Source organism: Triturus cristatus, chromosome 11, assembly GCF_964204655.1.
Source record: "Triturus cristatus chromosome 11, aTriCri1.1, whole genome shotgun sequence".
Lineage (NCBI taxonomy): Eukaryota > Metazoa > Chordata > Amphibia > Caudata > Salamandridae > Triturus > Triturus cristatus.
Window position 1 is genome coordinate 347,191,667 of NC_140594.1, and position 288,358 is coordinate 347,480,024.

Consider the following 288,358-nt stretch of genomic DNA (forward strand, 5'->3'; position numbering starts at 1 on the left):
GTCCACTTTCAAATATCTTGTTTTAGAAATATACCGATCACACGCGGATATGTTAGAGGGTAACCTTACCAGATCAATCCGATCCATGCGCTCTAGTGTCGCCTTTTGGATCACGCTACTACTCTCTGCTATGGGACGTGCTGCCATTACAAAAATGGTGGTCTTACCAAGACTCCTGTATTATTTTGCTAACTTACCAATACCAGTGCCAACAGCAACATTCAAAACACTAGACACTATACTTTCAGACCTTATCTGGGGAAACGGGAGGCACAGGCTGAGTCTCTGGAAAATACAATTGGGGACAAGCAGAGGAGGATTGGGTGTACCCGATCTCAGAGCATATTATTATGCCAGCCAATTGCAGTGGCTGTCCTACTGGACAGCGGGTGTAACCTTCAGGAGATAGAATACACGCAACGTAACATTGACCAGGGTACCTTACATGCATTGTTACTACCACACAGCAAAATTCCCCCGAACATACCACCCCTAATGCATACAGCACTTCAGTGCTGGAAAGCGGCACTGCAATACACATCTCATTGCTGCCCCTACGCCCGGAACACTCCACTAATAGGGATCCCTATATCCGGCGGAAAGCTCACGAGGTGCAGGATAGGAGCCTGGTTAAAGGAAGGAGTCAGCACAGTGGGAGACTTATTTAATGATGGCCTGCTGATGGATCACGAAAACTTTGTGAGAGAAAACAGGGTGCCAGATCACTTATACCTGCTACATGCCGCATTAATGCAATACATCAAAAAACACTGGGCCCGCAATGACAAGAACCACCAAACCATGAACTGGTTAAGACCCTATATTATATTGGCAGAGGGAGGCACCTTATAAAATGGCCATACGTGGGTATACAGGCGCACGCCGCAATAGAACTTACAGAATTACGTGAACAGTGGGAAGGGTACATAGGGCGAGAGCTATCAGACAAAGAGTGGGGTGTCCTCGTAGAAGACCCAAAACGAGTATCCAGAAATGCTAAGTTTAAATTCATACAAACTATGATATTATATAGAGCGTATCTCACTCCACATAGACTACAACGAATGTTCCCACAAACACAACACAAATATCCGTGCTGCCATCTGGCTGACCTAACTCACATGATCTGGGCATGCCCTCGAATGCTACACTTTTGGGAGTCAGTCAGACTCCATATAGTGGTGCCTACACAACTAAAACTGGGCGACACGCTTGAGGATTGTATCTTAGGCTTATATAAACGTTGAAGAAACCAAAGGTCCAGAATAGGTTCACGGACCTCGCCCTCATTATAACAAAAAGAGCCATCACAATGCGGTGGAAGTCATGGAAACCCCCTACCATACACAGATGGCATAGTGAAATGCTCCGTTGGGGTGGTGCTGCGAGCGCAGTGATATGGCAGGAGGAAGCTAAAGGGTTGAGGAAGAATCCGATATCACTGGAATAGGATACAAAGCTGGAAGCCCTAAAAAGGGTGGATCTGGAACAAATGGATAATAGCCTGAACACACAATAACCCATAACATGTTTGTAACAAAACCGAGGTACGATGTCAGATGGACTTAGCTAGCAGATGCATTCTGTTAATATGCAGAAACATAATCATGGAGTAGGCTGCAAGAACATGTATAGAAATGATGGACGGGGCTCATATAAGGTCCATTAAGTGAGTAGAATTCTTAGCCGATAGAAGGCACATCGTTAGTACTACTATAGATAATAGCATGTACAGTAGATTGTATTTTTATATGTTGAACTCCATCTTATATAACAGTGCCTTCTATGCCTCATTCCAGTTGTATGATTGACAACTCTGACTGTTTAATGGAAAAACAATAAAAAGTCTGTTTGAAAAAATGTACACAGCAGTGGAACATTTTGAAAGCTTAATGAGTTTGTATGCCTCACTCCAGTGACACATGATAAAAAGGACCTGTTCACTACTACTGCTCACTACCACCACTGCACTTGTGTTGCTTGATTCTTGGTGAAGGCGGTAGACTTTCACCACTATAAGGGTAGCGCTTTGATAGCCTCTTCTGGTCTGACAAGACTGCAATCCATGTGTCTCATGTCATGGCGCAAACACATGATCCGTGCTCATCAATGACAAAAATCAGATTAGGGATCCAGACCACACTCAAGTAGCACACTCATGACAGGGGTACGTGTCTTTAACCATGCAGGGGACTTTTCCGTCCCAACACTTACTGTTCTTTTTCCTCCTGCCTAAGGATTGAGTCAAGGACACAGGGATCCTTGCTGGATCTGAGTTCTGGAAGTAGATCCCCTAGATCATTCTCTGCTGGGCATGGGTGTGACGGGGCGTGGAGAGCGTGGCCTCTCGTATTGAGCCAAATTCTTATATCAGAGAGAGCTGGACTTCCTGTTCTTCATGGCATTTGTCTGGATTAGACATGTTTGTGTGTAAAGAAATACCTTTCTGGCAATATCTGGTCATAATGCATGATTGGTACTTGCAGGGTTCCTCCACACACACGCCAGATTTCATTTTACAAATGCATGTGTCCTGATCGGAAATGGACAGGTTTAGAGGCGCACACAACTTTGTGACACATTTTGGTCTCCGCGTGCATTCGCAGTAACCGCAGATGTGGCCTTCCCTCATTAATAGAAGGGTTGGGATAACGAAAATACAAACAATACATATTTCCTTGTGCTCAGACACACATTGACCTTAATATAGGTACGGTGGCAGTAGAGGGCGTCTTTTCCTGACTACCACGTTTTTACACCATTTCTTATCAGCTTATTCACGGTCCTGATGAAGCGCACAGAGGATCCATTAGGGACCCGCCTTATGCGCGAAACATGTTGAACCTACTTCACGTGCACCTCACTTTCACGGACTGAGAGCAGCGGGAGCATACTTACCCCCCTACTTATTTGATGGTTAGGATCAACTCCAGTCCTTAATATTTTAATTTATCTTCCAGACCCCGGAATAAACTCACTTTGGGGATCTGGTTAGATAATTTTCTCGCACACGCTCACCCTTCCATACTGAGCCCACACACCTGCATGCACAACAGCGGCAACTCCTAAACAGACAAAGAGCCCTCTCACGGGGCCCGTGGGGGACTGCAGCACCACCCCCATGAGGAGCACAGACCGATGATGAAGCATGACACCCGCAAGGGTGTGTGAGGGCACCAATTCTATAAGGAGGAATTCCCCTATTTCTACTTTGATCCCACCAAATAATACATTATGTCTCAAGCCAAAATTGGTTGTAGAGAACTAGTTTTTCCTTAGGAACAGTTACCATCTATTTTGTTGATATCTAGCTTTGGGAGCATTGGTACTGGACCTTAGCTTTTTCTGTAAACCACTCCCTGTCCCTCCTCTTTTTTAAATTTTGACACATTTAGATTTATAAAGGACAAAGCACGAGAATGTCTTTGGTTTGGTGCTGTAAGGGACTTGTGAACTGCATCCTGAACCATGGCGAAACACTCATCTAAGAGGAAGTATGTGGATTCCTGTTCTCCTTCATCCCCTAAGCACTCTCCACCTCACTCTAAATGACATAAGAGTGAGGAGGTGGATTCTTTAAGGCAATCAAAGGATTGTTAGACATGAAGTCTCTTAATATTCATGCTCCTCATGACTACATTAGAAAATGTGTTAGATGTCTGCTTCAAGCTCAGAGGAGTCATCTGTGGAGCCTGTACCCTTAGACCAAAGAAAGAAATATATAGGGAAATATCTTTTACCTGAGATTTTGGGAAGGAATAAAATCACATGGGGTTTCCTATAGAAGAGCTTCCCAGTACTTCAGTGCATCCTCTATTGAGACTACTCCAATCTACCAATATATGAACATATTTCATTTGTGATAAGCAGAGAATGGAAGGATATTAGTAAAATTCTCATTCCTTGGTTCATTCATACATTATATCCCCTTAATTAAATGAAAAAATAATACCAGACTCTGTGGCGGTGGATTCTATAGTGGCCAGCTTGGTGGGCTGATTTCCATGGCTGATAAAAAAGTTCAAACAGTAAAAAAGATTACTCTGCTCCTAAGAAACTTAATTGGATCCCTTTTGGCGATGCATGGTGGCATTTATGGTGTATAAAAATCTCAGTCCCTTAGTTCAGATTTTAAATACTTTTTTATGTTTTCCTGAGGGTACTGAGTGTTCTGCTCTCCTGGAGGCTAGTGAACAACAGATTGAGTTTATATCGAACATCTCCTTTGATGTAGTAACATCTGCTGCCCTAGCTGAAGGAGCTATCATTGCAGTCAGAGATAAATAATATATTTGTCAATGACACACTGATGCAGCTCAGATCAGATGTCTACAGCCCTGAGGATGCATTTTGGAGGTCTAAAACTATTTGGAGCAGAACTTGAAGAAAAGCTGCACAAATTACTCACGGAAAAGAAGCACCCTACCCCTTTCAGTCAATCTTCTGGCCGTTCTTCCTTCTCTGCCTCAAAATTGTATGTCAACCTTCTAGGAGATCATCAAATCTACCACCACCAGTCTCTGAGACCATAATTTCACTCTACCCCAGGAACACTGCCAAGAAGGAAGCATTAAGGTCAGAAGTCAAGAGGCTACTTCTAAAGAAGACAATATCAGCAGTACCTCTATTGAAAAGGCTGAAGGGTGTTTATGCCAGAGTGTTTCTTGTTTTAAAACCATTAGAAAATTACATAATGATCATGCATCTGCAGAAGCTGAATTGATTGATCAAGAAAATTCTAATCAAAGTAGAGACACAACAGAAAATCATTCCTCTTGTTCAGGACAATGCCTTTCTCATAACAGTGGATCTTAGTATGCCTACTTCCATATTCCAGCATGGAAAAAGCATTAAAAATACCTGTGCTTTGTTGTTCAAAACAAGCATCTTCAGTTTCAGGTCCTACCTTTTAAAATAAGATCAGCACCCAGAGTCTTCGCCAAGATGATTGCTCCATTAATGGCAAAGTTGCACCTTCAGGGCTGGAATGTGTATCCATACACTGTGTGGTAATCGAAAATAATTGCTGTTAGCATGAGCTGAAGCCATCTTGGTTGTGGCATCCATTTTGTTAAGCCATGTGATTCTTCCGTCTTCACTGTTGCTTGCCTTTCTATTCTGCTTAAGTCATCAGCTTTAGTTAACCCCTTCTGTTCTAAGCACAAGCAATGTTTGAGCTCAGAGAGGCCTGTAGCTGCTAGAATGCACCTGTTTGAAAATGTAACTGTCCATCATGTCTTACTGATGTAAGCAGTTCTGTTTCCCCTCCCACTTTGCTGACTAAGTGAAATCCATCTGCCTATGTTTGTCGATAAGTATTTTTGTGAAGAACTGTACCTGAGTCTCCGTGCTTGCTCTGCAACAAACTCTGTATATAAGCACCATGGTCTGTGTATTCAACCCACTACCTCCTGGAACACTTGAGGGTGTTGTATGGACGTGGTCTCACTCATGAGTGAATAAACTTGTTCTTTGAATTCCGGCTTCAGTGCCAATCTTTTCTTTGTTGGTTTAAGGACCCGTGGACAGATAAGGGTGAACCCCTGCACCGGTGGGCCCCTAAAAAGGCTAATTTCCACAGTTTGGTGCCCGACTCATGGGGCTCATCGGAGACGCAGCCGCCCGAAGGAGTGGTCTTGATGGAGGAATGGAATATTGCTGAGGGGGTACCCTGCATGAGGAGACCCCTGTCTTTGCAGACCGAAGTGACTTTTCTGGTTTTTCTGATCTGACGTTTTTGCAGTGACCATTAGGTCAACCAAGAGATTGGCAGTTGGGGGCTGGAGACTTTTGATTGGTTAGGTCGCTGAAGCGGCACTCTTGATTTTGGATTTGCTTAGCCATGATTCTGGTTTTGTTTATTTGTTTATGTATTGCAGTAAATAAAGGCAGGTATGTGGGGATTTTTCTCCTTATGATATTTGTTTGAATGGGTATACTTGGAAGAACATGCCTGCATTTAGTAAAATTCATAAGTGGTGATACAGAGCGCTCTTGAGTGTTCCGCCAGGCCAATTGGTAATTCGGTCTCTTCTTGCAAAGGCTTAGGGTTTTACCCTATCTTGTTTAGGGTGGGTCTGCGGACCCCTGTAATAGGCATGCCTTCTAGAATAAGTATGATTTGGTAAAGACACAGAGTGTTTGCAAACACTCTGCCAGACCAACTGGTAATTCGGTGTATTTTGGAAAAGGTCTGGGGCTAGAGCCTGTGTTCTTGAACATGGAACAGTCTTTAGGCTGTTTTACTTGTCTTGATGCGGTCTCTGGACTGCTTTTGAGAGCTCTTTTGTTTGTAAATATGATTTACAATTGGTTTGGTTTGAGTGCAGTCTGTGGGCTGCCTTTTGTTTTTTGTCCTGGTGTTGATTTGTGGTTTCATTGTGTGTTTGAGAGTCTATGAGGTTTGTGGACTGACACCGGTGGTGATGCTTGTGAAGTGCTTGTTTGAGTGAGTAGCGACTGTGCTCTTTGTGTAAGGATAGCTTGCCTCAGCAAGCTGTGTTGTGTGTTATGAGTGTGTGGCCCCTTCTTGAAAATGTCTGGAATGAGCTCAATTTGGTTTGTTGTCGTCATTGTGTTCTGCAGATTCCTTTGGTAGAATTATACTTTAAATTTTGAATAATGAAAAAATAATAATACATAAATAAAAATATGGTTTGATCAGAAATACTAGTAACAATGTACATTTATTTTTACATAGGAAAAGTGCAACTTCTGAAAAATGTAAAGAAGAATGTGCATTTAAATTAAACAGTGCTGTGTATTTCTGTGCTTAAAAGAAGTCACGTTGTTTAAAAGTGCATGTAGGAATGTGCTCTCTTTCTCTATGAAAAAGAAGTTAGGAGAGACCAGAGCGGACGAAGGAGGGTTTATTTCTGGCAGGCTTGCTCTGGCACTTCGACCTCGGTAGACATTCCGAAGGAGGAGGCCAGAGTGTAGAGAGAGAGGGGAGGCTCTGCTTATTATTTTTGGCAAAAGACCAGGCAGGTTCTATGAAGCCATAAGAGAGAAGGAGGGGCAGCAACGTCTGTGGGCCATGTGCAGCTCCTGACACAGAGAGCAGCTTTGCCAAGAATTCAGAATAATGGTTTCAATTTAAGGTTGCTGTGTCAGGGCCAGATGAGGAGGCAATAAAATAAAGTTTGCATTAATGCACCATCATGTTAAACAGCACAATAAGATAAAGGAATTGGTAGTTGGTCATTGAATTAATGTTTTCTAGTTAGCTCAATGTGCTTGTACAGCAAAATTTACAAAGTGGTACAGTCCAATAGTATTGGACATGGCTTCCCCTAGTTATTTACCTCCTACAAGTCTGTTCGTGCCCAGCTGCCAAAGGGGGTAAGTATTGTCGACAGGAGGTCACCTGCTTAGGTTACCTACTGTCGAAGGGGGATAGGAGACTAGCTACTGGGCAAATTAAGGGTAAGAAAAATTAAGAAACACACTGTTTTGTTGTTGTTTTTTTTGCTTGGTATATGTATTATTGTGTCCTTTTTTCTTGGTTTATGTGTCTATTATGTGTATTATTGTGAGCTATTCTGCGTGGTCTGTGGGCCATGTGCAGCTCCTGACACAGAGAGCAGCTTTGCCAAGAATGCAGAATAATGGTTTCAATTTAAGGTTGCTGTGTCAGGGCCAGATGAGGAGGCAATAAAATAAAGTTTGCATTAATGCGCCATCATGTTAAACAGCACAATACGATAAAGGAATTGGTAGTTGGTCATTGAATTAATGTTTTCTAGTTAGCTCAATGTGCTTGTACAGCAAAATTTACAAAGTGGTACAGTCCAATGGTATTGGACATGGCTTCCCCTAGTTATTTACCTCCTACAAGTCTGTTCGTGCCCAGCTGCCAAAGGGGGTAAGTATTGTCGACAGGAGGTCACCTGCTTAGGTTACCTACTGTCAAAGGGGGATAGGACACTAGCTACTGGGCAAATTAAGGGTAAGAAAAATTAAGAAACACACTGTTTTTTTGTTGTTTTTTTTGCTTGGTATATGTATTATTGTGTCCTTTTTTCTTGGTTTATGTGTCTATTATGTGTATTATTGTGAGCTATTCTGCGTGGTCTGTGGGCCATGTGCAGCTCCTGACACAGAGAGCAGCTTTGCCAAGAATGCAGAATAATGGTTTCAATTTAAGGTTGCTGTGTCAGGGCCAGATAAGGAGGCAATAAAATAAAGTTTGCATTAATGCGCCATCATGTTAAACAGCACAATAAGATAAAGGAATTGGTAGTTGGTCATTGAATTAATGTTTTCTAGTTAGCTCAATGTGCTTGTACAGCAACATTTACAAACTGGTACAGTCCAATAGTATTGGACATGGCTTCCCCTAGTTATTTACCTCCTACAAGTCTGTTCGTGCCCAGCTGCCAAAGGGGGTAAGTATTGTCGACAGGAGGTCACCTGCTTAGGTTACCTACTGTCGAAGGGGGATAGGAGACTAGCTACTGGGCAAATTAAGGGTAAGAAAAATTAAGAAACACCCTGTTTTTTTTGCTTGGTATATGTATTATTGTGTCCTTTTTTCTTGGTTTATGTGTCTATTATGTGTATTATTGTGAGCTATTCTGCGTGGAAAGTACGCAGGGCAGTTTGTTGTTGTATTCTCTCTCTCTCGCCTGTCTGAGCTGTCTAGGAATGGCCATGAGACAATCGGTTGGGCTCGCTTTAGTGATTCATTTCACAGGATGCTGTGAATATGTTTTTGAATAAATAGAGACAAAGCACCTCACCAGTGCACATCTAATTGGCTATTAAGTGATACAGTTTGAACTAATTGTTAGAATTAACAAAATGAACAATTAAATACGCTATGTTACTACCCTTCCTTTCTGTAAACTGATGAAATTGGATAAGGATAAGGATGAAAGGATGGGTAGAATAGACTGATGTTCCCTTATTTGACCTTTCAGGGAAACTATATGTTGTTGGTTTTTGTTCCAAATTCCCAGGTGGCAACACCATTATTGTTGATGTTATTGTTGCACTACATAAGCCGCAGAGGCATCACGAGTCCCTCATCAGTTAGTCTATGTAATCGAGCTGACAGCCCTTGCTAGAGCTGGTGAATAGGTTTCTCCCCCGAATATGATATTACATGGCCCGGATCGTGAAAAGTATGATGCATATGGCTCACAATGCTAGGAAAGATGCCCATATGCCCCGAGCACACATTTTTAAGAACAAAATGTTCTTTGCTTGTTTTCTTGTCTGCCACAAAGTTCTGCTGGAAAATTCATGTTCCTATTAGGTTATGTTTAATTTATCAGTTATTCATGTAATATGGATCTCTGTTACATTCACAGTTTCGGAGTTTCCCGCTACACCTATAATATGAGAGCATGGTCATAAGTGCAAAACATGGTTGTTCTTATGTAAGGAAAATCATTTTAGAGGTGTCTGCAGTTTTGCACAATAGTGAGGGTTCACAAAGTAGAAGCTGTATTGTGATTTCCATGACTTATAAGTACAAGTTTGTTAGAAGAATAGTTGTTTTGAATTTCCTTTTTTTTTTAGGTTCTTCAGAAGTATAATATAGGGGCGTTTCTGAAATTGAATATCCTTTTTTTTTTTTTTAAACAATTTTTATTTGTCAAAATGCACATATATTGCAGGGCTCTGCACTCCAGAGTCATCTGCACAATCAAATCACAAAAAGAAAAGACTTTGACATTTTCAATTGGAAATAACAAAAACATAAATAACAATATGAAGGTTGCCCCAACTCCCTCCCCCCCCAGATCACACTAAGTCTTCATAACCTGGCCAACGCCTATGAGTAAAGCAGAGGGTCCACCCCTCCGGGCAACCCCCCATACAGCACCTCCTCACTTTGAACATGTAAATATAAGTTATCCCAGAGGGTGAGCCCCTGGTGCTGACACTGGTTCTAGCAGCAGACCCCGATAATCCGTCCATCGTTTCCAAATCTTGTAGTGTTTGTGCGGGCACCCCTTAGCAACAAAAATGGGTTGTTCCAGACCCATATAAAAGTCCAGGCCATTCTTCCATGCAGCGACGGAGGGGGCCCTCGGCGCCTTCCACGCACTGGCGATGTCTCTCTTTGCTAGAGTAAAGCCCAATTGCATCTGGTGTCGCTTATAAAAATTGCCTCCTATCCCCTCCATAACATGAAGCAGAGCCAGCCGCAGTGTGCGGAGGAGCTCCCACCCCAGTACCTCAGAGAGACAGGTAAATAACCCCCTCCAAAACCGTTCCAGGAAAAGGCAATGCCAAACAGTGTGGATAAGTGTACACTAGGTACAATCAGCGGCCCCAACGAAAGAGCAGTGTGCCAGCAGGGCAACACAGGAGTTAGGGTAGGACTAGAGTTTAAGGTACAGGTGCTGTGTCTTTGGTGCCTGTTAGATTAGAGTGAAAAATGGCCTGATGCCCTGCCCTTAGCATTGCTTTCCATTAGATCGATACCCCATACTCGATCTGGCCTTACACTTTATGAGGTTGTTTTTTGGCAGACCCATGAATATTTGGGGGGTCCCAAAGCCATGCCCTATACATGATGTTCCCAGGTGTTGATGAGTGACGTCTTGTCACAGTTGACTGACAGCTTTCTTTCTATTCATCAATAGGTCAGAGAAGCTCTTCCTGACAGGTCGCAAGGTGATGGTCATGATCTGCGGCCCGGTGACCAGGTGATGGTGAAGGTGTTCCAGAGGTCGAGCAGCCTGGAACCTCGGTGGTGGGGACCTGAGCAAGTTCTTCTGGCGACCAGAACTGCAGTCTGAGTGACCAATCGGAAGAACTGGGTCCATTCTACCCACTGCAAGAGGGTGCCATCCGCCTTGGTGGAACCTGCTGCGCTGAAAGATCACTGCAATATCCAATAAACCGTTCCAGGAAAAGACAATGCCAAACAGTGTGGATAAGTGTACCCTCCTCCCGGCCACACCGAAGACACAAAGGAGAAGCTATCCGCCCCGCCCTCCACAGGCGCGCTTGTGTGAAGTAAACCCTGTGTAGGTACTTAAACTAGACAAGGCAAAGTCTTACCGCTATGGCCTCGGTCCACTCCTCCTCCAACGGACCTACATCTCCCTCCCAATCCCTCCAGAGTTTCAGTAGCATGGGCGAGCAATGGGTAACTAGGGATTGATAAATCTGGGAGATTTTGCGGTCCTTAAGATTCCCCATAAAAACGTTCGCCTCCAGCGGGCTAAATTCCGGCAGGGACTCCAAACCCTCCAGGCTAGGGGACAAGGCGTGTCTAAATTGAAGGTATAGATAGAACTGGGACTGTGGCATGAATATCCTCTTTTGATTAATTATTTGTATGTTGTGTCTAAAGATTTCCATTCTGTTCACTAACAGATATCTGCTGCCCTACAACCATTGCCAGAGGGGCCAGGATATCAGATCCAACCAGGGGACTAAGTGCAAGTCTAATTTTTTTTGTTGAAAGCTTTTTATTATAGTAATTATAATCAAGGCACAGGTTAATCATACAGTACATATAATTATTATATCCAGACGTCCACACTTTTATGACAATTTGCATATTGATAGTCCACTCATCATAGCCAACGACAATATTTCAACCATTAAATCCGCGTCTCCCTGCCATTTTCGTCATCCGATTCCTCCACCGCCTGCACCCCAGGTGGCTCACAGATGTAACCCCTGAATTTATTCCATGCCCCCCAAACCCTGCCCCACTCTTGAGGACAGCCTCGATTGACAAACACTGCCTTCTCGGCCACCATAGCTGCGTCCATATCTTTGCACCATGCTGCAAGAGTTGGTGACTCTTCCGCCCCAAGTGCAAGTCTAATATGGAGCCGAGGTAAAGGGACCCAGCCCAGGTGTTGCTGGCCACTATCACAGTGGTGAAGGTGGAAGGCCGGAAGAAACGTGTACCCCTACTACTGTCTGATAATTCTTGGGTGCAGGACGGGATCACAAATCAGGACAGACAGCTGATTCCTTGCTTTGTTCCTTTTTTTTATTCCTAGCTAAGAGAGGCACAGACCGATAACAAGAGCAAGGAGGTTTTGCCTGAGGGGACCCCCTCTGAAACAAGGGTTGCGTCAAATACTCCAGTTTATGTGCATCCGGCCTCTGAGTCCCAGTCCCCAAGTGAATGCAAGTCTGCACCTTTGGATGCTGATAAGGAGGTGCCTGGGCACACTAGGTACAATCAGCGGCCCCAACGAAAGAGCAGTGTGCCAGCAGGGCAACACAGGAGTTAGGGTAGGACTAGAGTTTAAGGTACAGGTGCTGTGTCTTTGGTGCCTGTTAGATTAGAGTGAAAAATGGCCTGATGCCCTGCCCTTAGCATTGCTTTCCATTAGATCGATACCCCATACTCGATCTGGCCTTACACTTTATGAGGTTGTTTTTTGGCAGACCCATGAATATTTGGGGGGTCCCAAAGCCATGCCCTATACATGATGTTCCCAGGTGTTGATGAGTGACGTCTTGTCACAGTTGACTGACAGCTTTCTTTCTATTCATCAATAGGTCAGAGAAGCTCTTCCTGACAGGTCGCAAGGTGATGGTCATGATCTGCGGCCCGGTGACCAGGTGATGGTGAAGGTGTTCCAGAGGTCGAGCAGCCTGGAACCTCGGTGGTGGGGACCTGAGCAAGTTCTTCTGGCGACCAGAACTGCAGTCTGAGTGACCAATCGGAAGAACTGGGTCCATTCTACCCACTGCAAGAGGGTGCCATCCGCCTTGGTGGAACCTGCTGCGCTGAAAGATCACTGCAATATCCTGGATACTAAGAGAGGCCGAGCTGCGTCACCTGAAGGATCTGAGGAAGTCTTCCTGGACCTCACAATTCCTGATACATCTCGATATCAGCTGCGACCCCGGAAGAAAGACACTTTGTTGCTGAAAAAGACTGTTTGAGCCACTATCCTGGGTTAGTGAAAGTCTGAGTAGCAAAGGGGGGACTCTTTTAGTGATACTCGTCTCAACCTCAGCGAAGAAACCAACAGCTGCCCAGGACCTTAGGGCCCCATCTGCTTTGTTGTTCAACGTCGAGATGAACATGCCTACGGAGAAGAAATCAACTGCTGCAAGAGTCTGTGATCAAAAGGCAATGTTCATTATTGGACTCACTTCAATTATTGTTCTGATCGCTATAATAACATGGGTTGTAGAGGGAGTAAATCTACTGACTGCTACTACTCCTGTTCCCAATGAGCATCATTATTACACTCTTCCTTATCATGAGAAAAAGCACCGAATGTCCTATCTCAACAATACGTTCATTCAAATGTTGCACCACACCCACAATGCTACGAACATTACCAACTGTTGGGTGTGTGGAATGATGCCAGCTCATCAGAAAAAGGGAGGAACGCCTTTTGTTTCTTTGCCGTTTTCACACACTGGCTCTTACAGGGCCTGATTTGCGCTGCTGTGGGCTACTCATGTTGCTAACATTACTGACTTTGGTGTAGGAAGACTTAATGCCCAACTAAACCGAGCCTGTTACCCTGATGAAGAAGGAGATCTACAAGCTAAAGGAACTGTATGGGAAACGGAGGAGTATTGCAGAGGGAATTCCTCCACACACTATGTTTTCCCTAACACTCGAACTGCCAAGGGTAATGGACCTTATGTTATAGCTGTTACTAGAGCTCAAGCAGACCTTTGTGTGAACAGTATTTGCAGTATTCCAGTGGGGAAAAGTGATTGTTCTCTGGTGTTAAATATTACTGGAGCAAACAATAGCAGTTTTTTGTCATCACACAACACCTATTTTATTTGTGGAAATAAGGGATATTACCTTCTACCTATTGGTTGGTCGGGTACATGTTTTGTGTCCTTTTTGCCTCCACCTGTGTTCTTAGCACCTGCATCCTACCATGAAGACTATAAACTGTTTAATGACATTTCCAAGAACTGATTTAAGAGGACAATAAATCATGATGAGGTGGATCAAACTGATACTGCATTGCAGCAGTACGTTGACTTTAATTTGGGGCTGTTCTTCTTTGTTGGTGCAGCCTTAAACAGCAGAAAGATAAGCCGCTTCACACGTTTTGTAGAGGCTGTAAACAATCAGACAGCTATGGCCCTTGGGAATATCACAGAAGAACTGCAAATTGCGAGGATTGTGGTGTTCCAAAACCGGATGGTCCTCGTCGTTGTCCTTGCAGACCGTGGTGGAGCATGCCGCATCATCGGGAGCAGTTGTTGTGTCTACATCCCTGACCACGCCCCTTCAGTTTTTGAAGTGATTTCTAAGCTGCACAAAATAGCCACTGAAATCCATCAGGATTCAGGGACATGGACTTTGACTGGATGGTTGTGGACTTTGTATACTACCTGGGGCTGTAAAATGTTAACAGTCCTATGTATATTTTTTGCGATCCTTTTTACCTGTTGCTTATGTATACAATGTGGCTCGATGCTCTGTTCCCTCTGTATTTCTACCTGTACCTCATGTATACCAGCTAAACAAAATGCCAAGAATGTAAATGCCAGACTAGTAACAGACCAAGAAATTAGTGAGTTAATGATGATTGACGTCCATGATATCTTTCATGCTCCTTCTAAATCATAGAGATGTCTTCAGCTAATGCTAAAAGGGCCGTCTGTGGAAATCGAACATAATTGCTGTTAGCATGAGCTGAAGCCATCTTGGTTGTCGCATCCATTTTGTTAAGCCATGTGATTCTTCCATCTTCACTGTTGCTTGCCTTTCTATTCTGCTTGAGTCATCAGCTTTAGGTAACTCCTTCTATTCTAAGCGCAAGCAATGTATGAGCTCAGAGTGGCATGTAGCTGCTAGAATGCACCTGTTTGAAAATGTAACGTCTGTCATGTCTTACTGATGTACGCATTTCTGTTTCCCCTCCCACTTCACTGACTAAGTGATATCCATCTGCCCATGTTTGTCAATAACTATTTCTGTGAAGAACTGTACCTTCTATTTGAGGCTCCATGTTTACTCTGCAACAAACTCTGTATATAAGCACCATGGTCTGTGTATTTAAGCCACTACCTCCTGGAACACTTGAGGGTGTTGTATGGACGTGGTCTCACTCATGAGTGAATAAACTTGTTCTTTGAATTCCAGCTTCAGTGCCAATCTCTTCTTTGTTGGTTTAAGGACCAGTGGGCCCCTAAAAAGGCTCATTTCCACAACTGATTACTGGTTACTCCCAACACCCTCGAAAGAGGAGGCCATAGTTGGATAGAGGATGATGAAGTAACGCCTGGAGCAACATTGATTACTAATAAATTACAAGAAAAGCAATTTGGATCCCGGGTAAGACAAGACCTTCATTGGAGCTGTATTCAGGACTGGAGTAGGGATGGTCTTCCTGCTTGATGAGAGAGCACAACATCCCCCCCCTCCAGAACCTGAAATATATTATTGGGGGTGTTGTTTGTGTTATATTCTTAACTCAACCTTAGCTTGCATAGGATTGTATGCAGTGCCTGACAGTGCATTGCGTATGTGCACTGGGATATATGTGTGCCTATGAAGTAATGCTGTAATTGAGAGTCAGGGTTGCTTCCAGAGCTGCAAGGTTTGTTAGCTACTGCAGTTTTCCACAATACACAGGAAGAGTGCCCAACGCTAGTGGCACTTCAAAAGGGGCTATGAGCAGATCAGCAATGAAGTGGTTAGGAAACAGTATGTTGGCTGGAAGGATGGCCTACTGTACAATAAATCCTGAGCCACGACCTAGCAAAGTGCGAGTGGTTCCATTGGTGCACAGGAATTTCTTGTTGTCACTGAACCATGAAGTGCCCTTGGAGCACTTGGGCATTAACAAAATCTAGAATAGTTTGAACCCTCTATTCTACTGCACAGGGATGCACTGAGGCACAGAGTGGTTCTGTGGAACCTGTCCAGCTTGCTGGGAATGTGGTAAGTGAGGAAGGAGGACAACTGCATTATTAGTGCCTCTACCAGTTGGTGTTCCATTTAAGCAGGCGGGAATATACATTGTTAGTCCATTTGACCACCCTTACAGTCAGGCAACAAGTATATCTTAGTTGTGGTGGATCATGCCACGAGGTACCCTGAGGGGGGGCGCCTGAAGACCATGACTGCAAGGGTTGTAGCGAAGGCTCTTGGGGATTTTCTTCTAGGATTGGATTTTTTTTTTTTTAAACATATTTTATTAATTTCCTTGATATAAACATTTCCTTAATTTTGTCGTACATTATATTGCTTCAATGCCAATAATCCAATAAAATATAAACATACAATTATATCAAGTTCTGGTTCATCAATAGTACAATTCAATAATTTTCGCCTATTTACTGTCCATTCTTTATAGGATTGGATGGTAATTTCAGACAGGGCAACCAATTTCATCTCGTCTTAAATGACAGAGATGTGGGAGCAAGCGGGTGTGACATACCACTTCCCCACAGCATACCATCCACAAACCAATAGGTTTGGTGAAGCAGTTTAACAAACACAGTAGAGCATGATGAAAATTCAACCAGAGAACATTTGGCAGACCACATGGTCTATGAGCGAGTGAAGGTACTCTGGTTTGAAGGTTTGGGCTTAAGCCAGCTCAGTACCTTCAAAAGTTCAAGGAATGCTAGAGAACGAATTGTGTTCCTTTTGAGACATTGATGAATGAAGTATTGTAAGATTGAAATGAGTGGGTAAGAAGGATGGAGGCCAAGGATTTTCAGTCCCATAGCTAGTTGAGGATCATGATAAAGGAGAACAGGCAAGTTCTTCAAAGTACAAGATGGGTATTTGATACAAATGCTAACAAGTGATACAAGAGAGACTGTATGGTAAAAGATCCTGTACCAGCTACACATACGGGACTGCACATCTCAGGCCCTGCCTACCTGAACAGTCACATCTCCTTCCACGAACCACCCAGACTCCTCCACTCCACAGGACTCCTTCTCACACACATCCCATGCATTCACAGAATCAGAATGAGTGGAGTGGGCATCTTCCTATAGCTCGTCTAAAGCGTGGAATGGCCTCCCACTCCACATCAAACTCTCTTCCTCTCTTCTTAAATTCCGCAAGAAGCTGAAGATCTGTCTTTTCAATTAACCAACTTACCAGAGGCAGAGCTACACACATCTGCTCAGCACCAGGATACCCTCGCAGATGAGAGTTTACTTTACAAATACACATAATGTAACACACATAACACACCACCCATGATTGCGAGTATGCTTCATGTGGGTGAGGGAAACTGGGAGGGTCCGGTTGTGCTCAACCTAGTGGCTATGGACATGTGGGAGAGGGACCTAGATTCTCTGAAGTGCATTTAACCTAACATCATGAGTTGATTAGTATCAATGGGAGGAAAGTGCCTGCCCTGAGGGATACTGGAGCCTTCAACACTATGATTGAGAGGAAGAACTTTAAGCCTGAGGAGGTTCGCTCTTTGACCAAGAATACAGGTTTGCCAGTGGAGAGGGCATGGTGTACCCTCTTACCCAAGTTGAGATTATGCTCTACGGCAAGGTGGCCATGGTAAATGTAGGGGTAAGGGAAAAGCAAGGCTCTGGTTGTCTCTTGGGCAATTATTTGATTGCCCCTGGCTTTGTCCAGGACCAGAAGCCTTTATCGTTTGGACCACGTCATGTCACATCAGTCTCTGGAGGAGATTGGAACCATTCCTGATTTGAAGGGATTGGAACAAGGTGATTTGCAGGAAAGGGAAGACTCTGGGAAGGCACTGGCTGTGGAGGTTATCGCTTCTGCTCATGAAGGAGGGGAGGTTGAGGATCCTGGAGCTGACCAGGTGCAGGAGTCTGGTTAGCTTCCAGAGCTACAGAGTTTGTTAGCTGCTGGGGGACCTACCCGCGAAGTTTCGGCAAGACACAGGTAGAGTTCCCTATGCATATGGAAAAGCTTCAGGAAAAGCTTGGGGAAAAACATAGGGAAAAGAAGCCCTGGAGCAGGTGAGAAATGGAATGGTTAGGAAACACTATGTTGGCTGGGAGGATGGCTTGCTGTACAGTGTAGTAAAGTCACGACCTAGCAAGAAGCTAGTGTTTCCATTGGTGCACAGAAATAACCTGTTGTCACTGGACCATGAAGTGCCCTTGAAAGGACACTTGGGTATTTAAAAAATCTAGAATAGTTTGAAACTTCTGTTCTACTGGCCAGGGATGCACCAAGACACCGAGTGGTTCTGCAGAACCTGTCCAGCTTGCCAGGTGCGTGTTTTGTGAGGAAGGAGAACAATTACACCATTAATGCCTCTATCAATTTTTTTTGTTCCAATTGAGCAGGTGGGAATAGACCCTTTTCGTCCATTTGACCACTCTCGTAGTCAGGCATCAAGTATATCTTCGTTGTTTTGGGTCATGCCTGAAGGTGAATGTGAATGTGCAGATATTTATATAGCGCAAATCACCAACCGGTCTCTAAGCGCTTGCTTAGGGAACCCGTCCTGGTATTCCCCTGTGAGATAACCCAGCAGGGCATCCACAAGGTGAAAGCCAGGCATCCCGCCGCGAGGGGCCATTGTGGAGATTAAGCAAGCTATTGCCCAGAGTTGCAGAGTGTGAACCCATGAATCGAGTATGCACTGGAGCGAGAATTATCGAGTCCATGGACAATTTATGGACTCAAGACCCAGCCAAGCCGGGAATTGAACCCTGGTCCCGGGCTGACCTCTGCTTCCAGGTCTGCCTACTCTAGCCAGTGAGGAGGTAACCCTGAGGGGCATGACTGCACAGGTTGTAGCAATAGATCTTGGAAATGTTTCTAGGGTTGGATGTCCAAGAACAGTAATCTCAGACCAAGCAACCAATGTCATCTCTTCTTACATGAGAGAGATGTGGGAGCAAGTTGATGTGACATTCCACTTCTCCGCAGCATGCCACCTACAAACCGATAGGCTTGGTGAAGCGGCTTAACAAACACGGAAGAGCATGATGAGAACTGTTCCAGAGAATGTCACAAAGTAGTATCTTCTCTTACCATGTCTCTTGTTTGCTTACCTAGAGATTCTGCAGAAGACAGTAAGCTCCTGTTGTTTGAGTGAGAAATCCTTAGAAAAAACAGAAGACAAGAGTCATTTGATAATACAGGAACAGTTTGTTTAACTAAACATAGTGGCCGGGAGAACAGTTACAGGCACTAGGTCTAAAGACTGTCTCAGTTTACATTTTGTAGATGTCCTTCTTACATATAAAAATATGACAAGTCATAAAATATATGATGAGGAATGTTGGGTGCTGCCTTTGGAGTCCTAAATTAATGGTGAAATGGTTACTAGAGATGGGTCTTGACTTTGCTTGGACACAGTGTGGCCAGTGTTGAACGTGTCCAGATCTGCAATGGGCCAATGTCTAAAACCAGCCCATCATCTCACTGGGTCATTTTTTTGACATTCCCTCCCAAGACTTTACCATCCTCTTCCCATTGTTATAAGATCTTGGTTCAGGACTACTGTCAACTGTATCTAACCCAACAGCACTCCAAGGCTACCTTGGTGGCTAAAGATATTTTTTAAAACACTAACAAAATACATAAACATTGTTGTGCACACATCCCTTCTGATGAACTCTTTTTTATTATATGTCCCTAAATTTCAAAATGTATAGTTTACTTAAGAAAGAAAGGATTCCTAACAATAGCACAAGGTTTTATTCATGTGAAAAGGAAGTACCAATAATGAGATAACATTACACACCCCTACACATTTTTAGGTTCAGTGTCCTACAGTAAATAGGAGTTTATTAAGAGGAAGGCACATGAAAATATATTTTTTAAACTCCTATTAGTTTGGCATTGTAAAACATAAACAGCATTTATATTTGTTGTCAGTACACATCTGCTATTCATAGTCGGCAAAGCACACAGGTTTCAAACAATTCCCAGTGGATATTTCAAATTTCACATTGACCAAGTATCCATTTTCATTTTACTGTATAGTTCCCACTATCTAGAGTGTGTCATCAGCAAAAGTCCCATCTACTACTGTCACGATCCGCGCTCAGGTGGCGCTGAGTGACGCTTCTCCTCTACCCCTGGACTACGGCCGAACAACTCGGCGACCGCAAGAACTACATCCCCCAGAACTCCCGGTAGTTCCCGTCCCACGTGACAGTTCACGCTGCCGGAAACACTGAAAAGCGGCCAATCCCGGAGAAGCAGTGCCGATGATTCTCTGAAGCCTTCGGTATCGGAAGACCCGAGTGGATGGTTCTTCTCAGCGGCTTGACTTCCAGACCACGTCTCGACTACTACTTGTTCCTCGCTCGGCAGCCGGTGAGTATTGAGACAGCAGCTGCCCGACTATAGCCCTTTCGACTTAGACGCGACCTCGAACCTTCGAGGGAGAGCGCTAAGAGACAGACTACGCCCACGGATTTCCGGGCATCTCCACCTGGGGGTTTCGCTCCTCTGCTCCCGGCTCCTCCTGGAGCATTGAGTAGCAGCGCAACGCCACAGACAGCGCCCACGGATTTCCGGGCATCTCCACCTGGGGGTTTCGCTCCTCTGCTCCCGGCTCCTCCTGGAGCATTGAGTAGCAACGCAACGCCACAGGCAGCGCCCACGGATTTCCGGGCATCTCCACCTGGGGGTTTCGCTCCTCTGCTCCCGGCTCCTCCCGGAGCATTGAGTAGCAGCGAAATGCCACAGGCAGCGCCCAAGGATTTCCGGGCCCCAGCTTTCCCACAGTATCGCGCTCCTCGGCTCGAGACCTTGCTGAGCCTAGAGTAGCAGCGCAGACTCTTGACACAACCAATTTCCGCGACTCGGATCGCCACAGCGAGGTTCTTTCAGTTCCGTGAAGTAACGGTGCTGGAGAACGTCGTGCGGTCAGAAAAGAGGAGAAGACTACCCTTCTCGTTTCCCCACAGTTAGACGAAAAGAGACGACCGGTAAGAGAGCTACACACAAGGGGGAGCCTGGGGAAAGGGTCCGGGAGCCATCACTCATTGTGTGTTTGTCTATTCACAGGTCTCCCGCCCAGCCGTCCCTTTCCGTCCTTCCCTCGCTCACCTACCCCTTTCGTCCGAGTGTATTACACATCCGCCGGACTAGGGGCAGATGGGAGGTGGACCCCTTTAAGCTTCAGCGTCATCCTGAGGAGCGGAACCAGTGGGATCTCGACAGAATCATCGGCCCACGAATTATCTCCTCCCGATCACGCTGTCATAGACCATGACCACCTTAGAGGACGTGTTAGCCGCTCTTGCCCTAGTGCAAGCAGAATTAGTTGCTTCTCGTTCAGACACCGCCGCTCTACATACACGGATAGATCGGCTCCAAAGGAACCCCTTCGATGCAGGGACCCCGTTCCAGTCAGCGACCCAACCAGTAGTGGTAGAAATGCCCACACACGTCCCGTTGGCCCCTCCTGAACGATTTCATGGAGACATACAGAAGGTGCAAGTCTTCATGACCCAAGTCCTGTTGCATTTTCATTGTAAGCCAAAATTCTTCCATACCAACCAAGCCCGGGTAGCCTTTCTCATTTCCTACTTGGCAGGGGATGCGGCTCAATGGGCGGTTCCCATAGTCCGTCGTGACGAAGCCCTGTTGTACGATTGGGATGCCTTCCGCATCGCCTTTGAAAGAACCTTTGACCGCAGAGCTGATACCTTCTCGGCTGACCGAGACCTGCTGAAACTACGGCAACACCCCAATGACTTCCTAGGCTACCTCAACAACTTTCGTCGGTTGGTGGCAGAAACCGACTGGCCAGAAACCAAACAGTCTGCCATCTTCTACGGAGGGCTAACGGACGAACTCAAGGACGTCATCGCCCAAATTGATCCCCAACCCCAGACCTGTTCGGCGATGGTGGAATTGGCCGCCCGTTTGGAGCATCGGCTCAGAGAACGAAAAGGGGACCAGAAGCGGAAAGATAAAACACCGTTCCCCTACGACCATGCCCGAGCTTCGGATCAGACGGCCTCCAAGTCTGAGGCCATGGAGATCGGAACGGTGAGAGCCTCGCTAACCCTGAGCGAACGTGATCACCGCCGTAAACAAGGCCTGTGTTTGTACTGTGGGAAGAAGGGGCACTTCCTTCGGGAATGTCCGGTGAGACCCAAGACGAGCAGAACACGCCCCGGACAATCAGCTATGGTCACAGAAGAAGGAATCGCGGGAAACTCCAGAGCTTGAAGGTACCGGAAGGGAAGCCTCCAAGCCACCACTCCATCCCTTCCATGGAATCCGACACCTCTCGAGAACCAGATCACTTCTTCATCTCCCTGGAAGCAGTGATCAACCAGCAACCACAAACCATAAGAGCCATGATCGACTCCGGGGCTACCGGATGTTTCCTGGACAAACAGGAAGCAGAAAGGCTGGGGATTCCATTAACGCCCAAGGAACAGCCCGAACTCGTTTTTGCGGTCGACGGGAAGGAACTGGAGTCGGGACCCATCCGATTCGTCACCCCGTTTCTCTGGATAACCATAGGAGGGGACCATGGCGAGTGGTTGCAGTTTAACATCATACAAGCTCCCCGATGCAATCTGATCCTAGGTTTGCCGTGGTTACGGAAACACGAACCTACTATCGAATGGTCCACCAACACCATCTCGTTCCACTCCGCCTCATGCCAACAACGGTGCATCAGCCCTACTCCACACCCGAACACGATCCGAACCCCTGCTCAACATGTGGCGACTGCCGCGGAAAAGGACGTGACGCTCCCTACCTGGTATCTACCCTATAAAGACGTGTTCAATGTGCAGATGGCGGAAGAGCTACCCCCGCACCGAGAGTATGACTGCCGCATCGATCTAGTGCCAGGCGCGGTTGTTCCGTGTGGTAAGATATACGCCCTCACCGGGCCAGAAACTCTCCATTTGAAGGAGTATCTAGACACCTACCTCCGGTTGGGGTTCATCCGTCCCTCCCGGTCGCCCGCAGCGTCCCCGCTCTTCTTCATCCCGAAGACCAGTGGTGAGCTGAGATGTTGCATCGACTACCGCGCCCTCAATGCGCTGACGATTAAGAACAGATACCCCTTGCCACTGATTCCGGTTCTCTTGGAGCAAGTCCGCGAAGCACACATCTACACCAAGCTGGACCTCCGAGGGGCGTATCATCTGGTGAGAATGAGAGAAGGCGATGAGTGGAAAACCGCCTTCAAAACACGGTTTGGACTCTTCGAGTACTTAGTGATGCCCTTTGGACTGTGTAACGCCCCGGCGGCCTTCCAGTTTTTCCTCAATGAGGTCCTACGAGAATTTCTGGATAGGTTCGTCGTGGTGTACATTGACGACATCCTGATATTTTCCACCACCCCGGAGGAGCACATCGTTCATGTCAGGCTCGTGCTACAAGCATTGAAAACCAACCGCCTCTTTTGTAAACTCACCAAATGCGAGTTCCATGTGACGACAGTGGAGTTTCTTGGAGTTCACCTAACCCCCACAGGACAGGTCATGTCCGTCCGCAAGGTGCAGGCGGTGGAACAATGGCCCCAGCCCCAGTCAGTCAAGGAAGTCCAAAGCTTCCTTGGCTTTGCGAATTTTTACCGCCGGTTCATTCACCACTTTTCTCACCTGGTATCACCTCTCACCAGACTAACACGAAAGAACGTGTCGTTCCACTGGTCTCCCGACGCCCAGCACTCGTTCGAACAGCTCAAGACGGCCTTTACATCCGCACCCATCCTGAGACACGCCCGGCCCGAGCTCCCCTTCATAGTGGAGGCAGATGCGTCCGACGTCGCCGTGGGAGCTGTCCTATCCCAACGCCATCCAGACACCGGCCACCTCCACCCAGTGGCCTACATGTCCCGGAAATTGTACCCCGCCGAACGCAATTACTCTGTGTCCGAAAAAGAACTTCTTGCGATCCGGGAGGCGTTTGTGGAATGGCGACACTGGCTCATGGGAGCTCAGCACCAAATCACTGTTTTCACGGACCACAGAAACCTCCAGTTCCTGCGATCTGCTCGACATCTCTCTCCCCGGCAACGTAGATGGATGTTGTTCTTCGCAGAATACCACTTTATAGTCACATACCAGCCTGGCTCACAAAACCAAAAAGCCGATGCCCTTTCCCGGCAAGGTACGACCAACATGCCGACAGCGGAACCAAAAAGGGCTATCCTGTCCCCAAGTCAAGTGGTAGGAGGGGTGACAACAGACACCTTTCTGAGGGCAGTGAAGCGCGGACTCGCCACATTCGCTTGGAGATCTTGGTTAAAAGGACACAAGGAATGGAATCTACGACATGGCGTCCCCATGTGTGGCTCCAGGATGCTAATCCCCACGCTTCCTCTGCAGAAGCTCGTTTTCCATTGGTGCCATGAACTACCCTGTGCAGGGCATACGGGAGGAACGAAAACCCTGGAGAAGGTATTAAGACAATTCTGGTGGCCGTCAGTGAGACCAGATGTGTTACTATGGGTAAAACGCTGTGACATCTGTTCCCAAATGAAATCAGACCATCGTAAACCACAAGGCCTCCTACGTCCCCTTCCTACACCCCAGACACCATGGGACAGAATCTCGGTGGACTTCATCGTTGGATTGCCCAAAGACCAAAACTGTACCACTATCGTGGTGGTGATCGACTACCTTACCAAAATGGGACACTTTCTACCGTGTAAGCAGGTACCCACGGCAGGGGCATTGGCAAAGCTCCTGTTGGTGAACGTGGTGCGACTCCATGGCCTCCCCAGCAGCATTGTTTCAGACAGAGGGTCCCAGTTTACGGCGCGGTTTTGGAAGGTCTGGTGTGCCGAACTGGGCATTCAGTCATCCTTGTCCACCAGTTTCCATCCCCAGACCGACGGGCAGACCGAGAGACTTAACCAAACCCTGAAACAGTTCCTCCGGTGTTATGTGGACAAGGCATCAAATGCCTGGGTGGACTGGTTGTGGGTTGCCGAGGTCGCCTACAACGACTCTGTCCATACATCCACACAACACACCCCTTTCTTTCTTTCCTCAGGGTACCATCCTCGATTCACCCCATTTAAACTCCCTCACACGAATCTCAGCGTTCCAGAGGTACAGGAAAGGCTTTCGGCGATTCGCCTAACCCTCACCAAGGCCCGTGAGAACCTGCGACTGGCCAAGGCCCGATACAAACTTCATGCAGACAAACGTCGCAGACCCGATCCTGTGTACCATAAAGGGGATAGGGTATGGCTATCCACAAGAAACATCAAATTCAAACGTCCTAGCGTCTTTAATCCGAAGTTCATAGGTCCCTATCCCGTGGTGAAACACGTCAACCCGGTATCGGTGCAACTGAAGCTCCCGAACCATTTGCGCATTCACCCAGTCTTCCATGTCTCCTTGCTTAAGCCCTCGTTCAGTCCAGTGCGTAAGCTGCCCGCTCCCGTATGGGTTCACCATGAACGCGAGTACGTGGTGCAACGCGTGCTGGACTCCAAGACTGTTCGTGGTAGACTTTGGTATCTTCTGGCTTGGAAGGGGTATGGCCCGGAGGAGAACTCCTCGGAGCCCGCTTCCTCCGTCCATGCTGCTCGCCTGGTGGCGGCTTTCCATCGCCGGTGTCCTGGCAAACCGGGTCCTGTCCTCAGCGCCCCGTGAGGGGTGAGGGGGGATGTGCTGTCACGATCCGCGCTCAGGTGGCGCTGAGTGACGCTTCTCCTCTACCCCTGGACTACGGCCGAACAACTCGGCGACCGCAAGAACTACATCCCCCAGAACTCCCGGTAGTTCCCGTCCCACGTGACAGTTCACGCTGCCGGAAACACTGAAAAGCGGCCAATCCCGGAGAAGCAGTGCCGATGATTCTCTGAAGCCTTCGGTATCGGAAGACCCGAGTGGATGGTTCTTCTCAGCGGCTTGACTTCCAGACCACGTCTCGACTACTACTTGTTCCTCGCTCGGCAGCCGGTGAGTATTGAGACAGCAGCTGCCCGACTATAGCCCTTTCGACTTAGACGCGACCTCGAACCTTCGAGGGAGAGCGCTAAGAGACAGACTACGCCCACGGATTTCCGGGCATCTCCACCTGGGGGTTTCGCTCCTCTGCTCCCGGCTCCTCCTGGAGCATTGAGTAGCAGCGCAACGCCACAGACAGCGCCCACGGATTTCCGGGCATCTCCACCTGGGGGTTTCGCTCCTCTGCTCCCGGCTCCTCCTGGAGCATTGAGTAGCAACGCAACGCCACAGGCAGCGCCCACGGATTTCCGGGCATCTCCACCTGGGGGTTTCGCTCCTCTGCTCCCGGCTCCTCCCGGAGCATTGAGTAGCAGCGAAACGCCACAGGCAGCGCCCAAGGATTTCCGGGCCCCAGCTTTCCCACAGTATCGCGCTCCTCGGCTCGAGACCTTGCTGAGCCTAGAGTAGCAGCGCAGACTCTTGACACAACCAATTTCCGCGACTCGGATCGCCACAGCGAGGTTCTTTCAGTTCCGTGAAGTAACGGTGCTGGAGAACGTCGTGCGGTCAGAAAAGAGGAGAAGACTACCCTTCTCGTTTCCCCACAGTTAGACGAAAAGAGACGACCGGTAAGAGAGCTACACACAAGGGGGAGCCTGGGGAAAGGGTCCGGGAGCCATCACTCATTGTGTGTTTGTCTATTCACAGGTCTCCCGCCCAGCCGTCCCTTTCCGTCCTTCCCTCGCTCACCTACCCCTTTCGTCCGAGTGTATTACACATCCGCCGGACTAGGGGCAGATGGGAGGTGGACCCCTTTAAGCTTCAGCGTCATCCTGAGGAGCGGAACCAGTGGGATCTCGACAACTACCATTACCTTGCACTATCAAGTCTTCTATATGTGATTGTGACAACTCTTATAGATTTCCCAAATTTAATGAATATTTTTGTGGCATCCACCTCCTTTATGTGGGCTGTTTTCGCAACCATACACCAACCCACGTTAGTGTGCCAACTATCTCGTGTCAGAATCACTACATCCATAGCCTGGCAATATCTCAGCAGACAACAACCAAAGGTATATCACAAAAATGTTTACTGTACTTGGGTGGTGTCTGTCCCAAATTAGGAGGACAGAAAATGTTTTATCCTGGGGCACAGTCAGATATATGAAAGAAATCCCAAACCTTTCCCTAGCTCTGTTACCCACATCAGTTCTAGACTTCACATTCTTCTTAAGATAAAGTCATGTAAAGAAGTCCTATGCAATCTTTTATGTTGCACTAGCCTGAACATAGTCTTAATTCCCAATTCTCTGAGGTTCTGTGGAGCTCCCTCTCTTTCCGTATTATCCAGCACGTCAAAGTCTCTCTTCAAATAGGCTTTCAGCACATTAGAGGTTTGTAGGTAATTGCTAATTTAACTTCCATATAACAACAGACTTTCCTTTTTGGCCAGGCATTCCGCCAGCAGAACAACCCTGATTTGATTATTCTTCACAATATGTTTAGGCACTGCATATCTTCGCTGTAGATATCTAAACACTTCAGTTTCAGCAAATTCAAATTCAAGGTGGAACGGTTCAAAGCATTCTAACTCATGTTTTCCCCAGGCATCACATGCAACAGGTGTGCAAATCAAGTTTCACTTTTTAAACCCTTGCAGGCCTTTCACTTCTACCAATCTGCCTCCTCACTATGGAAGCATGTGTTTTTTTCAGCACCTTTTTTTACCATCCAAGTTTAATAGTGGCCTGCTGCATTACTCTCATCACTGATATAATGTGATAAGGGAGTAAGGGCCAGATGTGCGACCATTTGAAATTGCCACGCACAAATTGCACTTGATTGCGAGTCGCAAGTAGCGAGTCGCAATTTCAAATGTACAACACTGTCACCCAACGGACAGAAGAGAACGCGCGTATGATTCCATTACTCTGCACGAGTCTTAAGTATATCGAGGCAAAAGTATGAGGAGGCAAGGAAATGTTTAGCCCCTCGTAACTGAGGTGACGATCCACTGGGGATAGTGAATAAATTCTTTCCACGGTTATCAAGTTCAGGCATATTAAAGCCAATAAGTGCTATATTAATAGGATTTTGGAATATACTAAAAATCAAGATACCCCGCAAGAACTAGCCTGCAGTTGGGATCGTTTTAAGAGGCCGTTCAAAGCTGCAAGAGATTACTGCAGATTATAAGAAAGACTGCTTTATGTTTATACCAGTGCCTAATATTAACAGGAGTTAGAGGCTCAATAACGCAGGACAATTGTAGTGATTAAACAATGATGAACAACAGAGAGACTTGAAATGTTAGTCTTGAAAAAGATGGAATATTAAAGAGAAACCATCGAAACGCGTCAACGCTTTTTCTGTGGCATAATCTATGGGAACACTTTGTCCTGTATATGGTAAAATATAGTGTACCCAGGCTAAGTGAGGAAATTGTCCCATGTGATATGCTTGACCAATGTACTAAAAATCAAGATACCCCGCAAGAACTAGCCTGCAGTTGGGATCGTTTTAAGAGGCTGTTCAAAGCTGCAAGAGATTACTGCAGATTATAAGAAAGACTGCTTTATGTTTATACCAGTGCCTAATATTAACAGGAGTTAGAGGCTCAATAACGCAGGACAATTGTAGTGATTAAACAATGATGAACAACAGAGAGACTTGAAATGTTAGTCTTGAAAAAGATGGAATATTAAAGAGGAACTATCGAAACGTGTCAACGCTTTTTCTGTGGCATAATGGGAACACTTTGTCCTGTATATGGTAAAATATAGTGTACCCAGGCTAAGTGAGGAAATTGTCCCATGTGATATGCTTGATCAATGACAAACCTTAGTGTCTAATGATATTTTTCTCTCTTTGTTTATGCAATATTGTTTTGTATAATAATTTTGTTTTGTATAATGTTTTTAATGTACTGTTTTTATATATGTGGAAACATTTTTATATAAAAGACTGTGTCACATATCAGATGTGACTTTTATATGTTTATAAATTTGTACAAGAGTGTGTAATAAAATAACATGATCTAATTGTTGGTTGTAATAGAGATATTTATTAAAAATAAAACAGGGTGTATATACAATACTTGTAATTAGGATGGAATTTATCTAAACAATTATATTATTTTAATTAGAAACCAAGGGATAACTTGTCTTTAATCAACATTGTCTCAGGCACTGATTGCGATTCCCAATGGGGTCGCCAAATGCGAGCCTCATCAATATTCATGAGGCACTCGCAATTTACGACCCCATTGGGAATGGCTGGCCCTCCCAGGGATGGTGGCCCTGCTGGGCTCAGCAGACCTCCATGTCTGGGACTGCTTTTAAATAAAGCAGTTTTTTAATGTTTCATTTAAAAAAAAAAAAAAAAGAAAAGAAAATGAAAAATTTTCGTTTTATATTTTAAGCGCAGGTAGTGGTCCCTGGGACCACTGCCTGCCCCTACAAAAATATTTTCTCCAGCATTTGCAAAGGGACCCCTTCCTATTTGCGACTGCATTACCACCCTCTTGAAGAGGGCGGTAAATTGCAAGTGCGGTCGCAAAACATTCACACATAGGGCTGCGAGTCGCAATTAGGAAGGGACACCCTTGGAAAGCACCTTCCAAAGTGCGATTTGCTAAACACTATTTTGCCAGTCGCTATATTTTGCGACTCGCAAAATAGTGTTTGTACATGGCCCACAATGATTTTGCATCGCAAACGCGTCTCAAACCCTTTTTCGCATGCAAAATCATGTTGTACATCTAGCCCTGACTGTATATTCTCCCGAAAAAGTCTTTTGTTCCCCTAAGGCAGGTGGATCAAATCTCAGAGAGATGGTTCTTGCTATAATATAATGCATCCTTCATACGCTATGACCAGTTAGGACCCTTCAGCATGTCCAGAAGGACGGACTCCCCATAATAGATCATCTTTTAACAATATGGTCAGAGCAATTCTCGGAGACCCACCCATCCCAGAATAGAGTGAACAGGGTGCATTTTAAGGAAGGTATAGGAATTTGGGCAGGATTATGATTTTGTAAAGGACAACTTTGCCCAAAAAGATGCATTGCTGATAGATTACTATTCTAAAAGAGGTCCTTGGGTGCGTGTCCAATCTGATGTCACCTGGCGCTTGTGGCCCCTACCACCGGGTCTTCCTTCCACGCCTGTGACCTGCACCATGCTGGGGGTCCACAGCTGTACCTTTGGGACTCTTGGTGAGTGTGGGCCATGTACCCCACACGGGCCATACCAACTGCTTCCCAGGGCCCGGCCTCAGGGGATATGTCTGAGCCCGTGGCAGCTCGTGCGTTATGGCCTTCTGGAGTGGAAGTACGCATGCAGCCGTCCTGTTGTCGCTGCGCTGCTGCCTGAGAATGGAGCACACCACTCCTGCCTGCACCATCAGTGAGAGCCACAGCCTGCCCCCGAACTCCCCTGACTCTCTGCAGTTGCCTCGATGCCCATGTGTCCATCTGTGAACATGCATTGGACTCTGCCCAGTGCTGCTGGGGGGGTGCGTCCGGCCCTGGCCTGGGATCCAGTGACTAGGACTGGAGGCTCTTGGCTACCCTGGGTGGATGCCACTGCCCTGGGAGAGTAGACCTGCCAAGGAGGAACAACTGGTGCCCCGTGGTGGTAAACCAGAGCTCATGCCAAATTCCCCATACTACCAGTGCTTTGGCTCCCACTCCCAGCAGCAACTACATACATCATCTTGGCGCTCTCTGCCTGGAACCTTGCCAAACAGCGGGCATCTATAGTGGTACTGGGGACCCGCACAACTCGCTGTCATGATCGCGTGTGCACATTGCTCTAGGCACTGGGTCCCCCCTCTGTGCACTTTCGCCCCTTCCAATGATGGGTAAAGGAGACCCAAAACAGCGTAAGTTCCTTTTTGAGCACACCAAGCCCATAGGCTGCAGGGGATCACAGTCTGACACCAACGAGCCCCCAGACAAGTCAATGGACCCCGGAGGCATGAGAGACATTGCAGCCATCATGACGGAAATCAGGTCTGGCTTTCGCTCTATTGACACGTGGCTTTATGCCTTTGCCAGTTGCCTCGACAGTATGGGTGAGTGCTTGGAGCGCTAGAATACTAGGCCGGACTATGCTAAGGAGCGGATCACTGGTCTGGAGAATAGTGCTGCGTCCACGACGAAGCACCTGGAAAAGATGGAGCTCATCCTTAAGACAGAGGCTATTAAAAATGAGGACCTTGAGGCACATTCCTGTTGAAACAATATTTGCATACTTGGAGTGGCAGAGACAGCAAACATGAGGCACCCTGATGCCTTCATGGGAAACATACTCATCAAAATCATTGATCACACCAGCTTTACGTCCACATTTGCAGTGGAACACATGCCCCGTTCCCTTGGCCCACGCACTCCGGTAGGAGCCCCGCCACGACCACTCCTGGCACACTTACTTCACTACAAAGACACGGAGATGGGGCTCCGAGTGGCTTGTGAGAGAGAGACTCTCTAATATCAAGGGTCGCCACTTCTGTTCTTTCCGGGCTTCACACTCACCGTCCAAGAAGAGAGATGTAAGTATACTGATGCCAAGCAGTCACTGCATAAATTGGAGTTTAAGTATGCTCTGCTCTACTGTCAAGAATTCCTGTCATGCGAGGGGAGGAAAACGGTAACCAGCGAAAACGGACTACATCTCCCAGGATGCTTAGCGGTTGAGAGGTTATGTAAACAGGAGAGCTGTTACATAACTCAAGGAAAACACGCCCTTATGTAAACAGGAGAGCTGTTACATAACTCAAGGAAAACACGCCCTTATGTAAACAGGAGAGCTGTTACATAACTCAAGGAAAACACGCCCTATAAAGGGAGGAACCGGGAGGTACAACGCTGTCGGATATTGTGTTTACACCGACGTACCTGCTTAGTGAAGAGCAGTGTTCCGGAGTGGTGCTCCAGTAAGGCAAGAACGGAGGTAGGTCGAGTCGTTACTCCCTGGGCCGTGTCTTGCCCCATCGTCACCTGTGAAGGACCCGGAAGCTCTACCGGATAACCATTGAGCTTCGCTTTTTGACTCGGCTGAGTCAAAGCGCAGTGGCGCTTTTGCTGGTTGGAGTCGTAACTCCCAGCCCGACCAGAGATACAGGGACTGCCAGCTGTAACGCACACCAGGAGGTGTTTGCCGCGTTACAGACTCGGAAGTCCACAGGATCGATCGAGCGGCTGCTCTCGGTTCAGTCTTCTTTGCTTGTGATTGGGGTATCGGTGACGCATCACCAGGAGGTGACTCCGCGTCCCGGTGCAGTCTGAGGAAGAGGTTGAGCGGCTGCTCCCTTCAGGTAGAGACCCCGGCTGGGTGTTTCCCTGACTCCTCGATTCTCCCCAACACTCTTCGTGCCCCTCACAGCCTACCGATTGGCATTGTCGGCCATTTCATTTCTGCCCTCTGTTGGCATACGCCGGGATCGGCGTATATGCAGAGGACGGTTAGGACCATCCGTGCTGTGGGCTGGTAACGTACTTAGCCTGGAGGATTCCAGTGACTATAACCTTTGTTTATTCCTTGTATTATTTTTGCCTTCATTAAAATAACTAAACCTTCACAAGTGGTTGCGTTCTCATTATCGTGTCTGTTAAACGATCCTGAGACGTTCAGGGCGTTACAAAATATCCGACCTTAATAACACTAACTGTCTCCCGGTCGATAACAGACATGGCAACACTTGATGATGTGCTGGCTGCTTTAGCGACCGTGCAAATTGAATTGGCTGCCTCCAGGCAAGAAACAGCCGATGTAAAAGCCAGACTAGATGCTATCCAATTGGACCCGCTCACGCCCAGCACCTCCCTCACGAACCAGACCCCTGCGGTAGTAGTGGAAATGCCGGTAGCCGTCCCCTTGGCAACACCAGAGAGGTACAGTGGGGATCCTAACACAGTGCAGGTATTCCTCACACAAGTGGCGCTACATTTATCGTGCAAACCAAGGGCGTTCCCCACGAGTCAGGCTCGTGTGGCTTTCCTTATATCCTATTTGGCTGGAAACGCGGCACAATGGGCCGTACCTCTGGTGAGCAGGGACGACCCCATCTTATGTGATTGGGGTGCTTTTCGCGAGGAATTCCTGAAAGTCTTCGACAGAAGGGCTGACTCGTACACGGCGGACCGTGAAATGCTTGAGTTGAGACAGGGATCCAACGACCTGGTGCAGTATCTCAACGCGTTCCGAAGGCTGGTTGCGGAAACCAAGTGGCCTGTTGCTAAACAGACGGCGCTCTTCCATCACGGGCTGTGCGATGAGCTCAAGGACGCCGTGGCTCATATTGACCCACAACCCAAGACATGTGAGGGCCTTATCAACCTGGTACTACGGCTGGAACATAGGCTAAGTGAAAGAAAGGGGGATCATGGGAGAAAAGGAAAATCCCTTCCATCCTATGTGACAGTGGGAAGTCCTGAAACTTCCACCGCATCCAAGGGAGAACCCATGGACATCGGCGCAATATGAGCGAGCCTCACAGCCACGGAGAAAGAGACACGCCGTAAACAAGGATTGTGCCTATATTGTGGCAAAAAAGGCCACTACGTACGTGAATGCCCTGCCAAACCGAAGACGTCACGTTATCGGGCCAACCGGTCGGTAACAGCCGTGGTGGACGTACCGGCGGAAAACTAGAGGACTCCCAGACCAAAGAAGGGGCATCTCGGAGTCACTCATCCATCCCTTCACTTTCCAACTCGGTCACTAAGGGACAACGACACCTGTTTCTCACGGTGCACGTGGGAGTGCATGACCAGTGGATACCCGTTGTGGCCATGGTGGATTCAGGGGCCACTGGCATGTTTATGGACCACAACGAGGCATGCAGGCTAGGGCTAGTGCTTCTTCCCAAAGCTGTACCCGAAGACGTCTATGCTGTAGACGGAAGGCGATTGGTGACGGGGCCCATCGGGCAGCACACGGGGGTCCTTCCGATGAGATGTGGGAGGAACCATTTGGAACAAATCGATTTTAACATCATCCGAGTGCCCCAATATGGCGTCATATTGGGATTGCCGTGGCTACAGAAACACAATCCCTCTGTGGATTGGCCAACACATCGCATCGAACTGACGTCACCGTATTGCATCCTGCATTGTGGAATAAGAACGGAATCCCTTGTCGCAGATGAGAGCGGGAGTCAGACGGTGGCTACAGCGGCAGAAAAAGATGTGGCTCTCCCCCAGGCTAATCACAGTTTTGAGGATGTATTTGATGAGGTGAAGGCGGAAGTGCTACCACCACATAGACAGTTTGACTGCCAGATCGACCTGGTGCCAGGGGCCAGCGTTCCCAGCGGCAGGCTGTATGCCCTGACGGAGCCTGAAAACGTGCATCTCCGGGGGTACCTGGATAAACTCCTCAAGCTAGGATTCATCCGCCCGTCCAAGTCTCCGGCCGCCTCGCCACTCTTCTTCATCCCGAAGGCTAATGGGGAGCTGAGAGCCTGTGTGGACTTTAGGGCATTGAATGCGATAACCGTAAAGAATCGGTACCCCTTGCCTCTCATCAGTGTACTTCTGGAACAGGTCAAGAAAGCTCGTATCTACACCAAGTTGGATTTGAAAGGGGCATACCATCTGGTGCGCATGAGGGACGGAGACGAGTGGAAGACCGCCTTTAAGACCAGGTTCGGCCTTTTTGAGTACCTCGTCATGCCGTTCGGTCTGTGCAACGCCCCGGCAGCCTTTCAGTACTTTTTGAATGAGGTATTCAGAGAGGAGTTGGATATCTACGTGGTCGTATATATCGACGACATCCTCATCTATTCGTCCAGTGTGGAGGAGCACGTACACCACGTCAAAGCTGTGCTCCAAAAGCTGAGGGAAAACATGCTGTTTTGTAAACTCAGCAAGTGTGACTTCCACGTCACATCCGTGGAATTCCTCGGAGTGATGCTGAGTCCAGAGGGACAGGAGATGGCAGAACGAAAGATCAAGGCGGTGAAAGAATGGCCGGTGCCCCAAAGCGTGAAGGACGTCCAAAGTTTCATTGGCTTCACCAACTTTTACAGGCGGTTTATAGATGGATTTTCAGGATTGGTGGCCCCAATCACACAGCTACTGAGGAAGTCCAAGGAGTTTGTCTGGTCCCCTGAAGCGAACAAAGCCTTTGAGGCCCTGAAAAGCGCCTTTGGTAAGGCGCCGGTGTTGGCTCACCCCGATCCGGATCTCCCCTACGTGGTGGAAGCGGACGCATCGGATGTGGCGCTGGGGGCTATCTTGTCCCAACGCAACCACGACACAGGGGTGCTTCATCCCGTTGCGTACATGTCCCGCAAACTCAACGACGCCGAACGCAACTACCATATTGCGGAGAAGGAGCTTCTCGCAATCAAGGACGCCTTCACCGAATGGAGGCATTGGTTGATGGGGGCAAGACATGTGGTATCGGTGTACACGGACCATCGGAACCTACAGTTTATGACGGCCAAAAGACACCTTTCTCCCAGACAGCTGCGGTGGATGATCTTCTTTGCGGGGTTCAACTTCCGCATCACATATCGGCCGGGGACGGAAAACCGGAAGGCGGACACCCTGTCCCGTCAATCTGCAGTTAAGGAACCATTGCCTGCGACCGAGCATTCCATCATTTCCCCGAGGATGGTATTGGGGGTTATCCAACCGGATACTTTCCTGAGGGGAATAAAGAGAGGGATCAGGTCATTCGCATGGCGGAGGTGGCTCCTCAGTCACAGAGAATGGCAGCTGAAGGACGGGATACCCCTGAAGGGCAGGTGCCTATTGATACCCACGCCTAGGCTAAGGAAACAAGCATTCATCTGGTGCCATGACTCTCCATGCGCAGGTCATTTGGGCTTTGAAAAAACGGTGGCTAGCATGGGACGGCATTTCTGGTGGCCAACCATGAGAGTGGATGTCAGGAGGTGGGGACAGGAGTGTCCTACGTGTGCTACCATGAAGGCCGACCATGGCCGAACCCAAGGGCTCTTACATCCACTTCCGACCCCGGATAGACCATGGGATAGCATATCACTGGACTTCGTGGTGGGCCTACCGGTAGACCAGGGGATGACGGCAATACTGGTGGTGGTGGATTACTTGACGAAAATGGGGCACTTCATCCCCTGCAAGAGAGTCCCTACGGCAGGGGAATTGGCGTCACTACTCCTAAAGAATGTGGTACGACTGCATGGATTACCTGGGGTGATCGTGTCGGACCGGGGGTCGCAGTTTACTGCGCAATTCTGGAAGACTTGGTGCACTGCGCTGCATGTTAAGACCGCCCTGTCCACCAGCTACCACCCTCAAACGGACGGCCAAACCGAGCGCCTGAACCAAACGCTCAAACAGTATCTGCGATGTTTTGTGGACCAGGGCAGGGAAGAATGGGTCGACTTGCTATGGGTTGCAGAGATAGCCTATAACAACGCCACTCACAGCTCCACACAGTCATCTCCGTTCTATAGCAACTATGGCCAACATCCCAGGTTCTTGCCATTTCTACATCCGTTCAGAGAGGACAGGATTCCCGCCACAGCGGACAGGGTGGCACACATAAAAGACACGTTGATGCGCTCAAGGGCTGTCCTAATAGAGGCCAAGAGAAGATACAAGGCTGCGGCAGACAGGAAGAGAAGGCCCGGGCCACTGTACCGCACTGGAGATTACGTCTGGATATCCACAAGAAACATGAGGTTTCGAAAGAACAGTGTGTTCCATCCCAAGTACATGGGCCCCTATCGAATTGCCAAGTGTATGGGTCCCGTGAACGTGAAGGTGTGCTTGCCCCAGTCATTGCGGATACACCCTGTCTTTCATGTATCATTGCTCAAACCAGCACCCTCCAAGCCGTCTGGGACACCTAGGCCGGTATGCGTGGAGTCGGAGGTGGAGTATGAAGTGTCGGGCATACGGGCGTCCAAATGGCGCAGGGGGAAGCTGTGGTACCTGGTTGCGTGGAAAGGCTATGGCCCGGAGGAGCAGTCATGGGAACCGGCTGAAGGGGTTCATGCTCCGCGCTTGGTCTCCTTGTTCCATCGGCGTTTTCCTGCCAGCGCTGGACCCGTGGGGAGCCGCTGAGAGGGAGGATGTACTGTCAAGAATTCCTGTCATGCGAGGGGAGGAAAACGGTAACCAGCGAAAACGGTCTACATCTCCCAGGATGCTTAGCGGTTGAGAGGTTATGTAAACAGGAGAGCTGTTACATAACTCAAGGAAAACACGCCCTTATGTAAACAGGAGAGCTGTTACATAACTCAAGGAAAACACGCCCTTATGTAAACAGGAGAGCTGTTACATAACTCAAGGAAAACACGCCCTATAAAGGGAGGAACCGGGAGGTACAACGCTGTCGGATATTGTGTTTACACCGACGTACCTGCTTAGTGAAGAGCAGTGTTCCGGAGTGGTGCTCCAGTAAGGCAAGAACGGAGGTAGGTCGAGTCGTTACTCCCTGGGCCGTGTCTTGCCCCATCGTCACCTGTGAAGGACCCGGAAGCTCTACCGGATAACCATTGAGCTTCGCTTTTTGACTCGGCTGAGTCAAAGCGCAGTGGCGCTTTTGCTGGTTGGAGTCGTAACTCCCAGCCCGACCAGAGATACAGGGACTGCCAGCTGTAACGCACACCAGGAGGTGTTTGCCGCGTTACAGACTCGGAAGTCCACAGGATCGATCGAGCGGCTGCTCTCGGTTCAGTCTTCTTTGCTTGTGATTGGGGTATCGGTGACGCATCACCAGGAGGTGACTCCGCGTCCCGGTGCAGTCTGAGGAAGAGGTTGAGCGGCTGCTCCCTTCAGGTAGAGACCCCGGCTGGGTGTTTCCCTGACTCCTCGATTCTCCCCAACACTCTTCGTGCCCCTCACAGCCTACCGATTGTCATTGTCGGCCATTTCATTTCTGCCCTCTGTTGGCATACGCCGGGATCGGCGTATATGCAGAGGACGGTTAGGACCATCCGTGCTGTGGGCTGGTAACGTACTTAGCCTGGAGGATTCCAGTGACTATAACCTTTGTTTATTCCTTGTATTATTTTTGCCTTCATTAAAATAACTAAACCTTCACAAGTGGTTGCGTTCTCATTATCGTGTCTGTTAAACGATCCTGAGACGTTCAGGGCGTTACATCTACCCAGCACATCTCTGTCGAGGTTGATTGGAAAACTCCATTCTTTGACACTCCAGCCAAATATATGGATTTCTACAAATGTTGCACTGCGGGCTCCTCAGGCTCCAGGCGTGCTACCCCGGACAGCACAACCTCCCGTGACCTTCCCATGCTGCAATCTTCTTGACTTTGTTAAACGTGCAGCGATGTGTGTTCTCCTTCAGGAAGTTAGCGAGAGCCCTCGCTGCCCATTACTGGGCGACTCGTATCTATCGCTGCTGAAACTCATTAGTATCTGAAGTGCATCTTCTGTGATGTAGCCTCTTCCCCACGCTATATACCAACTTGTTACATATGGGACTGTTTTGTTTTGTGTTTTTTTGTGATAGGGATTCGCTGGATAGTTTCCCGTCTGGTGTGGGTGGAGGATTGGGAATGAATTGCTTTAGTTTGTTTCTATTGTGTTTTTTCTACATTGCAACATGAGTACCCACGACAATGCGTAGCTTCATGGCTCCCCCTTTTATATTTGACTGTCCCAAAGGATATGATGAATGTTCCCCTTATCTCCTGGACAATCTGGGAATTAATAACACATGAAAGGGCAAGCAAGTCCTTTTCTACCCTTCCCATCATGGAATCAAAATAGTGTGTCCCACCTCCCGCCCCGGGCCTCCCATGTGTTTGCAACCACATGGGGTACTCATCGGTTCTTCTCTAGCTATAGCACATACTCCAGGGGGGTTTGCATCCTGATACATAAGAGTGTCCCCTTCACCCACCACTTTTGCGGCCACTACATTTTAATCTCTGGCACCCTGACGGGCAGACAGGCACTACTGATAAACATTTATGCCCCTAGGTCGAAGGGAGGCAGAACTGGGGGGTGACTTCAATCTGGTTTTGAATCCCACAGCTGACTCTACCAGTGCCCAACCTAGTGGGAATCCCAGGACCAGGACAGACCTACACCACACCATTAAAACTTATGACCTTAATAACATTTGAAGGCACTGCCATCCCAACATTTCCAATTACACCTTCTACTTCTCCCCCCACAGGGTGTGGACCCGGCTCAACTACTGGCTTCTATCTGTTAATGTTACAGCTAACAAATGATGGACGGAATGCTGACAATGCAAACATTCTCCCCCAGTCAAAAGATCTGGGTTAAATCCATCATTCTTTTGCCCACTATGCCACCCCAGTTTGGACCCAGCCATATGCAAATCAGTCTTGACCCTGTGCCCCATGGGAACAGTCCAGACCGAACTGCCAGGCCAGGTCCTCCCTGGACCGGAAAAAAAGCATCCTTGGACCGGTTTCAGGGTATGTCACCCTTCTTCAGTCAGGCTAGCTTGAATCCAGTGGCACAGTGAGCAAGGGACCCACGTCTGGGCATACCCATCCCACTTAGGGCCAAAAGTGTTACAGCAAACAATTGATGGACGGAATGCTGACAATGCAAGCATTTTCCCCCAGTCAAAAGATCTGGGTTAAATCCATCATTCTTTTGCCCACTATGCCACCCCAGTTTGGACCCAGCCATATGCAAATCAGTCTTGACCCTGTGCCCCATGGGAACAGTCCAACCCGAACTGCCAAGCCAGGTCCTCCCTGGACCGGAAAAAAGCATCCTGGGACCGGTTTCAGGGTATGTCACCCTTCTTCAGCCAGGCTAGCTTGAATCCAGTGCCACTGGAATCAAGCTATTCTGGCTGAAGAGGGGTGAAACCCCGAAACCGGTCCTAGGATGCATGTTTCCGGTCCAGAGAGGACCTGGCTTGGCAGTTCGGGCTGGACTGTTCCCATGAAGCACGGGGTCAAGACTGATATTTGCATATGGCCAGGTCTAAACTGGGGTGGAATGGTGAGCAAAAGAATGATGGATTTAACCCAGATCTCTTGACTGGGGGTGAATGTTTTGATTTGTTCTGCATTCCGTCCATCAATTGTGTGTCTTTTGCTTTATAGTCCTAAGTGCGCCAGGTATGCCCAGACGTGGGTCCTGGGCTCACTGTGCCACTGGAATCAAGCTATCCTAGCTGAAGAGGGGTGATACCCCTAAACCGGTCCTAGGATGCTTGTTTCCGGTCCAGAGAGGACCTGGCTTGGCAGTTCGGGCTGGACTGTTCCCATGAGGCACAGGGTCAAGACTGATTTGCATATGGCCAGGTCTAAACTGGGGTGGCATGGTGAGCAAAAGAATGATGGATTTAACCCAGATCTCTTGACTGGGGGTGATTGTTTTGATTTGTTCTTCATTCCGTCCATCAATTGTGTGTCTTTTACTTTATCGCCCTAAGTGCGCCAGGTATGCCCAGACGTGGGTCCTGGGCTCACTGTGCCACTGGAATCAAGCTATCCTGGCTGAAGAGGGGTGAAACCCCGAAACCGGTCCTAGGATGCTTGTTTCTGGTCCAGAGAGGACCTGCCTTGGCAGTTCGGGCTGGACTGTTCCCATGAGGCACAGGTTCAAGACTGATTTGCATATGGGCAGGTCTAAACTGGGGTGGCATGGTGAGCAAAAGTATGATGGATTTAACCCAGATTTCTTGACTGGGGGTGAATGTTTTGATTTGTTCTGCATTCCGTCCATCAATTGTGTGTCTTTTGCTTTATCGCCCTAAGTGCGCCAGGTATGCCCAGACGTGGGTCCTGGACTCACTGTGCCACTGGAATCAAGCTATCCTGGCTGAAGAGGGTTGAAACCCCGAAACCAGTCCTATGAGGCTTGTTTCCGGTTCAGAGAGGACCTGGCTTGGCATTTCGGGCTGGACTGTTCCAATGAGGCACAGGGTCAAGACTGGTTTGCATATGGCCAGGTCTAAACTGGGGTGGCATGGTGAGTAAAAGAATTATGGATTTAACCCAGACCTCTTGACTGGGGGTGAATGTTTTGATTTGTTCTGCATTCCGTCCATCAATTGTGTGTCTTTTGCTTTATCGCCCTAAGTGCGCCAGGTATGCCCAGACGTGGGTCCTGGACTCACTGTGCCACTGGAATCAAGCTATCCTGGCTGAAGAGGGGTGAAACCCCGAAACCAGTCCTATGAGGCTTGTTTCCGGTCCAGAGAGGACCTGGCTTGGCATTTCGGGCTGGACTGTGTAACGCCCTGAACGTCTCAGGATCGTTTAACAGACACGACAATGAGGACGCAACCACTTGTGAAGGGTTAGTTCTTTTAATGAAGGCAAATAAAATACAAAGAACAAACAAAAGTTATAGTCACTGGAATCCTCCAGGCTAAGTACGTTACCAGCCCACAGCACGGATGGTCCTAACCGTCCTCTGCATATACGCCGATCCCGGCGTATGCCAACAGAGGGCAGAAATGAAATGGCCGACAATGCCAATCGGTAGGCTGTGAGGGGCACGAAGAGTGTTGGGGAGAATCGAGGAGTCAGGGAAACACCCAGCCGGGGTCTCTACCTGAAGGGAGCAGCCGCTCAACCTCTTCCTCAGACTGCATCGGGACGCGGAGTCACCTCCTGGTGATGCGTCACCGATTCCCCAATCACAAGCAAGAAGACTGAACCGAGAGCAGCCGCTCGATCGATCCTGTGGACTTCCGAGTCTGTAACGCGGCAAACACCTCCTGGTGTGCGTTACAGCTGGCAGTCCCTGTGTCTCTGGTCGGGCTGGGAGTTACGACTCCAACCAGCAAAAGCGCCACTGCGCTTGGACTCAGCCGAGTCAAAAAGCGAAGCTCAATGGTTGACAGGTAGAGCTTCCGGGTCCTTCACAGGTGACGATGGGGCAAGACACGGCCCAGGGAGTAACGACTCGACCTACCTCCGTTCTTGCCTTACTGGAGCACCACTCCGGAACACTGCTCTTCACGAAGCAGGTACGTCGGTGTAAACACAATATCCGACAGCCTTGTACCTCCCGGTTCCTCCCTTTATAGGGCGTGTTTTCCTTGAGTTATGTAACAGCTCTCCTGTTTACATAAGGGCGTGTTTCCCTTGAGTTATGTAACAGCTCTCCTGTTTACATAAGGGCGTGTTTCCCTTGAGTTATGTAACAGCTCTCCTGTTTACATAAGGGCGTGTTTCCCTTGAGTTATGTAACAGCTCTCCTGTTTACATAACCTCTCAACCGCTAAGCATCCTGGGAGATGTAGTCCGTTTTCGCTGGTTACCGTTTTCCTCCCCTCGTATGACAGGAATTCTTGACAGTACATCCTCCCTCCCAGCGGCTCCCCACGGGTCCAGCGCTGGCAGGAAAACGCCGATGGAACAAGGAGACCAAGCGCGGAGCATGAACCCCTTCAGCCGGTTCCCATGAATGCTCCTCCGGGCCATAGCCTTTCCACGCAACCAGGTACCACAGCTTCCCCCTGCGCCATTTGGACGCCCGTATGCCCGACACTTCATACTCCACCTCCGACTCCACGCATACCGGCCTAGGTGTCCCAGACGGCTTGGAGGGTGCTGGTTTGAGCAATGATACATGAAAGACAGGGTGTATCCGCAATGACTGGGGCAAGCACACCTTCACGTTCACGGGACCCATACACTTGGTAATTCGATAGGGGCCCATGTACTTGGGATGGAACACACTGTTCTTTCGAAACCTCATGTTTCTTGTGGATATCCAGACGTAGTCTCCAGTGCGGTACAGTGGCCCGGGCCTTCTCTTCCTATCTGCCGCAGCCTTGTATCTTCTCTTGGCCTCTATTAGGACAGCCCTTGAGCGCATCAACGTGTCTTTTATGTGTGCCACCCTGTCCGCTGTGGCGGGAATCCTGTCCTCTCTGAACGGATGTAGAAATGGCAAGAACCTGGGATGTTGGCCATAGTTGCTATAGAACGGAGATGACTGTGTGGAGCTGTGAGTGGCGTTGTTATAGGCTATCTCTGCAACCCATAGCAAGTCGACCCATTCTTCCCTGCCCTGGTCCACAAAACATCGCAGATACTGTTTGAGCGTTTGGTTCAGGCGCTCGGTTTGGCCGTCCGTTTGAGGGTGGTAGCTGGTGGACAGGGCGGTCTTAACATGCAGCGCAGTGCACCAAGTCTTCCAGAATTGCGCAGTAAACTGCGACCCCCGGTCCGACACGATCACCCCAGGTAATCCATGCAGTCGTACCACATTCTTTAGGAGTAGTGACGCCAATTCCCCGGCCGTAGGGACTCTCTTGCAGGGGATGAAGTGCCCCATTTTCGTCAAGTAATCCACCACCACCAGTATTGCCGTCATCCCCTGGTCTACCGGTAGGCCCACCACGAAGTCCAGTGATATGCTATCCCATGGTCTATCCGGGGTCGGAAGTGGATGTAAGAGCCCTTGGGTTCGGCCATGGTCGGCCTTCATGGTAGCACACGTAGGACACTCCTGTCCCCACCTCCTGACATCCACTCTCATGGTTGGCCACCAGAAATGCCGTCCCATGCTAGCCACCGTTTTTTCAAAGCCCAAATGACCTGCGCATGGAGAGTCATGGCACCAGATGAATGCTTGTTTCCTTAGCCTAGGCGTGGGTATCAATAGGCACCTGCCCTTCAGGGGTATCCCGTCCTTCAGCTGCCATTCTCTGTGACTGAGGAGCCACCTCCGCCATGCGAATGACCTGATCCCTCTTTTTATTCCCCTCAGGAAAGTATCCGGTTGGATAACCCCCAATACCATCCTCGGGGAAATGATGGAACGCTCGGTTGCAGGCAATGGTTCCTTAACTGCAGATTGACGGGACAGGGCGTCCGCCTTCCGCTTTTCCGTCCCCGGCCGATATGTGATGCGGAAGTTGAACCCCGCAAAGAAGATCATCCACCGCAGCTGCCTGGGAGAAAGGTGTCTAGTGGCCGTCATGAACTGTAGGTTCCGATGGTCCGTGTACACCGATACCACATGTCTTGCCCCCATCAACCAATGCCTCCATTCGGTGAAGGCGTCCTTGATTGCGAGAAGCTCCTTCTCCGCAATATGGTAGTTGCGTTCGGCGTCGTTGAGTTTGCGGGACATGTACGCAACGGGATGAAGCACCCCTGTGTCGTGGTTGCGTTGGGACAAGATAGCCCCCAGCGCCACATCCGACGCGTCCGCTTCCACCACGTAGGGGAGATCCGGATCGGGGTGAGCCAACACCGGCGCCTTACCAAAGGCGCTTTTCAGGGCCTCAAAGGCTTTGTTCGCTTCAGGGGACCAGACAAACTCCTTGGACTTCCTCAGTAGCTGTGTGATTGGGGCCACCACTCCTGAAAATCCATCTATAAACCGCCTGTAAAAGTTGGCGAAGCCAATGAAACTTTGGACGTCCTTCACGCTTTGGGGCACCGGCCATTCTTTCACCGCCTTGATCTTTCGTTCTGCCATCTCCTGTCCCTCTGGACTCAGCATCACTCCGAGGAATTCCACGGATGTGACGTGGAAGTCACACTTGCTGAGTTTACAAAACAGCATGTTTTCCCTCAGCTTTTGGAGCACAGCTTTGACGTGGTGTACGTGCTCCTCCACACTGGACGAATAGATGAGGATGTCGTCGATATATACGACCACGTAGATATCCAACTCCTCTCTGAATACCTCATTCAAAAAGTACTGAAAGGCTGCCGGGGTGTTGCACAGACCGAACGGCATGACGAGGTACTCAAAAAGGCCGAACCTGGTCTTAAAGGCGGTCTTCCACTCGTCTCCGTCCCTCATGCGCACCAGATGGTATGCCCCTTTCAAATCCAACTTGGTGTAGATACGAGCTTTCTTGACCTGTTCCAGAAGTACACTGATGAGAGGCAAGGGGTACCGATTTTTTATGGTTATCGCATTCAATGCCCTAAAGTCCACACAGGCTCTCAGCTCCCCATTAGCCTTCGGGATGAAGAAGAGTGGCGAGGCGGCCGGAGACTTGGACGGGCGGATGAATCCTAGCTTGAGGAGTTTATCCAGGTACCCCCGGAGATGCACGTTTTCAGGCTCCGTCAGGGCATACAGCCTGCCGCTGGGAACGCTGGCCCCTGGCACCAGGTCGATCTGGCAGTCAAACTGTCTATGTGGTGGTAGCACTTCCGCCTTCACCTCATCAAATACATCCTCAAAACTGTGATAAGCCTGGGGGAGAGCCACATCTTTTTCTGCCGCTGTAGCCACCGTCTGACTCCCGCTCTCATCTGCGTCAAGGGATTCCGTTCTTATTCCACAATGCAGGAGGCAATACGGTGACGTCATTTCGATGCGATGTGTTGGCCAATCCACAAAGGGGTTGTGTTTCTGTAGCCACGGCAATCCCAATATGACGCCATATTGGGGAGCTCGGATGATGTTAAAATCGATTTGTTCCAAATGGTTCCTCCCATATCTCATCGGAAGGACCCCCGTGTGCTGTCCGATGGGCCCCGTCACCAATCGCCTTCCGTCTACCGCATAGACGTCTTCGGGTACTGCTTTGGGAAGAAGCACTAGCCCTAGCCTGCATGCCTCGTTGTGGTCCATAAACATGCCAGTGGCCCCTGAATCCACCATGGCCACAACGGGTATCCACTGGTCATGCACTCCCACGTGCACCGTGATAAACAGGTGTCGTTGTCCCTTAGTGACCGAGTTGGAAAGTGAAGGGATGGATGAGTGACTCCGAGATGCCCCTTCTTTGGTCTGGGAGTCCTCTAGTTTTCCGCCGGTATGTCCACCACGGCTGTTACCGACCGGTTGGCCCGATAACGTGACGTCTTCGGTTTGGCAGGGCATTCACGTACGTAGTGGCCTTTTTTGCCACAATATAGGCACAATCCTTGTTTACGGCGTGACTCTTTCTCCGTGGCTGTGAGGCTCGCTCGTATTGCGCTGATGTCCATGGGTTCTCCCTTGGATGCGGTGGAAGTTTCAGGACTTCCCACCGTCACATAGGATGGAAGGGATTTTCCTTTTCTCCCATGATCCCCCTTTCTTTCACTTAGCCTATGTTCCAGCCGTAATACCAGGTTGATAAGGCCCTCACATGTCTTGGGTTGAGGGTCAATATGAGCCACGGCGTCCTTGAGCTCATCGCACAGCCCTTGATGGAAGAGCGCCGTCTGTTTAGCAACAGGCCACTTGGTTTCCGCAACCAGCCTTCGGAACGCGTTGAGATACTGCACCAGGTCGTTGGATCCCTGTCTCAACTCAAGCATTTCACGGTCCGCCGTGTACGAGTCAGCCCTTCTGTCGAATACCTTCAGGAATTCCTCGCGAAAAGCACCCCAATCACATAAGAGGGGGTCGTCCCTGCTCACCAGAGGTACGGCCCATTGTGCCGCGTTTCCAGCCAAATAGGATATAAGGAAAGCCACACGAGCCTGACTCGTGGAGAACGCCTTTGGTTTGCACGATAAATGTAGCGCCACTTGTGTGAGGAATACCTGCACTGTGTTAGGATCCCCACTGTACCTCTCTGGTGTTGCCAAGGGGATGGCTACCGGCATTTCCACTACTACCGCAGGGGTCTGGTTCGTGAGGGAGGTGCTGGGCGTGAGCGGGTCCAATTGGATAGCATCCAGTCTGGCTTTTACATCGGCTGCTTCTTGCCTAGAGGCAGCCACTTCAACTTGCATGGCCGCTAAAGCAGCCAGCACATCATCAAGTGTTGCCATGTCTGTTATCGACCGGGAGACAGTTAGTGTTATTAAGGTCGGATATTTTGTAACGCCCTGAACGTCTCAGGATCGTTTAACAGACACGACAATGAGGACGCAACCACTTGTGAAGGGTTAGTTCTTTTAATGAAGGCAAATAAAATACAAAGAACAAACAAAAGTTATAGTCACTGGAATCCTCCAGGCTAAGTACGTTACCAGCCCACAGCACGGATGGTCCTAACCGTCCTCTGCATATACGCCGATCCCGGCGTATGCCAACAGAGGGCAGAAATGAAATGGCCGACAATGCCAATCGGTAGGCTGTGAGGGGCACGAAGAGTGTTGGGGAGAATCGAGGAGTCAGGGAAACACCCAGCCGGGGTCTCTACCTGAAGGGAGCAGCCGCTCAACCTCTTCCTCAGACTGCACCGGGACGCGGAGTCACCTCCTGGTGATGCGTCACCGATTCCCCAATCACAAGCAAGAAGACTGAACCGAGAGCAGCCGCTCGATCGATCCTGTGGACTTCCGAGTCTGTAACGCGGCAAACACCTCCTGGTGTGCGTTACAGCTGGCAGTCCCTGTGTCTCTGGTTGGGCTGGGAGTTACGACTCCAACCAGCAAAAGCGCCACTGCGCTTGGACTCAGCCGAGTCAAAAAGCGAAGCTCAATGGTTGACCGGTAGAGCTTCCGGGTCCTTCACAGGTGACGATGGGGCAAGACACGGCCCAGGGAGTAACGACTCGACCTACCTCCGTTCTTGCCTTACTGGAGCACCACTCCGGAACACTGCTCTTCACGAAGCAGGTACGTCGGTGTAAACACAATATCCGACAGCCTTGTACCTCCCGGTTCCTCCCTTTATAGGGCGTGTTTTCCTTGAGTTATGTAACAGCTCTCCTGTTTACATAAGGGCGTGTTTCCCTTGAGTTATGTAACAGCTCTCCTGTTTACATAAGGGCGTGTTTCCCTTGAGTTATGTAACAGCTCTCCTGTTTACATAAGGGCGTGTTTCCCTTGAGTTATGTAACAGCTCTCCTGTTTACATAACCTCTCAACCGCTAAGCATCCTGGGAGATGTAGTCCGTTTTCGCTGGTTACCGTTTTCCTCCCCTCGTATGACAGGAATTCTTGACAGACTGTTCCAATGAGGCACAGGGTCAAGACTGATTTGCATATGGCCAGGTCTAAACTGGGGTGGCATGGTGAGTAAAAGAATTATGGATTTAACCCAGACCTCTTGACTGGGGGTGAATGTTTTGATTTGTTCTGCATTCCGTCCATCAATTGTGTGTCTTTTGTTCTATCTGTTAATGTCTCGCTGTGGACCACCAATGTCCTGCACCTTCAACACACCCTGTCTGATCACTGCCAGGTGATCCGAATACTACACATACCGGGAGTGAGTGGGCTGCAGCACCCCCTGGCAATTCCCAGGCAAGGCCCTGCATGATCAGATCTTTCGTACAGAACTACATGGGGCCATCACTGAATACCTGAACACGAGCATCATGTCAGCCCAAATCTCCCTCTGGGAGGCCTTCAAAGCCTATATAAGCGATATTTGTATGTCCAAACATGTAGGTATCTTCTGAGACGTCTGTGCCCAACTGACCAGGACAGATTCAGCTCTGCGTCACATTGACCAGGACACCTCCAGCTCAGGCGGCGCCCCCCGGTTGCATGCCAGATCAGTACTATAGGCCGACTTTCATGATTTGGCCAGCAGGGAAGTCAAATATATGGGAAAATATGCTACTGCCAGACGTTATGGAGAGGGGGAGCATCCGAGCCGCACCCTCGCACATCTATTGCTCCCCAACTGCCTTGATGGATTCATCACAGAACTTTGTGCCTCTGTCGGTACCACCATAACCGACAATGAGGGCATCCTTTTTTAATTCAAATGTTAGTATGAGCACCTATACACCTCTTGCTCCGCCAGTGCTGAGTCTGAGATGGGAAACATAATTTACCCCTCATGCGAAACAACGCATGCCAGACAATGCATGCCATTACAACGCAGTCATTACACCGACCGCGTTGTTACATCGCATGCCATTACAACACAAGCCGTTACAGCGACTTGCTGTAGGTGGCAGAAGGTGTTGGCTTTTACATCCCACACCTTCCCTACTGTTGCACAGACTGGAGTTGGAATAGTAAATTATACTATTCCAACACCCAGCGCCCCACTACAGCAAGTCTTTGTTATGACTTGCGTTGTAATGCTATGCGATGTAACAAAGCGGTCATTGTAATGACTGCGTTGTAATGGCATGCGTTCTAAATGCATGCATTATAACGTGGCCTGTTCGTCTGAGATAGCAGCGTACCTTGCAGAGATAGCCATGGTGTGGATAACTAGTGGTCAACGCAGTTTCCTGACCGAGCCCATAACTTGTGAAGCGATTAGACAAGCAATAGATACTAGGGATGGCACTAAGGCCCCCAGCCTGGATGGCCTTACGGGAGCTTTTTACAAAACTAGCATTTGCTCGCCATGTATACTGAGGCATTAAGTATGATCTCCTTGCCCGCCACACTTTACAACGTCCTCACATTTCTTTTGAAACCAGATAAGGCCCCACACTTTTTCTCCTCGTGCAGACCCCTCTCTCTCTAAATTTAGATAATAAAACGTTTGGCAAGGTCTTGTCCACATGCCTTTTCTTGTTAATGGACCAAATAATATACCTGTTGCAATCCGGATTTGTTCTCCACAGATCTACCGCCTTCAATCTGAGAACAATCTTTGCTATTTTAAACAGGATCTCTCCCACAACCCCTGCGGTGGTGGCACTGTTAGACACTGAAAAAGCATTTGAATCCCTGGAGGGGCCATTGATGAGAGCTGACACAACATCATGCAATTCTATTCTGCATGCATCCAGTACCAACTCAAGACACCAAATAAGACCCATCCCTATGGGGAAATGATTTGTGCTAGACGCAACTGCAGTGAGGACTCTGTTTTCCTGTCCTGTATACAAGACATCGGAGCACGTTTTGCACTAAGAGTTTACCAAACACGACACAAATCAAGCACGTAGTAGGGTTATGAAGATGGAACAAGAGCTAACACTTAGGTACCCCACACCCAAACATGTGAGAATGGTTACAGACTACAACAACTTATCCATTACATTACGCCAAAGCACGCAAAGAAATTGAAACATCCTGGGAGCAGACAAGACTCTTTGAAGACTGTATCTCACGAAGACCTGACATCAACTTTCGGAAGGGTAGAACTATAAGTACTATTTGAGCCCAGGTTATCCTGCCTTACCTTCACAGGACCACTGGTTAACACAACAAATACAAGGGTTCTGTAAGTGTGGCCACTGTGGCATGTGCAAATGGGCACTGCAGAAGAAAAAGACCTTTAGGATGGATGCAACAAATATGTATCAAATATGTATCAAATCTGTACAAATATCAACTGTAACATCACATTTGTGATATATGTATTTGCATGCAAGTGTCACTGAATATACATTGGGAGCGCCATCAGGTCCCTAAAAGAAAGAATAAGTGAGCATATGCTGCACTCAAACAAGCAGATGAAAGTTACTCAGTTGCAGTACATGCTGTGAACTGCAGTGCACAAGGGAAAAACAAAGCTTTGACTTTTATGGTATAGAAGACATCCCCAGAGATTGTCATGGGGAACAGAGAACTGAGATTGAGGAGGTGGGAGGTAATATTGATAATATTTCCTGGGTGACAAATTAGGTTTTGCTGCAAAGAACTGAATAATTAACAAATGCATTTAGGTTGTCCCCTGCTCTTTATTACATCCTTTCTCCTTACAATATCACCATAGAGGACTTACACGTACCATTGGTTTTGACTGTCAGCCCAGGATATACAGATTGAGAGTAGTATGGATGGATGTGTGAGCCAGAATGTCGGATTAGGGAAATACTGTTCGATTCGTAAACGGGTCAGATCGCGTGGAATAAACTTGGATATAGTTATAATTCACCACCCAAACATGCTTACTTATGTCACGGTGGGTACAAAAGGATCACGCATAGTGCCGATATCGGCAACTCCCCCGCTCAGCAGTAATTAGTCGCGCTGCGCAAAATAAACAGTCTACACAAGTTTTTGTTGGAGAAAGTTTGCTGCAGGTTTATTACATACAAGGAGTATGCCAACTTGGTGGGTTAATTGACAGGTGATCCAAGGGCAGGCAGCAGTGACTAACCTAAGCTGCCCTGCCCACCTGATGAGCCAAACTGCACCGTGGCCAATCCAATCAGTGCTACCATTTATGTGGGGGTTATCCCCTTTTTTTTTGATAAACACATTTTTATTGATTTTCCAAGAAGCATCAGCCAATCATCAAGATACCATGATAACAGAGGAATATATGCAATGATCTGGAAAACCCAAAGGCCAAGTAAATACAAATTCAAAATACAAATCTTTGAAGCAATCCCAGCGAGACTAAACCATGCCCCCCAACCACTTTCCCCAGACCCTACGATATTTCTTGGGGCAGCCACGCGCTGCGTACATTGTCTTCTTCTGTGTGGCGCACCAGTCAACCCAGGCCCGCCATTTCCCAACGGTGGGAGGATCAGGGCATTTCCAAGCAGTCCCTATATCCCTCTTAGCCACCACCATGGCCGTGGTGTAAAATAGTTTTTCATTTCTGTACCCATCCAGCCCATCCGTTATGCCCAAGATCGCATGTTTTGGGTCGCGCGGGATCTCCCACCCCAATATCTCAGTGAGTTCCTCTTCAATGTCTCCCCAGAATCGCGCCAAGCGCGGGCATGTGCATACCATATGGAGAAAGTCGGCGGGTTCGTGACCTCACCTAGCGCAGGCAGGGGTCGGTTGGAGCCCCGCACGATGTAGGCATGCCGGTGTCAGATAGGCGGTGTTAGACCTGGCACCTTGGCGTGGGTCTCCCTTCCATTTTTTTGCTGGTTCCTCATGTGTTTGTGCTGGTGTTAGATGCTCAGGACACTGTGCCACTGCTGTCCAGTGCCACAGTGCAAGTGCTCCCTATTGTAAATTAATGTATGAATTTGTGATTCCATGATTGGTTGGTTTGGTTTACCTGTCAGACCCTAGTACAGTGCACCAGGCTTGTAAATCCAAAATGCTGCTAGTGGGCTTGCAGCACTTGTTGTGCCACCCACAGAAGCAGCCTGTAAAAGTGTGTCTAAGGTCTGCCATTGCAGAGCCTGCGTGCAGTCTGGTACTGTCATGCTGACTGGGCAAGTGCACCCACTTGCCAGTCCCTAAATCTTTCCTTTTCTTCATTTCAGACACCCCTATGGTAGGCCCGAGGGCAGGGTGCATTGTAAGGATAAGGTAGGACATGCCCTGGTGTGTGTGGCATGTTCTAATAGTGAATTACAGCCATTTTCATTTTTCACTATTGCAAGGCTATCTGTCCTCCATAGGCCAGAATGGGAAGTTTGATTATTACATTTTATAATCCTAACTGGCTCAGGGAACATGGTAGAAATTCAAATTTAGTATGCCTGAACTCAGAATGATAAAATACATCTTTTAGTGAAGTTGGTTTTAATATTCTGTGTTTGAAAATGCCACTTTTAGAAAGTAGGCATTTTCTTGTCTAACCATTCAAACCTGCCTCTGCTAGGCTGTGTATTTCCTGTCTGGAGTTTGAGTGACAGGGCTAGGGAATTCCAGGAGCCAGGGTGAGGTGGCCCAGCAGTGAATAGAGAGATCTGCATCTAAATGGGAGGGAGGAGTTGCACCTGGGACCTGAATAGGGCTGTGCCTTCCCTCCACAATGCTGGCTCCACCTCCTGTGGTGCGTCTGATGTGTCTGCCCTGCACTCTGAAAGGAAAGAAGGAGTCAGGTAAACAAAGTGCTCCAGGACTGACCAGAACTGGTTTGAACAAGGCAAAGGCCCCTCTGCCCACAGAGGACAAAGGATGTTGGGGTATAAGTATTGGGACCCTGTTCCCAAGAATTTAGATCACTTTGGGAAAACAAGAAGAAAACTCTGCTGAGGAGAGGAACAAAGAAGAAACTTAGGAGAGACTATCCCTGAAACTGGGGGATTGGCCTGCAGGGGTTGCCTACTGCCAAAAAGAGGAGAAAGGAACTTTGTGTGTACTTTTGCTCAACTTGTGAAGGATCTCCAAAGGCTTGGAAAAGAGCTTGTCTCTTGCTGAAGTCTCAGGAACAACAGAATTCAACCCCCAGCTCCCCAGAGTTCTTTGGAAGTGCCTGCTGCTGTTTTGGGGCCTTCTGAGGGACTGCGTGCCACAAGGAGCTGGAAGCGCGACTCAAGAAGGAGAAGCATGCCGCCGTTGGAGCTGTTGTCGTCACATCACTTAAAGGGTGTCGCCGCTGCAGTTGTCGCATCGAGCGGAAGCGTCTTGCATCTTCGAAGAAGTGTCTCGCAACGCCGAAGAAGCGTGTCGCCATCGCAGCCATCGTAGCTGACACATTGCACCGCATCAAGAGAAGAGTCTCGCATTGAGGAAGAAGCGTGTCGCCGTCGCAGCCGCTGCATCTTGGATGACGCCGCTGTAGCTGTCGCATTGCACTGCATCAAGAAAAGCGCTTCTCATCCACGGAGAAGCGTGCTGCCGTCGGAGCTGTTGTCGTCGCATTGCATAAAGGGTGTCGCCGCTGCAGTTGTCGCATCGAGCGGAAGCGTCTCGCAATGTCAGAGAAGAGTGTCGCCGCCAAAGTCGCTGTTGTCGCATCGCGTAAAGGGGTGTCGCCGCTGCAGCTGATGCATCGAATCGAGTCTTCTCGCAACTTCGTCGAAGCATTGCCGCATCTGGAAGATCCTCACATCTTTATTTCTTTGCACCAAACTTTCATCGCATCAACACCGTTGCAACACTTTCGTTGCCCTGCGTGTCACATCTACAGGTACATTGACTTAAAGTGTCGCATTAAGAACTAAAGAGAACTAAGCTAAATTCTACCATCTTAAAGTAACAGTAGTGTGGATTTTTGTCGTTTATGGTCTTATGGTAAATCTATATAAAGAATACTTATTTTTTATATAAAACTTGTGTGGTGTCCAGCTGTAGTGTTGTCACTTGGTTACTGTATGGGTTCACAAATGCTTTACACACTGCCTCTGAGATAAGCCTGTCTGCTCGTGCCAAGCTACCAAGGGGGTGAGCAGGGGTTATTTTAGGAGTGTACCCCTTTACCCTGACTAAAGGCGAGGGTCCCTATTTGTCACAAGTGCATACCTGTGCCAACTAGAGACCCCCAAGTCTAACAGGCGGCATGTAAAAAATAAAGCTGTGTCATACGCAATCTAGTGGAGGCAGTGACTGTCCTGGATGCCATAAGGGCATCACGCCAGTCCTCCTCCTCCAAGGCTCCCACCCACTCCTCTCATTGAGTCCGCAGCCGATCAAGTGATGTAGGGGTATTGTTAATGAGTGTCCGGTAAATGCGGGAGGTGCCCTCACTCCCCAAGTCCCCCAGCATGATTTGTGCTTCAGGCGGGCTATGGTCTGGGAGTTGTGTACCGGTCGTGAGGTGCGCTTGAAGAGCATGGCGCAGCTGCAAATATCTATAAAACTGCGAGTGATGTAGGGAATATCTGGCTTGAAGGTCCTGAAAGGAGCGCATGTGATCACCCTCCCAAACGTCGCCAGCTCTGTGAAATACCTATAAGGTCCCAAGACCGAAAGCCCTGTAGCCCATTGACTTCGCTGAGCCAGGTACCCTGCCACAAGGGTGTGCACTGGGTCAGTGTGTGGGTCCATTTGGTGTGACGCAGCGCAGCCCGCCAGGCCAGGAACACAGAACCTGTCACTTCCTGGCAGACGGGACAGGTACCCCATACATCATCGACTGGAGGTTGGACAAGCCCAACTCACTGAGTTCCATCCTGTAAGCCGGATCAGACAATCCTCCGTTAAACCAGTCGTGCAGGGAGAGCAAACATGTAGTCAGGTAATACAGATTTAAATGGGTCATTCCTAAGACCCCATCAAAGGAAGGGATCCGACAGACGCCCAGGGCCGATCGGGACCTGCCCTTCCCCCAGAGGAATTTGGAAGCCAGGCTGTCAAGTTCCTGGAACCACGCTCTCGAGAAGTTGAGGAGGGTATTTTGAAGCATGTAGAGCGTGGGTACTCACAAACTTTCTCTCGGGGGCCAAATTTACAGTGTGGTTTGTGGCCGAGGGCCGCACCGTGGGGGCGGGGTCATTGGTGGAGGGGGCGGGGCTAGAGCAACAAAACAAACTGTGACCATGAGGTGGAACACAGGCCCCTGCAGCGGACACCTTCGTCCACTGAGCCACCGGACATACACATATCTCTCTCTCTCCCTCTCTCTATCTCTCTCTCCCTCTCTCTGTCTCCCTCCCTCTGTCTGTCTCCCTCCCTCTCTCCTTCTATCTGTCTCCTTCTATTTGTCTCCTTCTATCTGTCTCCCTCTCTCTCTGTCTCCCTCTCTCTCCGTCTCCCTCTCTCTCTGTCCCCCTCTCTCTCTGTCTCCCTCTCTGTCTCCCTCTGTCTCCCACCCTCTGTCTGTCTCCCTCTGTCTGTCTCCCTCTCCCTCCCTCTGTCTCCCCCTGACTCCCTCCCTCTGTCTCCCTCCCTCTGTCTCCCTCTGTCTGTCGCCCTCCTCTCTCTGCCTGTCGCCCTCCTCCCTCTGTCTGTCTTCCTCTGTCTCTCTCTGTCTGTCTCCCTCCCTTTGTCTGTCGCCCTCTGTCTCCCTCTCAGTCTCCCTCTGTCTCCCTTCATCTGTTTCCCTCCCTGTCTCCCTCCCTCTGTCTCTCCCTCTGTTTCCCTCCCTCTGTCTCCCTCTGTCTAGCTCCCTCTGTCTACCTCTCTCTGTCTCCCACTGTCTCCCACCCTCTCTGTCTCCCTCTCTCTGTCTCTCTCTCTGTCTCCCTCCCTCTGTCTCTCTCTCTGTCTCTCCCTCTGTCTTCCTCTCTCTCTCCCTCCCTCCCTCTGTCTCCCTCCCTCTGTCTCCCTCTCTCTCTGTCTCCCTCTCTCTCCATCTCCCTCTCTCTCCGTCTCCCTCTCTCTCTATCCCCCTCTCTCTCTGTCTCCCTCTCTCTCTCCCTCCCTCCCCCTGTCTGTCTCCCACTGTCTGTCTCCCTCTGTCTCCCTCTCTCTGCCTCCCTCCCTCTGTCTGCCTCCCTCTGTCTGCCTCCCTCTCCCTCCCTCTGTCTCCCCCTGACTCCCTCCCTCTGTCTCCCTCTGCCTCCCTCCCTCTGTCTCCCTCTCTCTGTCTCCCTCCCTCTGTCTCCTTCTCTCTCTGTGTCCCTCCCTCTCTGTCTCCCTCCCTCTCCCTCCCTCTGTCTCCCTCTGTCACCCTCTGTCTCCCTCCCTCCCTCTCCCTCCCACTCCCTGCCTCCCTCTGTCTCCCTCTGTCTCTCTCTCTGTCTCCCTCTCCATCTCTCTGTCTCTCTGCCTCCCTGTCTCTGTCTGTCTCTGCCTCTATCTGTCTGTCCCTGTCTCTGCCTCTATCTGTCCCTGTCTCTGTTTGTCCCTGTCTCTGTCTCCCTCCCTTTGTCTCCCTTTCCGTCTCTGTCTGTCTCTGTCAATGTCTGTCTGCCTCGTCCCTGTCTCTGCCTCTATCTGTCTCTGTCTGTCCCTGTCTCTGTTTGTCTCTGTCTCTATCTCTGTCTGTCTCTATCTCTGTCTGTTTCTGGCTCTATCTGTTTGTCCCTGTCTCTGCCTCTATCTAGCTCTGTCTGCCCCTGTCTCTATCTGTCTCTCTCTCTCTGTCTCCCTTTCCGTCTCTGTCTGTCTCTGCCTCTATCTGTCTGCCCCGTCTGTCTCTGACTCTATCTGTCTCTGTCTCTGCCTCTGTCTGCCCCTGTCTCTATCTGTCTCTGCCTCTATCTGTTTCTGTCTCTATCTGTCAGTCTGTCCCTGTCTCTGTCTGTCTCTGTCTCTATCTCTATCTGTCTCTGTCTGTTTCTGTCTCTCCCTACTACCCTCTGTCACCTCACCCGACTCTCACACCCTGCTGTCCTCTGTCATTCTTTAATAAATCACGAAGGAACCGGTTTAGGTTCCACAAAGCTGCACAACCATATTTTAGCTTGAATCCAATGAATTAAATTCATCTAATTTCTTTTGCTTTTTTCGCTTTTCACCATTCATTTTTATCACTTTTCTCTTGTGTTCAATTCATTTTATTCAATCCGTTCTTGACCATGTTAAAAAAACACACAGGAGCGTTGGGTGGATTGCATGTCATGATTTATTTTCAAGAGCCCAATGCATTTCGGGAAAAACACTCCCTTTGTCAGGGGCATCTAGAAATACAAACAAATGTGTTCTTTTAATCCTATTGTGTCAATGAAGCATTCTAGTTTTACATACCACTTATCCCAGATATTAATGACAGGTCTATATATAGAGCACTGAATAAATGAAAACTGCTGCATTTGACCTTGCTGCTTGTAAATTATATTCGGTCATTTATGCTCCCACGGTATTCATATGCATTCTGTATTTCACTATTAAAAGTATCCTCGGTTATTTAACAAAAAAAGGCAGGCGTCCATCGTATTTTGTGCACTTACCATGACGTGCCAGAAAGTCCTAAAACATATTTACACGATGTCTCGTTCAACTGCATCCATTTAAAAATATCGTAACTTTATCATTCTCCTTGCTAACGTGCCGGAGCACGCGTATTCTAATTAAATGCAACTGGTTATGCTGCCCGGAAGGCCTTGTTTTATGTGCATTTCTGCCCTTGGTAATGACCTAAAGGTGATTAATTGCGTCTGCTGGTTACGTAAACCTGAGTTCATTTAAACTACAAACCGAGTGTATTTCACCTTTTAACCAAAACAACTCAACGTCCCACAATGCACAAACATGTATAATTCTCCACCTGGAGTATTTCCCCTGCCACAGTTGTTATTCCAACAGTTAACATTAATACACAGTAAAACCACTCCACTTTTGAACACGCCCCACGTCCGTCAAGTATAGAATTCATGGGTCCTTACGTGAGTGCTTTTAATGAAAATAGTCATCAAATGCCTGTGCACCACACTTGATGAAGTGAACTCTATCATTCTTTGTCAACCCACCCCCGCTTGTGTGGCAGCTGAGGCAGCTTCCCCTCCCGGGCACACACACAGCCCCACCGAGTACTTCACAGGTCTTTAAGAGACCATTTGCATGATAACGAGGCTTTGTTGTATTTCATCTCTTCTTAGCGCCCCTGCAGCTCCACTCAGACTATCATTGAATCGCCCGGCCCCCACGGAGCAGAATCTGTGTTTGTTGACACTGTAAAAAAAAAACAAAAAAAAAACACGGTTACGATGTCTGCAAGGTCCACGGACCACCAAGAAAGGCTGGTCGGGCCGCCGGCGTCCCGCGGGCCGTACTATGAGTACCCGTGATGTAGAGGAATCTGGGAAGAATCATCATTTTGAAAAGTGCGACTCTTCCCATGGGATTCAGAGGCAGTGATTGCCATTTCGACAGGTCGTCCAAAAACCCCCAGTCTACCGAATCAAACGCTTTCTCAGAATCTACCAGGAGGAGAGTGAGGTAGGGGGTGATCAAGTTACAGTAGGCCAGGGCTGAGTGAAGCCTCCGCAGACAATGTCGGGTACCACGCGATGGCATGAACCTGCATGGATCTGGATGGACCAGCATGTGTAAGTGGGGTTTGAGGCACTGAACGAGTATCGTGGCGTACAATTTTAGCTCCGTATTTATAAGGGAGATGGGACGGTAGTCCGAGCACTGAGGTGAGGGTGGCTGGGATTTAGGAAAGACCACGATTGTGGCCACATCAGTCTCGGGAGGAAAGGAACCCTTCTCCACTGCCTCATTGAATAGCTGAGCGAGGTGTGGAGTCAGCATCTCGCGGTACAGAGCATAGTATTCCTGGGGAAGGCCATCCGGACCCGGCGTCTTGCCGGACGAGACAAGGGTAATCGCCTCCCCAATTTCTTCGTGGGTGATGGGACGGTCCAGGTCTTCCTGAACAACCGAGTCCAGATGAGGGAGTCGGCTGGCTCCAGCTCGCAACATATCTGAGAGAGACAGGGAGGGAGTCCTGGCCGTGTATAGTTGGCAATAATACAGAGCAAAGGCCTGGGCCATTTCGGCTGAGGAGTTACATACCAAACCCTCCCGATCTATGATTCGGGAATTATGAGGTTCGTTCTGGGGTAGGTGTCCAGTCTGTGGAGGAGAGAACTGTTCTTGTCTCCCCATCCGTACACCGTGGCGACGGATGACCGCCAGGGGAGTTTAGCCGCATCCATCGACAATTGTCAAATCTCTTCGCGGATGTGAGCAAGGAGCCTCACTTCAGAGGTTTCAGGGTTCAGGGTGGTGGACCATTCAAGGCGCAAGGCCTGTGCCTCACGTGAGGTGAGCTGGTCTAGCTGCGCGCGCCGCTGGATTTTGAGTTGTCCCTTGGCGACTCCACGAATCGTGGCCTTGCCGGCCTCCCACAGGATACCCGGCGATGACACTGACCCCTCATTGGTCTCGAAATAATGTTGGAGTTCCCACCCTACCACTTTTCGTAAGTCTTTGTCTTGGAGAAACCACACGTTCAATCTCCATGTCTGGCGCATTGAGGCAAGAGGAGCACTCACGATGAGCATCACTGGAGAGTGATCAGATATACCCCGCGGAAGTATAGCGACGTCTTGGAGCATAAGGCAGTCGGTCGAGGGAATATAAATGATGTCAATGCGCGCGTGTGTGTGGTGTGCTGTCGAAGTATGGGTCAATTGCCTAGACTGCAGGTGCCATGTACGCCATTCATGACAAAGACCTAGGGATTCAGCCCAATTCGTTAGGTGCTTCGCATGCGCCAGTCTGTCGTGGGAAGGGGTCCCAGGCGTGTCCAGAGCAGGGGAAGGGACCGCGTTGAAGTCACTCCCCAGGAAGGTGGAGCCCAGGGGCAGGGAAGCCAGGAGCCCAACGGAGGAGGCTAGGGTCGCAGTCAGCCGCGATGGGGGGGAAGTATAATGACATCAAATTAAGGGGTACGCCATTCAGGGTGCCGGACAGGGCCAAAGAGGTGCCCTGATCGTCATGAATTACTCACGTTGCCACAAAAGGAAGGGAGTGTTGTACCAGGATCGCAACCCCACGGGATCCGCGTGTGAAGCCCAAGTGCCAGACCCTGTCATAATCATATCACGCTAAAATGGGGCAGTGGTTACCCAATAAGTGTGTCTCTTGCAGCATTAAGAACTCCACCCCAGAGGAGGAGCCTAGCGCGCAACCAAGATGGCCGCGTAGGTGCGAGGCTCCCAAGGACCTCCGCGACCTCCTACGTTTATCCTGTCTTCATCCTGCATCGGTTGAGGGGACTGTGTCGGTGAGCCTGAGCCGAGGTGGTACCCATTTCCCGTTTTCGAATCGGACCTCGGGTGCCGGAGTGAGCACCGATTGAAGTTTGCGGCCTCCTTCGCTCCTGACCCCGGACTCGCATTTGGGGGCGACCCGGTGGCAAAGTGAACAACAACGGCGGGCTGGGCCTGGCGAGTCGCGTACCCCGCACTTTCACTTTCACTTTCGCGCCCCCTTGCCGTCTTTGCAAGTGGGATCGCGGCGTTCTCGTGTTGGGGTGGCCTCGCTGGGTGACCCAGCCTGCCTGCCTGCTGTGGCCCGCTCCGCCGTCCTGGGGTGACCCCGCGGAGCCCGTGGCCTTGATTGCTTGCCTTTTACTGCGTGGCTGGTGAGGGTGTGAGACCCGCGACGATGGCCACGAAACAAGATGGCGATCGGTTGAAGGCCAAGTCGACCCGGCGTGGCGCCGCACATCAGGCCAACATCATGAACCGCTACACCCTCCCGAAAGGATCTCCCGGTGGATCGCACAAGTCCTCTGAGTGCCCCCCGGATGCCCCGGATTTGCCCACAGAGTTGACTCTGCAAGACGTCATGGGCGCCATTGCTGAGATGAAGGCCTCGGTGGGCCAGCGGTTTGACACCTTAGCCCATAAAATCGACGCGGTCCTAGTTGATGTCAACCTGGTGAGGGCTGATCTCTCCAAGACCAACGACCAGGTCGATTCTTTGGACCACACCGCGTCGGGCCTGACGACTGAGGTGGCGGCCCTCCAAACGGAGGTGCACCGACTTCGTCAGGCGAGTGCGCTTATGGATCGGCGCCTGGAAGATTCCGAGAGTCGGGCCCGGAGGAATAACATCCGCATCATCGGAGTACCCGAGGGACGGGAGGAAGCGGCGGCAGATCTTTTTGTAGAGGACCTGATCGCTACCCATCTCCAGCCTCGGGGACTGAGTAAATTCTTTGCCGTGGAGAGGGCCCACAGAGTTCCCGGGGGAAGGCCGAAGGTCGGAGCCCCTCCGCGGCCTCTCATTGCCCGGATTTTTAACTTTCGGGACAGGGACGCGATCTTGCAAGCCTCCAGACTGCAAGGGCCGATTAAGCTGGAAAATATGGAGGTGAACTTTTATCCCGATTTCACTCAAGCGGTCCAGAAACAGAGACTGAGTTTCCTGGGTGTTAAGCGCCGGCTCCGGGACATGAACTTAAAATACGCCATGCTCTTCCCGGCCAAGCTGCGGGTAGAGGTGGATGGTCGCACGCACTTTTTTGATCGTCCCGAAGCGGCCGGGGACTGGCTGGACACTCTGTCTGGGGGTAGTGCTCGAGATGGTGGGGGGGGGCGGCGGGAGGAGACGGCCCACTGGATCGGGACTGAGGGTTTGATATTGGGCCTCACTCTGGACGACTATGATGCCACTTTCGACCAAGCTTCTGTCTTTGTTCTTTCCCCTCCCTTGGAGGTTGTGTGGGGTCTAGAAGGGGTACTGTATCCTCCTCTAGGGGGTCTAGCTAGTTTCACTATATAGGGGCGACAGGCACACTGCAAGTTGGGGGGGCTGTCTGGGCTCATGCAGGGGTGCAGGGAGGGGGGAGTTTTGTTGGGGTGGGTGGGTTGGGGTGGGGTGTTGTTCGTTTCTACCACAAGGCAAAAGCATCGTTGTGTCATTTCTGAAGTGCTCTCTGGGGGACGAGTGATGGCTTCTGTTTATGATGGGGGGTAGGGGACTGAGTCTGTTGTCCTGGAATGTTAATGGATTGGGGGACAGGATAAAACGAGGTGTGGTCCTGCAGTTCTTGAAGCGAATTTCGCCCGATATAGTTTTTCTGCAGGAGACACACCTCATTGGCAACTCCTTTTGTGCCATGAATCGACGGGGCTACCGCCTTGTGGCCCATTCGGGCTTCACGTCTGGTTCAAGGGGTGTGGGCATTATGGTTAAGAACTCGCTCCCGTTGGAGATTGATGAGGTGCACCATGACGACAGGGGACGTTACACGGTTTTGGTGGGTAGAATGGAGGGCAGAATGGTCGTTTTCGTGTCTGTTTATGTCCCGCCGGGGCTGCAGACGACCACCTTTGCGGATCTGGCGCGCCTCCTCCTTGGCCTTCCGGAGGGGATTCTAGTGGTGGGGGGGGATTTTAATGCTGTGGTTTCCGGAACTGTGGATCGTCACCCCCCTAGGGATCTCCCCCGTGCCCAGGCATGGTTGTCTGGCCTCTTGGATACCTTGGGGCTGGTGGATTGTTGGCGTTTGAAACATCCCACGCAGCTACAGTACACCTTCCATTCAGGGGCTCATGGTAGTCTCTCACGGCTAGATTATGTCCTGGTTCCGGCGGCGCACGTTGGGAGGATAGGGGAGGTGCGCCATTTGGCACGGGGTATTTCGGACCACTCCCCACTCTTGTTGCACTTTGATATTCTTTCGAGGGGAGAGGGTAGGGTGGTTCCGATTAATCCCTGGTACCTGCGTGACCCCACCATTCGCACAGAGCTGGTTAAATCCCTTAAGCGCTACTTTGATGAGAATGCGGGGTCTGTGTCATCGGCGATCTCATTGTGGGAGGCGTTCAAGACGGTACTCAGGGGAGAGGCCTTGTCCCTTATTTCCCATTCCTGGAGGCGCGAGCGGGAGGAGGTGACTCGTGTTGAAGCTGAGATAACCGAGTTGGAGGGTGATCTAGAATGTGGGGTGACGGATGACAAATTACATGTTCTCCGACTCAAGCAAGCGGCTTATAAGGCCCTCGTCACGGAGGTGGCCAGGGGCCTCAGTAGAGAGCAACAGGGGAGACTGTATGATGTGGGTGATAAGGCTGGTAAATTGATTGCATGGCTGGACAAAAAGGAGAGAGCGAGTCGAGTTGTCCCGTTGATTGAGAAACAGAATGGTGTGTGTGTCACTGAACCAGAAGAAATTGTCTCCTGCTTTGCAGACTATTTCCGTGGGGTGTATTCCCCGGTGTCCTCCCGCTCTGAAGAGGATTCCCACGCCCTGCTCAGGGATATCGCGCTGCCTTCCCTTTCGGAGGAGGACAGAGTGTCGTTGGACGCTGCTCCAACTTCCGAGGAAATTGCCCTCGCCATACGTTCGGTCGCTTCCGGCAAGGCCATGGGTCCTAATGGTCTTCCCATCGAGTTGTATAAACTGCGACCGGATACGCTGGCACCGCATCTCCGTGCTATGTTCCTCGCGGCCCACTCGGCGGGTTCCCTCCCGCTAGACCAGCGTCTAGCCACTATCGTGGTTATCCATAAGGAGGGGAGGCCACGTGACCGGGTCACATCCTATCGGCCTATTTCGTTATTGAATGCAGAGCCCAAAATCCTCGCCAAGGTGTTGGCCAATCGGCTGGTCGGCGTAGTGTGTGACTTGATTCACCAGGATCAGTCCGGCTTCATCCCTCATCGCAATACAGCGCTTAACCTGCGGCGTTTGCATGGGGTGCTCGCACGTGTCCCGTCCATACGAGAGCCGGCCATTTTGGCGTCCTTGGACGCCACTATGGCGTTTGACACGCTTGAATGGCCTTATATTTGGGCGACGCTCGCGAAGTTTGGGTTTGGCCCAGGATTCATCAGTTGGGTAAAATTGTTGTATTCTGGCCCGCTGGCGCAGGTCGTGGTGAACGGTAGAGTGTCGGCTTCGTTCGAGCTGGGCAGGGGCACGTGGCAGGGCTGCCCGTTATCGCCGCTCCTTTTCGCGCTCGCCTTGGAGCCCCTGGCGGAGTGGCTGCGGTGGGAACCTTCTATTCGTGGTCTCCGCTGGACCCCCGAGTATGAGGACCACGTATCTCTATACGCTGACGATATTCTCCTGTACCTGGCTTCCCCACGTAAATCACTGATAGTACTGGTTGATGTATTGCATTCATTTGGTCTTAACTCCGGCCTTGTCATCAACTGGGCTAAATCGTGCGTCTATGTTCTCTCTGGGGAGGACCCTATCCTTCCGCGGGGCTGTCCTATCCAGATCGCCCCGCGGGGATTCCGGTACCTGGGTGTCTTCATTACCCTGGACGCAGAGGCCCGATATAGTCAGAACTTGCTTCCCCCCCTCCAGCGCCTGAAGGAGGATGTTGCGCGTTGGAGGCGCTTGCCGCTCTCACCGCTCGGCCGGGCGGCATTGTTTAAGATGATGTCGCTGCCGCGTTTCCTGTACGCTCTGCAGAACACAATGGACGTCGTCCCGGCGCGCTACTTTCGCGAGGTGGAGAGTTTGCAGCGCCGACTGTTCTGGGAAGGTAGACCGCGTATCGCCCTGGCGAAGCTGACGCTCCCGTGGTATGACGGGGGGATCGCCCTCCCGGATATCAAACGGTATTATTGGGCCTCCCAGCTGGCTGCGATTAATCACGGCCTGTACGGGCCCGCTCTAAACCCGGCCTTTGAAATGGATAAGATGTTACTGCCGGGTGGTGATTATAACCGAGCGCTTTACTCCAGCTCGCTTGACGCACGTCTGACGGGCCCCACGCGTGTCATGGTACGAGTGTGGCACGCGGCTAATGTGGCGATGGGGTGGAAAGGTCGTTTGACCCGGGCATCGCCACTATACGCATCTGAGCAGTTGGGCTCCCTGTGGACCTCGAAGGGCTTTGAAAAGTGGGACATGATAGGCATCAGCAGGGTGGGTGATCTCTGGACGAGGGGGGGATTCAAAACATTCGAGATGCTACGGACAGAATTCCAGTTGCAGGACAGGGAGTACTTTCGGTATATGCAGATCCGTCATGCGCTATGCTCCGTATTCCCGGACGTTGCCTCCATCCCGGAGTATTCCCCTCTGGAGGATAGAGTGCTAGATGGACATGTACCGGACAGCACGATTTCATTAATCTATAAAAAACTTATCAATGACCGCTCGGGACTGCTGACTAACCTTCGTGAGGCATGGGTGGCCGATGGATTGGAGCTGGATGACGAGGACTGGGTATCGGTGGTGGCCTCCCCGAAAGAGGTGGCCATACCGGCCCGCCTTCGCTTCGTCCAGCTCAAGATACTCCATAGGGTCTATGTTACGGGGCCAAGGCTACTGCGTATGGGATATGCTGTGGACGGGTTGTGTAAGCGTGGGTGTGGTTCTTTGGGGACCTTTCTCCATATTTTGTGGGAATGTCCGGAGGTGGAGCGATTCTGGCGTGGTGTGCATGAGGTCCTACGGGTGGTTACGCGTGTGTCGCTGCTGCCCGAAGCGAGGAGATGCCTGTTGAATGTGTGGGAGCCAACCGACTATTCGGTGCCGCAGACGCGGTGGGTGACTCTGGGATATATGGTGGCCAAACGCGACATTGCTCAACTGTGGGGTTCCCAGAGGTCGCCGACTGTCTCGGCATGGAAGGATAACATGGATTGGTGCATGTTTCGGGAAAAGGTGGTGTATGTTGCGAGAGGTAAGCCTGGGACATGGGTGAACGTATGGGGCCCCTGGAACGCCTACCGCGGGGGAATCTGTACCCCGCCGTTATTGCCCGATCCGTCACCGGCCCCGTCCCCTTAGCCAGTTTATCTCCCCGGTCCCGGGCACTGAGTCCACCTAATCCCAGTCTTGACCCTTTTCCCCCCCCTTGCTACTCCTATGGATTGGTAGGGTCCCCCCCGCTAGGGGAGCACATGCTGCTGTTTCCGATTGTGGGTTGCCTTGTGGATTTGTTCTTTTGTTGTTATTTATATTAAAATGAAACCGTTATGTGGGCCCGGATGGTGTGGCTACCACCGCTTCTAACTCCTGTGCATTTCCCTTTGCCGCGGCACGCGCGCTATTGTTTGTATCACATGCTCCTCTTGCTTGCTAGCGTCCGGCCTGAAGGTTGTAGGCCCATCTTTGTATATTTTTTTAATTTTGTAATAAACGGTTTCAAAAAAAAAAAAAAAAAAAAGAACTCCACCCCAAGGTGCTGCACATAGCGAAGTACCGCCGTTCGCTTGAGGCAGTCAAGGAGACCTTTGACGTTCCAGGACAGGAGGCGTAAAGACACACTCTGTTGTAGTATGTCAGCCATCCTGATGGACTGTCTTGGGGAAGGGGGGTGGCCTCGAAGGGAAGCTCGCCCAGGGGCAGGGACTCCGGGATGCATGATTGGGAGCCCAGATGTCAGTTACCATTTCCCATGATGCGTAAAATGGGACGTCCTGTGAGTGCTGGTATGATGAAACGAAGAAGCAGCAAAAAAGAAAAAAAGAAACTGGGGACAACAGTCCCCCCACCCTTGCCCCACTCTCCACCCTATACTTCAGAAACAGAAGCATCTATCGCCCTAACAATAATAACAACACAGGACCAAACTAAAACACTTGGGAAGGTGCGAAGCGTGGAGGACCCCTCCTCATGGCAGGATGTTCATATACAAGTCCAACAAGAGAAAGAATAGAAATAAGCCGGCACGTCGCCTCCAGCTGCAGAGCCAGGCCCGGCGGGCAGTGACGGGCTCAGCCTGGGTTGCTGAGAAGTGAGGGGCTGCGAGAGAGGTCTGTGTCTGGGAGATCAGGCATGGAGGAGGCGGGCGAGCCCCCCCCCCCCACGACTCGGATGACTGGGGGAGCCAGAGCGTCGCACAGCCTGATGGTCCTCGTTGGGAAGGATTCAACGGGGAGTCAGAGCGGGTACCCCATACATCATCGACTGGAGGTTGGACAAGCCCAACTCACTAAGTTCTATCCTGTAAGCCGGATAAGACCATCCTCCGTTTAACCAGTTGTGCAGGGAGAGCAAACGTGTAGTCAGGTAATATAGATTTAAATGGGTCATTCCAAAGACCCCATCAAAGGAAGGGATCCGACAAACGCCCAGGGCCAATCGGGACCTGCCCTTCCCCCAGAGGAGTTTGGAAGCCAGGCTGTCAAGTTCCCGGAACCACGCTCTCGAGAAGTTGAGGGGGGGGTATTTTGAAGCATGTAGAGCGTGGGTACTCACAAACTTTCTCTCGGGGGCCAAATTTACAGTGTGGTTTGTGGCCGAGGGCCGCACCGTGGGGGCGGGGTCATTGGTGGAGGGGGCGGGGCTAGAGCAACAAAACAAACTGTGACCATGAGGTGGAACACAAGCCCCTGCAGCGGACACCTTCGTCCACTGAGCCACCGGACATACACATATCTCTCTCTCTCCCTCTCTCTATCTCTCTCTCCCTCTCTCTGTCTCCCTCCCTCTCTCCTTCTATCTGTCTCCTTCTATTTGTCTCCTTCTATCTGTCTCCCTCTCTCTCTGTCTCCCTCTCTCTCCGTCTCCCTCTCTCTCTGTCCCCCTCTCTCTCTGTCTCCCTCTCTGTCTTCCTCTGTCTCCCTCCCTCTGTCTCCCACTGACTCCCTCCCTCTGTCTCCCTCCCTCTGTCTCCCTCTGTCTGTCGCCCTCCTCTCTCTGCCTGTTGCCCTCCTCCCTCTGTTTGTCTCCCTCTGTCTCTCTCTGTCTGTCTCCCTCCCTTTGTCTGTCGCCCTCTGTCTCCCTCTCAGTCTCCCTCTGTCTCCCTCCATCTGTCTCCCTCCCTATCTCCCTCCCTCTGTCTCTCCCTCTGTTTCCCTCCCTCTGTCTCCCTCTGTCTGTCTCCCTCTGTCTACCTCTCTCTGTCTCCCTCTGTCTCCCACCCTCTCTGTCTCCCTCTCTCTGTCTCCCTCTGTCTCCCTCCCTCTGTCTCTCTCTCTGTCTCTCCCTCTGTCTTCCTCTCTTTCTCCCTCCCTCCATCTGTCTCCCTCCCTCTGTCTCCCTCCCTCTGTCTCCCTCTCTCTCTGTCTCCCTCTCTCTCCATCTCCCTCTCTCTCCGTCTCCCTCTCTCTCTATCCCCCTCTCTCTCTGTCTCCCTCTCTGTCTCCCTCCCTCCCTCTGTCTCCCACTGTCTGTCTCCCTCCCTCTGCCTCCCTCCGTCTGTCTCCCTCTGTCTGTCTCCCTCTCCCTCCCTCTGTCTCCCCCTTACTCACTCCCTCTGTCTCCCTCTGCCTCCCTCCCTCTGTCTCCCTCTCTCTGTCTCCCTCCCTCTGTCTCCCCCTCTCTCTGTGTCCCTCCCTCTCTGTCTCCCTCCCTCTCCCTCCCTCTGTCACCCTCTGTCTCCCTCCCTCCCTCTCCCTCCCACTCCCTGCCTCCCTCTGTCTCCCTCTCTGTCTCCCTCTCCATCTCTCTGTCTCTCTACCTCCCTGTCTCTGTCTGTCTCTGCCTCTATCTGTCTGTCTCTGTCTATGCCTCTATCTGTCTCTGTCTGTCCCTGTCTCTGTTTGTCCCTGTCTCTGTCTCCCTGCCTTTGTCTCCCTTTCCGTCTCTGTCTGTCTCTGTCTCTGTCTGTCTGCCTCGTCCCTGTCTCTGCCTCTATCTGTCTCTGTCTGCCCCTGTCTCTGTTTGTGTCTGTCTCTATCTCTGTCTGTTTCTGCCTCTATCTGTCTCTGTCTGTCTGTCCCTGTCTCTGCCTCTGTCTAGCTCTGTCTGCCCCTGTCTCTATCTGTCTCTCTCTCTCTGTCTCCCTTTCCGTCTCTGTCTGTCTCTGCCTCTATCTGTCTGCCCCGTCTGTCTCTGCCTCTATCTCTCTCTGCCTCTATCTGTCTCTGCCTCTATCTGTCTCTGCCTCTATCTGTTTCTGTCTCTATCTGTCAGTCTGTCCCTGTCTCTGTCTGTCTCTGTCTCTATCTCTATCTGTCTCTGTCTTTTTCTGTCTCTCCCTACTACCCTCTGTCACCTCACCCGACTCTCACACCCTGCTGTCCTCTGTCATTCTTTAATAAATCACGAAGGAACCGGCTTAGGTTCCACAAATCTGCACAGCCATATCTTAGCTTGAATCCAATGAACTAAATTCATTTAATTTCTTTTGCTTTTTTCGCTTTTCACCATTCATTTTTATCACTTTTCTCTTGTGTTCAATTCATTTTATTCAATCCGTTCTTGACCATGTTAAAAAAACACACAGGAGCGTTGGGTGGATTGCATGTCATGATTTATTTTCAAGAGCCCAATGCATTTCGGGAAAAACACTCCCTTTGTCAGGGGCATCTAGAAATACAAACAAATGTGTTCTTTTAATCCTATTGTGTCAATGAAGCATTCTAGTTTTACATACCACTTATCCCAGATATTAATGACAGGTCTATATATAGAGCACTGAATAAATGAAAACTGCTGCATTTGACCTTGCCGCTTGTAAATTATATTCGGTCATTTATGCGCCCACGGTATTCATATACATTCTGTATTTCACTATTAAAAGTATCCTCGGTTATTTAACAAAACAGACAGGCGCCATCGTATTTCGTGCACTTACCATGACGTGCCAGAAAGTCCTAAAACATATTTACACGATGTCTCGTTCAACTGCATCCATTTAAAAATATCGTAACTTTATCGTTCTCCTTGCTAACGTGCCGGAGCACGGGTATTCTAATTAAATGCAACTGGTTATGCTGCCCGGAAGGCCTTGTTTTATGTGCATTTCCGCCCTTGGTAATGACCTAAAGATGATTAATTGCGTCTGCCGGTTACGTAAACCTGAGTTCATTTAAACTACAAACCGAGTGTATTTCACCTTTTAACCAAAACAAATCAATGTCCCACAATGCACAAACATGTATAATTCTCCACCAGGAGTATTTCCCCTGCCACAGTTGCTATTCCAACAGTTAACATTAATACACAGTAAAACCACTCCACTTTTGAACACGCCCCACGTCCGTCAAGTATAGAATTCATGGGTCCTTACGTGAGTGCTTTTAATGAAAATAGTCATCAAATGCCTGTGCACCACACTTGATGAAGTGAACTCTATCATTCTTTGTCAACCCACCCCCGCTTGTGTGGCAGCTGAGGCAGCTTCCCTTCCCGGGCACACACACAGCCCCACCGAGTACTTCACAGGTCTTTAAGAGACCATTTGCATGATAACGAGGCTTTGTTGTATTTCATCACTTCTTAGCGCCCCTGCAGCTCCACTCGGACTATCATTGAATCGCCCGGCCCCCACAGAGCAGAATTTGTTTTTTTTTTGACTCTGTAAAAAAAAAAAAAACACGGTTACGATGTCTGCAAGGTCCACGGGCCGCCAAGAAAGGCTGGTCGGGCTGCTCGCGGCCCGCGGGCCGTACTATGAGTACCCGTGATGTAGAGGAATCTGGGAAGAATCATCATTTTGAAAAGTGCGACTCTTCCCATGGGATTCAGAGGCAGTGATTGCCATTTCGACAGGTCGTCTAAAAACCCCCAGTCTACCGAATCAAAGGCTTTCTCAGAATCTACCAGGAGGAGAGTGAGGTAGGGGGTGATCAAGTTACGGTGGGCCAGGGCTGAGTGAAGCCTCCGCAGACAATGTCGGGTACCACGCGATGGCATGAACCTGCATGGACCTGGATGGAACGCTGAACGAGTATCGTGGTGTACAATTTTAGCTCCGTATTTATAAGGGAGATGGGACGGTAGTCCGAGCACTGAGGTGAGGGTGGCTGGGATTTAGGAAAGACCACGAGTATGGCCACATCAGTCTCGGGAGGAAAGGAACCCTTCTCCACTGCCTCATTGAATAGCTTAGCGAGGTGTGGAGTCAGCATCTCGCGGTACAGAGCATAGTATTCCTGGGGAAGGCCATCCGGACCCGGCGTCTTGCCGGATGAGACAAGGGTAATCGCCTCCCCAATTTCTTCGTGGGTGATGGGACGGTCCAGGTCTTTCTGAACAACCGAGTCCAGATGAGGGAGTCGGCTGGCTCCAGCTCGCAACATATCTGAGAGAGACAGGGAGGGAGTCCTGGCCGTGTATAGTTGGCGATAATACAGAGCAAAGGCCTGGGCCATTTCGGCTGAGGAGTTACATACCAAACCCTCCCGATCTATGATTTCGGGAATTATGAGGTTCGTTCTGGGGTAGGTGTCCAGTCTGTGGAGGAGAGAACTGTTCTTGTCTCCCCATCCGTACACCGTGGCGACGGATGAGCGCCAGGGGAGTTTAGCCGCATCCATCGACAATTCTCAAATCTCTTCGCGGATGTGAGCAAGGAGCCTCACTTCAGAGGTGTCAGGGTTCAGGGCGGTGGACCGTTCAAGGCGCAAGGCCTGTGCCTCACGTGAGGTGAGCTGGTCTAGCTGCGCGCGCCGCTGGATTTTGAGTTGTCCCTTGGCGACTCCACGAATCGTGGCCTTGCCGGCCTCCCACAGGATACCCGGCGATGACACCGACCCCTCATTGGTCTGGAAATAATGTTGGAGTTCCCACCCTACCACTTTTCGTAAGTCTTTGTCTTGGAGAAACCACTCGTTCAATCTCCATGTCTGGCGCATTGAGGCAAGAGGAGCACTCACGATGAGCATCACCGGAGAGTGATCAGATATACCCCGCGGAAGTATAGCGACGTCTTGGAGCATAAGGCAGTTGGCCAAGGGAATATAAATAATGTCAATGCGCGCGTGTGTGTGGTGTGCCGTCACAGTATGGGTGAATTGCCTAGACTGCGGGTGCCATGTACGCCATGCATCACAAAGACCTAGGGATTCAGCCCAATTCGTTAGGTGCTTCGCATGCGCCAGTCTGTCGTGGGAAGGGGTCCCAGACGTGTCCAGAGCAGGGGAAGGAACCGCGTTGAAGTCACCCCCAGGAAGGTGGAGCCCAGGGGCAGGGAAGCCAGGAGCCCAAGGGAGGCGGCTAGGGTCGCAGTCAGCCGCGATGAGGGGGAACTATAATGACATCAAATTAAGGGGTTCGCCATTCAGGGTGCCGGACAGGGCCAAAGAGGTGCCCTGATCGTCATGAATTACTCACGTTGCCACAAAAGGAAGGGAGTGTTGTGCCAGGATCGCAACCCCACGGGATCCGCGTGTGAAGCCCAAGTGCCAGACCCTGTCATAACCATATCACGCTAAAATGGGGCAGTGGTCACCCAATAAGTGTGTCTCTTGCAACATTAAGACCTCCACCCCAAGGTGTTGCACATAGCGAAGTACCGCCGTTCGCTTGAGGCAGTCAAGGAGACCTTTGACGTTCCAGGACAGGAGGCCTAAAGACACACTCTGTTGTAGTATGTCAGCCATCCTGATAGACTGTCTTGGGGAAGGGGGGTGGCCCCGAAGGGAAGCTCGGCCAGGGGCAGGGACTCCGGGATGCGTGATTGGGAGCCCAGATGTCAGTTACCATTTCCCATGATGCGTAAAATGGGACGTCCTGTGACTTCCCTCCCCACGACTCGGATGACTGGAGGAGCCAGAGCGTCGCACAGCCTGATGGTCCTCGTTGGGATGGATTCAACGGGGAGTCAGAGCGGGCCCTCCTATGCCCACGGCGCCTGCGTGAGCGGTTGCGCTGGGGCCGAGGATCTGGAGATCCAGTACGAGCGGGTCCATGCATCCGCCGGGGAGTAAATCAAAAAAGGTTTTATTGGCAAACACCACTAGTAGGCGTGCCGGGAAGAAGTGCCGATACTGGATGTTGAGGGCTCGCAGTTTCTGCTTGACCTCGCCAAATGAGCGACGTTGACCCTGGACCTCCCGAGTGTAGTCCGGAAAGATCAGGATCGAGTGGTTTTCGTAAGGGAGGCGTCGCTGCTTGCGGGCTTCAGCCAGGATGGAGTCTCGGTGTTTGTAGTTAAGGATTCTCATTATGACCGGTCGGGGCGGCACTCCTGCCGGAGGCATCGGGGCAAGGGATCGGTGTGCTCGTTCTATTGCAAACCATGATGAAAGAGAACCCTCAGGGAGCCAGGATCTCAACCATTTCTCTACAAATTCAGCGGGGTGGCCCTGCTCCGCCCCCTCCGGGAACCCCACCAGGCGGAGGTTGTTGCGGCGCGATCTGCTTTCTGCATCCTCGGCCCTCCGATGCAGCTCCTAGGTGTGTGAAACCTGCCCCTTAAGTTGCTAAACATCGTCCTCTACCAATGACATACGGGATTCAGTCTCTTTAATCCGGGCCGTGGCGTTTCGGAGGTCTTGACGAATTAGGGTCATGTCCACGCGGACCTCCGCGATCTTGCCCTCCACCGAGGACTGCAAGGTGTGGATGGCTTGGAGGATGGTGGACAGGTCTGTTGCCGGTGGTGCATCCCTGTCCGCAGTCCCCCCCGTTGCCCCAGTGTCCGTGGTGGTGAAGTGGTCCATCTTGGTCTGGGTGGCCGGGGTCTTGGCAGGTCCGTTCCGGCCCATGGCACCACTCGGTAGGGCAGGGGGACCCCGCCAAGTGTTTCAAGGCTTGCACACCATTGGGGGCTAATGGACAGATCAGTGAGGTACAGGATCTGGGGGGCAGCCCGAGGTGGAGGCGACAGCCCTCCGAGGCACTCCGCCGCTCGACCCGTGCGGCCGACACGGAGGCGCCCAGCTGGAAGTCAGAGAGATAGGCCAGGGAGCAAAATGGCGGGCCGCCGGGAAGGACGACACACTCAATTCCCTTGGATTCGTTAAGTAAGCCCGGAGGTCGGGGGGACTCAAGAGGGAGACCCCCACGCCGCTCGATGAGTGCGGCCGAGCACCCCCTATCCCCGCAGCACCGAACCAGGAGGCAGAGCAGGAAGGTCCAATTTGCAAAGGCAGGCCGAGGGGTTGAAGGGCCAAAGAGCCTAGGACCACAACACTGAGGGCAGGGAGGATGCCGCCCCCACCAGATTCACCTCCGCCACTCGAAAAAGTGGCCAACACCACTTCACCGCTCCCTCACGCCCAGGGCCGAAAGCCCCGTCTCAGAATTGTGGCCTCTTGTAGAGCGGGACCCAGAAAGCCAGAGGGAGGATCGTGAGGCCTCAAGCGGGCCCTCAAGGCTCCCCTCCGCAATGGGCCTCCCGTGCATGCAGCAGGGGCCCCTCCCAGACAACCTGGGACCCCCTCCTGCTGCCGGTACTTACCGCCATGGAAGCCGTGCAGCTCCTATCCTCCGGACAGCCGGCCTCCACTCCAACGTCCGACACAAGCAGTGGTGCGCACGGGCACAGGCCGAGGGCGCTCGGCGCCAGGTGCAGATGTCGGCCTCAGTAGAGCGAGGGTCATCCAGCCCCTCAAGCCACAACCAGACATCCGCCAGCCTCCACCGCTCTAATTAGCGGTCGAAGATTTCACGCAGCCGCAAGACACCCGGGAGTGGCAGCAGGGGTCTCCGGTGGGAAGGGGTCTGCTGGGCAGCCCCGCACCAGTCGTGGCTCCACTGGGCCAACAAGCCAGACCAGGCCCTTGCCACCGCCCGCCTCCAGACAGGTGCCACGGGGAGGGGGAACACAGGCAGCGCCCCGGAGTCCGCGGCACACTGTCGGGCCTCCCAGAGCCCAGGGGGACCCCCTCAGCTCCTCCACAAAGCGCAGGCCGAGGAACAGCCCAAGAGGTCCGAAGGCCATAGGACGCGCCGTTCAGCGCGAGCAATCTGCCATCTTAGCTACCGGTCCCGACCGGCCGGCCAAACCCGTCATGGAGGCGCCCCACAGAAGAAATTCAAGCAGCCAGGGTGCGGCCGGAGGTGTGACGGCGACTTAGCCAGCAATAACAAGGTGAGGCGGATCACGGGCGGATGGCGGAGGGGTCCAGGGGCGCACTCAAGGTGCGACCGCCATCTTGGCTCATCAAGCCACACCCCCCGGGGTTATCCCCTTTACATATCATGGACCACCAGTCCATAGCTTCTACTCACCCCTTTTTAGGGGTGGAGCGTAACCAGGCAAGCCCCTGGTTGCTCAGGCTTAAAACCGCCCGAAGTACTAGCTGGGCGCCATTGCTTTCAACCAGGGTCCTGTCATAAAGACTCCTGGGATTTTGGCATAATGCACCCTTATTGTGCTCCTGAATGGGTACCCCTTATACCAATCAGCCTCCGGATCGCCCTGTAACTCTGCCTGCAACACAAATTAATACATTAATACGTTCACTTCATTAGCCAGCCCTCACGCTGGCACGCAGGTTAAGCGGTTGGGAGGGTGACAGCGTGACCAGCAGGGGGACAAAGAGGGTGGCCAGTGGCTGGGGGCAGGTATAAATACCTGTCCCCAGCCCACCGCACACCAGAAATGACACAGCGGCAGCGCTACAGACCAGAGGGAGGACTCCCAGAGGAAAGAGAACCAGCAACAAGGGCGGGGAGGTGCCTGAAGCCACACTAGGGGGCCGCGCTCTTAAGGGGCCCACTACGTGCGCCGCGGGCAGCCGCATAGTGCCGATATCGGCAACACCCCCCGCTCAACAGTAATTAGTCGCGCTGCATAAAATAAACAGTCCACGCATGATTTTGTTGGAGAAAGTTTGCTGCAGGTTTATTACATACAAGGAGTGTGCCAACTCGGTGGGTTAACTTACGGGCGATCTAAGGGCAGGCAGCGGTGACCAACCTAAGCTGCCCTGCCCACCTAATGAGTCAAACTGCACCATGGCCAATCCAATCGGTACTATCATTTATGTGGGGGTTATCCTCGTTACATATCATGGACCACCAGTCCATACCTTTTACCCACACCATTTTAAGGTTGGAGCGTAACCAGACAAGCGCCCGGTTGCTTAGGCTTACAACCGCCCGAAGGACTAGCGGGGTGCCGCCGCTTTCAACCAGGGTCCTGCCGTAAAGACTCCTGGGATTTTGGCATAATTCAACCTTATTGTGCTCCTAAAAGGGTACCCCTCGTACCAATCAGCCTCCGGATTACCCTGTAACTCCGCCACAGCCCTGGATGTGGCCACCGTCATATCCAGGGCCCTCCATCCCACCATGGCAGGCTTCATAACCTCCTTCAACGTGTTGGTACCAGTCCTTCTAGCTGGAAAATTCCCATCTAACTCTGACAGGTTACCAGTCCTTCTAGCTGTACAGTTCCTATCCGACTCTGACAGGTTAACAGTCCGCAGTTGTTCCCTGTCCCTATTAGGGGAACCTTGCGGCATATGCTCCGCAAGCTCCAGACCATAGAGAACACCGCAGCCAGACTCGTCCTCGACATTCCTCGACACAAATACACCACCCAACACCTACGGAACGTCCTCTGGCTCCCCGTTGAGAAGAGAGTCACTTTCAAGATACTCACCCACGCCTACAAATGCCTCCACAACACCAGACCCCAATACCTCAACGACAGAATCTCCTTCCATGTACCCAAGAGAAACCTCCGATCCTTCGACCTCGCCCTCGCCGAAACCCCACGCATCTGCAGAGCCAGAACAGGTGGAAAGACCTTCTCCTCCATCGCAGCCAAGACCTGGCATGAGCTCCCGCTCAACTTCAGATGCGCCCCCTCCCTGAACATTTTCAGGAAGATGCTCAAGACCTGGCTATTTGACTGATCGGAGCTGCTTATCCCCCCCGCCCCCAGTGCCTTGAGACCCTCACGGGTGAGTAGCGCGCTTACAATTCCCCTGATTGATTGATTGATTGAAGAGGCCACGTCTTATTTACCAAGCCCGCTTATTTGCTTTTGAATAAAGTCGAATCAAGCCTTTGCTGCTTGGTGGGCTTGTGCATGGCTTATTTACCCAGTAGTAGGCAAGTTTGATGGCCTCCACTAAAAAGTGAACTACTGTTCTCTGATTTAACCACAGTTTTATTTACACATCCGTAGGCATGTTCGATGGCCTGCCCGGAATTGAAATAACTGCTCTCTACTTTACCCGCAGTTTAGGGTGGAATACCTACGGTGCACTGTGCCAGTAAGGGCCTACTCGTTAGGTGTTGCCAGGTCGTGCATTACCCATCACTGCCCAGTTTGTGATTTCAGAATACGCTGTAAAACATATTGGAGTTCGCCTCCCAGGCCAACAATGTATTTGTTAACAAGTTATTGTTTGTGACCAATACCATTTCCTTATCTCTGACAGCTGGTCTCCTCTTGTATAGGAGCACCACGCCGGCCAGAATTCTAATCCAAATGGGAATGCAAAACTACTGCTCTTCGTAGCCCTGGTTATGTCTGATTTAATCCATTGAGCACTGCGTGCAATATGCACCTTACATATAGGGTTGCCTAAGCCCTTGTTTATCCTCCTACTTGAATATTCCCAAAATTGGGATTTCAAACTCATAACTGTGTACCGCACCAGCAGTGGTACTTTACATGCTCCTTCCAAATTTGAATGCACGCTGTGTTCTAGTAGCTGTAGGTATAAGTGCACTGAACCCTTCTTTCCGCCCCTCATTGGAGTTGCAGTACACACATTTTTGGAAAGGCAAACTTACGCAACCCCCTTCTAAAAACCCACTCTATTTGCGGGTTACTAGCACTGTACCCTTCTGCCCATGTATGTCCAATATGACACCTACAGCATCGCGCCTGCCTCCCGTATTCTGATTCAATACATGACCATATTGCATGCCAGCCCCTCACCTTCTGACTGCGATATTTAGCTGCTGTGACGCCATGCTGATATTCCCTTCCAGTGCAAGCCGTGCACTTCCCAACTTCTGCTCCTGTGTACCATGGAGCAGACAAGTAGGTGGAGACAGGGGGGAACAATAAGTACGGATACCTGCCTTTTCATGAACAATGGACATGCCACAAGTTCTTAATACATTGAAGCTTTAAGTGCTTTGGCACCTTGTTTCCCCAACTTTTGGGTAAGCAGCACATTTGATAGATGACAGCATCACCAACCAGCTTAGCTACTAAGGCTACCAAGGTGGTGAATTTTTTGCTTAACTGTAGCAACCTGTAACCAGTGGCGGCTCGCATAGGGCGTGCTGCAGGGCAGTGGGGCGGGGGAGGCACAGGGTGGGGGGATAGTAAACTCGGAACATAAGACGGAATTATTACGTTCCTCCGTTCTGTCATTTGTCCGAGTTTACAACCCCCCACCATGCCCCTCCCGCACCCCGCCTCACTGCCCCGCAGCACGCCCTATGCGAGCCGCCACTGCCTGTAACATACCCTCGGTTCCAGAGTGCACATACTTCGCTGAATTTGACCAGACATTTGCACAGACCTTTTTGATTGCTAAACCATGGCGAACACATTAATATTGTCAAATCTAGTTTGAGGGGATGTTTGTGTTGTGCACTCTATTGCAGTCACTGCACCCTTTTTGGAGTGACACCTTATGCAGCCCACAAGGCTTGCTTAACTGCAGTCCGATCTGAGATATACACTACCTGCTACCCATCTGTGACCCTGGGTGCTCAATCCAGCTAAAGACCAAGGGCCCGATTCACAGAACTAATTTAAGACAAAATCCTAAACTTACTACCATTTTCGTATTCACAGAAGGCACTTACTCATTTTGGTATTCACAGAAGACACTTACACACTTCGGTATTCACAGAAGTTAGGAGTCCTAACTTTAGGACTCCTAAATGCCTTCTGTGAATTCCGAAAGTCTTAAAATTAGGATTTTTCTCAGTTTAGGAGTCCTAAAGTTAGGACTCCTAACTTTACTGCTACTAAACTGAAAAAAATCCTAATTTTAAGGCTTTCGGTATTCACAGAAGGCATTTAGGAGTCCTAAAGTTAGGAGTCCTAACTTTACTACCACTAAATTGAGAAAAATCCTAATTTTAAGACTTTCGGTATTCACAGAAGGCATTTAGGAGTCCTAAAGTTAGGAGTCCTAACTATACTACTACTAAACTGAGAAAAATCCTAATTTTAAGACTTTCGGTATTCACAGAAGGCATTTAGGAGTCCTAAAGTTAGGACTCCTAACTTCTGTGAATACCGAAATGAGTAAGTGCTTTCTGTGAATACCAAAATGAGTAAGTGCCTTCTGTGAATACCAGAATGGTAGTAAGTTTAGGATTTTGTCTTAAGTTAGTTCTGTGAATCGGGCCCCAAGTTCACTTCATTATCCCCGGAATTGACAGCCCTCCACAGAATCAAGGCTGTGTTCCTGCTTTCCTTCTAGTTACCTTGTAATTCAAGTTGGAACATTTTTACCCCGCATAGCCAGAGTACTGAGTATTATTAAACCCATGTTTCATGTTTTGCCGCAGCCCACCTATTGTGAGTCTGCTGGGACCCCTCTGCCTCACTGCGAGTAACCTTGCTACATAATACAGCTCCCTTAGTGCACTTGCCTGTCACTCAACGACACCTGGCAACAACATGACACACTGCAGCTTGGTGAAGCGGGTTTTTGAGCCAAACGTACCCCAGTCCGTGTTTTCAGCATTTATCCTTTATTGAAGCTCCAGTTCGTATGAAGCGTGTGTCAGTGTCCTGGCAAGGCATACCCAATAGCCTGTTCCATGTTGGTGACTGTCCTACTATGATGTGTAGAGGCTCAACTAGCCGATGAGCTTAGAAATATGTGACATTAAGCAAAGGTGTCCTCATTTACTTGCCATGTATCCCTCCTTTCTTGTAGGAATTTTGCCTGTTCAGTTTAATCTGTGGTGTTTGTGTCGCGATCATCGGCCCGTGGCCGAAAAATAGAACTACATTACCCAGACGCCCCACGCAGACACAAACTGGAAGTAGGAAGGTGCTCCCCGACCTCCGGAACTACAAAACCTTGCCGCTCCCACGGCTGGGGGCTTGTCAATCTCCCGAATACTGGACCAAAGAGCTAGAGCCCGTGTTTCATTAGCAGTCCGCTAATGCGTCCTGTCCTTTGCAGCTCCGTATCTACGAAAGCGGCAATCTCCCCCGAGCCAGACCTTGAAGAGCATAACAGCCTCTCGTGAGACTCGGTCGGCGGAAGGTGTTGTCCCCGCAGGACGACCGAGTCTCTGTCTACCATTGGAGCCCCTCTTGCTGCTAAGCGTCAGAGAAGCGCGTTCCCACCTTCCGCTGAACTTCGCGTTTACTCCGGTGAAGTAACCGGAAAACAACGCAAATGCAGAGCAACCCGGAAGGACAACACAACCAGTCAGGTATTTACGCTTAAACTGTGGGCTAAGGTATCCTGCCGAATCTAGGGGCTCATCGTCTACATTCCCCGAATACCCTTGATGATTTTGCTTTTGTGCTAGTTTGTTTTCTTTTGTTTTTAGGAGTATCACGGGCCACTGCTACGTGTTATACTTCTGTTGAGACTTACCATTTGCTGATTTTTGATTTGTGATTATCGAACCTTTACTTGAACACTCTACGGTGGTCCTACTCCTACTACCCCAGATAGCAGATGGGGAGCGTTTCCACAACTCATCGCCTCACCTACCTCCTTCCCAGTTCCCTGTTCACCAGTCGTGTCTGTCAGGTACGGAACTCCTAAAGCAGCTACCGAAGTGGGAGGAACTGGGGTGGGTCATAGTTCCCTGTTAACATAGGACCTTCTGACTCTTTCCCTGTGCAGTATCCCCGGCTGGCCTGGCCCGACTATCTGGAGACCTGGGAGCTACAAAAGACACCGTGGTGTTCATTCCCTGTTCCCTTTCCTTTTCTTCCCTAGGGGCAGTTCGCATAGCGGCGTTTTCGTTGCCCTGTGTGGGGCTGCGCCTTGGGGAAGTCTCAGCCGATCCTCGTTCCTGCTGATGATCTCCTGAGGTTAGTGGCTATCCTTGTTCACAAGCTACTGGCACCGTGACAGTTTGCCCCCAGACTTCCCAGGCTGCTTAACTGCTGGTAATGTGAGCAGTTGCTGACATTAAAGGGAAAATCTCCCAGTTGCAACTTAAACTGTTATGCCGCTTAATGTAAGCAGTTGCTGACATTAATGAGGGAATCTCCCGGTTGCAACTAGAAATGTTACACCGCCCACCTTAATGTGCTACGTTGTAAGCGATTAGGTACCTAACATATAATTCTCCCCCTTCCGAGCTCTGATTCTAGCCCATTGAACCATAAACTTGTGGCAATTGCCTGCAGAAACCCACAGTTTTAAAGCATCTGGCCATCTGGCGCCTTTACGGGAACCCAGAAGAGTAGGAAAATGGAGGACCCGTATGACTCTATTATGCCTGTAGGGACTTTTGCATTCTAGGCAAACGTAATACACCCTGATATGGAGCCCCCCCAAAAGAACAGCCAGCTGTAGCTCAGCAGACAGGTGAAATTGTATCCCAAGCCTGCTGCATGGAATTTGGGTGAATGTGCTGCAGTCAGGTGATCAATGAAAGGGGCCCTTGCCCATACTTCTCATGCTTACTCATGCCACGGTGGGAACAACAAGATCACACATTTTAGTGACTAGTTACATTGGCTTGGATTTTCCAATTTGTTACTTAGGGTTTTGATCATGTATTTGCACGCACTTGGTGGACTTATCACCCCTTTAACATATTTAGAGTTGGCGGCTGCTTTACCGTGTCAGGTAACATGACAATGGCATGGTTGAATCTGCTATTTCAGTTTAATATTACTAAGACAGACATGGTGACCAGCTTAGACGCCAATTAGCAGCTGTCTCGCTCGGATGCGAGCGACGTGAACTTGGCCAGGTGAGCGATACAGAGCGATCCGAGTACACCCGGCACACGCGCTTGTTCAGCAGTTCTCACCGCAGGTGGCGGTAGGAAATTATAAGTCTCGTTTGATTTTAATATTTTTTAGGAAGGACCCTCCCTTATCTCCAGAGATAATTGAATACGATATCTGAGGAGTTGATCACAATCCACAGAATACGGATATTGATTAGAAACACCATATAGCAGACATTTGACCTATTATTGCGGTAAGCCCTTATGAATTTCTCTAAATCTGGAATATGTACTGTTACTCATATGTTCGGTCTTGCCATATTTGGACTACTAGCATAGCGGTCTCCATTATATTACAGGAAGATACCCATAAACAAAACTTTTGAGTAGATTTCAAAGAGGCAATTTGAAGACAGACCATCGTTCTGTACTATATGGATCTCAGGTCATACCACATACCTATCATCTTTGGTAAGTCTCTTTTAAGATTTTAATCAAATGGATTGATTTTAGATATGTATAGCTCTAACAGGCTGGATACTAGCATGGTGGTTTATTTTACTTTACAGGAAGGACTCTCCAGGGAATAGCGTCGCGTACATTTCCTCTTGGACATAGTGAGGCTGAAACCTTTGTATTAAGAGTTGTAAGCATAGCTGGAATTAAGGGAGGTAAATTATTGCTCATCATTCGTATGACCTATTACTCAGAGCTATATGACTGTTGGCTAAAACATCATTTACTTTAACACCATAGGCCCCTCTATAAGATATCAGAAACATAAGCTGTACATTTACACTAGAATTAACTTTGTCAGTAATTTGGGACACATGAGCACAGAAAACCCTGTGCACATGGACACAGAAAAACCGGTTGAGTCACAATTTAGCGTTGGTGTATAATTTTCATGTAGCAATACGAATACACCCTCCTCATTTTCGTCCCACACAACACATAAATGAAGAGCTAACCACGCATGTACTTTACGGTGAGCATTGACATCTTGAATCCTAGTTTGTCATGTGCAAAGGGGTGCTCAATATTGTTTTGTTATTCATTAAAATACGAGATGGTGTTGTATTTGCACATACAGAAGAATGTTTTATATGCTTGGGTCTCCATGAAACAGAATCCAGATGCTTTTATACTTGAAGGTGAATGCTCACATTAGGGTGATTATTTGAAGAATGTATGTTTATTTTTGGGTTTAAATTTTGTAAACAATGTTGCACCAGTAGCTATTCTTATTGTTTTAGCCTTGAGAAAGTCGTGAGGAGACCCCCATATAAGACGAAACACGTGTTGGCTAAAGCTTACAAGATTGCTTAAAGAAAAGGTCGAAGTACCGGAAAATATATTAATATCATCAAGAAACTTTCTTTTCTTTGTTTTACACACTGAATTGTATACAAAGCTCTGATATAATCACAAGTGCCTCATACTGGAGAAGTGTAGCTCACTGGTTAGAGGAGGCATACCCTGAAGCAGAGGTCAGACCCGGGACCAGGGTTCGATTCCCGACGCGGCAGGGTCTGGAGCCCAATTGTCCACGGACTCGATAATTCTCGCTTCGGTGCCTACTCTAAGCACGAGTTCACACTATGCAGCTCTGGGCAACAAGCTTGCTTAATCTCCACAACGGCCCCCTGCGGCGGGATGCCTGGCTTTCACCTTGGGGATGCCCAGTACGGGTTATCTCACAGGGAAAAACCAGGACGGGTTCCCAATGCAAGCGCCGAGATGCCCAAGGGTAATTTGAGCGCTATATAAGACTGCACATACATACATACATACTGTTGAAACATTGGCTGACACAACTTGGCTTCCCTTGTGCTTTCATACCCTCAGTTATGCTCCTCTATACCCAACCAGTGGCCTGTCTGAGGTTGAATAGATTGCTCACCAAAAGATTTCCTGTTACCAGGGGAACCAGACTGGGGTGCCCCCTTTCCTCTTTATAATTGCAATGGACCCATTGGTCCATCACCTCCAGGAACTGTACATGAAGTGCAACCTTCAGCTCACCCATGGCCCTCTCCTGGCTTCGCTCTATGCAGATGACATACTATTTTCCATCCGCCATCCCACTGACAATCTCCCGCCACTGATCCAAGAGATTTTCCATTTTGGTAGCCTGTCAGGCCTCCACATAAACTGGGCTAGGTTCAAGCTCTTCTCATTGACATTGAGCACGTGCCCCACAGATGTCGAATGCCCCCTATCCTGGACCACAGATTCCACCAAACACGGAGGAATTTATTTGAACGTATATAAAGAGCAAGTCCTTTGGCTTAATTACAGACCAGCCATTGACCCACTATCGACTCAGGCGGAGTGCTGGAAAGGCTTTCCACTCCCAATGGCCGGATAAGTGACAATAATAAAAATGGTAGTGCTCCCTCATTTTTTGTGTTTGTTTTTAAATAGTCCCATCTCGCTCACACAACATTTATTCAAAACTCTGCATAGCCTCCTTTTGCGGCTGGTATGGGCTGGATGCAAACCCCGCTTTAAATGGTAAACCATGACTCTCCCCTACGAGTGTGGAGGTTTTGGAGTCCCAGATTTCTTTCTTTACTACCTCACCACACAGTGCCACTATGTGCACTGCTGGTATCCTCCTGATGCCCGCATCCCATATCTCAGGCCTGAGACAGACCAGACCGGACAATTGTCACTCCCATCCCAACTACCGAAGGGCATCCCCATGAACCCAACTGATATTCAGACACTCTCCACCTCTTGCTGGGCCTGGTGGAGGCTCCTTCATGCTCTGGGAGGGAGCTTTCTTTACTCCTCCGCCATACCTCGGGCTGACAATCCATGGCTCCCCCTCACATGTGAAAAACTTGTTCAGCATACTTTAACCCGTCATGGTCTCCATATCTTAAGTGATATGTTCCCTGATGGCCATGTTCTTACACATACTGATGATGCCCTTTTCCCAAACGCCACCTATATGGATCATTTTATACTACGTAGACTCCATAACATCTTGCATTCTTGCATACCCACATACCTGCTAGCCCCAGATAAGTTTCCTCCACTGTCGCTCGTCATAACTGATGAAGACGGCGATCACTCAGTTTCCAGACTGTATCGCATCTGCCTGGCCATAAAACCAGACTCCACTGCTTGCATACTCAGTTCTGCAGGACCACCTATAATATTATAAGGTGGACTGTGCAGTTACTGTGAAAAGCTCCAATTTGCTCCAATTGATGCTGAATCCGGAATATCTAGTAAATGTTGTAAATATTCCCAGTCTTTTGTCTATGGAGCACTCCATATCTGCCATTTACAGGAGAAAATCACCAGTGAACTTCGACACTTTCTCATACTAGGAGGCTGACTATCTAAGTCCCCTAAGTCGGTGACCTGTCCTGATCCAACAAACTACAAGTTCTATTGCTAAGGCAAATAACAAGGGTGATGGGATGCAGTCCTGCTTTATATCCCTACTTAGGTCAAGACCGTCTGACAATTTCCTGTTTACTTTGACTCTGGCTAGCGGCTTAGTGTACAGTAGATGAGTCCATGATATAAACTGCCTCAAAGCCCATCTTTCTATGGGTCCAGTACTTGTATGACCATTCCATAGAGTCAAAAGCGTTAGTAGTTGTTCACCTACCCGGTGGATTGTCATTAGCCCCCAAGCAGTAAAGATAGACCTAATTTTGATCTGGAGCAGGTAAAGCAGACAATTGGTGTCCCATGTATGTCTCATTAATTTACCTGGAAGGAATCCATTTTAGTAACAGACCTTCTCTGCGAGAGACAGAGGTAATTTCTTGGTTCCCCTCAACCTTTCTGCAAAGTGAGCGCACACATGAAATATGGATTCAAGTTTTTAAGGCTTTAGTGGAAGCCAAATTAGTACTGAGTTTACGCAAAATAATAGTGCAAGTACCACTAACATTGTGGAGACTAAAAACAAAGAAAAAATAGATAGCATACAATAGGCAACTTGTTACTCTATTTAATTGCTCTACCTAATGAGTACTTTCTAATATGCAAAAACACCGAAAAGTATGCCATTTAGAGGGGTGCAGAAAATCATAATCTCAAATCCGTTCTGTATAGCCAAGATGCCTGCATCGGCCACACCAGAGTTTGTCTGTAAAATGTCAACTTGTTATCTGCCAGTGTCCTTGGTGGTAGAGTGAGGAACACTTGTCATGTCACCAGACACGGTAGCCTGCAAACAACCCCAAAGTCTACAAACTTGGAGAAGGTGGAGAACAGAGTAGTGTAAAGCACCAACTACATAGTAAGAGCCAACACTTTTAAGAGTCAGGCAGATAAATTGAGCTACACGAGTCAAACTAGGATCAGCCATAGCAATTGTACTTTTGGGTGAATAGAGGCAGAGCTGGCAGAAAAGTCAACAATGGCCAGAAGTAAGCTCTCTGGCAACAGCGACTACATTTCTAATGCTTCAGTTCACACTCTACTTGTTCCCTCACCTTTGTTGCTTTTCCCCTTAGCCCATATTATTTCTGTGGCTTGCCAACAGCATATGTTTATTAGTTTTGTCTCTCTACTCCCAAGCTCCCTCCTTCCTGGTGCTACAGTGGGGTTACATCCTACTTCGACTCTTGAGCGGGGCTCCAGGTATGCTTGGCAGCTAGTTGCAATCTCGTTGGACACTGCACCTGGTAAGTCCTGATCATATTCTTGTGATAACTCTATGCATATCCTGTTAGTGTGTTGTCTGTTCACTGATTTGTGCTATCTCTCCCCTAGGTGGAGAATTGCAGACCCCGCGAACCTTGGTCAAAGACGCTATGCCATAATCATGCAGTCCAGTAACAACAACCACACTGCAGGAGTGTGTCAAACTTTCTCCTTCTCCTCACCTCCTTTTCCCTCATGCTTGGGGCCTCTTCACAGACTTTGAGCAACAGGAGATGAGCAAACCCATATAGTAAGGAGGAGGGATTGGCCTCAACATCATTGTTATCATAGCCTTGGTTGTGACAGATTGCCAGACTGTTAAAACATGGATCCCAAGGTCAATCTCCAGAGCAAAGAAACAGGAAATGATAAGCTGCCATCTTACCATCGGCAGTTCAAAAACGAAATACCTTAACCATAGGAAGAAAATCTGGCATGGCATACGAAATTATTAAGAATCAAAAGAGGTAGGGAGAAGTTAAAGTTCCACTCAACTTCCCTCAAATGAACATGTAAAATCAAAAGGAGTGAAAGAGTTGTATTGAGACGGGGGGAAGGCAACACCAAAATTGTTGTGAGACCCTTAACAGTGTTGAGTTGCCAAAGGCATGTCTCCCGTTGGCATACTTAGCCACTGATCGTTTTACATCATTGGGCCTTTTCCTTCACCAGGAGGGATTGTCTCTTGAATCTGAGACCATATGGGATCCACCATGTGAGGAAAAAAAAGTTTAAAAATACCTTCTACCTTTAGAAAGGACGCATTTTATTAAGAAGATCAAAGGTAGTGGTATAATTAAATAATGCGAGATGTGAAAAGAGAGGTATTAGGTGTCTCTCACATCTATCTCTGGAAGAACCAAGTAAACATGTTTCAGCCAACTTTGCGCCCTATGAGTCCTTTTGATTTTACATGTACTAAATTACTAAGCCCTAAGACTCCATGCTTGCAATGTTACAGAGATGTTGCAAGCAATAATAACCTCATGGTGCGAATCTCTACTGAATCGCTGCCGCTAGAAAACACACAAACCTAGGAAACATACCATGGAAAGCCACATGGCTTCAAACCTGAAAGAGGCCGTGCAGCAGCGCACCACTAAGAACAAAGCATTGGCCCCCTCAAAAGCATTGGAAATGCTGGACTCTGCCCCCAGGTAAGCAGCAGTTGACAACAGCTTTGAGTCAATTATGGCACAATGTAATTTGAATTTCTGGCTAAACCACAGCAGTAAAGACACTTTAAACTGGGCTACCTCTAATTTTAAATCAGAGCCCAAGGCATTCCACTTATGTGACCTTTGTTCAACACTTCACAACAATTATCAGTAAAAAAACAAATTAATTCAGCCGCCCACTCAGAATTGTTTCCCTCCATCTAAGAAATAAGAATTGTGTGTTGTTTATCAGTCATTCCCAACATCTCTTGGCTGAAGCCACTTGGACTGCTGAGGCAGGAGCAGCACAATTTTATGAGAGAGCTAAAGAAGCATTACATGATGCCCTCTCACTAGTATTTACAAGACCTACTACATCAACTCCCCTCATAGATCTAACTTTACAGATTGACGTTCGACAAAAGCAACAGTCAGGAAAGGAAAGGAGATGGTATCCTAAGAGAAATGCAGTAAAGTACAGAGAGAATCTGTCAAGGAACCATCTTACTAGATCAGATCATGGAAGCTAAAATCTTCTCCAAACACAATCCCTGGAGAGCATTCAATTTGGTATGAATTTGTGAGGGGGTGATTAAAAGACTACGATCAACACTTGCTATGGCCACTATGAATATAAGGCTATGCGGTTTATGTAGCGCTCCTGTGGCATTCCAGCACTTCACCAAAAACATTTTCAGGGATCTTTCAGACACATTTATGACTTGGAAGACATCCTAATTTATTCAAAGGATCTGTAAGAGGACTGAGGGCGGGTCAGCCAAGCGCTAACGACCCATCTTATGTGTTTCTGAAGTGAAAAAAATTACCTTCTTAGGGTTTCAGATTTCAGAGAAAGTCATCAACATGAAAATTGACAAGGTTAAGGCATTTGTGTATTGAACACTCCCATATTAGAGAAATAAATAAAAAAATTGCTAGTGTTATCAAAACCCTTACTTCGTCAAAGATTTCTCATCCATTGTTAGACCTATTGTGCTTCTAACTTAGAAAGGACAATCATTCAGCTGGGGACAGAACAGGACTCTGCTTTCTTAAAAAACGCCTTCAAGGCTGTCTCTATCTTGAGAAATGATAATATACAACTTCCACTTATTGAGGAAATAGATGCTTCTGCTTTCGTTATTGGAGCTGTATTAGCTGGGAGTTGAAGCGGTTTATCCGGTAGCAGATTGTTTCAGAAGGTTATAATAATCTGAAGGTAGCTACACCGGTCATCATCGTAAACAGCTAGCCATCAAGGAAGTATTTACATGGGGGGACGTGACTTGGCCACAAAAGATAGTGGTCTCTCTGTAAAGAGCTCCGGCCATCCCGTGCTATATCCGTCAGCATCTGGGTCGAGAAGTGCTGCTTTAGTCGTGCGGCAAGCTCCTCAGCACTGTTGACAATGTGGGATGACAGTGGCTGCCCATTTTGGGCTGGATTGGTGTCGCCACCGACAGGGCGGCCTGTGAAGTCTGCGTGCACCCTTGGCAAATTGTGTGACTCTCACGCACCTTGATCGGTCTTCTAGGGGGTCCCCCGCCTCAGATGTCCTTGGTGCGATTCATAGCCACACAGGGCCTGCTCGATGCCTGGTGGTATTGTCCCCTTACAGAGTGGGGATACATGTTTTTCTGTGGGGTACATTAATCCTTCTCTCGACTTGATTAATTCCTCCTGCCTAAGGCCAAGGGTTACACGATTAGTGAGATACCATAAGGCCGCGTAGGATGTTGCACCACTCATCGGTCGAGTTGCGGATAGCAATGGGCGGGAGAAGGGGGCCCTCCTCGAAGGCAATTGAGTAATTGGACCCTTGTGGATGCTAAGTTTAACTTGGCCCTTCATGACGCCACCCGCGAGTACCTTCACCATAATGACCCGGAATCCTGTGAGAGGCGTGGAAGGCCACAGTGCGGGGTTTCATTAACAGCTATCGAGCGGTCCACGGAAGCCTCACTGACGCCAAGGTAGAAGAGGCGGAGGTGAGACTTCTTGAGCTGGAGGCTCGATACCTGACCTCCCCGGACCCAGAGGTCCTTCAGGACTGCTGAATACTAGAACCGTTTTACACCAAACTCTGTTGGAAGAATCACGCTCGGCTACGACGGCAATTCAGAGTCGCAGTTACTAATGAGGTGACAAATCCAGCAAAACAACCCGCTGCCTCTGCTCTGCCGCACTCTCACGGGAGCCCATTCCGTGCGTCTTCGACGCTCAGGGGGTGCCGTGCGACCAGTGAAAAATGGACTATTATAGTGTGCTAAACTCCTGCAGAGATACGGAGAGCCCCTCAAATGTGGAGTGGCTTGTTCGTGACCTCCCTGCCCGAACTCTCTCAGTACAAGACAATTAATCCTTGGAGTTAGACATCACAGTGGAGGAGCTGGGGGTGGCTTTGATGCAGCTATGGCTGGGGAGGTCGCCAGGTCCGGATGGACTCCCGGCTGAATTTTATAAAGCCACTTGGATACTTACAGGCCCTCATCTGCTGTGAGTTTTCTTGGAGGCCCTGATGGGCAAACTGTTGCCCCTGCCTCTTAGTACTGCAGAAATCAAAGTTATTCTGAAACCACGTCAGCCACCGGAATGATGCGGGTCTTACTGCTCAATTTCGCTTTTAAATATCGAGGCCAAGGAATGGGCAAAGGCGCTCTCTAATAGGCCGATCAAAGTTATATCTACCTTGGTCCACCCGTACCAATCAGGCTTTTTTTCTGCCGCGCCATGCTACAACCCGAGCCTAATGCTTTTTTGAGAAAGAGTCAAGAAGATTTTGTTGGACACTTTGGTGGGAATACAGGACATTCCTAAAAAAGCTGATAATCGGTTGAAGTCGTTTTTATTGAAGTTATTATAACAAACAATGCCGTAGATACCATAGCAGAAATAACAATGAGACAATGCACGGCATTTAACAAAGTTACAAAATGAAATTCACATTAAGGGTCCCAACTGCCACCCTCCCGCCCGCCCTCCCTCCTGACAAGTGAACTGAAAACCAAAAGGAACAAGCATTGGCATAGCCAATAGGTCCCGCCTTTGGGCCCTTATAAGTGTTTAGCAACACTTGATGTTGTTGCACCAAGGATATTGTGCTGGATAACTAAACACGTATAAGGTCCCAAAGGTGAGACCTATTGGCTATGCCAATGCTTGTTTTCTCTGACTCTGTCTACTTCAATGCAGACATTACTTATTCAGGCAAGAACTTAAGTATTTGAAAAGAGAGATCTGTTTCTGTGCTACAACAGATAAAGATGAGGGTGTAGCTCTTAGGCCTCTGAGCTATACATTTTACAAGGTTAGCCTGAACAACCAACTTAACTTTAGTGTAGCAGAGTCTGCAGAGAGGGAAGACAGACTATACATGAAAAAAGAACATCAGGTCTGTCAGTGGTTCTGTGTAGTTTTTCGCATTTCAGCAAGTTTTCAATAGTTCCAGAACAAGTATATGAAAATATGCCCCTCAATATGCAATAACACATCCACTGGAGTAGGGAATAGGTAGTGTAGTGTGCCTCTGGTATCTTCCTGGAGCAGTCAGGCGTATTGAGTTGAATGGGGCCTGAGAGGCCTGGCTCCTGAAGTGTCTTCAAGTCATGGGCACAACAGCTCCTGTGGCTAAAGCTTTCGACAAGAAGTCGAATGCCTGGCATAAGAGCCGCACGGTGCAGTGGTTGCTGGAGGCGGCGCTGAGCAGCAAGATGTAGTGTTCAAAGGCAAAGCGATAAAATATCTGCCTTGTTGCTAATGGGACCTGGCACTCATGTCTGGCTTCAGGGGTGCCATTAAACGGGAGAAGGATTGCACAGCATGGTGGTTGCCCTGGGCTCTTGTTAAGTAGCTGCCTAAAATGCAGTTGGTGGACAGGGATGGGACATTTACATCTGCCAGCAGAACTTGGCACCTAGCGAGACTGACTACTGTGCATTCTGATAGGATTATAACCATGATCTCTTGACTCGGTAAGAGTATTCTGCATCATTCAGAAACTCTGTCCATCACCACCCCTTTTTCCCAAATCCATTCTTTTAAGCATACACAGTGGATGAGGAGCTTGGGAGCAGTTGCAGATTTGGCCATTGCATGCCGAGCCCAGCTCTTACCTTTCCAAGCATCCCAAGTACACTGGGTCTGGTGGTGGACACTCAGGTGGCGATTACGATCCGGTAAAAAAATTCCCCGTACGATTCGTATCCGCTCTTTTTACCGTACGAATCGTACAAGTGCCGTACAAACTGCCAATTACGATTCGCATGGGAAAAAGTCCATACGAATCGCATTGGGAATTATTCCCCACACGTCCTCGGGTCGGAAAATGTGTCCGACACGTCCACGGACGATTCACCGTACAAATGTGAAAAGTGAAGTCCGACCGCGGAATTACAATCCATCCCATGCGTCCGATGTTACAACCGTATGAAAAAAACACCGTCCGCACCGAACTCCCATAGCAACCATGGAGACATGTGCCCGCATACGCCCCCCCCCCGCCCCCGTATGTACGCGCCAACCCCCCCTAGCCCCCGTATGTATGCGCCGACCCCCCCAGCCCCATACGTATGCGCCGACCCCCCCCAGCCCCCGTATGTACGCGCCGACCCCCCCAGCCCCCGTATGTACGCGCCGACCCCCCCCAGCCCCCGTACGTACGTGTCGAACCCCCCCCTGTATGTATACACCCGTGTACGTTCGAGTCGTACCCCCACCAGTGTATGTACACCCGCGTATGTGTCGTACCCCCGTGTATGTACACCCGTGTACGTGTCGTACCCCCCGTGTATGTACACCCGTGTACGTTCAAGTCGTACCCCCACCCGTGTATGTACGGTGCGTACCCCCACGCGCTGGGGGTATGCACCGTACATACACGGGTGGGGGTACGACACGTACACGGGTGTACATACACGGGGGGTACGACACGTACACGGGTGTACATACACGGGGGGTACGACACGTACGCGGGTGTACATACACGGGTGGGGGTACGACTCGAACGTACAGAGGTGTATACATACAGGGGGGGTTCGACACGTACGTACGGGGGCTGGGGGTGGGTCAGCGCGTACATACGGGGGCTGGGGGGGTCGGCATGTACATACGGGGGCTGGGGGGGGTCGGCGCGTACGTACGGGGGCTGGGGGGGTCGGCGCATACGTACGGGGGCTGGGGGGGGGGGTACGGCGCGTACCGGGCCACCTACTCTGGTCGTTTCGCGCCGTACTTCGCTTTTCCGGCACTTTTTGGGTGCCGTGAAAATATCGCCGCCCGGACTGCTGTCGGTTCGAATCGTACTTCCTGGGTCGTGAAACGCTGCCTGAAAGCGTCCCGACGTCACGTCGCAGCATTCCCGGATCACATTCGTATGTATATTTTCGTCGGTCGGTGTTTTTTACGATTCGTACGGAAATGGTGTTTCCGTGCGAATCGTAATTCCATGTTTGTAAAGTTTTCCGACCGGGTAAGAGTCGGACGGAGAAAACTCTCCGACCGACGGTTCGTACCCGGTTTTTACCGGATCGTAATCGGCACCTGAGTGTAGCCCCAGTGAGGCTTCCTTGGCCTTTTAGTAGTTCTTAAACAGTGCTGTGCATCATAAACCTGCACTGTTCTCAAAAGCAGAACCGTCCTTTAGGTCATTGTGAAATGCCCACAAACATGATCTGTGCCTAATACCACTGCAGACCACTCCTTGAAATCAATCTAGGCATGGTACTACCTCTCACTACACAAAAATAGGTGTGTTCCAAACATCTGAGCCATTTATTATATATCCGGAGAGTGCGCCATAAGCACAGATCTCTACACCATAACGTTGCAGTATTTGCAAAACTCAACCAGGCATCACACCCCTCCAGTTTCTAAAACAGTTTTGTACTTCTTGACACAGTGTTCTTCCCAAAACAGTATTGCATTACAATGTGACACCGCAGGACACTTCCCAGAACAGAGCGGTGAGTCATTAAGGAGTAAGAGAAACCAACATCGCCCACTGCCCTCTTCTGTCTAAATGCTGCAACGCCAAGAAACCACAAAAAAACTTACAAAACAAGGAGGCACCTTCAGCAGCTAACCATGCACGGTTTAGAAGGGAAACAAGCGCGCGCGCCTCGCGCTGAAAGTAAAAAAAAAAGGCGAGATCTAAAAAGCAACGAGTGAAAGAGGAGGATACCTGAATGGTAGGGGAGACCCGTGAAGGATGCAGCAGTAAGGACGTCAGAGGGGGAGAGAGAGGCAGAGGCGTGCCCCGCTAGTGGTGCAGGAGCTGGATTCGAGCTGTCCCATGAAGAAGGTCTAGTGCTGCGGTGTTGGTGCTCGGATTGAACCCAACAAGCCTTGGCAACAGCAACCCACGCAGAAAGAGAAAAGATACTTCGGTGCGGTCCAACAAGGTCCTGGGGACTCCCTAAGCGATGGAGAGTCAGGGCATGTCTGGAGCAACCAGGTAAGCCTAATTAAAGTTAGAGTTGCCTTCACAGGGACCCACCAGTCAATGGACCAGGGATCGCGAAGGGACCTCAAGAGGAATCACTCAATACCAGCCCACGGGACACTCGGTGAGTGTAGGCCAGTAATCTTCGGTGGAGACACTGCTCGTGGTGTCGACTACAAGTAGCCCAAAGCCTAGCCTCAAGGATCAGCGAGAAGCATATGCACTTGCAAATGTGCACAGTGTCCAGGGGTTCCGGTTCCACGGTCCACACAAGGGCTACGGGTCTCAGCTTTGCTGGGAGCTCGGGTCAGCCTCTGGGAAGTCTGGGAACCCACCTCCTGTGTTGCAAATTCTTCAGAGTCTGGCGGGAGCTTAGGAGATGCAAACTGGTCAGAAGCGTCTTATGTGCCTGCCTTGCAGGGGAGTAACTCCTTTACTCCAAGGGAGATTCTTCCGTCATCTAGCTCCTTGTAGAAGTTCCAGGATTATGTATCAGAGTTTCATCCAGGTAAATCTAAAGTCCTGTAGCCTGGGGTTCCTATCTCATATCCAAGGACGGGGTGGGACAAACTCTAGGGACCCACCTATGGGAGGGTCAGGAAAGAGGGGTGGCTACACCCATTTCCTTTGCCCTGTTTCACGCTAGAGCAGGGGCTGGTAGCCCCTGCAACCAGTTTGAGCTGGACTATGCACAGGGACACCAAGTGTGCCCCCAGTGCAGCCTTCAAAGCACTCTTGGAGTGCACCCACCCAGCCCCAATACATTAAAGACGGTCTGGGAGGTGGTCACACCTCCCTGTGACAGGAAACCTATTTTCCAGGCCTCCCCTGCCGGAGTTTTGTTCTGCAGCAGGAGGGCAGACTCGTGTCTGTGGCTGGCAGCATCCATTTTGTGATGCCAGGGTCTGTTAAGCTGGTACCGGGTATACCAATGCTGTCATGTTTCTCCCTCTAGAAGGGTGGGATCAACTGGTGTGGGGGTATCATACCAAACACGACATGTTTCCATGCAGCCATACCAAAGTTAGCATTTACCGCGAGGTTATAATGCACTTAAGAGTATATGGTTTGGCTGCATCACAAACAACCCCGGAATAAAGGTTCCGAAAGCTGCAGAGGGGCTCTGCTCATGCATGGGCACCCTCTCACATGAAACCCAGCACCCTGCCTTCAGGATTGTTAAGGCCTGCCATAGGGGTGACTGATAGGTTTACATGTGCTGTGATATGGAGAGATATAGGTAACCTATATCTCAATAAGGGGTGCATACACCACCTTACCCAGGCTGCAATAGCAGACCTGTGGTGTCATTTTGGAAGGCTTCCCAGGGGTGGCACAATATATGCTGTAGCCCCTAGTAGGCCTCTGGGGTACCTATGCCCTGGGTACATAGTATACCATATACTAGGGACTTATAAGGGTACCCCAGAATACAATTTGGAGTGTACCTAAAGTAATTGTAATCAATTTAAAGGGGAAAGCAGATAGGCTGGGGTCCTGAATAGCAGGATCCCAGCCAAACTAAGTCGAAAACCAGCAAAACACCAGGAAAAAAGTGGGGGAACCATGCAGTCAGATTCCACCTTCCTATGCAGGGAAGCGCCGGATTTGTGTGTGAAAATGATTATCAATGTCCGGTAGGATTTGTTCTCAATACTCGGAGAGGCTCCCCCCCCCCCCCGGATAAAATGAGTTAGAGTACCCTTCTCTCCACAATGTCTCCAGCAGTGTGAGGGGCGACTCAGATTGTATCTATATATTCTGGGTGGATTAAGGTACCAATAGGTGGCTATTTTGGTTGCAGTTTCAATGCTGGAGACATTCCGTGCTGTGTGGCGCACTCGATAATAGATATCCCCCCATTCTTCCTGCAATTGTGTTCGGCCCAGTTCGGTCTCCCACCACCGTTGCCCTGGCGTGGAGGCCGTAGCATATGATAGAGTTCAGTGATAAGGTGCGTGTTGGTTGTCTTTGTGTGAAGCCGCTTCTCATATGGTGTTAACCTTCTCTGGGCCCCAAAGCGTACCTGAGGGTGCATCACTCAGTGCCTCACTTGGTGGAAGCAATATTGTTCAGATTCTGGCAGGGCAAATGCGGATCTGAGGTCTTCAAATGTTAGGGGGCCTTCTGCATTAAACATATGCCCAATGGATCGGCATCCTCGGGTCTCCCAGTGACGGAGCACCCTCCAATCTAGTCTGGGGGAGAATTCCTCATTCCCAATTATGGGAGTAAGGGGTGACGGAAATGAGGGGAGGTCGTACTCGACCGCCGTGGAGCCTCATGCTGTCAAAGTCGTGCTGATAATTGGCGAATTATATATGCCTTCTAGGCGCTGTGATTTGCATAAAAAGGGGATCCCCCCCTATAGAGCCCGACCTTCAAGCGCCTGTTCCATGAAGAGCCAGTGTTTCTCCGACTCGCTACGTGACCATTCCAAAAGAACACACAACTGGGTGGCCTGGAAGTAGTGGGTCAGATTGGGGACTCCCAGTGCCCCCTCTCTAGGTGGTCTCTAGCTCCGTTCCCATCTCATTCGGGGTTTCCTGTTAGCACAGACGAATGAGCTGATCTCCTTCTGTAGTTGTTTAAGAATTCCGGGAGGGGGTGCCAAGGCGAGAGTTTGAAATATGTATAGGATTTTGGGTAAAATGTTCATTTTGATCACTGCCACTCTCCCCAGCCAAGAGAAGCCGAAGGGTCCCCATCTGCTCAACTCACCACACACCTAGGACAGAAGCTGTTTATAGTTTAAGGCTGCTGTGTTGTGGGTGGATTTGGTAAGTTGGATCCCTCATCTCACTGGAGCGGGATTGACTGTGCCAGAGCCTCCTTTGTAGACGGATGGAGTGAGAACCCCATAACCTGAGATTTCATCATGTTGACTTTGAAACCAGAAGCAGCTGCAATTCTCTCCAGCTCGGCAAAAAAGGATGGGATAGAAATCTGAGGTTCTTCTAATGTGGCGACCACATAATCGGCGTATAGGCTAATGGCATGAGCGTCCAACCCCAAAACGCACCCTGAGAATCTGTGGGTTCTCCTGCACTCTCTAGGCAATCGGCTCCATGTAGAGGTCGAAGAGCAACAGTGAAAGTGGGCATACCCTTCTGGTGCCCCAGGAGAACTGGAAGGGTTCAGGAGAGCGCTTGTTAACTCACACTGTGGCCGTTGAGTGACTGTAACCGCTAAGTACCCTTTTTAAGAAGGGGCCTCCCACACCGAAGTGCACCAGGACAATCTTCAAGTTCCCTCAGTCCACCCGATCAAAAACCTTTTTGGCATCGATAGATACCATGACCCGTTCCGTGTCTTGGCACTGCCCTTTGTCTAGAACCTTCTTGTGTTGTTGCTACACTACCTGGTGGCTACAAAACCGGACTGCTCAGTGTCTATTAACCCAGGCATCATCGGGCCTAGGCGTGCTGCTAATATGCCTGTGAGGAGCTTCAAATCAACATTTAGAAATGATATTGGTCTGTAGGAGGCACAGAACCTAAAATCCTTTCCTGGTTTCGGGATTACTACAATTGAGGCTCCAAGCATTGTAGGAGGGATGACCCTGTGTCCCCTATGGCATTAAATAATCCAGTGAGAATAGGGACAAGTGATGCACAAAAAGTCTTGTTGAAGATATTAGAAAAGCCATCCAGGCCTGGAGATTTATGCAATTTGAGGCGAGATATGGCTGAGATCACCTCCTCGATTCGAATAGGATCGTCTAGACTAGACGCCTGTTCTGGGGTAAGCCTTGGGAGGTTATCTCCTTGTACATAAGAGAGTGAGTCCTGCTCTGTTAATTGTTGTGCATTGTACAGTTTGGCATAGAAATCCCTAAACTCCCGAGTTATAGCACTATCTTCTGTATTTTCCTTAACAGCCTCATCACATACTGTGTGAACTGCAGCCGTCTGGTGTTGTGTTCGGAGTTTGTTGGCCAGGAGACTCCCGCACCGATTACCCCCCACGTAGAAAGAGTGACGTAACCTGAGTGCAGCATATTCTGCTCTGTCTAGGTCAATGCCCACCAGCTGTCGGCGAGCCGTCTCTAGCTGTCGCCATACTCTTGGGGCTCCCATCCGCTTATGAATACGTTCTAATTCTTGTACCTGACCAGTGAGGTACCTCCATCTCTCCTTCCTGATTTTATTGTAAGTTGCAGAGATGGCTATAAGTTCCCCTCTAGCGCATACCTTCAGTGTTTCGCATTATGTGATTATTGCAGTGTCAGTGGTGTCATTCAATGTAAGGAATTTCTTTATGGCGTTATCCAGGCATTTTATCACCTCAGGGCGATGCAGCAGGGTATCGTGCAGTCGCCAGGTGAACGATAGTAGTTCTGGGGGGGCAGTTTAAGCGTGAGTGTGAGCCCCGCATGGTCCAAGTATGATAGCGGCTCGATATCTGAAGTTTGCGTATGGGTAAGTAGGGAGCGCAAACCAATAAAATAATCAATCCTAGTGTACATTTTGTGCGCATGGGAATAGAAAGTATAGTCTTGATCATTAGGGTGCATGGAACTCCACATATCTACTAAACCCAAATCCTGCAGCCACTCCCGCCCCGCTTGTGTAAGGGCCCAAGTCGGGCCGTGACGATGTGCAGAGAGATCTAACTGATTATCGAACACTAGATTAATGTCACCACCCAGTAGGAGCGATTGGTCTGGAGAGGCAGCGACATCCATCACCTCCCGTCTTAAGAATGCCTCTTGACCCTCATTTGGCACATAAATGGAGCCAAGTGTGTAGTTGCGATTATTAATAGTGATTGTGAGAGCTAGGAGCCTACCCATTATCTATGCCCGCTTCGCCCCTACCTTGCCCCTGAAAGAGCGCGAGAAAAGGATAGCCACACCTGCTGTTTTGGTAGTGTGTGAGGAGAAATACTGTTGAGGGAATGCCCACGATCTGAGTCGGTGGGTATCTTTGGTCAGGAGGTGTGTTTCTTGCAATAAGCAAATTTGTGCTGCCAAATGTTATAGATAGGACAGGACAGCCCTTCTTTTAATCGGGCCATTTAGACCCTTCACATTCAAGGTAAGGATTTTAATCTCGTCTATCGTGCCTGTAGAGTCCTCAAAAGTCCTGCAGAGTGAACTGGTGGTCCCTCATGTCTTCCCAACTATTGCCCCCAAGACGCCAGGTGCACTCCTGTCGCGGGTGGCCACTGCTACAAATAGGACAATAAAGGTCCATGACCCAGGAGAGAAAACAAAATTACATAAGAAAGAATAAAGAACCCCAACAAAAGTAGTCCTACAACAAATTCTCGAGGGATGGAAGTCCAACATCATGGAGTGTGTGTGGTCTGAGGACTGTGCCCCGGTTCCTGATGGGGAAAGGGGAGTTGGGTGAGGTGTCTGTGGCCAGTGTCTCCCTGCCCCCCGGGTGGACCAGGTGTCAGTGAACGATGCAAGCAGAGGTGGGTGCACAGAGCTCGCTTGAACCTCTTGTTACTCTGAATGTCCGTCGCCTGGTGTTTCCCCGGTGAGGGACTTCAAGACTGCTTGGCGCTCCTTGGTAATGGTGGCTGAGTCCGGTTTCAGTAAGCTGGAGGGGCTCTTGATCCGAGTCCATCTGTGGCTTCTCCTGTTCCTGGTTGTTTTACTTGACGGTGCCCCCTCTCCTGTAGGATCCGCAATTTCCAGTAGCTTGCTGGCCTCCGCAACTGAGCGGAGTTGGCGAAGTTCACCATTATGAGAGAGAATCAGTCTGAATGGGTCACCGCACATATATGCCATTCCAATGGATCGTAGGTGTGTGGTGAAGGGTCGAAACACTTTTCTTTTCAATAGGGTTGAGGCAGCCAGGTCTTGGTACGTTTCTAATCTTTATATTTGAAGGTGGGAGTTTCTCTGGCCACGCGCAAAATCCGTCCCTTCAACTGGTAGTCATGGACTCAGGTCAGAATATCTGCTGGAGGGGCCGAGGCAGTCCTCTGAGGTCCTACTCTGTGTGTACGGTCAAGCTTAATAGAGAACCCCTCTGACTCACCGAGAAGCGTGAGGAACATGTCCACCACTATGGCCTCGATGTCGGTATCCTCCAATCCTGATGCAATGCCGCGTATTCAAATGTTGTTGCATCGGGACCTGTTCTCCAGGTCCACTGTGTGCGCCCAGAGGTCCAAGTTTTGCTCTCGTCAGTGAATGATTTCCTGTTGAGGGCTCTCTAGTTCCTCCGCCATGTTCGACTCATGGTCCTCTAGGGAGCTGACACTCTTTCCCAGGGAGTCCACGTCATGTTGTACCTCTCTCAAATCCACAGACAGCTCTCATTTCATGGTGGAGAGGTCTTCCCTCAGGGAGGAGAAGAGGGACTCCAAGAAGGAGTGATTGACTGGTCCCTCCGCCTCTCCACCCCTCTCCATCTCTGTTGGGGGCCCTTGATGGATGGGTTCTCGGATTGGGGCGTTTTTGGGAGCATGTCTTTGACTGATCTGTCCTTCTTTGGTCTGCCTGTTGCCATGGCTGGGGAACACCTCTGTGGTCCTCTCTCACCTCCCTCTGTCTGCTTTAGGCGTAGTTCACGGGGTTCACTCTGTAGCTATGGACTTGACCTGTGTAACTCTGCCTCTCACGTGTCTAGGCTAGGAGAGGAGGACCGCTGTATACGAGGGAGAAGTCTCTTTCCACCACCTCACCTGACTTTCAATCTGGTGGCTTGACATGCAGTCATGCCACAAGACTGCACCCTCATGTCAAACAACACTAAACAATGAGAACCAAAGGGAACACACACTGTCACGCACATTCCACGAATGACAGGAATGTACAGGTGCCGGGGCAGCCAACAAGTCGTTGCCCCCCATGGAAGTGAAAGGGTGGAGTACACACGGATACAATGCCCACAATTGTAAGGCAGGTGCCCAAATACCCTGCAGAACACGTAACACACGTGTGTGAGGCAGGGAGTACACACATGCAAAATGCGGAAAAGGGAAAATGTCCACATGAAGTCATGTCAATATACGCCATACACAAGTACAGTGCCCACCAAAGATGCCACAAACGATGCAGGTGGAGACATTGCAGAGCATGCATGGCCAAAGTCGAAGGGATGTGTCACACACCGAGGCAATGTACACAGCTCAGCACAACAATTGGGAAACACCCTGCAGGGAAGATGACAGGTGCCACAGAGGAAGGAACACACCTTGGGACAATATCACCATGCAGTAAGAGCTAACATGACCTACGAATATATGCAGACACCGTGTGACGGCATGCAGATACCAGGGTCCACCCCATGAGCAGGACACAACAACATTTACCAGACACCCAACACATCATCACCACCCCAACTCAGGGAGCAGCAGCACCAGCAGCAACAGCAGCACAGAAAAAGTGTGCAAACGCTAAAATAACAACCACATTCAGCATCTCTAAGAAAAGTAGCCACAGTACACCATTCCACAAGCCCATAGGCCACACCAGATGCAAAGTCCCGGGGGGGGGGACACGTAGGGACGCGTTTCCCCAGGCTCGCCTGCACAGTACACTGTACCATATCATCCACAGAAGGGGGGGCATCATGTGGGGGGAAGAACCAGGCACCGCAGGGACAGGAGGGGCACGGGTAGGTGTCGTGGGTGCAGGGACGGACGACCCCACCACAGGGGGTGTGGTGCCTGGCACGAAGGAGACATGTTTTGCGTAACACAAACTCCCCTCAGAACCCAGAACCCCACATCCGACTAGCTAAGTGTCCCATTCGATATCCGAGGTTTGGCCCGGTGGTCCCAATGTATAGACAAGCCAGAACAAGCGACCCACAACATCCTCAGGAATGGTGGGAATCAGACATACCTGTTTGTCATGATTCACAGATCAGTCCACAACAGAATAGACACAGACAAGGTAAAGTTTAATGAGTACATTCAATGAACCTTGCGTCCTAAGATGCAGGACTGTGGCCAACATGAGCAGACAAATGGTCATGGCCAGAAACATCAGCATAGTTGCAATATCATAGACATTGAAAGGAGCAATCATAAGAAACTGACAGTGGAAACAGCAACCTTCCTGTCGCCAGTAAACTAATAGTAGTATCATTCGACTAATAGCAGGTCCATAAGCTAGAACGGGGGACCCCCCACCCTACAGATCAGCTCAGTGGAATCACATCACAGGATCATCTAGTCCCATCTCCTGCAAAAGTCCACCATCACAATGAAACGAAAACGTGCTGCACTGCAATATGGCAAGCACTCGTCTATCAGGTATCTGCAGCTGCGTGCATGTAATGGCTAACTAGTGCGACAATCAACCTGCACACAACAACATGCACCATCTATTCACCCTGACTGTGTGTGTACACAATGCACAGTATAAGCGCGCTGCTCACTGTGAAGGATGTCAACCAACAGACAGTCCTCATGTGAAGTAAACTCGAGTAGGCATTTCAAAAGTAAGAACAAGCAACCACAGTGTCGCGTGCAAAAGCAGAAAAAGTGGCAAGATGGCTTACTGACAACTAACGCGGTGGTGCCAACTTAGCATTGTACATAGGGAGATAGGAATCATCACTACACCCCCCCTTGTTCGTATCACTAACCACTAGGGGCGCTAATTCGAGAACGCAGAGTTCAAGTTTGACAGAACGGAATCAAGGGCATGAACTGGAAGTCCATAGAAGGGAAGCGAAAAAGTCAGAGAGTAAATGTCAAACATGAACGATCTTGAAGGGCAATTAACCATGTAAAAGGGGAGAAAAACATCACATCGACCGATGCACCATGAAATGAGCAGGGCTGAAGTTAATCCATCAAGGCATAGGCACTATAAGTTGCAACAGCTTCAAACAGGAAATCATCTGCACGTTCCAAAAAATTGTCTGCCATCCAGTTCAGCAGGGGGAAAGAACACACGTGTTCCTCAACAATCGGGCCATCCAGCACAATTTGGGGACAACAGGTGGGGACATCAAGATAACTTCTGGATAAGAAATCAGTTGCTGCTGTGTCGATGTCCCAATTCCCTAGGACTCCATGTGCAGCAGCACAGGCCATGACACTGACGCCAGAACAGTCCAACTCATGAGCCACTAAGGGGCTCATCAGTCCATCAAAATCCGGGTCAGGAGGCACCGAGTTAGACATGCACATATCCAGAGCCCATTCGAATGGACAATCTAGGCAATGAAAGACAGGTTGCACGCAGGTAAAGAAGGGAAACCGGAAGGACAATCCATAGGCACTGCTTAAGGCTGCCAGCGGCAGAGTGCCGTATAATTCAAGCATCATGTTCCCGAAGATGGAGCAGCCGGTGCATGCTGTCTTGTAACGCAAGTTGTGAAGCCACAGCGTAGTACGCAGATCAATTATGGCACCACAGCTACGAGGGCGAGAAGCAAAGGGACACCTCCGAAGATGGTAGACAAAATCGAATGATGAAATGCGGGGATCACACCAAACAGAGTTTGGAAGGAGGTCACGAGGCCGGAGCCCACAATGTAGAAAAAAACAGCCAGGCCACCTGTTGACGAGGCATGTAAGATAGTCTGACTCCGAGTCCCAAATATGTAGTGGGAGAACAGTGTTAAAAAGCGCTTGCACCTCTGTGCGCGTGTGATCTACGTGAAGGCCAAATGTTTCTCGGGATGAAGTCAACACGACTTGTTTTTGAGACAATGGAGCCCTTGTACTGCTCATCTTGTTGAACTCCGCTTTCAAGGTTGTAATGGAAGGCCAGATGGATACATCGAGGCGGCCATGCAGGGGTGGGCCACTCGTAGTGATACAGTCACGATGTCTGGAATTGCCGGAAGCATCCCACAGCAAGCTTCAGCATTGAATAGCACATAATTGCCGTTAGCAAGCTGCGCACAAGACGGGGTCATGACTGGCACACGAATCCCTATCAGAATACAAGCTACATCATGAGCGTGCATGTAACAATCACCATGAAATTGAATGTGCCTACAAACCACAGAATGATCCGGAGTGGAAGTGCACCCTTCACCTCTTAAATACACCTCCTTGCTGTCTCTCACGCACCTGTTGTCGCCTAGCACAGACACAAGGGACCCGAGCAACTGGGAGGGCGGTGATGAGAATGGAGGGTGCGGCGAGGGATGGAGTGCTGCTTTCAGCACTGGGAGCAGCCTCCGCCCCCTCTGGGAGCTCAGCCTCGGACCCGTCAGTGTCATAGTCGGTGTTGGGACTGGACAGGTCCTCCGCCTGACTCCCCTCGGCCTCCGTGCCACTTGCTGCGCCAGACTCACCAGCACTGTTGGCCCCGGTGCTGGCTACCCCCCCCACGCCCATGCCAGTGTCTCCCTCGGTTTCCCCAGACGATGCTGTGGCCAAGGTGAAGAGACAGGAAATGACCAGACACCTGTGTACATATGACACATGAGTCCAATCTACATAGGACACAGCGCATAGCATGAACGTCAACACGAGTGATATCTACAATACTACAAACATATGTAGGCCCTGCACCACACAGTTGGTTCACCCACCATGCCACTGGGAAACAATGAAGAGCATGACACAACAGCAAATTACTTGTTCTAAATCGATACAGAGGAGCTACGCACTGGGGACAGTCGAGCACTGCATCACTGGCATGGCACAGTCACCTACACCCGCAACTGTCCCCCGATGCCAGGGACACGGATAATGACACCTCACATGTAACTACCGGCGTTGCACGTTGTGACTATGTCATGTGAGTGTCATGTGTTCCCATGAGCTAGCTGTATTAGTTCCGTGACATGCATCTGCATTTGCTGCATCCAACATGTGTGTGCGTGTCGATGGGCATGGCACACTATTACGCACACCAGGCCACATGTGGAATCAGACGTAACGGGTGTATGTCTGCATCGCACATGGACTTGCGAGACAAGGACATATCTGCGTAGTCTCAATGTATGTGTCATCATACCTGACATGTACCCCTTCATGGCAAGGTGTGTGGACTGTCCTGTTTCAAGGACATGCGACCTGTGCCTCTAGTGTCCCGCAACCGGTCTGTGTGATAATACATCCTTCTTATGCACATATGTGGATGTCTGTCACTCCTGTAATGCGTCAGCCTCTTCACTTACACTGGCCCACAGCTAGTTCCATGTCATGTCATGTTGACCTTGCGCACCCACGTGTGTAGCTGACTGTTGTTAGGGGTGTTACCTGGCTGGCATACGTGTCCTGGATGCATTGCACAGTACAGACTCTGTATGTAGCATATGTGTATTAGCTGTTGAACATGTGCTCAGTCCATTGTCAGTGGTGTAGTGCTGTACTCAATCTTTGTTATTCCTTCCAAATTTCTGCAGGGCACCGCCTCTCCCCCGACCAATGCCAGACTTGGCTGCCATGCGGGAACGTGACTGTATACGCCGCTACCGCTTCACCCAACCGTTGATTGATGACTTGACCACAAGGCTCGAGCCACACCTCCAACCGCTACACAGGTATCCTACTGCACTGACACCCAAGATGAAGGTGATGGCAGCCCTACATTTCTTTGCCACGGGTACGTTTCAATTGACCATAGCTGATGTAGGTGGCATGTCCCAGACCATGTTCAGCCGTGTCCTGCATGATGTGTTAGAGGCCATGTTGGTACACCTGGATGAATTTATACATTTCCCGACTCGTGAGCAGTTGACAGGTGTCAAGGGTGAGTTCTATCCCCTGGGCGGGATGCCCCATGTCATTGGGGCCATTGATGGGACACATGTGGCTTTGGTGCCACCACGCGCACAGGAGGTAGCCTTCCGTAACCGCAAGCATTACCACTCCATCAATGCCCTTGTGGTATGTCTTGCTAACAAGATGATATCCCATGTCTGTTCACGTTTTCCAGGATCAGCACACGATGCCTACATCATGAGGCGTAGCAGGGTGCCTGAAATGATGCTGCAGCTGCGCAACGAACGTGCATGTCTTGTTGGTGGGTATAATCTGTTAGTCCTGTATTTAGCCGTTTCTTCATATCTTACTGCTTCTCCTGACCCACTTCTGTCCATGATGTTTCCATGTAGGGGACGCTGGCTATCCCAACATGCCATGGCTGATGACGCCTCTCCGCAACCCCAGAACAGCCGCTGAACACCGGTACAACGACACCCATGGGCAGACGAGGCGCCTGATTGAGAGGACGTTTGGACTCCTGAAGAGCAGATTCAGGTGTCTCCACAAGACCGGCGGTGCCCTCCCATATGCCCCGGTGAAGGTCTGCAAAATGTTCCTTGTGTGCTGCATGCTGCACAACATGGCAGTGGAGAAGGCCGTGCCACTCATCCTGGATCCTGATGAGCAAGATCATCCACCCGTGGAGGATGAAGTGCTTGGGCACGGGGCAAGTGAGGATGAGGATGAGGATGAGGACATCCGGAGTCAGCTGATCCGCAACTTCTTCTCATGATGGTGAGTCCCTGTGTCTGAGTGTGCACGCTTAGTGCCTTGTGTGGCATGTGTTGCAATGTGTGTGTCGAGCTGACTGTGTGCCAAGTGACTTGGAGGTGTGTTCTGATGTGTCATACAAGTGCTAATGTCATTCCCCATATTTGTGCATGAACACAAAACTCATTATTTCCATGGTGACAACATCAATCCTGTAGAGTGCATGTACATGTCTGCGGATTACTAGCTCCTCGCTGACTTGTTGTGTGTCTGTCCTCCCCAGGTTCCTGCGGCTGTCGTCTGCTCATGTCATCATTGCACTCCTGCTATTCCTCATGATTTTTGGAACGTGTGCTGGATCAGAGTTACATGCACAGAGATGGTGAAAAGTATTTTTGGGTAAGGAGTGCAGCAAGGCGTTTTGTGGGTGGTACGTGTTTGGGATATGTGGGGACTGCTCCTGTGCATGTTGTGTTACCATGCATACATGTCGACTCACCATGGGCCACGTGACGTGTTGCATGGCTCCCATGAATTGATAGTCACCCTTCCTGACAGTCATCTCTCATGGATTGTGGATTCTGATGAAGGCATCAATGTGTGTCTAACGTCCCTCAGGAACATACGGGATGGTCATGCTGGACATGGTGTGGGACATCCACATATGAGGCTCAATGTAGAATTGTAGACTCGCCGTGTGCAGCAAGGGGTGTGAGGCTCAACCCCTTCACTTGTGTGCCAGCTCAGTAGGATTTATCACATCTGTGTGTTGCAGGGGGTGTCCAGTGTGGGTCACACATGTTCAGCCGACTGACCTGTGATTCTGTTCCAATGGATGCAATTCCATTAGTGTGAGGCTGAGTAATAAAGGTGTTCGTCATACTTCAAGGTGCCTTGTCTCTGTCAATGCTGGTCCATTGCCACTTGGCATGCGGCATCTCTGGCATACTTGCTGTAGATAATGCATAGGAGTCCATGTGTAGTCTAGCGACATGCATGCAGTTGTCCATGGATTAGGCTCCCTATTGAGCATGTAGTACATGGCTGTGTATATTTTTTAGCGAGGTCAACCACACAATGGCCCATCACCAGTTGCTGAGGGTGTGTCTCCAGTGCGCACGTTGGCCTTCAGTTTCCTGATCCGGTGTGATGGTTCTTTGGGGATTGTGCATGCATTGTCTCTGGGTGTGCCATGTGACACTGGACACTCTTCACTTTACACACGCGCCTGTTGCAGTTGTCCTTCGGACATCCTAGTCTTTGTGTGCAAGATGGGCCATTTGGCAGGGAGATGGCGCCTGCTACTGCAGGCCCTGCACAGGCACCCAGTGGCCACACTCACAAGATGTTGTGCATCATGTTTGGCTCGCTCACATTTGCCATGCTAGTCCACAGCATCTGTACCCCATGCTGCACCGCCCTCTGCATCATGCACATGATCCACAGATAGTTCCACTCCAAGTTACGACAGACCATCCCCCAGGTCCATGACGACATCCATCTCATATACTGCCCTGCCCTCTACGGAGCAAGTACATCCAAACTCCAAGGACACTGGTCCACTTCCCGGGGGCATCTGCACACCTCAGCTTCTACACCCTGCGCCCCAGCCACCTCACCATCCACCATAGATAGCTGCAATGGATCACTGTCTGCTGCAGGATGTCCTCCGCACACCCCACCCACACTCAGGAGGCAGTCCACAAACCCGACCACACACCAACCTTGTACGTCTGTCATCCTAGATCCCGTTGGTCCATCTCCGTGCATCCAACCTTGCCCTGGCCACCATTCTTCACATCCACCGTACTCCAGCATACAGGACATAGTTCTCCCACCTGCCCACAAATACCTGGGACTCCCTCCCCGGGTACCTCCACATGGGCCATGGCCTCTACACCTTGATGATGATCTCCCTAATAGGTCTGTCCGCACAGTTTAGCAAGCCCCCCCTCAGCAGCCAGAGACCATCACAGGTGAGTGTTGTGCTCCATGCCTACATTGAATGATACTTGTGACCCATGTGTGTCCTCTATCACACTCTGTTCCCAGGGGATGGATGGCTGAAGTTGGTTAAACACTCAGGCATAGTTAGACATTTCCACACACATATGTCGTAGAATAAGGCAAACTGACAGCAACATCTCCTGTGCAGAACACTGTGAATTTATTTTTGGTGGGGTGAGTATTTTGGTACATGTGCTAAGGGGCTCGACCGGGGGAATAGAATCCAAAGTTCACTGGGGGAGATGGCATCCTTGGCATTGGAAGTCATCAGAGTCCAGACCACAGTGTTGGTCATCATTGGTCAGACTGGGACCAGCAAGTCCATGTGGCAGAGAATGTCATTGGGTGAGGTGCTGCTGTTGCGCCAGAGGGCCAGGTGCCAGGCCAGGTGACCTGGGAGATGGTGATGGTCCGCTGACTCTCACGGTCTTTTACGTGGACGACCCACTTTCCTCCGGGGACCCTCAGATGCAGGCCTTGACGATGTCAGATGAATCCTCCTCCTCCTCCTCCCTCCCTGTGTCTGGTGCTGGTCTACGCCTGGTGGCACAGGGAGGGTTTGCCAGACTTTGGGCGATCTGACGGAGTGATTGGCTCACGTCCCTGTGCACCGCCAGGATCTCAGCCAGTCTTGCCTCCATCCTTCCTTGGTGTTGTGACTGGCATGATGCTCGACCTGCAGGTTCTTTATGTCATCGAGGGTCCCCTGCATCCCGGAAAGTCTGGCCACGACCTGGTCGATGCCTCTGGTGTCACGCCGGTATGAGTCCAGGATGTTGCGTATGTGTGACATACTGGGGTCCTGAGCTGGCTGGTCAGGTTCGCGCCTCCGCCTGCCTCCACTCCCACACCCCTGCCCACACGAGCCTGGCCTGCCGTTGTGGGCACATCGGGTCTACGGGACCCCTGAGGGATGGCATCGGCAGGGTTGTCTGCCTCCTCCTGGGTGCCCGCAGAACGTTGTCCCTCCTGGTCAGACTGGCTGTGTTGTTCAGTGCGAGCAGGGATCCTGGGTGTGTCCTGGGATGTGGCGGGAATGAGGGTGGTGGTTGGCACAGATGTACCTGACGCAGGTGCTGCAGGTGCTTGTACACCAGAGGGTCCAGGTTGGTCGGGGTCATCCACAGAGTGGTGAGAGTCGTCGCTGCCGGTGGGATCGTCTTCACGCGGTACCTGGGACTGTGATTCTTCCCCCCCAGTGTTGGGGGGAGATCGTCGACGTCGCCCTGTGTGTGAGAGAGAGACAATGTTAATGCTGTTTCATGCCACATCCATGTTTCATACATATTCAAGTTGACACAGTTCCCCCAGGTAGTTGGATGTCCCTGGCATTCCTCTCAGTGTCCCCTTGGGGATGGGTATGTTGCGGGGGACAGATTGGGATGTTCTCCTGAGTGTGTGTCCTGTAGATAGTTGGCTCTGATCAGGCGCGCAACACCCATTGGGCTCACCGGGCTTCTGCCCCCCGTCATGTGTGTCAGCCCGGCTGAGACAGCCTCGCGGGCTTGCGTCCGTCTAATTGCAGCTGGACCCGAGTACTTCACAGGTGTATGGTAGACCATTTAGTCGTAAATGAGGCTTTTGTTGTGTTTTCACCCCTTCTTACAGCCACTCTGCCTATGGCTAGTTGATTTAGCCCTCCCCCCCAATCTTTTTCTGCCCCCCCCCGGAAATTGGCTCTAGTTGCCCGCCTGGCTCTGATGCTTACTTGGCTCCGGATTGGTCTTGTTGTGTCACATGTCCATTGTGGGAGTGGGTGTATCCGTTGCCTGCCCCGGGGGTGTGTGCTTGGGGGGGGTGACCGGGCGTGCTGTGGTGTGTTGTGTGAGTTGTTATTGGGTCTCCCAGGTGATGTGTGTGTCCCCTCATGGTGCATGCTGGTATGACAGTGTGTGTGAGTTCCTGTGCTAGATGCCTGTGCTTGTGGAATTGGTGTTTTGGTGTACAGTGGTGCCAGGAGGGCCTTGTGCTGCATACAGCAGGGCCCAGTGTCAGCGACCTTGTTAGTAGTTTGCCAGTCCCTGTGCATTGTGCATGGGTATGTCCCTATGCCATATGGGCTGGGACATTGGTGTCTGCGTCTCATTTTCACAATGTGTCGCGTGGGGCCCACCCTCCCAGCCTCCCGGACATCCTGTCTTGTGTTTGTGGTTGTTGTAGCCTTGGACATGGCCTTGCCTTGAATTGTGAAGGGTGAAGGGTGACGTTCGTGGCATGGGCGTGTTTTTGAGTGTGGTTGTGTGCGGTGAGTGCTTGGGGGTGGGTGCGTACATTTGTTGTTTTTGGGGTGTGGACGCCATTCCCCCCATGTTACGTGAGTTGTTTGTGTACTCACCAGGCTCTGCGACTCCTTCCACTCCGTGTAGTCCCACCGGCGATAGCATGGCCATCACCTTCTCCTCCCTGGGATGGTAGTGTACGGGTCTGCGGGGCGGCCCACCTCCAGTGATGTTGGTCTGGGCATGTTCTTCATTCATCTTCCTCTTGACCGCCCTGTGCAGATCGTACCACCTGGCTTGGCATTCATGCCTGGTCCTTCGAACGGGCGCAACAGCATTCACCTTCTCGACGATCCTCTGCCACATGGCAGATTTTTCAGCTATGCTGGTCTGTCTGACCATTGTTCCAAACAGCTGTGTCTCGACTCTGATGACTTCGTTGACAAGGAGCTCCACCTCCGCCGTAGTGAACTTTGGATTCTTGTCTGTGGGCATGGTGTGGGGTGTGGGTGCGGGCGGTTGTGGGTGTGTGGGTGTGAATGTGTGTGTGTGTGACTGTGAAGAGGGGGATGTTTGTGGGGGAGGTTGTGAGAAGGTGTGTGAGTGGCGGTGTAGCAAAGGTATGAGTTCTGTGTGGTGGTTTGTGTGTGAGCTCTGTCCGCAGTAGGCCTGTTGCAAGGGCTCATGGTTTGTGTGTGTGGGCCCTTTTTATTGGTCAATTTGTGGGTGTGGCTGTGTTTGAATTTTGGTGGGTGTGTTATAAGAGGTGGTTGTGTTTGGGGCCTCTGTTGGCCAGTTTGGATGTGGCAGGTCAGTCATTGAGTGGTATTTTGTCGTGTAGACGTGTTTTGTGTTTTTGCGCGATTCGCTTTGGCCCTCCTTGTGCTGTTTTCCACTGTCCAGGTTCTGTATGTGTCTTTTTCGCGTAGGTGAGATCCGTACATTCGCAATGCTGTGTGAGGGTGCTGGGGTTTGGTGTTGGTGTGCGGCAAGTAAATGCGGTGGGGGGGCTGGGGGTACAGTGCGGACAGGGTGCTGTACGGTGCAGACGTATGGGGGGGCTGTATGGCTCGTACACGGGCATGAGTTTACCCGTGTACATGTGTGCTTCAGCGTTGGCTCCGTGCGGGCCTTTTTACGTGCGATTGTGTATTCGGACGGGCGGTCGGGATCGTACTTGCGTGCTCGGACTTGTGTTTTACGATTTGTAAGTGTAACTGTCCGGATCACTTTCGTACACTTTTCCCGACGATATTCGGACGTGGTCACTTTCCGACGCACGCTCGTAGACTTTTCCCAACACTATTCGTAGTTATTTTTCACGTCCCAATCGTACTTGCCAGTTTGTACGGTACTTATGCGACTCGTACGTAAAAAAACTACGGATGCGGGTCGTACGCAAAATATTTATATTGATCGGAATCGACACCTTACTATTACCACTCCAGTAAGTGCAATAGTAGGGAAAGCGTTGGATAGCGGGAGGGTAAAAATTACTATTCCCACTCCAGAGAGTGCAAAAGTAGGGAAAGTCTTGGATAGCGGGAGGGTAAAAATTTGTATTCCCACTCCAGAGAGTGCAACAGTAGGGAAAGCGTTGGATAGCGGGAGGGTAAAATTTACTATTCCCACTCCAGTGAGTTCAACAGTAGGGAAAGCATTGGATAGCGTAGGGGTAAAAATTACTATTCCCACTTCAGAGAGTGCAACAGTAGGGAAAGCGTTGGATAGCGGGAGGGCAAAATTTACTATTCCCACTCCAGTGAGTGCAACAGTAGGGAAAACGGCAGATGGCGTAGGGGTAAAAATTACTATTCCCACTCCAAAGAGTGCAACAGTAGGGAAAGCGTTGGATAGCGTAGGGGTAAAAATTACTATTCCCACTTCAGAGAGTGCAACAGTAGGGAAAGCGTTGGATAGCGTAGGGGTAAAAATGACTATTCCCACTCCAAAGAGTGCAACAGTAGGGAAAGCGTTGGATAGCGTAGTGGTAAAAATTACTATTCCCACTCCAGTGAGTGCAACTGTAGGGTAAGGGTTGGATAGCGTAGGGGTAAAAATTACTATTCCCACTCCAGTGAGTGCAACTGTAGGGTAAGGGTTGGATAGCGTAGGGGTAAAAATTACTATTCCCACTCCAGAGAGTGCAACAGTAGGGAAAGCGTTGGATAGCGGGAGGGTAAAATTTACTATTCCAACTCCAGTGAGTTCAACAGTAGGGAAAGCATTGGATAGCGTAGGGGTAAAAATTACTATTCCCACTTCAGAGAGTGCAACAGTAGGGAAAGCGTTGGATAGCGAGAGGGCAAAATTTACTATTCCCACTCAGTGAGTGCAACAGTAGGGAAAACGTCAGATGGCGTAGGGGTAAAAATTACTATTCCCACTCCAAAGAGTGCAACAGTAGGGAAAGCGTTGGATAGCGTTTGGGTAAAAATTACTATTCCCACTCCAGTGAGTGCAACTGTAGGGTAAGGGTTGGATAGCGTAGGGGTAAAAATTACTATTCCCACTCCAGAGAGTGCAACAGTAGGGAAAGCGTTGGACAGCGTAGCGGTAAAAATTACTATTCCCACTCCAAAGAGTGCAACAGTAGGGAAAGCGTTGGATAGCGTAGGGGTAAAAATGACTATTCTCACTCCAGTGAGTGCAACTGTAGGTTAAGGGTTGGATAGCGTAGGGGTAAAAATTACTATTCCCACTCCAGAGAGTGCAACAGTAGGGAAAGCGTTGGATAGCGGAAGGTAAAATGTACTATTCCCACTCCAGTGAGTTCAACAGTAGGGAAAGCATTGGATAGCGTAGGGGTAAGAATTACTATTCCCACTTCAGATAGTGCAACAGTAGGGAAAGCGTTGGATAGCGTTAGGGCAAAATTTACTATTCCCACTCCAGTGAGTTCAACAGTAGGGAAAACGTCAGATGGCGTAGGGGTAAAAATTACTATTCCCACTCCAAAGAGTGCAACAGTAGGGAAAGCGTTGGATAACTTAGGGGTGAAAATTACTATTCCCACTCCAGTGAGTGCAACTGTAGGGTAAGGGTTAGATAGCGTAGGGGTAAAAATTACTATTCCCACTCCAGAGAGTGCAACAGTAGGGAAAGCGTTGGATAGCGGGAGGGTAAAAATTACTATTCCCACTCCAAAGAGTGCAACAGTAGGGAAAGCGTTGGATAGCGTAGGGGTAAATATTACTATTCCCACTCCAAAGAGTGCAACAGTAGGGAAAGCGTTGGATAGCGTAGGGGTAAAAATTACTATTCCCACTCCAGAGAGTGCAACAGTAGGGAAAGCGTTGGATAGCGGGAGGGTAAAATTTACTATTCCCACTCCAGTGAGTGCAACTGTAGGGTAAGCGTTGGATACCGTAGGGGTAAAAATTATTATTCCCACTCCAGTGAGTGCAATAGTAGGGAAAGCATTGGATAGCGTAGGGGTAAAAATTACTATTCCCACTCCAGTGAGTGCAATAGTAGGGAAAATAATAATTTAATATTTTATTAAAAATAAATAAATTATTAATACCAAATAAAAATATTAAAATTAATTACCAATCACACAATATTAAATAATTAATTTATTATAAATACCATTTTTTTATTTATTAATAACCTATTAATAATTAATTAGCAACCAATTAATTTTCAATACCAAAAGTGTATAAATAAAATTAATACCAATTAATAATTAATTAAGAATAAATTAATTAGCAATATACAAAAATTATTTCAATAATTAATCATTTACAATTATATTAATTCCCACCATATTCCCCTATAAACCCACAACCCACTACAAATAATAAATTAATACAATTAACATAATTATCAATTAAACAATTAATACTAATTAATTACCAATTAATACAAATTATTTACCAATTAATAATTAATCAACAACCAATTAATTTTCAATACCAATTAATAATTACCTAATAACAATTAAATTACTTCCCACCCTATTCCCCTATAAACCCACAACCCGCTACAGAAGTAAAACGCAAAATTAAGTAAAAATAATTAATAATTCCTAAAAATTATTATTTAATGTACTATAATTAAATTACTTCCCACACTAATCCCCGATAAACCCACAACCCGCTACGGAATTAAATTACACAAAAATTAAATAACATAAAATTAATTACTTAAAAAATATTCAAACATACATTCCAAAATTTATACATACTTTTAACACATATACTAACACTTAAAACACTATAAAAAAATTCGATATTTTTAACAACTATATTATGACTGTCGATATTACTTACTTCTATATTATTTAAATCGATATTTTATTTCTTACCTGATTTTCGATATTCTTCACCACTATATTTTGGCAATTCGATATTCTGTCCATTCTATATTAAAAACTCGATATTCTGTCCTGTCGATATTTTTAATTCGATATTATGTCTGTTTACCATCAGAAATGTCTCATATTCTGCACTTTCGGCATCCATTATCAGTCTAATTTGGGATCAAATCTGCCAGAGAGTCTTTACACGGATGGTGGCCCCTCCGGTAGCTTTCCTTAATCTTCAGAGTTTTCAGGTTTTTCCATACCTGGACATTTGGATTTTGGTAGCCATGTCAGAGGAAGAGACTTTACAGAAGGTGGAAATGATAGTTATCTAATGGGCCATGGACTTATCTTGAACTATGCACAGTGTCAACTAAATCTATCTCGAGAAGATTTCTATGGGAATGCTGTTCAAGAAAACCGGGCAGAGATACTAAGGCAGACCTTGCATCATCTGCTGAAACAGAAAGAACGATAGGCAAGACTCTGCATGAGGGCACAGGGCCACTTGTGTATTTCTTGTTCCTTGAAGAAGACTACATATGAGCCCTCTAGTAAATTCTCTGCTGAAATTCTATAAACTTCCATCAATGGAGAACGACAAGAAAATTTGACTAACAAGACAAATCTCAATCCTCCTCAGGACTTCCTCTTTGACAAAAGAGCTTCCCTTGAATCCCATTCCCCGGTTGTCTTAGCAATAAATGGCAGTATAGCAGGTTGGGTGTAACTTTGTGAAATCACACACCTCAGGGAAGATGGTCTCTGAAACGGAAACTACCATTTTAAAATGGAAAGGACTGTCGGCAGTCTGCGAAGCCTTAAATTGTTTCCAGGATATTCTGAAACAACATCATACCCTGATTTGGACAGACAACGGAGTAGCAATGCCATATATCAACAGACAGTGGGGATGGAAATCTACTTACCTGAATCTGATGGTAATGAAGAAAGTAGGAAAAAGGTGTCTTCTATCTCTTTATATCGGGGGAAGGAGAAAGTCCAAGCAATTGTTTTAAGCAGGAAATTTCAAACATCTTGAGATCTATGTTTCTCATGCATAGTGGTCAGGGAGACATATCACGGTTTCAGGGAACCTTTCTTGGACTTGTTTGCTTCTTCCAACATCTTTAAGATGGAGAATCATTGTGCACAGAAGCTTCCAACTCTAGAGGTGGCCTCAAGCAGGAATACATGGTGGGGCAGCACGGGGGACCGAAACAATTAAAATGAAATGTACCTGCAGCCTGCTGTCCGCCGTCTCTTCTGTCACGATTATGAGAGCTCCTCAGGATCCGGGTGGTGAAATAGGGTTCCACCTCCAGATCTCCCCGGACTCCAACCAAAGGTTACAGAGCCCAGAGGGGATCAGGCGAGGGAATGGATAGGGGTAGGATCAGCAGGGAAATAGGATCTGTAAAAGACAAAAAACAACACTTCAAAACATTCAACACAGAAGCAGGAAATAATAGTCTACACTCAGGTGATCTCACTAAAGTACCGAGCACTACACAAAGCTCACAACAACTACACTCGGTTGGTCTTGCTAGTGTGAAGAGATCCTAACAGAATAACAACAAGAAACATGGCTTCCTACAATTCACCCAGAAACTACTATAGTCTCCCTGCCTCCTAAAAGGATAATGTCACGGCCTCTTTCCACAGGTAAGGTGGCTTCCACGGTGCGACACCGCCGCCTGGGTTCCCTACGTAGCAGCGCTCCTTCACCGGGGAAATCAACACGCTGGAAATTGACACTAGAATCCCAATAAGCAGCGCCCAAGGCCGGGGTAGCCAAGTCTCGTATTTCAAGAGGCGTAGGCGCACTGAGGCGCAAGAACTAGCCAAAGCACAAGGGGACTTGAAGGGTTCGCTCCGCCGAGCGCAACACACGAAAGTACTAAACACCCCTGGCGTTATGATACCAAGAGCCCTACTATATTTACATCACGGGTAGGCTCCGTGAAACGAAATCCATGTCAGCTCCTCCGAGCTGATTGCCTTCTCTCAAGGCTGTTCTCCCCAGTACACCCGGTACTAACACCCTGGGAGGAAATAGGGGGGGGGGGGGGGCGGGGGGGGTTGACAGGTCCGAGTCTCAGGTAGAGCAGACACCGCACTCTCCACCGAGAATGCTTCCTTCACGGGCTCAGCCGAGCCTCGATACTCCTACCTCTCGTTCTTCTTCCCCCTTCGACAGTCTCTCCGGCCGTGTCTCTCCCCGCTTGGTCGCCAAGCTCCGAGGGGAGGGGAAAGCAGGTCCATGGTGGTTTATCACCGGATACTCCGGATCCTTCCTGGTCGCTGGGACGCCGAGCTCCGAGCAGCGAGCAGGACGCGATACGAATTCAAAATAACGCACGCCGGGAGACGCGCGTGACGGCCTTAAGAAGCCTCCCACTTCCTGGTTTCAGGGCTGCTGGGATATGTAGTCCCGAGACGCTGGGTAGGCGCTTCGGTACCCGAACCCTCACAGTATGTCCTCTCCCCCAGCGCCTCCTAGAACCAGGCTTCTCCGGATGTTTAGCGTAAAACCTTCGAAGTGCCACAGGGGCATGCACTGCGTCCGAAGGTTCCCAGGAATCCTCTTCCGCTGGGTATCCTTTCCAGGATACCAGGAACCACAGCTGGCCCTTCCTATACCGGGCGTTTCGGATGCTTTCCACCTCATACTCCAGGCCCCCCTCAACCCACACCGGAGGGGGAGGTCTTCTGGACGCTGTCAACGCAGGTTTCAGCAAACTGCAATGAAACACGGGGTATATGCGTAGAGATCCCGGTAACTTGAGCTTGTAAGCCACCGGGTTGATTTTCTTCGTTACCCGGTACGGGCCTATGTATCTTGGGTGAAACACGCTTCTCAACTTAAATCGGATATACCGAGTGGAGAGCCACACTCGATCGCCCACTTCATACTCTGGACCCGCTCTCCTTTTCCGATCTTCCCACATCTTGTACTTCCTTTTCGCCGCCCTCAAGGCCCTTTGTGTGCGCCGGTGCAGTTGGCGTAATGCCCGCAGCCTGGAGTAGACCGCCGGTTGTTCTTCCACGTTTTCCGGCAATGACACGGGTAGCGTTTTCGCCTCATACCCAAAATTGGCTTTAAACGGGGACCCCCCAATCGAGCTATGCCATGCTCCATTGTACGCCAACTCGGCCATCCATAACATGGATACCCAGGACTCCTGAGCATGCGACGCGTAACACCTCAGATATTGTTTCAATGTTTGATTTAGGCGTTCTGTCTGCCCGTCGGATTGGGGGTGAAAACTAGTGGATGTAGCGGACTCGATCATCAAGGCTTTGCACCAGGCCTTCCAAAAACTGGCCACGAACTGAGGGCCCCTGTCTGACACGATGACTTCTGGCAATCCATGCAACCTGACCACATGTGTCAACAAGAGTTGCGCTGTTTGAGCCGCCGTGGGCAGATTGTGGCAGGGGATGAAATGCCCCATCTTTGTCAGACTATCTACGACCACCAAAATAGCTGAACAACCGTCGTCATCAGGCAGCCCGGTAATGAAGTCCACGCTGATCGTTTTCCAGGGTTGTTGTGGCGTGGGTAAGGGAAGCAACAGGCCCTTTCTCTTTCCTCTTTCGCTTTTGTTCCGCGCGCACTCCTCGCAGGCCGCCACCCAAAGACGGATGTCCCTCTGCAAGGTGCTCCACCAAAAATGTCTCGAGACGGTCACCCTGGTCTTGTGTAGTCCTGGATGTCCTGCCAGCGGGGAGCTGTGACACCAGTGAAAGGCCTGAATCCGCAACGTCTTCGTTGGCAAAAACAGTTGTTGCCCATAAAAAGGAAGACCATCCTTGAGGCTGCGATTCGGTGCTCTGCTTCTCCAAGCCCTCCAGCTGTCGGTCGATCGGCTGGCCCTTAGGTTACTCAAGAAATCTTCGGCCCTCAAGGCGCAAACCACCTTAGTCGGGTTGATTATCGAGAGAGGCGCTGGGGTGACGCACCCTTCTGTTAAGTTCAGTCGGGACAACGCGTCCGCCTTCCTGTTTTCTGTGCCTGGACGGTAGGTAATGAGGAAATCGAACTCTGCAAAAAAAAGGGTCCACCTCATCTGTCTTGGCGTTAAGTGGCGCGCCGTCTTCATATATAACAAATTCCGGTGATCTGAATAGACCAACACCTGATGTTGCGCCCCCCACAGGTACTGACGCCATTCTTGAAACGCCTTTTTTATCGCCAGAAGTTCTTTTTCTGCTATCGTGTAGTTGCGCTCTGCGTTGTCCAATTTCTTGGACAGATACGCTACTGGATGGAGCCTACCCGTGCCCCTGTCTCTCTGTGACAGAATCGCCCCTATGGCTTCTTCCGATGCATCAGCTTCTACAACAAACTGTACATCTGCTTGAGGGTGCCTGAGGATGGGAGCCGTTGTAAAGCTGTTTTTCAGTGCCTCGAAAGCCCTCGTCGCTTCTGTCGTCCACTGGAATAGCACCCCTTTCCTCAGTAATCTTGAAAGGGGTACCGCAGTACGGGAGAACTCCTGGATAAACCTGCGGTAATAGTTCGCAAACCCCAAGAAACTTTGTACCTCCCTTACTGAACGAGGTGTGGGCCAGTCTCGAATGGCTTGCACTTTCCTCTCCGACATGCCCAAGCCTTTAGGTGTTAAGATGACTCCCAAAAACTCCACCGTGGTGACCCCAAACTCACATTTACTGAGTTTACAGTACAAGCCATTGTCTCTTAATTTATCCAAGACTAGTTTCACGTGTTTGATGTGGTCCCGCTCTTCCGCGGAGTATATTAAAATGTCATCTATATAGACCACTACGATAATGTCCATGTACTCTCTAAGCACTTCATTTAAGAAATATTGGAAAGCCGCCGGGGCATTACACAGCCCGAACGGCATAACCAAATATTCGTATAGTCCAAACCGGGTCTTAAATGCAGTCTTCCACTCATCCCCCAACCTAACTCGTACCAGGTGATAGGCACCTCTGAGATCTAGGCGGGTATATATTACTGCGTCTCTTACTTGATCCAACAAAACCCCTATCAGTGGTAACGGATATCTGTTTCTTATGGTGTTTTTATTGAGAGACCGATAGTCGCAGCAGGCTCTTAAATCTCCATTAGCCTTTGCTATAAAAAAGAGTGGAGAAGCAGCAGGAGAACAAGAAGGCCTAATAAAACCTAGCGCCAAGTATTTGTCCAGATATTCTCTTAAATGCCGCGTTTCTGGGTCAGATAGGGCGTACACCCTGCAGGACGGTACTACCGTCTCGTCTATTAGATCAATGCGACAGTCAAAAGGTCTGTGCGGGGGCAGTTGTTCCGCCTGGCCTTTATTGAACACATCAGCATACCCCTCATAAGCCGCCGGCAGTTCTACGTCCTTTTCCGCGGCAGTAGCCACATGAAAGGGACTTGCCAGTGCCTTGGCCGGTGATTGATGCCCTGTCAGGCAGTGGTCGACACACCCGTGAGACAGGAAGCGTACTGTTCTGTTCCTCCAATCCACAGTGGGATTGTGGCGAACAAACCAGGGCATTCCTAGTATTATTTCATACTGTGGGGCGGCTATGATATTGAATTCAATCAATTCCTGATGTTGTTGTTCTCCTTCTGTTAGTGTCATTTTTAGATTACCGGTGTGCAGGGTGATGTGACCCGACCTCAGAGGTTCTCCATCCACTGCCAATACCTCTTCTGGGGATTCTCTGGGAACTGCCTTAATGGAGAGTAGACTAACCAGTCCACTATCCATAAAATTCCCTGTGGCTCCTGAATCCAACATCACCAATACCTGATGCTCCTGTTCCCCTACCTCTAACCCCGCGGTTAACACAATATGTGCTTCCGTGGCGGTGGATTTGGTGTTGGCTAACGAGGGTATCCTCCATACGGTGGTCTCCGGTGGAGAAGAGGAGACAAGCTCTGGATTGCTTGCCTCAGCCACCCGTGTGGATACTGCGGCTTTCTTCCCTCGGTACGGTACTCCGGTTGTCTTGGGTTTAGAAGGGCATTCGCGTACATAATGCCCCCTTTTTCCGCAGTACATGCAGAGTCCTAATGCTCTCCTACTTTCCCTCTCAGCCCTGGTTAATGATGGTCTCAATGCCCCTACTTCCATAGGCTCATTCGTCGTCGTTGTCATTGTGTTATGTTCTCTCCTTAGGGGTTTCGTCGCCATCCCGCTCCCCTTATATCTGTCTCCCCCTCTTTCCGCTAGTCGGCCGTCTAGCCTTAAGGCCAGAGTCATCAAGGCCGCACAGGTCGTGGGTTGGGGGTCTATCTGGGCGACTATGTCTTTTAGCTCTTCGCAAAGCCCTTGATAAAACAGGGACATGCGTTTTTCCTCCGGCCATGCCGCCTCCGCCACCAACCGGTTAAACGCCGTGAGATACGTTACTAGGTCGTTCTTCCCCTGTCTTAACGTTAGCAGCTCTTTGTCCGCGCTGAAGGTGGTCGTGCGCCTATCAAACACCCCCTCAAAAGCTATTCTGAAAGCTTCCCAGTCTGAGAGCACCCCATCGTTATTCCGTACCAAGGGGACCGCCCAAGAGGCTGCATCTCCCACCAAATAGGAGATGGCGAACGCCACTCGAGAGTGGTTGGTGGGAAATGACGAGGGCTTGCAAGAGAAGTGTAACAGCACTTGCGTAAGAAAAATCTGTACTTTTTGCGGGTCTCCCGCATACCTTTCTGGATTGGCTAAGGGAATCGGAGGTGGTACGGTCACCTGTATATGTTGCCCAGCTGGTGCGGCTACCTCAAAGGGATTGCGCGACAGTCTCTCCACCCTGTCCCTTAAAGCTGCTGCCTCTACCCGGGAAGCCACTAGCTCTTGTTGCACCAAAGCCAATGCCTGCACTACCTCATCTAAGGTGGCCATACTCTATTCCGCCCCACTCCGGATCAGGAGGAGCACCAAACGTAGGTGCGTTATTCTGTCACGATTATGAGAGCTCCTCAGGATCCGGGTGGGGAAATAGGGTTCCACCTCCAGATCTCCCCGGACTCCAACCAAAGGTTACAGAGCCCAGAGGGGATCAGGCGAGGGAATGGATAGGGGTAGGATCAGCAGGGAAATAGGATCTGTAAAAGACAAAAAACAACACTTCAAAACATTCAACACAGAAGCAGGAAATAATAGTCTACACTCAGGTGATCTCACTAAAGTACCGAGCACTACACAAAGCTCACAACAACTACACTCGGTTGGTCTCGCTAGTGTGAAGAGATCCTAACAGAATAACAACAAGAAACATGGCTTCCTACAATTCACCCAGAAACTACTATAGTCTCCCTGCCTCCTAAAAGGATAATGTCACGGCCTCTTTCCACAGGTAAGGTGGCTTCCACGGTGCGACACCGCCGCCTGGGTTCCCTACGTAGCAGCGCTCCTTCACCGGGGAAATCAACACGCTGGAAATTGACACTAGAATCCCAATAAGCAGCGCCCAAGGCCGGGGTAGCCAAGTCTCGTATTTCAAGAGGCGTAGGCGCACTGAGGCACAAGAACTAGCCAAAGCACAAGGGGACTTGAAGGGTTCGCTCCGCCGAGCGCAACACACGAAAGTACTAAACACCCCTGGCGTTATGATACCAAGAGCCCTACTATATTTACATCACGGGTAGGCTCCGTGAAACGAAATCCATGTCAGCTCCTCCGAGCTGATTGCCTTCTCTCAAGGCTGTTCTCCCCAGTACACCCGGTACTAACACCCTGGGAGGAAATAGGGGGGGAGGGGGGGGCGGGGGGGGTTGACAGGTCCGAGTCTCAGGTAGAGCAGACACCGCACTCTCCGCCGAGAATGCTTCCTTCACGGGCTCAGCCGAGCCTCGATACTCCTACCTCTCGTTCTTCTTCCCCCTTCGACAGTCTCTCCGGCCGTGTCTCTCCCCGCTTGGTCGCCAAGCTCCGAGGGGCGGGGAAAGCAGGTCCGTGGTGGTTTATCACCGGATACTCCGGATCCTTCCTGGTCGCTGGGACGCCGAGCTCCGAGCAGCGAGCAGGACGCGATACGAATTCAAAATAACGCACGCCGGGAGACGCGCGTGACGGCCTTAAGAAGCCTCCCACTTCCTGGTTTCAGGGCTGCTGGGATATGTAGTCCCGAGACGCTGGGTAGGCGCTTCGGTACCCGAACCCTCACATCTTCAGCTCCTGAGGATGCACACACAGGCTCCCAGACTCCCCTACCCCACACCAATGCAGATGCTGCTCTCATACTGGAATTACCCCACATGTGGGAAGTGCAGGGATTGGGGGGAGCAGGCTGGTTACACTCTCCAGCCGGAACTGGGATGCTGTGCTCATTATCCCTACTGATATCTCCAAGCAACAGCGTGGAGATATCCAAGAGTGCATGTTGGTTTGACTGTCCTAAGACGGCCGGCCAAACCAATATGCGCACTTGCAGTGCCTGGTGCCCACCACTCCAACTGCTGTTGTTCCTCGGAGGATGGCTCCACTCTGAAGACTCGGCTGCGGCTCCAGTGTAAAATAAAATGATAATAAAGCAGTTTTATTAATTGCTTTATTATCATTTTATTTTACATGAGTCTGCTGGTTCCAGCAGTGGGGCGACGCTCCTCCGCCATAACAGAAGTACAACTCTAAGAGTATACTGAGTGGATGCTCTGGTGAGTAAGTAGCCTCACAAACTTATTTATTCCCTCCCTCCCTTTCCTCTAATTTCCAACCTTCTATTGAAGGTTCAGTGTGAAAGGGAAGAGATGATGATAGTGGTCCTTTAGTGGCTTAGGAGACCATGGTTCCCTCTTTTTCTGTCAACAGCTCTTTTATCCCCATGGAAAATTCCTCTAGTTTCCTCTTCTCTGGTAAACCAGGGATCTCTTCCGCGTCTTCACTTGACTCTTTTGGTTTGAAAGGTGAGAGGGTTGGGCTAAAAAAACACAAAGGGGGATTGGATCATCTAGCAACTGTAATTCAGCAGTCTAGACTCCTGTGTGTGTTGGCATCATGTTCTAGGCACTGGAATGTCAGACATGGTGCTCAGAAAAACAAAATTCTTCCATAGATTGTGAGATTGGAGTGGTCCTAAAATTTCCGTTAGATGGTTTCAAAAAAGGTTTAACAGTGAAAATGTTAAAAGCTCAGTCAGCAGCGATTAGAGCTTTTAGAGCCTGGGGAGGATTTCCGGACAATGTAAGTAATGTATTTAGGCCACTTAGAATTTGTTCTATTTCTAGACTTATTGTATGCCCTTTCTTCCCTGTTTGAAACTTAGCTTTGGTTTTTAGGAATTTACAAGGTTTTCTTCTTGAATCATTAGTCTTGGTAGAACTTAAGTGACTTAAGCGGAAGATGTTTTTTCTTGTGGAAATTACTTTAGTCAGTAGAATTAGAGAATTATGACCTTTCGTGTGCAAACTCTCAGGTTTAAGATTTTTTGAGGATGGCATTGAATTAAGAACTCACCCTATTTTTTTGTGTGCAAAAGTTCCTTCATTGGAGCAGTGTTTCTGATGTCTTTCTTCCTAATCTTTTGTTGTAGGACGAAAGTTTCTTCATACATTGGATGTAAAGATGAGCAGTGTTAGTATATCTGGCTCGTACCAAAGACTACAAGATAGATCATTTGCCCGTTACATTTAGTGGAGTTAACTAAAGTTATACATTTCCCAGGATTTCCTTCAGAAGGCAGATTAAAGGCACAATTTAATTAGCTTTTGATGTTTCTAAGGTTCCTGTTTCTTGAAATGTTCAAGGTAGATCAACAACATAGGATATGGGCGACTCCTCACACTGTTATGAAACACCACAGTATTCAGGGTGTAGGATTTTCAGATTACATTTTTGGTCACAAAGGTCTGGAGTCAGTAAAAAATGTGTGATGGTTTCTATTACTTTGCTGTGTAACATTTTGAATGTTTTACTATTAAAATATTTCATTTGCTGTAATAATGACTTCTACAAATGTAGTTCCTTCGGTCACCTTTGCTTTGGTATTCCTCATGAGCTATGACGGGGATGAGGACGTAGGATGTAGGGATCATACCCTGGTTACTTACTAGTAATCTTTATTACCCTTAGTTCTTAACTTCCTTGTCGCAGTCATTGTGGCCCGCCCTCCCCTCCCTAGTGCTGCTGGACTCAGTAGGCTTGGTAGTTTGTAGTTCAAGAAGAATTATGGGTGGACTAGGACTTATAACAACCCTGAGCCAAGTTCATATCCAGTACTACTTCCTAATTTTGGTCCTGATGTGAGGTGGGAACTACCTCATGAGTAATCACTGTGACGAGGACATCAAGGAATAAGGTTAATGAAAATGAATGGTAAGTAACCGGGCAATAACTAGCTTGCATGGAGTAATGCATTTTCCGCAGCGATTTGATCCCTAAAGTTGTGACTCACACAAATCAGTTCATATGAGTGCCACAGAAGGTATTAGGAGCTTCCAGCTAGAAGAGGGCGAACCATTAAAGGCTTGAGCTTGGCTCAAGCAAAATGTTTAGGAATAGCTCAGCCTGAGGTCCTTTTGGTGAGCACTAATACAGCACACTATAGGGTCTTGGTGATCATGCCAACTACACCAATACACCCAGGCGGCAATGAGAAACTGCATGGTGTAAGCTATATGCACTTCACTTCTTGCTCGCCGAATTACTGTAACTCTGTAGATTCTCCCAAACTTTCATTTTGTTAATAGTTGTAATTGTCTTCCTTGAGGGGTTGTAACTGTCCTGCAGTTGGTCATTTTCTCTAAGTCAGGGTAACCTAGTGTACTCTGACTTCCCTTAACTGAGTTTTAGATTTTTTTCTAGAAAGACTTCTTGTTTTGTGAGAAGTTGGCCTGGCATATGCTGGTCACTAGTTATAGTGGCCACCTTGCACCAGTCCAATTCGACTCTTGTGGTAGATAGGTTTAAGACAACATTTAAAGAAAGCTATCCTAGTGGTAGCTGTGGAGAGCAGCCTTCAGTCTAAGTCTCTGAGGAATGTAAAGCAGCTTGTTTTACCTTATAATCTCCTGAATTACCAAATGAAAAGACACCACACAGGTATATACATCAAATATATATGTATTTATTTCTAAATATACTCTACTAATCTCTTTATGAGATTAGAGCCAGGTAAACATTCAAAAGATCAACAGTTCTCAATAAATTAAGCACAAATATGGCTGTAGCCCTAGGGGCGTACCAGACCATATACTAAAAAAATGGTGTAACAAACTCGACTTGCAAAATGAAGAGGCCTAGGGCCTTGGGAATCGCTGGGGCTTCACTTCTGCAGTGTTCGCAGGTAAGTAGCCAGCCCACAGGAGACGCGTGCAGTGTCTAAACACACACGCGGGTTTTCAATGCGTTTCAATGGCAAATGTCGCGGTTTGTAAATTACAGTTTTAGGGCACTTCGCAAAAGTCAACAGGCAAGCAACTTACAGGGTAAGTATTTCGAGAGCCAACACACACTTGGGCACCAGAGTGCACGAGTTACCTCACCCAGGGAAGCCGGGTGCATAGGTGTCCTTTGGTGTCGGGTCGCGATGCTGTTTCCAATGGAGATCACTGGATACTTGCTGCTTGTGACGACTGGAGAGGTGTCCGTTTGAATCCGACGATGGATTGGTGTTGCAGAAGACCTAGAAATTGAGGGGACAGAGTTCAGAGTCACTTGCAAGTGACCGGTGTCCAGCAAGATGGATGACCACAGCTGTCGCGTCTCTTCAGGTCGATGATGGTGTTTTGTCTCTTCGCTCACGAGGTCCAGGAAGGCTCGACGATGACCAGCAGCTGGATTCGGGAGGTCTTCTTGTTTCAACTTGATTTAAAATGTTATATATGTATTGGTTTAACAAAGTGTATAGAAATAGCATGTCAAAGAATTCTACACAAAGCTTTAACCTTTGATATAAAATGGGAGAGAGAAAGAAATACCCATCTAGTGGATTATTTGCACAATTTGAAGACAGCAAACCTGGGATCAATCAAAGCTTCTCTCCTTGACCAAATTGTGTGATCCTAGGCAATTTCTTTATTTCACTGTATCTCCTTTTCCTTCATCTTCACATCAGAGAGCACTTTGAAATACATCAGTTCAGTACAATTGCTGTGCAAAAACCTATCTTGTATGTGTTTTAAAGCGACAATGTTGCTAAATCTATAATACCAACTTCGACCACATAGAGGGGGCAAGTTACAACCTACTTGCCTCTTGGTTCACTAATCGCATCATCATCATAGAGGTGGGGGATAAATGTTTCTAAATTCATGTTTAGACAATTTAATTTCTAATAAACTCCACTCAATGCAGTGATATAATCTTATGTACTGTTATGAAACGTTTCAACATATTAAATCAATATATATATTTTTTAATTTTGAAGAGTCTCTATCAAATTTTGCAAGACATTGCTGTGTGATTTACATGCTTGCCATCTTGAAGATTCTTGAATGTTATGAATAGTGCCATGGCTGATTGTTACATCTTTTGCAATTGGTCTCAGGCAAATATAACAGGGGTGTATCAAATACACCTACATATTTAAAGCTTTACCAGCAGGCTGTCATCAATTTCACACTGGTGATGTACTCAGAAGTATCCCAGCATGTCAGGAGATGGGGTAGACAGTGTCTGTCAAACAAGTTGCTATAGATGTGTCAAGGAACTGAAACGCTATGCTATGGAGGAATGGACCTACAGCTGGAGGAGGGTAATCTCATGCGGGACACACAATGTCATGCACAGTGTTCTCATGATCCTGGAGAATAAAGGTAGAATTTATACCTAAGTGTGCCGCAGCAGCAAGACACATGGGAAATCATTAAAGAAGAATTGCGGCAGTGAGACACAGGGTAATGTCAGTGAAACTCAACTGCTCATGCGTTTCAAGTATCCTTGGAACTATTGATCATGATGCACTGCCAGCAGTCTAGAATTTACACAGATATTACCTCTCTCTCCCTCCAAGCGAAGTTCCACCAGCCCAATAAAAGACATGATTCCTTTCTTTCACACCTTCCATCATGCTTTACAAAAAGGAAGCCAACCCTCCCTTACATGCCAATAAACCTGATTCGGGCGGGAGACTCCCAATTTTGCAGCCAAAACACTTGGCTATCTCCTGCATGAAATTGCCAATGTTTCAATAGAAGTCATTAATGAGGGATTGTTAGACCTGGCCCTTTTTTCAGGTTTATCACCAAACATTTTGCCTTTTGCATCCTGTTTTTCTGACCCTGTTTTTGTTGTCTCTAGGACTCTGGGCACTTTACCACTGCTGAACAGTGCTAAAGTGCATATGCTCGCTGTGTAAATTGTGATTCTGATTGGTTATTCAAAATTGGATATTTGATTTACTGGTAAGTCCTTAGTAAAGTGCACTGAGTGTTCCAGGGCCTTGAAATCAAATGCTAGTAGTGGTCTTGCAGCACTGATTGTGCCACCCATATTAGTAGCCCTGTAAATGTGTCTTAGACATGACACTGCAGTGTCTGCGCGTGCGGTGTTTAACTGCCATGTTGAGTGCAAGTGGGTGCACATGCCAGGCCCAAACCTTCTCTTTTCTTACATGTAAGGTACCCCGCAGGTAGGCCCAAAGTACCCCCATGGGCAAAGGGCAGAGTATGTGAAAAGTAGGACATGTGCTGGTGTGTTTTACATCTCTGATAGTGATATACTGTGTATTTCGTTTTTTCACTATTGAAAGGCTATCTGTCCCATAGGTTAACATGGGATCTACCATGTCACATCTTAGAAGTGTAACTTTTTACTGGGACAAGATAGAGACATGGAGTTTAGGCTACCTGAACTCAGAATTTAATAACACACCTTTTAGTGGAGGTGGTTTTTAAACTGTGTGTTTGAAAGTGCCACTTTAAGGAAGTGTGTTACTGCAACAAAAGATGGACTGAATGCTGAATGATTCAAACATTCTCCCCCAGTCAAGAGATCTGAGTTAAATCCATTGTTCTTTTGCCCACTATGTCACCCGAGTTTGGACCCAGCCATATGTAAATCAGTCTTGACCCTATTCCTCATGGGAACAGTGCAGCCCGAACTGCCAAGCCAGGTCCTCCCTGGACTGGAAACAGGCATCCCGCAACCGGTTTTGGGGTATGTCACCGCTCATCAGCCAGGCTAGCTTGAAACCAGTGGCACATGAGCAAAGGGGCCCACGTCTGGGCATACCCGTTCCACTTAGTGTGAAAAGTGTAACTGCAACAAAAGATGGACGGAATACTGAATGATTCAAACATTCTCACCCAATCAATGATCTGGGTTAAATCAATTGTTCTTGTGCCCACTACGCAACCCAGTTTGAACCCAGCCATATGCAAATCAGTCTTAACCCTATTCCTCATGGAAACAGTCCAGCCCAACTGCCAAGCCAGGTCCTCCCTGGACTGGAAACAAGCATCTTGTGACCGGTTTCGAGGTGTGTCACCCCTCATCAGCCAGGCTAGCTGGAATCCAGTGGTACAGTGAGCAAGGGACCCACGCCTGGGCATAACCGTTCCACTTAGGGTGAAAAGAGTGACTGCAATAAAAGATTTAAATGGGTCACAGGATGCTTATATCCAGTCCAGGGAGGCATACAGTGTGTGTGCCCATGCCCCACCTTTTCGGCAGCAACAGCAAAGGAAACTCCGGCCCGGAGTTCCTGCGCTGCCTAGCAATGATCCAGGAAGCCACTGAGGTCCCAAAGCACCCGGGAGCGGGGAAACCAGCACAGCAGCTGCCCCGCCCAGCGTGCGAGCCAGCGGCTGTGTACCCAGTGCCCCAGCACCTGTCGACTGAAGAGTCAGGTGCTGGGACCCAGCGGGTATGCTTACCGTGTGAAGGAGGCAGGAGCCTTGCCTCCGTTCCCTAAAGTACGGCATAGCATGTAATAGAAGCACAGATGAGGCTTCTCTATGGGTTCTCTGCAACTGTAGGCGTTTTCCCCTATCATTTAGTGATTTATGTGTGACCTAACTGTTGTATTTCATGCCCTGATATTGTGATAAATGTCGTTTTGATCCTTGTTAAGGCAGGATAGCGAGCATCATTTTCAGGACCTGCCTGTTATGTAAAGTAGTGTTGTTTTATGACATGTGCAACATAGAAGTATTTACTTTGGTGCACTAACTATGATGATTATGACATTTCCTAGTTGGCATAGTGGTTTATGGTTTAAGTAATTGTGATCTGTGTGTTTATATACAATACTACTGCGTGAAGACTCTTTTGTGGTGTATTTGCTGTCACTGGTGTGTGTGTGTGTGTGTGTGTGTTTTGAGCAAACGCTTTACAGAGGCCTCTGGGATAAGCCTGACTGCTCGTGCCAAGCTACCAAGAGGATGAGTAGGGCTTATCTTGGGCGTGTAACTCCCTTACCCTGACTAGAGTGGTGGGTTCTGCCTGGCTTAGGTGCCTACACTAGCCAACCAGAAAACGCTATTTCTAACAGGGATAAACATTCTCCCAGTTATTTTTTTAATCTCCCACCTTCCTCTTATAAAATGTTGCCATGTATGCCTTCCCCACATTCTGTATTTTCTGTTCTCGGAAAGGACACTTGCCAAAAGGTTGTAAATATTTCTCTTAATGTTGAATTTATTTAAATGATATAGCAGGACTAGTTTGAGTGGTATATATATATATACACACACATATATATATATATATATTATCTACTGGCGGTCGCCAGTAGATAGTTATAGTTAGGACCGTGTTTCCATAGGAAATCTCAAAATTCTATTTTGAATAACTTTGGCGCCGGTTGACGAATCCTCGCGAAATTTTCAAAACTAATGGGGCGCTCCGTTCAGCTCCTACCCTGAAAGTCTCGGGGTGATTTGTCAAGCGGGGGCCGAGAAAAAAGGGGGGGTCCCAAAACGTGTTTTCCCCATGCATTTTTCCATAGGACCTTTAGACACAGCTACAGCCCGAACGGCTGAACAGAATTACTTGAAATTTGGCAGAGAGGTAGCCATAAGGTCAAGGAAGTGCCTTTTGCAGGTCTGGTGTAAATCTGTTCAGTATTTCCTGAGAAAATAGCATTTAAAAGCATATCAATATCTATACGCGCGCAGGGTGCGCGCACCGTGCGCGCACCGTGCGAGCACCCTAACGTGCGCCAGCGTAATTCTGATTGGTGGTTACATGTTAGTCAACGGTCGAATCGGTCGAAATCAGGAAGTGTCGGCCGCCATTTTGTTTGTTTTCAGTGCAAGAGTGTAAAAGGAAGGTGACGAACGTGAAAAGGGGACAGGGTAGAGAGTTCCTGACCCCCTAGCCGCGCACGGTGAAAAACCAAAAATAAAAAATTTTAATACGTAGTTTATTGTAAAATAAATATATAAAAAAAATAATAATACATAAATAAATTAGCATTTAAAAAACCGTACAAATTCACTGAAAAAACCATAGGTTTCACACACGTTATAGTTAGGAATTAGCATTTAAAAAACCTTGCAAATTCACTTAAAAAACAATAGGTTTCACACATGTTATAGTTAGGTGGATATTTCACTCGTAAAAAACCAATGAAATTCCCCCGTTATAGTTAGTTCAGACAACTATAACTCGCGCGACCGCCACTCTATCACAAGGATAATTTCATCAGTGATGTCATGAGTGATGCCACTGACCATGTCATGAGTGATGTAATATGTGACGTCATGAGCAGTGGATTGCGGGCGCGCGAGTTATAGTTATCTGAACTAACTATCATTTCATTGGTTTTTTACGAGTGAAATATCCACCTAACTATAACATGTGTGAAACCTATGGTTTTTTAAGTGAATTTGCAAGGTTTTTTAAATGCTAATTCCTAACTATAACGTGTGTGAAACCTATGGTTTCTTCAGTGATATATATATATATATATATATATATATATATATATATATATATATAGTAACTGAGTCCAGACATGTAGAGGATCTTCAGATGTTTATTTGTAGTTAGTTATAGGTCATGCAATTAAGTCCAGTACAAAACCTCACCAGGAGCAGCCAGCATTGCTGCTCAGCCCTTCTCAACTGACTGACATCTCTGACTTCCAACATTCTGTAACACATCATCGCTGGAACGTTACACTGGCAGAGCATGAGTTGACATGAATAACATCAAAACAAGAACTAAGAAGGGGGACCCCTGAAAAATGATGAAGGCAGTTATGGCAGGGGAAATAAGGACAACCAACAAAGAGAAATACCTGCCAAAATAATTAGAGAAAGGCCCTATAAAGGGTCCTACTATTAATGACCACACAGCGTGGCAGATCAGGACAATAATCAAAAGGAATTCAACAAAATTAAAAAAAATATATATAATCCAACAACAATGTAATTTAATCACAATAGTCTGTCAAATTTCATTGTATTTTTAACACCATTTTGTTATATATACATACATTTATTGCAAAGCAACATTCCACAATATACATAGATGTAATAATAACCATCAACTCGTGTTGGTATCTTCTCAACATGGTCGATTTAGAGGGTACTCTTCCCAAACCTATTTTTGCATTTAATAGAAATAAGAATGTTAAAAACCATCTAGTGAAAGGGAAGATGAAAGAACCGCCTGGCCTACATCAAAAAGCCATATTTGGCTGTGGACCCATCTTAGGAAACCTTCGGTGTGGCAGTTGCCAGGCTTGTCCCAATGCTCTTGTGGGTGATATCATCAATACCCCTGAGCGCTCGGTCAAACTGCAAAGGATGACGAACTGTCGCACCTCCAACATTGTGTATGTCATCATATGCCCCTGTCATCTCATATATGTTGGAGAAACTGGGCGTGAGTGCAGAACTAGGATTGGGGAACACAAATCCAACATTCGGACCAAGAAAATGTCAGCTCCATTAGTCTCGCACTGGCTTGAGAATAATCACTCTGAAAACGACCTTAGGTGGTCGATTTTGGAAAAAGTTGTTGTAAATCCGGGAAGAGACCCCACTCTGATCCGCAAGAAAAGAGAGGTGTTCTGGATCTACCTCCTTAATGCGGTTACCAAAGGCCTAAATGAACACTGCCCTTGGGAGAATGCCATAATATAATCTGTTGCCCCTTTGTCTTCACCACCCTGTTTGGTTGGTATACTAGGATCTCATAGACCTAAATATACCGTGCCCTGTGGAGAATGCAACATTAATCTTTTTTGCCTAATTGTCTCTAATACTCTCCATTGTTGACACTGTAGGACCCTTTATAGGGCCTTTCACTAATTATTTTGGCAGGTATGAATAACATCAAAGCCAGGATACTACAATATATATATATATATATATTATCTACTGGCGATCGCCAGTAGATAGTTATAGTTAGGACCGTGTTTCCATAGGACATCTGAAAATTCTATTTTGAATAACTTTGGCGCCAGTTGACGAATCTTCGCGAAATTTTCAAAACTAATGGGGCGCTCCGCTCAGCTCCTACCCTGAAAGTCTCGGGGGGATTCGTCAAGCAGGGGCCGAGAAAAAAGGGGGGTCCCAAAACGCGTTTTCCCCATGCATTTTCCCATAGGACCTTTAGTCGAAGGTACAGCCCGAATTGCTGAACAGAATTACTTGAAATTTGGCAGAGAGGTAGTCCTCAGGTCAGGGATGTGCCTTTTGCATATATGGAGTCAATCTGTTCAGTAGTTCCTGAGAAAATTGCAGTTAAAAGCACATACATATCTATAGCCGCGCACCGTGCGCGCACCCTAATGTGCGCTAGCGTAATTCTGATTGGTTGTTACATGTCAGTCAACGTTCGAATCGGTCAAAATCAGGAAGTGTCAGCCGCCATTTTGTTTGTTTTCAGTGCGAGAGTGGAAAAGGAAGGTGGCGACCGTGAAAAGAGGGCAGGGTAGAGAGTTCGTGACCCCCTAGCCTTGGTCAGGGGGTCCCTGAAGGACCCCGAAGGCAGAAAAAAACATTTACATTTTTTTTTTTAAATCGCGGGGGTGCGCACGCGGTGAAAAACCATAAAAAAAATTACAAAAATTTTAATACGCAGTTTAATGAAAAATAAATATATAAAAAAAATTATAATACATACATAACTTAGCATTTTAAAAAACTTACAAATTCACTCTAAAAAACATAGGTTTCACACACGTTATAGTTAGGAATTACCATTTAGAAAACCTTGCAAATTCATTTAAAAAACCATAGGTTTTACACATGTTATAGTTAGGTGGATATTTCACTCGTAAAAAACCAATGAAATTCCCCCGTTATAGTTAGTTGAGATAACTATAACTCGCGCGACCGCCACTCTAGCACAAGGATGATGTCATCAGTGATGTCATGAGTGATGCCACTGACCATGTCATGAGTGATGTAATATGTGACGTCATGAGCAGAGGATTGCGGGCGCGCGAGTTATAGTTATCTCAACTAACTATAACTGGGGAATTTCATTGGTTTTTTACGAGTGAAATATCTACCTAACTATAACATGTGTGAAACCTATGGTTTTTTAAGTGAATATATATATACATATATATATATATATATGTATATATATATATATAAATATTTAGAGATGTGCAATATCTTTCTATAGCAGACTCATGGGCGCAAGAGCATTTCAAGCACATGCATTAGCAGTGCATGCTGATTTTAAGGCATCCCGACCTCGTTTATCAAGAAGAGGAATGTAAAAACCAGAGCTGTTGAAAATAAGATACTACCTGGTTTGTAAATGGGGATAATCTTATGAGATTTACCTTGCCTCTCTGTTTTTGGAGGAGCTGCAGCGGTTTGGTGTTTGGCAATTTACTGAAACAACACAGAAACAATAGAGCAAAGAAGAGCGCTGAGAAAAGGACCAATTTGGAACCAGAGGATCCTGAGCAATTGAAAGACGAGCAATCTGGCAATGGGGAGAGCTGCTCAGTGTCGGCTCAAAATCCTGTGATTCTGGGCAAATCACTTAATCTCCCTGTGCCTACCAAAAATGTATGTGTCCTTGTGTAATGTAACTGGTGCTCATGTAAAGCTCCTTGGGGTCGAGTTCGAGCTATATAAAATTAAAAAAATATATATATATATACTGCAAAAAAATAAAAAACATCCTATGCCAACATTGGGGGATATATAAAGAGAAAGCTGATTCTGCTGCATTCAAGTCCAGTCATCCCCCAAAAGACCCACCTGGGTTCCCCTGACAGACCCCCATGTCAAAGGCAGATTTGTCTGAGCACAATGAGAGGAAGTGCTTGCCACACCTAGGGCCCGATTCACAGAACAAACTTAAGACAAAATCCTAAACTTAGTACCATTTTGGTATTCACAGAATGCACTTACTACTTCTGGTATTCACAGAATGAACTTACTACTTTTGCGATTCACAGAATAAACTTACTACTTTTGCTATTCACAGAATGGATTTACGACTACTAACTTTACGTCCGCACTCGGGCCGGAAATTCCGGCCCGGAGGCGGAGCTTCCGGCCCGGAGGCGGAGCTTCTGGCCCGGAGGCGGGGCTTCCGGGCCACAGGCGGAGCTTCCGGCCAAGAGGTGGAGATTTTGGCCATGGCTAAATCTCCGTCACTGGCCGGAATCCCCACCTCCGGGCCGGAAACTCCACCTCCGGCCCGGAAGCCCCGCCTCCGGGCCAGAAGCTCCGCCTCCGGGCCGGAATTTCCAGCCCGAGTGCGGACGTAAAGTTAGTAGTCGTAAATCCATTCTGTGAATACCAAAAGTAGTAAGTGCATTCTGTGAATACCAAAAGTAGTAAGTTTAGGATTTTGTCTTAAGTTCATTCTGTGAATCGGGCCCCTAGACTACTCAACTTGAGGTGGGAAAGGAAAACCTTCTTCTATATAACCCTCACACACTCTATGTGTCATGCTTTATCATCAGGATCACCCTGACTCCTAAAGCTCAGGGTGGCCTCAACCATGTTTTAGGGAGCTCTTAGGAGAACAAGCATTTGCAATGCAATAGGTCTCGCATTTGCGAGAGTTTGAGCTATTGGCATTGTAAATGACAATGCCTTTTATTTTTGTGTTTATTATTAAAATATAAATAAAAGGCATTGTCATTTACAATACCAATAGCTTAAACTCGCATAAATGCGAGACCTGTTGCATTGCAAATGCGTGTTTAATATTGTTTGAAAACAATTTAAAGTTCTGATTGAGAAGTGCTGCAATTCATTAACTTTGCCTGCGAGCACTGAAAGATGACACGCCATGCCTACGCTGAGGCAGAGTTCATTCACTGGGCATTTCACACGATCAAAGATGTAGTAAGAAGCACAAGCGCGCCTTCAGAGCTGGCTGCACGCATCTGAATGAACAAGGTAATACAGCATAGGCATTGTTTTTTTTGCAGAGAAGTAGTAATTAAACCAAGATCGCACGGTGTCGAAGCAGAGAGTGAGTGCCGGGATAGGGTTGAATTCCCGTCTCCGATTTATGGAGTCAGTGCGTCCACTTCTAGACACCCACTCCCACGACTCCACGTAGATATTTGCAACAAGCACTAGTAGTATTGCCGCTGTCACTTTTCTTTTTTTTCGGATGAGGTCGTGACTCGTGTAGAAGTTTGTTCCCCGGGGTTCCTATTCAGAGTGGTGAACTCTGTGCTCAGCGATCGCTCACGTGGAGTAATCGCGAAAGCGAGCATGGCTAGCTCGGATTCGCTTGGATCAGTCCTGTTAACGATCGAAATCGGAAGCCCCAGGGTAGAGATGGGGATGCAGAATAATATTCAGTTCAGAAGGAGAAAGTCAGCAAACTTTGGAAGTCGGGATTTTTTGTGGGTAATCAAGGGAAACTGCAGTGCCGTGGCATCTTTCCTACGGATGCAGGCAGAACAATTTTACTGCAGCTTATAGAGAAATCCTGCTGCAGTCTTAAGGGCAATCCTACCAGAGTTTGCAGAGAAACTCTGTGGGTGTCGGCACTTGGCAGAGCAGTGTTGTTGGAGCTTAGAGAGACTAGGTATTAAGGCACTGGCAGGGAAATCAACAGAAACAAGTCACGAAAGCGAGCGCACACGAACCATGTTCAGAAAACGGGGGAGGGAGATGCGAGCAGAGCATATGGTGAGCACTTTCGCGGCTGCTTTGATGTTCTCAGTGGCCGCGCGGCTCACTGAGAACATCAAAGCGGCCGCGAAAGTGATCAGGCAGGCTGACAAATGATGCGCGCGCCCGGCGCACATGCACTGTATTTGGAGGCCTGAAAAGCACTAGTTTGCACTTCCAAATCCCCTGTTTACTAAAGCTCTCGCCAGAGCAGCGCTAAAGCGCTGGCTCAGGCGAGACCTAAAAAGGAGACTAAGGGGCGTAAATATTAGATAAAAATTCCTCATCCACTCCAAGGTATCCCTTTCTTATCTGTGCTGATTGGGACAGTTAAAAATAAAATATGGAAGGGGACTGTAGAATTTAATGGTCCTTTGACCCATACTCAACTAACATTTTTCAGACCTGCTCTGAAAGGCCTAAAAAGCTCTGGGCCTTTCATCAGGGTGGATTCAGTTCTAGAACACTCCCCCAGTGATGCAGCTATTTGCGCTGTTAGAAACTGTTGTGTAGCATGCAATTACAAACGCATTCCCCATCAGGTAAATAATTGCCACTCTTGATATGACCCACAATCTGGTATTTTCTGACCCCACAGGGGCAGGAGGATTTTGGGTTGGCCGTGTGGTCAAACCTTTGTCATGGGGTGCACCCCGCACCTTCACCTACTTGGTTGCTGCTCTCCCCGGCGGGGAGGGACCCTTGATGTTTCATATGAGGGTCCCCCATGTTATATGAATGGCACTAATGGCAAAATTGTGACACTAGCATTGTGGGAGGGATGAGCAGAAACAGAATTGAGGAGGCTTGATATCCTTCTCAATTTTGGCGTGCTTTATTAGAGGGGAGGGGAGTCATGGTCTCTGTCTCTTGGTTATGTCTTCTCTTTTCTTTTTTTTACAGGGCTGTCTTCTCCAGGAGGGTGTCCCCAGGAGACTCAGAAAGAGAAGAAAACTGTGGTAAGTATCTCTGGTTTTATGGATTGGGGATAGGACAGTATCCGTCACCACACCCGGAGTGATGGGGAGGTGAGTGACTCAGGCGTTTAAAGGGGAGTGATCTCTGGATTGGGAGAGAATAATTATGGTGAGGAAATAGATCCTTTTTCGCCTTTGACACACACCACCTTTTTCCCCTCCCTACGTGAAGTGAACAGAAAAACACACTTAAGCAGTGAGGGAAAAGGAAGGAATATAAATGAGTAACAAGGAATAATCAACAAAAGAATGACCCGCCTTTGCCTGGTTTCTTTTACCCTTTAAAATGCTGGAGTATCAATGATTTGGCTTATGATGTTCTCAATCATGATACTACCCCAACCTGATCAGCTGTTGGCAAGAACATGTATTGGGAGGGGATGTGGTCCGTCGGCTATGCTGCCGACTTTGGTGTTGGAAACCTGGGTTCGAGCCTCTGGGGTCGCGTCCACATCCTGTGATTCTGGGCAAATCACTTAATCTCCCTGTGCCTGAATGTGTCATGTAAATACGATGCTCTTGTAAAGCGCTCCAATACCTTTGGGTCGAGTTTGCGCTATATAAATATGCAACAAAAAAAAAAAAATGTGTCCAGGGATTAATTTTTATTAACTTGACCCAGCATGACAAACATAAAAAAAATCGTCCTAAATAAACAATATTCGGCTCTTCTCGTTCTCGCCCTAATCCCCTTATGGCTCAGGTCTTAAAGTTTGGTTATCCCCGACTCTCTCTCTCTCTACGTCTCCCTCCCTCCCCATCTGGTGTACTCATCGCCAGTGCTGCAAGGCGTCTCCTGGGGGCGTCCACCACTCCTCACTCTAGTTCTCTGGAGTCTCTTTGCCGACCTCTGGTGTTGGGACCACAAACCAAGGGGTTTACACATGCGGGTATTATGGCAATGTAAAGATATACACACGACACATCGGTCACTGGTGTGGACCGGAAGTCCCGAGCGACTCCGGTCCCTTTATTTAAAGCCTTCTGGCCACGCCTGGCCAGAAGGTGATACAATGTTGGTATTGGGTTCCGGGTTGGGGTCTCTGCTCAAACTGTGCGGCCAAACACTAGAATGCTACACTCTGGGTCTCCAGTGCCGAAGTCCTCAATCGGTCTCGCTGCTCCTGCCAATGACATTCCTCTTGAGCTTTTCTCTGCAGCGTCTTCCAGCTTCCCCCAGCTCCTCCCTTCGTCTCCTCCAAGTTGGCACCCTCTTGCCTGGGCGATGTCGTATTCTTCTAGATACTGAGCTCCTGGTTGATCAATTGCCTGGGTGGGTCTGCCTTTTTCCTGCACGGGAGAGTCCATTGAAAGCAGTTTACCCCTTTGCTCTCTTTTCTTCCAGATACGAGATGGCCATGGTTCTGAACAGCAGGAGGACGGGGTCGAGAGAGGAAAGTGAAAGGGTTCCGTGGGTAATATACCTCGGTCTTCCTCACAAGCATATTTAGGTTATTTATGGCCAAAAGGGTACCTTGGTCACACAGGTGGCTCCTATCACAAAATGCTGGCCCTGACACAATTTAGAACATTTGGGACATATGGGGACACCCACTGCACATTTGTTTTAAACAATTGGGTCAGCTCATGCAGAGCTTCCGAATGGGCTCAGCTCAGGTTCCAATTTGCTCAAGAAACAACGCTAGAGGACTCACCCGCGGCATCACAATCCCAATCCCAAACTCCACCCCTGTTCCCTGTGGCGCCAGCGACCACCAACACGTAACGGGCATACGATCTGAAGGGCCGACTGTGTGCTAAGGCCCCATCGGAATACCACCCTCACTTCATGATAGGGACAACCTCCCCAGAACTCCCCCTCCTCGCCCCTGACACCATGGCTCAGTAACGAGCAAACCAGAACCAGAATCAGCCACACACTAAGAAAATACCACAATACAATATGCAAGCTCCTGACCCCCCCCCCTTCCCCTCCACTTCCCTCCTTTGTTAACAGTTATTAGTTTACCCCCCGATGCCTAATTAGGTGACTTCGCCGAGTCGGAAACACATTCATGGACAATTCCAAAGCAGGTGCACGGGGATAGAGCTGGGGTCTGACTATTAACCCACATCCCGCGGAACTCTACATAGGCAGACACCAGACAACCTACGACTGCCCGTAATAGTTCAGTTGAAATGTACTCTCCGTTTTATTTTACTGTTTCTTATATCTGATGCAACATAGGTGAGGGGATAGTTGTTTCGTGTCACAATGAAATCATTCAACGTCTGCACGCACCTGTCTTAATGTTTGAATAAAAATGTGACATTCTGTACTATGAAAAGTGAAACTCCCAATAGAAAAAGAAATTTAAACAAAAAAAAACTCATGCAGAGCTTCTGGTTGCATTGGCCTGGCGCACCATTAAAGACATAAATATTTATTAAGTGAGCTTTCCAAGTATGCAGAGCCAATGGCTTTTTAGCGAATGTATGTGAAATCTATGATTTAAGATGCACTATTTGACCCCGAAGAGTCCGGGCTCACTTGCTTCACTCTCTCATAACATAGTTTTATGCCCAAACCATATTCTAACCTCATCAGCCCTGACTGAAAGAAAAGTAGCTGAAAAGTGTTTCAATGAGCAGTGCAGTGCAAAAAATTCTGATTAAATAAAACATGACTAAAATATGAAGGCCAGACTTAGAATTAGTACAGATGGAGACATGTCTAATGATATAAGAATGTTACGGGATGACATGGCTGTGTTTTGGCTCCTCTTTTATTCATGTTATTCATTAATAAACTTCACCCTTTTTTAGTCACTGCTACTCCAGATGTACCCAGAATCAAAGGGCTATCACTCCCTTTCTCCTTTATGCCACCTACACTCTGGTGATGGCATGAATGCTAAAAGCCCTGCATCTGCTGGTGCACGCCTTTGTGGATTTCATGGATACCCTGGATCTACAAACTAAAATTGCCAGATCCTATGATCTTTAGCCTAGTTTTGGCTGAGACTCGGCATCTGCTGGTGCACGCCTTTGTGGATTTCATGAATACCCTGGATCTACAAACAAACGTTGCCAAATCCTATAATTTTTAGCTTAGTTTTGGCTGAGACTCGGCCAGCCCTCGCTAAGGACCTAGAGGGAGCCCTTGATTGTTTCACTAGCTGGATCTCGCAAGCGGTTGAGCATCTGTCTCCATCTCTACCGCATAGGTGATCCAGAGATTCTCCTTCAAAACCATGGTTATCTAGTGAGCTCAAAATTCAGAAACAACACTGCAAAAAACTTGAGCGTTCCTGGCGACAGGCATATTGCCCTATGGCTAAGTTGGTGCTCAGGAAAGCTCCAAAAACATATTATGCATCTCTATCGCATGCTAAGAGCCTCTACTATGCAGATCGTATCGCTCTCTCCAGAAACAATCGTTTCCATTGTGCAGAGCTTCCTAGCCCCTAGCGCAGAAACCATCATGCTTCCTACCTCGTCTACTTGCTGTGAGCAACTGTCTAGTTTCTTTATTGATAAGATCCAGATTCTTCAGGCGAATTTAAACACTGGCACCAACTCCACAGTAGGGAACCCTGTTCTTAAAGGGCCAAGATCTACCTTACATTCTTCTCATCTATTGCTCCGCCTGACTCCCTGATGGTTCTCAAGTCCTTGAAATCAGGTTCCCCGTCTGACGCCTGCCTGGCCAGGCTGTTGACTTCAGTCGCAGAGACAGTGAGTGAACCCGGAGGTTCACAGTCTTATCAATATGTCCCTACCAGCTGCTACAGTTCCTCCAGCTTAGAAACAGGCCAAAATGTTGCCTCTTTTGAAAAAACACTCTTTGGATCCATTGGTCCCTGCTAGCTATCGCCCTGTCTCTCTCCTCCCTGATGTGGCCAAGGTCTGTGAGACAGTTGTTAACAAACAGCTTACCAACTATGTTGAGGGTTGTGGCCTGCTGCACCCAGCACAATCAAGCTTCTGAGCCTCATATAGTACCGAAATGACCCTTGTCGAAATCTCCGAAGCCATTCAAGAATGCTTGGACGTCGGTGGCAGGGCGGCTCTCATCTTGTTGGACCTCTCTGCAGCATTTGATACGGTGCCCCACTCTCTGTTGCTGGCCTGTCTCTCGGACATTGGTATCTCAGGGTCTGCCTGGAACTGGCTGAAATCGTTCCTAGAGGGCAGAACGCAGCAAGTTTGGCTCTCTCCTTCCTCGTCTGCTTCGCAAAGTGGGACCGCAGGAGTATCCCAGGGGTCTACTTTGAGCCCCCTTCTTTATAATATATATGTCAAGCCGCTGATCCAGCTGGTGGAGGAGCTTGGTGCCAAGATCATCGCATATGCCGATGATACCCAGCGCCTCTTCAGATGGAACAAAACTGATTTAGCCACCTCTCATGCCAGAACATGCCTTACGGCCGTTTTCCATTGGCTCCTCTCCGTGCAGCTCAAATGCAATGAAGATAAATCAGAGATCCTCCTGTTTGGGACTTTCCCTCGACAGTTTAGGGAACTGCTTTGGCCGTCAGACTATCCAATGCCTAATTCCGTGGGTCTGACCACTAAAAACCTTGGAATTTGGTTCCATGAAAATCTTTTGTTTGCCACACAAATTAAGAAGCTAGCTGGGCAATGCTTTGGCCCTCTTAAAGCACTCAGGAAATGTCTCCTCCTCCTCTCTAGGGCAGCCAAGAAACGGTTATGCGTGCCTTAATTCTTTCACGCATTGATTATGCAAATGTTCCGTACTTGGGCCTGCTAATTTACCTTTTGAAGAGGCTGCAGGTAGTCCAGAACGCTGCAGCTAGGACTCTTCTTAATATCCCTGTAAGATCTAGCATAAGGCAACATCGCCGCTACGTTCATTGGCTTCCCGTAGGGGGAAAGAATAAAATGTAAAGCCCTTGTTTTGGCTCATTCAACCCTGTATGGATTTGGGCTACTTTACCTAAGGAATTGCTTCAGGTTCAACGTCCCTGCACGACATCTGCGTTCAGCAACGCAGCTACTTGCTGTTATTCCACGCTTTCGCCTCAAGAGAATTGGTGGAAGTTCTTTGGCATACATGCAGCTTTAGCCTGGAATTTACTTCCTCTGGAACTTCGCAGTATCCCAGACCCTAAGCTCTTCAGGAAAAAACGAAAGACTTTGCTTCTCATCTAATGGTCCGTTCACCTCTGCCCCACTTGGCTCGCGCCCTGAACACTCATTGAGCAGCCGTGCGCGTTCTAAGTGCTAATAACATAACATATCATGGCTTGTGGTCCAAAGAGTAAGCAGTTAGCAACCCTTTCTGTAGGTACTTACAGTCTAAGATGCACCAGCCCTTTTTCCTATGCGATGCATTTCCTCTTCTCTTTCCAGCAGCCTTCTGGGACAGACTCTCATCCAATCCACGCGATGCTCTCCTAGGCCTGAGTGGGCTCAAAAGATACTCCGCTCAGGCCAGGGAGTCTGTAGGGGTTTCTCCAGTCCGGATGTTCAATGATGCCGGGGTGGAGAAGCCTAAGTGTGCATGTGTGTTTTGGTTGGCCTGAAATGGCCGGCCAAACACATTTGCTCACTTATGGAGTGCACATAGCACTCTTCATCCCGTGCCCCAGTGGGGCTACGCTCCTATGCCATTGCAGAGGAGCCGACCCTGTTTGGGGGTCACTTTTGCTGCTTGGTCCTGGATGCCTCACATCTCTCAGAGTAGATCTAAGCTGTCTAGGGCGGTTGGCTCATTATGTAATTAACTCCAACCACCGGGGGGGGGCTCTCAACCCCTTGCTACATATCTATAAACCTCAATGCACTCCTGTTGCAACCTATGGAGCTGGGATTTGGGGTACTTTCAATTGTGATGCTGTACAGATTGAAGAAAATAGGTTCTGTAGGAAGGTGTTGTTGGTCCCTATATCATCTTCTTATGTGATCTGCCATGAAGAACCGGACTTACCATATATAAAAGGCTATATTAGAGTACGCCCTCCATTACTGTGGTTAGCAGTATGCAGAAACGCAGAGGCCATTTTTAACCAGGGATATCATTAGGGACTTTATTGAGTGTGAATGGGGACACCAAATCCCATGGTTAGCAGGTGTCGAGTCTGTCTTTCAAAAGATTGGTTTACAGCATGTTTTCACAAACCTTAAGAATTTTATGAATGTAAACAAAAAATTTGTGCAGCAAACCCTGTTTAATCGTGAGAGTTCCACTAGACAAGTGGTTCCCAAACTGTAGTCTACGGACCCCCAGGGGTCCGTGAAACATTCCCAGGGCGCCCTCAGGCAGCAGTTTTAAAAACACTGCAAAGTTCCTTGTATAATCAGCAATTTTCGGGCAACAATAAAAGTATCACAATAACTCCAATGATTAACGACCAAACACTCAAACATTTCTATCAGTATAGATGACACGTGAATCCTACACCTTATAGTCCCCTTTGCCTTATGTAACATTTTCTATACACTTATTTGCACAAGTATGATTCATTGTCTCTGTACGTGTGTGATGTAAAGTGCTCTAACTCCCTACATCAGTATGAGAGGTGCTATAAACCAAATAAAATACATGTGATAGAGGGATTATGGAGACATAAGAGGCACTGTTGCAGGGTGATAGCGAGGGAATCATTAAAGAGCCCCAACAAAGATTGTTGCATCCTGGTGTACTATAAGATCATCATTTACTATGCTTTAAAAGCTAATACAATTAAATATATAATAACAAATGTGTTGTAGAATGCACAATTTTTTACCTTTTTTTCTTGGGGGCAGTGCCCTCCCCAAAGCCACCTTTGTAGTGGTCAGTCTGACTTGCTGAATTTGGTGTGCACTGTATGGGGACTGGTATGACATTTGCCAGGGCTGCTTTGGGTTTCCAGTCCGGCCCAGCAGAAGCAGGAGCCTCGTACCGCAAAATAAAACCAAACATTGAAAAGTCAGTCGCCGAGATGCAGCACCAACCTTCCCATTAAAGGTTTTGCAAATTTTCTTTATAAAATAATAAAATCTTATAGTATTTTGAGTATTTGTTTGGTGTGCACTTGTGTATTTTTTGCGAATTACTTCTTTAATGTTTGAAATTTAAATAGTACAAATAGCTTGTGGGTCCCTGGCTTCCAGTAGTGACTGAATGGGGGTCCTCAGGAGTCAAACGTTTGGAAAAAACTGCACTAGACTAAATGAGAATGGGGGGAAGATAACTTGCAGCTTATTTGAATATGGTTGCAGATAACCCTCCTACCAGCTGTCTTTTTACAGCAAGAGGGTGCTGGAAACGAAGTTTGCTGTTTTGGTTAATGGCTGACATATTAAATTACTTATTATGCCTTCCACTGGGCTTCCAAATGAATCTTGATGCGTGTCCCTATCCCTGTGATGGGAGCTCTGGTCAGTCCATGCAGCCCTTTGCACTTTTTTGTAAATTTTACTCAAGATATATGAAGCATTTTTTACTACTGCCTATCAAAAAACATAATATTGGGGATTTTAAGGTGGCCTTCAGTTTCCTGCTACAAATGCCGGATGCCGAGACAAGTCTATATGTAGGCTCTTATCTCTGAGTGGCTGTTGGTTAAGATGGCCTTGTTGAAATTGTAGTGATTATACATGATGGCATAGGTTGGCTTTTATTTTGTGTGTGCTGAATTGTGTTTTATCTTGTATTTTACATGTTTTTTTGTTTATTTGTTATTGTTTTATTAAACCAATCTGATGAACATACATTACAACCAGATGTTACAGTGGTTGTGTTCAGTATATATAGAGATATACAGCATACAATGTGAAACAATCAACCAGTACATAGAGCTTCATGGCCATTCTGATTTTGATACTCAGTACAGAATGTTTAGTAGCCAGTTCAATGCATTAACATAATTGCCCGTGGAAAACCCCATGAAAATTTTGCTATTTAAAACATAAGTGACGTCCAGCCGACGTGCAGTGACATCTACATATCTGTGTCCCTCCGACCCTAAGAAGTGTACTCATTGTCTCTTTGATGATAAGGTATAATTGATATGGTCCCCAGCAATTCTTGGGTCGGTTTTGTGATGGGAGAAGGTCATTATATGTATCCAGTTGAGTGTTACAATAAACCAGGTCCATGTGCCAGTCTTCCACTGTCGAGACTGGACCATGGGCACATTTCATCGCCACCCTGTGCTTAGCTAAAAGTAGGCCTATGCTTATCAATGGTCGGGCTGTTTTCTCCACTTCTCAAACATAACCCAGCAATGCCACCATTGGGTCCATTCCTAATTCACTACCTGTTATGGCTTCTAATTCCCAGAACACTTTCCCCCAGAGCTCGTGCACTACCAAGCATAGACAAGTAGTGTGCAAGAACCCAGTGTCTTTCTCTCCTCATCTCTGGCACCTAGAGAGGTCACGTAAACCGTAACAATATAGTCTCTCTGGTGTGTAGTAAGCCCGATAAAGATATTTGAAATGTATCAGCCCATGCCGCCCATGCATTGAGATTTTGTCCTTGCGCAGCAGTACTGCCATTGGTTATCACTGAGAGTGCCCCCCAAGTCCCGCTGCCATTCTACCCTGGCCTTCAGCATTTCTCGCTTACAAGCGCCCTGTCCACTCGTGTAAAGTTTTGTTATTAGTTTAGTTGGTACTTCAGTCTGTATCAAGACCGTGAGCATGTCTTCCCCCAATAGTTCTTGCATCGTGTGCCTGGCCCTGTGGTAATGATACCTGGCTAGTGCAGAGGTAGGTGAAGCTCTCTCCCGGATGTGCGCCCAACCACTCATAACACCCATAGTGAAGAAATCCCCCATAGTATGTATCCCTAGCGATTGGAATGCGTGCCTAGCCCCTTCCTCCTGGCCAAGATAAGGGGATAGCTGGTGAATATAAGAGACCCCCTGCCTGTCTTTCTAATAGCGCACACCAGGCTTGTTTTGTAAGAGCCAGAGAGTCAAATACCCTGTTTTGTCTCGACAGGATATGGAAGAGAGTCTGAGGGAGAGTGTAAGGATTCGCAGCATCTCTCTCTAGCGTCAGGATGGGTAGGATTGTGGGCCATGTATCCAATAGTGTGCGGATGTGCTCTGGGCAGCCCTGTAATACATTTGAGGTCGGCAGCACTAAGGCTGCCTCTATCATACGTTAGAGTAAACGAATCCCATCGCGCTCTACGCTGCTTCCTAGCTCTAGCCAGTCTAGTCAATAGCGTACGTAGTTTATGAAACAAAGTGCACGGCAACAGTAACAGTATGTTCTGAAACAAAAACAGAAATCTGAGAAGGACAACCTTTTTCATTATTGCTACCCAGCCCCACCAATGATAATGTGAGTTTAATCCATCTGTCCACGTCCTCTGTGAGATTTTGTATTACCACCCCATAAGACTACAGCAGGGTCTATGTGAATTCTGGATTCTCAGATAAGGCACAGAGTCGGTCGTCCTTTGCAGGGGGTACTTCAGGGTTGGAGGGGTCATGGCGGGAGTAAGAGGAAATATAATTGACTTATCCCAATTAATCCGGAGGCCTGACTGTCCTTCAAATCACACCACCTCCCTAAGCACAGGGGAGAGGTTGACATCTGGGTTACGAGTGTATAGCAGAGTTTCGTCTGTATATGCTGATATTACGAGGTTATAGCCTAGAAAATGCAGACCATTGTCATCATGATACTTGCGGAGCATGCAGGATAGTGGCTCGGCCACCAAAGCATATAATAATGGTAACAATGGGCAGCCTTGTCTGGTGCCTCTTGTGATCGTGATAATAGAGACTGTGTTACCCACCCGTATTCTGGCCAAAGGGCTTGTATATAATATTCATATGAAGAACTCCCCAGCACCCACTCTGTGAAGCACTGCGAACATAAACCCCCACTCCACCGAGTCAAATCCCTTCTCGACATTGAGAAACACAGCTACCGTCTTAACCTCAGATTTACCCTCTGCATGGTCCTAAATATTGTTCTCGGGTTATGTGTCAAACTGCGACCAGGGATGAACCCTGCTTGCTCCCGGCGCACAATTCCTGGCAATAACAATGCTAATATGTTGGCTATAGATTTTGGCATATATTTTAGTATCTACATTGAGCAAGGATAGAGGTCTATAGGAAGAGCAGAGGTTGGATTGTTTCCCTGGTTTTAGTAATGTCACTATCAGAACCTCTCGCATCCTGGGGGGCATTGCTCCCATCTTCACCATGTCTCCGTAAAATGTCTTTTAGCGTGGTACCATTAGGTCTTGGAAGGCCTTATAAAATGACACTGTCAAGCCATCAGATCCCGGTGCTTTCCCGTTTTGCATGCTCCGAAGGGTGGTTCTGAACGTACAAAACTGTCTGACTATGTCATCGGGGCTTGTAAAGCCCGCCCCTCATCGTCTAGGATTTCCGTAATCATGTCAGATACTCTCCCGGGCCTCAGTATACCCGCCAATGTTGCCCCCGGACGATCCTGCTCTCCAGATGACCTTGCTGTCGCAAACTTGCCAATATGTTTAACCTCAGTGTTACCGTCTCATGAAAGTCTACTCATTTTTGTTTAATATCTGTGAGGATTTGGGACTTCCCTGTTCTCTGAAATGTGCTCTCCACATTTCTACCTCCGATCGAGTCTAGTATGCCCCTTAAGTAGCCGAGGACACTTGAGCTCGATATTCTAATGTCAACTGTGATATTCTAATGTCAACTGTGATATTCTAATGTCAACTGTACTGGGGAATGGTCAGAGTAAGCTCTGGAGAGTGGTTCACATTTCATAACTCGAGCTACCAGACTCTTGGATATCAGCCAGTAATCTATGCGAGTATGCGTGTCATGTACTGAGGAATAATGTGTGTATCTTTATGACACCGAACTATTACAAATCTACCTCCTGGATCTTAGCAAGTTCCCGTCAGCCGAGCAGCACCGCTCACCACCCTTGCTTTGCACAGCCTCCAAGTCAGCCTTTCAGCACCTCAGCACTCACTAGCAAGTCGGGCTTAATGTGTTGCTCTGCCAATGTGGGGCCGCCACAAGGGCCTGCAGTTGCACATGGAACACTCGGGTGAGCTCTCTTTTGTTCTTAGAGCAGCTGCAATTAGTACAACGTGAGGACTCCCAGCTGCCCGAGTCCGCACATCCAGCATGCACCGCCGGAGGCTTTGACTGGTGTCCGTGCATCCCCTTCCGCCACAGCGCTGCCTCACCCAGGGCCAGGACCCGTGGTCCCCCTGCTGCGTTCCTTCACCAGCAGCGCGGATCGTTTCCAAGTGCGACTCCAAGAGTCTGGGCAAGGACACGCAACATCCTGTGACTGGGCAAATCACTTAATCTGTTCGTGCCTAACACAATGGAATGTGTCCTCATGTAACGCAACTGGTGCTAGTGTAAAGTGCTCTGATACCGATACCTTTGGGTCAAGTTTGCGCTAAAGAAAACTCTGTATAATAAATAAAATAATAATAATAATAACAGATCATCCCGATTAATGGTGCTGACGTCTCTCTTGGCCTCCAATAATTTGTGCTCAAGATATCCTGTTACTCTAAATTGGGATAAGAGGGAGAGAGGGGATCTCTTGTTTGCAAGGAAGGGTTGGCCCATTCGTTGATTTGTGAGCTGGGAAATCCTGTGGGGTCTGCAAATAGGGATTGTTTTGTTCAAGTCCAGTTGGCATCTTTTGACAGGTACATCATCAGGAATGTCCTGAGGCCGGCCCACATTGGTATTCACTGGATCAAGCTCTTAAATGGATGCGGCTAAATCCATGGGGCCTGTAATGGCCTTTGATGCCAACAAACTGGTCAACAGACCAGTCAGAAATTGGACACCATAGTCAGGGACAGGAAATGCTTGAGGAACGAGTGGTGAAAAAGATTCGATGGAAAGGCAGCAGGGAGACTGAGAGGACCAGGATGTCAATGGTGAGGAGCACAGGAAGAGCTGTTCATGTTAGTCATTGTAGCAGAAGAAATAAAGCAGTGGCTCCTCACCAGCCTGCTGTCTTCTCTAGGGAGTTGAAGTTGTCTGTCATACTACAGAACCTTCTTATGGGATGAATTGCTTCCCTTTGTAAGGTAGACTTTAGAGTTGAAAACAATTTATAACAGACGCAACTCTTACCTCTTTATCCCCACACAATGGCACACAATACAACACAACATAGAAACATAAAACAGTCAGATGTCCTTCACTTTGTGTCTTGACTTCCCACTGCCACCACAGTGAGCTCGATGACATGTCGCAGTTGCTAAGTCTGAAACTACCCACAGGAATGCTTAGGCCTTGCAGCGGGCTCTGTAGGTGGCACCGCAGTACAATCCATAGGGAGAATAAGCTTTGTGTATGGTGCTGGGAACTGAAGGAACTCACTGGATGCTGGAAGTACACTCACTTCATTGCTTAGAACACACTTTGGTAAGAGTCCTAAGTTTGGGAGGTACTCCCCTCAGTGTAAAGCACACAATTTAGATGCGTTTCAAGGATCTAGAGGTACTCCCGTCAGTGCACACCATCTGCTAGGTCCTGGAAGTACTCAGTTTAATGCTCAGCACATTTTTCAATATGTACCTAAGAAAATAAGTAAGCGTGAAGGTGGTAGAAATACACGTTTCCCTATGGAGCAATAGACTCACAAAATGATCTATAAATGTAAATTGATCTCATCTTCTGAAGAAATTAAATTAGACTAAATTGACTCTTGTTAACAGTATATCAGGATTGCTCCCTCCAACAGGTAATCAACAGTAAAAGTCATTAGGTAAACTATTAAATCATAACATTCTGTGGTATAAATAATTTAGGTTCCCAATGCTGTTTTGTGGCACTATATATTCTTCAGACAAGCTCATCATATTTCAAATAATGCAAAGAGAAACTTGTAAAGTTCCCCTGCCTTATCATTCCAGCACATTAGTATAGGTAGCATTTAAAAAGGAGATTTGCTTTTGTAGTGTTGTTATAGTAATAATGTAGTTAATATGGGTATTCAGCGATATCAGTTATTGTGGTGTTATCAGAAATAAGCTTATGTGACTTCACTTCCTAGGAGGATTCGGATAAAGGTCATATGGTGTCTCTTAATGTGATGTCAAGTCCAAAGGGTGTGTGATGTCACTTCCGCTACCACTGGCATTTTGGTGAATTGACGCTCATGTTTCTGGGTATTGGCTACTTGAGAAATAGCATTGCGCTATATTGCCTCGAAATGAAAGGAGCCAGTGCAGTGTTGATTGTGGCCAGAAATGACAGATGTCCAGTACGCTCTATTTAGAGCAGAATTGACACCAAGGTAGTATTAAATACGGCATCTGCCGGCTCTAGAAAAAGACCTTCCATCTATTTGTAGTCATATGTGTATATATTTCCACTGTTGCAAGTTTGGACATTTCATTATTCCATTCCCCTATCCTGAAATCATGTTTTCTTTTCCATAAATAAGAATGATGCTCTTAGCTAGTGTGTTAACTTTACCAATCAATAATGTAATGTGCTTTTGAATGCGTCTATTCTCCTTCAATCTTTTCAACTAATTTCTTTGTTACTTACGATGATCTTTTACCATTAACCATTTCAGTCTCTCAAATATTTCTTGCCAGAAAATCTGAAGTTTGATGCACGTCAGTATATACATACATCCCAGCTTCTCACGTGTATCTTGAACGAGTACCTCTATCGAGTAATTTTCATGTGTTCACTCTTTCACATCGTCTGCTCACTTCTGACACAGCGCTCTCAGCAGACCCGCTGCAGCGTCACTCCCTGAAGAGCGCAGCGCGCGGCGCGTCCCCGGAAGGGGCGGGCATGTGAGCAGAGATGACCTGAATATGCTGCTGTGTCTGGCTGATCCGTGGTGCCCTTAGCAGATGGGGATGTCACTACACATCAGTCAGCCCTGCCCTGACCGGACTGCGGCCCCCTTACTAGGATTCCCATTGTTTAGCCTCGTCTGCATCCAGTTCAGCTTGTGTATTTCTGCTTGTTTTCAATTGCAGTCTGCCCCACTCCCCCCTCTCCCCAGCCCACAGTTGGGACTTGAAATAACCGACACATCAGTGCCACTCACTAACCGTACACCATCAGCTGAAGTGCATTGTTTGCGTAACACTGGAAGCAAGTCCCTCTGATTTAAACCGGAAATGCTAACCATCCAGATTTGTGTTTATTTTCCTAGTCGGTTATGTGTGTAATGCCTTCTATGTTGACCAATCTTCTCCATCAAAAGATCTTTACATTCCTTACTCCTTCTTCCGGTTTTCCTTGTCTTGTGCTGTAATGTGCATTTGTAAAGCGCACTATCATACGCAACGATACCCTGGCACCGAGCAGATGTGTGTGCCTAGGCCTGCCTGTGGGAGGTGGGTCAGGTGAAAAGCCATGTCTTCATCTTCTTGTTCGAATTCAAGGAGAGAGGAGGAGGAGGGGGGTCATGCTGCGATTTAGGAGCGGTGTAAGAGAACGCCCGTCCTGATTTCGTTCTGTGTGTTTGTGAGGGAGATGCGCAAGCAGGAGTCCTGCAGAGTGGAGGTGTCTGGGTGGTTGATGGAAGGAGATGTGACTGTTCAGGTAGGTAGGGCCAGAGTTGCGTAGCACCTTGAATGTGTGCCAGGAGTTTAAATTGAGTGTGTTTGTGGGGAGCCAGTGTAGCACCCTGAGGTGTGGTGTGTTGAGAGTTCTGTGTTGGAGGTTGAAGATGAGTCAGCCTACCGAGTTCTGTATGGTTTGTAGTCTTCTAGTAGGTTGCCTGGAGATCCTGACAAATTGGGTTTTCCCATAATCCCACTTGCTGGTGACTAGGCCATGAGTGACAGTTTTTTAGGTGTTACTTGGGAGCCATCCGCATCTTCAGGGTGTGGAAGCAGGATGCAGTGACGGCGTTGACTTGTGAGATCATGTCCAATTTGCTGTCGATGATTATTATGAGGTTCCTGACATGCGTTCTGGGTGTTGGTCTTTGTTCTGCTGGCCACCAGTTGGAGTTCCACGATGAGCTGTTCTCGTCAAAGATTACTACTTCTATCTTGTCGGTGTTGAGCTTGAGAAAGTTGGCTTTTATTCAGTTAGCAACTTTGGTCATGCAAGCAGTGAACTTGCTTCTTGTGTTGGGGATCTTGTTCGAGAGTGAAAGTGTCTCCTACCTGTTTGTGTAGGAGAGTATGTTGATGTTGTGTGTGTGTGGATGTCGTTGTCCAGAGGGATCAAGTATGTGATGAAGAGGGTGGGGCTGAGCGATGAGCCTTGAGGCACTCCGCAGATCAGTTTGCGGGCTTCCTGGAAGTAAAGCTGTCTTTGATGGTATGTGAGAGGTCCCTTCTTTCTTGCTCTACTGTCTTGCATTGACGTGTGATGTTGTGTTTTTGAGCTCACCAGCTCTGGCTCTCTTGAGGACTTCCGGTTCTGAAAGCGGCCTTTCAAGAAGACTATATTGAGTGATTTATGACAGGCAGCCTCCTGCATCTTCATTTGTAAACATATAGAAAGCACAGCTCAAGAGCAACAGGCCCGGTGAGCAGTTTTAGGCTTGTAATGAAAGCTGATAAAGATTCACTTCGCTCCTGGCATGCTGAGCTGAAAATATGTTGTTCTTGGTCCACATTAAATTTGGAGTTAAAATGCGCAAACAGTGCATCTTTGAGGTTGTTGCATGCCTCGGTCTTTTGTTTTTTTACAAAATGTTCTGATTAAATGCCCGCGATCATGTCCTACAACGTCAATCAAATGCTGCACTTTCTATTTATCCTTCAGTCCTCATGCTGCTTTGAGAAGGTCATACAGCGACTTGAGCTGCTTCTTCCACATCAGTCCCAAACTCTGTGTGCGATCCCCTCTCACTGGGGGTGGTACCTCAAGGTAAGGGGTCGAGTTTTGTGATCCACCGTTGGTGTGCATGGCAGTGTTGTGCTCAGGTAGTTTTAAAAGCAGGGACCCCTGCATGCAAGATAACTTGCCAAGTGCAGGCAAAATAACTTATATTTAAGAAACAAACTTGGGCAAGATACAGTGAAGACAAGTATGCAGGCATACAGCATGTGAACTGGCAAACAGCAGACAATTGAATTACAGTTCATTAAATGACTTGAATGACTGCTTATGCTGTTATCACAAAAATATGTGTAATCATTATAAAAGATTACAAATATTTTTGTGATAACAGCATAAGCAGTCATTCAAGTCATTTGATGAACTGTAGTTCAGTTGTCTGCTGTTTGCCAGTTCACATGTTGTATGCCTGCATACTTGTCTTCACTGTATCTTGCCCAAGTTTGTTTCTTAAATTTAGTGTTGTGTCCAGCCACTTTGCTTGACATGTTTGCAGAGATTTTCCTCACCATTGTATGTTTCTTATTCTTGCAAATCTCTTTGTGGTAAGGAAAGGATCCACGCATGAAATAGAAATAACAAGCTTTATTCGTAAAGAACTTCTTCTACGACAAACAGCAACCGGTCAGCTGGGGGTGTAGGGTCAACTGACTCCACCACCCTAACCGGCTACCGCTGCCATGAGCACATTACAATATTGAGTAATAACAAGTTTAAATGTAATCGTATAGTGGTGGTGTGTCTCAAGGAAAAGCTCAAGAGGGAAGAAGAGCACGCCACGAGGCCCACCATTTCCACGGGGCAAAACAGAACGCGTGGCATACTACATCATCTTCCCCCTGAACAAAGAAATATACAATACATTAATCAAAACATTGGTGACAACAATGCTAACCCATTATATAATCTTTAAATCTATTGGGTCTTCTGATTTCGCGAGATCTTGTACTCTGAGCATCATATCCTGTACGAGAGGTCCTAGTGACTTTTAGGTTTGTTTGCTCTTTCTTTTCATTGTTACCTTCTTCCAAATGAGATTGAACCAACTGAGTCCAATCTGAGGAAGACCATGTCACTTTCTTTTGGTTAATTATTTGAGCCTGTTATAGTCTGTTTTCCAGTAGCACTGGACCTTTACCAACCTTGAGTACTCTAGTAGGAGTGGAAAAGATGGAATCTCCCTTCCTTACCATGACAGGGCTCTTGATTAATAGAAAATCCCTAACATTGAGACATTTGACGCTATCACAATGACTGTGCTTGTTTGTGCTCATTTACCTTGTTTCACTGGCACCCTTGGTAAAACTTTTTCTTTGACCACCACCTCAATATCTGGCTCTTTGACACCTAGTTGATCTTTGAGCCAATTTGGAAATAACCCTGAATGAGGTTTCCTACTCTTAGCATAGGAAATCACACCCTTGTTGCCAAATGTGATAAGTAAAGGATCCACGCATGAAGTAGAAATAGCAAGGTTTATTCGTAAAGCGCGTCACCTACGACAAACAGCAACTGGTCAGCGGGAGGTGTAGGGTCAACTGAACACCGCCGCCACGAGCACTTAACAACATTGAGTAATAACAAGTTTAAATGTAATCGTATAGTGGTGGTGTGTATAGAGGAAAAGCTCAGGAGGAAAGACGAGCTCGCCACGAGACACACCACTGCCACAAAGCAAGCCAGAACGCGTGGCATACTACACTCTTTGTATGATGCACTATGTTCGTTCTTCAGAATTCTGAGAATTTTCTTTGTGGATGTATCACCTGTGTATTGTTTTACAGTGCTTGCTGTCTCTCACCACTGCAACAGCAGCAGCCACCCTCAATTTACCTACTGGTTCTTGGACCGACTGACCTCATAGGATGAACAGTTGAGTTGCCACTGTGAGAATTCAAACTTGTGACCGACGATCACAATTCTCATCGATGAGCGTTTGAGTTCTTTTGCCAATCTGTCTGCATTTGTTCAGTTAAGATAGTTCTCTGGTTACTCTTCCCTCATCGGGACATTTCCTTTGATTTGGGCTAATTGTCTGCCCTTCTATATAGACGAATGGTGGTGTAATGCATGTGCATCACTTGCTGCCATGTTATTATTTTAATAATTTGTATTCTCTCATTGGTTTTTCTTTGCACCATGGCGCATGTCACTTATTTTCTTTGCTTACTAATAATGGCGTCTTTGTGACCACTGATGCTTTCATCCTTCTGTTGACCCTTGGTAAACCCAAAAGTGAATGTTGGTATGTTTGACACTCTGTGCATTCCTCATATTGATTCTGCTGTGCCATAGTCCTCAGACACTTTGCTGAAACGTGTGCCCTGGCTTCTTTGTTTTTGTACTCTTGGGGCTGGTGTGCAACAGGTACTTCGTTTTCAAAAAGTGCTCTCTGCATTCATATCCCTTTCTTCTTGCGCTGTTGGAACTTGTCCTTCTCCTTTCCCCGCTTCAGTTCTCAATTCTCCTTAATACTGCGGTTTTGTGGACTTTCAGCTGAGCAGTGCATGCATACTTCTGCAACTCGGACTGTGGATTTCTTGAGTGACTCTGGTAGGTGTTTTGCAGCACGTATACTGCCACCTGTTTGTTAATGCTGCTTGATACATTTTCACACTACTCACTCACGTGACGGCAGCAAGAAGATCAGAGCAGTTCATTGCAGTTGTGGGCTCCCTGTGCACTTGTGGCTCGTCTGCTTATGTCGCCAGTTGTGTCCTTGCGTATGTAAAAACAGAATACGTAGACACAATCAAGTTGTCAATCTATCCTTTATTATATTGTCTCATGCTTTTACTCGTGTCCCCAACTGCTGAGAAGTTTGTCTTCTACCGTGCTACCCATACGCTCTCCTACACTGGAACTCCCCTGTTTCCATGACTCCCTGCTCTTTGCCATTCCCACTCAGGAAATGAGGTCCAATGTCCAGCTGGCATCCCCAAGGTCCTAGTGTCGTGGTGTGTGGGCGGTTTATGAAGGCGTGTGGGAAGCTGCATTGTCCCGCCCACTCTGCATATTGTCCTGATCAAAACTTCGTAAATAGATTAGTTCTCGCCTTCCTATTTTACTATCTTCTATTGAAGTGAAATCAATTTCCTAGCAGTTGGAGTAATTGAAGGACCACAACATTGGGATGTTCTGCAGTTGATCAATGGAGTAGTTGTGTTCTCTGGGTGATGGACCGATCTTACATTCAGAGATGTCAGTAGGGTCACATGACATACCTCGCTGAGATCCGTACTCCATTTTAAAGCGGTTCGGGCCACAAACTCCTAACATCAAAGCTGTGTGGGGAGCCAAAGTGGGTGCTACGGGAGGGCAATGTCCTTTGATGAAGTAAGTCTTGGGGGCATTTGGTTTTGGGACCAGCAGGAACTGGACGATAGACACAGATTTACCGAATGGGATCTTCATCTCATTAGCTCCTTTTTCCTCAGTTTGTGTCTACAGGGATCGCCCGCCCGCTGCCTTATGAAGCCTAACTAATATATGCTACATGTAGGTCACAGGACAGACCGTTCTTGTGAGCACTTGTGTGTGCATGCTATACACTGTTTGTCACTTCATATTGCTTTATTTTGTGTGCTTTATAAATGTATTTTAATGTTGCTCAATATACAGGGTGACGTCCTGTCAGCGTGATAGGAGGGTGTCCTCATATGTTTGCAAGCCTTGATGCACACGCAAAGCATGTTGTGCAAAAGCATGAGGCAATTCAATGAAAGACACCTTTGAAGGTATATTATATTATATATCTAGAGACTATAAAGAAGAAACTATTCATTATGGTCTGTATGATGCATGCATTCTTCATGTTGTATGTTCAATGTAACTGTTGGTAATGCCAACAATGAATTTGCACTTAAAATCCCTTATTCTTAGTTAGAAGGTCCGCTTACAAGCTGCGTCGAGCCCACCCACTCACACTAGGTGTAGTGGGTGAGGATCCAGTGATGAAGCATGCCACAAGTGGTACCTGTGGGTAAGGATCCTACTAAAATATCTAAGAAATACCAGGATCCCACTAATTTACCTGGGTGTGGACCCTACAATTATCTTAAGATATGTTAGGGCCCCACAACTGATCTTTTGGAATTAAGGGATCATGACAGAAAAGGTTAAACCTCCTTTGCTTATGCTCATCCTGTGGCAGTGGCTCTGCTAAAGGCACATAAATCTTTGTTGACCTGACATAGATTTGTAAATATGGCTGGCTGTAATCCACAAGGGCCGCTAATGTTAGGGGTTTGGCCCAAATAACCCTCTAGCGTTTTATCACATTAGAAGAGCATGTGGTGGCATACCTATATGTGCCCCAATCAACAAGCTTTTTTTTAATACAAAGCAGGCGCTACACCCTTTTACCTCCTTAAGGCACCTACATAGCTTCTTTGCTCCTTCAATGGCAAGAGCCTCCCTTAGCTTTGCGGGGGACCTCTTTGAATAAAATGCATTGGAAGGACAAGATACATTGATCTATATGGAATCTCTGACTGAATTACTTTATTTAACATTTTGGTAATGGGTTTAGCAGTCTGGTTTGGTTTGTTTTGGTCAAGTCACAGTTTGCATGTTCTGTTTCTATCTTTTCAATAGTCTTGGCATACATGTTTCACCTTTGTAAAATTTTGAAGAGCTATAGATATTTAAGCACCCATGTAAAATAGCACTCACATAGATATAAATACATTTTACATACAAGATGTTCAAGATACGATCTTTACTTATCAAGCCGGTTCACACTCCCTCGTACAGTCCTGAAGAGGCTGTAAACTGATTGGCTGAAACGCATCGACTATATAAAGAGAGGAGTCCAAATTGATAATTGAAAAAACATAAATGCTGTATGGACTGCCGGCCTAATAACATTGGATGTTAAGTATGTGAATATTAGGCAATGGTTATAATGAAATAAAAATGGACTACCTCTTGACAGACCTGGTTTAAAAATACGCATTAGGCCGCCTATTTATACATATACGAGGAAAGCGTGACTGTGTTTTGATGGATTTTGTAATTTCATTTGAAATAAGCTTTCACAAATAAATCATTGTTGTACAGCAACACTGAAGGAGGTGTCTGGATGAAAAAGTACATTTCGTCAATGTATTGTACAAATGATGGTGTTGTCCAATAATAATTTGTTTATTATTGTTGACCAAAGTGTTTAAATTCATCCAATCCTCCTAGAGTTACTGTTACTGTCCTAGTACTCCACCGGGGCAGCAGAAAACATCCCTCTGCTGACCTAGTAGAACAGTGTACAGCTCACCGAACAATAAATAAGCAACTCAATTATGTTAAACATGACTTTAAGGGACTGAAAGAGATTGGTGCCTCTACCTTCTTCACTTAATTCATGCACGCATTCATTCACAGCTGAGGTGTTCATAACTTTTTTAGGCCCATTAACCAGTTTAACCATGCTTCCTCGCCAACCTCCTGAAATACAGTTCCGCAAAGCCACACAATTGAGATGACAATGCTCTTGCTCCCTTGTTAAAAGGAGAGGCTTTGAGTGATGGTAAACTTCTCATAGCCTTGATCTTCCCCTAAGAGCTTATGGTTTGCCTCCTACTATTTGTTCTTGGTAGGGAGTTCTAAAAGACAGGGACAAGATTTAAGTGTAAACCCCCAGGGCACTTTAACTGCATCGGACAGTGAGCATCAATTCATGAGTTATGTTCAAAGAGAGGGCCAATCAAGCATTTTTTTCAGGACTAAAATGTTCTATTGTAGGAAACTGGGTTTTTGATGCAGTACCCCTCTACTTTTTGCCTGGTATTTTGACACCTTTGACTGGAGTGTACTGGTTTCCTGTTAACCAGGTTCCCAGTACCAGTGTTCTTTCTCTAAAAAGTTTCAAATTGCCAAAATCTTCATCACCCTTTGTTAGTCTCTAGTAAATGGTACCCCTTGTGTCTAGGGCCTGAGGTTCTAAAGATGGTTGCTAAGGGCTGCAGAATGAATTGTGCTACCCTAAGGAGCCCCTCACCATGCACCTGCAAGGCCGCCATCGCAGGCTGCGTGTCTTGGTGCAGACAAAAGTGAAAACACAACATGTCACGCATCCCTGTGTGCCTTGTCCCCTAACACTGCATGTAATATTTATAAGTCACCCCTACAGCAGGTCTGACAACCCTAAAGCAAGGTGCTGAATATTACATTTGAGGGCATACCTGCATGAGCATATATGCCCCTGTGCTGGCAGGTCCCATTACTGCCAGTGCAAGTGCCCAGGGAAGCCATTTTAAAACATGTACTAGACACTGGTGAAACTTAGTTCCCCAGATACATGAAGGCTTCACTGAGAATATGGATGTTTGGCATCAAACATCTCATATTGGTAAGCCAGCACTGATTCCAGTGATGGATTTACCAATACATGCACTCAGAGGGCAACTTAGAGGTGCCCCCTGAAAACCTACCAGCCTTTGGTCCACTGGCTGACTGGTTTCAGTCAGTCTGCCACCCAAGACTCTGTTCTGACCTCCTAGGTTGGGAGCCTTTTGTTCTCAGAAGACCCAGAACAAAAGCCTGTCTGGGAAAAAGGTGTAGCACCCCTTCCCACAGGACGACCTGCTGATTAGCCTCCTTGGGCCAGCAAGGTTCAAGGAGCTTCCACCTTTGGAATGCGAATTTGGCTCCCCTCACATGAGGGGAAGCCATCCCTCCTGTCCAGGGCCCCCGTGGCAGCCAGAAAGGCAGAAACATTTGCTAGTCAGGTAGGAGTGTCACCTACAGGCTAGTATCACCCCTAAGTTGGGCTACAGAGAGGAGGACACGATGTTTCAGAAGTAGCCATATTTGTGATGGCACACTTAGGAATTCTGAGCTAGGGTTATGCCCACTTCCCACAGGAAGTGGTCATATAAGGGGGCGTAGTGACCGATGGCTACTAACCTACAATCCCCTACCATCCCTAAATTCAGTACTTAGGGGAGCCCCTGACACTAGAGAAACAGATCCTGAGAAGAGAGAGGACACGGAAGAGCTGCAAAAGCCGAAAAGAGAGAAGAAGCAGCTGACCTAGTACTAACCCTGCCGGCCTGAATGCATCCCTTGTTGAAAACGGCACCAAAGTCAACTCGTCTTGCAGCTGTGACTCTAGAAACTTGGAAAGACTGCCTGCCTTCGAAAAAGACTCAAGACCTCCCTTAAACAGCGGACCTGTTCTAAAGAATCTCCAAAGGAGAAGACTCTCAGGCTTCCGGAACTGCCAAACCCCTACACTCGAAGCCACTACTGCACCCGTCACCTTCGGCCAGAGTTGAAGTGGGCGATCGGTGCCAACAAGCCCAATTGGCTTCCTAGCCAGAGCCTGCAGCCTCTTTTTACAGTGACCGATCCCTTTGAAACACATTGGGCTCCCGACGTTAATTTGCAACCTGCACTCGGCTGCCCTCGTGCCGCTGGTGGTGTACTGTTGGTGCTGCCTTGGACCTTGTACAACACTCACCTTAACTCCTGGAGATTGGTCTTGTAAGTCGATGTACTGTACCTGTTTGCAGAACTTCCTTCTATAGGATAATATTGCAGAAACTGCACTAAGTGCCCACTTTTTAAAGTAAAAAGAAATTATATTTCAAAAGGTACTTACCTGAACGATTTTTCTCTGATACCAAATTAGATATAAAGGTACTTGGTATTTTTATAAATCGGTGTGGATCTCCTTTTTGAGTTGTTTTGTCATTTATTAATCATTGTGTGTATTTTGCAAATGTCTTGCACTCCTCTGTGTTAAGCCTAAGGCTGCTCAACCACAACCTAATCCCTATTAGAGCACTTTGGGATTGCATAGCAAAGCCCCTGTCCACTCAAGTCAAGTCAAGTCCACTCATAAGGGAACCCCTGGACTTATTACATGGTATATCAACTTATTGATATAGCATATAAAGAGCCAGCTTCCTATATCTATACTTTTTGCATTTAAAACGATTTAATTATTGACAATTGATTTTGGTGCACCCTTGTTGCTGATTTAGTGATGTTTACTTATTGAGAGACAGTCATATATTAGTGTTTTTACAAAGACACAACTTTTTATTGCATGATGTTCTCCAATGCCAGAATCTGAAAATTGAATAAAAAGGATTCGAATGTATTGATGTTTCATTACTTCATTACTTAATGTCTTGGCTTGTTTATTCCATTGCCTGTCTCAAGGATTTAGGGTTCTTTAAGCCACTCACCGGCATGCCCAATTGTTGGAAGAAAGAGACCCGATTATGTCAATTATGATCCACCCATTTGCAAACCACTGTGCAATAATTCCTTTTCTTTATATATTGAATAGCTCCTATATTGTTCATAATACGGAGGCTTCAGCTCTCAAGAGTCAATAACTGGTTTTAAGGGATAATGTAGTAAATGCTTGTCCACCTAATTCCTTTGCCTACTCAAGTTATTTAAATTTATGTTATGTTATGTTATTCCTAATTGTAGGGTGTGCATATCACCCAAGATGGTATCCTGGTGCAAACTGGCCTGTCTGAGCGAGGCCTATTTGTAGTGCTGGGTCCTCAGTTTCTTGCAGATTTCGAGGACAGAGATGGATGTGGAAGGGGAGCTTGTTCCACATTTAGGAGTGATGTGTGAAATAGAGCATCCCCCAGCTTCGGCTCACCTGATGCGGGGGAACAGGAGCAACGAGTAGGTTTTCTGAGCTGAATAGTCTGGTGGGAGTGTGAAAGCCGATGTAATTGTTGTTGTGGGCTGGGTGTCTGGTTTGTAGAGCTTTGTAGGTGTATGTAGGAGCTTCAAGAGGGAGCGTTTCTGGACTGCGAGCCAGTGTGGATCTTTAGTTATGGAAGTTTGGCGAGGTAGATTGAGCCTGAGTCTGGCGGCCACGTTATAAATTACCTGTAGCAACATCATATTGTTTATATTAGTTAAATTTAGTGAAGACATTTTAGAAAGCCTACAGGACACTGATAGTGATTTCACATTTGGAAACTGAAAAAGTCTTTCAATTTAAAATCAACATTATGATGGAAGATCATAACCAAGTTTCAAAATGGCGGCCCTGGTACAGAATTGGACTGGACCAATCAGGAGAAGAAATCAGTTTTCAGTCATCCAAACAAAATGGTAAGTCTGAGGTTCATTTGGTGATCATAACAACTACTCTTAACCTCCGAGTAGAAACTGAGCAGGAGAAGCTTACAAATGCTGGAGGAGATTTTGTCTAGAGGAGAGAGAAGATGTGTTCTTATGAAGGCTTTGATGTGTGTGAAACAAATGTCCAGCTCTCAGAGGCTGATGTTGCAGGGTAATAGATTAATAAAAAATTCTCCTGAGCATTTAAGGTGACGTCACCATTCCACAATATATCTATTTTCGCATTGGAAAGCAAAAGATAAATGCTAATACTTCAAAACTCAAACTCAAGAAGAAGGTGAGACTGGCCTCCATGCCACCACTCTGAGGAGAACATGAATGGGACAGGAGTCCACATGCGGCGCAGCCGAAAGCAAAAGGTGAACAAGCCCATGGAGAACCCACGTGACACCAGTAAAGTACCACTGCAAACCCCAAGGGCACAAGAATGTGACACGCGTATTCCAGCCTGAAGGTTGGACGCCCAAAGAGGCATCAAGTAACAGCAAAAAATGCAGTAAACCCAGCGGGCACGAAGTGCACCATAATGGGACCAAAGCCAACATGCCAGAAAGGGAAAGTAGTGCGGGCGTAACCTCAGTAAACTCTGTTAAAATCAAATGCAACAATACCATGAAAGTGATTAACGTGCCAGATGCCTGAGGGGTAAGTTTGTGGTAGACGAAGACGAATGGGACAACAAAACTTAATATCCTAGTGACACATTAAAGTGACAATGGACCACACGTGGAGCATCCAGCGAGCTAAGAAAATGTATGCCCAGTGTGGTAGCGCCGGGGACACATATTTTTGTCTCTTTATTTCCCTTATCTACTGTTCCTTAGAAGAAAAAAAAACGTAATTATTGTGGCACACAGAGGAAAAAACTCACCTTCTTAAATGCAACAATTTGTCATCTCGGGTAATATTATGCCCTTACCACTCTATCAAGACATCCCCATGTCAGCGTTATTTGCCTTGCAAAGGGCACCTGCTGAGCTTTCTGTGCTTGCCAAAGACTAGAGAAGGAACGCAGAAAGGCAGTGAGAGGGAAAGTGACAGGCGGAGAGTGTAGGCTGCCACAGGCCGGGTGTGGGCCTTTGGTTTTTACCACAAAATGCCTGCTGGGTTTTACACAGTGGTGATTTCATCAGCTCGCTCCGGTTTCTAGCGCGTTCTATTTTTACACCGAGTTTGAGGGCTGGTTGGGGCTGCGGTGAAACAAGAAACCTTTATTTATATGCGCGCGGCTGGACGGACTGTTCTCAATTAAACCAGGCGTTTCCCATTGTTATTAACGCCCCCGCTGCGTCAACACATTCCATAGCGCACAGCAGCTCAGGGGCGGTCACCTGAGCGCTAAGGGACAGCCGCGTGTCTGAGCGCCACTTCTGAAGCGACACCACAGGCAAGGAAGAGGCTCGGGGTGGCCAAGCCACCAAATGAATAGGGACAGCCGAGCCAGGGCTCGGGGCTGGGTCTACGAGCCATCAATATATTTGCCACCTAAATGGTGCAGGAAACGAAACGTACTGTTAAAAATAAGGCAAAGTTCCGAAAAGTGTATTTCATTAAGATTCAGGTATATTTCACTTTAGTGCATTAAGTTATTTTACTTCATCGAATGTTATTTATTAGAAATGATACTTCTAATACAAACTTAGAAGAACTAGTCATGCCCCACAACACCCAGATGACTATTCCAGAGACCTTTTCACTGTTACTTTTATACTCCACAACGGACGTGTTACAGATCTCGGGACCAATCGCTACACATTATTGAGACAGTTCTCCACCAGAATTTACTTATTGCCCTGAAGAAGCCCATGTCTGGGCGAAACGTGTTGGCTGTTTATGTGGACCACGTGTGAAATAAACCAACAAAAAACACTACAAAGCATTCGTCTGATCATTGTTACTTCGTTTTGTACATTGTACTTGCCTGATATTTGCTTGTGTTGCCTCTCATCTTCCGCTCTTGCAGACTTAACAAAGAGACACATTCAGGAAAGGCTCACCTCATTGAAGGCAATTACGAGGGTCGGAAAAACAAAGAGCTGTAAAAGCCCACATAGGTACAGGTGTTCTCTGAGACACAAATGAAGTGCCGACTTAGCTGCAGACTTGTATCCAGAGCTTAGTGTATCAGCTTTTTGCATTTTTCATTACCCCCTAAGGGTGAGAGCAGTGGTTCAAGTGGGCGGATCCTGACAACCTTGTGAAGTGGTGTGTAACTGAAAAGAATCCACCTTGAACACAACAAATTAACTAGCCTTCCAAAGCATATTTATCACTGTTCATGAAATGTGTGTTCCCTACCAATCTGTAGGGAAACACAATGTGTTGTTGGAAGGATATTATAATTTGTTGTGTTCACAGTGGATTCTTTTTGGTTTTTCATGACATATAGAGGAGGACGAGTCCCCTTCTGTTTTCACCTCTTCACTCCCTCTCTTGTTTATTAGTAGTGTGGAACGGCTCTGAGAGGGGTATACTACCGAAGGGTTTTCAAATCGTCTAATCTTACAGCCAACAGTTTGAAAACACTTCTGCATGCAGTCCCACTTTGAGCACTTTCACAGCACTCCACCTCATCTTCACTCCCAGCACACATGCAAACAGACCTCAGTGCACTGCTTGTTAGCTCTTCCTCTGCTGCACAAAATAAAGTGAGACAAGAACAAGGGTAGTGGGTACAGGCCACATGTAGGCTCAGCTTGTTTTTGGTTTGATGTTTGTAAGAAATTGCCTTATTAGTTGCAGGATGAGAGGCCTGCACAAGTAGAAGTGCAATCACCAGGAAAGAAGACCGGACCTGTGCCAAAGTGTCCCAGTGCAGGTGTTTGGAAAAGTTCAATTATGTGTGTGTCGACTCCGGCATCTGTCAACAAAATCCACAGCCTGGCCCTGTCCACGAGGTCAAAAGCACTAGAGAAGTCCATAAAGGCCAGATGTAGAGCACCACACCTGGCCCTTACATACTTCCCCGTGACCAGAAGCAAGTTGAATGACGGGCCAATCGTGCCCACCCCTGGGCATAAGTCATATTGTACCTCATACAGGAACCCTTTATCATCAGCCCAGTCCACCAGTCTCCTAACTTCTGGAGAATTCCCTGTCCAAGATCTTAACAGAAGAATCCAGAAAAATAATCAGACGGTAACATGCAGGGTTTCCCCTATCACCCTTCTTATAAACAGGGTTAATGGTGGAACACCTCCAAGAGTTTGAGAGTCCCTCATGGGAAATGGCCTGGAACAAGTTTATCAGTAGGGCGGCCTAAAATGGTATGTTAGGTTTAAAAACATCTATAGGAACCCCATGCGGGCCTGGGGCTTCCTGGGTACACTGTTTAAAATAGCAACTGTTACCTCTGACACATCAATGTGAGACATATTAAAAACAGCAGCCTTCCCACGGTTAACGGAATAGTTTTCCCCATTAGGAGGATTGTTCGGAGGTTCGAAATCCGTACAACCAAAATCGTACGGTAGTGGAGCGACCAATCCTCAGGCGAAACGTGGCAAGATGTTTTAGGGTTACCATCAGCTGAAAAATAAAGGTGATTGTAAAATGCTTTTGAGTCTCTCGATTTAGCAGCGAACTGCAGATCCTCCCAAGCCGACTCTCTGATTTCCTTTCTTCTTGCCTCAAGGGTCAGCCGAAATGCCCGCCTGGAATACCGGAATGCCGACTGTAACGTGGCACTTATTTCTTTAACTTGGAAGTATTGTCTACAGGTCACAAAGAATAAGTGAGTGCTTAGTTCATTGAGCTTTAATTAAACAGGTATGCTGAACTCCAGTAAAGAGACAGAGCAAATAAGAGACATAGGTAAAACAAGCATTTGCAATGCAATAGGTCTCACATTTACGAGAGTTTGAGCTATTAGCATTGTAAATGACAATGCCTTTTATTTATGTGTTGTTTTTGTGGCATAGTGAGCACGGGGAGAATGTCTGCATTGTCAGCATTCCGTCCATCATTTGTTTGTTGTAACGCTTTTCGCCCCAAGTGGGATGGGTATTCCCAGACGTGGGACCCGTGCTCACTACGCCACTGGAGTCAAGCTATCCTGGCTGATGACGGCTGATAGCCAGAAACCGGTCCTAGGATGCTTGATTCCGGTCCAGGGAAGACATGGCTTGGCAGTTCGGGCTGGACTGTTCCCATGAGGCACAGGGTCAAGACTGATTTGCATATGGCCATGTCTAAACTGGGGTGGTGTAGTGGGCAAAAGAACGATGGATTTAACCCAGATCTCTTGACTGGGGGAGAATGTCTGCATTGTCAGCATTCCGTCCATCATTTGTTTGTTGTAACGCTTTTCGCCCCAAGTGGGATGGGTATTCCCAGACGTGGGACCCGTGCTCACTACGCCACTGGAGTCAAGCTATCCTGGCTGATGACGGCTGATAGCCAGAAACCGGTCCTAGGATGCTTGATTCCGGTCCAGGGAAGACATGGCTTGGCAGTTCGGGCTGGACTGTTCCCATGAGGCACAGGGTCAAGACTGATTTGCATATGGCCATGTCTAAACTGGGGTGGTGTAGTGGGCAAAAGAACGATGGATTTAACCCAGATCTCTTGACTGGGGGAGAATGTCTGCATTGTCAGCATTCCGTCCATCATTTGTTTGTTGTAACGCTTTTCGCCCCAAGTGGGATGGGTATTCCCAGACGTGGGACCCGTGCTCACTACGCCACTGGAGTCAAGCTATCCTGGCTGATGACGGCTGATAGCCAGAAACCGGTCCTAGGATGCTTGATTCCGGTCCAGGGAAGACATGGCTTGGCAGTTCGGGCTGGACTGTTCCCATGAGGCACAGGGTCAAGACTGATTTGCATATGGCCATGTCTAAACTGGGGTGGTTTAGTGGGCAAAAGAACGATGGATTTAACCCAGATCTCTTGACTGGGGGAGAATGTCTGCATTGTCAGCATTCCGTCCATCATTTGTTTGTTGTAACGCTTTTCGCCCCAAGTGGGATGGGTATTCCCAGACGTGGGACCCGTGCTCACTACGCCACTGGAGTCAAGCTATCCTGGCTGATGACGGCTGATAGCCAGAAACCGGTCCTAGGATGCTTGATTCCGGTCCAGGGAAGACATGGCTTGGCAGTTCGGGCTGGACTGTTCCCATGAGGCACTGGGTCAAGACTGATTTGCATATGGCCATGTCTAAACTGGGGTGGTGTAGTGGGCAAAAGAACGATGGATTTAACCCAGATCTCTTGACTGGGGGAGAATGTCTGCATTGTCAGCATTCCGTCCATCATTTGTTTGTTGTAACGCTTTTCGCCCCAAGTGGGATGGGTATTCCCAGACGTGAGACCCATGCTCACTACGCCACTGGAGTCAAGCTATCCTGGCTGATGACGGCTGATAGCCAGAAACCGGTCCTAGGATGCTTGATTCCGGTCCAGGGAAGACATGGCTTGGCAGTTCGGGCTGGACTGTTCCCATGAGGCACAGTGTCAAGACTGATTTGCATATGGCCATGTCTAAACTGGAGTGGTGTAGTGGGCAAAAGAACGATGGATTTAACCCAGATCTCTTGACTGGGGGAGAATGTCTGCATTGTCAGCATTCCGTCCATCATTTGTTTGTTGTAACAAAATGAGACAAGGCCTTACTAAGGAGGGACTACTAAGCCTATTGACCAATGAACAGCCACAGTTTACTGTGGACAATGACACAAGCCAATGCAAACTATGGGTGAAGAGTGGGCGGAGCTTCAAGTTCTTACCTGAATACAGCATGCCGCACAGAGCAGCGCATGCGCTACCCAGGCTCGACCTAAAAAGAGGTGAGATGAATAATTCTTTTCATATCTAGCTGTCTAGCTAAATGTGCAGAATATTCGACATTTATACAGTAAAAAGCAGACCCTTGGCCAATGGCCTTTAAAGTCAAATATAAGTAGGGAAAAATTATAATTTCATAGGCCATTGCTTTCTGTGGTAATTACTTACCCCCACTTATGTTTTAGGACGTGAACAGTAAATGGTTCCCTAGAAAAAAAGATGGTAACACTGCCTGTGTATACTGGCCTACAGCACCACCTCTGTGAGCTTCACGTGGCACAGATCTGCTGATGGTGACCTAGCCTCGCCAGAGACAAACAGTGGTGCAAGACGGGTTGGTTTACCGAGCACCTAACCAGTGCCCTGCTGTGAGTGATAAGATGGTGTCACTGCTGCACAAGTGTCTGTCGCTTTACCCAGGAGCTCAGCGAATGTCATACGAAGGTTCATGTTAAGGCCTCAGTGCCGGACCAGAAAGCATCATTTAGCTTTCCCCAAGGCCAGCCAATGTCAAAAGATGGTATTCCAGAAGTTTTCACTGATTCACGCCTCCATTGCTCTGTCCAGGGGCCAGTGCTTAATTGGTAAAAAATAAATAATAATAATAAGTGGCAGGGCCCTAGTCAGGAGGCCACTTCCGCTTGCACCACCCTTTACCACTGTCAGTGCTGCCAGTTACGGTATAGGCACAGCTAATAACAGTCCACTCCTAAATGTGTGACAAGTCTGGCAATTCCAGTCTCCCAAAGCCAAAAGAATGGCTTTGGCAGCAGGTATTAGTCATTCAATAGTGTATATTCAATTAATAAACAATTGTTGTTCTGCTTGTATTTAAATGAAATAAACAGTGCCGCCACATGGCAGACTGTCATAAGTGCTGGTGCTGACAATTAAGTGCTGGTGCCGAGCTCCGGAAACCATCGGCTCAAATTAAGCACTGCCAGGGGTGTAGCTACCATTGATGCCGCCGGTGCAATGCACCAGGGCCCTAGAGGTGAGAGGGGGCCCTGTTTGCCCTGCCCCAGTTGATGCTATTTCAAAGGCTGCCTGTTCTGATTTATCTTTTTAAACACAGCGCATGGCAGGGGCTTGCTTGTGTTATCTTTCCAAAGGGGTACAGAGAGAGTAGAAAGACTGGAACAATAAAGAACAGAGAGGAAAGGGGGAAAAAATGAAAAAAGTAGAGGGTGAAAGAAGGAGGGCAGAAAAAGATGGCAGAATGGAAACCTGAACATGGTTGAGGGAGAAAGAAGATAAGGATGTGCAAAGTTGACAAGATAAAGGAAGCAAAAGGAACCAGAAGCAAGGAGAGAAGGAAGATGAGGATGAGTGAGAGGCAGAAGAGAGGGAAGAGAAAGGGAGTGATAGAGAAAGGATATAGAGAGGAGGGCATTAAATGGATGAAGGAGATAGGAGGAGAGCGGGGTAGAGATAGGGAGGCGAGAAGGAAAGACAAGTAGAATGAGGAACTCGGAGACTTCTAAATTACATTAGTGTAGCAGGCGCAGTGACACCAGGCTCCAGGGTTGTGATGGCCACGCTATGCCTCATTTATAGCAGAATTTTAATACCAGCTGGGGGTCCTAGCTTCACTGCCTGCACTAGGGCCCGTGACCCTCAAGCTACGCCACTGGCTCCTTCTAGAACAATATAAAGAGCCATAATTGACCAGTTGAGTGGCACCTCAGGGAAACATAAGTTAATAGTATCAATTCTAGAGACACCTGATTTCAGCTGCATGCATTTCTACTGCAACTGTGGACATTTTAGTGAGCTGCAGAGTAATAATTTCAATTTCAGGGAGCGGTGGGGTGCAATCTCCTGTTGAAAAAGCTGTACCGCAACTCCCCAGTATCCTTTTGATAAGGAGTGACAGAAATAGGACCAGTGTCACCTCTCCTCATTGTCTCTCCTTTCAGAAGAATACATGTAGGTGGAAGCCCCTTCTTCGTACAAACCTGCAAGATATGAAACACCTTACCAGAGAAAATAAGGAAAATCAGCAACCTCTTACAATTCAGAAAAGCAATAATAACCAGATTTTTTTGTTTTCATTCTTTTTTATTAGTTTTACAACAATCGAACACTTACAAGAAAATCTAAATTGACACATATAAGACACCACGGTACATTTTTCACAGTTCACAATGGAAATTTTCGTGCAGACATAGCAGCTAATCCCCGTTAGTCCAGTTCTCTGTAATCCTGCCATGGACTCCAGACCTTCTCAAATTTCCTTAGACAGCCTCTGGCCTTGTACACCATACAGCGTGTTCATACTCCAGCCCATGCCCATTTTCTACTGTACCACCGATGAAGTCTCCCTGCTACCCCACCATCAAATAAAAGCCAAGCTTTCCCCCAAAATATGATTCCACTTCCGGTCTATCCTATCAAATCTAAAGTCGGGACTTGTCAGGAAGTGATTTAGATCACCCACCCCGGCGGACTAGAGAATGATATGCTGTGAGTGAAGCTGACCACTCCCCTACTTGTCACATCACAATTGTACCAGATGGTTCTCAGTGTCCTGGAGGGTTAAGATCATAGCACCGCTGGGTGGACCCGAAATGAATGCAGGGTTCTTGGTTCTTTGCCAAAGCCATGGGCAACCCAATATAATATTCTAATCTTGGACCATACAGGCGCCATCAATCGCAACACATATTTGCACAAACGCCCATAGTACCGCCATGGGCACCCCTCAGTCCCCCCTCCCCCAGAATACATACCCAAATAACACACACACAGACTGTTGAGTTGGGTAAAGTTTGCTGCAGGTTTATTACATATTCCAATCTGTAATGGGTGGGTTATCTTACGGGCGATCCAAGGGCAGGCAACCAACTGGGCCGCCTGCCGGCCTGATGAGCCGGGCAGCGCTGGAGCGAACCCCGCCTTTGCTGCCGTCCAGGTGATTCTTTTCCAGGATCACATTCCGTTGGTAACTTCTACTCACGCCCCCCCCTCTCGGGGCGGAGCATCGCATAGCAAACCCCCGGTTGTTCAGGCCCACAACCGCCCGCAGGACTAGTGGGGCACCGACACGGCTTCCGGGACCCTCCCCTGAGGCTCCTCGGATTTGGATCAGGCACCCCCTATGGTGCCGCGCAGAGGTACCCTTGGTACCGGCCTGCTTCCAGATCGCCCTGTAACTCCGCCTGCAACGAAAAAAGACACATTACAATGCTCTGACCCCCCCACCCGACTCATACGCCGGGTAAGCGGTAGGGAGGGATGCAGCGTCTAGGCGAACAAAGAGGTCGCCAGGAGGGTGGGGGAAGGCTAAATAGCCTCCACTTCCCCACAGGAGCCCGGAAGTGACGCGCGTGTGCGTCACTTCCAGGCGAGAGAGAGGGGAGGGAGACACCGGCCGGCGTCCCCGCCCCCTGGGAGGGGGGCGGGGAGGGGTGACCGGTGCCCCGGCGGCACTAGGTCGCCGACCGCCTAGTGGCCCCCTGCGGGGGCCGCGTCGATGGCATAGTGCCGTCATGGGCACCCCTCAGTCCCCCCTCCCCCAGAATACATACCCAAATAACACACACACAGACTGTTGAGTTGGGTAAAGTTTGCTGCAGGTTTATTACATATTCCAATATGTAATGGGTGGGTTATCTTACAGGCGATCCAAGGGCAGGCAACCAACTGGGCCGCCTGCCCGCCTGATGAGCCGGGCAGCGCTGGAGCAAACCCCGCCTTTGCTGCCGTCCAGGTGATTCTTTTCCAGGATCACGTGCCGTTGGTAACTTCTACTCACGCCCCCCCTATCGGCGCGGAGCGTCGCATAGCAAACCCCCGGTTGTTCAGGCCCACAACCGCCCGCAGGACTAGCGGGGCGCCAACACGGCTTCCGGGACTCTCCCCTGAGGCTCCTCGGATTTGGCTCAGGCACCCCCTATGGTGCCGCGCAGAGGTACCCTTGGTACCGGCCTGCTTCCAGATCGCCCTGTAACTCCGCCACAGCCCTGGAGGTGGCTCACCGTCGCCGCCAGGGCCCCCCACCAAAACTGCTATAGTCTTACCTGCAACCTCTCCTGTCTAGAGCTTCCTGCAACTAGATGGAAGAGAACCATCCCTGCTGGTTATAGATGGCCCCATCTATATCCTAAAGCCCTAGACGCTATCCTGGGTGATAGTGTCTGCTGAAACAAAGCACCCGTTGGGCCTGAGAAGTTGTGCCAAGAACTATTCACCCCCATACGGGGAAGTTACACCGCTTCACTTGCCTCCGCCCGAGCCAAATCTGGGCGGGTTGATGCCGTCACCCAGGCTCACAAAGCCCCATCAATTTGATGATCTCACCTAGCTGCCGTCCTCCTAGCACCGAGTGTGCCTGAACCTGCGTGCCCATCTCTGGGACAGCAGCCCACTTGCTAGGTGACCACTCCCCCACCCGCCTGCCTGCTTTGGCTATTATGGCGAGAAGGGGTTTTACTTAACGTTTGAACAGTCCCCTTTATTTGCTAAATCCTGACGCACAAGAGTGTTCATAGCTGACAGCGCGTGACCATGGGCAAGGGGCCCTCTTGCCCTTGCCATGCATCCCTTATTCCTTATGGGAATTAAGCCCCTTCAGATCCCTCTGTGGTGAAACCCCCTAGGCATCCCAGCTTCGGGAATCTGTCTGGTTTACGCAGTGCGCATTGTCTGCGGTATGGTTCAAACATTAAGGATTGACTAAGTCCTACTTCACCCCTCCTAGCATGCTCGTAGGAGGGTGACAGGGGGGTGCCCACCGCCAACCCGGAGCATCCCCAACTGACTTTTTACATATTTATATATAGCGCGACTCGGAGATGAAGCGCGACCTCAAGGCTCGAACCCTCGCCAGGAGGGTGGGGGAAGGCTAAATAGCCTCCCCTTCCCCACAGGAAACCGGAAGTGATGCGCTTGTGCGTCACTTCCAGGCGAGAGAGAGGGGAGGGAGACACCGGCCAGCGTCCCCGCCCCCTGGGAGGGGTACAGGGAGGGGTGACCGGTGCCCCGGCGGCACTAGGGCGCCGACCGCCTAGTGGCCCCCTGTGGGGGCCTTGGTCGGCGGCAAAGATGGTGCGTACTCGTATGCACATCTCTGCTTCCTTTCTTACACTCTCTGTAGCACCAGGAGATTAAGTGGGATGAAAAAGACATGTGGGGGGTCTTTAAAGGGGCGTGGTCGATGTAATTCAGGGCGTGGTTTAAAACACCTAAACTAAAAATCTGTTCTTAGCATAGAGTGCCCCCGACTAGTATTTTGCTGCTTCCGTTACTGCATCCAGATATATAATACAACACGTAACATTACACCTACAACAAGCCAGGACTATTAGCTTTGGGAATGGTTGTCAATTGCACAAGATAAATAAGTAACAACTATGGCTTCGTTGTATATAATATTGAAAATGCTTCAGTTCTGAACTGATGAGACTGTTCAAGAACTATAACGATTCTCTTTGAAGTTACCACGGGCAGTGAAGGAAGGTACTGCTGTAGAGTTGATGTTTTTTTTCCACCCCGAAGGTGAAGGCAAAAATGGTGAACCCACCATCTCAGCACCTGCTTTTAATTAGCACCAGCAGGACCCGGCCCACTTAAAGCCTGTGTAACTCCTATTCCTTTGTTCCGTTATCACCAGTGTGCCACTTTCACGTTACTTTGAAATCTTATGCACTGCACCCCACTTTTCTCACAGCCAGCAGGTACTCTTTCAACCGCACCCCGGAAGGATTTCCCAAAACCCACTGAAACTCGAAAGCACACTGTGTCCTTGTCAGTGCTCTTCGGCGCTATATAAATCAACATGCATATGGAGCAAAATACATACATGACTATTCAGAAAGTGCCCTAGACAGACCTCATATGGAAGGTGTAGTATATGAATACCATTGTACATACACACGTGCACCGAAATTTCCATTTTATTGAAAACGCGAATATGGAAACAACATAATTCAAACAGCAACACCATCAGAGGCGCAACTAGAGCCAAATTTTGGGGGTGGGGCTAAGAAACAATTTCGGGGGGTGGGGGGACTGATTCTTTAAGCAATAGGCAGAGTGGAGCTGCAGGGGTTCTTAGAAGGGGTGAAACAGAGAGGCCTCATTAACATGCAAATGGTCTTTTAAAGAAACGAATTCTTTAACGGTTCCGAAAATCGAAACTCCCCCGTTTGGTATGGTAAATAGAGTGTGAATAAAGAGCTGATTTGAGGAAGTTTGAAGGGCAAACGTCAAGATTCAACATGGAGAACGTGAAAGTTATGTTTCTGCAGACATCTTGGCGTCTCTATCATAGGAAGCTGCTGAACTAGTTTTATAATGTGTCCACGGCACCATCTAGTGGTGAAGTGTTGCAAACGCCTATGTAAGCCAATACTCAATAGGACTATTATATTATTACACATTATGAGTCAGATTCTCAAAATTTGCTGGGGTTGGAGTCACGAGGGGCGGAGCTTCAAAACCAGAGTCTGACAGTCAACTTATACATTTATTTAATAAAGATCTGCTGCAAAGGAATTGGCAACAAGTACATACGTGACAGTAAGTCTTTCTAGATTTCTAGATTGCTTAATTGGTTACAAAGAGGCTGTATTTTAAAATATCTTATAGGCTTAAGACACCTGCTGCAGAGATCATTGTGTGCCCAGCAATTTTGAAGGGAACAATATTTACCTGAGAGTTTTACACGAGTGTAGCCGCAATTCTACCCTCATTTTGAGAGAGCGTCCCTGCACCAGGACGTGTGAGCAGACTGATCCAAGGAAAAAGCACTAACTGGACAGTTACTTATTGAACCGCCACCACTGCCGCTGCCGCTGCATGCCACCGCATACGGAGGGAGAGGACTACGCCTCCCATACCGCCCTGCCGGTCGTCGCGCCCGGAGGCGCATAAAGAGAAGCGCGGCTCCCGCAACGCGGGAACCGCCACCACTGCCGCTGCCTGCCACCGCATACGGAGGGAGAGGACTACGCCTCCCATTCCGCCCTGCTGGTCGTCGCGCCTGGAGGGGCATAAAGAGAAGCGCGGCTCCCGCTTCGCGGGAACCGCCACCACTGCCGCTGCCGCTGCCTGCCACCGCATACGGAGGGAGAGGACTACGCCTCCCATACCGCCCTGCTGGTCATCGTGCCCGGAGGAGCATAGAGAGAAGCGCGACTCCCGCAACGTGGGACGCGCGCTGGCGCGCGCCGTGTTGATCCCGGGCAAAGGGCGGGCCGTCTGCGGCCGTCCGAGGCCGAAGGAGGCCGGGCTGGGCCTCGTTATTTGGCCTCAGCAGAGGCTGCTATTTATGACCTGTCCCTCCACCCACGGACATCTGGTGCTAAGGTACTGTGAAGCCGCTTATTGTTTATTGCATTTGCCGTCGATAGGTGGCCACACAATTGTGTAATTGGGCAACTACATCCTGTGTCGTAAAATGAGCAAATTGAAAGGTGTAGCCGGGACCCTGGACGCATTTATTGTAAGGGCTGAGTCACTTTTATCTCATGAAATCCACCTGACTGAAAGAAGGTTGTTTCTGGACCCTGCCACACTCCAATCTCGTTTGTCGCTGGGTGGTTCTGCTAATGTCAATACAACTTGTCCAAAAACACCAAACACATCACCAAATATATCTACAGCAAGACCTGTCCCTGTTTCCTCTAACCTATCCTTACCATTTGAAGATTCCCCTAATGTGCCTGTTTTAGATGCACCCTGTATTAATACTAGGGGTAATGCCGCGAAGGCACAAAAGAACACTATATTAAGCGGTCAATCTATTAAGAAAAAGCATGCTGCTTCTGCTAAGTCTAACTCTAAAAACGTCAAAGGCTGCCAATCAGCTGGGAACCCAAACAATGTGGTGGCCACTATTACAAACTCAGTAGCAACCCAGACAGACAGCATTTTTGAACCCATGTGTGTTGCGGGGGGAGCCACACAAACAGGGTTCGCCATGGAAGCCCTACAGTCTACGTTGGTTTCCCTCAAGGATGCGATTGATAAAAATTTTGAATTGTTGTGGGGGAAATTTAATCAGTTGGACCGTATTGTGGATAACTTAAGAGGTGGGAGGTTGAACAAAGTTTATGACGAAGCAGGACGAATGAACAATATACCATCAGCGGCCAATAAATATGGGCCTGCTTTGCAATCGACGGATGTCGCTCTCGCTTCCCAAGTTACATCCTTTGTCACCAATCCTAGTGTTTCCCGTTGTAATAAAAATAATTTACCTGTGCCAAATTCAATCCCTACACAGAGGGGAAGCCTGGGCATACTCCACATGCGTAACCTCAATGATTTCAATGCGACACTAGGCAATGTGAATTGTAATTTGCCTCAGCAGGAAACTATCGAGGCTGACCAAAATAACGTGGTTACGGACCACCTCAGAGACACACACCTAAGTCCCAATAAAGACGTGCTGAGCCTGCCACCAGCCTCTAGTCCTTATGTGTTAGTATTGGCTGGTGTTCCTAACCTCGCCGAGGGACAGAGGGAATCTTGGTCAGACCTCCGCAATAAATCTGTAGATTGGCTACGCAAACACAAAGGTTTCCACCCCTCCTCAATGAATGAAATCATTATGGCAAGGAGAGTTGGGTGGGTTGGCCTCTCGGATAAGAACATCAGCGGTGATTGCATTGTCCTTAATTTTTGTAGACCACACACGGTCCGTCACTTACTTAGAACTCAAGAGCAATCCTTTTCACAACATACCGATATTTGTGCACTCCCCTTAGGTTATTTTTACAAACCACCAGTTTCTTCGTTTAGGGATGCCCATGTAATACCCTTGACAGCAAATAGGTTTCATGCACTTTCCAACTTGGACGCTCAGGACTGACAACAATTGTTGTCGACTAATCCGCAGGCCCATGTGGGGGATTATTCAGATACTGTACCCCCATCCTCTAAAGATAAACTGGTCCCAACTATGGCAAACATGGGAGCTAATTTAAGCATTCTAAGTTGGAACGTGGCGGGGCTTCAATCCAGGCTTGGAGAACAAGACTGGTTGCGTCTAGTAAAGGAACAAGACGTAGTCATGTTCCAGGAGACTTGGGCCACCGAAGATATTCATATTGAAGGGTTTCATTGTTTTTGTATAGTAGCCCCCATCCCCAAATTGGGAAGACCATCCGGGGGACTATTCATTGGGATCAATGTGGCCGCTGGTGGCAGTTTCAAGGTTCTCTCAACTAATAGTATAAACTATCAAGTCATCTTTTTTAAAAGGAAGGTTTGTTTATATTTGGTAAACTTTTATAATAATGACTTTATTCGGTCCCCAACAGGAACTTCATTGGGCTTTTTGATTTTATTTCTAACCTAGACAGTCAACAAAACAGGGAGGGATCTATCGGGATTCTCTTGGGAGGAGATTTTAATGCTACAATTAATGGTGTGGCGCATGCCAAGGGTACAAGTAATCCTGGGCCCTCGTCCCGTAGGGGAGTAGAATTGAACTTGCTTCTAAAATCAAACAACTTGACTAATGTTATGGATTTGGTGAGCAGCTATAATACCACTAATACAAAACTGCCAACATTTAGGGGAAGGGGCTGCTCGTCAACTATTGATTTTATTTTTATTTCTCCCTGCTTTGAAGATCAACTAATGGCCGCTGAAGTAATTGAAACGGATTATGGGGATCATAACCCCATTAAAATAATGTTTAGCTTTGCACCTCGGCCTGTGTTCTCCCTTGAATGTGGAGCAAAAAATCTTGTACCCTCGACTGACAATTTGAGATTAGTTTGGAAGGGCGTTGACAGCGGTGAACTTTTTAAAACGTTAGTTAGAGGTAATATGCATCTCATTAATTCCTGCTTGTCACCACACATTGCACACTCTGAGGTAGTCCAAGACTTTTCAAAACTGTGCCTAGCTATCAAAACACTCCTGTGGAAACCTGCCTCATTGGCAGTAAATAACCCTAAATGGTTCGATCATGAGTGTGCACGGGCCAATAGAAATCTTCGTAGGGCACTGTCATTTAATCCAAGGTGTGCTGCAGACGTACAATCGGCAAGGAGGGAATATAATATTGCAATTCGGAAAAGGAAGGGAATCCTCCTAAACGAACGCTGGGAAACTTTATCCCAGGCTGCAAGTTCAAAAAAGGGCAACATTTTTTGGTCTGCAGTTAGGGAGCTTCGATCGATGGGTCAGCTACTAACTCCTATTAGTTGTAACATATCAAGCGAGACCTGGGAAAATAATTTTTCAAAAATGTATGCTACCCCGCAATCAGAGCTTGATCAACATGATTATGGCCCTTTTACTACTATTGAGTTGACAATCCCTGATATAGAAGAGGCCATCCAACAGAGCATTGGAAACAAAGCACCTGGTCCTGATGGGCTACCAATTGATTTAATAAAATGGAAACCAGACTTTTGGGCCCCACTACTTTTAAATGTTTTTAATAGTCTAACACATGCCACGTTACCGGACACATGGGCTAAGAGTATTATAGTCTCAATTTTTAAAAAAGGAGATCGGTCTCAGCCTAGTAATTATAGGCCGATCTCATTAATCGACAATACTTTAAAAATATTAGGAAGAGTTCTGTACAATAAAATATCAACCTGGGCAGAGGAAAATAACATCTTAGAGCACTGTCAGCTAGGTTTCCGTAGCAAGGTGGGCACCAATGAGCAATGTCTCAATCTCAACTTGGTTATTGGGAAATACACCATAGCACGGAAATCCCCGGTTTACATGGCCTTTATGGACTTGTCCTCAGCGTTCGACCTCGTTAACAGGTCTAAGCTCTGGGCAATCCTTTTGGCATATGATTTGGATGAACCTCTGGTACATTTCTTAGCTCATCTCCATAAAGACCTCCAGGCGCAAGTGCGGATTGGCATGAGTGGCGAGGTTTCGGGGATGATTAAGGTAGGAAGGGGGGTCAGACAGGGATGTGTCTTGGCCCCCCTCCTCTTCATCATTTATATTAATGGGCTGAACAACTTGCTCAAAAACTCGACCCATGACGTCCCCATTATTAATGGTAAAACTCTTCCTGTACTATTATACGCAGATGATGCGGTTCTCATAGCCCGCGCTCCGAATTCTCTGCGTAGACTAGTACGGACTTTTGTTGAGTACATGGATAGCCTGGATTTATGTGTTAATTTTAATAAATCATTTTTAATGTCCTGTGGTCCTGGGAAGCGACAGTTAAGTTCTATTGCAGTGGGTAGGTAGAAATTGACAAGTACTTCTACATTTCCATATCTTGGTTTGGTCTTTGCTGCGAACGGCTCCTGGACTGAGCATCTCGCTCACTCCAGGAGCAAGTTCTCAAAGGCCACCAATTCAATTCTTAGTCTTCCCCGCTCAAAGACCACTGGCGCTATATCAGCCATTTTAAAAATCTTTAAACTACAGTGTGTCCCTGTTGCGACTTACGGGGCTGAGATTTGGGGTACTGCAAACTGTCCCGGCATTCAGCAGGAAGAAAATAGGTTTTGTAGGAAACTATTGGGTATCCCAATCTCTACCCCACAATACATCTGCCACAGAGAACTTAATCTTAATTATATATCGGATTTCATACGCGCCCGTCCTGCCCTTTTTTGGCTATCGATATGGAAGAACCAGGCTGCCTCCCTCACCAGAGAGATCATCAATGATTGTCTCTTGTGTGACAAAGGGATGGAAATCCCCTGGCTCAGTGGAGTATACCAAAGCCTGTGCAGCGTCAACAAAGGAATTATTTTCCTAAAACCAAACACAGCTGACACTGTGCCAAAAAAGGAGCTTAGAGATGCGCTTTACTCTTTATATAATGAAGAAAGGACTGGCCTGGAATCTAAGAAATCTTCTGTTTTCAGATATATGTCCATTGAACAGGACTATCATTCCCTACCTATATATCTCACCCTACACATGAGTCACTGGGAAAGGAGCTTATTATTCCGCCTTAGAGCAGGAACTGTTAGATTTGCACTATGCTTCCCTCTTGGCTATCATCACAATCTCGACCATGTACCATGTCCTTGTGATGGGGTGAGTGGCCAATCAATTTTACACTTTTTATTTTTCTGTAAGTATTATATTAAATATAAAATGCGAGGTGGGTCGCACACCGCTCGTCATACTAGCAAATAGCCCCATAGGATATTATATTAAATATATAAAGTGGTTTTTAAATCCATTTTTTAAAAAGAGAAGGCCAATCAGCCTGGATAATGCTTATACATGTTTAGTTTCCCTGGCTGACGAAGAGCTGATCCTTCGCACAAGCACTTTCCTAAGAATTGCCATTAGAGCACGTAAGACCATGCCCGACCCTTGAGCCCCCACCTGACTGACTATCTTTGTACAATCGTTAGTTGGCATATTTTTTATTTACAGAAAATTATTTATTTTTTACCAATGAAGTTTCTTTTAATATGTCATCAAATGTATTAATTGTTATAGCTATATTATCATAAATGCTTGATTATTGTGTATTGTCAATTTTCCATTTCTGTTATTTATATTTTTCGTTAATCTGTTGTGCTTTTATGGGTATTAAGTTACCCGAATAAAGTTTATTGAACTGAACTGAACTTGAAGAGAACATATAACAGCTGTAAGATAACTGCAGTTTAGAAGAGCGGAAAACAGTTCTGGGAGAATTCTTTGTTTTGTCCAGTCACTATTTTGATTCAAAGTAGCAAAGATGGTATGTAACATGCAGATCACAGATCTGTTTTTTATTTAGATGGGTAATTGGGCTACTGCTTTGGACACTGAGATCATTTTGTTAGTACAGGCAACCACCAGGGCCAGCTCTAGGGTGGTGCGATCGGTGCCACCACACTGGGCGCTGACTTGGGATGGGGGCGTCATTTTTACAAGTAATATTATAATTTTAAGAGCACCAACCTGCTGGCGTGTTCCTGGCTTCCTGCAATTTTTGTAGGCATCAATTAAAAGGTCAAGATAACTCCGGTGATTTATCGTGTTCCTGGAAATAGACCGGAGGTTTGTCTAGTGGAAGTTTTGACTCATCCTAAAGTAGCATAGTGGGTTAAAATGCCTGCTGCTAAGAACGTGTATCATACAGATAACAAAGTGCATGTAATGTAAACAGGTCAGTGGGTTACTGCTTCTGTAAGAGCGCTCCTTTTGTTACTTGTCTTTTATAAGTCAAAATCGTAATATAGTACATTGAGCTATTAACTGCCATCAAAGAGCTGTGTGTAAACTGCAAGGAATATGTTAAAGCTATATGTTTTTTTGCCCAGTCTTTCATTAACCTAATCTTTCCAAAAGTGTTTCATTTGGGTGGAAAACAATTCTTGTTATTGAGGCGAACCCCTAACAATGGTGTTACATTTCAAATTCTGAATTTGTGCTTTTCCAGAATAAGTACTCTTAAACTATATTGCCTACCAGTATCGATGACATGTTACTCCTACACTACACATTGTAGTCCTATCTGATGTAACATTTCCTGTACTCTGATTTACACACCTATGATTGCCTCTGTGCAATGTATGTGTGATGTAAAGTGCTCTGACACCTTACACTGGTATGAGTGGTGCTATAAAACTAAATGAATCCGAGAGTTAGTGCTTCTGGAGACTTGAGGGGCACTGTTAAAGGGCAGTGGTGAGGGAATCAGTGGCAGAGGTGGTCATTGGTGGGGCGCCAACAGAAATTGTCGCACAGGGCGCCACCAGCACTAAAGCCGTCCCTGACAACCACAATCACTGTATAAGGTTTTACATCCTGACTTCGTGTTTCTTCCGACCATTCACTCCTAACACAATTGTCTGCAAGTATGGATGATATGTGCTTTCTACACCTTATAAGTTGTAACGCTCCATATGTTTAATAACATTTCCTGTATATTGTTTTACACATGTGCATGCTTTATTGTGCCTAGGTGTGTGTTGTAAAGTGCTATTACACTCTATACTGAGACGATCAGCGCTATAAAACAATAAAAAAAATGTTAGCTGCTATTTACATCAACGTTTGTGTAATTACTAATACAGACAGAAAATCTTACATTCTTACAGGGCAAGCACATCTCTTACACAGGGAGTTGAACACAATTTAAAACCTGCCACCAAATCATAGTTTCTCTTAATTACTTTTAAAGTGATAACGTACTGTGTGCCTTTATTTTCTTCCATTGCTTTAGTGTCTAGGTGTTAGGCTCTAGATAGCTCCCTTCCAGTATTATACTTAAACCAATGGAGGGCTGATAGCCCTTTCCGGTACAAAAGGCCGCCTTTGTTTTGTGCCCAGTTGGGAGGGTAAATAAGAAAGCTTTCTCATCGCCTGCACGTAGCTGCTCCAAACGGAATGCAGACACCATGCGGGCAATCCTAATATGTGCCCTGGTGTCCGTAAAAGACACCGGGACAAATTCCGCATGTTTCTCTAGATCGCCCGGATCCCAGACATCGCTGCCGGAACTGGGATTTGGCGCGATCCTCGTACTTTCCAGCACTGAGTATCATATTTGGAGGCCTTTTTAACCAGCCATGGGGTAAATAGGAGGGTTTCAATGTAATTTATCCGGCTGCCTGTTACATGGCAGACATTATTGACTATTTATCCAAAAGCAGGGTAAATTGCAAAGACACTTCACAGCTTTCAAGGGCAACAGCTAAATAGTAGAGATTATATACTAGTTAGCTGCCAGCTAGGGATATACAAGATAGCCATTTACACTGCTACTGGCAGAGATGCTGTACCATTTGGTCAGAAGTCATGACTATGGAAAAGCTTTTTAACTACGTTCTGACTAAAATAGCAGATTTTCTGTATTATTTACACAGCCCCTGGCTAAATAGCAGATATTCTGTGCCGTTTAGCTGACCTCAACATAAGGAGGGAAGTTTCTCTGCTTTTCGCCTGAATTTGAAGACTCCGTTATTGAGTTGGCCGCTGGAAAAGTAGTGACATATCTCTGATTTATGCCTGACCACAAGCTAAACAATGCTGCAGCTCTGATAGTCACCAGGCCATCATTCACTGGAGAAATAACAGCTAAATAATACATAATCTATGTTTCCCCCCTTCCTAGCAGCCAAATAAGGACGTTCTCTGCGGTTTTCTCAGTTGCAGGTCACAGAGTGCAGAGCATTGCTATTTACTCAAGCACTATATAGGACCGAAAGGCCCTGAGGAGTTCACTATTTTTGATGTAGTTCTGATGTCATCATTCCAGTAGGCTGTGATGTCTTCCTCTGAAGAGGAGTCTCTTGCTTTGAGTCCCTTTGACTATGTAATTGATTTAGGATGTTGCTCACAACCAGAGTGACAAAGTTCCAAAGTGCTCCATTTGTCATAGGTGACTACCATCCCCATGCCCAGGTCATGATGTGACTAACAGTTGGTCTACACTCATAAGGTGCAGGCCTTTTTCGCCTTCCTGTGAATATGTCGACAGGCTCTCACTGTTTAAATCTGTTAGGTATGTCTTTTTTTATAACAATGTTATTGTTTTTCAATGTGCAGCAGAAAACACAACAATGACCCAACAACGCAGTCACATTTGCAGCCCCAGCGGCACAGCCACAGCACACATGAGAATAAACACAGAAAGACATTCCAGGTAGGCAGCATCAATGGACATCAACAGAGGCACACTCCGGGTCCCGCAGAGGGGAACGTGAACACAGACAGAGGGACACGAACCATTGATCTTGCCGGCCTGGGGTGTGGTGTGCCTCCCAACACCCTAGAGGAAACATTTAGTCAGTACTGACGACATTACCCCTTCGTGGAGTCCATATACGTTCATACTTGCAAGGAGGGTGACCAACTGGCATGGGTGCAAAGTCAGGACGGTCAGCGTAAAAATTCAGGACAAAGGGTCAAAATTCAGGGCAAACATTCAGGACAGTTGGTCAAAATTCAGGACAAAAATTTGGGACAAAACATATGTTTTACAGGCATATCAGAGGAGGTCGTACAATAGTATAGAAGTAAAAGGACAACCCAAATAAGTACAAGTCAAAATAAGTTTATATAAGGATGAGACAATTGTACACTTCAGTTTTTTAGTTTGCGCCCAGCTTTGCAAAGAGACATCAGGCCCTTTCTGCAATCAAGATTTGTGCAGGAGAAGGCACACCACATGCTGTCACTACAATGAGACCCATTGTAATTTTATCTGTGATAATCGTCTGCAGTCTCAATAACAATGGGCCAGTCCACAGTCTTTGCAAGGTCCGGGAGGGGCTGCTGCAGGCAGCATCAGTCTGCAGATTAACCCCTTCGCTGCCAGGCCTTTTCCCCCTCCTGTGCCAAGCCTTTTTTTGGCTATTTGGGGTAGTGCGCGCTTAGGCCCCTGTAACTTTTTGACCACATAAGGTATCCACGCCAAATTTGCGTCCTTTTCTTCCAACATCATGGGCATTCTAAAGGTACTCAGGGTTTGTGGATTCTCCTAGAGGGGTCACAGAAATGAGCCAAAATACAGCAAAAGTTTTTTTTTCTCCGAAAAATGGGAAAAACGGGCTGCAAATGAAAGCATCTGGGATTTTCCCTGTAAATGTTATCAAAAAAGGGTTTGTGGGGTTGAAATCATCATATTCCCAGCTTTTCGGGGATACCACACTTTTGTCAGCAACCCAACATTTTTTACACAGTTTTGGCATTTCTTTGGGACATACCCGATTTTTGCTATTTTTTGTGCTTTTGACCTCCTTCCAGTTAATGGCAGAAATGGGTACAAAAGCAATAATGGATCCTAGAGAACTATACATTTTCGAGAAGAAGACAAAATTCAGAATTCAGCAAGGGGTCATTTGTGTAGATCCATCAAGGTTTTTTTTATAGAAACAAACAGTTAAATATAGGATAAATTGAAAATTAGTTGAAAAAAACAGCCTTTTGTGGCAACGTTTTCACCTGTAACTTCTTCTAATTATGACAGCTCTTTAAAAGCAATATACCGTTGCATCCGCTGGACATTACTGGTTGTGGGGATATATAGGACTTGTAGGTTCACCAAGAACCCGACGAACCCAGAGCCAAAAACTGAGCAGCAACTTGCAATGGTTTTTTATTTTGTACCGGGTATATAGTAAGTATTCTGTAAAAATGTGTACATGGAAAAATCGGTATTAAAGACACCTATGTATTTCTAAAATGGGAACAAAATATAGAGTTTAGAAACAGTAGATATTTGCACATTTCTGAAATTGGGAATACTCATACTAGCATGAGAATTATCAGTCATTTTTTAGAATGACTTCTTTTTTACACAATATCTTTCATTTGGAAGGCAGAAATACATCAAAAGTCAATAGATAATAACAGTTCCTTTACAAATCTGAATTACCCTAAGTCTCCCAATAAAAATGGTACCTCACTTGTGTGGGTAGGCATAGTGCCCACGACAGGAAACGGCGCAAAACGCAACGTGCTCACAACTCAATATCGCAGTGAAAATTTACCCTTTTTTTGCAAAGTGCCTAGCTCTAGTTTTTGAACCCTAGCTCTGCGGGCACCTTGGGAAACCTAGCAAACCTATACATTTTTGAAAACTAGACAACCAGGGGAATCCAGGATGGGGTGACTTGACTGCCTCCCACCAGGGTCTGTTACCCAGAATCCCTTGCAAACCTAAAAAATTGTCAAAAAAAACACATTTTCCCCACATTTCTGTCGTGGAAAGTTCCGGAATCTGCGTGGATCCACAAATTTCCACCCACCCCCCGTTCCCCAAAGTCTTATGAGAAAAACGGTACCTCACTTGTGTGGGTCGGCCTAGTGCCCGCGACAGGAGACGGCGCAAAACGCAACGTGGTCACACCTCAATTTCGCAGTGAAAAATGACCCTTTTTTGGCAAAATGACTAGCTGTAGTTTTTGAACCCTAGCTCTGCGGGCACCTTGGGAAATGTGGCATCGTAGAATGTTGCTCACGTTGCCTGGACAAAGGAATGTTTATGATTGAGGGGTCTGGAATGATGTGAAGGAGTGAGGCAGTTGAAGGTAGCTTCAGAAGTGCTTGCAGCAGCTTATGGTGGATGGGATCATTTACTTGCAATAAACATAAAGAACCAGCTATTATCACCGACTACCCTGTGCCTTTCTTACACTTGGCGACGCTGGATGCTGGATGGTTCCCAATTCGTAAAGATTCATGCAAGATCCCAACACTACTTCGTTATTCAAGCATCATTTACAAAGGACACGCGTTTTGTTACGATCGTACTGCTCTACAGCTTTGCAGCACCATGTCAAGAAGTTGGTTTGGATTCTGACTGTTTTGGACTCGTTTAAATGAAACGCTGCTCTGTGAGTAAGGTGCGCTTTTATCTATTTACAACAGCTGTCTTTGGATGCGTTTTTAGTCCGAGTGAAGCAACGTAATGAAGTGAGAGCATTGTGCGCGAGTAACAAGTGCAGGAGAAACGAAGCATCGTTCGATCCTAAGTTTTTTTTTTTTTTGGCTTTTGTGTGATATCGGCCGCAATCTGACATCACATCGCTCAGGAAATTAGCTTCCTCATGCAAATTCGCTGCAACTCTCGAAGAAAGGATAAGGGATCAGAACTACATCACATCGCTCAGGAAATTAGCTTCCTCATGCAAATTCGCTGCAACTCTCGAAGAAAGGATAAGGGATCAATTCATGTTGGGTTGTAGCATTGAACGCGTCAGAGAGGAATTGTGGCAAAAAGATGAACCGAATTTAGAAGAAGTTATTGTAATTGCAAAAAGGATAGAACACTCTTTAAAATGCGTAGATGTCATAAAGAAAAATGGAGGAAGTGAAGAAAAAAACTCTGTACATACGGTCAAGACTGCACCTAGAGGAACAGTTGATCAGAAAGAAACCAAGAAAAACGAAGCTGTAAAAGAAACTCCCAGGAAATTTAATGTATCTAATGTAAAATGTTTTCGTTGTGGAAAAAATGGTCACTTTGCAAACGACAGGCAATGTCCAGGGTGGAAGGTTACATGTAGCAAATGTAAAAAGAGGGGTCATTTCTCGACTATGTGTAAAGGAAAAAACTACAAAGGAAAAGTTAGTGAAATATATTATGACGTAGATGATGATTATCAAGGCCAAGATGAAGTTGATTGTGGGCAAATTCAAGTGCAGGTAGTACAAAATGGAGAGGGGAGGTATTGTCCCGTTGATGAGATCTTAGTTAATGGGAAGCCTACTAGAGTCCTTTTTGATTCAGGTGCGAAAATAACCATTATTTCCAGAGAGTTTTACCAAAAACAAATAATGGGAAAGGTAAAGGTTATTCGACCTGACATAAAGCCTGTTGCCTATGGGGGTGAACCAATTAAACTTGTTGGGTACTTCTGGGGTTTAGTTGACTACAAAGGTAGGTTAGCCAGTGCAAAAATTTATATATCACAAAAGGGAGATAGCATTCTCAGCTGGTTCCACCAGAAAGATTTAGGGGTCATGCTAGATCCAAATTCGTCGCCCCCCATTATTTTGAAAGAGAGTTTTGTGTCTAAGATGGTATCTGTGGTTCAAGACTCTTCTAACAAGGAGTTTGCAGATATTTTGAGGAACAGATTTCCAAGTGTATTTTCAACCAAGTTGGGTTGCCTCAAAGGGTACTTTCATCATATCAGAATGGTTGACAATGCTAAACCAGTTTGCTGTAAAGTTAGAAATGTACCAATTGCTGTTAGAGATTTAGTCGAAGCAGAGTTGGAGCGACTCAAGGACGAAGGAGTAATTGAAGACGTAGAGGCCACTCAGTGGGTTGCTCCGGTGGTCGCAGCCAAGAAAAGTGATGGGTCCCTTCGTTTGTGTGTGGACCTTCGCGAATTAAATAAGAGTGTAGTCATTGACCGATACCCCCTACCGAACATAAGTGACATGTTGATGTTCCTAAAGGGGGCAAAAGTATTCAGTACCATTGATTTACGGTCAGCATACCACCAGATTAGATTAGATGATGATTCTAAAGATCTAACGGCCTTTGTCACCCCTTTTGGGACATTCAGGTTTGCTAGACTTCCTTTTGGGCTGGTGTCAGCGGCCTCAGTTTTCCAAAGGGCACTGGAAAAGGTTTTAAAGGGTCTAACAGGGGTAAGAATTTACCAAGATGATATTTTGATTTTTGGAGGTGACACAAAAGAACACGATGACAGATTATACAAGGTGTTGGACAGGTTGAAGGATTCTAACCTTACAATTAAAATTGAAAAGTGCAAATTCAGGAAAAGTTCAATTGAATATTTAGGACACACTATCTCTCAAGGAGGGGTGTTACCTAAGGAGAGTCTTATTAATGCAATACAGAATCTAGCTGCACCTACGAATAGAGAGGAACTTATGAGTTTTTTAGGTATGGCCGAATACTATAACAAGTTTATTAAGGGTTTCGCTTCTTGTTGCGTGCACATGAGAGCGTTGTTGCGCAAAGGTTGTGAATTTTTGTGGGATGCGGAATGTGAACAAGAATTCAGTGATCTTAAAGAGAAGTTAAATTCTGCTCCCAAACTGTGTAGTTTTGACCCCAAGAAGAAGTCAATTTTGATTACAGATGCAAGTTTAAAGGGACTAGGAGCAGTCTTAGTTCAAAAGGATCAGTCCCAAGAGCAAGTTATTCTTTTCCTATCCAGGAGTTTGCGAGATGCTGAGTTTCGTTACTCCGTAATAGAGCGAGAAGCTTTAGCGGTATACTGGGCAATAAGCAAATTAAAAAATTTCTTATGGGGTTCTACTTTTGAAGTCAGGTCTGATCACAAACCTTTGGTGGAAATTTTCAAGAACAAGGGGATCGATGCTGTTTCAGGGAGAATCACAAGATGGGTGGTCGGACTTCAAGACTACAATTTTGATGTAAAGTATCTACCTGGGGTGGAAAATAAGGTAGCTGATGCTTTGTCCAGATTAATTGGAAAGGAAAATGGCAACGGTGATGATGAGTGTGAAATGGATGAGGAAATGGTTTGTCTAGTGGAAGATTCTGCTATTGATAAGGACAAATGGAAAAAAGAGGCTCTTGAAGACCAAGTATTGGTGAAGGTTTTAGAGGCCATTAACGGTGGGTGGAAAAAAGAACATAGAGAAGACATAGAATTGGAGAAATTTTGGCATGTTAGAGACCAGTTGTCGGAATGTGATGGTCTACTTCTCAGGGGATTGAGGCTAATTCCACCAAGTAGCATTAGAGCAGATCTCATTTCGCTCGCACATGTTACACACCAGGGCATTTCAAAGACGAAAGAGAGACTTCGTCTCAACTATTGGTGGCCAGGGATGGATATGCAGGTTGAAAGGAAGATAAGAGAATGTGTTGAATGTGCCCTGAGCGAGAGGGTAGCGAAACCCAAGACACAACCCATGGTGATAAGGGAAAGACCTGATGCCCCTTGGAAAGAAGTGGGTTTAGACATTTTGGGCCCCATACAGTCATCGGGTACTGATTGGTATGTCTTTGTGTTAGTTGATTTTTACTCAAGATGGCCTGAAATAGGTATTTCAAGAGGGGTTGAAACTAGACATGTGATAGGTTTCTTAAAGAAAATTTTCTCTAGGGAAGGTATACCTTCTAGTATTTTAACGGATAACGGGGTGCAATTTGTATCCAGGGAAATGCAATCATTTTTTGGGAAAAATGGTATCAAGCACAAAAAGTCGTCATTGTATCACCCAGAAACCAATGGCATGGTTGAGAGGTTTAACCGTGTACTAAAAGAAACTATTAACATGGCTAGGTCAAGTGGTCTGGATTGGCGTAGTCAGATTTGGGATAAGGTTGAAGCTTACAGGGTTTCGCCTCACGCTATCACTAATAGAACGCCTTTTGAACTATTCAGGGCTAGATGTCCCAATACTCGTGTAGCCCCTCCGTGGGTAAATGATATGCAACCCGGGTTGATCACTAAAAATGATAAGGCTAACTGGAGGGTCAAAGAATCACAGAAAATTATGTCTAGGAAAGAGAATTTTGATGGAAGGAAATCTGTTAAGAGGACAGTGGTGAAAGTGGGAGATTGGGTTCTCATAAAGAACCCAATCAAAAAGAGATCTGGAGTAAGATTTTTGAAACCCATTCAAGTAATAAAAGTGTTCACGAATGCTATAAAAACTGCTGACCACCGCATTTGGAATTTGAACAGGGTGGTGGTGGTAAGGAAAGAGTTTTTGATTAGGGGGAAGTTGTCTGATGGTTTTGATGCAAGCAGGGCTCCCCAAGGTATTCGCAAATCTTTGTCTGATGGTAATGATGCAAGCAGGGCTCCTCAAGGTATTCGCAAATCATCCAGGGTTTCCAAGCCTCCCATGTTTCTAAAAGATTTTGTTAAATAGGTTTTGAATTTTCTTATGTTGTATATAGGTTTGCACCACTGCTGTAATTCATACATTTGTCTTCGTAAAGGAAGGGGATGTGTGGCATCGTAGAATGTTGCTCACGTTGCCTGGACAAAGGAATGTTTATGATTGAGGGGTCTGGAATGATGTGAAGGAGTGAGGCAGTTGAAGGTAGCTTCAGAAGTGCTTGCAGCAGCTTATGGTGGATGGGATCATTTACTTGCAATAAACATAAAGAACCAGCTATTATCACCGACTACCCTGTGCCTTTCTTACAGGAAAACTAGCAAACCTATACATTTTTGAAAACTAGAAACCCAGGGAAATCCAGGATGGGGTGACTTGACTGCCTCCCACCAGGGTCTGTTACCCAGAATCCCTTGCAAACCTAAAAAATTATAAAAAAAACACATTTTACCCACATTTCATTCGTGGAAAGTTCCGGAATCTCCGTGGATCCACAAATTTCCACCCACCCCGCGTTCCCCAAAGTCTTACGAGAAAAACGGTACCTCACTTGTGTGGGTCGGCCTAGTGCCCGCGACAGGAAACGGCACATAACGCAACGTGATCACACCTCAAGTTCACAGTAAAAAATGACCCTTTTTTAGCAAATTGTCTAGCTGTAGTTTTTGAACCCTAGCTCTGCGGGCACCTTGGGAAACCTAGCAAACCTATACATTTTTGAAAACTAGACAACCAGGGGAATCCAGGATGGGGTGACTTGACTGCCTCCCACCAGGGTCTGTTACCCAGAATCCTTTGCAAACCTAAAAAATTGACAAAAAAAACACATTTTCCCCACATTTCTGTCGTGGAAAGTTCCGGAATCTGCGTGGATCCACAAATTTCCACCCACCCCGCGTTCCCCAAAGTCTTACGAGAAAAACGGTACCTCACTTGTGTGGGTCGGCCTAGTGCCCGCGACAGGAGACGGCGCAAAACGCAACGTGGTCACACCTCAATTTCGCAGTAAAAAATGACCCTTTTTTAGCAAATTGTCTAGCTGTAGTTTTTGAACCCTAGCTCTGCGGGCACCTTGGGAAACCTAGCAAACCTATACATTTTTTAAAACTAGACACCCAGGGGAATCCAGGAAGGGGTGACTTGACTGCCTCCCACCAGGGTCTGTTACCCAGAATCCCTTGCAAACCTAAAAAATTGTCAAAATAAACACATTTTCCCCACATTTATGTTGTGGAAAGTTCCGGAATCTGCGTGGATCCACAAATTTCCACCCACCCCACGTTCCCCAAAGTCTTACGAGAAAAACGGTACATCACTTGTGTGGGTCGGCCTAGTGCCCGCGACAGGAAACGGCGCAAAACGCAACATGGTCACACTTCAATTTCGCAGTGAAAAATGACCCTTTTTTGGCAAAATGACTAGCTGTAGTTTTTGAACCCTAGCTCTGCGGGCACCTTGGGAAACCTAGCAAACCTATACATTTCTGAAAACTAGACACCCAGGGGAATCCAGGATGGGGTGACTTGACTGCCTCCCACCAGGGTCTGTTACCCAGAATCCCTTGCAAACCTAAAAAATTGTCAAAAAAACCAAATTTTCCCCACATTTCTGTTGTGGAAAGTTCCGGAATCTGCGTGGATCCACAAATTTCCACCCACCCCGCGTTTCCCAAAGTCTTACGAGTAAAACGGTACCTCACTTGTGTGGGTCAGCCTAGTGCCCGCCACAGGAAACGGAGCAAAACGCAACGTGGTCACACCTCAATTTCGCAGTGAAAAATGACCCTTTTTTGGCAAAATGTCTAGCTGTATATTTTGAACCCTAGCTCTGCGGGCACCTTGGGAAACCTTGCAAACCTATACATTTTTGAAAACTAGATACCCAGGGGAATCCAGGAAGGGGTGACTTGACTGCCTCCCACCAGGGTCTGTTACCCAGAATCCCTTGCAAACCCAAACAATTGTAAAAAAACCCAAATTTTCCCCACATTTCTGTCGTGGAAAGTTCCGGAATCTGCGTGGATCCACAAATTTCCACCCACCCCGCGGTCCCCAAAGTCTTGCAAGAAAAACGGTACCTCACTTGTGTGGGTCGGCCTAGTGCCCGCGACAGGAAATGGCACAAAACGAAACGTGGTCACACCTCAATTTCGCAGTGAAAAATGACCCTTTTTTGGCAAAATGACTAGCTGTAGTTTTTGAACCCTAGCTCTGTGGGCACCTTGGGAAACCTAGTAAACCTATACATTTTTGAAAACTAGACACCCAGGGGAATCCAGAATTGGGTGACTTGACTGCCTCGCACCAGGGTCTGTTACCCAGAATCCCTTGCAAACCTTAAAAAATTGTCAAAAAAAACACATTTTCCCCACATTTCTGTGGTGGAAAGTTCCGGAATCTGCGTGGATCCACAAATTTCCACCCACCCCGCGTTCCCCAAAGTCTTTAGAGAAAAATGGTACCTCACTTGTGTGTGTTGGCCTAGTGCCCGTGAGAGGAAACGGTGCAAAACGTAGTGAGGTAACATCAAAATTGCCTATCTCAAAACCAACTGGTTTTGCAAGGGGGGTCACTTGGGTTTTTGGCCCGGTGCACGGCGGCCATCTAGGGAAATGTTAGAAATGAGGGGGCTCTGGTTGACGCAGGTGTGAACCCACAACAAGCAGGGACCCTTTACTTCTTGTCAGGGCGAAGGATGACTCCCCAGAATAACCCCTGCTCACCCTCTAGGTGCGTGGCGCGAGCAGTCTAGGCTAAGTCTCAGGCGTACACGGTTAAGCAAATGCAATTACACATACAGTAAACCCCTTGCATGCACCACAAACGGACACCAATCAGGTAGTATATAAAAATACGCTTTTATGTAGATTCAGCAGATTCAAATACAAGGCCCAGTAACGTTGAACTGATGGGGCCACAATGCTTAGGAATACGGTAAAGTTCTCTTTGTTACGGAAAGTTCTTTAGGCGGGCACAAGGTGACTGTAGGCCTCAGCGCACTTTGCTCTGAGGCGGCGCCCAGGAAGCACGCGGCAGATGACAGGGAAATTAGAATGTTGCGGACCCTGGATCCGATGCAAGCTCGCGGTCGAGTTCTTAAGTACAGTACCTTGTTTCTTGACGCGAAGGTGGGTGCGGGATTTCAGCGGCTCTTCGACAGAAGAGCGAGGCGGCGTCCGGGGCTCCCACACTTCACAATGGGGGTCTGATCTTCAGGCTCACGACAAGAGCAGGGTGTTGCAGGTGGCGGGTGAACAAAGCGGGGCAGCCGGGCACGCAGATACGTCCGGGCCGTCCGAGGCTTGGAGATGCTCACAAACGCCGATTCCGGCGGGAGGGTGAAGGTGCACTGCGAGCCTCCAACGAGCGAGGTGACAGGGGCAGCCCAGCACAGCGTAGGGGGAGCGGCTCCGATTGAGCGAGGCTCTTCCCAAGGCGGGGGCGGCTAAGCAGTCCTGGTCACGGCTCAAGGAGGGACTGGGGCACGAGGGTCACAGCTCCGGCGAGGGAAAGGACACCACGGTCCAGCGGCAGGCGAGTGAAGATCAAGTAGAGCCCAATGGTCCTGGGGCTCAGTTCAGAGGGCAAGCTCAGTTCCAAGCCCTTGGAGATCGTTTTGGAAAAGCACAAGTCTTGAGAGTAAAAATAAAGCAAAGTCTTCAGCAACAGTTTCTCTTCTCCCCTATGGCAGCAAGGTCACCACTGCAGGCCAATCCCCCAGGATAGGGACAGTCTTCCTCCTACAGCTTTCCCGGTGCCTCCTCCTCAGGCAGAGATTCTTCTTGGTCAAAAGCGGATCTAGTTTCTCAGGAGCAGGGCTCCTCCATTTATACAGCGAATCTTTTGTTCTCCCAGGCCAGGGGGGCCCTTGCCTAGTTCAGTCCGGTTTCTGAGCACTTTGTTTACGCGATGCAGGCTTCTTCTTTCAGAGTGCAGGGCAGAGTCCTCAGACGCTCCACAGGGGGCGGAGCCGGCATTGAGGTGGCAGAGCACTGTCCTATTCAGAGCCTAGGAGCACTCCTCCCACCCATCTACCTGTCGATCGTCCTATTCATCACCAGGCTACCTAGCCTTGCCCATCTGGGTTCCCCCAGCCCTGTCACTCATACCAGCCAGACATCAGATACACATCACGCAGAGGCGGGCTGAAATGTTTAGGCAAGCAAAGGCCTGATGAATACAGGCCCCAGCTAGGCCCGCAGGACACAAGGGTTCGCTCTCCTGTAATGGAATCTATAAGGAAGTTGGCACGGAAACTGCAAAGTACAAAGACAGCATTTATTAACCCTTAAGGGTGGTCCTACAATCCACACAACACTCTTCAGTATTGCATAGAGTAGCACACAGAACTTGCGTACATGGTCCCCTTTTATACACAATAGAGGGGCTCATAAGTGGGTGGATACAACATGAGGCCAAAGAACATTACCATTTATGGTCATTTTCGATACTGAATCAATATGTGGGCGGAGCTAACACACTCCTTGAGCCCGCGAAAACATGGTCAAGCAAGGCTTAACTGATAACAGATGTGGTCAAATCTGGGCATGCGCCAGATGGACAAAGGAGCTATTTATAGACTGTTACTAGGCAGATTACGAGAGCAACTAACACAGAGGTTGGACTCTTCTCGTGGGGAACACGTGGGAGCATGACAATACAAAATGGAGTCCAGACTTCAGTCAACATAACAAAAGGAACATGTGTAAGGGAGGAGAATTCATGTCTTTAGTAAATGCTTAATCACATCGAAGTTGCAATTTACAACAGACGACCCTTTCAGCATTTACTGAAGACATCCGGCTTGTTAGAATAATCATCATATATATCGATTATCATCATTTCTTCTACTTCCTTAGCTAAACGTTTCTGATAAGTGACATTGGCAATTGCTTTCTTATCGGGGATACAAAATGATACACTTACGGAACAGAGCAAAGGACCACATTGAATACAGATACAGCAAGAGAACAGAACTGCTACAATAATACAAAGACCAGTTAAAACCTTCCATCCCCAGGCAGTAATCAATGCCCAAAACCATCCAGAAAAGGACCAAGTGCCGTTTTCTGTATGGATTTCAGCTGCAATTTTATGTAGTTTGTTGATGGCATTATAAACTGATGGCGTATGATCAGGGATAAACACACAACAGCTACTCCCAATAATTTTACATGCTCCTCCTCTGTCAGCTAGCATAACGTCTAATACCATACGATTCTGCAATGCAACAATTCTAGTAATTTGCAATTCCTCCGTAAGATTCCCAAGAGCAGCAGCAGTCTGGTTTGTCACAGCCTCTACCACTCTTGTTAATCTTCGGATCTTTCTACTGTTCAGAGCAGCTCCAACAAAGAAAAACAGTCCTAAGTTAAAATCAATATACTGTTGCAGACTGGTATCAGTCTGATCTACATCATCAATTGATAAAGTACGTTTATACCTATTTACAGTCACATTATTCAATAATTTCAGATCCTTATGATAAGATGCGGGTGCTAGGAATACAGGAGGTAATAGAAATGATACATAGCATACCCCAGACCACCCAGCCGGCAGACGGTAATAACCTTTATTTCCGCACACAAAGTATGTATTATGGGACGCTAGAAAGGTACTATTATTCAATCCATCAATGTTCAGGACAGTGATGCAATCACTGACACCGACAGGAATAAAACCCACACTCTGGACACACAGGTCCGCTTGAGCTTGTGCTACTTGAATCACAAATTTGTCCTTCCCCACAGTGTCTCTTGTGTTCGTGAAGATGTAGGGAATGAATTTATTGTCTGGTCGGTACTCTTCCCACTCCCAAATTGTCCCATTCGCTTGCGGATACCCATTTTTATCCTGATGACATTCTTTATTGAGTCTGAAGAGCAATCGTCCCACTGTCGGTTTCCGAGTGGCAAAAAGCAAAGTGTACCATGCTCTACAAGAGCCATTGTGAGAGAAAGGAAGTGGTATGAATGGCGTACCTCCTTTCTTCTGATGGGCTGGCATCATCCCACATATCCAACAGTTCGTAGCGTTCGTAGCAACGTGGGTATGATGCAGCATCTGGATGAAAGTGTTATTCAAGTAAGACTGTCGATGCTTCAACTCTTGATACGGTAATGTATAAAAGTAGTGCTCCTCAGGCACCGGAGTTGTCAACACAAGTATTTTCCGAGCGGGAGTTACATCCTCCACAAACCATGTGGTTATCCCAACAATAGCTACTGTCAACATGAACCCTGATGCACAAAGGACTTTCTTTTTCTCCATGTCAAAAATAAAAACCCAATATCTTCCTGAAACTAAAAGTCTGTCAGAACTCTTCCCCTTGGGCAGCGGTCGATTTCTTCACCAGCGGGCCAAGACGGGTGTCGCTACACTAATGCAGGGCTGATCCCCCCCCCTTGCCTCATCGGCTCTCCGTTTCACTAACCCAAGGGCCGTTCTGACAGCATGTCCCGGTACTGGAGAACTCACTTCCTTGGTCGAAGATGATATCGCCTTCCTCCAGGAGTCGCGTGGTCCGGAAAGAGCTCCTCAGTGGCGTTTGGCTCCGCAGCACGGCCTGTCTCTGCAGCCAGGATTTCTCGTTGATCGGTCAGCACGGCAGGTTCCACCAATCCGGGCGGCACCTTCCTACAGTGCAGGGAATGGATCCAATTCTTTCTGTTGGAGACTCGCACAGCCGTCCTCGTTGCGAGGAGGACCTGCTCAGGACCCACCCATCTCGGTTCCAAGCTGTTTGTTCTGTCAAAGATTTTCACCATCACGTGGTCACCAGGTCGGAGACCATGTCCTTCACCGGTAGACCGATCAGGGAGCGCCTCTCGGACCTGTTGATGAATAGAAACCAAGTTATCCGTTAACTGCGCCAGATAATCATTCATCATCACACAAGGTACATCATACACAGCCTTGGGTTTTGGTGGACCCCAAATATTCATTGGGCGTCCAAAGACAATCTCGTAAGGTGTAAGGCCAGTTTGAGAGTGTGGTACCGATCTAATTGACAATAACGCCAGCGGTAGAGCATCTGGCCAGGTCAAAGACGTCGAAGCTTGAATTTTAGCGATCTTGAGCTTCAGTGTACCATTATACTTCTCGACTAGTCCTGCAGACTGAGGGTGGAATACCGCGTGAAACTTCTGGGTGATGCCCAGGCCCTTCAAGACGTACTTTATAACATCCGCTACAAAGTGAGGCCCATTATCACTCCACAGAAGTCTACAGACGCCATATCGAGGGAAGAACTCTTTCAGCAGCAACTTCGCAGTAGTCATTGCAGTATTGTCTTTCGTAGGGTACGCTTCAACCCATTTGCTGAAAGCGCAGACCACTACTAGAACATACTTCAAATTATTACAGCGCTCAAGCTGGATGTAATCCATCTGCAAAACCTCGAAGGGTGCAGTGGGTGTCACGAATCCTCCTGCTGGAGTTCGAGTACCCTTTCCTGGGTTATACCTCAAGCAGATCATACAGGTCTGCACCACCCTCTTTGCCGTGCTAGCAATCTCTGGATGCTCCCAGACTTGGGTAAGCAATTTCACAATTGCGGAAGCTCCAACATGTGCTAGCCCATGTGCCATCTGAACCATAGGTTGTACAAAGGCCGTGGGTAATTTCCATCTATCCATCTGCTTATTTCTCCAGCAGCCCTCGTCATCCAGTTCTCCCTCGCTGGCCCATTGTTCCCGCTCTTTGTCAGAAGCGGTCCTCTGCATTTCTCGCACTTCCTCCTTCGCATCATGCCATCTTTCCACCTGTGACTTTACTACATACATGGCAGTAGTACCGGGCTGCATCGCAGTCTCCCGTGCTACTCGATCTGCTAACGCATTCCCTTCTCCAACTTTATGAACTACTTTCCTATGGGCGCTACACTTAACGATGGCAATTTTCTTTGGGTATGCCAATGCAGTTAAAAGATTGTGAACTAACTCTCCATGCATTATCTGTACTCCATGTGACGTTAAAAACCCTCTCTCCTTCCAGAGTAGGCCGAAGTCATGCGCTACTCCGAAGGCATAGCGGCTATCTGTATAAACATTCACACATAATCCTGTACTGAGCTCACATGCTCGTGTTAATGCTATCAGTTCCGCTGCTTGAGCTGATTTCTGTGGTATGCGTGCTGTCTCCACTATCGTTTGTAATGTGGTAATTGCATACGCTGCTGAAGTCGTACCATCTGGTAGCTTCAGGCATGATCCGTCCACCCACAGTTCTCCATCTACATCTGGAAAGGGCGTATCCTGGAGATCAATACGACCCTTTGTTTGTTCCTCAGTCACGAGAATACAATCATGTGCTTTCCGCGCCTCAGGCTGGGTTTCGGGGTATGGCAACAACGTTGCCGGGTTTAACGTTACGCACCTTTTCAACGTAATATGAGGAGCCAAAAGCGTCAACTCATATCCCGTTAAGCGGGCACTGGTCAGATGCTGCGTCTTCGTCTGATTAAGCAGGGCATCGACAGCATGGGGGACTAATACCAACAGCTTATGAGATAACACAATTCCCTCACTTTGGCGTATTGACACAGCTGTCGCCGCAACCGAGCGAAAACACCCTGGTAACGCTCGGGCGACAGGATCAAGTACAGCCGAAAAATATGCACAAGGGCGCTGCTTATCGCCGTGCATCTGCACTAAAACTGATAATGCACATCCATCTTTCTCAACGAAAAGGGTTTTGCATAATCAGGGGTCCCTAACACTGGTGCTGAACAAAGGGCCTGTCGTAGTTGCTGAAAAGCAGTATCACACTCATCTGACCAAGGGATTGGGATAGGCGTGTCCTTTGTCAAGAGGGCTAACAATGGCTTAGCTATATGTGAAAACCCCAATATCCACTGTCTACAAAAAGAAACAAGACCCAAAAATGCACGCACATCCTTCTGCGTGGACGGTCTCGGTGTGTCCAAAATTACTTGGATACGATCCGGTGTGAGTGCACGCCCCTCCTTAGACAAAAGGTGACCCAAATAAGTCACCTTTGGTCTACAGAATTGCAATTTCTTCCTAGATACCTTATGATTGTGGGATGCTAAAAAGGAAAGTAAGGATAACGTACTTTTCTCACACAACTCCAGGGTGTCAGCCGCCAGCAAGATGTCATCGACATATTGAATGAGGGTGACCCCCTCGAGCAGAACAAAGGAATCCAATTGTCTTTTCAAAGCCTGACTGTAAATGCTAGGGCTTTCTGTGTAGCCCTGGGGGATCCTACAAAAACGATAAGATCTATTATTTAATGTAAAACCAAAAAGATATCGGCTATCAGGGTGAATGGGAATGGAAAAGAAGGCATTCTTCAAATCGATCACTGAGAACATAGTCGCCGTAGGCGGGACCAAAGTAAGCAACGTCGTGATATCGGAAACCACTGGGTACTGAGGTATCACGATCTTGTTTACTTCTCTCAAATCAATTATAAACCGATAAACTCTGGCATCCGTATCCTTTTTCAGTATGGGAAGAATCGGACTGTTACAGATGTTGTAGGGAACTTCCTCCACTACCCCTACCGCAATCAAATCCTGCACTATCTGTATGAGAGCCTCCTCGCCCTCCTGGGAAATACGGTACTGTGGGAGGCGTGGTAACACCGCCCCCTCCTGGACACTAATGTGGACCGGTGGAATCACCATTTGTCCCACATCAGTATCCGACGTTGCCCACAAAGCACGAGGGAGGGTAGCTAACAGCGCATCCTCTGACATCGCACACATCCGTTCAGACCGGGGGTAATTGTCATTCAATATTACCCGCACACCAGCAGGGGAGCAGCGGATCGTAGCCCTAAAATGCTTTAACATATCAAGGCCCATAATGTTGTCCGGTGTGTACGGGGCAAGCAGAAACGGACAGGGTGCAGAAAAAGAATCAACCTTAAACATGAGGGGCTGCGAAAGAGGGCTTCGGGAGAGTGTACCATCAAACCCTACCGATGTGACCATTAAGCCGGATGGGGGAGCCCCCGGAACCAATTGCTTAGACAGCGCACTACGTGTCGCTCCTGTATCCACTAGGAACTGATCAGTAGAGCCCAAAACCTCAGCCGATACATAAGGACCCTTCTGATCGACCGGCACCTCAACTGATTCTAACCCCCATCCAACGCATTCCTATGCATGCTGAGAATCATGGTACCCCGATCGGTCAATCCCCGACACTTGATACTGATGCTGGCGATCGAAAACATTTGATCTATCTCGGTGCTGCCCAGCAGAGTCAAAACGAGCCTGTTCGTTAGAATTCCCTCTAAAGTTCGAGAAACCCCCTCTACCTCGCGGGCCACCCTGAGTATGCCCCTGACGCGAAGCATGCAACACCGGGCAGTCCCTAGCCCAATGACCCGATTGCTTACAATACGCACATTGGTTCCTATTCAAATCAGATCGGCCCGAGGGAGGACCATAAGATCCTCCCCTACCTCTATTAACACCCCGCCGGGGCGGGCCATATACTTGTGCCAACATCACCTTTGTTTTTAGATCTTTCGATTTCTTTTCCTCCTGGCCCTTTGCTTCTTGCTCCTGACGCTCATAATACTGAGCGATAGTCAGGAGGGCCGTCGGGGTTGCGGAAGACCAAGAACTCTCGCTCGCTCTGCCGGCAGCAGATTAGCTACATATTTATCCGCAAAGAGATGGCGACCCGTATCATCAGTAAGCGACTGGCCACTAAAATCATGAAACGTCTCCTCAAAGCGCCAAGCTCCAAAATCGCCCAAACGGCTTTCACGGCAAGACCGACAGAAGAGGTCTCAGTCGAGGACCGGCGCCACCCAGACGGTCAGCTCGGAAGGGAAGGAAGAAAAACCTCGGGATGCCAGGGCTAAGACGCCGCTGGCAGTGATCACGTCCCCGGCCAAATTCCTCACCTTCGTCGCGACCAGTCCTTCGAGCATCCGAGTCGCCGATGAGCCCCACGTGACGGGCGCCAATTGATGAATACAGGCCCCAGCTAGGCCCGCAGGACACAAGGGTTCGCTCTCCTGTAATGGAATCTATAAGGAAGTTGGCACGGAAACTGCAAAGTACAAAGACAGCATTTATTAACCCTTAAGGGTGGTCCTACAATCCACACAACACTCTTCAGTATTGCATAGAGTAGCACACAGAACTTGCGTACATGGTCCCCTTTTATACACAATAGAGGGGCTCATAAGTGGGTGGATACAACATGAGGCCAAAGAACATTACCATTTATGGTCATTTTCGATACTGAATCAATATGTGGGCGGAGCTAACACACTCCTTGAGCCCGCGAAAACATGGTCAAGCAAGGCTTAACTGATAACAGATGTGGTCAAATCTGGGCATGTGCCAGATGGACAAAGGAGCTATTTATAGACTGTTACTAGGCAGATTACGAGAGCAACTAACACAGAGGTTGGACTCTTCTCGTGGGGAACACGTGGGAGCATGACAATACAAAATGGAGTCCAGACTTCAGTCAACATAACAAAAGGAACATGTGTAAGGGAGGAGAATTCATGTCTTTAGTAAATGCTTAATCACATCGAAGTTGCAATTTACAACAGGCCAACTTTCTAAAAGCGGCATTTGCAAACCCGGAATATTAAAATAAACCTTGCGAAAAGATGTACCTTATTATTCCGAGTTCAGGCATACTAAACTCGATCTTCTACCATGTTCCCTGGGTCGGTTAGGATCATAGGGTGTAACAATCCAGGCCGCCCATACTGGCCTATGAGAACAGGGTAGCCTTGCAGTAGTGAACAACAAGATGGCGGTCATTCACTACTAGGACATGCCACGCATCCAGGCTTGTCCTACCTTAGGCTTACAACGCACCCTGCCCGTGGGCCTACCAGAGGGGTGACTAACATGCAGCTAAGGGAAGGTTTTAGGGACCGGCAAGTGTGGGCACTTGCCAGTCAGCATGTCAGTACCAGACTGCACGCAGGTTCTGCGATGGCAGACCTTAGACATATTTTACCGGCCGCTTCTGTGGGTGGCACAACCAGTGCTGCAAGCCCACCAGCGGTGTTTGCATTTACATGCCCCGGCGCTCCTGGCGCACTTTACTGGGGTCTGATAGTAAATCAAACAATCCAATCATGGAATCCAACCAACATATACAATTTACAAGGGAGCACTCGCACCGCGACACTGGTTGGCAGTGGCACAGCGCGCTGAGCGGCCAACACCATAAAATCACATGAGGCACAGCGACAAAAAGAGGAAGGGAGACTCACGCCAAGGTGCCAGGTCTAACACGTGTCCCCTCCAGCTGAAAAGTGGGGAGAACTACCCTACCCCAGGGAGTTCCTCATCACTAAGGCGGAAAAATCTGGACAGACCGTCAGCATTGGCGTGATCTGTACCAGGGCGATGTTCCACCATGAAATCCATACCCTGTAGGGAAATGGACCACCTCAACAGCTTTGGATTCTCACCCCTCATATGCATCAACCATCTGAGGGGCCTGTGGTCCGTCTGAACCCGGAAGTGAGACCCAAACAAGTAGGGTCTTAGCTTCTTCAGCGCCCAGACCACAGCAAATGCCTCCCGCTCAATAGCACTCCACCTCTGTTCCCGTGGAAGTAACCTCCTGCTAAGAAAGGCTACGGGTTGATCTAGGCCCTCCTCATTAATCTGTGAAAGAACAGCCCCCACACCATGCTCTGAAGCGTCTGTCTGAACGATAAACTCTTTGGAGAAGTTGGGAGCCAAGAGCACGGGCGCCGTGCACATAGCAGTTTTCAAGGCCTCAAAAGCTTTCTGACAGGTGTCAATCCAGATCACTTTCCTGGGCTGCTTCTTCGAAGTCAGCGCTGTCAAGGGGGCAACCATGTTGCCATACCCCTTGACAAACCTCCTGTAGTACCCGGTGAGACCTAGGAAGGCTCTCACCTCCGTCTGGGTTTTGGGCGCCTCCCAATTCAGGATGGTTTCTATCTTGGGCTGAAGGGGTGCCACCTGGCCACTCCCTACTTGGTGTCCCAAGTACACCACGGAACCCTGCCCGATCTGGCACTTACTCGCCTTGATCGTGAGGCCTGCCTTGCGCAGCGCCATCAACACTTCCCAGAGGTGACGCAGGTGTTCCTCCCAAGTGGAGCTGAACACTGCGATGTCATCCAGGTAGGCTGCACTGAACGAATCCAGCCCAGCCAACACCTGGTTGACCAATCTCTGGAAGGTGGCAGGGGCATTCTTCATCCCAAATGGCATAACCCGGAACTGGTAGTGCCCATCTGGGGTGGAAAATGCTGACCTCTCTTTGGCCCCCTCGGTCAAGGCGATCTGCCAATACCCAGACGTTAAATCAAACGTGCTGAGGTAGTGGGCAGCCCCTAGCCGATCGATGAGCTCATCAGCTCTGGGGATGGGGTGTGCGTCGGTCCTAGTGACCGAATTGAGTCCTCTGTAGTCCACACAGAACCGGAGTTCGGGTGTGGCTCCCGGCGCTGCAGCCTTTGGGACCAAGACCACGGGGCTGGCCCAAGGACTGCTAGAAGACTCAATTACCCCGAGTGCAAACATCTTGGAGACCTCCTCCTTGATGCATGTCCTCACCCTGTCAGTCACCCTGTAGGCCTTGTGCCGCACAGGTGGACAATCCCCAGTGTCCACATCATGGACGCACCAATCAGTGACACCAGGGACCAGGGAAAACAGGTCAGAAAATTGTCCCAGCAACTGGCGACAATCATTCTGTTGCTCAGGGGTCAGGGTGGAAGAGAGGATGACACCATCCACTGACCCATCTTGCTCCTTGGCTGACAGGAGGTCAGGAAGAGGTTCTGTCTCCTCTTCCATTCCAGCATCTGTTGCCAAGAGCATGCCCACTTGGGACCTCTCCAAGTGGGGCTTGAGGCGGTTGACATGTAGGACCCTTAAGGGGTTCCTAGGAGACTTCAGGTCCACCACGTAGGTAACAGGACTCTTGCGCTCCACCACCTCAAAGGGACCGGTCCACTTATCCTGGAGCGCACACGGCTCCACGGGGGCCAAGACCCATACTTTCTGTCCAGGCTGAAGCTCTACCAGAGTGGCATTCTGGTCGTACCACCGCTTCATCTCCTCCTGGCTGGCTTCCAGATTTGCCTCAGCAAGTTGCCTGAATCGCCTAGTCTGATTCCTGAAGGCCAGCATGTAACTATATACATTCTGGGGAGGTTTCCTGGGAGATTGCTCCCAGCCTTCCTTGACCAGACTTAGAGGTCCTCTGACTGGGTGACCATACAGAAGCTCAAAGGGACTGAACCCCAGAGACTTCTGTGGCACCTCACGGTAAGCGAAAAGAAGGCATGGTAAGAGGACGTCCCACTTACGCCTCATGGGTCCTTCTAGGCCCATTATCATGCCTTTGAGGGTTCGGTTGAATCTCTCAACCAACCCGTTTCCTTGGGGGTGGTAAGGTGTGGTGAACTTGTAGGTTACACCACACTCTTGCCAAAGAGATTTCATGTATTTGGACATGAAATTGGTACCTCGGTCAGACACCACCTCTAGAGGGAATCCCACTCGGGAGAAAATTCCCATCAGTGCACGTCCCACCACGGGGGCCGTCACTGTCCTCAGAGGAATGGCTTCCGGGTACCGGGTGGCATGGTCCACCAGGACCAGGATGAACCTATTGCCCATCGCTGTCCTGGGGTCCAGTGGCCCTACAATGTCAATCCCCACTCGCTGGAATGGGGTACCGACCACAGGGAATGGCTGGAGTGGAGCCTTCTGCTTCCTTCCACTCTTTCCACTTGCCTGGCAAGTCTGGCATGTCCTGCAGTGAGTATCTGAACTCCTGCGCATTTGAGGCCAATAAAAGTGGATGACAAGCCTTTCAAAGGTCTTGTCCTGCCCCAAATGCCCTGCCAATGGCACATCGTGAGCCAGCCACAGTAGGAAGGCTCTGAAGTCCTGGTGTACCACCAGCGCACGGGCTGACCCAGACTCAGCAACCTTAGGCTCTGTATATAGGAGGTCGTTCTCCCAGTAAACGAAATGTGATCCTGACTGATCACCTGCGGCCTGGTCTGCAGCCTGCTGCCGCATACCCACGAGAGAAGGGCACTCCTTCTGTGCCTTGCAAAAGTCCTCCCTGGTGGGACCCCCTTCCTGCTGCCAATGGGTCAGCTCCGGCAGGTCTCCCAGTTCAGCTATCTGCTCCCCTGTAGGCTCCAGGGCATCCCCCTCAAGGTCTGCTTCCTCCTGGACCGTGGGAACTTCAGGGGCCGGCTTCCCGCGCCCCTTGCTCCTTCTCTCTGAGGCTGGTTCCTGGGCCCCCCTCTCAGGCTCCAGGACCTCTTGAGTACCTCTACTGGCTGCCATGGACCGTGTGGTGACACACGCCCAATCCGGCATACCCAACATCTCCAGGTGAGCACTCCGCTCCACCTTAGCCCAAGGTGAGCTCTCCAAATCGTTCCCTAACAAACAGTCTACAGGCATAGCGGGCCTCACAGCTACCTGAAGAGTACCAGAGACCCCCCCCCCCACTCAAAGGGAACCTGAGCCACCTTGCAGTGTCTCTCTGTGTTGTCAGCGGCAACAACGGGGTAGAATGCATTGGGGACCACCTGCTCTTGAGACACCAGGTGACACCTGACAGCTGTCACACTGGCTCCTGTATCTCTAAGAGCTTCCACCCTATGGCCATTTATGGTCACCCACTGCCTGTACTTCTTAGTGTTCTCAGGCAGCTGGGTTGGAGGGACCACTTCACGGTCTCCTAGCGAGACCAGGGACATCTCTGCGGGACCCCACCCACCTTGGACATCCCTCTCCTCCCCCAAGGCTACACTAGTCACCTGCCGGGGTGGAGCACCAGTGGGTGTGGGTTTACCAAACAATGGAGACTCTACATCAGAGGCAAAATGCCCCAAATTGTTACACCTGTAACATCTGACGGGCCCCTTCTGAACAGGAGGACCTGTCGGGGCCCCGGTCGGTTTCTGGGGTGGGGGAGGCTGAGAACCCTTCCCTTGGGGACTATTTTGGGGCCCTTTTTGGAACTGCTTCTGTTTACCCCTGTCCCCCCACTCTTCTGCTGGGGACCCTGCCCACCTTTGGCGGAATCTCCCACGGTACCCTTGTGGACCCTGGTACTGACCCAGCGGTCCGCCTCCTCAGCAAGCTTCCTAGGGTTAGTCAGCCTACTATCGATCAGGTGCTGGCGTAGCTCAGGAAAACAATTACTGGACAAGTGCTCCCATGCCATTAAATCAAGAAGCCCTTGATAATCATTTACCTTACTACCCTTTACCCAACCATCCAGCGCTCTGCAAAAGAAAGTCACATACTCCACATACGTACTATTGGGAATCTTAGTGCAACCCCTAAACCTCTGTCTATATAACTCAGGGGTCAACCCATACCTAGCCATCAATGCTTCCTTCATATGGGCATAAGAATTATGAACATCAGCAGGTAAATCTAGCAGTGTGTCCCGCCCTTCACTCAGGAACCGTCCCCACAACCCCGCTCCCCAATCTTTCTCAGGGACCCGGTGGGAAGACATGGCTACCTCGTAGGCTCTGAACCACTGCCCGATGTCGTCATTCTTGAAGAACTCCTTCACTACATCCTTCGGAATATAAACTCTTGGTTCCGCCTGCACTGGCGGTGTGCTGCCACCAGAGGGATTAAGCTCCAAACTTTTTGCTTTCAGCTCCAGCTCCCTCAGCTTCATGTCATGCTCTAGTTGTAGTTTCTTTTCCTCCATGGCTAATCTTTGTTTTTCCATATCCACCTGCCCATGAAGTTTTGCCATCTCAACTTCGTGTGCCCGGGTTGCTGCCCTGTCTGCCAACTCTTCTGGCGACAGGCCTCTGCCAAACTCATAGACACTTTCTGGTGGAACCATTTCCACCTGATTCTCTGGTGCCTTTGACTCATACCAGGCCCTCACCGCCTTCACTAGTTGTTCCTTCTTTTTCAATCCAGTTTGGGCAATTCTGAACTTGGAGCAAAAACCTTTCAATTCTTCATTGGTATAATTCCGAAGTGCGCTTTCTTCCCAATCTATGTCCTCAAATCCAGAGATTATAGAAGCTGCCCTTCCGGCGGGAAGTGAACCAGGCATGGTTCTAACAACGGAGATTCTTGGCAAAATAAAAACAGATGCTACTCTTGTGGCTGTGTTACCGGTCTGCTCTCACTACGTGGTGATCAGTGGTTCACTATACGCAAACCGCAAATGCAAATCCGTAAATCCCACCGCTGCCACCAATGTTAGAAATGAGGGGGCTCTGGTTGACGCAGGTGTGAACCCACAACAAGCAGGGACCCTTTACTTCTTGTCAGGGCGAAGCATGACTCCCCAGAATAACCCCTGCTCACCCTCTAGGTGCGTGGCGCGAGCAGTCTAGGCTAAGTCTCAGGCGTACACGGTTAAGCAAATGCAATTACACATACAGTAAACCCCTTGCATGCACCACAAACGGACACCAATCAGGTAGTATATAAAAATATGCTTTTATGTAGATTCAGCAGATTCAAATACAAGACCCAGTAACGTTGAACTGATAAGGGCCACAATGCTTAGGAATACGGTAAAGTTCTCTTTGTTACGGAAAGTTCTTTAGGCAGGCACAAGGTGACTGTAGGCCTCAGCGCACTTTGCTCTGAGGCGGCGCCCAGGAAGCACGCGGCAGATGACAGGGAAATTAGAACGTTGCGGACCCTGGATCCGATGCCAGCTCGCGGTCGAGTTCGTAAGTACAGTACCTTGTTTCTTGACGCGAAGGTGGGTGCGGGATTTCAGCGGCTCTTCGACAGAAGAGCGAGGCGGCGTCCGGGGCTCCCACACTTCACGATGGGGGTCTGATCTTCAGGCTCACGACAAGAGCGGGGTGTTGCAGGTGGCGGGTGAACAAAGCGGGGCAGCCGGGCACGCAGATACGTCCGGGCCGTCCGAGGCTTGGAGATGCTCACAAACGCCGATTCCGGCGGGAGGGTGAAGGTGCACAGCGAGCCTCCAACGAGCGAGGTGACAGGGGCAGCCCAGCACAGCGTAGGGGGAGCGGCTCCGATTGAGCGAGGCTCTTCCCAAGGCGGGGGCGGCTAAGCAGTCCTGGTTACGGCTCAAGGAGGGACTGGGGCACGAGGGTCACAGCTCCGGCGAGGGAAAGGACACCACAGTCCAGCGGCAGGCGAGTGAAGATCAGGTAGAGCCCAATGGTCCTGGTGCTCAGTTCAGGGGGCAAGCTCAGTTCCAAGCCCTTGGAGATCGTTTTGGAAAAGCACAAGTCTTGAGAGTAAAAATAAAGCAAAGTCTTCAGCAACAGTTTCTCTTCTCCCCTTTGGCAGCAAGGTCACCACTGCAGGCCAATCCCCCAGGATAGGGACAGTCTTCCTCCTACAGCTTTCCCGGTGCCTCCTCCTCAGGCAGAGATTCTTCTTGGTCAAAAGCGGATCTAGTTTCTCAGGAGCAGGGCTCCTCCATTTATACAGCGAATCTTTTGTTCTCCCAGGCCAGGGGGGCCCTTGCCTAGTTCAGTCCGGTTTCTGAGCACTTTGTTTACGCGATGCAGGCTTCTTCTTTCAGAGTGCAGGGCAGAGTCCTCAGACGCTCCACTGGGGGCGGAGCCGGCATTGAGGTGGCAGAGCACTGTCCTATTCAGAGCCTAGGAGCACTCCTCCCACCCATCTACCTGTCGATCGTCCTATTCATCACCAGGCTACCTAGCCCTGCCCATCTGGGTTCCCCCAGCCCTGTCACTCATACCAGCCAGACATCAGATACACATCACGCAGAGGCGGGCTGAAATGTTTAGGCAAGCAAAGGCCAACTTTCTAAAAGTGGCATTTGCAAACCCGGAATATTAAAATAAACCTTGCGAAAAGATGTACCTTATTATTCCAAGTTCAGGCATACTAAACTCGATCTTCTACCATGTTCCCTGGGTCGGTTAGGATCATAGGGTGTAACAATCCAGGCCGCCCATACTGGCCTATGAGAACAGGGTAGCCTTGCAGTAGTGAACAACAAGATGGCGGTCATTCACTACTAGGACATGCCACGCATCCAGGCTTGTCCTACCTTAGGCTTACAACGCACCCTGCCCGTGGGCCTACCAGAGGGGTGACTAACATGCAGCTAAGGGAAGGTTTTAGGGACCGGCAAGTGTGGGCACTTGCCAGTCAGCATGTCAGTACCAGACTGCACGCAGGTTCTGCGATGGCAGACCGTAGACATATTTTACCGGCCGCTTCTGTGGGTGGCACAACCAGTGCTGCAAGCCCACCAGCGGTGTTTGCATTTACATGCCCCGGCGCTCCTGGCGCACTTTACTGGGGTCTGATAGTAAATCAAACAATCCAATCATGGAATCCAACCAACATATACAATTTACAAGGGAGCACTCGCACCGCGACACTGGTTGGCAGTGGCACAGCGCGCTGAGCGGCCAACACCATAAAATCACATGAGGCACAGCGACAAAAAGAGGAAGGGAGACTCACGCCAAGGTGCCAGGTCTAACAGGAAACCTACCAAACCCATACATTTCTGAAAACTAGACACCCGGCGGCTTCCAGGGAGGTATGGCTTGCGTGGATCCCCCAACGTTTCCTTAGCCAGAATCCCCTGCAAACCTCAATTTCTTGCTGAGAAAAATCACTTTTTTCACACTTTTTTGTGTGGGAAAGTTGTGGCATCACCGGGCTCACTCAAATTTCCCACCTCCCAGCGTTCCCCTGGGTCTCCTGGTAAAAATGGTGCCTCACTTGTGTGGGAGGCCCAAGTACCCGCGACAGGCAAGGGCCCAAAACGTAGTGTGGTGGCATCAAAATTGCCTATCTCAAAACCACCTGGTTTTGCAAGGGGGGTCTCCTGGGTTTTTGGCCCGGTGCTCGGCGGCCATCTAGGGAAACCTACCAAACCCATACATTTCTGAAAACTAGATACCCGGGGGCTTCCAGGGAGGTATAGCTTGCATGGATCCCCCAACGTTTCCTTACCCAGAATCCCCTGCAAACCTCAATTTTAGCTGAAAAAATCACTTTTTTCACACTTTTTTGTGTGGGAAAGTTGTGGCATCACCGGGCTCACTCAAATTTCCCAACTCCCAGCATTCCCCTGGGTCTCCCGGTAAAAATGGTGCCTCACTTGTGTGGGAGGACCAAGTACCCGCGACAGGCAAGGGCCCAAAACGTAGTGATGCGACATCAACATTGCCTATCGCAAATGTCGCATCACTACGTATTGTTTGCTACCTCTTGTATTTTGTTTGCTTTTGATACATGCACAATTACCACCATTGCCTCATGTAACATAACGTTTGCTCTTGTTTTCAGAGTGTCTGCCATTTATTGCAGTATTTTACCTCATGTGACATCCATCAGAGAGCTGCGTGAATAATTACCTGGTAATCCCCTCATCACAATGCAAACACCCACCAGAAATAGGTACCCAGTGAGGTCACACCGTTCGCATCGCCCTAACCTGCTCAAGGTTCATGTGACCTCAGTGACAGTCACAGCGACTGGATCACTGTTGCTCTAGGGTGTGCTGCTTCGTAGGCCTGTCAGCAACACTGGAGATGAACTTCAGTATGGATTGTGGTGGACAGGCCTTCAAGGATAACCCACAATTGACACCACTACAGTACACCTGCTTATATGTCTCTCACTTGCACTGGATAGGTGCCCGGCAAAGTCCCTTGTTTCTTTTTTCCTGCTTTCTGCTTCTATACCATTTTGTCACAAGGTCGTGCATTGGCTGCAATGTATTGCTTTCCAACCTGCCAGACCCCCCTTTCCCATTGTGCCTTCATTCCTTACAGAATTATGGACCTTTCCTGGATCTGCGAATGTAGATCGAGAGATTCATAATCAACATAAAAACTTTACTCGAATCTTTTACGAATCATAAAAGTACACACAATTTAAAAAAGTATTATCAATTATTATAATATGATGCATGGTATATACAGCTAAAACTCTGTACAAATCACCTTGTTATCCCAATTAACATTATTGTTTTTCGGCCATGGGTAATCCTTCAGTCTGCTGCATAAACTAATTGGTGTACAAGGGATTTCCTTCTTTGCATGGCCCGTCTTTAAAACCAGCAACAGCAAGACAGGCTAATTCATTATTAAGGGTACAAATGAATTTCATAGCATCCTTATAAAAGAATAATTTTGTACAGTAAAAATTGTCTGTAAAAATGTCTTTCTGATATCTTGGTAAAACGTGCAAAACAGCATAAAGTGCATCGTGGACTGATTTGCTTTCCCATCACATGGACATTTATGCACTATTTTCTGTGATTTCGAGTTTTGGGAAAGTCACCAGTTCATGGACTGTGCCCAGACGCATCCTTGTCATATAAAATCTATCTTGGGTATTTGTAACTTTAACCAGATAATTTGGTAGACCAGTCGGCTCAATGCTAGCAATATATCTTAATACGCTTGTTTTTTCCTCATCTCTGCTGGCTCTTCTTTGGCTTAGTTTTTCCATATCCATTTTTTTTATTTCACTTTTAGCAAGTTGCAAAATGGCTGTGGGATTTTTTTACAGATAGATCTTTATCAATATTCTTTAATAGGTTGCCATGTGATTTTGTTAGTATCTTCCAAATCTAGACAATCCTTAATATTGTCCCTTGTGAACTTTGGCCCCTTCTTGCACCAAATGCTATGCCAAAAGCACAGCGCTCTTACTTGAATTAGGTTGGCGACATATGATACATCCAACTCTTTATGCAAGAGATATGTGGAGGTAGATCTTGGTGCAGCCAGCATACGACAAAGAAAATAATTTTCACAAGATTGCAATACATTAAGGAGAGATTCGACTCAACCTTTTCAGCCTCCTCACTCCTTACCTGAGCATTGGGTGTCCTGTTGCTGTTCTCCAGCTGCTGCCTGGCCCCCACATCATCTCCACAGTGCTGGTCACTTCTTCTTGAGGCAAGTGAGAGGTACGTAGCGAATGCCATCCTGGTGTGCATTTGTCTATTTGTTCATCAAAAGATTTTCTATATCATCTATGACGATCTGAGGCTGCTGATGGGGCCTTTTTGAACCAGTGTCTACGAATTCTTACACTTTTCATCCATTCTTTACTTGGTTCCTAATTGCGGTGTTACTATTCAGTATATTGACTGGAAAGGGTGGACGATTGGGATTGTCTGTTGTGTTCCTTGAGGGTACCACAAATCCTGACACTTTCCTTCTTTTCACTTTTGCACTATTTACATGGGTAGAGATAATTGCCTGTGATATATCAAATGAAAACAAAAAAACTATATTTTTATTTTTGCTTAGAAGAAATTTTCTGCACGATTTGCAGCTATTTGCCATCATCACCCTCACATGATGCCCTTGAATGTTGGTGTTGCTGTTTAGATCTCATGTGGGATCTTAAGTACTGGGTGTTAGGCTATCTTTAAAACCTTGAAGACGGAACAGTCCTTTGGCTTAGATCCGCATCTAAGGATAATGTTTTAAACTTTAGATCAATTCATTGAAAAGTGTGTCATAAGTAAGAAAGAAGCTTTTTATTTGTCTTTAAGCACTGTCTTGTATAGATGTTTGCACAGGTTGCACAGTGGTTCATAGATGCATTTTATGGGAAAACCTTAAAAACGAGGGTATTCCAGAAACTCTACTGCACTTGATAAAGGCACTTTTTAATGATACCTAGGTTTGAAGTTATGTTGGGAACAAGTAATGACTACACTCAAAAGATTGAAACTTATAATGGCTTGCAGAACTGTACGTCGCTGACCTTTTGTGCATTGTAAAAGTCTTCCATTCTACATGGCAAAAAGGTGGAATTATTTTACTAAACTGAGGATTATGCCTTGAAGTTCATAATGCACACAAAGAATATTGTCTCAATAGACCAGACACTGAGCGGTCTGCAACACAAGTGCTTTCTTTTGGGGGATTTTTTGCTATGGAACAGAGCCTTAAGATTACTTCTGTCAAAAATAATATGAATGTAGTAGGAAAGGATCAACAGGAAATCCTTAAAAATGGTGTAAGTATTGGTATGGAAAAGGAATATCTTTATCTGCATGTTCTTTTTGCTTGTAATCCACAAACCTCGAATCAAAATATAAATAAAATAGATTTTTGCAAGCCTTGGGCCAAGAATAATAAATGACCCAACATTTTATGAGGCCACATTCCTACTCATTACTGCGTACGGTTTTGAAAGGCGTTGCTTCAAAGAATGCCATTAAGAGTTTGATAAAAACAGAAGGGAAGTCTGGCACTTCAAGCTGTTTGATAACTAATTGAAATGAGGTCTGTGTATGCCACTGAGGATTAACCACAGGAAACGAATACAGACAATTGGATTCTGTTTTTTGACAATAATCTAAAGAAATGTTTGCTTGATGTGGGTGATTTGTGTGCTGCATTGTATCTTCTGCAGGTGTGCGGCTCTGTTGAGTTAATACCCAGAAGAAGGTTTTGAGAGCATGGTTGTGAGAATATCGCACTGTCACCCATTAGTATGGCACGTGCCGCAGCCTGAGCTGCTGTGTAAAGCAAACATGAGGTTATCACCAATAGGGTTGTCTGGAAGTATGGTTGGTGAAATTGAGAGTGATTCTGATGTGTTATGGAAAATTTATAAGAACAAAAGGGAGTAGGTGGAAGAAAGGAGAGTGGGTAGCATAAGGAAACCATGTCTTCTTGAGAATAAAATGTCAGTATATAACAGATAGGAGAATTGAGAAAATAATGAGCAACATGGTCAAGTTGGAATATCAGTTGTGTGTGCAAGGCGAGGAAGTGGTGAAGGACATGTGTTTTGGGGAGCAACAGTTGATGATAAATGGAAGGAAGAAAAGTATTACAGAGAAACTGGTGCCATTGGGAAGAAGATACAAGATGCCAAAAAGTCCAGTGTGGCAGATGTTCCATGTTCATAGAGACCTGTGAAATTCATTTTAATTTGTGAGTAGTTCATTTCGATTCCAAAGGAACCTTAAAAACACAACTGAAGGAATACATTTGCACTAGTGCCCTTAGTAAAAGACGTGTATTTAATTAAACGTAGTCTTTTTTATCATTTGTTTTATTGCCTCAATATGAGGACATTTAGAGCGTTCGTTTTTTAACATATTGATGTAGAATATTTGTCAGCCACTTATTCAGCCTTCTGCATTTAGGACTGACTGGCTGACAGCGTTAAATTCTGTCTAATAAGCATTGTTTTTTAACTTGCAAAGACCAGCTTAGTTTATAACAGATTTGCTGAATGGCCAGCACCGTGGGCCACACCAGCCTGCCTAAATCCAGAGATATGATGATAATCCAGTCCCAGGACAATATGTAGTCTAGTACATGGAGGCCAGTGCATGTTAAAAACCAAGATATATGTTTTGAGAGTGCTATGGATGCCTCTATCTTGGTACCTGTAGATGTTGGTACTTCTAGTTTTGTTTTATCCACTATAAATGCAGGAATGAAGGTACCAGAATGCCACGAAAACAAACACGTTTTGGACCATTTACTCCTCAAGCCAGATATGGAGCTACTTGACAGCTTAAAGGCAGAATAATTGGGAAATTATATGTAGGACTAGCCTCTATTGATCAGGAGGAGGCGACAATGAGAGACATAAGAGATGCTGTGAATGGGGGACTCTGTAACAAGGAGAGTAAATTAAACAAATAATTACTTGGTAACTTTGTACACTATGACACCCTTTTACCTAATGGTATGAGTGCATATGTGACTGGGAATCAACCATATGTGTTCTCAGTGCCAGAGATGCAACCTTAATGTTGACTCAAAAGAGAAAACAGAAGCCCATTTCACCCCTGCCCAGCTACCCTCGATCAATGAAGAGTGTCCAGCACCTGCAAACCGTGTGTCAACTCAGAGCACTCTACGATTGCCATATCCTTATCCTTCAAGGAGTGTTGAATCTGTTCCTGCAGCTGCAGGACCACAGTTGGAGTGTGGAGCCAATGATATGTTGACAGCAGTGTGCAGGAGAATATAGTGGAGGGGAGTTTGGGAGAGCTGAGGATTTCTGACAAGCGCTATGTAGAGACAATGCAGGAGGAAAAGACCGGAGACCTTGGATACATGCTTGAAAAGGCAGAAGAAGCAGTGGAGAAGTATGAACAGCCTGTAAGTACAGCCTGATGACTGGATGTTCCTCACTCAAGAATGACTAAATTTTAAGGCACGTTGCTACCTTATTTAAACAAAAACAAGATCCCACAGCCGACTGATGTTGAGCACATCAATACTAGAGTTCCATAACTCAAAACGTCCTGTGCTAAACGTCTCCAAGACCTGCTGCAGAAAGGTCCTACTGGGAAGCCCAGGAATAAACTTTTGAAGAAGAGTGGAGGCAGCACCAGGAATGAAGTCACATATCCAAAGAGGCCATCATATTTCAAGAAAATCCTTTATTCGTCTTCATATAATGGTAGATACATACAGGACAACAGCCAACGCGTTTCGTTCCAATAAATAGAACTTCATCAGGGCATAAAGTTGTAAAGGTTTAGAGCACAAAAACGTGTACTTGTAGGTTCAGCAACAAATACTCGATTTAGCGTTACGATTGACGCTACGGTCACAATAGACCATACCCGCAGTGTGAAGGGAAATTAGTTATGCTTTGTAGTGTCAGTCAGATATGGCAAAGAAGTAGAAGTTTTGGAGCACAATGGAGGAACTTGGCTACAGCATATCGAACCATGGAATGTTGTTGTTGAACCTGAATACAAAGGATGTGCTACCAAACATGCCAAGCACAGACCTAGATGCTGTTGTCCTGCCACCTTTATTAACTCAGTGAGCCAGATCCAAAGAGCCCAGTTTTGATCCCTGAAACATCTGCAAGACACAGAGACTTGGTGTGAGTCCAACATCTGTGTCAATCCTCACACTTGGACATGTATGTCCTCCCCAGCAAGGTGTCTGCAATGAGAGCATTCCAGCACCTGAGCATTGTGTGGAAAGAACTTAGGAAAATCATTTAGAAGATGTGAGTCTGTAACATATGCTAAACAAGCAGAAGTATGGGTTTTTGATGTGGTATGCTGATGAATTGAGAAGCGTTTACTGGCAGACAAGATGTTGATTCTTTTACAAACGTGTGAAGAGAACAAACATGCAAGAGTATCAAGTGTTGACTCTGGCACAAGGATTGGAAAATTTACAAAGACTGTGTTTGTGGTGAGCATCATGGCAGAATTTACAAAATATTAGGTGGAAGTGTGTCAACCTGAATGCAGCATGGTGCTCACCATAGGACCCTCAGTGAGACCCGGGTCCTCCTGGTGCACTTGCCTATTCTAGAGAACAGTATTTGATTTCTGCTTCCTCTTCCACCACAGTAGAGCATCCTTTAAAGCTGAAAACATTTTGCATACACTTTTTTTTAGTTTGCTCATATTAGTTTATAGTTGCTATTATTTGCACTTGAAATATTCTTATGAAATTACATTATTTAAGTGCCATGGTCTATCGTTTGTCTTTGGCAGAATATGCGATTATTCATTTGGTTGTCTTCTCCTGTGTGTCCTATGAATGTGATTTCGGAGACACTTATGTGTGGACAGGTGATTGTGTGAGTTTCTATAGAGTTTGGATCTCTGGGTTCATTTGGTAAGACTGAGCGATTGAAATGAACATGACTTATGTTAAGCAGGGCGATGTCTTGCTTAACTGCGTTAGATTGCTGGGTGATTAAACTGCAGAGACAGAGGGTTAATTACAGGTATAGAGCTCAGCATCCCCAGAAGGCACACACAGACGGGTTGTGGAGCTTGTGAGGACCTCAAGTAGTGCAGTTGATTTGAGACAGCCCTGGTAGACCTACACTCATAACATTAGACATGAGGTCACTATAGTGACCACTGTGAACTCTGTCAAGTACCCAGCATGTGCGCGGGGGGGGGGGAGTTAAAGTAAAACGACTTATTGATAAATTGAGGCCTGCGAGCAGACGCGATAAAACAAGGCTTACAAGTCAAAGTGGAAGCAAAGAATGCCGACAACGTTCTATGACATCATATAAATACTGGATCAACATTCTAAACATGGCATAACATAATTACCAACAAGTTGGCAAGTATAATATAGAGTGGATACAGTTATCAACCAAAGAGTTTATAATACAATTAATATATGTATTAGAGCTCACCCATCGACGCCCATGTGCAGCTGGTCCTGCTCTTCTCTAGGGCCCTTTCATTTTATGTGCTGGTGAGCGCCTAGTCAGCGATTGTCGGTTTGGGACTGCCTGCAGTCTGGTGGAGGAGCAAGTGGTGGAGCAGGTAAAACTAAAAATGTGTATACGTCTCTATTTTGCATGAAAACACTAATTACGTAATCAATTTAAATATTAACCTGTATTAATTGTTTGCAGTGGTATCACTAATCAACATTACACCTTAATAAACACGAATTACACGTGGGACTAAATGCTAATGGCATGGCAAATAACTCTAATGACTAAGGGCTCGATTCACAGAATTAACTTAAGACAAAATCCTAAACTTACTACTTTGGTATTCACAGAAGTTAGGATTTTGTCTTAAGTTTGTCTTAAGACAAACTTAAGACAGACTTAAGACAGACTTAAGACAGACTTAAGACAAACTTAAGACAGACTTAAGACTGCCTTAAGACAAACTTAAGACAAACTTAAGACAGACTTAAGACAAACGTAAGACAAACTTAAGACAAAATCCTAACTTAAATCTGTCTTAAGTCTGTCTTAAGTCTGTCTTAAGTTTGTCTTAAGTCTGTCTTAAGTTTGTCTTAAGTCTGTCTTAAGTCTGTCTTAAGTCTGTCTTAAGTTTGTCTTAAGACAAACTTAAGACAAAATCCTATCTTCTGTGAATACCAAAAGTAGTAAGTTTAGGATTTTGTCTTAAGTTAGTTCTGTGAATCGGGCCCTATCTGTGTAACGCATATTGACGGTAGAATGTGTTGATATAGAAAATTGCATGAATTATGTTGCTTTGTAATGGTTTTGCGTTCCTGGTATAGCGAAATGGTGAGTATTATAGCTCTAAATGATGCTATAAGCTAGGAAAATACTAATATATAAAGGGGTTAGTGTGGGTTTAAACATTAGAATCTTCATTTCCTTATATTAATTACTTTTTATGTTTGTTTTGCTTAAGTTGGCATTCGGGCCTACTAGGCCATGATATTTAAAATGGAGTTTGGAAGTGGCCACTGTCGTGTGAGCACGATGTCTACTGCGCAGACTCGGGTGCCTCTGAAGATCTCCAGGCGTCCCCCGATCAGGGCACAGTGTTCATCGTCAAGGATAGGAACGTGGCGGACTGCCAAAAATCAACTAGTGTGAATGACAGAAAAGACAATGGAAACCAGTCCTTAGAGGACTGCATATTGATACTTCGGACCCTTTCGCATGAGAATTGTACAATCTAAAGGATGACATATCCAAGTCCATGTGAACCAAGAAAACTCTGGGAATCGTGTCCAGTATTACAAAATTGAGGGGCTTAACCAATCCGAGTGCTTAGATTTTAGAAATTGTTGCTGATTGTTTTAGAAATTACTATAAAAGGGGAACTGTAGAAGTGGGTATAGACTAGTGCGTTCCAGAAGGGTGTCCCGACTTTGCGTTGGTGGCTGTAAATCGATTTGCTTGCACGATTGCCTGGTCCTTTGGATAACTTTGGGACTGTGTCATGCCAAGCGAAAAATAACTTTTCCCGGACTTATTTGGGTATTAGCCTGAATTCGATTGGACGATTTCACCCGAAGGGATTTGATTTATGCAGGGTTAACAGCGTTTAAGAAATGGTCACCGATATCAAGATTTAGGTCAATATAATTGTCATGATAATTTGTGCCGAATAATCAAATTTGAATTCCATGTTGACTATAATACTGATTATGCAAATGAAAGCGAATTAATTAGATAAACTAAACATTGATTAACAGAAAATGAGTTTGTGGTTCTTTACATAAGGTATTGATTAAAGGTTCAGAAGCTTTAAATGTGTTTTAGCTGGTTCTAAATCACCATCAACCAGTCCAACTAATTGGTCCGTCGACCAAGTGGTGGAGTGCCTTGATGTTAGAGTTAGGATTCTATTGATGCAGATGTACATAATGTATTTAATGTAAATATTTTTCCCTGTAGGTAATAAGGTACCCCCACATGTCCAGCGCTTCTTTCCTCCTGTGTGCAGATTCAGAGTGAGACGTATGAGTGTTGGTGTTATGGGCCCCACCAATGAATGCGTGTATGAATGAGTTAGTGTGATGACGGGTCTGTGACGCAGGGAGGATATGTAAATTTGCCCTTTCCGCTGGAGCAGTTTTCTGGTAGCAGAGTTATGGTTTTATTGCTTGGTTTGGTGATTATTGATTTGACTCTTGTTATTTTTATGTAGTTGTAATAACTGGTACTTCTATATTGCACTATTTCCTTTTCATCTATTGTACAATGTTTTATGGTCTCTTATATTTCTATTAATTTTACTGTTTTTTTAATGTTAATTGTATAAATACTTTTATGACTTATGTTGAAATAAAGATTGATGATGATGATGATTATTGATTTGAGTATTGATTATTGATGATTGATTATTGATTTATGTACTAACATTCTATGTTGAGTCTCGTCGCGTTTTATGTTGTTTTTGAAGACTTCCGGGATGTAGGAAGGTGGATGCCCTGTAGGTATACGGAGAAAACGTGTGGCAAGTGAAGTCGCACTGTGTATTGTCTGGATGCCCTGTAGGTACATGGGGAAAACGTGTGGCAAGTGAAGTCGCTCGACGCAGTGTCTGGGTTCGATTTGGTAACATCGTCGTGTGTTATTGTTAGGGACATTTCTGTGTGAAAGTGCGTGAGTGCGATAGCAACAGGTTTTCTCGTGAAACTCTGGCCTTTATTCTCAGGAACAGTGTAGTCTCCACATGTGTTTTATCCCCAGAGAAACGGTTAGCCTTTTTGCTTGTTAGAAGGGTAAGGTAGAGGGAAGTACTACTTTATCGGCGAAAACTGAATAATTCTGTGGAAGGGCAGAGGTAAGCGCTGCTCTCGAGAAATACAGAATTCTTGTGTAATTGGACAAAGCTATCTCTTTGGTTTAGCGAAACAGGCAATAGTGGTGTTTTCATGTCGTTACTAACCGATTTGATTGAAGAAAACGTAAGAAAAGTTTGCAGATACATTTTGTAAAGGAGTAGCGAGAAAAGCTGACGTCAGAAAGACCGCGCTGGGATTGGCCAGCCATTGAGAGACGAAGTTTCACAGATTGGTGCGCTAGGGCATGCCGCGCTAGGAGTGGAGAATTTCAGTGTAACGTAGATGCTCCTGATTGGTGCGTTAGTGTGAGTCGTGCTACGATTGGACAGCAAACAGAATAGTTATAGAAAAGCGATTCAGGAAATCTAGCGGTTCGAGTTTGAAGAATAAGAAAAATTATGTATTACGATCCACCAGAGAAAGAGAAAAAGTCCTGGTTTAGAAAAATCAAGAACCTATTTAAAAAGGATGAGCCAGTAGTGACTAGGGAAGGACAGCTACTTCCGCCACCGAAATCGCCCGCATCTTTTATGGTAGCGAAATATGGGTACCATACATGTATTTGGCTAGATAATTGGGCAAAGTATACTAAAGAAGATGGAGTTCTAGAATTTCCAGAAAGTGGTTCATTTAGTTCAGCTGTATTAAGGAACTTAAGAGAAAGGATGATGAGATTAGAACCGAGACCTAGACCAACTCAGTTTGAAGCTTTAACGGAATGGGAAGATGAGATGTACGAAAGAGAACGACATCGGAGTGGCGGAAGGTATAATTACATGTTTGGTACACCGTGTGGACAGGAAAGTCATGATGACAGGATGAGGAGATGGCGGAGTGCAAACATGGCTGATGGGATGTTCCCTTTGAGAAACGCTGAAGAGACTAGTGGTAGAAAGTGTACAGAGAAGAGAAACAATACAGGCTCAGAAGGTTACAAGTATGGTGTGAATGATTCTGAGGATGATGTGCTTGAGGACATGTTTTATAAAAATCCTCCCCCGTATCAACCAAACTCCATGTTGCTGACGCCGAGTGCGCCAGTAAAAGAAACATTGCGAAATAAAACTTTTGAGCAAACGCAACCTGATATAGGGAAAAATAATCAATTTAGAGACTCTGAAACAGCACAACCTGTTAGGATGATAAATGAGAATTCAGCTATGTTGGCTAAATCTACTCTGGAATTAACAGAGAAAATTAGGGAAGTGACCAAAAATATGGAAGCCGTAACTGTTCCTGTAACTATAGGCCCAGTGATGCCTATCTTTAATAAACAGAAGGATAGCGAGCATTGTTTAACGATTCCTTACAATGGTGATAAACAAATTGAGACGGGAAAAAGAGATTCGGGAGAAAATCCATGGGGAAAATTAGTAGAAACCTCAGGGTTAAGTACTCCTAAAAATCTGACCGCAAATCAAAGTCCAGCAAGTAAAACGCTGATGACAACAGAATCGGCACCAAAGACCCCAGAAAGAAGTATAGAGCGATTAAAAAATGAAATAATGCCTGTATGTTCCACTTCAGATGAATTAAGCGATTGGTTAAGGAGTTTACAGCGAAAAGATACAGAACCTCAACTTTTAGATGTGGCAAAATTAAAAATAACTTTGGAGGAATTAATAGTAGGGACTATTCAAACTGAAAAATTAAAAGCATATCAGGACGAGGAATTAATGTTTCTTTGTAAAAGTGTAACTTGGAGAGCGAGATGTTTGCATGAAAAATTGGAAGAAGTGGCGAGTGAAATGGGCATTGATTTTGAGAAAATAAAATCATTACAGAAACCATATAGAGTAGATTTCTCTGAAAAAGTTATTGCGAACTTGAATACTGCAGGAAGATTAACTCAAATTAAAGAACTGATTGCATTGCTAAGGAAATGGGGTGATGTAGATAGATGGAAAAGTAGGTGGTTTCGGAAAAGATCCTTGGGATCCTAAAACAGGTGACCCTGATCCAGAAGTAATGAGAAAGTATGAGCAGGTAATTGCTTTTCTGAAAAATAAGGTACCTCCGAAAGAAACTGATTGGGTGAAAATTGATAGAACTCACAAGGAAGTAAAATAATCTGCACATGCCTATTCTGAGAGATTGCTATTGGCTTTTAAGCAATACAGTGCTGATGAGAAATTAAGTGAGAAGGATTTAAGTCATTTTGTATATCGATATGTGTATGGGTTGAGACCTGAGGTAAGCATACAGTGGATTGGCAAAATAAAAAGATAGATGAAGTACTGAGACATGCGAAATATTTTCGTGACGAAATTGAAGCAAAGCAACGCAAGCTAAAAGAGAAGGCCATGTGGGCTCAGGTTAAGGTAGCGGAAAGGTAGGAAGCCCAACTGATTGAACAATCAAATGGCATGGGCCATGTGAGATAAAAACCTAATATTGGAAAAGGAAAGGGACAGATTAGTCTAGACGAAGCCAAAAAGAAGTGGCCATGTCATAACTGCAGGAAGGTAGGGCATTGGAAATCCGAGTGTAAATTGCCCCCAAGTGCTAATGGCGATAATGCATCATTGAATCCACAGGTGCAGAATGAGGTGAGTTGTCAACCACAGCGACAGCAGCAGGTTGTTGCCCAACAGTGTCAGGTGCCAAAGCCACCTTTTCCACAGAGCGTAAACCCTCAGAAATACAGTAATGAGACAGGATTCCACACCGAGGAACAGGTAACAAAGCTAATGCGTGCTAGTGCTGTTTCGCAGTATTGGCTGCAACGCGATGAGAGTGAGTCAGAAGAGAGTTATTGACGGTGCCGAGGAGAGGAAGAAGAGTGCGTACTTGACACAACTCTAAAGGTAGACCAGACAGGCCCTTTTGTGGACGGAAAGGTAAATGATGAAAATATTACTGTCCTAGTAGATACTGGTGCTACTCGTTCAACTGTTAGATCAGCTGACGTAAAAAATCTTCCTCTCTCGGATGACACAATCCAAGTAGTTGGAGTCTCAAACAGACAGATAAAAACGTATCTTACTGAACCAGTTAAAGTTAAAATAGGGAAATTTTCTGACATGCACCGCTTTGTCGTGTGCGATACCAGCCTTGTAAATTTATTAGGGAGGGATTTGTTTTGTAAAATGAATTGCACGATTTTCTGTACTCCGGATGGCATAGCTTTTGAAACTCCTGATGAGGATGTACTGTATAAAATGAAAATGACCAATATGGAACCCGAAGTTACTGAGGCATTTGTTGTATTTGACCCAGAAGAGTTGCCTCAGGAACTGAAGAAAACAGTGAAACCCGAGGTATGGGATTTCACAGGAGAAGATATGGGATTGATGAGAAACGTAGACCCTGTAAAGATAACTGTAAAAGAAGGAATAAGCTACCCAAATATCCCTCAGTATAAATTGACACCCGAAATAATTGCAGGAGTGACTCCTATAATAGACAAAATGATTGAACAAGGTATTTTGAGAGAGATAATGAGTAGTCCATGTAATTCACCAATCATGGGTCTGAAAAAGCCTAACGGAACTTTCAGGATAGTACAAGACCTGAGAAAAGTGAATAAAATTGTTGTACCATGTTGTCCCATTGTACCAAACTCTTCAGTGATCCTATATCAGATTCCTCATGATGCAGAATGGTACACAGTCATTGACCTGTGTCATGCTTTCTTTTCCATCCCATTGCACCCTGACAGCCAACAGATTTTTGCGTTCCGGTTCGGCGAACGTACTTTGGCATGGTGCCGAATCCCTCAGGGGTATACAGAAAGTCCATCGATATTTAATCAGATTCTAAAGAAATCCCTGGAAGGTTTAAAAATGCCCGAAAGCTCAGTACTAGTTCAATACATCGATGACCTACTGGTGGCATCGAGAACCCGAGAAGCCTGTGTGGTAGATACCGTTGCGTTACTGAATCATTTGGCGGATGGAGGACTTAAAGTATCCCCATCGAAATTACAATTTTGCAAAAAGGAAGTACAATATTTAGGCCATAAAATTGAGAAGGGTTGAGAAAAGTGACTGCAGACAGGATCAGAATAATAAAGGGAATGAGATACTGCCGTCAGTGGATCAGCAACTTTTCACTGATTGCAAAACCTTTGGTGCGATTGACGAAGAGTGATGTAAAAGAACCCCTTGAATTTAACAAGGAAGAGTTGAAGGCTTTTAAACAATTAAGAGACAGCTTGTGTGAAGCTCCGGCTCTTGGAATGCCTGACTATGAAAAAGAGTTTGAGCTCTATTGCAGTGAGAGAGATGGATGTGCACGTTCTGTGCTAGTACAGAAACATGGAAAATTGAGACGACCAATTGCATATTTCTCGGCTGTACTAGATCCTGTAGCTGTGGCATTGCCTGGTTGTTTGAAAGCAGTGGCTGCTACCTGTAAGAGCTTGGAGCAGAGTGAAGGAATTGTGATGGGATATCCTGTGAGAGTGTTTGTACCTCATGATGTGGCGATCCTTTTAACAAGGAGCCGCACCCAATTTATGACGCATAGTCGTCTAACTAAGTATGAGAAAGTCATTTTGGGTGCAACGAATGTGAGCCTTGTGAGGTGTCTCAATGTAAACCCCTCAACGTTGTTGCCTGATGCTGTAAATGTGGAAGTGAAGGATGACGTGGATCATGATTGTTTGGAAGTGCTTGGCTTTTGCACCAAACTGCGTCCTGACATAAAAGATGTGCTTCTGAAAGAAAGTGACTATGTGATGTTTGTGGATGGGTCATGTTTGAGAACCAAAGAAGGAATTTTGAGTGCAGCATACGCAGTGTGTACTGTAGCGGCTGTATTGGAGGTGTCTTGGCTGAGAGGAGTGAAATCAGCTCAGGTTGCTGAACTGTTTGTGTTAACAAGAGCATGCAAATTGGGAAAGAATCTGAGAGTCACTGTCATTACTGATAGTCAGTATGGATTCGGAGTTGTGCATGACTTTGGGCAAATCTGGTCCAAAAGAGGATTCGTGACATCGAGTGGAACTCCTATAAGGAATGCTGAAGTGGTTGGGAAGCTGCTTGAGGTGATACAGCTGCCTAAACAATTGGCAGTAGTTAAATGTGCAGCCCATTCGAAGAGTGCTGATTACGTATCGGCTGGGAATGAATTCGCAAATGACATAGTGCAATATTGTGCGCGCAACCAGAACTCAGTCAATCGAAACAGGGAAAAGGAAATGTACTCATGTCCCTTACATTTTACTAACACTGTGAGTACTTGGGAAGAGGTGAGGCAGTTACAGGAAGAGGCAGGAGATGAGGAAAAGAAACAGTGGATAAAATCAGGATGCGCACCCCGAGAGGCTGACCGAGTTTAGGTTTATCAGGATGGAAGACCAGTCATGCCTGATAGCATGGTCTCTACCATGGCACGGATGTACCATGGACAGGCACATGTAGGAATGGATGCTATGATCAGACTTTTCAAACAGACATGGTATAATGCCAAGTTTCGGCTTGTAGCTGAGAGCCTTTGTCAAAGATGTCTCATATGTCAGCAACACAATCCAGGAAGAAAAACAGTGGTGAGCTTGGGAACAAAAGGATGGGTAGAGACGTACCCAACCAGAAGGAGTGATGGGGTTACAGTAGCAAAACTCCTATTGGGAGAGTTTATTCCTAGATTTGGTTTCCCAGTTACGATCGAGTCAGATAGAGGAAAACATTTTGAGAATGAAATCATAAAATTGATTTCGGAAGCATTGAATGTACAACAGAAACTGCATTGTGCCTACCGTCCAGAGGCTTCTGGAGTTGTGGAACAAATGAATGGCACCATTAAAAACAGATTGGGAAAGATGTGTTTGGTCACAGGTTTAAAATGGCCCAATGTCTTGCCTCTAGTGCTCATGACTATTAAATCTATTCCTGATAGAAATACTCGTCTGAGTCCCCATGAAATTGCGATGAGACATGTTTTCATTCCTGTCAACAAACTACTGCCTATATCTGATGACTTTGTGTTGGATTATTGCAAGGGGTTGGCTGATTCAGTTCATTCTGTGTTTCATCAGGTTGGATCAAATGCAACCACCCTTGAAAAGAAGCCAGCTCATGATTTGAGTCCAGGAGACTGGGTGAGAATCAAAGTGCATAGAAGAAGAAATTGTCTGGTCCCACGTTGGGGAAAGCCACGCCAAGTGATTTTGACCACGACGACGGCTGTGAAATGTGCCAGAGTAAAGAATTGGATTCATGCGAGTCATACTCTCCGAATCCCGAGTCCTGCAGGTAGACCTGAAGAAGAATATCTGGGAGAATCAGATACCAGTTCTGAGTCAGAATCCGAAGAAACCAGAACCAGACCAACTCCAAGAAGAGGAGAGTTGGAACCAAGCCAAGTTACAGAACCAGAGAATTTGCCATTGAGAAGACGATTGGAGATTTCTGATACTAGCTCCGAGTCAGATACTGAACAGGTAAGAGTACAGGAAAAGGTAAACGAAAATATTGAAGAAACTGTCAAAGAAATCCTTGATAAAGAAGCTCCACATGCAAATACGAGAGAGATTCCACCTGAGTTCATAGAATAGAAGGTGAGGAATTAGATACAGAGAGTGAGGGTAAGATTGTTGCGGAAGACCCCCGAGGAGGCGTAGGGAAAACACACATCCAGGTAGAAGAAGGGACAGTTAGTCAGCAGGAAGATTGAGTGGAAGAAACACAAGGAGGGACAACTGTAGACAGGGAATAGGAAGTTGTAGAAGAAAAGTCGAAGGAAGGTAAAAGTCACCCTGAGACCGAATCCGAAGAAAGTGAAGGAGAAGCACGAGAAGGACGAGTCTTAGGAAGAGGGCTTGGAAAACCGAGTGAGGTGAAAAGGGAAATAAGTTGAAAAGGCCAGCAAAAGAGGAAATTTGGCGAAATAAAATGAATAGACTAAGGTATCGATTAACTAGAGTGAAACCAGCCAAAGCAGAACAAGTGAATGAGGTGTCTAGTCAAGAAAAATCAGAAGACCTTGATCTGACACAATTGAAGAAAGAAAAACGAATTAAGAGACCCAACCAGAAGTATAAGTCACCACAGTGGACGTATGTGGCACTTCCTGAAGTACAAGAGGAAGCAGACAGCCAAGAAAGTCTAGGTGTGACTGTACCGGAAGTGGTTGAAGAGGAAGAAGAGTCAGAAATCCTGAGAGTTATCTTGTCCGATATCGGAGAAGAAACGGATGTTCAGGAAATTCTGAATCAAGATTGTGAAACCAAGAACAAAGACAATCAATTGCCAGACTGAAGTGGCAAAAGGAGATACAGAGAGATTGAATTACCGGATAAGACCTATAACCAAAGAGAACCAAGTAGGCGCTTAGAGCCTTGGGTTTAGACAAAATGAGTTGTGAATAAAAGAGGCTAAGTCAAAAGACACTGGTCATTTCCGAAATGGCAAACACAGAAGGTAGAAAATCTACGTGTGTGTTCCTTCGAAGATGGTGCAAAGTGTGTTGTTGTTGTACAGGATTACTAATGCTTCTGTGGAGTGCATTGGCTTTAATAATTTCATTTAAAGTAACATTCGAAAAGGTAGAGGGTCATACAGAGAACAATGCTAATATAGAAAAGATTCATGATACTCATATAACTAGATTGATAGACAGAACTGATCTGCATAAGGATAGGTCTATAACAGATTATTCTAATAATGTTTTTTCAAAGTTATTGTATGAATATGTAAAAACTATGGACGTTGGAGATTGTTATGTTTGCATGCAATTACTTGCATCGGTGTCTGAAGGTGTTACATATCACCACCTTCCTGTGGCATATGGAATAACCTGTAATGTGTTGGCAAATTTGTTTTTATAAAACAGGGAAATTAGAATACTATTTCTCTGACGTAGATAACATTTTCTCACAAGTACCTGTAGTTCCTGAATTGAATAAGATAAAACCTGGTAAGACTTTAGGTGAATATTTCTTAGAAACTAGGGAATTGACATTAGAAGCAGTGTTTAAGAATAATCTTACTTGTAGTCTAAAGAAGGAAGAAAAGACCTTCTTGGACATGGTGGAAGAGAGGAGAATCAAGATGCAAAGAAAGATACCTGAGGGAAAAGGAGAGAAGACAGTTTGGGACGTAGAAAAGGAAAAACACTTAAAGGGAGAAACAAGTCCCGCAATGGCTTTAGATTGGCCTCAGAGAGGAAAATTGTGTATCAGAAGAAATGAAACTGTGTATGATAATTATTTTATAGGTGCGAGTGAATGCCATGATACGTATAGAATCATGGGAGGATGGGGATTTAAAGGAGGGAACGATCCGGTATTCCCTGGATTATATTTTATCTGCAGGAACAAAGCTTATTATCGGTTGCCGGACCATTGGTATGGCACATGTTACCTAGGCCTGGTCTTTCCAAAGATATTTCATTTGGGAAGGGGAAAGGATGGTGCGCATGAGATAGGTAGACAACTAACACGTAGGAGGAGGGAAAGTTGGTCGGAAATTGTAGGGGTTATTTTTGGAGCACTGATACCAGCCATTGGAATATCTCTGAATGCACATAAAATTAGAAAATTGTCTACAGTAGTGGATCGCTAATCGACAAGCACTGCTGGAAGGTTCTTTCTGGTAAATACCGATATGGTTGCCATGAGAGCCATATTTCCCTGTTTTATAAAAACAAATTTGCCAACACATTACAGGTTATTCCATATGCCACAGGAAGGTGGTGATATGTAACACCTTCAGACACCGATGCAAGTAATTGCATGCAAACATAACAATCTCCAATGTCCATAGTTTTTACATATTCATACAATAACTTTGGAAAAACATTATTAGAATAATCTGTTATAGACCTATCCTTATACAGATCAGTTCTGTCTATCAATCTAGTTATATGAGTATCATGAATCTTTTCTAGATTTGTGGTGATATTAAAAATCACCAAAGGGGGGATTGGTGGAGCAGGTAAAACGAAAAATTTGTATACCTTCTCTATTTTGCATGAAAACACTAATTACGTAATCAATTTAAATATTAACCTGTAGTAATTGTTTGCAGTGGTATCACTAATCAACATTACACCTTAATAAACACGAATTACACGTGGGACTAAATGCTAATGGCATGGCAAATAACTCTAATGACTAACTGTGTTACGCATATTAACGGTAGAATGTGTTGATATAGAAAATTGCATGAATTATGTTGCTTTGTAATGGTTTTTTGTAATGGTTTTGCGTTCCTGGTATAGCGAAATGGTGAGCATTATTGCTTTAAATGTTCCTATAAGCTAGGAAAATACTAATATATAAAGGGGTTAGTGTGGGTTTAAACATTAGAATCTTCATTTCCGTATATTAATTACTTTTTATGTTTGTTTTGCTTAAGTTGGCATTCGGGCCTACTAGGCCATGATATTCAAAATGGAGTTCGGAATTGGCCACCGTCGTGTGAGCGCGATGTCTACTGCGCAGACTCGGATGGCTCTGAATTTCTCCAGGCGTCCCCCGATCAGGGCACAGTGTTCCTCGTCAAGGATAGGAATGTGGAGGACAGCCAAAACTCAACTAGTGTGAATGACAGAAAAGACAATGGAAACCTGTCCTTAGAGGTCTGCATATTGATACTTTGGACCCTTTCGCATGAGAACTGTACAATCTAAAGGATGACATATCCAAGTCCATGTGAACCAAGAAAACTCTGGGAATCGTGTCCAGTATTCCAAAATTGAGGGGCTTAACCAATCCGAGTGCTTAGATTTTAGAAATTGTTGCTGATTGTTTTAGAAATTACTATAAAAGGGGAACTGTAGAAGAGGATATAGACTAGTGCGTTCCAGAAGGGTGTCCCAACTTTACGTTGGTGGCTGTAGATCGATTTGCTTGCATGATTGCCTGGTCCTTTGGATAACTTTGGGACAAGATTTAGGTAAATATAATTGTCATGATAATTTGTGCTGAATAATCAAATTTGAATTCCGTGTTGACTATAATACTGATTATGCAAATTAAAGCGAATTAATTAGATAAACTAAACATTGATTAACAGAAAATGAGTTTTTGGTTCTTTAAATAAGGTATTGATTAAAGGTTCCAAAGCTTTAAATGTGTTTTAGCTGTTTCTAAATCACCATCAACCAGTCCAACTAATTGGTCCGTCGACCAAGTGGTGGAGTGCCTTGATGTTAGAGTTAGGATTCTATCGATGCAGATGTACATAATGAATTTAATGTAAATATTTTTCCCATATAGGTAATAAGGTACCCCCCACATGTCCAGCGCTTCTTTCCTTCTGTGTGCAGATTCAGAGTGAGACGTATGAGTGGTGGTGTTATGTGGGCCCCACCAATGAATGCTTGTATGAATGAGTTAGTGTGAAGACGGGTCTGTGACGCAGGGAGGATATGTAAATTTGCCCTTTACGCTGGAGCACAAGCATGCGGAGACCTGGCACGAGGAGGCCGGCAGCAGAGATGCAGAAACAGAGGCCACTGTAGTGTGCTGTGGCTTGCTGCGAAGGGAGGCTCCGCTAGACTGAGTGGATGAGGTGCAGATGCCGGGAGCCCTGCAGTGTAGAGACTCACTTGACATTTGGAGATGGGGAGGTTGGGCTGCCTGCTCTGCGGCGGCCCACCAGAGCCTGTCGAATATGGTTGCTGGTGTCCCAAGGACGCCAGGAGCCTTTTGGTGTTGCGTGGCCGCCTGCTATCGGGCACGGACTTGGGCTATGAAGGACCCACGGGGGGTCGCCCCATCATCACTGAAGTAGAGGCCCTGGGGGCAAGGAGAAGACTGAGGAGCGGCCCGCTCGGCGGAGTGGACTTGAGCGGAGTAAGAAGCCGTACAACTGTAAGTGTGGGTGCTATTTGGCCTGCAGCCCGTGTGAAGCCCGGGCAGCTGTGCCAGTCTGCGTGGCTCAGTGGAGACTCGTCAGGGCTTGTGGTCAGTGCGCTGGAACTGAGATGTGCTCCGCGTCGCTGCCCCATGTGATGCCCGCAGTGTGAGGGCTGCGTTGCGGAGCAGAGCCGGCTGGCAAAAACCTAGTGCTAGCCGGCGAGAGGCCGGGGGGCAGCAGGCCCCTCGACAAACTCATGTATGTGTCCCTGTGCATGGGCTGTCTTCTCTGAGCCAGATATTCCTTGCCTGGTGATAAGCAGGGGAGTCCACAGGGGGCTGATGTGCCCCTGTGGCTCCGGCTGGCTCACAGCAGGGGGACTCGTGTTTACAGTGGATTAAGTGCTCCCTCGTCGATAGTCCACTGCTCCCCTGTTGCACTGCTGGTGTTACCCCATTTTTGGCGACTGGTCCCTGGGGGCCTGGAGTGCTGGGCCATAATTGGCCTCCTGCTTGCGTCTGGACCTGTGGTGGCCCTTGGTCCCAAAAAGTGAGTTCTTCAACACCTTGACTTGTGCTGGCCTGCTTGTGCCCCCTGACAGGGTGCCACTGGGGCATAGTGGGGCCTGATATTGCCTAAATTAATAGTACTCTCTTCTCCATCGTTGGCGCTGTGGTCCCCCACTGATAGCTTGGCTCTCCGCTCGGGCTTAGTGTGTGGTCAGCTTGTGGCCCCCTTGTGTACCATGCCTGGGGTGAGGTGGGACCTGGTTGGGGAGTGAACTCATACCTGGTTTCCTTACTGTGCCCAACAGCACATAGCCACAGCCTGCTAGGTGTCTCTTCTTGCTACAACAATGGATAAAGCTGAAGCAAAACAGACCAAGCTTTTGTTTGACCAGCGCAGGCCGGCGCACATGATAGAATCACGGATAACCGGCAGCTTAGTCAGGGGAGCGTAGAAGGCTCCTCTCAAGAGCCTGACATCTGAGCAATGTTTTTGGACCTCAAACATTGTCTGACAGTGATCGACACCAAAATTGGCCGACAGGTTTGACTGCCTTAAAGCAAATGTGAACAGCCATAATGGGTGTATTGGCCAACTTGAACACCGCACGCCGACTGTTGACAACAACAGCTCTGCACAGGTGAGAAGTTGCCCCAAATGGAACGAGTGCTGGAAGTCATCCAGAGTATAAATAAAGACTTGGACATGTGTTGACAAAGAAATAATCTGAGGATAATAGGTGTCCTGGAGTCTACCACGATGGGCCGCCTGGAGTACTACATGGAGACAATGCGCCGCAAGCTTTTTGGAGATGCACTGTCTGCTATGCTCATCATGAAAAGAGCACACAGATTGCTGGGTCCACGCCCCCTACCTGGGATACCAGCTCGCCCTATAATTGCCCATCATTTGAATTACAGGGACACTGTCCTGATACTAGCAAGAGATCAACGGATACTTAGTTACCAGGGCAACACCATATCCATTTACCCAGACTTCACGGTCATGATGCAGGAGGCCAGAAAAGATTTCAAGCCCATCAATCGCTCCCTGCAAAAAACTGAAGCCAAGTACGCCCTACTATATCAGGCCAAATTGTACATCTTTCAGGCAGACGTAGACCACCTCAGCAACAATGATTCAACAACTGCACCACTTCTGTGCTGGGTGTGCCCTGTTGCATTGCTTTGCAGTGAGAACAATTGCATTATGCTCCTGGGACAACCCTGGTGTTGGAGCTGCACTGGGTGACGACCTGCTGGGCGTGCTCAGAATGGCAAACTGTTGACTTCCTAAGGCCACCCAGCTACCCACAGGCTGGGAGTGTGCCGGAACTATAATGCACCCCTTTTAGATGATTACCTGGCTGTTTTCATTGAATGCTCCTTTGAGGTTTTGTTTGGGGTGGGATGGGAGCATTTGGCCCGATTGGGGGCTGAAGTGGATGGTGAGTGGTATTGTGTGGGTTAGTTGATTACAACCTTTCAGTATGTTTTGTATGTTCCCTCATCCCTCCCTTTCTTCTCTCCGCCACTCAGCAGGCAGCTGGTGACCCATGCATTTCCGTCCAGTGATTCTTTATGTTCACACATAACCCTCCATGGCACCACTAACATGTGTGACTTGGAATGTCCGCGGCCTAAATGATAGGTGAAGTGAGCGACTTGTTATGGCCTACCTGCAGGGACACGACGTGGATATTTGCATGTTGCAGGAGATGCACCTGACTGAACATACATTATCGTCCTTACGAGTGGGGTGGATAGGCGAACGACACATTGCAGACTACTCGTATTATGCCCATGGGGAAGGTATACTTACCCGAAAGGGACTGCCGTAGTGCACACGCCACACCCTCTGTGACAAGCAGGGTCACTATGTAATGCTCTCTTGAACGCTGCAGGGTCATTCGCTCAGGCTCATATCCATCTGTGGTCCCAATGTGGACAACTCTCGGTTCTTTACTAAGGTCTGAAGGCCAGCGGATACCCTTGGACCCAGAGCGATTTTGTGGGGGGGATTTTATTGTGATTTTGGATGCTACGGTGGACAGGTCTAGCGACACCAGATGCCCTCACCCAAATGCAGCTGCTGTGCTGTGATTCACAATGGATGTCAGGGCTCGGGGACGGAGGAGCTAGTAGAGGCGCAGCGTAGGCATAGAGGCGACAGGAGGACTGAGAAATACATCTCCCAGGTCGCGGAGTCATGAACTTCCTTTCCCAGACTCCTCGTGCAAGCCGCGCGTGGCTTACATAAGCTCCGCCTACCTGAACCGCGGGGCTTGCCACTTGGAATACTTCCGGGTCTCAGACGGAGATCCCTCGGACTTGCCTGCAACTGATGAACACGGACTTTCCTGAATCTGACGAACCTCTCGCCCTTCTGAGAGACCCCCCCTTCGTGTGCCTGGCCCGTTTCCGAATCTGCCGCACGTTGGACGTGCTTCTCGGAGCGGAGAACCCTAGGACTCTCCGATGAGAGCGCCGCTCCCAGTCTCTATCTCGGGGCTTGTGCTCGGAAGTCCCGCACCTCTCCGGTGGAGACGCGCGTTGCTCATTGCGAGCTGACTAGGCGCTTCTCCCCCGGACTCCTAGAAAACAACACCCTTGCATCGCGGTGACGACCGCAACGACTTGAAACGACGGAGAGCGCTCTGGCTCTCTGTTCCCTTCCTCCCGACCACTTCCCGTGGCGCGAACTGCCCACCTATGGTGTGAGCGACTACAGTGCCTACTCCCCACGGACACCCGGGATAAGCCTGAAGTCGCGCTCGCAGGGATAAGCTGCAGATACTTCTTGGTGAGGTAACCAAGGAAGGATTCCGTCTTCGCCTTCGGCACTCCGCAGCTCTCGCAGATAAGTACTATAACATTGCTACAAGTACTGAATTCTCAGTTATGTTTACAAACCTGCCGGCCTATTAGAAGATAACAGCCTGGTCACTGTAAGTGTGCAAGCGGGGGGAGCTCAGGGAAAGGGGAGGTTGGTGCAGAGCGCGCACCTGATGTATTGTGTGTTTCTGTCCCACTTACAGGGCCTCTGGGGTGGAACCTCACAAGAGATTGTATATCTAGCAAGGACCTCCCGTGCCAGAGCCTGCCAGCAGTAGATTATTTTCGTTTTGGTTCTTTTGTCCCTTTTTTCCCTTTCCCCTAGAGGGGTGGTATACGTGTGGTGTTTCTTGAGCACGCATGGGTGTCACCCCTAGGGGGAGAGGGTCTCTTAGCTACGCATCGTTCCTGCTGTACCCGGCTGCCCGGTGAGTCAAGTCTCCCTCTACGTGATAGAGTGGCAAGCCCACGTTTACGTACAACCTGAACGATGGATACCAACACTGTGCTTAGTTCAGTGTTGGAAACGCTAACAGCCTTACGACTAGAAGTAGAAACCTTTAGAGGAGAAAATATAGAGCTCCGCCATGAGCTAAGTACGATGAGACGGGAGGTTGCAGGGTTATCTCGTCAGGGGGTTAGCGAGGGGCGGGGAGCTCAATACATCAAACCTTGGACGCTACCACCACCCAACCAGCAGGGGGTAGGAGGAGGACAAGTAGCTCAGGCAACAGGGGGTAGTGCTAGTCCCTCGACTATCCAGGTTATCCAACCCCCACACCTGCCTCTGGCACCTCCCGAAAGGTATTATGGCGACCCAAAGAAATTTGGCATCTTCTTGGGGCAGTGCAAATTGCACTTCATGTGTAAGCCCGAGGTCTTCAATAACGATCAAACAAAGACCGCATTCGTCATGTCCTATCTGGGCGGAAATGCGGCTAGCTGGTCCTTTCCCCTGATTGAAAGGGATGACCCAACCTTGAGAAATTTCGACACCTTCTGTGACGAGATGCGTAAATTATTCGATAGGAAGGCGCATCTCCTTTCCTTGGACAGAGAATTGCTCACCTTGAAACAAGGAAACCAAGACTTACTTACCTATATTACGACTTTCAATAGACTTGTATCAGAAACGGATTGGCCTATGGAAAAAAGGTCCTCACTGTACTACCAAGGATTGAGAAGTGAGCTGAAGGACGTCTTGGCCCAAGTGGTACAATTGCCAGCAGCCTGTGACGAGCTAATCGATCTCACGGTCCAACTCGATCATGGACTACAGGAGAGGAAAGGAGATAAACATCGTCCAGAGGTTCGATACCCGCTGCCCCGCTCCCGAACACCTAACGAGGGCATTACCCCTAGCACCGAAGGAAGTGAACCCATGCAGATAGGTGGGATCAGAGGACCTCTAACCCCAGATGAAAGAGAGAAGCGAAGAAAACAACGGCTCTGTTTATATTGTGGGAAGCCTGGGCACTTCATAAAGGAATGTAAAGCCAAGGCACGGCTTCCGTACAGAGACAGCAAGGGAGAACAGAAAGTGCCTGCGATGGCCTACTCCCCCGATTTACCGGAAAGCTAGAGAGCCCAAACACGATTCAGACCCCTTGTTTGAGGCCACGAGAGAAGGAGGTCTGCCATGCGGCGGTCAACACCGTCCAGAACGCGGTTGCCCATATCAACATCTACGTTACCTTGGAAGTACCAGCAATAGGCCTGAGATCAAACATATGCACGAGCCATAGGCTTACAAGGTGTTAAGAAGAAAGTACCAGAGATGGTCAAGGCGGTGGACGGGTCAGAGTTAACATCCGGACCCATACAATATCATACTCCTATGATTCAGATGAGAACCGGAGCACACCACCAAGAATCCATCCAATTCGATTTCATCGACGCACCCCAGTTTACCCTGATATTAGGCATGCCATGGCTCACGCTCCACGATCCCTTAGTGCAGTGGACAGCAAGGACGGTTACTTTGAACTCTCCCTATTGTATGGAGCATTGTACTTTAGAAGCAGGACGGACACCATCCAAGACAACCAACCCCGCGGGGTTTCTTGCCAACAGTGATGTACCCGCCAGCGTGAATTGTACGACGATTCTACCCAACGTATACCTCAAATACCTGAATGTGTTCAGTGAACAGGAGGCGAACACTCTCCCTCCTCATAGGGAATATGATTGTGTCATTGACATTGAACCTGGAGCCAGCATCCCCTGTAGTCGCATATACGCCCTCACAGAAGCAGAAACGGAATATCTGCAGCAATATCTGAGGACCCTCATGGCCAGTGGATTTATACGACACTCTACCTCTCCGGCGTCATCCCCTCTTTTTTTTATTCCGAAGCGGGAGGGAGATTTGAGGGCGTGTATCGATAGAGCCCTCAACCGCATTACAAAGAAGAACAGGTATCCTCTCCCTTTGATCCCGGTCCTGTTAGACCAACTAAAAGGGGCTACGGTGTTCACAAAATTGGACCTCCGGGGAGCTTATCATTTGGTACGAGTGCGGCGGGGGGATGAATGGAAGACGGCCTTCAGAACCAAATTTGGCTTCTATGAATATCAAGTAATGCCATTTGGTCTCTGTAACGCCCCGCCGCCTTCCAGTATTTCATGGATGAGGTGTTGAGAGGCTTATTGGACGTTTCCTGTATCGTCTATATCGACGATATTTTAGTGTACTCCTCCTCCTTGACTGACCACATTAAGCATGTTTCTGCTGTATTGGAAAGGCTCCAAAAACATTCTCTCTATGCGAAACTGGAAAAATGCCTGTTTCATTCCCCCCGAAGTGGAATTTCTAGGGTATGTCATAGGTCCAAAAGGACTCTGTATGGATACAAAAAAGACATTGGCCATTCGGGAGTGGGTATCTCCATCTTGTGTAAAGGCCCTGCAGAGCTTCTTGGGGTTTGCGAACTTTTATCGTCGCTTTATTCAGGACTTCTCGAAAATCATTTAGCCCATGACACTTCTCTTGAAAAAAGGGGCGGCGTTCCACTGGTCACCTTTAGCCGAAGACGCCTTTCAAGAGCTCAAACAGCGCTTTGTCAGCACCCCGGTCTTACGACATCCGGATGCCTCGCAACCCTTTATCCTAGAGACGGATGCCTCGTATTATGCCGTGGGAGGAGTATTGTCACAACGCCACCCAAGAACCGGACAACTCCATCCAGTCGCCTTCTATTCAAAGAAGTTAACTCCTTGCGAAATTAACTATACCATTTCTGACAAGGAGCTGTTGGCCATCAAAAGAGCCTGCGAAGAATGGCGTCATCATCTGTTGGGAGCCAGGCACACCGTAGAAATATACACGGACCACCGAAACCTGCTCTTTTTGAAAAGTGCCCGAGCCCTGACACCACGACAACTTCGATGGTCGCTATTCTTTGCGGACTTTGATTTCGTTATTAGGTACAGGCCCGGCCCCCAGAATGGAAAGGCAGACGCCTTGTCGTGACCCCCGGCTGCAGGACCCATGGCACCCCAAGAAGAAGAAGAACCTCCCGTGATCATGCAAAGGGCGTCCTTTTCACCAGAGACGGTGGCAATACTGTCTTCTCACGACTTTTGTACCGAACTAAAAGAACACTCCTCCTCAGTCGATCAAACCTCCTGGATACAAGAAGCCCCCCAACAAAGACATGTGAAGGAGGGATACCTGTTCCATGAAAACAAAATCCTTTTGCCTACCAGGAGTCTCCAACAACAGGCTTTACAATGGAGTCACGACTCCCCCTTGGGGGGACATCCTGGAATACATAAAACGGGACTGGCCCTATCCAGATATTTTTGGTGGGCATCGCTACATAAGGATGTAGCCACATATGTGTCAGAATGCTCCATTTGTTCCCAAGCTAAGGCACAACATCAAAGACCTAGTGGATTACTCCGACCTATACCCACTCCTCCAGCCCCGTGGCATACTGTTTCAATGGACTTTATAGTAGAGATGCCACTCAGTCAGGGGTATGACACCATTCTAGTGGTGATCGACCATCTAACCAAGATGGGGCACTTCTTGGCCCTTACCAAACTACCCACTTCCAGTACCACAGCCACGGTCTTTCTGCAGAACATTGTTAAGTTACACGGAGTACCATCAGTCATCATCACCGACAGGGGATCCCAGTTCACGTCCAAATTTTGGAAACACCTGTGTGACAGCATGAAAATTGATGCCCGCCTCTCTACCAGCTATCATCCCCAAACTGATGGGAAAACCGAGAGGCTTAACCAGACTCTTGAACAATACCTTAGGTGCTTCACCCTTCAACATCAGGAAGAATGGAGCAGCTTACTGTGGTCCGCCGAGTTTGCATATAATAACACTTCCCATTCCTCCTTGGGGTGTTCCCCGTTTTACTGCCTCCAAGGGTTTCATCCCAACATGCTACCTTTCGCACATCCTGTAGCCTCCTCGCACCCCTCTATACAAGAACATCATGCACACCTCAAACAGACATTAGACACAGCCAAGAAACATTTAGAAGAGGCTCATGATCAGGACAAGAAACAGGCGGATAAAAAGAGAACGCCTGAACCAGCTTATCAAGTAGGAGACCGGGTGTGGCTTAGTACCAAACATTTAAGACTCAAGGGCAGTACTCGCTTACAGCCCAAATACATAGGACCGTATTTGATTGCCAAAGTCATCAACCCTGTCGCCATGAAACTCACACTGCCACCGCAGTGGCGACTCCACCCAGTATTCCACGTCTCCTTACTCAAGCCCTGTCGCCCCGAAACGCGGGTCCCGGTCCGCCCTTCAGTCATAGAGGTGGAAGGGGAAGAGGAGTACGAAGTACAGTGTATATTAGATTCCAAGGTCATTAGGGGACGGGTGTACTACCTAGTTGAGTGGAAGGGGTACGGCCCGGAGGAGCGGTCATGGGAACCCAAAACCAATCTTCACTGTCCCTTATTGGTACGGCGTTTTCATTCCCGTTACCCTCTAAAGCCAGGCAGGCCGGCGAGACGCCGGACCTGGGGAGGGGGTACTGTCAGGGCTCGGGGACGGAGGAGCTAGTAGAGGCGCAGCGTAGGCATAGAGGCGACAGGAGGACTGAGAACTACACCTCCCAGGTCGCGGAGTCATGAACTTCCTTTCCCAGACTCCTCGTGCAAGCCGCGCGTGGCTTACATAAGCTCCGCCTACCTGAACCGCGGGGCTTGCCACTTGGAATACTTCCGGGTCTCAGACGGAGATCCCTCGGACTTGCCTGCAACTGACGAACACGGATTTTCCTGAATCTGACGAACCTCTCGCCCTTCTGAGAGACCCCCCCTTCGGGCGCATGGCCCGTTTCCGAATCTGCCGCACGTTGGACGTGCTTCTCGGAGCGGAGAACCCTAGGACTCTCCGATGAGAGCGCCGCTCCCAGTCTCTATCTCGGGGCTTGTGCTCGGAAGTCCCGCACCTCTCCGGTGGAGACGCGCGTTGCTCATTGCGAGCTGACTAGGCGCTTCTCCCCCGGACTCCTAGAAAACAACACCCTTGCATCGCGGTGACGACCGCAACGACTTGAAACGACGGAGAGCGCTCTGGCTCTCTGTTCCCTTCCTCCCGACCATTTCCCGTGGCGCGAACTGCCCACCTATGGTGTGAGCGACTACAGTGCCTACTCCCCACGGACACCCGGGATAAGCCTGAAGTCGCGCTCGCAGGGATAAGCTGCAGATACTTCTTGGTGAGGTAACCAAGGAAGGATTCCGTCTTCGCCTTCGGCACTCTGCAGCTCTCGCAGATAAGTACTATAACATTGCTACAACAAGTACTGAATTCTCAGTTATGTTTACAAACCTGCCGGCCTATTAGAAGATAACAGCCTGGTCACTGTAAGTGTGCAAGCGGGGGGAGCTCAGGGAAAGGGGAGGTTGGTGCAGAGCGCGCACCTGATGTATTGTGTGTTTCTGTCCCACTTACAGGGCCTCTGGGGTGGAACCTCACAAGAGATTGTATATCTAGCAAGGACCTCCCGTGCCAGAGCCTGCCAGCAGTAGATTATTTTCGTTTTGGTTCTTTTGTCCCTTTTTTCCCTTTCCCCTAGAGGGGTGGTATACGTGTGGTGTTTCTTGAGCACGCATGGGTGTCACCCCTAGGGGGAGAGGGTCTCTTAGCTACGCATCGTTCCTGCTGTACCCGGCTGCCCGGTGAGTCAAGTCTCCCTCTACGTGATAATGGATGACAGTGACCTCATTGACCTCTGGGGGCCACCCCATGGGAGCAGCGAAGAGGGAACGTGCATGGCCCCTCCTCACACCACATGGTCACGCATCGACTATTGACTAGCCATGCATGAGGAAGATGCGTGGACTACTGAGGTACTTCACCAGTCACTGGACTTATCAGACCATGCTCCAATACTACTAAAGATCTCCCCACTGGAATATAAATCACATGCCTTTACATGGCGCCTTTCGGCAGAAGCACAGCAAGAGTGTACAGGGAGGAGGTCTGGGTGGCTGTTGTGGAATACTTTGAACACAACGTGTTCACGGTCACCTCTAGCTCAACCTTATGGGAAGCGTTTGAAACTGTGAGTCAAGGGGTGTGCACAGCAAATCAGGCTGACATTCTCTGAGTGCTGCGTGCTGTGCTGATGCAACTTGAAGCTGAGATTCACGCGCTAGAGCTCCAGTTTTTTGTAGACTGCAGTGCATCCGCTCTAGTTAGTATATGGTGCAAACTTACTCATTTTGATGAAGCAGTACAGAGAGACACACATTATCTAGGCAGGGAGGCCCCAGCTCGGCGCAACTATGAAGGCAATAGGGCAGACAGAGCATTGCCCGATATGTTGCAGAAGCCCTGGGTGAGTGACTATATTGTTGAACAGCGAAACGATGACCAATACGTGTTCACCGGAGCGGAGGCAGTTCAGAGGGAAATTACTACTTTCTACTCTTCACTTTACACGACCATCCATCTGGTGTACTGCCAGACTTTATCTCATACTTCAACTTGGTGCAACTGTTCTGGTTGGAGAAGGGCTAACGAAGGTCTCTTGAGGAGCCGTTCACAGTGGAAGAGGTTGTGAGGGTATTTTATGCAATGCCACTGGTTAGGATGGCCTTACTGCTGCCTTCTATAATGAACTCACCGCAATTTGTTTTGATGTCACCAAGGCGCTTGATTCACTCAAATGGCTGTACCTTTTCACTCTATTGTCTCAGCTTGGTATCAGCCCCAAGTTTATCAGACTGATAGGCAATCTCCATATCCAGTATTGGCCCACCTCTGTGTTAATGGGATTTTTACTCTCCCCTTCCCTGTATCGCACGGTACCCGAGAGGGTTGCCCCCCGTTGCCCATCCTGTTTGCCATTGCTCAGGGGCGGCTCCTCCACTAGGGCGGAGGAGCGTCATCCCACTGCTTTCTCGCAGTGCGAGAACACCAAAACATAAAATGGTAATAACTTTTGGTTATTACCATTTTATGCTTCTTTGTGCATTGCCGGCGGGCAGATGGGCAGAGCTGCCCAGGCAGGGCAGGAGTGGTTTGCCCACTCCTGAGTGTGCAAAGACTGTTTGGTCGGCCCTCTCGGGCCACCCAAAAAGTGATTCGCACTCTGCACTTCTCCATGCAGGTTGCATTGCCGTCTACATGGAAGAAATGTCATCCCTTACAGCCCTTGGCTGGGCGGTGTCACCACCAATCACAACGCTCCATCCACTGGAACGTTGTGATTGGCTTAGTGAAGGGGAGGAGAGGGAGGCTGCCTGCTTCCTGTTCCTGTCAGAGACAGGAAAGCAGGAGCAGTGAAGACGAGGGATCCGGGCCGGCAGAAAGGTAGGTTTTAAATTTATTATTTTTAATTATTGACCCCCCCACCCCCGTCCTCGTGCAGAACCCCCTCCCTGCGGAATCCCCCTCTCCGCACAACCCCGCACCCATCCCCCCACCCACGAGTTATACCTGCCACTACTGCCATTGCTTTGGAACCTCTTGCAGCCCTACTCTGGCAGCATTATTCCCACTGTGGCCTGGCTTTTACACTCCATGTTGTCCTGGTATCTATGTATGCAGACATCTGCATTTTATATATCAAAAATCTTCATGAAAATTCGGACCCTTTGATCAGATTATCCACTAGATTTGGAGAGATCCCTGTGATTACTATAAATTGGGCAAAGTAAGTGATCTTCTGCTCACAGCGGAGATCGAAGAGTTTGCTTCAGACTTCCCACTGCGGAGGGCAGTTAGCCCGTGAAATATCTGGGGGTATGGCTGAGCCGAGATCCTGATCAGCTTTGGAGGACTAATAAGGGAAGTCTGATGACTTGACTGGAGAGGCGGGTGGACGCCTGGATGAAGCTCCCACTATCTATGTCAGGCAGACTGGCCATAGCAAAGTTGATGGTGTTACCCAAATTCCTCTACTTGTTCCTTAACCTCCCGCTTTGCTTTATGTGACAACTTTAGGTCACGCTTGGTGGCACTTGCGTGGGCAGGGAAACAACCCAGGATTCTGTGGGGGGTGCTTATGCTCCCATTAGAACAGGGTGGGCTGAGTGCGCCGGACATGGACCTATATAACTATAGCACGCAGGCTCAGTGTACACAGTATTGGCTATACCCTACACAATTTCAAGCTCATACATCACGTGAACATGATCATGCTGCCCCATGCCCCCTCCGAATGACACTATACCAGTCCCCCAAATGCCCCAGAATGGCAATTCACGCAGTTGGCTGCACTGATCCATCGGCGCCCCAACAACAGATTCTCCAACACCATATATTCACCTGGGCCCATCAATAATACATACACTCTCATTCACTTGGCTAACCGCTGGGGGGTGTTTGTTTATACACACAACAGAGACATAATATAACAGGAAAAAAGCAAGTATAGCAGTCTAGGATGCTTGAAAGTGGGAAAATCAATAGATTTTATAATACTGCCCTCACACACCCGAGAGTGTCATGCTTCATCATTGGGCCGCATCAAACACCAAGGTGCAGACCAACACCTTTGGTGGAGCGCAATTTTTTAGAATGAATGATGAAAGTCGGTGGTGAGGGTAAAGTATAAAGACAGAACAGTCAGAGTAAACACAAAAATTGTGCTTCTAAGAGAAAAAGACAACAGATAGTCTCTCAAAGTGAAGGGACCAAAAGAAAAGCAGAAAGAAATCTAAAACTGTCTAGGGGTTGACCCTCACACTTTTATTCTAGTCAACCTCTGGCAGGGTTAAAATAAAGGAAATGGGGTATCCATGGCAGGTAACGACCCTATAATCCCCCTGCTAGAACCAACATGTTTCTGCCAGCTATTTACGTGCCCAGCCGGGTCACTCTGGCATTCATCAGGGTGTTGGTCCCTTTGATGTGGTCTGTACCCCTTGTCGTGTACTTAATACCTTATTCGCTCTCAACCTCTTTTTCCAATTACGCAAAATCATCATTGAATATCCCACGCATCCTTCTTATGTGAACCATGTTCTCTCAATGCAGCCTATCTTCCAGCACACCCTGTGCGTAATTGGAAAAAGAGGTTGAGTGGGAATGATCATCCACTGTTTTCCCCTTCTTTTTATAGATATGTCCATCCTCTTGGAAATTCCAAAAGAGTGAAGCGGGGATACTGCCCCGAGCGAATAAGGTATTAAGTACACGACAAGGGGTACAGACCACATCAAAGGGACCAACACCCTGATGAATGCCAGAGTGACCCGGCTGGGCACGTAAATAGCTGGCAGAAACATGTTGGTTCTAGCAGGGGGATTATAGGGTCGTTACCTGCCCTGGATACCCCATTTCCTTTATTTTAACCCTGCCAGAGGTTGACTAGAATAAAAGTGTGAGGGTCAACCCCTAGACAGTTTTAGATTTCTTTCTGCTTTTCTTTTGGTCCCTTCACTTTGAGAGACTATCTGTTGTCTTTTTCTCTTAGAAGCACAATTTTTGTGTTTACTCTGACTGTTCTGTCTTTATACTTTACCCTCACCACCGACTTTCATCATTCATTCTAAAAAATTGCGCTCCACCAAAGGTGTTGGTCTGCACCTTGGTGTTTGATGCGGCCCAATGATGAAGCATGACACTCTCGGGTGTGTGAGGGCAGTATTATAAAATCTATTGATTTTCCCACTTTCAAGCATCCTAGACTGCTATACTTGCTTTTTTCCTGTTATATTATGTCTCTGTTGTGTGTGATTAAGTGTGTATGAGGGAGTCAGAGACAGTTCAAATCCCTCGTCTCTTCTACTTTGTGGGTTGATGGGTGTTTGTTTATCACTGATCAATAAGTTCTTTCCATTTGGTTGATGAACCAAATTAGTTGGAACTAGTTGATGGTGACGATGCACATATCCTACCTTGCAAATAATTCACATTAATAATAAACACAGACTCAGGAAGTTTTCAAAACCTTTATCTAAATTTTAAATGTGAGTGAACCATTCAAATACACCACGGACACCTTCAATCATTTAGGAAGGAAAATTCAATCAATTTAAAAACACTCTCACAAATTCATCAGATTGATGTTGCTGAGGAAAAGAGAGGATAGAGACAGAAGTGCATAAAATAATATACAAATTATATAGTTACCACAGATGGTGTGAAGACCAACCCCCTGGCCAAAGGGCTGGTAAGGGTCCCCTGGGAAAGACCAGATGACAAAGGCTTCAGGACAGGAATTAGGACAGGATAGTAGACCTCACTAGAACCGACGACTCGCCGCACTCCTCTCTGACACTCTCTCCCTCCTCGAGATTCTTCCGCGATCTTCTTTCTTGCTTTAAATCTTTATTGAATCTTCTTCAGCATCTCAGCATCATCAATAATTCCGACAGCATCTTCCCTCTCAGCATTCTCTCAGAATCACACGCACCCAATTAACAAAACGACCTTAGTTATACCTTTTGGGATTCATGTACCACTCCCTAAAGTTACAATTTCGCAAAAATGCGATTTCTGAATTGCCAGGCAAGGGGCGTTTTGGTCATCACACCATGATGGCATAGCACTTTCTTTGTTCTTAAACCCATCCCTTTATTAATATTCATTTTTTTTTATTCCCACCTGAGTTCATCAAAAATTGAAACTTTTTTAATAATAATGTTCATATGATTTCTTCCTCTGCACTTCAGACATCCGCGTTTCCCAGGGTTTAGCAGTCTATGGCCTTGGATGTAGTCCAATCATGGGATCATTCTTCCAGGGGAAGTAGAGGTCACACATGCGCAGACAGCATTCACTCAAGTACTAGGGTTGTGGCAGAAGGCCCAAAATATGAACTAATAAAAAGGTCAAAATAGAAAATATTAATTTAAGAAGTAAATGATTTCACTGTATACCACCTACATCTTCTCTATTCCCCTTTATTTATTTAATACTCTCCCCGCGTTAGCTCTTAGTAAATAAAGCGTTTTCTAAATGGCAAAGCAGGTGCCATGCATGTGGGTCTTGAAGACGCCATGTTAGTGCATTCTTCTCATGCGCAAGACATTCCCTCCAAAGCTTATTATACAATAAAGGTACTTCTTTTGTACCAGTTCATCACACCAATCCCCTTGAGCTGGAAATATCAGTCTTTAAATTTATGAGAAACCTCAGATTAAAACATTTTTTTTCTAACATCATGCCTACCCAAGAATCTACTGATTTTCAAATGGATGATTCTCAGGTAGAAATGCGACCATTCAAACCTAAAAGCACATTCATGCCCCCGGTTTCTCACAAAATTCTTGATTCTTTTGAAACATTGATTCGTAAAGATTTGACCAAATTGAAATTTCACACGTCTTCTAAAACTAACTTGAAAAAACATGAAGTGGCCATTATCAATCAATTAGCCAAGGATAACAGACTTACTTTCCAATTCGCAGACAAGGGTGGAGCTCTGGTCATCATGGATCGAGCTTTTTACGAAAATAAAGTCTCTCTGCACCTTCAAGATGCAACCACCTACATTAAACTTGATCAATATCCGACTTCCATGATTCAAGAGACTCTTTCACAAATATTAGATCACACTGAAGAAATGTCATGGATTACCTCCAAAATTCGGAGCTTTCTGTTTGTGTCTTATCCCAGAAGACCCAAACTGTATATGCTCCCCAAAATCCACAAATGTTTACATGATCCTCCATTTAGACCCATAGTGTCCGGGTGTGATTCCATTTTCATGCCAGCCGGTCAATTTGTTGATCATTTTCTCCAAAAATTTGTACAAACGTGGAAGAGCTTTGTCAAGGACACCACTCATTTTCTCAATCTTCTCAATGATGTCAACAAACAATTCTCAGAATCATGGTTACTTTGCACCATTGACGTGACATCTTTGTACACATCAATTCCATTAACAGAAGGTATTGAGGCCAGTGAATGGGCCTTACTTCAATTACCAGAGATTGGTGTCAATAAATTTTTTGTGTTGGAACTTCTTACATTCTGCCTACAACACATTTACCTCCAATGGAAAGATGACTTTTATCTCCAAACCAGTGGAACTTCGATGGGCTTTCCTGGTACTCCTGCCAATGCAAATACATTCATGGCCAAGTTCGAACATGATTATATTTTTTCAAACGATTCATGGAGTTCTAATCTGGCATTCTATGTCAGATTCATTGATGATATTTTTTTAATTTGAAAAAGTTCCAAGAACTTATTGGAAAGACAAATTGAGGAATTCAACCTGAAAAATGCCCGCATTAAGTTCACACATAACATCAGTGCAGATAATCTTTCATTCTTGGATGTGCTCATCACTAAAAACAATAATATTTTATCTACTGCAGTGTATTCTAAACCAACCGATAGGAACAACTTGCTGTTGTTCTCTAGTTTTCATTCTCCATCTTTGATTCGCAACCTGCCTTATTCGCAATTGATTAGGATAAAAAGAATTGAATCAGATAGCAACCAGTTAGAAACAGCCTTGCGAGTTCAATGTGACAAATTCAAACAACGTGGATATCCTGACAACTTGCTGGAATCAGCTATCACAAAAACGCGTGCGATGGATCGCACAGAGTTGCTATCCGATACACCTAAAAGTAGCCAAAATCGTCATGTCTTTGTATCTACATACTCAACCAATTCAGCTAGAATTCGCAAAATTATCAGAGCTAGATGGGAATTATTGAAGCATGAATCTGATTTCAATGACCTGTTCGTTTATGAACCTTTATTTGCGTATACACACAGCAGAAATATCAAAAACATGTTGTTACTCAGTTGCACAGTGAATAAGGAACAGTTCAAGGGTATGCGCAAATGCTACAATTGTGTAAATTGTCACAATGTTATAATTGGCAACACTATCCATCACCCTCACTCAGGCAAACATATAGCATTAAGATATACCGGCGATTGCAACAGTAATAATGTTATCTATACAATCAAATGCCTGTGCGGCTTATTGTACGTTGGTAAAACATCTCGCAAAATCAAAGTGAGAGTTTCTGAACATAAAAGTTCCATTCGCACAAAGAGTCTCAAATCACATTTAGTCACGCACTAGTTAGAACATCAACATACCATTGCCCAGCTGAGATACACCATACTTGAAATAATTCTATTGAATTCTGCAACTAACAATGACAGGTTACTAGCTCAAAGAGAAGTTTGGTGGACCAAGTATCTGCAGACTTTACTGCCTGACGGTTTAAACGATAAATTAGAAATGCAATGTTTTCTGTAATTTTCCAATAGATTGTGAGTTGGTTTCTTCACTAGCAATTGTCTTATCACTCTTATTTATTCTCTTGGCAAGCTGCTAATTTCTCACTTTAAACGCCATATATTAACTCATTCACTAGTACCATTCCTGTTTTTACACTTTTTTGTTTTTTTGTTTCCGGCACATTCTTCTTGCATTTTCACTTCACAGGTTTATTATTTTTTCTTTTTATTTACAGCCATACCACATTTTTTTCTATTCATTACTAATCCATTGTCCACCTGTAGTTTCAGTCTAGCTTTTTCACTGTTTTTTTTCACACAATTTTTATTCTCTTGTTATTCGGTTCCCCCGTTTTTCTTTAATTTGAACTCATTTTTCACATGGACATTTTGTCATTTCATGTTCTTGGCCATATCACTTCAGTGCCCTCAGCGTTTCACGCTTTGGCTACTTTCCCTTCTAAAGATGGCGCTCCCATCGGTTTGCACACAGCCCGTTTTCCACTGTCTCTGTTGGTCTCACGTGATATCACGTCACTCACGTGATCACGCCCTTATTTCTTGCCCTGCACTGCTACACAGCTTTTTCACATTTCCTCTACACGCGCGCATTGAATACAGGTGAACGGGCTTCCTTGTCAGCTATCGGTAAGCGGTTCTCGTTTTCACAGTTTGCATCACCTTGCGATTATTCGCCAAATATTCCGGCAACACATGGTTTTTCTTCTCTTCTTTTCTTTTGGGCAGAATTTTGTGCCGTGCCTATTCACACGCCACCAGCTCCTACTACGATTACACTCAGGGTGCATTTGCATTCTCGTCACAATTACACCATCGTGGTCAAAACTTCCAGGTATTGTACTTTTGTCCTTTGGCCTTTCAGCACTATTACGCTGAAATTGGCATTTCACTTACACATTTCCCTTTTACTTGTAGCGTTTTCATATTTCTCCTGGTCACGGTGTGTTCTTTCCTCAGCCCATTTCCCACAGTAAGTGATTTTTATATCAGACACATCTATCACGCTCATGTTCATCTTTCTCACACTAATCCTTTATATATTATTCACCTTTTTATTTTCCAGAGACCGTGCTCACGTTCAAGTTACCCTAGTCAAATACAAAGCCCGCCAGCTAGCAGGATCTTTTCAAAGCGTCCTTCTATCAGTAAGCATCCCATGCTAGTTACCATCGCTTGCCATCTTCACTGTGTCCTGCACTGAGCACCTTTTGAAGCATGTAGTTCATCCATCACACACACCGGGTTTTTCGTATCACGCAACCTTCATTATAATTCTTAACTTCTGTTTTGAGCTGTGCACCAGTTTTCTTCTTTCCAATGTTCACGTCTATCTCCATTCACTTCTTGTGGATCATTGCTATGGGTATGAAGCTTACAGGAATTCCGCACTTTTGGCTTTGGACCTTGCATCTTGTACATTGTTCCTGTATACTTGCTTTGATGAAATTGATCATTTGTTCCTAAAGTGTATTTCTTTAATTATCTTTTACAGTGGCCCCTGAAGAAGGGATGATTTTAAATATTGAAATGCATTGGGCACATGTTTACGAACTGATGTATATTTTTGCTGCTAGCTTTAATGTTGGATGCATTGATGTACAATTATGACAGATTAATTTTTGTTTTCTTTGTATTATGTTCATACAATTTGAACTCCTTTGCTGTTTAATGATTATAAAAGATTTTTGTCCAGTTTTTGGGCCAATCAGTGGGAGACTAATGTCGTGTTAATCACTAATTGTTTCATATTTTACGCTTGTGAAAAATTGGTTGCAAATTTCTTTCATTTCATTCAGCTGTGCACTCAGTATACTGGTGGCAGTCCACCGGATGTTTAGTTGTTCCATAGAAGGTTGGCTACCTTATCTCTGAGTTGCACGCCATTCTCATGTTTATATTGATGACTAATGATTATTTTGTCTAATAGTTGGAGTGCGCTAACTCTCTTTAGTCTTTGAATGTATAAGGAAGTATTTCCGAAAGCTGCCGAGGGGCTCAGCTCATGCTTGGGCACCCTCTCACATAAAATCAAGCACTCTGCCTTCAGGATTGTAAAGGCCTGTCATAGGAGTGACTTATAGGTTTATATGTGTCTGTATATAGGGTTGGATGTAGGTAGCCTATACCACTGTAAGGGGTGCCAGCACACCCTTACCCAGGCTAAAGTAGCAGACCTGTGGTGCCATTTTGGAGTGCTTCCCAGGGGTGGCATAATATATGCTGCAGCCCCTGGTAGGCCTCTGAGGTACCTATGCCCTAGGTACATAGTTTACCATATAATAGGGGCTTATAAGGCACTCCAGAATCAAATTAGATATGTACCTAATGTACATGCAAACCATTTTAGAGAGGAAGCAGCTAGGCTGTGGTCCTGATTAGCAGGGCCACAGCCAGACTAAGGTCGAAAAACAGTGAAACACCAGCAAAAAGTGGGGGTACCCATGTGAAGCAGATCCTACTCTCCTACAAACCTCATCCTGTAACTGCCTTACCTCTTCCCATGTTCCGAGAGCTGAGAAAAACACATGTTGGCATCTGTTTTCACTTGTTTAAATTTTTCCATTCAGTGCCATATTAGTTTTTGCACAATATTTAACAATTTGGTCAGCATATCTGTTACCGGCTGTCACTTAGTCATTTCCTGACTGGTGAGCAGCACACTTGACCACTGCTACTTCTTTTGGCAACTTAATTGCTTCCAATAGTTCTTTCACAATTTTCCCATTTCTTATTGGAGATCCTGAAGAAGTCAGAAATCCCCTCTGCAGCCAAATCTGGCCATAGTCGTGCACAATTCCAAAACCATATTGACTTTCAGTAACTATGGTTATCCTCCAATATTTCCCAAATTTGCATGCTTTAATCAACGCCATCAATTCAGCTACTTGTGCAGACTTTACTCCGGGTAAATGGGATGCTTCAATTACACCTGAAATTTTACAAACAGCATAGGCAGCATTAAGTCCTCCTCCCTCAATTCTCAGGCACGAGCCATCTACAAATAGCTCGTGATCTGGGTCTTTCAGGGGCTCTTCTCTCATGTCAGGTCGGGTTTTGTTCACAGCTCTGTCACATCCAAGCAGTCATGATCTATTTCATCCATCACCTCTTCACAGGTTGGATTTGGCAGTAAAGTTGCTGGGTTTAATACTGTACATCTCACTATTGTCACGTTTTCTGCACCCAAAATCACTCTTTCATACTTAGTCATCCGACTAGGGGTAAGGTGTTGAGTTCGAGTTCTGGTTAGGACAAAAACATTAACTGTGTGTCCCATCATAATAGGTTCATTTTGTTCTAAGCTCATACAAGTAGCAGCAACTGCCTTTAAGCAGCCGGGTAGAGCTGCAGCTACAGGGTCTAAAGTAGCGGAGAAATAGGCTACTGAATGTCTACTCAATACATGTCTTTGGGTCAAAACTGAAAGTGCACAATTTTCTCCTTCACAGCAGAACAGTGCAAATTCGTTGGTGTAGTCAGGCATGCCTAAAGCAGGGGCCTCACAGACAGTCTCGTAATCTAATAAAAGCTTCAACACAGTCATCTGTCCAAACAATTGGGTCACATGCACATTTTCGGTTCATCTGGATTAATGGTTTTCCCAACAAGGAAACCCCCATAATCCATTGTCTACAATATCCAACTACTCCCAGAAACATTCTCGTTTCTCTTTGAGTGTGAGGTAGTGAAATTTGTTTTATTATTTTTATTCTTTCTGTACTTACTTTTCTGACTCCTCTTTCTAAGGTATGACCTAAGTATTTGTTGGAGGGAGGATCGGAAACAGAAGCGAGGAGGCTGTATGAGATCTATACTGTGAGGTTTATTAAAGCTGTGGAACAGAGTAACATCAGCATGGAGGTCAAAACGAAAAAGAAGAGTCTGTTGAATTGGCACAGAGACAATGAAATGAACGGTTCCAGTAGGAGATGTAGTCCTTTCAAGCCACGGAGTCTGCTGTACTCTGGTGGGGCTGGTCGGGTCCCGAAGTCTCGACGTTCACTCAAGAGTGAAAACAAAAGGTGGCGGTCAGTGTAAGCGCTCACGTTGATTACTCCTACTTCCACCACACCAAGTGATGAACTAAAGGAAGTCATGAGGTAACACCCAAACAAAAGAGAAGAAGCCCGGGAAAAGAAAAAAACAACGGTTGCTGATCTGAGTCTCAGCTCGGGTAACGGGGCGATGCTGAAGAACTTTAAGGCAACATGCGCAAGTGAGAGATATCAGGATGTTGGACTTGCAGTGGGGTTTTTCTTATGGGTGTCTAGGCAGTGGGGAAACAGCCCCGTGATCCACCCCTTTCCCACTCCTCCCTTCCGTCCTCCCTCCGCCCAAATCACGTACCGTTCTCTGCCGCAACCCTCCTGGGTTGCGGCGGCTCATCCGCCTCCTCTGGGATCCACCAGTCTTCGGACCACACTTCTGGGTTTTTTGGGTCTACTCCGTCGCCACCTCTGCTCTCCGCCCGGATCTCTGGATTCTCCTCTGCGTCTTCCTCTGGTTCGCCAGCGCTTCCTCAGCTCTCCCGCGTTCTCCGACTCCCAGCAGCTGGCAACCTTGACGTGCTTCTGTCCTCGCTTTTCAGCCGCTCCTCTGGACCGTCAGTCCTTCCTGATTGGATGTCACGAATTTCCGTTCCGCCACTCCAGGGGTGGACCGCTTCCGGGTCATTCCTGCCGAGCTGTGTTTTTCAGGAAAAGACCTTGGTTACTGGGGAAGTCCGATCTAAGTTTTAATAGTCCTCATCCTGATGTACATGGTAAGGCACCCAGAGGTCTTTCAATATGGTCGTCCCGATAACAGGGAAGGTGTTTCCGGGGGCTTCCTCACAGTATTTTACTCCTTGTTTACAAAACTGCATTTTTTTGGGAGATACTTCGTGTCCTCCTTCTGCCAAATGGTTCAAGAATGCAATTGAGTCAGTGACACAGTCCTCACGTGTCCTTGATGCGACCAGTAGGTCATCAATATACTGCACCATGACTGACTTTCGGGGCATGACTAGTGTTTTTTTTAAAAACCTTTATTGATGTATGCACAATAAACAAAGGACACTTTTCCATCCGCATGACAGTTGCAATTACCAGAAGAATACAATAGTCATACAACATAGTTTTCAAATGTTACAGCAGGCAAGTAAAACCACAATGCATTTCGCTGTCGACCCGCACCACCCATCCGACCATGAGCGCCCAATCCGCTGCAGGACCAGACCCAAAAGTGTCTGAAGGTAACCTATAGACTCACTCCACAGTGCTTCTATCTGCAACACTTTACTCCCTCTGTCACTACCAGAGCCGTGTTTGTGTCACTAAACTTCAAGGATGGTCGCCCTCTGTCCTTGTTGTACTCCCTCCTTGGACGCACTGTCCCCTGTCTTAGTCGCCCTGTATGTGCTCTACAGTGCCCAGAAATTCTTAGGTCTATTGCGAGGTGGGAGAAGATCACTAAAGTTCGCCGTTTGAGTGCCGCAATATAGCATGTCATTCGCCCACTGAGCAATCGTAGGAGGCGGCCCTCTCGACCAACACATCGCTACTCTGCGTTTGGCTAACAGCAGACTGTCAGAGACCGGACCCTAAAAACCCTGATCGGATCTTACCTCACACAGCCGCCTTTTTTTATTCCCCGCAGCCACCGGACTAAGACTTCTCCCGGGATGAACAAACACGCCCCGCTAACCCGTCTGGCTGGCCCTTTAAGGATGACGAGGTTGATGATCTCTATTCCAGCCTTTGGGGATGGAGCCAACCCGCGTCATCCCCGGATAATGTACCACCAGCCAATACCACCGTTGTCACCGACCGGAAGGAGGAAGTCTCTGCCCGAGGAGAACCAGGAAGCCAGGAGCCGTCTGGGGAGCTGGGACCACTGGAGCTCTCCCCGAACCCTGACGGAGAAAAGCCAGGAGGCCCACGTTCCAGTGATTCACCCGTCCACGTTCCAGGAGGAACGTGGCTGGAACAGGTGCGTCAATGCTTACGGGGAGCGGGGAGAAGGGTGGATGCATTATCCCTGGGAGGATCAGGGCTGCTGTGCTGGTCGGAAAGCCGTAAAGCGGGTAGCGTTTTTGGTCCTGCGTGTCCTTGCGCTCCACTGGTGGCGGTAACCCTCCCTGCACTATCTGCTCCTAGGACCGGGTGAAAAGTAAACCCCCACACACCCTTCCCCTCCCACCTTTCCACAAACCGAGCATTAATCAGTGCTGTCTTTTCTTTTTTTTGTTTTGTATGCTGTGGCTCCGCCCGTCCCCGTTGTGAGAGACCCTGCAGAGCAACGCCAAGGAGGAGAAGCCTATCCCCCTGCAGACGACGTTGGAGGCCTTGTTGATTTTTTTCCCCATTCTGAACTTAAAACAATCTGAATAAAGACCCTTGGAACATTAAAAGTGTGTCACGCTTTCCTGCCCATTCGACACAGACCCATGTCGACTAAACTACGTACCCCCTAAGGTATGGGTTTGGAATAGCCCAGCAGTGCCAATGCCGGCTCCGGCGCAAGCTCCAGTCCAATCACCTCTTTAAGCTCCTTAAATACTCGCTCCCAGAATCTAGCAATCTCCGGCCAGGTCCATGCCAGGTGCAGAAAGTCAGCCAGTCTGTCGCCACAGCGCTCACACCTCGACTCCTCTCTGAGGCCATATCTGCACAACCTCTCTGGAGTATAGTAGACCCTGTTAAGATATTTAAAGTGGATCAGACGGTGTCTACCATTCAGGGAGATGTGTTTCGTGCTGGTGCAGCAGTACGTCCACATTGCGTCGTCAATGTCTCTATCTAAATCCCTATGGCAAGCTAAGCGGGTTTTAGTGGAGTAGTTCTCTCTATAGGTCATAGTCAGTTTATATATTTTAAATACTATACGCGTCTGGTCGTCAGTTTTGATGACGCATGGCAAGGAAGTCAGTTCTGGTGGTTCTGCTAAGTCGTCCCCCAATATTTGTATCAGCGCGTGCCGAGTTCTGTGGAATTTAAATTTGGTAAGAAGGGTGGGCATTGCGTCTCCGGTCACCAAGTCCTCCCAGCTTGGCTCTGTGCCACCTTCAAATCGGTTCCCTATAGTCCGGATCTCTATTGAGTTGAGCGCTTTCACAACTCCCCTATCCCTACATGGGAGCAACCAGTGGCACCAGTCTAGTGGAGAAAGCGGGAATACAGTATGGCTCCCGCCTGTAGTTTTAGAAGATGGTGCCAGGTATGCGTAGTTGCGTTGATTGAGTCTAGTATCCTCGTCCTACGGTCTGGGGGCGAGAAAAGCAGAGCAGGCAATGGGTGAGAGGAGGCTACCACCCTCTCTATGCGTAAGTGTGGGATGTCTGGTGAACCGTGTATCCAGTTGTAAGCCTGTGCACTTTGCGTCACCCTATAGTATAAGTCCAAATCGGGGGCCCGAGCCCCCCATGTGATACAGTAAAGTAAGGATTTGCCATTTGACCCACGGTTGCTTGCCGGCCCACACTAATTTAATCATCAATGTTGTGAGCCTTTTGAAGAATGCGGCTGGGAGTACCAATGGGATGTTAGAGAAAAGAAACAGAAAGCGAGGGAGTACCACCATTTTCATTCTAGAAGTTCTGCCCTTCTAGGATAAAGGTAGTCGAATCCAGATGTCCACCTCATCTTCCAATTTACTAATCGCTACACCGTAGTTTTCCCTAAATACGTTCTCTGAGTCCGAATGCACCTGGATACCTAGGTATCGAACCGAGTCCGTTGACCACTGCAACGGGTAGTCAGGGTCAAACTGCGTCATGGCAGGGGTAAGGGGAAATATGATAGACTTCGCCCAATTTACTCGTAATCCATACACAGCACCGAAGCGAACCACTTCGCGCAGAACAGGAGAAAGGTTGCGCTCTGGGTCACAGATATATAGGAGCGTATCCTCCGCATCTGTAGAGACAATAAGTTCATAACCCGGGAAGCGTACACCCTTATACCTATGGTATTCCCGAAGAGCACAATCTAAAGGTTCTGCCACCAGAGCATCTAGTATCGGTCACAACGGGCAGCCCTGTTGTGTGCCCCTAGTGATATGTATAGCATCAGTCACCAGATTACCAATTTTGATTCTGACTGTGGGCGGATTGTACAATATACCTATAAGCTGCAGAAAGACTTCCCCCAGGCCCATTCTTGTCAACACCTGTCTCATAAAGGGCCATTCGACAGAGTTGAAGGCTTTCTCCATGTCGAGAAATACTGCCACTGATGTGATTTCCAGCTTAGTGTGCTGCACCGCACCGAACACCGTACGCAAATTGTAAGTAAGATTTCGACCCGGAACAAACCCCGCCTGCTCCGGGGCGACAAGCGTCAGGATCAAAGGGACTAGCCTGTTGGCCAGTATCTTCGCGAAGATTTTTGTATCAACGTTAAGCAAGGAAAGCCAGTGATAGGATGCGCATTCTTTAGGTGGCTTGCCCGGTTTCAGTATGGCTACAATGATCGCCTCACTCATTGAAGGTGGCATAGTGCCTGACACACACAAGTTGTCGAAGAGAGTGACTAAGTGCGGCAATAGCAGGTCTAAGTACGCCTTGTAGAAAGCAACTGTTAAGCCGTCTATACCCGATTTTATGCCTGATAGAGCCAAAGTAATTTCTTCCCTCTCTAGGGGTCGCATCAGGAATTCACAGTGCATGTTCGTTAGCCATGACAGCTTTATATGAGTTAGGTAGTCTGAGATTTCTGCCTCAGTGCCTCCGCTATGGGTAGAGTAAAGCAGCGAGTAATATTTCCTAAACCTCTCTGCTATTGCTGACTCTTCAGTGAGTGTATCTCCCTCTGTCGTCTTGATTTCTGCGACTACCGTTTTTTCTCGTCTTTTTTTGAGTAACTGGGCTAGTACCGCGGCCGGCCTTTCGCCCTCACTGTATGTGCGGGCAGTGGCGTATTTCCCAAGGTGTTTTATTTCCGCATCTGCAGCATTGTGGTATTCTTCTAACTGGGCTTTAAACTCCTTCATTACTTCATCATCTGCACTAATCTGGAGTTGTGCCTCCAGGTTTGTTAAGATCTTTTCCAAATCTGCAAGTCTCCGTTGTATCACCTTAAGGACTCCGGAGTGTTTAGCCGTGGCGACATCGCGGATATAGACTTTGAACGCCTCCCATACCACCTGAAAGCTGTCCACCAAACTGTCGTGTACCTCACAAGACTCACCTTTGCTTGCGAGGTGATTCCGCAGAGACGACAAGAGCACCCGTCCCTGTACCCACCTGACCCTCGTGAATAGTAGGAACCAACGGGGATGAGATGGACGCAGGGAAGGGAGCCAGAAAGGACGTAGTGGCTTGGTGTGGAAGTATCCTGGGCCCTATGGAAGACAGGAAGGACTATATCAATAAGGAATCCTAACCCCTGTTCTACAGCACCCACGCCAACCCACACACAGAAAAGAAAGTCATTCCGGGGACTCACCGATGCTTCTTCGGATCATGGCAACCAGAATCGGCGCTGCTCCAGGCGAAGAACTCCTGGACACTACTCCTTCCGAAAATCAAAGTAAAGCGCTCCTGCGCCGGTGAGGTGAAAAGAAGGTCAAAACATGCGCAAGGTGTTCTGCACAATAAGGCGGTAAACTACGGGGGCAAGCTATAACAATGGCAACGTAGGTGCTAGAACACAGTTCCAAAACGAAATGGGTACTTCGTCACAGTAGCGCTCCTGCGCTATGGACTCTTCAGTACCCCCTAAGCGCACCCACGCTGAAGTGAAGCAAAACCAGTATCCCAACAACGCACCTGCGTTGTAGGATTGAAGAAAACCCCCAAGCGCTCCTGCGCTAAGTAACTAAAGTGCTCCCTAAGCGCTCCTGCGCTGAATAAACTAAAGTGCTCCCTAAGCGCTCCTGCGCTAAGTAAACTAAAACCTCCCCCCAAGCGCTCCTGCGCTAAACGAACAAAAGGTCTCCAATAATAGAAACAAATATCCCACGAGCACTCCGGCGCTCTGGGATTCAGGCAGCCTCTGCGGCGGGAATTCTCGGTGACCAGTAGGGCGCTCCAGCGCGGTGAGCAGGAATACACAAGCACGCCTTAGACTTACTGGAACCAGGTTGCGGGAGTCAACTCGACTCGGAACTCGGCAGTCACGTCTTCGGGGGATCCGGTTGAATCCGAAGCACTGAGCCGGCGGGAAACGCGCAGTGTAAGCGTTTCCCCCGGAAGTGTTTCTCCGACCTCTCGTGCGCCGCAACCACTAGACCGGGACTCACCCTTCCAACCGGAAGTGAGTCTCCCGGTGTTTCTGTGTGCGCGTTTGCGGGGCACCTGACAGTACACCCCCCCAAAACAAACCCCCTCCCCAACACCCCAAGGTCCTAAACAGGGGAGACAGGGCGTGGGCTCAACGGGTGACTAAGATGGAAAGCACGGATTAGAACGGGAGCATGGCGCACATGGGACAAAGGTTCCCAAGACCGTTCATCCGGGCCGTACCCTTTCCAGTCCACCAGGTAGTATAGCCTACCTCTGGTCCGACGAGAGCCCAGAATGGCCCTGACCTCATACTCAACATGGTCCTCCACCACCACCGGAGAAGGGGGTGAGGGAATAGCGCTACCAGAAGGAACCGCCCTCAGCAGTGAGACATGGAAGACAGGGTGGATCTTCATGTGCGCAGGAAGCGAGAGTCTCATAGCTATGGGGTTGACCACCTTGTCGATGACAAAAGGACCCACAAAACGAGGCAACAGTTTCTTGGGGCCATGCACATTCAGGTGCCGAATGGAAAGCCATACCCTGTCACCCAGACGGAATTCGGGCTCCTTCTGTCTATGGGCGTCAGCATACGCCTTGTAGGTGTCCTTAGCTTTAGCCAACTCAAACCGTGCGTGTTGCCAGAGGCGGCACAAGGACTCATGGTAGGAACGCACCGTGGGTAAGTGGCTGTCCCGGGGTACCTCCCATGCGGTAGTGCGAGGGTGACGGCCGTGGAGGCAAAAGAAGGGAGACATACCGATGGCGGAATGCTTGCTGTTGTTGTACGCGTATTCCGCCATCCATAGTACCTCGGACCATTCCTTCTCCACCGTAAGCAGTAAACAACGGAGGTACTGTTCCATGGTATGGTTCGTCCGTTCGGCCTGGCCGTCGGTCTGGGGGTGGTACGCGGACGACAGGCGGACGTCCATCTCGAGGATCCTGCAGACCTCCTTCCAGAAGCGGGACACGAATTGCGAGCCCCTGTCCGTGATAACCACAGACGGAATGCCATGGAGACGAACCACTTCCTGCACAAAGATCACAGCCAACTCCGCAGCGGTGGGCACCTTTGCCAAGGGTATGAAATGCGCCAGTTTGGAAAGGTGATCCACTACGGTAAGGACAGTGGTGTGCCCCGTCTTGGTGAGAGGGAGTTCAACCACGAAGTCCATGGAGATGGTGTGCCACGGACACGGCGGCACCGGGATGGCACGCAGTAGACCAACAGGGGGTGTTGACCTGTTTTTCCCCAACAGACAAACGGCACAATTCGTCACATGGGCTTTTGTGTCACTCGCCATGGCGGGCCACCAGAACTGTCTTTGCACCAGCTCAAGTGTCTTGTGATAACCAGGGTGGCCAGATAGGACGTGATCATGGCACATGCGGACTGCTTGTTGCTGACTGGGAATCCCTGGTAGGTACAACTGGTCCCCCCGAAACAATAGTCCATCCACACACGTCACTCCTTTGTGGCCCTCTGCCAGAACGTCTGGATCCGCTTGCTTCAGGTCGTCTTTCACCTGCGTCATGAAGTCAGAGGAAGCCACTACGCCCTGGAAGTGCTGTTCCGAAATGATGGGAACCGGCTCGGTGTTGTCGGCCTCCTCCTCGGTTTCGTCCAACCGTGAAAGGGCGTCCGCTTTGGCGTTTTCTTTTCCAGGACGGAAAGTGATTATAAAGTCGTATTCATTGAAGAATAAGGTCCATCGGAGCTGGCGGGCGGTGAGGGCACGTGCTGATCGTAAGAACTGGAGGTTCCTGTGGTCGGTGTAGATGGTTACCGTGTGTTTGGCGTCTTTCAGGAAGTGGCGCCATTCCTCAAAAGCGGTCTTGATTGCTAAAAGCTCCCTGTCGGACACAGTGTAGTTGCGTTCTGCTGGTTGGAGTTTTTTGGAGTAAAAGGCCACTGGATGCAGCTGTCCGGTATCGGTGTTTCGTTGGGACAATACGCCCCCTATGGCGTCCTTAGAAGCGTCTGCCTCTACTATGAAAGGCTGCTTGGTGTCCGGGTGTCCCAGAACTGGGGCTGTGGTGAAACGCCTCTTCAGTTCTTGGAAGGCGCTGTCTGCCGTCTGATCCCAACAGAAACGCACCCCTTTGCGTAGCAAGCGTGTAATGGGAGCCACCATCCCAGAGAATCCCGTGATGAATCTACGGTAGTAGTTGGCGAATCCTAAGAACCGTTGGACCCCTTTTACCGACTCCGGAGGAGGCCATGACAATATGGCTTCCACTTTCTTGTTGTCCATGTGGATGCCTGCCGGAGTGATGATGTGCCCCAGGAACTCCACAGTAGTGACGTGAAACACGCTTTACTCCATCTTCACATATAACCGGTGTTGTTCCAACCGTTGGAGGACGGAACGCACATGTTGTACGTGTTCTGCTTTAGACTGGGAGTAAATCAGTATGTCGTCTATATAGACGATGCAGAACACGTCTATGTAGTCCCGTAACACCTCATCGATGAAGAACTGGAACGCTGCAGGGGCATTACAGAGTCCGAAAGGCATGACCTGATATTCGAATAGACCAAACTTCGTCCGGAAGGCAGTCTTCCATTCCTCACCCTTTCGGACTCTGACAAGATGGTAAGCACCCCGTAGGTCCAGCTTGGTATACACTGAGGCGTCTTTGACCTGCTCCAGGAGGTTGGATATCAACGGTAGCGGGTAACGGTTTTTTACTGTGATGGCGTTTATCGCCCGAAAGTCTATGCAGGTCCTCAGATCACCCTCCTTTTTCGATACGAAGAAGAGAGAAGAGGACACCGGAGACCTGGAATGACGAATGAATCCGTTGTCCAAAAACTCGTCCAAATACGATCGTAGGTGAATGTTCTCTTTTTCCGTGAGGGAATAGATCCTGCTGCATAGCAACTTAGAGCCAGGGATCAAATCTATTCGACAGTCAAACGGCCGATGTGGTGGCAGGGTGTTGGCTCCCTTCTTGTCGAATACCTCTGCCAGGTCTTGATATTCCTCCGGTATGGCTGCTTGGGAAACCATCCCCATACCTTGTAACGGCAGCGTTCTAGCTTGTATGGAGCGAGCTCCCATAAGGTCGTCCTTCGCATAACAGTTTCCGCAGCAATGCTCCGAATCCAGATGTATGATTCTGGACACCCAATCAATGCGTGGATTGTGCTTCACCAACCACGGTAATCCAAGAATAACCTTGAATTGAGGGGCGTCTATGACGTCAAAGCAGATGGCCTCTGTATGGTGGTTCTCGAAGACCATAGACATGTTCTCGGTTTGCTGCCGGATCGGGCCGGACGTCAGGTCTGTGCCATCCACAGCCTTAACGGTTTCGGGTTGTGCTTTCGACACGGTGTTGATGCCCAACGTACGTGAATAAACGGTGTCGATAAAGCAACCGGTTGCACCGGAATCCACCATAGCGGTCACCAACCAGGATTCGTCTGCCTGGTTTCGTAAGGTTACTTCTACCCCTATGTGGTGGCTGCCATCAAACACCGCAGGGATCGCTGAGGAAAAAGATGAAGAACCCAGAGGACGGATCCCCATGTCTACTGGGTTGTCTCGTTTCCCGACTTGTCACCCTTGGTGATGGGCAACACGAACGGCCTTCTACCACGCGGTTTCGTTGGTTTCACCGGACATTCCCTGACAAAGTGGCCACTTTTACCGCAGTATAAGCATTGGTTCTGTCTCCTTCTTTTCTCTCTTTCTTGGCTAGACAGTGGTCCTTTGATGCCCCCTATCTGCATGGGTTCCGGGGCCTCGCTCGGGGGGTTGGATTCATCTTTGGCTTTTTCACCGCCCTTGTCTCCCATGGATAAGAAACGGTTGTCACTACCTTTTCCTTTCTCTGTTCTCCTTTCTAGTAGTCGAAAGTTCATCTTCACCACCATATTGATGAACGGGCCTATTTCTTCAGGGGGATCAGGAAACTGTGATATGAGGTCCTTGAGATCATCGCGTAATCCCTGATAAAATACGGACACCTTCTTATCCTCTGGCCAGTGGGATTCGATAACCAACCTGTTGAACGTGGTGATGTAATGAAGGAGATCCTGGTTACCTTGTTTGGGATTGAGCAACTCGTTATCGGCAGCTTGCACAAAGGTGTGCCGGGCGAACATACGTCGCATGGCTTCTTGGAATGTGGGTAGGTGGTGTAGCATGGGTTCATCGTTCTCCACTAAGGCAATGGACCATTGGGCGGCGTCTCCGCCCATGTAGGACAGGATGAAGGCTACTTTGGATGAGTCGTCAGGAAAAGCCGCGGTTCTGGCCATGAAATGCAGATGACATTGATGGATGAAGATGCCGTACTTAGTGCTGTCCCCGTAGAAGCGTTCGGGTGGTGCCAGCTGTACAGGATGTGGCGTGATCACTTGTATGGCGGGGTTCGGAGAGATGGTGGTGGAGGACCCCCCAAAGGTAAACGTAGGCTGCCTCAACAGGCCCTCTTGTACTACTCTGGGGCTAGGGGTGGTTCCCCACGGACTGGTAACCCCTGATGCCATTTGGCCCTGTAGGGCAGTGATGTCATGGCGTAAGGTGAGGTTCTCGGCTTGCATAGCAGCCAACATGGCCGCTATGTCGCTTAATGTAACCTCTGGGTCGCCCATGTCGTCTGGGTGGAATAGTAATCGTGGGCTTCGGATTCTGTCGTGTACCTCACAAGACTCACCTTTGCTTGCGAGGTGATTCCGCAGAGACGACAAGAGCACCCGTCCCTGTACCCACCTGACCCTCGTGAATAGTAGGAACCAACGGGGATGAGATGGACGCAGGGAAGGGAGCCAGAAAGGACGTAGTGGCTTGGTGTGGAAGTATCCTGGGCCCTATGGAAGACAGGAAGGACTATATCAATAAGGAATCCTAACCCCTGTTCTACAGCACCCACGCCAACCCACACACAGAAAAGAAAGTCATTCCGGGGACTCACCGATGCTTCTTCGGATCATGGCAACCAGAATCGGCGCTGCTCCAGGCGAAGAACTCCTGGACACTACTCCTTCCGAAAATCAAAGTAAAGCGCTCCTGCGCCGGTGAGGTGAAAAGAAGGTCAAAACATGCGCAAGGTGTTCTGCACAATAAGGCGGTAAACTACGGGGGCAAGCTATAACAATGGCAACGTAGGTGCTAGAACACAGTTCCAAAACGAAATGGGTACTTCGTCACAGTAGCGCTCCTGCGCTATGGACTCTTCAGTACCCCCTAAGCGCACCCACGCTGAAGTGAAGCAAAACCAGTATCCCAACAACGCACCTGCGTTGTAGGATTGAAGAAAACCCCCAAGCGCTCCTGCGCTAAGTAACTAAAGTGCTCCCTAAGCGCTCCTGCGCTGAATAAACTAAAGTGCTCCCTAAGCGCTCCTGCGCTAAGTAAACTAAAACCTCCCCCCAAGCGCTCCTGCGCTAAACGAACAAAAGGTCTCCAATAATAGAAACAAATATCCCACGAGCACTCCGGCGCTCTGGGATTCAGGCAGCCTCTGCGGCGGGAATTCTCGGTGACCAGTAGGGCGCTCCAGCGCGGTGAGCAGGAATACACAAGCACGCCTTAGACTTACTGGAACCAGGTTGCGGGAGTCAACTCGACTCGGAACTCGGCAGTCACGTCTTCGGGGGATCCGGTTGAATCCGAAGCACTGAGCCGGCGGGAAACGCGCAGTGTAAGCGTTTCCCCCGGAAGTGTTTCTCCGACCTCTCGTGCGCCGCAACCACTAGACCGGGACTCACCCTTCCAACCGGAAGTGAGTCTCCCGGTGTTTCTGTGTGCGCGTTTGCGGGGCACCTGACACAAACCCACATGTGTGACGAAAAACGTTTCGATCGCTTCAGCCAGCTCCTCCTTAAATACTGCGCCTAGCAGAGAATAAGGAGGGAACCTCCAAGTAAAGGGGACGATAGTCTTCTGGGGAGCGTCTAAAACTAGTAATATCGGGGAATGGTCCCAGAGCGTTCGGTGCAGCACCACGCAAGACCGGCGGCACTCATACAGCTGCCTGGATGCTAGCCAATAGTCTATGCGGGTATGTAAATTATAAAACGCGGAGTAATGTGTGTATCCCCCTTTGTTGGGGAATCTTTGCCGCAACACATCATGTAGGTCGTAGTGGACCATGAAATCCGTCACTGTCCAAGCCGCCGCCAAGACTTGCCTCGCCGCCCCCGATCTATCCTGATGCGGGTTCAAGATTAAGTTGAGGTCGCCGCCCCAGAGTTGTTGCCCATCCCCGCAAGCACGCACCGTTGCAGACAATGCAGCATAAAAGTTGGGATTATCATAATTGGGGCATATATTAACTAGGAGTATGTCCATGCCCTTTCCCCAGCATCTAGTTATTACAGATCGCCTATCTCTGTCAGTGTCTATTGGTTCGAGTTTAATCGCGACCGGGTGTTCACCCGTGTAAGCACTCCTCGTGCATGTGTGGTGAAACCTGCTGTGTGTATGTGTCCATGTAATCCCCTGCTGCGAAGCATGGAGCTGTTAAGAGGGAGGTGCGTCTCTTGCAATAGCGCAATATCTACTTCGTGTCTAGTCAAGTAGGCCAGGACTTTGCAGAGCTTCCTGTGGTCATTAAGACCTCTCACATTCCATGTGAGAGCTCGGAGCCTACCACGCTCTGGATCACTGTGGGAGCGTGAAGTCTGGGAACAGAGAGATACTGGATTCTTCATATTGCAGTGGCTGTTTTTCCCTGGCCACCTTCAGCGCCGAGACCCTATCTCGGTAGTTCAATAACTTCGCAATTATCGGCCTTGGGGGAGCACCAGGAGTTGTGCGAGGGGCAAGAGAGCGATGTGCTCTCTCTACCACAAATATGGGAGAAAAGGTTTCACTACCCAGGAGCGTTACCAATACCTTCTCAACAAAGTGTTCCATGTTGCCAGTCGGGGTCGACTCCGGAAGGCCCATGATTCTCAGGTTATTGCGACGGGGACGCGCTTCAAGGTCCTCAGTTTTATCCTGCAAAACCTGCATCACTCTACCCAGTTGCTTATGATCGGTGTCCAACGATGTTTGTGCTTCTTCTACCTCCGTAACTCGGCGCTCCGTCATGTCCAATCGTTCAGCATGCTTGTCCAGCCTCTCGGACATTCTATCCATCCGATATGAGAGGGAGTCCATCTTAGTGCCCAGAACAGAGAGACTGCTCTGCAATTCTTTTTCCATTGCCGCCAGCATGGTGCGAATATCGCCTTTCGCCTCCTCTTGATGTTGTTCCTACATTGTGTCCGCACCACCACCAGCCGTGTCTCGCAACTTGGACTTCCTTTGATCGAACATTAGCTTCAGCTGAGACTTATCTACTCTGCCCTTCTCAGCGGGTCTTCTGCAGCAATGTAAGAGCAGCAGGCACCTAAGCCGGCAACCACCACCTCAGTGCACGCCACCAGGGATATGTGATGGTGCCTCAACGATCGCCGCACTAGGCAATGGTCAAAGCCAGGATTTTGTGCGCTGCAGCTCCTCAGGCACGTCTCTCTGCGGAGCAATCACCGCAATGCCCCGTGCCAACGATGCCACACAAGTGCTTACAGCTCTTCAACTGGGCAAAGAGTCTGGCCCGCTCCGACACGTCAGGGATGGATTCCCCACCACGAAGGGCACCGTCTTCCATTCACCGCCACAGGTGCCACCTCTTAGCAGCCTATGCCGGGGACAGAGCATGTTGCAGTCTCTCCTTGTAGGGCTCCTCACAGCAGGAGGAGTAGCGCAGCATGAAGTCAGTGACCCCTACACCACGGCGTGACAGAGGCAGCCTTGTCGTCAATCCCGTCAGCTGCTCGCCCAAATAACATCAGATCACACAGCTCCACCGGGGACAGCGTCTAAGCACAGTAGGCTCCCCTCAAGCTTCGCGCGTGCCATAGGCTACTTCCAGGCGCAGTCTCTACTCAGCCCGGCACTGGGGCTCGCAGGTGCATAAAATAGCATGGGGCTCCACTCACCCGCAATGCATGAACCTCTGTCCGGCCACGGTACTCCGGACTCACTGCAGGAACCAGGCTATGTGGCTTGAGACTTTCGGCAGGCACGCTTCAGTCTCCCGGCATCTCACAGCCGGGGCTCGTGCGCGCCTCCACACCGCAGACCACGGGTTGCCCCAGCCACCACTCCGCACAAGGGGAAGATCTGCTCAGCTGAGCCGCGGTGCGTCTGGTCAGCCCCGCTCCGTACGCCAGCTCGGGGACTGCGGCCTATGCCAGTCCTGCATCGGCATCGAGTGTCCGCTCAGCTGTCCGAGTGAGCACAGGGATCGGAGGCAGCTTGTTGTGATCGGAAGCTTAACAAGAACCAGTGTCGGCTCCTGTTAAGCCATAGCAAGTAAGCAGATGCCAAATAATTAATGAATAGCGTGATAGTAGCGCTCCACTCAGGCGGCGATTTTCATTGTGTGCAAGCGCCGCCCCCCCCTCTGTATACCCTTGAGAAACTCGGCACCATGCCAAGATATGGTCATCAAACTTGAAGGCAAAGAGAAATTGACTATTTGGATGCAAAGGAATATAGAAAAAGGCATGGCATAAATCAATTACTGTAAACTAGCCTGCATTCCAGGGTATCTGATATAAAATCACTGCATGGTTTGGTACTACTGGACAACAAGGCACTACAAATGTATTTATTTTCCGCAAATCCTGCACTACTCTGTACTTTCCATTAGGCTTTTTAATTCCTATTATGGGCGAATTACAAGAGCTACTCATTCTTTCTTTTAAAATGCCTTGTTCAATCAGTCGTTCTATTTCTAAAGCAACTCCTGCTTTCACGTCTGGACTTATTTTGTATTGTCGGGTGTTTGGATAGACGGCACCTTCCTTCACAGTCACTTTCACAGGATCTACATCTGCCATCAATACAATTTTTTTTACTGTAAAGTCCCACACTTCTGGGTTCACTGTAGTTCTTAGCTCTTCTGGTAATTCATCTGAGGTCATTAGAGAAAACATTTCATTCACTTCAGTATCTTGATTTGCTAACTTATAGACAATATCTTCATCAGGGGTTTGGAAAGCAACACCATCCGGTGTGCAATAGATTGTGCAGTTCATCTTGCACAGCAGGTCTCTACCTGATAAATTCACAGGACTAGAATCACATACGATAAATCGATGCATATCTTTGAAGTTACCAATATGCACCGCCATTGGCCTTGTAAGTGGGGTTTTAATTTGTTGGTTTGAAACACCAACGACTTGGATACTATCTCCTGAGAGGGGTAGGTTTGGGATGTCTGCTGTTCTCACAGTAGAACGGGTAACACCAGTATCCAGCAGAAAAGTGATATCATTACCTTCCACTTTCCCATCAATAAATGGACCTGACTGATCTACCGGCAAGGCTGCGCCAAGTACGCACTCCTCTTCCTCCCCTCTCCGGCACCGTCAATCATCTGAGTCACTGTATGTATTTTTCAAAAGATATTGTGAAATCACAGAATTTCTCTTACCACTTCCTCCTGGAAATCCGGCGACCGTGTGGTGCTTTTGAGGGGTCACAATGTTTGGCATAGGAGCTGTAGGCACCTGATACTGTGGATTAACTACCTGCGGTGGCTGATTCACAACCCCTTCAGTCTGCGTCTGTAGGTTTAAAATTGATATGGCCCATTTTTATACTACAAAGAGGCTCTTTGTTTTATCATAGCAGCCTGTTTTCAGAATTGATATATCCTTTCTACACACAGGTTTAACGTGATTATGATGTGCTTTTTGTTACAGTGTAGGCCCTGGCTTGGTCACACTGTTGTAAATGGCGACTTGGGATGCTGTTCTCCATTTGCCGGGGGACGCTGGGCCTGATGGTTTGTTGTACACAGCAGTCTGACGTTGATCTCTTGGATCGTGGCTGCATTTTTCATCTGCGCATGCGCATTATAAAGACATGCTGTCTTTTCCTTTGGCACCTGCGCTATTAAATAGTGTCTCTGCCATAATGCATGCGCATTAACACTTTTTGTCCTCTATACGACACACCGGCTTACGATTAACGAGACTTAAACTACTATATATTCATAAAGATCTGCGAGGCACTCACCTTTGGTTACAGGCTCATTTAGGGCCCGGAGTACCGACGGAGAGAGGTGAGTGGCCCCGCAGCGAATATCTGAATATTTGTTTTTCTATACGCCGAGTAGTTTTTTTGATACAGACGTTTCCAATGGGGCTTTTTGGCTCCTCTGTTGGCTGCAACAAGGTTAGCAGGTTATATGTTAGTTAAAACCTCTTTGAGAGCGCGCTTTCTATACATAAGCGATTAGGTCTAAGGTTTGTGCTAAGCTGTTGGTGGGATATTATTAATCTTTCACTTATGTGGTGCAGGTGGCCACTATAAACAACCACTCTCAGTGGCTGTTTTATATATCTTTTCATATATTGAGGTACCTGATAAATCTATTATATGTGCTTTCACTCTTGCATTGGTAGTCGTCTCCCCCGTTTTAATACTACATATCACATCAGGTCCGAAATAGGAGCAATGTTTTCTCTGTACCTATATGTATTTGGACTTTATAATGGTTTTCACATCGTTTTTTTCAGAGCGGTGCCCCATCCTGAGCTGTTGCCAGGTTGAGGTGAAATGGTTACCCAGCAGATTGCGGGTAAGCCCCTTTTTTTTTCATTTCATTTTGTAGTAGGACTTTGAGTATCTGGACCTCTGGCATTTGACTATAGAATCAAATATTATGTTGTGCGTTGTCTATTTTTTCCTCTGTAGGTAATGTTTTTTAAAAGAAAAGACGCCTGATACAAGTTCCTGTTCAAGTATCCTTTTTTGTTGACACCACACACACACATTTATGCACCAGCACCATTCTAGGTCCTGATGAAAGCTCTGCCCACGATGGGGCTTTAGGCTGAAACATGTCGACCACCATTTTCCATCTCACTCAAGCAGTTTAAATCTATACTGCTGGTGCACTGTCTCTTTTAATCCTAGTAGGGAATGTATTAGAATAAAGTTTCCGATTTACACTCTCTAACTAGTTTTAAATTGCACTTCCTGCACATTTAGCTATTTTTTGCGCTGCATCCTTCCTCACATTTACCAAAAACTCATCATTTGTGGATTTAGTAAATTCCACCTATATTTTGAAACAAAACATCCCTGAGCTCCTTCCTCGTAGAGAGGAGGTTGTAGCCCCCTGAGGAACTAGGTTTTCCCCAGGGAGGAGATTCCCAAATGATGAAGCATGTCACCTACGGTGAGTGAGGGAATTCGTCCTATAAAGGGATATGCCCACAGCTTTATGCAGTGAGGTCTACTCATTGGTTCAGATCTTAGAGGTTGATACATTTTGAATATTATGTGTATACACTTTTTTCATAAGTTTGTTCACTGACCCCAAGATTTCATACTGTTTTGTGGTATTTCAAAATGTCATCAATGCTTTTGCTCTGCCAGAAAAGCATATGCTGTTAAATCATCTGACTAATCTCTGGTTTCAAGTCATACATAAACCTATACACAAAATGTCCCATATCCTAATTACCAATATTCTCAAAACTGCTGTACTGCTTGAATACCTGTAGCTGCCTCTCATAATAGGCATGTACAGACTCATTTGATTCTTTTAAAAAATATATTTTTATTGGTTTAAACAACAACAAGACTCATTTGATTCTTGAGTTGTTCTGTCTATTTTTATCCAATCTGTCACTTTTGGGGAAATTTTTCCTTTTAAGAAAGTAATCACTTGGTGATACTTTTTCATCACATCCTCTGAGGGTGCTCATGTTTTAGTATCTCTTGGATACTCCTCACTTGGTCAATCTATTGTAATTTTACATTGTGTCCACAAATCTGCAGGAACCACAATGTCAAAAAAACCATCCAGGTCCTTCAACAAAACCATTGACATCTTCACAAACCTCTCAACCTGCTTATACCACTCCACGGGTTTTTCTTTCAATTTCGGAAAATCATTTGTAAATGACAAAATATCCTGTCTACTCCATGAAACATGAACATATCCACCACAAGGTACTTCTCTCATGGGACACAACCTCTCTACCTTTTCTGTGTCTTTCAATAACAAAGCAGATGTCGACGCTTCCCTAGCCTTTGCTTCCTCTTTCTGTTTTGTCCACCTAGTTTTCCACTTGTCAATATCTCCTCACTTCTGTAAAATATTCATTAGTTCCTTTACTTGTAATTTTCTACCAGACACATTCATATTTTCCAAATCCTTGTCTGTGAATTCCACTCAATAGGGTTTTTGAAATGACTTAGATTTCCCTATTTCTATTCCAATCTCTGCAGCCCTTTCCATCAATTTTTCATGATATACTTTTGCAGTTCGCGCAATAGTCCTACATACAAACAACAATTCTTCTTCATTGTAATCATTCAATCTTCCTAATCCCACATTTCCAGCAATCATTTCCTCTTGCTGCACTTTCAATTTATAAATGTCTAAAATCTTTGGGACTGAACTACGTCTTTCTATTCCCTGTGACCACCTTTCCATATCTTCTGGAGTAACCACTGTTGTTCTTTTAGTGATTGGAGGGGCTACTGTCCCTGTTTCCCTTCCATAATCAGGTGAACTTCTTTTTGGAGTTCCAATCACTGGCTCTCCTACAGGAAGATCCATTAATGAAATGGCTGAACTGCACTCACTGGCTTGATCTTCCGCAGTTATTATTTCTGTTCTGGGTTTGCTCATTGGGGCAGGTACAGTTTGAGAATTTTGAACATTTGCTTTATTCACGAATAATGGTACAACAGGGCCTATGGTTACAGGTACTGACAAGGCATCTGCGGGCAAATTCAATTGATTTATTTTCTGTATCAATTCTTCTCTATTTTTGTTCAAAGCCTCAATTTCTTTTTCTTGGAGTACTCTATTTGTCATGTTATCATGTAGAATCTGTGGAACTAAAGGCGTTCCTAATACTGGGGCACTTGGGGTGACTACTCTATTGAGTCCTTCCTGATATGGGGGAGGATTTGTAGTTAAAATATCCTCTTATAACTCATCTTCCAATTCCTCATACCCGGTCACACTCATGTGCTTGATTTTCTCTTTACACTTACTTCCTGTCTGTTCTTCAGCCATCAACACTGGATATAGCCCTTCTGATACCATTTCTCTTCTCCATTGTTTCATCTGATCTTCTCGTGATCCATTCATATATCTGGGTAAAAATCCCTTCATTCTCTCTCTTCCGTGCTTCAGCCTCCCACTCTTCTAAAGCTTCATACTGAGTTAATCTAGGTCTTGGTTCTAAATCATTAATTCTCATTCTCAATTTCTGAAGAACTCTCCCATTAAATGTAGCATATTCTGGGAAAGCCAAGACTCCATCACCTTTGGTGTAATCTACCCAATTCTCCAACCATACACAGGCATGGTAACCTCTCTCCATCATCATAAATGAAGCAGGTGTTTTTGGTGGAGGAATAAGAATCCCCTCTCTAGTCAATACGGGCTTGTCTTTCTTAAAGAAATTCTTAATTCTTTTTATCAATGACATTTTTCTCTCCTCCCCATACATTCTGGGTAAATATCGATGTACAAAGTTGTATTCTGCAAATCCTAAAAATCTCCTGTCTGGGTGATTTCCTGTAATAGCCTTTTTCCAATCTTGCATCCAATCCTAATGCAACTTCTAATTTCCCAATCCAATCAGACTCAGGCTCACGCTCGTGGTTTGACCAATCCCAGCGTGGCCTTTTGTGACATCAGTATCACTCCTTACTACTGACCCCTCCTTTACAAACTGCGTTTGTCACACACGCCCGCTGTTTCCACCAATCCCAGCGGGGCACACTGTGACATCAGTCTAACTCCGTCGACTGACCCTCCCTTCACAAGGTAAAGTGAAAAGTTTTCTCACTACTTTAATTAAATTCTTCGTTTGTAACAACATAGAAACATTCGCTACTCTGCCTGTTCCACTAAACAAAGGATAGATTTATTTTCACCGCGAGTAACACATTCTGCTTACTCTTCACAAAATAAGAACATCTGTTTACTCTTCATACACTGCGAGTAAACCTTTCCGCTCACTCTTCATTGAGTAAAGTCTTCCGTTTACTCTTCACTCAAGCTCAGAAGAACCTGCTACTCCTTCGGTCTTACCCTTTCCAGGTTATGTAAGACCAAAGTTTCACCAGCGAATTCTTTTGCTGTCACTCTAGCTCGGAAGAACCTGCTACTCCTTCAGTGTTACCCTTTCTAGGTGATATAACGACTAAAGTTTCACCAGCGAACTCTTTGCTTTCAATCACTCTCCCTTTTATATGATATAGTCCCTAATTTAACACTGCCAGCCCTGCATAGCATCTCAGTGCTATTCCAACAGACGAGTAACCTCAGAGTAGTGTGGCTACTTCCACCACCCGCTATTCCTTCCCGGAAGTTCCAGGTATCACTGTACCCGTGTTCCAGACAACATAAAACGCGACGCGGACGGATTTTTTTTTTTTTTTTTTTTAAACCGTTTATTACAAAATTCAAAAAATATACAAAGATGGGCCTACAACCATCAGGCCGGCCGCTAGCAAGCAAGAGGAGCATGTGATACAAACAATAGCGCGCATGCCACGGCAAAGGGAAATGCACAGGAGTTAGAAGCGGTGGTAGCCACACCATCCGGGCACACATAACGGTTTCATTTTAATATAGATAACAACAAAAGAACAAATCCACAAGGCAACCCACAATCGGAAACAGCAGCATGTGCTCCCCTAGCGGGGGGGACCCTACCAATCCATAGGAGTAGCAAGGGGGGGAAAAAGGTCAAGACTGGGATTAGGTGGACTCAGTGCCCGGGACCGGGGAGATAAACTGGCTAAGGGGATGGGGCCGGTGACGGATCGGGCAATAACGGCGGGGTACAGATTCCCCCGCGGTAGGCGTTCCAGGGGCCCCATACGTTCACCCATGTCCCAGGCTTACCTCTCGCGACATACACCACCTTTTCCCGAAACATGCACCAATCCATGTTATCCTTACATGCCGAGACAGTCGGCGACCTCTGGGAACCCCACAGTTGAGCAATGTCGCGTTTGGCCACCATGTTTTCTTTGAGAACAATCCATCTACCACTGAGGGGGTTAGACAAGATACTGGCCTCCGTAACAAATCCACTTTTGTTCCCCCTAACTCCACCCTACCGGTAGAGTTGCTTGCTTTTGAGAAAGCGGTGATGGGTGAAATCCAAGACATCACTACAGGTTGTGGTAACACCTTTCACAATACATCAAGGGAGGAGAAGGTGGCTATACATGAACTATCAACAAACTCTTCTTAGGTCCTGACGAAGAAGCTTGGGGTAAGCTTCGAAACATGTCGACACCAGGAGGTCAAGCTCATTGAGGCATACACCCTCCATCCCCACATTTTTATTAATACCAGCTTAGATGGCAGAATAAAAATTTTTTCCTAGTCCAGTAAGCCAGGTATTTTTTAACATCACTCTCCACTCACTCCTGACCCTTCCTTGCACACCCCTGCACTACACATAGTAGTCCTACCAAGAACAGTGCTCCCACGTACACGCTGGTCGTAGCACGCCCCGTCCCGTAGAGGGGCGGGAAGACCCCTATGATGAAGCATGACACCAAGGGCCCTTTTGGTGTGTGAGGGGTATTTTAACAACAGATGTGTATTCTCCACGACCGTGGGACACACATGGTATGAATGGGAATCTCTTGATATGTTATACATGCGGGTGGATCCCTTTGTTTAAGTACGCTTTGTTGGGAGGAAGTATCCACCTCCACCACTCGTTGAGTGGAACCTCTCTACTCCCCCCCCTTGTTTCTCTTTCCGTGATTAATCGCAGCCAGCTGGGAGGCCCAATAATACCGTTTGATATCCGGGAGGGCGATCCCCCCGTCGTACCACGGGAGCGTCAGCTTCGCCAAGGCGATACGCGGTCTACCTTCCCAGAACAGTCGGCGCTGCAAACTCTCCACCTCGCGAAAGTAGCGCGCCGGGACGACGTCCATTGTGTTCTGCAGAGCGTACGGGAAACGCGGCAGCGACATCATCTTAAACTATGCCGCCCGGCCGAGCGGCGAGAGCGGCAAGCGCCTCCAACGTGCAACATCCTCCTTCAGGCGCTGGAGGGGGGGAAGCAAGTTCTGACTATATCGGGCCTCCGCGTCCAGGGTAATGAAGACACCCAGGTACCGGAATCCCCGCGGGGCGATCTGGATAGGACAGCCCCGCGGAAGGATAGGGTCCTCCCCAGAGAGAACATAGACGCACGATTTAGCCCAGTTGATGACAAGGCCGGAGTTAAGAACAAATGAATGCAACACATCAACCAGCACTATCAGTGATTTACGTGGGGAAGCCAGGTACAGGAGAATATCGTCAGCGTATAGAGATACACGGTCCTCATACTCGGGGGTCCAGCGGAGACCACGAATAGAAGGTTCCCACCGCAGCCACTCCGCCAGGGGCTCCAAGGCGAGCGCGAAAAGGAGCGGCGATAACGGGCAGCCCTGCCGCGTACCCCTACCCAGCTCGAACGAAGCCGACACTCTACCGTTCACCACGACCTGCGCCGGCGGGCCAGAGTACAACAATTTTACCCAACTGATGAATCCTGGGCCAAACCCAAACTTCGCGAGCGTCGCCCAAATATAAGGCCATTCAAGCGTGTCAAACGCCATAGTGGCGCCCAAGGACGCCAAAATGGCCGGCTCTCGTATGAACGGGACACGTGCGAGCACCCCATGCAAACGCCGCAGGTTAAGCGCTGTATTGCGATGTGGGATGAAGCCGGACTGATCCTGGTGAATCAAGTCACACACTACGCCGACCAGCCGATTGGCCAACACCTTGGCGAGGATTTTGGGCTCTGCATTCAATAACGAAATAGGCCGATAGGATGTGACCAGGTCCCGTGGCCTCCCCTCCTTATGGATAACCACGATAGTAGCTAGACGCTGGTCTAGCGGGAGGGAACCCGCCGAGTGGGCCGCGAGGAACATAGCACGGAGATGCGGTGCCAGAGTATCCGGTCGCAGTTTATACAACTCGATGGGAAGACCATTAGGGCCCATGGCCTTGCCGGAAGCGACCGAACGTATGGCGAGGGCAATTTCTTCGGAAGTTGGAGCGGCGTCCAACGACACTCTGTCCTCCTCCGAAAGGGAAGGCAGTGCGATATCCCTGAGCAGGGCGTGGGAATCCTCTTCAGAGCGGAAGGACACCGGGGAATACACCCCACGGAAATAGTCTGCAAAACAGGAGACAATTTCTTCTGGTTCAGTGACACACACACCATTCTGTTTCTCAATCAACGGGACAACTCGACTCGCTCTCTCCTTTTTGTCCAACCATGCAATCAATTTACCAGCCTTGTCACCCACATCATACAGTCTCCCCTGTTGCTCTCTACTGAGGCCCCTGGCCGCCTCCGTGACGAGGGCCTTATAAGCCGCTTGCTTGAGTCGGAGAACATGTAATTTGTCATCCGTCACCCCACATTCTAGATCACCCTCCAACTCGGTTATCTCAGCTTCAACACGAGTCACCTCCTCCCGCTCGCGCCTCCGGGAATGGGAAATAAGGGACAAGGCCTCTCCCCTGAGTACCGTCTTGAACGCCTCCCACAATGAGATCGCCGATGACACAGACCCCACATTCTCGTCAAAGTAGCGCTTAAGGGATTTAACCAGCTCTGCGCGAATGGTGGGGTCACGCAGGTACCAGGGATTAATCGGGACCACCCTACCCTCTCCCCTCGGAAGAATATCAAAGTGCAACAAGAGTGGAGAGTGGTCCGAAATACCCTGTGCCAAATGGCGCACCTCCCCTATCCTCCCAACGTGCGCCGCCGGAACCAGGACATAATCTAGCCGTGAGAGACTACCATGGGCCCCTGAATGGAAGGTGTACTGCAGCTGCGTGGGATGTTTCAAACGCCAACAATCCACCAGCCCCAAGGTATCCACGAGGCCAGACAACCATGCCTGGGCACGGGGGAGATCCCTAGGGGGGTGACGATCCACAGTTCCGGAAACCACAGCATTAAAATCCCCCCCCACCACTAGAATCCCCTCCGGAAGGCCAAGGAGGAGGCGCCCCAGATCAGCAAAGGTGGTCGTCTGCAGCCCCGGCGGGACATAGACAGACACGAAAACGACCACTCTGCCCTCCATTCTACCCACCAAAACCGTATAGCGTCCCCTGTCGTCATGGTGCACCTCATCAATCTCCAACGGGAGCGAGACCTTAATCATAATGCCCACACCCCTTGAACCAGACGTGAAGCCCGAATGGGCCACAAGGCGGTAGCCCCGTCGATTCATGGCACAAAAGGAGTTGCCAATGAGGTGTGTCTCCTGCAGAAAAACTATATCGGGCGAAATTCGCTTCAAGAACTGCAGGACCACACCTCGTTTTATCCTGTCCCCCAATCCATTAACATTCCAGGACAGCAGACTCAGTCCCCTACCCCCCATCATAAACAGAAGCCATCACTCGTCCCCCAGAGAGCACTTTAGAAATGATACAACAATGCTTTTGCCTTGTGGTAGAAACGAACAACACCCCACCCCAACCCACCCACCCCAACAAAACTCCCCCCTCCCTGCACCCCTGCATGAGCCCAGACAGCCCCCCCAACTTGCAGTGTGCCTGTCGCCCCTATATAGTAAAACTAGCTAGACCCCCTGGAGGAGGAAAGAGTACCCCTTCTAGACCCCACACAACCTCCAAGGGAGGGGAAAGAACAAAGACAGAAGCTTGGTCGAAAGTGGCATCATAGTCGTCCAGAGTGAGGCCCAATATCAACCCCTCAGTCCCGATCCAGTGGGCCGTCTCCTCCCGCCGCCCCCCCCCCCACCATCACGAGCACTACCCCCAGACAGAGTGTCCAGCCAGTCTCCGGCCGCAGAGAGAACATAGACGCACGATTTAGCCCAGTTGATGACAAGGCCGGAGTTAAGACCAAATTAATGCAACACATCAACCAGCACTATCAGTGATTTACGTGGGGAAGCCAGGTACAGGAGAATATCGTCAGCGTATAGAGATACACGGTCCTCATACTCGGGGGTCCAGCGGAGACCATGAATAGAAGGTTCCCACCGCAGCCACTCCGCCAGGGGCTCCAAGGCGAGCGCGAAAAGGAGCGGCGATAACGGGCAGCCCTGCCGCGTACCCCTACCCAGCTCGAACGAAGCCGACACTCTACCGTTCACCACGACCTGCGCCAGCGGGCCAGAGTACAACAATTTTACCCAACTGATGAATCCTGGGCCAAACCCAAACTTCGCGAGCGTCGCCCAAATATAAGGCCATTCAAGCGTGTCAAACGCCATAGTGGCGTCCAAGGACGCCAAAATGGCCGGCTCTCGTATGAACGGGACACGTGCGAGCACCCCATGCAAACGCCGCAGGTTAAGCGCTGTATTGCGATGTGGGATGAAGCCGGACTGATCCTGGTGAATCAAGTCACACACTACGCCGACCAGCCGATTGGCCAACACCTTGGCGAGGATTTTGGGCTCTGCATTCAATAACGAAATAGGCCGATAGGATGTGACCAGGTCCCGTGGCCTCCCCTCCTTATGGATAACCACGATAGTAGCTAGACGCTGGTCTAGCGGGAGGGAACCCGCCGAGTGGGCCGCGAGGAACATAGCACGGAGATGCGGTGCCAGAGTATCCTGTCGCAGTTTATACAACTCGATGGGAAGACCATTAGGGCCCATGGCCTTGCCGGAAGCGACCGAACGTATGGCGAGGGCAATTTCTTCGGAAGTTGGAGCGGCGTCCAACGACACTCTGTCCTCCTCCGAAAGGGAAGGCAGTGCGATATCCCTGAGCAGGGCGTGGGAATCCTCTTCAGAGCGGGAGGACACCGGGGAATACACCCCACGGAAATAGTCTGCAAAACAGGAGACAATTTCTTCTGGTTCAGTGACACACACACCATTCTGTTTCTCAATCAACGGGACAACTCGACTCGCTCTCTCCTTTTTGTCCAACCATGCAATCAATTTACCAGCCTTGTCACCCACATCATACATTCTCCCCTGTTGCTCTCTACTGAGGCCCCTGGCCGCCTCCGTGACGAGGGCCTTATAAGCCGCTTGCTTGAGTCGGAGAACATGTAATTTGTCATCCGTCACCCCACATTCTAGATCACCCTCCAACTCGGTTATCTCAGCTTCAACCCGAGTCACCTCCTCCCGCTCGCGCCTCCGGGAATGGGAAATAAGGGACAAGGCCTCTCCCCTGAGTACCGTCTTGAACGCCTCCCACAATGAGATCGCCGATGACACAGACCCCACATTCTCGTCAAAGTAGCGCTTAAGGGATTTAACCAGCTCTGCGCGAATGGTGGGGTCACGCAGGTACCAGGGATTAATCGGGACCACCCTACCCTCTCCCCTCGGAAGAATATCAAAGTGCAACAAGAGTGGAGAGTGGTCCGAAATACCCCGTGCCAAATGGCGCACCTCCCCTATCCTCCCAACGTGCGCCGCCGGAACCAGGACATAATCTAGCCGTGAGAGACTACCATGGGCCCCTGAATGGAAGGTGTACTGCAGCTGCGTGGGATGTTTCAAACGCCAACAATCCACCAGCCCCAAGGTATCCAAGAGGCCAGACAACCATGCCTGGGCACGGGGGAGATCCCTAGGGGGGTGACGATCCACAGTTCCGGAAACCACAGCATTAAAATCCCCCCCCACCACTAGAATCCCCTCCAGAAGGCCAAGGAGGAGGCGCCCCAGATCAGCAAAGGTGGTCGTCTGCAGCCCCGGCGGGACATAGACAGACACGAAAACGACCACTCTGCCCTCCATTCTACCCACCAAAACCGTATAGCGTCCCCTGTCGTCATGGTGCACCTCATCAATCTCCAACGGGAGCGAGTTCTTAATCATAATGCCCACACCCCTTGAACCAGATGTGAAGCCCGAATGGGCCACAAGGCGGTAGCCCCGTCGATTCATGGCACAAAAGGAGTTGCCAATGAGGTGTGTCTCCTGCAGAAAAACTATATCGGGCAAATTCGCTTCAAGAACTGCAGGACCACACCTCGTTTTATCCTGTCCCCCAATCCATTAACATTCCAGGACAGCAGACTCAGTCCCCTACCCCCCATCATAAACAGAAGCCATCACTCGTCCCCCAGAGAGCACTTTAGAAATGATACAACGATGCTTTTGCCTTGTGGTAGAAACAAACAACACCCCACCCCAACAAAACTCCCCCCTCCCTGCACCCCTGCATGAGCCCAGACAGCCCCCCCAACTTGCAGTGTGCCTGTCGCCCCTATATAGTAAAACTAGCTAGACCCCCTGGAGGAGGAAAGAGTACCCCTTCTAGACCCCACACAACCTCCAAGGGAGGGGAAAGAACAAAGACAGAAGCTTGGTCGAAAGTGGCATCATAGTCGTCCAGAGTGAGGCCCAATATCAACCCCTCAGTCCCGATCCAGTGGGCCGTCTCCTCCCGCCGCCCCCCCCACCATCACGAGCACTACCCCCAGACAGAGTGTCCAGCCAGTCTCCGGCCGCTTCGGGACGATCAAAAAAGTGCGTGCGACCATCCACCTCTACCCGCAGCTTGGCCGGGAAGAGCATGGCGTATTTTAAGTTCATGTCCCGGAGCCGGCGTTTAACACCTAGGAAACTCAGTCTCTGTTTCTGGACCGCTTGAGTGAAATCGGGATAAAAGTTCACCTCCATATTTTCCAGCTTAATCGGCCCTTGCAGTCTGGAGGCTTGCAAGATCGCGTCCCTGTCCCGAAAGTTAAAAATCCGGGCAATGAGAGGCCGCGGAGGGGCTCCGACCTTCGGCCTTCCCCCGGGAACTCTGTGGGCCCTCTCCACGGCAAAGAATTTACTCAGTCCCCGAGGCTGGAGATGGGTAGCGATCAGGTCCTCTACAAAAAGATCCGCCGCCGCTTCCTCCCGTCCCTCGGGTACTCCGATGATGCGGATGTTACTCCTCCGGGCCCGACTCTCGGAATCTTCCAGGTGCCGATCCATAAGCGCACTCGCCTGGCGAAGTCGGTGCACCTCCGTTTGGAGGGCCGCCACCTCAGTCGTGAGGCCCGACGCGGTGTGGGCCAAAGAATCGACCCGGTCGTTGGTCTTGGAGAGATCAGCCCTCACCAGGTTGACATCCACTAGGACCGCGTCGATTTTATGGGCTAAGGTGTCAAACCGCTGGCCCACCGAGGCCTTCATCTCAGCAATGGCGCCCATGACGTCTTGCAGAGTCAACTCTGTGGGCAAATCCGGGGCATCCGGAGGGCACTCAGAGGACTTGTGCGGCCCACCGGGAGATCCTTTCGGGAGGGTGTAGCGGTCCATGACGTTGGCCTGATGTGCGGCGCCACGCCGGGTCGACTTGGCCTTCAACCGATCGCCATCTTGTTTCGTGGCCATCGTCGCGGGTCTCACACCCTCACCAGCCACGCAGTAAAAGGCAAGCAATCAAGGCCACGGGCTCCGGGGGGTCACCCCAGGACGGCGGAGCGGGCCACAGCAGGCAGGCAGTCTGGGTCACCCAGCGAGGCCACCCCCACACAAAGAGCGCCGCGATCCCACTTGCAAAGACGGCAAGGGGGCGCGAAAGTGAAAGTGAAAGTGCGGGGTACGCGACTCGCCAGGCCCAGCCCGCCGTTGTTGTTCAAACGCGAGTCCGGGGTCAGGAGCGAAGGAGGCCGCAAACTTCAATCGGTGCTCACTCCGGCACCCGAGGTCCGATTCGAAAACGGGAAACGGGTACCACCTCGGCTCAGGCTCACCGACACAGTCCCCTCAACCGATGCAGGATGAAGACAGGATAAACGTAGGAGGTCGCGGAGGTCCTCGGGAGCCTCGCACCTACGCGGCCATCTTGGTTGCGCGCTAGGCTCCTCCTCCACGGACGGATTTGTTAAAGCATAAATTAATAATCAATACTCAATGATCAATAATCAATACTCATCACCAAACTAGTCAATAATAACCATAACTCTGCTACCAGAATAATGATCCAACGGCTCACCAACAACAGATACGCCAACACCATATATTCACCTGGACCCATCAATAATATATACACTCTAATTCACTTGGCTAACCGCTGGGGGGTGTTTGTTTATCACTGATCAATAAGTTCTTTCCATTTGGTCGATGAACCCAATTAGTTGGAACTAGTTGATGGTGACGATGCACATATCCTACCTTGCAAATAATTCATAATAATAAACACAGACTCAGGAAGTTTCCAAAACCTTTATCTAAATTTTAAATGTGAGTGAACCATTCAAATACACCACGGACACCTTCAATCATTTAGGAAGGAAAATTCAATCAATTTAAAAACACTCTCACAAATTCATCAGATTGACGTTGCTCAGAAAAAGAGAGGATAGAGACAGTAGTACATAAAATAATATACAAATTATATAGTTACCACAGATGGTGTGAAGACCAACCCCCTGGCCAAAGGGCTGGTTAGGGTCCCCTGGGAAAGATCAGGTGACAAATGCTTCAGGACAGGAATTAGGACAGGATAGTAGACCTCACTAGAACCGACGACTCACCGCACCCCTCTCTGACACTCTCTCCCTCCTCCAGATTCTTATTTCTAATTAATTGCTTTAAATCTTTATTGAATCTTCTTCAGCATCTCAGCATCAACGATAATTCCGACAGCATCTTCCCTCTCAGCATTCTCTCAGAATCACACACACCCAATTAACTAAACTACCTTAGTTATACCTTTTGGGATTCATGTACCACCCCCTAAAGTTGCAATATTGGAAAAAATGCGATTTCTGATTGGACAGGCAAGGGGCGTTTTGGTCATCACACCATGATGGCATAGCACTTTGTTTGTTCTCAAACCCATCCCTTTATTAATATTCATTTTATTTTATTCCCACTTGAGTTCATCCAAAATTGAAACGTTTTTAATAATAATGTTCATATGATTTCTTCCTCTGCACTTCAGACATCTGCGTTTCCCAGGGTTTAGCGGTCTATGGCCTTGGATGTGGTCCAATCATGGGATCATTCTTCCAGGGGAAGTAGAGGTCACACATGCATGGACGGCGTTCACTCAAGTACTTGGGTTGTGGCAAGAAAGCCCAAAATACAAACTAATAAAAAGGTCAAAATAGAAAATATTAATTGAAGAAATAAATGATTTCACTGTATACCACCTACATCTACTCTATTCCCCTTTATTTATTTAATACTCTCTCCGCGTTAGCTCTTAGTAAATAAAGCGTTTTCTAAATGGCAAAGCAGGTGCCATGCATGTGGGTATTGAAGACGCCATGTTAGTGCATTCTGCTCATGCGCAAGAAATTCCCTCCCAAGCTTATTATACGTCACATTACGTAGATGCAATTGACGCATGCGCAGTAAATTTCTCCCTGTTGGAGCCGCGCTTTTAGTCCGCTATCCGTATTAATGGGTAGTAAACACATAGGCAAGCTTCACTTTCTTATTTATGTAACTGAAATGTGCAAAGATTAATCACAAACACAATTAATAATTTCATGTTAGTACATTAATAAGTTAAACGAGTGAATTGAATTCAAGCAAGTCTCATGTAAATGAGTTCTTGCACCATCAGCACAGTGTGGGCTTGGGATGACTTGCGGAGATGGGCCATCTGGACACTTTATTTGCCCCTTCAGTCCCTCTGCTTGGACATCCCTCTTTGCCCATCACGCTTGATGCTGGAACTCGCAATAGACTGCACCAGCTGCACATCACCACCATGGGTAACACCTACCCAGATGGCACCTTCATTACACCGCAGCAGGCCCTTCAGGCCAGTGACATCACTCTGCTGGACATGTTCACATATTATCAGCTGTGAGCGGCGGTCAGTGCGCTTCATGATTCCGTCCCTGCGGCCACCCCCCTGTTCCAAATCCTTGAAGCCACCCTTGTGAATCCTTCCCCGCGTAGGCTCTTCACCACGCTGTATGTTAGCATGCAGGAGATGACACCGGTGCAGATCCCTGGTGCTAGACAGGCGTGGGATGATGCCCTTGCAACTCCCATCTCAGAGAATCAGTGGCGTTTCTGTTGCACTCAGTCCCTGGCACTCTTGCCCAATTACCAGATGCGCTTAGTGCACTTTAAGTTTCTCTATATGCTCTACTTGGCTTTACACCGCAAACTATTACAATGCATTCACCAAAGTAACGCCCCGGTGGAGTTTGAGTAGTAATGGGGAATGCATTGTAATGGATTGCATTGTGAAGCCCTGCGTTGTAAAAGATTTTGTGGTGTAAAACCTGTGGGGTAACGGCATGCGGAGTAAAAGTGTGTGGGGTAAAGTGTCCTATTCTGTTCCAACAGGGACCTCCCTGTAAACCCCCTGCAGATGTTCAGTGAAGACATCATTTAGCTGCCTGCATGAGTGCAGTCATACCATGTGGGCACTGCAGGCAGCGTACTGGTGATGTCTCAACATCCCTCCGCAGCACCCAGGAAAGCAGTTGGCTAGGTTTGTCCCCCTCCCTGTACAGTCCTTGTGCAGAGTTTTTGAAAATATATTTATCCAATCTGTCCCATATGTCTCCCATTCCGTGCCAGATTTCCAACAACTCCCGTATGCAGCTGTAGGTGTCCCCTCCCCTTGCTGTCAAGCAGCTAGCCTTCCCTTCCAGTGTATCAAGTCCTGCTAAAAGTGTTTCTTCACCCGAAACACTTTGCTCAATCGCCCTTGTGCTCATTGAAGTCCAATTGCCCGTCATATATTCATCAGTTGCCTCAGATAAATCTGTCAGGCACACCTCATCTGTCAAAATGTCGTGCAGCAGTCTCCAAGACAGGGGAGGACCGCTATCACCCCGCCCCCCCCCCCCCACTCCCCAAGTACAGTTTGCAAACAGTGGGGCATGCTCTGATAGAAATCTACCCTAATATCTAGTGGACACAATTTTGTACATATCCAACCCAGAAACTAGAATACAATCAAGACGGCCATATGTGCCATATGTGGAGGAGCAGCAGGAATACTCCCTAGTGTTCGGTTGCATGGCCCTCAATACGTCTACAATACCTACAAGAGCCATAACTTCAGTCAGTTCCGCTGTCATTGTTGGCTTGGTATGCTGTCTGAGTGGTGTTCTATCCAGCTCACCATTCAGGAAACAATGGAAGTCCCCGGTCAGAGTGTGGGGGCGTCCCCACATATTCTGCCAGGAGGGCCTGTAATTTATAGTAGCAGCCTGCATCGTCAGTACCGGGTGCATAGGTGTTACGTATGAAAAGCTGCCACCCATCCAGCACCCCAAACAACAGTATCGTCCTTTGATATCCACCTCTGAGTATTGGTGTTTAAAGGGGGTCCCCAGGGCTATCCATACGGACACTCCACTGGTGTAGGCAGAGTATATGACCGAGTACATCCGCTTCAGGGAGATGTGTCTCTTGTCGACATGCAACTGCAACGTTATGCTGTTTAAGGTACCTGAGTACTCTATGTCTCTTTGTACCCCCACTGAGTCACCGGATGCTTCAGGTAAGAAACTGGTATACTCGGCCCCCCCCCCCCCCGCAATTGCGGCCATTGATCACATTCAGGGTCCGGTGGCCCTACTCTTAGCCGATATCGACAGAGCGTTCCACTAGTTGGGGTGCACCTATATGTTTGCTTTATTACACCGTTTAAATTTCGGCCCCGCCTTATCTCGTATATTAAACATCTTTACACTGACCTTTCGGCATCGGTCAGAATCGCTGGTGCGGTATCTGATTCATTCATTCATTCATAGGGCGCGGCACCCGACAAGGTTGCCCCCTCCCCCCGGATTTATTTGCCCTAGCCATGGAACCATTAGCCACCTGGGTTCGAATTGATGCACAGGCTACGGGATTTGAGTGGCCGGGTGGGTTCTCGGATCGCTCTTTATGCTGACAATGTCCTGTTTTTTATTATGGATCCTCAAAAGGACGGGTCCACGTATTCTCGGCATCATGCAGATCTTCGGCCAACACACCGGCTTATATATGAACGCGAAAAAATCTGTACTTTGGCCTGTGCCCGGGGAAACGGATATGGGCTCCTGGGTGGTGGAGGTGACGGTAGCTACGTCCGGGCTGAAATACCTTGGTGTATATGCTTCTGACTCTCAATCGGTATCATGGGATAGAAATATCGCCCCTATTTGGTCACGTACACAGGGGGAGATGGAGGCGTGGTCACGTACGCCCCTCTTTATATATTGGGCAAATCCGCGATATTTAAAATGGCTTCCCTCCCTCGCCTCCTATACCAACTGCAGAATCACCCCTTTCAGATTGCAACTTCCTGGTTCCGACAGCTGATTTCTAGGCTGAGCCGCTTCCTGTGGCACGACCAGGCTGCCAGGGTGTCCCTCAGGATGTGCTTCCAATCCACCTTTTGCAGGGGTATAGCGACCCCCGATTTACAATCATATCACGCGAGGTCCCACCTATTTGTTCTCAACAACTGGTGGTACGGCATCAGCACTGACCCGGCATATCGAGTGGAGAAATGGCTCATGGGAGATATGTTGCCGCACAGACTGCTATATGCACCGAGGGAGTTGCGCAGGCTGTCGCCCGCTACCGGGGTTGTATTCGGTGTGTGGACAGACTCTCCATGTCGGGTGGGGTGGCTGCAGTGGTTGATGATGGAGACCCCACTCTGGCAGAGCGGCCTTATGCCGCAAGTGACTGCGCTAGCGGGATTTAAACAGTGGAATGCCATCGGTATCTCTCTGCTGGGTGACGTTAGGAGGGGCACTACGATAAAATCGTTTCAAGACCTCAAGCTCGAATATGCTATGCCACATACTCATTTCTACAAATACCTGCAATTGCGACATGCCTTATCCCCGTACATTTCACACCTGGACTCCCTACCCGAATTCAACCCTATTGAGGGTAAAGTCTTTATGGGGGACTTGGGTGATCATAAAACTGCAAAGATATACCAGATGTTAGTGACAAATCTGTCCACGAATTTAGATCCCCTCCGGAATAAATGGCAGACCGACTTGGGCCCCTTGGACGGTGATGACTGGCGAGAAGCCTTGGAATCCCCGAGATACGCTGCGGTTGCCTCTTGTCTCAGACTTATTCAATTTAAATACCTGCACCGCACATATTTTACTAGGTATCGGCTTTGGAGAGCAGGGATGATAGACTCCCCCATGTGCGTTAGATGTCATGAAGAGGAGGGTACGCTGCTCCACACAACATGGAACTGTACAGCCTTGAGCCCATTCTGGAGGGGGATCATTCACTGTCTATCTGAAGTACTGAGGTGGGTTGTGCCTTCTTCACCTAGGCTTGTTCTGTTGCACATAAAGGATGAGATAGGGGGTAATATATACAAAAGGCATCTCCTGTTCTTGGGTCTTACCCTGGCTAAAAGGGACATTGCTAGAGCATGGGAGGACCCGTCCCCACCCAAGTTGAGCGTTTGGCGAGCTGGTCTCAACTGGTTTATGGGCCAGGAACAACCTATTTTTAAATCAAGAGGGTGCCCTCAGAAACATTATAATATATGGAAACGGTGGGTGGATTTTAGGGGCCTTGAACTGGAGCCGCCTCCTCCGCTCCCTGTGGATGTCGAAACCATATAGGGATGTTGCGTGGGTGTGAGAAAGTGGCTCTGTATATACTGTTCCTTAATAGGTACAGGGTGTACAGAGTCCACAGACCCCAAGGGTTTAACAGAGGTTAAAGTTAGATATAACCTTACTCTCCAAAGTGGTAGCCTGGTCGAGCAGTAAGGCAGTATCAGAGGACAGTGTAAAGCATTTGTTGTACACACTTAGTCAGCAAATACTTCCAAACACTCAATAACTGAACTCTAGGCCATTGGTTTGTATATAAACAAATATATGCTTGTTTTATTTTAGAACCAACACTTGGAATTAAAATATACTTTCTCGACAGGAGATGTTTCATAAAAATACTTTTGTATATGCAATAGACTTTTTAGTAAACAGTTACAAGTAGTTGCAGTAGGCAACTCTATTTCTAAACACAATACATTGAGCTCAATGATAAATTCAAGTTATATGCAACAGATTACTTTTTAGATTACTTTTGTAATTCCAGGCCTGGATCCCAGATCCAGTCCTGGGTCAGTTCTCAGAATCAGCTGTTGAAAGTCGACTTTGGTACTGTAATGATTTTTAACTAATATTTAGCTATTTCAAAAGTTAGCACTTAGAAAATATTTCAGAGCAAACAATCAATAATTCCCTATGGAAGAAATTGTAGGTTACAGGTACAGTAGGTTATCGTTACTTTTGTAATCCAGTACTGGGTGCCTAGACTCAGTACTGGGACCTTTATCCAAAACAGGTAAGTAATTACGTTTTCAGATGTTATACGATTTTTGACGAATATTTAGAAATTGCAGAAATCAACACTGAAATTTCACAGAAAAACAGTCAATGGTTTCCTATGGAAGAAAAATGAGTTAAAGGTAAGTATAGTTGTGGGTACTTTTCAGAGTCAGTGCTGGGCACCAAGATCCAGCACTGGGAGCTCACCTAAGCAGGTGAGTAACTTCGTTTTTGTCACTCGGCTGATTTTTGGTGATTATTTGAAGATTTGAAAAGTCCACACTTAGAAGAAATTTCAGGAAAAAGCCAGCCAATGTTACCCTATGAGGAAAATAGAGTTTGCGGTTTAAGGGTAAGTACTCGACTGGCGATGTTGAGGTTCTGGGCACAGACTCAGGGGTCTCCCAGGGTCAGGTACGTATAGTTGTTTCACCCTCAGCGGCTCTAGGACGGCCGGGTGCAGAGAGAGTTAGGCCCAATGTTATCCTATGAGGGATAGGGGGGCCTGGGTTGGTGGCTGCTGTCTGGCAAGCCACGCGGCTGTGGGAGCTGGGCTCCTGGTCACTTACTCAGGGCAAGTGGGGAAGTAGGTTAGAGTAGAGTTTTCTCTGCCAGGGCCACTCGGGCGGCTGGGGGCAGGGTGCTTTTGAGCCGTCGGGCACTCAATTGATTTCTATGGGAAATCTCCGGTTTGGAAAAAGACTGCAGGCTCGGGGATGAGGACTCTTCAGGTGCCACCACCACTTCGAGGGGTAAGTTGGGTAGTTGGAGGATAGGTAGGTACCCCGGGATTGGACACAGAGGGCCGTGGGGCGCCGGGTGCAGGGGTGCCTTTTGATGTCGGAAATCTTACCCTCTGTTGATCGCGGTTGGGGTGGTACTCTGTTCTGAGGCTGCAGGCTTCTTCAGGATAGTCGAGGGGGGTCCTTGGGTGCCGGACTCGGGGTCACAGTCGCCGTGGGGTCATCCTCGTGGGTTTAGTTCACTCCGGCACCGGCCAGGCTTGGCGGGTGCAGAGTGGGCTGGGATCGCGGTTCCGGGCTGCTGCCAGGGGTGAAAGGTAGGTTCTGAGTAGAGCCTCTACTCGTGGGAGTCCCAGGGGATCAGAGTTCAAAGGTAGCCAGGTCCTCCGGGGTTTCTGAGGTTGCTGGCCACAAGAGATGCCGGGTTTGGAGCAGGAGCAAGTCCGAGGTCGACAGGCCGGTAGGGCTGGGGCCAAAGCAGTTAGTGTCTCCCTCTCCTTCGAAGCTGCAGGGCAGGTCTTCTTTTCTTCTCGCTCTTCTTGTAGTTTTGGAATCT